Source organism: Sorex araneus, chromosome 3 (assembly GCF_027595985.1).
Source record: "Sorex araneus isolate mSorAra2 chromosome 3, mSorAra2.pri, whole genome shotgun sequence".
NCBI lineage: Eukaryota > Metazoa > Chordata > Mammalia > Eulipotyphla > Soricidae > Sorex > Sorex araneus.
The window spans coordinates 232549672-232838029 of NC_073304.1; the positions used below are offsets into that span (position 1 = coordinate 232549672).

Genomic DNA, 288358 nt, shown 5'->3' on the forward strand with positions numbered 1-288358 from the left:
CCCCAATAGAGAAAGAGAATCTTGCCAAAAAAATAAAATAAAATAAAAGACCTAGATTATCAACTTTCCCAACTTGAAGGAAGATTCATTTTTAATTTATGTTATTTGAAGGGTGAGTGAGTAGCGAGTTCGTGGCGTTTTTAGTTTCTGCTCTGACTCTGCGTTACAGACCGCCGCTGAGCGTGTGCGGGTCCCGGATTGTCAGCGTGCCCCTCTGAGGAGAAACAGCTCCAGCTGTCTCCTCGCCCCACTGTTCCCGGGACCCTCTTGTCCCAATCAATCACGAGAAGAATAAAGTCTTCAAGTCGTCAGCTCACTAGCCCGAGGTAACAAAGATGTTGTGCACTTGCTAATTAGGGGCTGGCAGGTAACCCATCTAACCTCTGCGATGGAAAACACATGGTTAATAAATTGCTCCTGCTTCCTGGCGCTGGAGCTCTGGGATATTCCCGCAATCACTGCCCATCCTCCGGTCCCTAGTGGCTTTTTTTGTTTGTGTGTGTGTTTCTGTTCAGGAATTCTGAAGAGGACACAAAGTCAGAAAACCCAGGGCAAAGAGAAAGAGAAACTCAGAAGCAGAGAGACCAAGAGCCAGAAACAGCCAGTGCGGGACCCTTTGCAGACCTTCACTAACGTGTCTCAGACTCACAGAAACAGAACTGAAACGAGGTGAAGTGAAGAAAGAATAAGTATGCGGAATAAGAATAAAATATGTTGCTTCCTGGAGCAAGCAGATATCATTGGGCTGCACTAGCACACGACAGGGACAAATGGAGACGTTACTGGTGCCCGCTCAAGCAAATCAACGGGAGATCAAGGGGAGTACAAGTGATACAAGTGATGTTTATAAACTTATAAAGAATAAGTTTGCCAATGTATCAAAGAATCTGTAGGAAGGCTTTCACATTTTCTTGACCATCTTGCTTAAATGGCACTGTAGCACTGTCATCCCATTGTTCATCGATTTGCTCGAGCGGGCACCAGTAGCATCTCCATTGTGAGACTTGTTGTTACTGTTTTTGGCATATCGGGCGGGATACTCTCGGTAGCTTGCCGGGCTCTCCGAGAGGGATGGAGGAATCGAACTCGGGTCGGCCGCGTGCAAGGAAGGCAAATGCCCTACCCGCTGTGCTATTGCTCCAGCCCGTTGGATGATGACACTGAGAGAAAACAAAATTTCGCTTTCTGCATGCACATATTCTTTACCAGCGAGACCAAAACTTTATACAAATGTTTCTTCCTGTGGTCAACAAATTCAGTCATGTTTCGTTTCTGATGTTTTTAGTACACCACTTGCTTTACTGATAGAACTTAAGTATAACTTGAGGAAAATGTATCATATGAACTTAGAGAATGTTTTTGAAGGGATTTTACTGAAATAAAGGGACCTGGCTTGTTAGCCACGGCAGAGAGTGCTCTGAGAAGGGTCAGTGGACACTTAGTTAGTGAAAACAAATAGAGAATGAGTCCGGTGGAGTCTACAAGATGTTAAATTAAATTAAAAAAATAAGAAATGTAACCTAATATTTCCTTGTTCAATAAATTTAACCTGTGAAATTGCTAAATGTATAGGTCAACAATGAATGCCAACCATTGAACCCACTTGATAGCATTATTCACCTTTGAACAATCTTTTTTTTTTTTCAGAAGATTTTAACTACTCCCCTGACTTTCCAAATAATGTTTCCAAAATTAAATCCTGTCAGGGCTGGAGCATAGCACAGCAGATAGGGCGCTTGTTTGCCTTGCACGCGGCTGACTCAGGTTCGATTCCCAGCATCCCATATGGTTCCCTGAGCACTGCCAGGAGTAATTCCTGAGTGCATGAGCCAGGAGTAACTTCTGTGCATCGCTGGGTGTGACACACACAAAAAAAAAAGAAAAAAAGAAAAACAAAGTTAAATCCTGTTTTCCCTGCATTGGAGTGAGGTGACATCTTAGAAATAATATCTTCCTCTCTAAACACCTAAAACAAATTTCATTTCAAAAAAGAACCAATCATTTCTGGATCTGTTGGGATTACAGCCTCAGCACAGTTGTTCTTCCTAAAGGGGTGGAGTTATGACAAAGGAAACCGGAAACAGCTGATACTTAGGGGACAAGGTGCCCTTCCAACATCTCATATGTTTTCACATTAGGTCTCCTGAGAAATGAGTGAGGTAGCATCATTATTAGCCTATTTGATAGAAGCAATCACCAGTACACAGGCTAGTTAAGTAAGTCTGATGAGGTCAGACATTTCTAGACTTGAGATTGGATCCTGGCACTTAACCCAAGCACTCTATTTCTCCCCAAACAGTAGCCCCTCCCTCCACATACTCTCCTTCCTCTCTTTAGTATGTCTATGATATCTCTCCTGACTTGAATATCCTTGGTTGGGTTCCAGGATCTGTTATGTATGTGTTTTGATAAATGGGAGATTTCTGCTATTATCAGCTGTGTTTATTTCATTTGGTGAGATAACTACTCAAACCAGACTCGGGCCATAATAGATAGTTGCTGAATCAATCACGTAGTAAATAAAGGAACGGGTGATGGGTGCACCCCATCCAAGGGTCAGGAACAGGATGTCAGAATTCCTAATCAAGCATGAGACAAGACGTAAGAAATGAGTGGCTCATTTGTGGAATATAAAATAACAATATGAGACTGACACCCAAAGACAGTAGAGACAAGGGCCAGGAATATTGCTCCGGAGTTGGAAGCCTGCCTCCTGAGCTGGGGGAGAAGGCAGCTGAAATAGAGAACGGGTCATTAAGTCAATCATGGTTGGAGGGATTGTTCGGGATGGGGGATGTGTGCTGAAAGTAGACAAAGGACCAAATGTGATAGTCTCTTGGTATCTGTATTGCAAACCATAATGCCCCCAAATAGAGAGAGAGTATGAGGGAAATTTTCTGTAATAGAGGCAGGAGGCGTGTTGGGATTAGGGGCGGATACTGGGGACAATTGGTGGTGGAAAATGTGCACTGATGAAGGATGGGGGTTTGATCATTGTATGACTGAAACTCAAACATGAAAGCTTTGTAACCGTGTCTCACGGTGATTCAAGAAAACAAACAAACAAACAAATAAATAAATAAATAAATAAATAAATAAATAAATAAATAAAGATAGCTAGATATGAGTGGCCAAGCCAGAGGATACTCCCCCAGACATTGGTTGTGTTGGGAATGAGGAGGGTGAGGAGATCATGGTGCCATGAGCATTGAGTGAGGACCGGGTCTCACTTCGGCCTGTGTCCTACTTCCTGCCACCTCCACTGTGAACGTAAGTTTACTTTTTAGCGGCTTTCCTGCAGCGCTGATGTTCTGAGTCAGGCATGTTCTGCCTCTGATGTGTGGCCAAGAGCCTTGACCGGGATTCAGGGTTCGCCCTGTGGCCCCAGATCAAAAAAATTTCCCCCCATGAAATCCAAATAGGGAACAAAGATTGAACCCATGCCTTGGTTCTAATGAGCACCCGAAGGTAGCCAAGGTTCCCCCTGTGGAGAGTGGAAACGGTGGAAGCTTACCTAATTAGATGCGAAATGCTTCCATGAATTTAAATGAGAAGTCTTTTACAGACACTTATGCTTGTCTGGCTAATGATTCTGTCCACTGACCAAAGCTGCCGGAAAAACAAAAACAAAACCAGTGTTAGACAAAAATACGATAAAGAGCATTTCCTTTTTTTTTGGGGGGGGGGGGGTGTTGGTTTACAGGAAGTATAAGAGCATGAGGGAGCCATGGAGGTGGCAGCCATTGATCATGAGTGGGACAAAATATTTGAGTCTTTTTCATGGAAAGTCAGTCCCGTCACAGACTTAGCTTACAGTCTTCAACCAGTCCATGCATGCGGGAAGGTGGAGAGCCAGAATCCGGGTAGACACGATCGTCCCTGCAGTCCTTTTCTCCTAGAAACTGGAGACTTCCTTCCCACCTCCCTCTCTACCTAGTACAGAGTAAGGACGCCTTCTTGCATCGATCCACGTTCCAGGATTCCAGGAGAGAAAGAATCTGGAGTCTATCAACTGCAGAAACTGAACCGAACACCACGTCCGATACTACTGCAAAGGCCGCCATTGGGATAAGCCCAACACGTCTCCCCCTCCCCCACACCGGTATACATTTCCTGCCACCAATGTCCCCAGTTTCCTTCTGGTGACCCACCCAACCCTAGTTGGCTATCTGCTGTCTCTATGGCAGGTACTTCCCCCCCCTCTCTCTCTTCCTCCTTTTAGGCATTATGGCTTGCAGTACAGACACCGAGAAGTTATCATTGTCCATTCCTTCACCTACTTTCAGCACACAGATCTCCTCTAGAGTGATCATTTCCAACATCTTTGTCATAATAGTCCTCTCTGTATCCCAACCGCCTTCTCACCCAGAGCTTGAGGCAAATTTCCATCCATGGATCACTCCTCTCAGCCCTTGTTTCTACTGTCCTCAGGTATTGGGTATTAGTCTCAATTGTGTTTTTTAATATCACACAAATGAGTGCAATCTATATCTGTTCCTCTCCTTCTGACTCATTTCACTCAGTGTGATTCTCTTCATGTCCATCCATTTGTGAGCAAATTTTATGGCTTTTTCCCAGCTGCATGGTATTCCACTGTGTAGATGTACCATAATTTCTTTAACTAGTCATCTGTTCTTGGGCACTCAGGTTGTTTCCAGATTCTGGCTATTGTGAAGATGGCATTTCTGCTGTATGATTTTGGGCTCCCAGGGCATATTCCCAGAAGCGGTATTGCTTGGTCATATGGAAGTACAATTTCTAGCTTTTTAAGGCATGCCCAAATAGTTTTCTGAGGGACACTTCCTTATTTCTGGTGGGAATTTTTTTTTTTCTTTTTGGGTCACACCCGGCGATGCACAGGAGTTAGTCCTGGCTTTGCACTCAGGAATTACTCCTGGAGGTGCTCAGAGGACCCTATGGGATGGTGGGAATTGAACCCGGGTCGGCCTGGTGCAAGGCCCTACCTGCTGTACCATCACTCCAGCCCCGGTGGGATTATTTTTCAATCTGCATCTAGACATTGCCTTCAAGTGAATCCCACCGGATACCAGCAAGCATGGCCTCAACTCATAAGGATATAAGGCCGGCCTCGCCAGGGCTTAGTCCAGTGGGAGGAAGTAGAGCAGGGAAGCATAATAACCAGGTCTGGTGAGTGCAGCAATGTAAAGAAACTGTCCTTATGGGATGACCCTGGGGGGGAGGGGGAGGAGGCCGGGGCGGGATGGAAGTCTTTGAGGCAGTGGACCATGTCTCACCATGTCTCAAAGCACCTGAACCTGAGACCCAGAGACAGAGCCGGAACTGGACAGAGCCACACAGTCTCTGCTTTGCCTGATCTGCCTCCCCTCTTTGTGTGGCCATGGCAGATAGCAAGGGACTTCCTGGGAGGAGGGTGCTGGTGGGGGTGACTGACATCATGGGGAATGGAGAAAGGACACCAGGCTGGACCTCTGCTCCCAGGGCTGAGGTCGGGAAAGGGCTGGCAGGGGAGCAAAGCCTTGGTGAGAGCATGTGGCGGTGCCAAGCTGTCCACCACTGGAGACATAGTCTTTGTTGGTTGCAATTGTTGGGGATTTTTTGCTTTTGGGGGGCCACAGTTGGCAATGCTCACGGGTTACTCCCAGCTCTGCACTCAGGAGTTACTCCTGGCAGTGCTCTGTAAACCCTGTGGGATGCCGGGTACCAAACCTGGGTTGCCCACACGCAAGACAAACAGTATCCACTGTAATCTCTCGCTCAGGGCCCAAGGTTCGAGGTTTGAGGTGGGAACCGGGAAGGACCATGCTGCTTTAAGTTTGGGGTGACTTGGAAGTGCAGATTCGATTGAGATGTTGTGTTTCTCATCAGGCCCTCTGGGGAAGGCCCTCAAGCGAGGCTTTTCATTTCTTCTCTTTCGTTTTTTATCAAAGCATGGGGCCTGAATCGGGGTGGGCAGCTAAATAAAATACCGGAGACTCAGTTTCTCCTAAATTTCAACAACTGCCTCAGAAGTAGCAGCTATGTCTGCTGCCATCAGATCTATTCTAGAAAACAAAAAATTAGTTCCCCCTATTGCAAGAGCTTACTCACACGCACAAACACACATGCACACGCATAGAGACACGCGTGCACACGTAGAGAGATCAATCACACGTTGCATATGTGAAATTCCGATGGATGGGAGATGCTTTCTGAACCTGGTGACCCAAGTCTGCCTCCCCCAGCCAGCACACTCTCAGAGAATTCCTGGGCTCAGCGCACCGTCCTGCCCACGGAAGGGCCCTGCAGGCTTTTCCCCAGAGCCTCCGAGGAGTTTTGGTGAAGACACAGTCGCTCCTTTGAGCCCACACTCCTCTTCCTGCTTCTACCCTCCGATCTACCTGTCCTGCCCTCTGATATCACTCTTCCCTGCAACCCACTTTATCCTGGGGCCACTCTCACAGACACCCCGGGAGCAAGAATGAGGGTGTGGGTGACCCTGGGAATGCAGAGACCCCGTGGGAGCGAGTCAGGAGGGAGGGGCAGTGAATGACAACCAGTATCAGCCACGAGGATGCGGGGAAGGAGAGCAGTAACCCCCCTCCTTCCCCCATGCCACGGAAGCTGGTATCTCCTGTCTGGATTGGATAGGAAGCATGTCACAGGACCCCCACAGCCCCACACCCCCCAGGACCTCTCTGATGCCACGTAGACGGGTCTTACCCCCAAACATTCATTTCTTCCACCCTGAGATGCTGGGCAGTTTTCTGAGTCATTGTCACCCGGACAGCCACCGTTTTCTGTCTTTTTAAAAAAAAAAAAAAAAACCCCTGGGCTTTGGAAGAAGGCTGGGGGAGCTGTCTTCAGAACCCAGTGGGGGTGGGGGGGCTCAAACTCAGCCTCTTCCCATGCAGAGGGGACCCTGTGATCTGACTTGACTCGCCCCTCTCGGCTTCTCGGCACAGGATGGGAGCTGGGGCGGGGAGGCTGAGCCTGTCTTGGCGAAGCAGACATGAAGACCACCTTGTGGGCGTTGCTTCATTTCCCCTCGGAAACATCCCACACCAGGAAAGACTGGGATAGATGTTTGGTGGTACCCTTGGTTCCAATATTGATTTGAGCATGGGGAAAAAAATAAATAAAGTGAGAGGGTAAGGGAGAAAGAAACAATAAAAGGTTCTTTCTTACCAGTTTGATAGTGAGTCTAGAATGCTCAGTTTCCCCCTCTTTTTTTCTGTTCTCTCTCTGTCTCTGTCTCTGTACCCCCACTCTCTCTCCCAATTTTTTTGCCTTTCTTCCCAACCAGCTTGAAAACAGTAGAGTTGAATTATTTTGTTTCTTCCCACCAAGTAATAATAAAATGCTTAAAGAGGCAGCTCAAGGAAGAGACCATTTCTGTCCTGTCATTCACTTTGTAGCTCCTGTGACCACTATTTTGCAGATATAAATGATAGAAGCAACAGACCCACCTCTGAAAGGTCACCCAGCTCTGCGGATGGTTCTGAAGGGGGGTCCAGGACTGGAGGACTTTATTGTGGAAACCAGATGCATTTCCCCCGGGAAACCTGTGTCCATGTGTGTGCGTACACATATGTGTGTCTCTGTGTGCCTGTGTGCTTACATGTGCATGTGTGTATGCCTCTGTGTGTACATGATTCTGTGTATCTCTATAGTGGATACATATGTGTGTCTCTGTGCATGAGTGTGTGTGTGTGTGTGCTCAGGCCGGCACACGTGTGTGTTTTGATGTCTGTGTGCACATGTGTGTATGTGCTTTTGTGTGTACATGTGTGTTTGTGTATGCATATGTGTGCACATGTGTGCATGTGCTTTTCTGTGCTCATGTGTGTTTGTGTATGCATATGTGTGCACATGTGTGCATGTGCTTGTGTGTCTGTGTGGTCATGCGTCTGTGTGCATTCATAAGTGTAGGTGTGTGCATGTGTTGTTGCACATCTATGTGCGTGTGTGCGTGTGCCTTCTGTGTTCTCTGCCATTCCACGTCTTCACGATGGTCTCTTCCCTCGGTACTGCCAGAAGATTCCCCGTTGAGAAGTTCCTCACCCCAGTAAGGATGGACTTTGCCATCTCTAGTATCTAAGTAAGTGTTTGTCCTTCGTCCAAGGAAACACCCGGGTCCAAGGGCGAGAGAAACACGTTCTTTCCTGCAACCCCTGTCAGCACCGAAAGCCAGGCTGTTGTGTTTGAAGAACAGCTGTTTCCATCCCGAGGGTCAGCAGTGACCGGAGGCGCCCAAGGGGGGAGGAGGGGGTGGTGTCCTGAGTTTCACGAACCTCATGCAACCGACAGAAGGAATGGAATGGGGGTGGCATTGCCTGAGGTCCTGATGTCACAAGCCTGTTTTTTTTGAAACTTGCAACCTCCCACTCTTCGTCTGAGAACTTCATTATCTCCTCCCGCCGAAGGGCGCGGAGAGCCACAGAGAAGCGTTGTTCCGCAGCCCCGTGCAGAGACTCCACAGTTCACAGTCTGACCTTGGGCAAACCACAGAAGGTCTCGGGGCTCCGTTTCACCATCCACCGAGCAAGCGTCCTTCGCTCTGTCCCTCTCACCTCCACGGGGTTGTTTTGAAGGGCAGAAGAGCGCATGCCTGGGAAAGGCCTGGAAGGACAGAGCCCAGCACTGGGCGACTTAATAGCACAGAATTCCTTATTCTGCTGGTAGCATTCACACAAGCCCATTAATCTTGCCAATGACATTTGGACTATCCCCCTCACCCCAACGTATCTCAGCCTGTTCTCACAAGACATAGTCCCACCTTTGCAGTAACTGTTTCTTCTCCCTGGAACTGCTTCAGCTCCAAAGCATCAACCCTAACTTCCTTCTCAAGATCTGCTCCTCCACCATCTCTTGATGAGGCTGGGTCTAACAATTCTACTTCAATTACAGACACACACACACACCCCAACCATAGAATTCCATACACAGAGCTACACGCTCTGCCGTTGAATTTGCTCCTTCCAACGGACTATCAAGTCTGCAGAGTCTCATGTAGATATGGTTAGGGTCCAATATTGAATTGATATAATTACTATATATCATTTTTCGTGTTTATGATCTATTTATTACTTGACTCAGTTTTTGGAGAACAGAGGTGTCAGTCAGCTGTATTTATCAAAATTCGGGAAATTTAAATAGGGGTTATAATAAAAATATTTACCCACGTTGTCGGTTGAATTCTTATGTGGCATACCAACTACAGAAATCCCTTTCTTACTCTGGAAACCAAGGCCAATTCACAAATCATTAAACTACATTTTCAGCATCATCTTCTTCCTTTTTTTATAATTTCCCTTTTAAAATACGTTGGAGTCAGGCCTAGAGATTGTTCAGCAGTTGGCGTTCATGCTCAGTCCCTGAAGCATTATTAGGTGTGACCCTGAAAGGCCCCAGAGTAACTGGGATGGTCCCCATCTGCCAAGAACCTCGGGACCTGAGAAGTGTCTCAGTCTCAGGTCCATGTTTTGAATCACTAGTTCAGTTCACTTTATATCACTAGGGGGATCCCAGGTCTCCTGAGAACCATTTGGGAGAAACTCCCCCCTCAAAAGAGAAAAAGAAAAGAAACAACAGCAAAATATATTGGAACCTTCCATATGTGAAGTCCTGGGTTCAATACCCAGCACTTCAAACAATAAATCAAATAAATTAAGGATACACTGTATAGGCTAGGAGAGAGATCCCTGGGCTAAAGCACAGGCTTGGCACGTGGGCAACCGGGTTTATATCTCTCTCACCATGGGGTGAAACTACCCTAATAAATCACAATAATGTGCAGGCTGTAGCCTCTGAGTATCACTGACTAGGGTTCTAAAACCTGAAGAGGAAAAAAATGCCAAATTGAAATACAGGGGTCTTTGGACCTAGGGATAGGGAAGTGAGAACTCAGGTGATGGGTGTGGTATTAAAATTACACACACACACACACACACACACACACACACACACACACACATGGAACCATCATTAATAGTCTGAAAATCATAGTACTATACTTCAATCCTTAAAGATTTGAACAAAAGCCAAAATAGCACTGGCTGTTGTAGCTCATGTGGATTGCAGTTGCCCCACTCATTCTACAAAATTGTGTGAATTTTCCTTCTTTTTCCTTTACGTAGAAGGTGGCTTAGAAGGGTTCTTCTGGCCATTCCTACTTATTTTTCAAGTTTCCATGTTTTTTGCCTCGAAGAAGCCCTCCGGATTTGCAAACAAAGACATCCTAGACCAAGGATTTGGAATAGCGGGTTTCTCTGACATCTCCCTCCTTTCCGTGTAGCCTGCCCTCTCTCTTTACACTGGGCATAGCTGTGTCTGTGTCTCATTCTGAAATGCCAGCCATCTTCCATCAGAGTCCACTCTCATGATCTGATTTTATTTTAATTGCTAGATTAAAGGCCTTTGCATTATACATGCCTATTTTTGGTCTTAAATCCTGGAAGTCAGGATTTCAACATGCAAATCTAGGTGAGCAGATCCGATTCAGAGCCTAGCAAATGGCTACCCTCTGGCTCCCCTGAGGGACCTTGTAAACTGCTCTAGAAACTAGAAGTTCCTTTCGGATAGACACTTGGTCTCACCCACTTTCATAGCTCACAAGCAATTGACCTTACTTTCAGATCTAGTTGGGTCTCAAAAATGGTGTCATGACAAAGGAATATTATGCAGCCATAAAAAGGCAAATGTATGCAGTTTGCTGTGACTTGGATGAAATTCAGGGGTATCATGTTCAGTGAAGTAAGGCCAAGGAAGAAGGACAGATACCAGACGATTCCACTCATTTGTGGTGTATTTTGAAATATAGCAAGAGAATGGAAAGTATCCACTGATGGCAAGCTCCCTAAAATACAGAATTAAGAAATGTCAAGTGAAAGGAAAAACGGATGTGGCAGGGATTGTGGGGAAGATGAGGTGCACTAAAGATAATGTAAGGTCGTTTAACATCTTGGACACATTAGCAATGGAGAAATGAGGTCACTCTGTAATCTCAAAACCATAAGCATCAATGCTATTGTAAATATGTGACCCAAACAATCATTGTATCATTCACTGTCTTCCCGTTGCTCATCAATTTGCTCAAGTGGGCACCAGTAACATCTCCATTGTGAGACTTATTGTTACTGTTTTTGGCATATTGAAAACTCCATGGGTAGCTTGCCAGGCTCTGCCATGCGGGTGAGGTACTCTCAGTAGCTTGACAGGCTCTCCGAGAGGAGCGGAGGAATTGAACCCAGGTTGGCCGAGTGCAAGGCAAATGCCCAACCCACTGTGCTATAGCTCCAGCCCACCCAATCAATAATAATTAAAACTTTTAAGTGAATTTTCTAAAAGGTGGAGTGGCGGGTTGGCAGGAAAGGACCCTGAGAATTAATGGGGGAATGAAGACACTAGTGGTAGGTGTGGAGTTGAAACATTGTATTCCTAATGCTCTCTTATAAACAGCAGGTGGATCATGGTGCCTAGATTAAAAAAATGGGAAGGAAATGGTGTCAGGCATCAGATTCCTAAATAAAGAATATAAAAGAGTCAGGATTGCCTTTGTTCTGTGGTTGGTACCTGTCAAAGCAAAGTCTCCCTGAATTCATCTCATCTGCAGTCTGTCTCCTTTCTTTAATCCCAAATGGGGTCCCCTCTGGAAATTGTTTTCCAGCAAAGGAAATATTTGCTTCTCGTATGGATATTTTTTTTTCCTCTTTGCAAATAAACTAAACCTTTATTCTTCTGTCAATACCCGAGCATCCTTGTTGTATTCGAGAATGGCAATTCTTGTGTCAACAGGCTCGTGTTGTGGTTGAATAGAACACGGTTCTAACAGGAAAACTTCCTAGTTAAACAATGCTGTAACTTATTGTCTTTAGATGAGCACTAGTCCTTTTGGGCTTCAGAGTTTGTTGACTTTAAAGAACATAATATCCGTGTTGCCCATTGTTCAACTGTAGACTTCTCTAACTCTCTTTTTACAAGCCACTAGATGGGTATATTTCTGCTAAAATGTAAAATGTTAGCTGCGACAGATTTCTAACCCAAGAACCTGTTGGTTGAGAAAACTCCAGGCAGAGACTGACAGCAATGAGTAGAGGGGGTCTAGAGGAAACGGAGTTTCCAGTACAGGGCTAGTCTCTACAGTAAAGATTAAAGGTCTGACGTATAGAAGTTCCTCTTTAATTAAAACTACAATGAGAAGGGTGACTCCTGGTTCTGGAAAGAACAGCGTTTATCACACACTCAAGGGTGTTGAACCAACTTCTTAGAACAAAATCACTTAGAAGGTTATGCATGAGGACAGAAGAGGTCATCAAGAAACTCTGATAGGGGCTGGAGCGATAGCACAGCGGGGAGGGCGTTTGCCTTGCACGCGGCCGACCCGGGTTCAAATCCCAGCATCCCATAGGGTCCCCTGAGCACCGCCAGGAGTAATTCCTGAGTGCAGAGCCAGGAGGAACCCCTGTGCATTGCCGGGTATGACCCAAAAAGCAAAAAAAAAAAGAAAAAGAAAAAGAAACTCTGATAAATGATCACTATCCTGAAGTAAGACTGATTAAGCACTGGGAGGATTCAAACCTCTCCATGAATTGGGGTGACATCTTCAAACTCTCCTTCAGTTTTCAGGAACCCCATTGACTTTTCAAACCACTCCAGGGACTACCTGTAGGGGGCAAAGAGCGAAAGTCAAGCACACACAAGACGGTTCAATGACCAGAAATCAAGGTCACAGGAGGTACTGTTTCTATGAGGGGCCATCATGGAGAATAAGATTCCCAGGTCCTCATGTTTTCTCCCGCCTGCTGCAGGAGAGACACTTGAGCTATTCATCAAGAGGTCCTCAGTGACAGCAGAGAACTCTCACAAGACATCGCCAGGGTGAGAGTGTGTCGATAAACCAACATTCTCCCTTGGGTCAGATGACATCACTCCCCAGCTATTTCACACATTTTAATATGTAAGATACAAAACCCATGAAGATTCTGTTGAGAGCAGAGGTCAAGTTCACATAGTAAAACTTAGAAGGGAAAGTCACTATGTTTTTTTTCACCAATTCCTAAATAAATGAAACATTTAGTCTGCATTGTTGAGCTGTAACTATCCTAATAAACTTGGTTTTCTACAAATGCATTCATTCCAAGGAAAGAAATCTCTCTCGGTGCCCTCCTCTCCCCTATGACAAATTTTAGGTGTTATGGCTATAGGCAATGCCTAATAGCACAGCCCCCATTCCGGAAAAGCTGAGAATCTTTGGCTGTAGACTGAAGACCACACCCCCAAGAAACTTAGACTGAAAGTATATCACATCACAGAAGTGTTTGCTTGCTGACAGAACTGTATACATTTTGCTATTTTCTTATCCCCATTACACTCAGCAAGTCTCACTAAATTCTAGATTTGCTAAGAGAACTAATTTACTGAGTATCCCCACTTAATATCTTCAAATATCCTCCTTAAATTAGAAACTAGGGGCTGGAGTGATAGCTCAGCGGGGAGGGTGTTTGCCTTGCACACGGCCAACCCGGGTTTGATTCCCAGCATTCTATATGATCCCTCACGCACCGTCAGGAGTAATTCCTGAGTGCAGAGCCAGGAGTAACCCCTGTGCATTGCCAGGTGTGACTCAAAAAGAAAAAAAAATTAGAAACTAAACAAATTAATAAACTCTGATGGGTTTTGCCCAGGACAGTAGAAATGGAGGCATAATCATATTTCTTTATAAAACTAAGCAACTTGTCATCTACTTTTTTGGTCATTGTCCTTTCTTAATCATTTATATTGATAAAAAATGTACATATAAGTCTATAACAATCTTTTATATGAATTCTTTCATGTAGCATATTTCAAACTATTTATAATACAGCATGAATTGGTTCTTTGTTCCTTTTCAGTGTCCAATAGTATTCCAGGGGTCAGAGTGATAGTACAGCAGTATCAGGTGTTTGCCTTGCCTGTGGCTGACCTGGGTTCGATCCCCGGCATCCCTTATGGTCCCTTGAGCACCGCCAGGGTTAATTCCTGAGTGCAGAGCCAGGACCTAACCCCTGAGCATCGCCAGGTGTGACTGAAAAAGAAAAAAAAATATTATTCCATTATGTGAGTTATTCCACTCTTTAGATTGCTTTCAATTTGGGGCATGATTAACATTTTTATCACATATAAGTCTGTGTGATATATTTCTTCATATCTTGTGCAAATACCTGGAAATGAAATAATAAGATCAGATGCTCAGTGTGCCTGTAAGAAACTACCAAACTGTTTTTTATTGGGACTTCTCCATTTTACCATCACACTAGCAACGTCAGTGGCCCCCTTGTTGATAGCATTTGTTTATAATCTATCTTTTTTCTGCTAGGAAGAGAATTAAAAATAGATTTACTATGGCTTCACTGACATCTGCATGTTTGTGTGTGTATTTGTGTAAGAGTGCAACAAAAAATATTATTGGTAAATGATCATACGTGAAGACGGAACTGTCTGTTGGTTTCAATGACCATTTCCTCTTTCAGATCCGAAGCTCACGGGCTTAGCTATTTGGAAATACACGATTATCCTTGCCTCCGAGCCCTTCTGCCTCCACTGTAATCGGGTCTGAAAATAAATCACAGTCAAGAAAAACTAACCCAGAAGTGGTCAGAGAAGAAATGACAAACCAGACACACCAAAAAATATGTAGCCTGATGTTTCTAAAAAGGAAATGGAAACAGCTCGAGAATATAGAAGCAAAAATCTAAGCTGTGGGGCCTTGGCTTCCCGCTCACCAGTTCCTAGTGACTCCACTGAAATGAAAAGGTTAGTCATTACTCAGTGGAAATTTTTGTTGAAGGGAAAAAATATATATACTTCTGGAATCTCTTGTCCAGACCACAAATTACTTTACAAGTGACAATTAATTAGGATCCACAACACAGACACACCAGGCAGTTCTATCCTATCTTGTCACAAAACCTGGCTGAACCTGGTTGTTTATTTTATAAGGTAACATTTTAGAGAAGATTATTGGGCCTTGAGACTATCCAAAGAACTTTTATAACAAATAAAGGACATTGATGTGTGAAGGAAAGGCCTTCCCTTTTTAAGCCACTTAGAGAAATAGCAGAATCGATCTAAAAAGTGTGCTAAGTTATCAAAAGCTCATCCTCTTTAGAAGTTTGAATCAAATTTGAATAAGACCACTAATATTCTTTTTCTTTTTGGGTCACACCCGGCGATGCACAGGGTGTTCCTCCTGGCTCATGCACTCAGGAATTACTCCTGACAGTGCTCGGGGGACCATATGGGATGTTGGGAATTGAACCCGGGTTGGTCGCGTGCAAGGCAAATGCCCTACCCTCTGTGCTATTGATCCCAAGACCACCAAGACCACCAAGTTTTAAGACATGCAATGGTACATTTCTCACTCTTAACTTCCAATTTCAGCTAATAGGAGGTATCAATAATGGTGTGTTCTAATTCGCTGTACATTCAACAGACGTTTCTTGAACAGCAACGGGATGTCAGTACCAGGTGTTTTTCATGTCACAGCACTGACACAGCACTTGGCAGGAGATGGTGACAGTTGAGAGTGGAAGGTCACTTTCTCCTAGAAGTTGACATGATTCGTCCACATGTTCAATACTTCGTTGATCCGGGGCTATTCTCTTCCCTCCTTCCCCTCAAATGCAGAAGCTTTCTGTGTTCAGTCCATGCTTAAGCCATCAGGCCAAGAGCTATTTTCAGCTCCGCCAGTTCCCTTGTTTTGCGAGTTCTGCCCAGACAGGAAACCACTCAGTCTGGGAGGGTTCAGTTAGATCCCAAAAGAGCACACACACTCAGGTACAAGACCTTCAAGGAGGCAAGAGTTGTCCCATTGAATTACCACATGTTGCTCACACAGTGAACGGCCATGGCTTCTGCAAAGGACGGACAGCATTCCATGGACAAAACGGGAATGTCTACCCCCATGTACATCTGAGCCTATGGAGGGACGTGTGCATCAATCTAGGAAGGGAGGATCTAGAAGTTGCTTTTCCAATCCTGCTGGTCCTCCCCATTTGGACTCTCTCCAGGGGACTAGTGGAGGACTTAGAACTGCTTTTCACTTAGGAAGCTGATTCATTCTAATTAAAAGTGGTATGGGCTAAAACACTGTGTGAGTACCCTTTAGGTCACGGTCACTGTCACTGTCATCCCGTTGTTCATTGATTTGCTCAAGGGGACACCAGTAACGTCTCCATTGTGAGACTCATTGTTACTGGGTTTTTTTTTTTTTGGCATATCAAATACGCTATGGGTAGCTTGCCAGGCTCTGCCATGCAGGCGGGATACTCTCAGTAGCTTGCCGGGCTCTTCAAGAAGGGCGGAGGAGTCGAACCCGGGTCGGCCACGTGCAAGGCGAGTGCCCTACCTGCTGCGCTACCGTTCCAGCCCACCCTTTAGGTATCTATCCAAAACACATAAAAACACTAATTCAAAAAGGTTGATGTACATCTATGCTCATTGCCTTGCTCTTTACAATGGCCAAGACTGAGAAGGAGCCCAAGTGTCCGATGGCAGATGAGCGAGTAAAGATGGCATGTGTGAGTGTGTGTGTGTGTGTGTGTGTGTGTGCCCCATGGGTGTGCATGCATGTGCATACACACTGTGAAATACTGCTCAGCCATAAGAAACGGTAAAATCTTGCTTTTTGCCACAACAGGGGTGGATTTGGAGTGGGGGTGTGTTAAGTGTGAAGTAGAGAGTATGACAAATACTGGCTTATCTCATTTCTAGTTGGTCTATAAAGAAATAAAGCAAGGATGTAGACAAGGGATGCTTAATGCAAACCCCTGACTCTGATAGTGGCACTAAGGCTATAATAAAGGGGGCTCTAGTGTTTCCTGAATGAAAGGGGGAGGGAACCCCAATGATAGTGGAGAGATATTGGAACTTTAGTAGTGATGGGCTTGATATGGTAGCATTGCAACCCTTAAATATATAAATGTTTTTATTTTGTAAACCAATGTCACCTCCATTGAAAATTTTTTTTTCACTTTGTAGGCTGGGGGTATAGGTCAGAATTAGACATCTGCCTCATATGTGCGAGGCCCAGGGTTTGATCCCAGTACCAAAATACAAAGCAAAAATAAGGTGCTAACATCCCCCTTCTCTCCCCCTGCACACTTCTGGCAACTAAAAAAAAAATTAAAATGTTATGGGTGCCTAAAAGGAGAGAGAGAGAGAGAGAGAGAGAGAGAGAGAGGAAGAAAAGCCCCTGCCATAGAGGTGGGTGGGGGTGGGGGATGGGGGTGATGGGAGGGAACCTGGGGACACAGGTGCTGGGAAATGTACACTGGTGGAGGGATGGGTGTTGAAATACTGTATGACTGAAATCCAATCATGAACAGCTTTGTAAGGATAAATAAATAATGTTTTTAAAATACAATACTTCAACCACCAAAAGAAAATTATTCCAAGCAGGTTTTAATTAAATTCTAGTAGTAGTGAAAGTCAAAAATATTGTTATGAGTATGAAGTGAGTACTATATAGAAGAATTTTTATTCGTAAACCAACTAAATATGAAGCTTTGGGTGAGACTTTGGAGATATTTTTTAAAAGATTTTCTTATTTATCTCCTGTGCCAAAAACCAAAATTTGTCCAAGTCCCTACCAAAAAATCATGTGGTATTGCTCATCCTGCCAGTGCTCAGGGTGATGGTGGAGACCAAGAGGAACGGGAAGAGCAATGATCCCCATCAGACCACTCCAAGTGACAGCACTACTGGGAATAGACAGCTATTTAAAAACTCATTATTTAACTAAAAAAATATACTGGGTTTCCTGAATTTTATCAGGCAACACTATCATTGATATTCTTTCATTCTTAACCATTATTTCGTTTTTTCTCTTTTTTTTTCTTTTTGGGTCACACCTGGCGATGCTCAGGGGTTACCCCTGGCTCTGCACTCAGGAATTACCCCTGGTGATGCTCGGGAGACCATATGGGATGCTGGGAATCAAACCCAGGTCGGCTGCATGCAAGACAAATGCCCTCCCTGCTGTGTTATTGCTCCAGCTCCCTTAACCATTATTTCTTACTAGACACTTTTGATTAAAATTTTCCTTTAAGATTTAATCCAGGACTGTGACCAGGAAAAATAACCTACTTGATAAAATGGATGGATTAATTACTAATATAACCCAAACCATTGATTCTTCTTTGGTAGATTTCATTTTAATTTTTTATAGCTAAAATAACTTGGTTATAATAATGTTTTTGTTCATGCTTGTGGCATACAAAATCACTGTCTCCCCCCGCCTTTACCACCATCAGAATACCCAAGACCCTCCCCCACAGCCACTGCCCTGGTGTTATTTCCAGTTCCCCTTTCTCTCTTCTATGTTCCCAACTCTCTTGGTGACATCAGTTATGCTCTCACAGTCCCAGGGTTGTTGTCATTATATAGTGTCCATTCTTTTACTGTGACTTATACGCATATATGTATATATGTACGTATATATATATACGTACATATATATGTTTGTATATACATACACATATGTGTACAATAGGTCAGTGAAATCATTCAATATTTTCCCTCCCTCTGTTTCCCTTTTACTAAGCAAACTTTCATCATTTCTCATAGTTCAGCCATATTCTTTAGTATATCTATATATACATATCTATATATCTATATATACATAGATATATGGGCTGGAGCCTATAGCACAGTGGGTAGGGTGTTTGCCTTGCACGCGGCCGACCAGGGTTCAATTCCTCCATCCCTCTCGGAGAACCCGGTAAGCTACCGAGAGTATCTCGCCAGCACGGCAGAGCCTGGCAAGCTACCCATGGCGTATTCGATATGCCAAAAACAGTAACAACAAGTCTCACAATGAAGATGTTGCTGATGCCCGCTCGAGCAAATCGATGAACAATGGGACGATAGTGCTACAGTGCTACAAAAATATACTAGAGAATATTATACACACACACACACACACACACACACACACATACATATCACTTCTTTACTTGGGTTTGCTTGGGTACTTAGGGTTTTTTTTTATCTTGGCTATTGTATATAACAACTACAATGAACATATCGTATACTATACAATCACTGTCATCCCATTGCTCATCGATATGCTCAAGTGGGCACCAGCAATGTCTCCATTGTGAGACTAGTTGTTACTGTTTTTGGCATATCAAATACGTCACAGGTAGCTTGCCAGGCTCTGTCATGTGGGTAGGATACTCTCAGTAGCTTGCCGGGCTCCCCGAGAGGGACGGAGGAATCGAACTTGGGTTGGCCGCGTGCAAGGCAAATGCCTTACCCGCTGTGCTATTGCTCCAACCCATTGGTTAAGTATACAGTATTTTTTAAATAAAAATTTTGCATTGTTTAGGTAGATGCCAAGGATTGGAGTCTCTAGTTCCTATGGAGGCAGGACCAGTTTCCATCCCCACCAATAGTCACTAACACTCCCTTTTCACACATCTCCAGCCACTCTGGTTGTTTCTGTCTTTTTGGTGCACGCCAATTCTCACTTGTGCAAGGTATCGTTGTTGCTTTGATTTGCTTTTCTCTGACAGTGAGTAACAATGCATACCTTTTATGTCCCGAATGAATACCTATATGTCTTGTTTTCTCCCCATTTATTTGTGTTTGCTTATAGCTTTGTTGCCAAACCATAGATTTCTGTATAGAATACTTTCTCAGGTAAATATTCTTTTTTTAAAAATTGAATCACCATGTGATACACAGTTGTAAAGTCGCTCATGATTGAGCTTCAGTTATATAATGTTCTAACAATTGCTCCTTCACCATCATACATTTCCCACTACTAATGTCCCCCGTTTCCCTCTTGCCCCCTCCCAGCCCAGCCTGCCTCAATGTATTATAAAATATTCACATTTAAGTTGATGAAATTAATGTCCGTGGTATTCCTGTAGCATCACCATGCCGCCATTCCAACCCTGCTATCACCCCAGAAAATTGCCCTCAACAGATCAGAAACCAGGAGTGGGTAGGCTCCCGGGGCAAGATTTTTCTTCAAGGCATAAACTCATACCAGCTTGTTTAATACTAACTGCGATCAGTTCTTGAATTGGGAGGAATACTCTTTTGTAAGGGGAATCAAGAAATTCTATCCAACTACAAACAGCGAATGCTTACTTGGTACTTACTGTATGTCGATATATATTTACTTAAGACTGAATTTTTGTACAGCCCCACAAGGTAGAGAGATTAGCTGTCTTTAATGCATAAAGAAAGAGAAGCACAGAAATGTTAAGTAAATGGACTAAAGTCGCACAGTTGTTAAGGCGTTTACTTGTATCACTTCACTTGTATCACTTGTCATCCGTTGATCTCTGATTTGCTCGATCGGGCACCAGTAACGTCTCCATTTGTCCCTGTCATGTGCTAGTGCAGCCCAATGGTATCTGCTCACTCCAGGAACACGAAGAGCCTCAAACTGTTCGTTCATGGTTTTGTTAAGGTGTTAATAAGATTTAAATCTAGGCAGCCTTACTCCAAAGCTCGTCTCCAAACTCTTAAGTTCCACGGCACCTTAAATAACTTGTTATAATTTTTTTCTTCCCTAACGGCCTTTTAGGGCTTTCTTTTTACTGCCAATTCTATCCTTACGTGGACCCCTTCTAACTCTTAGCCAATATTGCAAATGACTTTTCAAAATGGCAGCAACAACTTCTAAAAGTAGCTTCCCAGAGGAATTACGCTCTAGATTGAAGAAGACGTCAAATAAATCTTCCTCCAGTTCCCACCCCAACAGAGAAAGCATAGTAGAAAAGTGGGAACAATTAATCTCAAAAACTCCTTTTTGGAAACCTTTTCTTATTGAATACGGAGCATGGACACAAAGTACAGCTTTAGTAGACAAGAGTGTCATGATCCAATAGATCAACGAAGAATGAGAACACTCGGCATCATCCACTTTATTAGGAATGATTCAGATGATCTCCAGTGACTCATAGCATTTAGATTGGGTGGGTGAGGGGTGGAGAATATTTTTAGAAAGTTTCATAAAGCCACTTCATGCAGAGGTTACAAAACATTCCGCGTCATGCTATTTTATCTGCATTTGATAGAGATGTTATGTATCTTTATTATCCAATTTAAAACTAATATTTTAGGTGATGACAAGTTGAGAAGACTGGATTCACAGAACGGGGACTGGAAGTTATCAACTGGGAAAATCTAACCCAGTCTGACGGATGATTGGAAGGAGTAAGGGGAAGGTTGGATTAACATTTTGGAAGGCCAATTCATCAGCTGTAATAAGCCCATTTCAAGGGGTAAAAAGAATGTGTCGAAGCGTATGATGCTGTCATTAGAAGAAGGAAAAAATACAGCGAAAGGCCAAAATCAAGAAGAAAGTTCCAAAAAAAAAAATGTAATCCGAACTACTTCCCAAGATTATTTTTTTTCAGAACTGCTGTTTCAAAACACAAATTTTCTACCTGTCATGATTAGGATAAAACTCTCACCAGGCAGATAAGGTCAGTCAAGGCTGCGCTATCTCCTAAGATTCTTTGAGTTTCAAATATCAAAGAACTTTGCATTCAATTCACAATGGATTTATTCATTTCTGCCCCATCATCTTCATACAGCAGCCCACTGGACTGCGGTGCCCGGAGTCTTAGGAAACACAGCTGAAGACCCAACCAGAACAACAGGAGGAATCACCAGTACAGCTTTTGGAAATCAGAGTGCTGTGTTCCTCAACCAAATAAACAGGGGCCCCATGTCCGTGTCATTCTTGAAATGTCAACTATACTTAGGAGCAAAAGAAATACCTGTTCTAAGGGCTGGAGTGATAGCATAGCGGGTAGGGCGCTTGCCTTGCATGCAGCTAACCCGGGTTTGATTCCTCTGCCCCTCGCAGAGAGCTACCGAGAGTATCTGGCCCGCATGACAGAGTCTGGCAAGCTCCCCGTGGCATATTTGATATGCCAAAACCAGTTAACAACAAGTCTCACAATGGAGACGTTACTGGTGCCCGCTCGAGCAAATCGATGAACAACGGGATGACAGTGACAGTGATTCTACCACCACTCCTCAAGGCATGGGTACAACCAACCAGGTACAATGAAAATGAACAAACTAATATTCGATTTTATGGTTAGGGTGGGAAGCAGGGGTATAGGTCCCTCCCTGGGGGTCAGCCAATCTGTTGATTCATTATATCTTATCAGGCTGCAGAACTTTTTTTGATGGTTCTGCATCACGTTTTTGATGAACATGAAACTCTCAGCCTGTAGGTTGGACTGATGATGGGGAGAGGAGAGAGAGAGAGCAATATAGATGGAGTTCAAACCCTCCAAGTGCTGATTTTCTGTGTCTTCCCTACTCCCTGTGAAGTAAGGAAACAATTGTGAGATTCTGCAAGGTGAATTAAAGCCAGGCAAACCTTACACTTTAGGTCTGATGTTCTCAGATCAAAAGGATGCTCTCTTTCAGAAATATCAAGAACATCTCAGCCCTATGGAACAACAAAACACCCATGGAACAATGGAAGGGAGGGTGGAGGGCGGACCAGGGGAGGTGGGAAGAAGAGAAGGAACAGGACTAAGGCTGAGGGGAGAGCTAGGAGAAGTCAGCTGAAACCCAGCTCTGATTAAGAGTCTGAATCACTGCCAATCCACGAGAAATTGCTGTTTTGTTTTTTGGGTTTTTTTTTTTTTAAGCTATGTTCATTAAGACCAGGAGTTGGGCAAGTTTCCCTCCTGATCATGGGGCCAATATATTTCTCAGTTATTGCTACCACTGAAAAGAAAAAAAAAAGCCTTCAGTTGGCATCATTGCCTGGGCAAATTTAGACTTCACTATAGAAGATTCGTATTTGTTCAATTTAACTCAATTTCAATCTGTTTCAGTAATATAAAAAAAATCAACCCGTCTGCCATGTTTTTTGCAAGGGAAAAGAAAGACAAGGAGAGAGAGAGGAAGAGAGAGAGAGAAAGAAAGAGAGAGAGAAGAGGAGGAGGAAGAGGGAGAGAGAGGGAGGGGAGAGAAAACCCAGATCTTGGGAGGGGTCTCTTGAATGCCTTCCAACCTCCTTTAAAAGCAACTATTTTCTACGTGTTCACAAAGAACTGGAATTTGGATTCAACTGTTTCTTGACTCACTTGTGGTTTCAAAATAGCGACAAAATAAGCACCCACTCTGGCTTAATATTTTTAATTAAAAAAAACTAAAAAACCCTCCCTGAGGCTAAGTTTAACACAAGCAGAGCTATCTGAATTTCTATCCAAGAAGGTTTTTTTTTTTCAAAAAAGAAGTCCTTTTTATAAATCGTTTATTCTTAGAACAGTTGTATTCATCAAATGGTTCAATGTCTTGAACCTTGAAAAGAATTCCAACAGAGTCCGAAGCTAGACCGATGGAAGGCAGTAGATTCGCCTCCCAAGACCTGGAACAAATGCTTCACAGCGAGCTTCGCTCTGCAGTTTCCCAGTCCGGCTGCCAGTGGCACAAAACCATCTCGATTTCAGGATGCCTCTCCCCAATCAGCCTGAAAGCCACAGAAGAGACAGCGAGTGAAGCTGGAAAATAAAAATCTCATCCTGGAAGCTGGCTGGAGCCCGTCTGTACCAGTTAAGAAGAACAGCGATCGCAGTAAATGAAGTGGGACTGCAAGTCTTCAGTGGAAACCAGAACCAATGGCCCAAGCGCCTTATCAGGTATGATCCCAGCCCCGAGATGGGGGCTGAGCACGTGCAGTCAGCGAGCTATAAAATCAGATCCCCCCCCCCCAAGCACGCCAACCCACCCTTCTCAGATTCGTACTCATTTGGAAAATATCTGCTGCATTTGGAATTATGTGACTTAAAAAAAAAAAGAAGGAGGTAAATTTTGACTTCATTTTCCCTTAAAGGATAGATAGATATGTATACATGGATAACTCTACAAATACACATTCCAAACAAATTAGGAAATGATATAATTAGTTTAGTATGGCGGTTGCAGTCACTTGAACAACAACAACAAAAAAAGACGGACATGGGGTGGAAGGGGGGGGTTGTGGGGGGATGAGGGGCAAGATCTTCTTGCCTGCTGCCTTTTCTGGTTATTTTACAAAGGCTTAAAAAGACTCCGTGGGGGTCTGTGCCGATAATGCTTTTTGTTTGGAAAGACTGAGCTGCATTCACCTCCATCAAAAAAGGACCATCACCAATTTGGGTCAAGTCTGTTTTGTTCTGTTCTGCTTTGCTTTGAAGATGGAGTCAGGGAGGTGTGTGTGGGGGGGGCGGGGAGATGCACAGGCAAGGCTTAAGCCTAACTCATAACTCTGTGCTCAGGGGTCACGTCTGGTGATGCTGGGGGACCATGCACCGGAAATCAAGCTGAGACTGGCCGAATCCAAGGTGAGCATCTTAACTTCTGTGCTATCTCTCAGGCTCGATTTGGTCAAATCTAAATTGAAGAGCATCGGTGAAGCTTTAGATAGTCTATTTGTCCTATACTGCCAGAAATTGACAACCCAGTGGGAGGAGGAGGGAGAGGTGAAGAGGAGAAGGAGAAGAAAAGGGAGAGAGGGAAAGAAGAGAAAATGGCATTATGGTGCTAGAACGAGGTGATGTATTTCCATCAATCACTGTCAAGAAAGTCCCAGATGGTTTCACTTCACTTTAGTACTATGTGTGAGACTTTAATCCAGCCCCCAGAAGCCATTTGCCTAATAAATGATTTTACCCAGATTAAACCCAAGAAGTGGAGCTGAAGACGAATACAAGAATTGATTCCACGCTCTCCTACTTGATTAAAACTGAAGTCCAAAGTCTTTTCATTTTCTTCGGAGACCCTCAGGATCTAATTTGACAGTCACTTGTTGAAGTCTGGCGCAGCTTCGGAGTCTTTGAAGATCAGACATCAGTTCTATTTTTTGCCTTAATGTACTCGACTACACAAGGGCTCCAAACTTTCCTGCATTCACAATCACGTTAGCAGAAAGAAAAATCTTAAGTAGAATTCAGTAAGATCTGGCACTTGGGTAGGGGGAGAATGCGTGATGGGCTGACCACCTGCTTTGCATGCAGGATACTTGGGTTTGATCCCTGACACTTCATGGTCTCCTGAGCACAGAGCTGGGAGCAGCCCCTGAGCATCATCACTAGGGGTGCCCCCCAAAATAAACTATACAAAGCTGCAACACTTCTGTGCTGTCAATATGTCAAGGAAAACAGTCTAAAGTCTTATTGATGAGACCGTTCTCAAGATCAGACACCCACAATCTCTCTGCTTAATCCAACACCACTGTCTACTGGACTCCTCAAAAACCCGAACAAACCTCGAACTCAGCTATTTTCTGCTCTTACTCTACCAAGACCTTGGGGCTGGAGCGGTAGCACAGTGGGTAGAGCGTTTGCCTTGCACACGGCCAACCTGAATTCGATTCCTCCGTCTCTCTTGGAGAATCCGGCAAGCTACGGAGCCTGGCAAGCTCCCTGTGGCGCATTTGATATGCCAAAAACAGTAACAACATGTCTCACCATGGAGACATTACAGGTGCCCGCTTGAGCAAATTGATGAGCAACAGGATGACAGTGACAGTGACTCTACCAAGAATTGTGCTGATCTCTGGAATAAAGCTGGTATGCAAGATAGATGCATTGATTCATTTTACAGCGTTTTATTTCTGAGAGGGGAAGAAGGATCTGAATTATAACTGAATTCCATCAAATACTTTTAAAAGGAGGGTCTTAGAGTGTCGTGCAAGGACACCCAACTTAGATAAGGTGATAGCAGAGGTCTGAATGTGTTATTGCAAAAATCGCATTTTCCACTGAAAACTCAAAATCACACAGGAATCCCCATGTTGGGGAGTGGCAGCTGATTGAATGTGTGTCTGTGTGTGTGTGTCTGTGTGTGTTGTTCTGAAAGAACTTTCTTTTTTCCAGGTTGAGGAGAAACAGGAATCTTTGGAGTAAACGAAATGAATAACCAAAGACAGTGTCAGTTGGGTGCTGGTTGTACTGGATAGAGGTCCATCTGAAGAGCCCTCTGTTTTATATCTGGAGTCACAGTATAAAAGCACCAAGTGACAAAGACAGAAGCCCCCCAGGTGCCTCACTGCTGAAGACGATGCTCTAGGTCTTTATTGCAATTCTCGGGAGCCCACGTCCTCTTTCCAACCAGGCTCTGAATTCATATGCAGACCTACACCAGCACATTCATTCCATCCTGGGGCTCTGCAAGGCTGGACCCAGGATGCAAAACTAGATCCCTTGGTACAGCCTGGTCCTGCTCTGAGTGATACTCAAGAGGGGCTCAGGCCCAGATATCTGTGAGATTTTAGCAGCCGACAAAGGGAGCTGTGCACTTTGGATCCCCTGTGCAGAAAATTAAATGAAAGAGCGTCCTGCCCTTCTCATCAATAGAACCAAGATTATAGTGGCTGGCCCGAAACTCTTTGCTATGTCTTTACGTTTGAAGATAAAGGAAAACTATGTACATTCTCTTTTCCAAACTTGAGGTTTGTAAAATATAATGTGCCCTTGTTTAAATTGCCGTGTCACTTTACACAATATATTTGTATTATTAAAAATTGACCAAGTTAAATGATTGGGAAAATATGTGGTAAGGCACAGAGCAATCACTGGGCAGATTTAGATGCATTTCCAGGACCTGACGTCACACAATCCCCTGGTACAGTCAGGGAAATGGTAAAGTTATATTTACCATTGCAAAAGTCATCTTAAACATATGCCAAATGCATTTAACCTAATATAGGCTAGAGGTGGAAAACCAGTTTGAATGTTGCCTTTAGCTCCCTCTGTTAAGCACTCTGAGAGCAAGGCTATAGGATCTCAAACCGTCGACTCAGAAACATCACTTCATCTCAGATGCGTAACTGCCTCTAGCAAGGAATATCACTATCTCCCCAAAGTTCCTAACATCGCTTTACATTTAAAACATTGAAATCCAGAAAAAGCATGCAGAGGGGCCGGGGGAAGTCTCCAATATGCCTTCAATGTAGAGAATAGACAAGTTATCAAAAATACAATCCTAGAACTGTCCGAGAAAGTAGATGTTAAATTAACATCGCAAATAAATATAGCATTGTCTTAAAGAGGAGCAAAACCAAGAAAGATCCAATACATGATTAGTGTAACAAGTATTTATAGAGTACGATGAATGAATGAATCAGTGAGACCAGTCGTTTCACTTTGGAAGCGTGTAGGGTCTTTAGAAGTCTAGACACCTGGTGAAGGCATCAAGTCAAGCTTAGCGCGATTAACCGACCGTGACATGGGTTTTGGTAGAACTGAGTTCCTAAAAGTCGCAGTCTACTACCAAACCTCCCACAGTTTAAAATGAAGTCTTGCCCGCCACAGACTCTTATGTAGAAGGTGGACTCACTGTTGAATCCCTACCGTTGAGAATCCCGACGCCTTGGTCTTAAGGCCGTGTGGTTCAGGCAGGATGGAGCAGGCAGGAACCAGGGCTTCTCTCAGTCATTAGCCTCGATTGTCTTTCAGAAAGGGGCAGCGGCACGTGTTTGCTCACCCGCAGGGGAAATACCCATGAGATGCTCTGGGTGCCAAGTTCAATTTTATAGGGAGGATCTATAGACTTTCGGGAGGAAAGAACCCAAAGCTCAGGCCAAGCTCTCAAATAAACAGGTGTTGGCCCGCGGGAGCAGAGCAAGGCTGTCTCCCAGGGCCCAGTAGGGGACCAGACTAGGCAAGGAGTAAGTCCCATACCATGTGCTAGGACCCTTTCATGTCAGGGTTCCCGGTGGACAGGCAGAAACTTGATAGTTATACAATTTCAATTAACTCTCTTTTTTTGGCCCTTATTATCGTTGCTTGTATTATTCCTTCATTGGGAACTTAATTTAATGGATTTATTCACTGTCACTGTCACTGTCATCCTGTTGCTCATTGGTTTGCTCAAGCGGGCACCAGTAACGTCTCCATGGTGAGACTTGTTACTGTTTTTGGCTTATCGAATACACCACGGGTATTTGGTTTGGCTTTGAGATCTCACCCATTGGCACTCAGGGATTATTTCTGGCTCTGCACTCAAAAATTGCTCCTTGCAGTGCTCAGCGGATCATGTGAATTCAGGGGATTGAACCCAGGTCACCTACATGCAGGGCAAATGCTCTACCTATTGTACTGTCTCGCTGACCCCTGAATGGATGATTATTTTTTTACTACAATAAGTCAGCCCCTCACAGAACGCTTTCAACTAGGCCCCATCCTAAATGGATTCCTCATTTTGAACAAGGTGACACGAGACAGAATGAGGCAGTGGTCCACATCTTCAAAGCTTAAGGCAGGGCCGAGGGGGTTTCCATTCTTTCTAGATCAATCTACAATGTTCTCATATGTTTAAGGTTTGTCCAGTCAAAAATATGTCCAGTAGACATATAGGGAGAAGAATTCTAAAGTTCATCTGGAAGTGAGAGAGGGCAGTAGAGGATGTGCAAAAAGAACTAACCAATTTCAGGAAAGCAAGAACAAGTTAGCTGGGGTAATGACCTAGTAATAAGATGTATCAGTGGGCCAAAACCCCTTAAAAGTGGCAGAGATAAAAGAGAGGGGGTATTTAATCATTTCCTCACAGCATCGTGACTTAAAGACAAGTTTTCCTTTAAAGAAATTGGGTCTAGAAAGATGGATCCCAGGCTAGAATACATGTCTGGTCTGTACAAGGCCTCAAGTTTGATACCCCCAGCACTGGGTGACCTCCTGTGAACTGCTGGGTGCAGCCCTGGTGACCCCTTATACTGATAGAATGGCCCCCAAAGAAAGAAAAATAAATTTTAAGTATCTGCACTGATGTGCAAAAACAGAATGTCGTGTTAAGGTCCCTCTCTGTAACTGTTATTAAATTATGAAATCTTTTACTATATTTATGGACTATTTATGGATTGGGTGATTATTGGCTGACTCTACTTATTGAGTGGTCTGTTCATTTCCCTTGCCTACATTTCTATTATTTGGGATTTTATTCATGGGTTTATTTATGGTTTTTTTTATATGTCGAGAACACTAAGTTTTGGTCATTTTATTTGTCACAAATGACCCTGTGATGCATTTGAAGTTGTTGACACTCTACAGTTAACTTGGTAGCAGCAGGCTTAGCTTCTACCAGGATGCCCAGTGGGGTTCATTCCGCAGACACACTACCTGGATAAGCACCCTTGTCTTTCTCCTCCCTCTGACAAAAATAATGAAGCCACTGAATCTGGCAAAATGTTATGGGGCACTTCTGGGTAGCCTATAATAGCCAACCCATCAACTTCAAGAGTGATATCTAGGGACCCCAACTTTCTCTAATGAGTAACCCTAGACACTGTAGCACTGTAGCACTGTCATCCTGTTGTTCATTGTTTTTCTAGAGTGGGTTCCAGTAACGTCTCCATTGTGAGACTTGTTGTTACTATTTTTGGCATATCGAATACACCATGGATAGCTTGCCAGGCTCTGCCATGCTGGCGGGATACTCGTGTAGCTTGCCGGGCTCTCCAAGAGGGACAAAGGAATCTAAGCTAGGTTGGCCACATGCAAGGCAAATGCCCTACCCACTGTGCTATTGATCCAGCCCTAGACATACTCCCCAGAAATGGCATCGGAAAAATCACATTTGGGAAAATAAAAAACAGAACATCAATCTTATTAAAAAGAAAAACTCAAAATATCTGCAGTTATGATTCATTCTCTTTCCATGACTTATTCATGACAATTTAAATGTGAGACCCTGTTTAATTTTTCTCCCAAGATTAGCTCCATATAGATCCAATGGAAGTCAGAGTAGACCTGTAGGCTAAGGGAGAAGCCAGATCCTCTCTATGTCTAATATCTGAGCAAATAAACATAAAAATCTCCCTGCAATGTGCTCATTCTCCACACTAAATCCAACTTCTGTAACTCTCCCTCCCTGGGTCTTGATTGACTTCTGTCCTCAAAGCTTCTTCTAGTCTGACGCAGCCCAAAGATCCTGGATTACACCACGTAGTATATTTATCTAATGAAATATGAGCTGTGGGTACAATGAGCAATGCCTCGCCACACACACCCCATCCATCTGCTGAAAATAATCAATCTTGGAAAATAAAAGTCCTGGGAAAAGCTAAAATTGGGTACATGCCGAGGATTAACAAGGGGTTCGAAGGCAGAGCTGCCGTTATTTTATTGACTTGGAATCAGCGCTCAGGGAAGGGGTTGGGTCATTTACCATCAGTCTCAAACACATCTTTGCCATCTGCACGGCAACCAGCAGATGAGTTAGGCTTCTTCTCTTAGGGCACACGAAGCATTTGTCACTGGCAGTTAATCATTCCGATGCCTGCCCCCAAACGAAAGCCCCAGGAATGTCTCTCCATCCCGTGGCCTCCTGTTGTGCCATTAATCGTGGCTGAAAATGGTACCCACAGCAAGACCAAAACCAATGGCAATAGCACATACCACTCATCGTGTGCTGATAACAGGTGAGAAATTTTTCAGAGAGATAGTTTACGTACGAACATCTTATTCGGTCCTCCTAAGAACCTTTAAACAGTTTGGGACTGGAGCGATAGCACAGCGGGTAGGGCGTTTGCCTTGCACGCGGCCGATCCGAGTTCGAATCCCAGCATCCCATATGGTCCCCTGAGCACCGCCAGGGGTAATTCCTGAGTGCAGAGCCAGGAGTAACCCCTGTGCATCGCCAGGTGTGACCCAAAAAGCAAAAAAAAAAAAAAAAAAAAAGAACCTTTAAACAGTTTCATAATTTTTCATAATTTTTATTTTATAAAGGAGTTCACAATGTTTCATTACGTTTAATATTTAAACACCCATCCCACCACCATGACACCTTCCCACCCGGACCAGGCGTGTGGAGAGCGGCCGTGAGTGTGGCAGCTTTGAGTTCTGGGAGCTTTCGGCTGCCGGGGCCGGGTCCCTTGGGGCGGGGAGGGCTCTTGGAACAGTTTTAATAGTGACACTTTTCAAGGGTTTGTAGGAAGACAGAATAATACTAATTAACCTTGGTGGATGGATCCACAGTCAGAGATACTAAGTCAAGAATAAATGATCAGAATTGAAGCACTGATTACAATTACAGCATCCCCGTTAGAAATGCAGAAAAAAATCAGTCTGTGACCCAAGGAAGTGTATCTCTGATTGGAAGTAGACCCCAAACTCCCCTGATGTACACCTCAAATCATTATACAGAGGAGTGAGAGGGGAGGCTGGGGAGAGGGTCACAGCAGCCCCTAGGAAGGTGAGAATGGGAACCCCGATAATTCTAAAGCATTACCCCCTCAAGAACAGGTAGCACAGAATCACGTCTCTCCCTTGGGTGAGGCTGATTGTATCATTTCCTCCCTTGATCAGAGGAAGAACCACCTGAGCCCCCGCACACCCCCCCTTGCAACTCTTAGCATATTTACGCCCGAGAAAAAGAATCAGGTTCTGGTTGGAAAGCAGACAAAGAAAAGGAATACAGCAAAAGGAAAGAACCCGTGACGTGCCAAGTGAGAGATAAGACTGGTGCACTGGACTTCCCAAAGTCCATCTGGCCGAGAAGGGGAGCACTGGAGCACTGGGGCTGAAATGTGAGTCCAGACTGGAACTAAGTGACTTTTTCTTCATCCACAGAGATAGAACCAAAGAGGAACCTACCTCAGAGGGCAGTTTCCTGACTCAAACGAGATGCGAGCTATGGGAGAACTCATTGGGTGGGTGGGTGGGGGTCATGGTGGTTGACAGCCCCCTCCTCATCCTGGTTTCTCAGTTCCGCCACCATCCATGATGCTCTGTGTGTAGGTTCCTGCATCCACGCCTTGCTCCATCTCATTGCTGCAGCTAGGACAGCTGGAATGGACTTTGTTGGGTTTTTTCCAGACCTGGTCAACACCATGGGCCTCATTCTACCCCCTTGGGGTCCAAAGTGGAGGGAAGAAACAGATTCCCGCAGATCCATTTTTATTTTTCTTAACGATACCCAGCTCCTCATGGGGCATGTCAGATCCAGGTGTCAGGAGTCACCTGAGCCCCACCTGGCACTCTGACCCAGATACAGAGGGGTCCTCTTTGACAAAACGCTCTTTACACTCTCGCACCCATCCTGTTGCGACCTCTCCATACTCAGTGCTCGCCTGTACTTCAAACTTCCCATGAACTTCGAACATCCCTATTTTGTCATCCCTGAGCCCTAGCGCAGCAGGTAGAGTGTTTGCCTTGCATCCAGCCGACCCACTTACAGTTCCTCCGTCCCTCTCAGAGAGACCGGCAAGCTACCAAGAATATCCCACCTGCACGGCAGAGCCTGGCGAACTACCTGTGGCATATTTGATATGCCAAAAACAGTAACAAGTCTCACAATGGAGACGATACTGGTGCCTGCTCGTGCAAATCGATGAACAACGGGACGACAGTGCTATAGTGCATTGTATAGATAGAAGTGTGAAAGAGAGTTGGGGGCAAGGAGAAAACTTGGCAAAATTGCAACCAGACTTGTATGCAATGAGTTTGGGTTTGAGTTAACAAGGAGAGATGTACACAGAAGTGGAAGGGCCGGTGACTGGGGAGAAAGTCACAGATTAGAGCCAGGAAAGAACCATCCCCCCAGTAACCCAGGCTGAATTTCTGGATGCTAACCCAACCCACTGAAGGGAAGCCGTTCCCTTGGACCCAACAACTCACACTACGATCACCCCAGGAGCAGAGCCTGCTGATCTTGTCTGGGACAACCTACAGAAGGACCTCAAAACGTTCACATCCTAAACAGGGTCATTCCAAATGGGATTTTCAAAAATAGGCCAAGTAAAATATAAACTCAAATAAAAACTGCAGGTTTATGAAAACATCTGGGAAGTGCAGTGCCTCCCAAAATAGAGCTAGGGTCCTGACTTAGAATTTTTTTTTCTTTTTGTAGGGGATTGGAGAATGGGAGACATACCTGGTGGTATTCAGGAGCTACACCCAGCTCTGTTTCGGGATTGAAACAGGGGGGCCATGGGCAAGCCAGTTGCTTTACCCCTGTGTATGTCTCTGACCTATTTCTTCTTTTTTCTTATCCCACCCATTTGTGTTTTCCCTAGCTTGGTCCCAGAGGTGAAACACAATTGTCAGCTTCAATATTTAATTCTCCATTTCCTTGGGTGGATGGATCATGGACCAGTTCAAAGCTTCCGTAGGCCAGAATGCGGGACGGTGGAGCAGATTTGAGTAGACTTTAACAGTTGGCATCCAATGCCAAATCTCTCTCCCGACAAGACCAGGAAGGCTTAGAAAGTACCACCATTGTCACGGCTTGATCACTCAGCTCTCCAGAAGTCACAAGGAGCTGAAGCCTCTGTTTAGATGTGCATGGTGCCAGGTTTCAGGCATGGGAGATGTCCCAGTCTTGCTTTTCAGACAATGTGTCATCATCCAAGTATTTATTGAGCACGTGAGTCATGAGCAGTGATGTACAAAGGCAGTTGGAGAACCTAATAAAGAGAAGGCAGCTTTTGGCCTGCAGGGGACATGTAATTTTGCGCATTGTTTAAGTTTGTTGGTGTGGTAGTCATTTTAACTCCTCTGTCCTCAGACTGGCTTGCCAGTCAAATGGCAGGGACCCTCTGATCGCCACTCACTTCGTTCTACAGAATGCCCCCCACCACTGACCACTCCCCACCAAAATTGGGGACTTCCTGTGGGCGTGGCCACTTCTCCTTTATTTCACCCCGAAGTTAGCCCAGTGTTTCCAGAGGGGGACGCCAACGCGAGGCAACGCAGTCAAGCAAACTCCGTCCAAATCGAAGACCAAGAGCCAAGGGCCATGGACGTTAGAAAGATGTCCGAAAGGAGGCGAGAGGCTGGCAGCGAGCACCGGGAGGAAGAGGGGAGAGAGGGATCACTCACTCCCCGGGACCAACGCTCTGGATGAAAAGACAGGAAGGCAAGAAAGAGCCAGGTGTGTGGCGTGACTGGGGAACCGGAGCGCTGGCTCGCTCTTTGCCTTGGCGGGGACAGTGTTGTGGGGTGGCGCATGCCAACTGCACTTTCAAGGGTAGGAAACAGAACGGGTTTTATGCCCTCCCCTGAATGCCATGTCCCGTCCTCCCCACTCCCTCACCCCCGCCCCGCTCCCAGGCCCAAGGTGCACACCGCAGGCCTGAGTCTGCAAGGCATCCTGTCAATGGGTGCTTATGTTCTCGCCAGGAAGGGCAGCCCTGGCGAAATGTTATGGTTTGGACTGATCCTTCATAAGGATGGAAAAGCGAGTTAATTCAATTAAGGCCCGGGGTCCCGGGCTTTGAACCAGCCACAGTCTCAATTTTATGAGAGCATGAAAAGTTAATTATTTGCCGAGTTTGAGTGAAGTCTACTTTGAAAATCGCTTTCCAAAAGAGTAATTTCCACTTCAGCTTCTCTGTGGAAAATCAGGGCAGGTTGAACCAGGGTCATCAAGTCGCTGGGCATTCAGTTGGGGGGTCCCGAGGGCCCCCTGGACTCCCTGCCGGCCCCGTCTTTGATTCCACATGAGACAGTCCTGATGACCGTTGGACGCTGCCCAAGGTCAGCCTTCATCCCCACAGCCTATCCCCAAACCAGGAGAGAAGAAAGCACAGTTGAGATCGGGAAGCCACATTCTTAGGGTGCTTTCTTCAGGAAAGATCTTCATAAATCATCCGGCAGGATTTTTTTTTTCCTCCCTTTCGACCTGGCAATTTTAACGGCCGCTTATTATTTTATTTAACTTACAGTTTTGAGTTCGAACGTTCTCTACCCATATGTGTGTGTGTGTGTGTGTGTGTGTGTGTGTGTGTGTCTGTGTGTGTGGAGGCTTCGTAAGTAAAATAATGCCAATCACGCAGAAAAATAGAAAGGAAGTGAAAAATCATCCATAAAACCACAGTCCAGAAAACAGACTCAGGGTTTAGGTGTATTTATCCTCCCCAATTTTAAGCATCTACGCTACAGATTTTAAAATGTATTTGGCCGACAGCCCTTCAGAATAAAAAGAAAAAGGAGCAAAATCACCCAGCATTCTCCCCACGCCCTGGAAGTCCATCATCTTAAAGTTAACGCAGAGAAAGAACCCCCAGTTGCGTGCAAGACTATCAATACCCCCCCTCATCATTCCAGCAAGACCCCAGGCCACACCCCAGTCCACATTGGAAAACACTGAACAACAGAGACACACACACATACACCACACCCCGTATAATAGGACACACACTGAAGTCGCTGTGCTTCAAAAAGGTTGGTTTTGTAACAAATTTATTATAGACTTGTTGCCACACACGTTGGTTAGTATGAAGGTAAAGACTTTGGGGAGAGAAAAAATCTTCAAGTGTGAATTCAGAAAACCACCTAATGTTTTTCATCTCTAGTAAAAGCCCAACCCATTTTCTGCACGGTTTTTATGTGAATACCATAGATAACACTGTAGCACTGTCGTCTTGTGGTTCACCAATTTGCTCAAGCGGGCACCAGTAACATCTCCATTGTGAGATTTGTTGTTACTGTTTTTGGCATATCGAATACGCCACGGGTAGCTTGCCAGGCTCTGCCGTGCGGGCGGGATACTCCCCAAGAGGAGAGTGCTGTCGCTATCTGGGTGGTCATTAAAATAAAAGAAATGGATATTTATCTCAAATTCCTCTTTGGGGCTGAAACGATAGCACAGCACGTAGGGTATTTGCCCGGGTTCGATTCCTCCATCCCTCTTGGAGAGGTCAGCAAGCTACAACAGTATCCCACCCGCACGGCAGAGCCTGGCAAGCTCCCCGTGGTGTATTCGATATTCCAAAAACAGTAACAAGTCTCACAATGGAGACCTTACTGGTGCCTGCTCGAGCAAATCGATGAACAATGGGATGACAGTGATACAGTGCTACCATAGATTAGACTCTTAGTGTCTGAACTTAAGAAATGCTCAGCAAATGTCAGCTCTGGTCTTAAGCATGGACAAATAGAGTTTTGTGTCCTCTTTTTACATTTTTATGTATTTTATTTTGATTCAGGGGCTAAACCCAGCATGTTCAGGGGTTACTCCTGGCTCTGTGTTCAAGGGTTGCTCCAAGCAGTGCTTGGATGGCGAGTCGTGCCTGGATTGAACCAGGATCAATCATATCAAGGCAAGTGACTTAACCCCTTGCACTACTTTCTTCAAACAAAATAAAGGAACATCCTCACGTGAGTGGTCCTGGGTGGAAGATGGTATGAAGAACAAAACTCATTTCTAGCTTGGGGTTAGAAATGTAACACTCTGAGCAACTCCAAATTCTAGGCTTCAGTGTCCTCCCTAGTAAAAGGAAGGCATGAAATGCAGTGAACTAGTAGTTCACTGTGACTGTAGATGTGACTGTGGCTGAATCACTAGATAGAATATTGCCAAGGAGGAGATGAGAAATGTAGGTCCTAAAAGACCGTAAGCTAAACTTGAGGATAATCTTTCTTGGTGCTCTAAAGAGAAGGCATGAAAGAAAATACGAAAAGGCAATTTTGCCTCTCGAATACTCTACTGAATTCAAGGCACTGCATATTGCATAGTGTACACATCAATGACAGGAAATCCTAAAAATGAGAAGAGCTTAAAACATCTCATGAGCAAATTACTCATTCTTATCAAGGGCTGGAGGATAGCGCAGTGGGTAGGACATTTGCCTTGCACATGGCCGACCTGGGTTCGATTCCTCCGCCCCTCCCGGAGAGCCTGGCTAGCTACCAAGAGAATCCCGCCTGCACGGCAGAGCCTAGCAAGCTCCCCGTGGCATATTCGATATGCCAAAAACAGTAACAACAAGTCTCACAATGGAGACATTACTGGTGCCCGCTTGAGCAAATCAATGAGCAACAGGAAGACAGAGCTAAAGTGCGGTGCTATCATGTTCAAAAAAGGCGTGGTTTAGAAGAGCTCTGGAGAACATAAGGAAGTTAAATGGCACGTTTCCTTTGCTTAGTGTAGTCTCTCTGTGGTGGGAGAGAAGAGAGAGGCCTCAGAAAAATCTCAGAACCATCAAGCCTGACTTCTTGTAAAATAATATCCTTCTTTATTTCAAGAGCAAATTTACAACAGTTTAGCAAGTCACATATATGTGTATGTATATGTAATATGTACATATACGTATATACATATTACATATCACTTGTATCACTTGTCATCCCGTTGATCTTCGATTTGCTCAAGCGGGCAACAGTAAGGTAACAGTAACGTTACATACTAGTGTAGCCCAGTGGTACCTGCTCACTCCAGGAACACAAAGACCCTCAAACTGTTTGTTCAGGGTTTTGACAAAGTCTGACTATCTCCTAGGTGGGTGGCCACGAGGTCTTTTGACGTCCCATGGAATCCACTTGGTAACAGCTCTAGTCCAGTGGTCATCTCTAAATCGCATTATATGTCTGGCCCATCTGATTTTCGATGCCTTGGCAAATGAGACAGCGTCCCTGATTCTTGATCATCGATGGAGGTCGGAACTCTGGATTCCGAACTTGAGTGAGATGTGATACTCCTAGCATAGCTCTTTCCATTCCTCTTTGGGATACCCTAATAGCATTCTCATCCTGTTTGCATAGGGCCCAGGTCTCTGAGGCATATGTTAGTGCAGGAAGAATGGTGGAATCGAAAAGATGTGCCCAGTGTCGGAGGTTCTTCATCTTCTTAACAACTTCTTCGACGCTCTTGAAGGCGTTCCAAGCTGCTCTCTTCCTCCTGTGCAGTTCTGGCGCCAAGTCGTTCCTCATGTTGAGTTCTCGACCCAGATACATATAGCTGCTGCATTCAGAGATGTTTGTTCTGTTCAGAGCAAATGGAACGTCAGGGACTAGTTCTTTTTTCATGAACATTGTCTTGGTGAGATTCAGCTGTAGTTCGACCTTTCCGCAGTCTCAGCCGCAACATATTACATATTACACATACATATTTACATATGATGTACATATATATAAGCTTGCTATGTATATATTGCTTTAGTCAGTTTTTTTTCTTTTGCTTTTTGGGTCACCCCAGCGATGCTGAGGGGTTACTCTTGGCTCTGAACTCAGGAATTACTCCTGGTGGTGCTTGGGGAACCAGATGGGATGCTGGGGATTGAACCTGGGTTGACTGCGTGCAAGGCAAACGCCCTACCCGCTGTGCTACCGCTCCAGTCCCATGAGTCAGTATTTGACAAATTGTCAAAGAAAGGGTTTCATCCTTATAACATTCCAACACTACCACCACCACCAGTGTCTGACACCCCCACCAGCTTCCCTCCACCACTGACTGACTTCCTCCCCATTATGCCTTCCGTGTCAACACCTCCTCCCCCCAGTTACCCCAAATCTCACTGCCATGGTAAACTCTGCTCCACAGACCGGTTCTTAGATTCCGTTTCTTTGGGCCATTTGTTATTCCCTTACTACACGTCTCTGTACATCACATATGAGAGGAATCTTTCTGCATCTGCCCCTCTCCTCCTGGACAACTTCACTTAGCCCAATACCCTCAAGTTCCATCCACATAGCGATAAATTACGTAAATTCACCTTTTCCATTAACTGAGAAGTGTCCCGTTGTGTTTTTATATTACGGTTTCTTTATTTAAAAAAGTAAAGTATATATTAAGAGAGACAAAGAGGACTGGAGCCATCGTACAGCCGGTGGGGCACTTGCCTTACACACAGCTGATCCAGGTTCGGTCCCTGGAACCCCGGGTGGTGTCCTGAGCCCACAGGAGTGAGACCTGAGCACAGAGCCAGGATTATGTCCTGAGCACTGACAAGTATGGCTCAATATTTTTTTTCTTTTTTTGGGTCACACCCGGCGATGCACAGGGGTTACTCCTGGCTCTGCACTCAGGAATCACCCCTGGCAGTGCTCAGGGGACCATATGGGATGCTGGGATTCGAACCTGGGTCGGCTGCGTGCAAGGCAAGCGCCCTCCCCGCTGTGCTATTCCTCCAGCCCCGTGGCACAATATTTTTAAAAAAGAAGAAAAAAAGAAAAAGAATACCAGTAAAATAGGGGTGCAAGTTGAAGTGGGGAGGATGATGTTAGTGCACTAAATTTATTTTATAAAATCCAGAGCCAAAGAGATAGTGAAGCTTCTTTGGCCAGTCATCTGTTTTCGGGCACTTGGGGTTTTTTCCCCCAGATTCTGGCTATTGTAAACAGTGCTACAATGAACATACAAGTGCAGATGTCCTTTTGATTATACTTTTTTGCCTCTCCGGGATATATTCCCAGGAGTGGTATATACAATGGAATACTATGCAGCTGTTAGAAAAGATGAAGTCATGAAATTTGCATAAAAGTGGATCAACATGGAAAGTATCATGGTAAGTGAAATGAGTCAGAAAGAGAGAGACAGACATAGAAAGATTGCACTAATTTGTGGAATACAAAGTAACAGAAAGGGAGACTAACACCCAAGAATAGTAGAGTAAACACCAGGAGGTTTGCTTCATGGCTTTGGAAGCCGGCCTCACACACTGGGGGAAAAGGCAGCTCAGATAAAGAAGGAACCACCAAGTGAAGGGTGCTTGAAGGGCCCACTAAGGATGGGAAATGCATTCTGAAAATAGACTGTAGACCGAACACGATGGCCACTTAATACATCTATTGCAAACCACAAGACCCCAAATGAGAGAGAGAGAGAGAGAGAGAGAGAAAGAGAGAGAGAGAGAGAGAGAGAGAGAGAGAGAGAGAGAGAGAGAGAGCAAAAGAGTATGCCCTGCCACAGAGGCGGGGGGGAGGGGGGGATGAAGTGGGAGTTGGGGGAAGCACACTGGGATCATTGGTGGTGGAGAATGGGCACTGGTGGAGGGATGGGTACTCAAGCATTGTATGACTGAAACATAAGCATGAAAGTTTGTAAGCCTGTAACTGTGCCTCACGGGGATCCATTTATTACAAAAAATAAATAAAATAAATAATTTTCTTAAAAAGGAGAGATACTGAAGTAGATAGGGCACTTGCCTTGCACACAGCTGACCCAGATTCCATCCCTAACACCCCCCCTAAGTTCCCCACCCCCTCCCAGAAGTGACCCCTGAGTAAAGAGCCAGGCTAATCCCTGAGCACTGTTGGGTGTGGCCCAAAAATCAAATAGTTAAAATAGTACACAGGATATTTTTGATTACGTCTCTGGCTGCCTACCAAGGGCTAGCTAATGAGGGGCAGATATTACCGAGTTACTAGGGCCACAATAATAATAATAATAATGAAAGCTCTCATGGGGCTCACTTTGGGATGTATCCTAGGAGTTTTACCTAGGAGTGAACTCATTGGCCCTCATGATGAGCTACAAAGTGATTTGCTTATTCTCCCCAAGCCACGCTTTGAGACAATAGCACAGAATTATCAATGAAACTCCCTGGAACACAGAGCTAAGGTGACCTTGCAAACTGAACATTCCATTCCCAGCAGGCTCCCCAGTCCTCTAACACTCTCTCCTCCTTCTCCTTCCACCTCTGACTGTGAGATAAAGGGAAGCTAGAGGGGGTGGGGTTTGATTTGCTTTTTCATTCCTCAGCCTTTTACTCCTGGGTTCCTGGGAACCAAATGGATGAATACATATTTGTCATCAGGAAAAAAAAAATGTTTACTGAACTGTAAGACACAGATTTTCAACATACGTTGACAAAATTGAGTTCCCAAGCATCAGGCACATAAATAAACATATAACTGGGTTTCCACAGGATTCAATGACTTTGACCTTCGTGGATGGATTCACCAAAGAGTTAGGAGCTATCAGAGCTGCCGATATTCTCTGCAAGCATTTTCCTGTGCCCACTCTGAGGCCGCGTTCCTTTCAGGGAGGTGGTAGCTAGGGTGGTCTGTGTGTATTTCATCTGCTCCTCTTCTTCTTCTCACCCATCCCGTCCTAACATCTCAAATCCACCACATCAGATAAGAATCCCCTACCGGGATGGAAGGGAGGAAGGGAGCAGGCAGAAAGAAGGGAAAGAGAGAAAGAACAAGAAAGCCAGCCAGCTTCGGGATCCTATTCCTTGGCGATTCCTGCAGTGACCCCATTACAAAGATGCAAAGGCTCACCCTCATTAACAGGCTGGTGACAGATAGGAGAAAGGTCACCCAGCTGAGGCCATTGGAACTTCCTTGGTTCTGAGAGTCCCAGGCAAACAAAACCCTGCTAGCAGACGTGTTCAGAACATTCATTTACTTCAAAATCACATCAGTGAAGGGTTGAACATATTTCTCTGGGAAATCTGGTCAGCTTTCATGGAGAGGTTCTAAATGCGGTCATTGATGCAGTGATTAAGGGGAGTAATTATCTCTTCCCTTTATTCTGCCACAGAGAATTGCTAGAGGCCAAGAACCGATTAATGCGGGCTAACCAACCCAGCCCTGCCTCTCCCCCTCCTCCCTGCCCCCACTGCAAGAGGGCAGAACCGTTTTCAACTGCACTAATTCATGAAGCTATAAAACTCACAGCCTTGCTTGCCTTTCACCCTTGGGGACTTAAAAATCCAAAAGTGGAAGATCAGACAGATTGGGCAGATACATAAAATAGTACAATTCAACACACACACATCCACACACACCCACTGCCATGTGAATGAATGGTCTCTAGCCCCAAAGAGTACAAGAATCTAGGTGGGATTTTGAAAGATATTGAGATTGATTTGAAGCAACAAGGCATTACAGATGGTTTTGTGTAGTGAATTACTTCTAACTCCCTTCCCAAAGTAAATACAGGGAGAAAGAGAGACAGACAGACAGACAGACAGACAGACAGACAGACGGAAACAGAGACAGAGAGACAGAGATAGAGAGACAGAGACAGAGAGATGGAGACAGAGAGATACAGAGACAGAGAGATACAGAGACAGAGAGACACAGAGACAGAGACAGACACACAGAAACAGAATCGAGACAGAGACAGAGAGACAGGGAAAGAGACACAGAGAGAAAGAAAGATAAAACTGAAAAATTAGAATTGTGTCTTTCGGGTTATCTGGATCTTACAAAATGAAGATGCGTGGAATTCACACACTTCTCTTCCAAAATTCTCATCACAACTCAGGAGACATAAAGATTAGGATTCAGGGGCTGGTCCCTTTCCACAGTACAGTATGCAATTCTACACCCCAGCCAGTGTTGATTTCGCTACGAGGTTCAGCCTCCCAGGGGCCATGAAGAGCCCTGAAAACCAGGCCTCTCTGTGCTGAAAAGGGTTAGCACTCGCAAGAGTGTCGGCAGAAAACCTTAGTCCCCAGAGAGACTCAGTCCGTCTAAGATTCCACCCAAGAACGCGAAGCATGAGACAATATTTAAGAAGAGCAAAGTAGGCTTGTGTATAAAGGAATGTATGGTTGTTAGTTTGTTTTTGTCATTGAAAGAGGGATAAGAGGAAAATTATTCCCAATCACTGACTGGGCTGGTGGTAGGGGGTGGGGGGACGTTGGGATGTGGGGCTCATTGTCTTGGGGTGTGTGGGCTGAATGCAATTAGCCTCACTTTTCTAGGGAAAGAATGGAAACCCGCAGTATACCCAGACAGTGCGTGGCATCGTCTTGGGGGATTATCAAGGGAAAATAAATAAAAGCTCAGGCTAGGCAAGATCAGTGATTGCCCGGGTGAGGGAGGAGAGGGGACGCATGCTTCGAAAGCCCCAAATGCAGCAGCAGGTGGAGACAATGTTGAATTTATTTAGCACTAATCCCAGGAAAGTCTATAAAATGTGGTCAAAAATTATTAAGCCCCTAATGCTATGCCAACATTATGTTATCCCCCCATTCCAAGACAGGTGTATTATTCCTGGTCCCTGGGATTAAAGTAAATCATAGCTTTTTCGTAGATTCTGAATGTGACATTTCATTATTTTTTACTGCCCTGTTTCTCTAGGATTTTGTGGCTTAATTGGCCCTATTATGCTTTAAAGTCATCCTGGGCTTCAGGTCGGTAGAGAGAATGTAAGGAATAGAAGGTGCCCCACACACCCCTTCTCTACCATAAGCAAATTTCTTCTTTCCTAATCAATCTTCTCGTCATTCGTTTTTGCAAACTTCTCTCCTCTCTCTCTGTATCTGTCTCTCTCTGTCTCTTTCTCTGTCTCTGTCTCTCTCTCTCTATCCTTGCCCCCCATCTCTGACATCTCCTTAGAGTTGAGATTTAACCTCCAGTCACTCACTCACCTGGATGTGCTCCCTTGAAACCACAAAACCTTGTTCTAGGAGCTAATTATTCAAAGAAGAGATGGGCTGGGTTCAATCAGAAATTCTAAATGCATCCTGCTCATGCCACATCAACTTAAAATGAAAGTAGCCATAGGGTTCTTAGCAGGACATTCTCCCTCCGGCTCACGAAAACACTCTTGAAGATGCAGAAAATGGGAACAAAGGCTGATGCCCTGTCACCAGGGTCCAGAGAGGAGGCTGGAGAGATCATCTCAGTCATCCTTTGTGGTAGTAAGAAATGATGCATCCCCTGGCCCACTATCACTGCCTGTTTCATTCCACTGATACTCATACTTTCAAAGCACCTCAGGGTGGGAAGTGAGCATTACTGTGGGATTTTCATTACTTACACCCAGTGGACGGTGCCATCAGGATGCCCGCTGACCTTCCAGCCTTAGAAAGTCTCCAGATAGCAGCGTCTACAGACCCAGGATTTGGGGAGCTCCCTGTCCCTGGGCCTGATTTTGGAGGTGGCACACATATTGCCCCTTCATGGTCTCTCTCTCTCCTTCCCACTGTAACTTTCTCTTTCCTTTTGTCTGAAATCCAAATAACAGGCCATAGGAGAGGGACCTATAGCAGACTGTCTACAAGGAATGAGCAAAGAGACAAAGAGACAAGAGGCAAGTTGGTCACAGTCCCCTGATGGACGATGCAGAGGACTTACTCCAGTGCTTTGCAGAGGGTGGGATGAGAGCCCCTTCCATCATGCTATTTCAGAAGGGTCCCATCTCCCGTAAGTATCATTACACCCCCCAACCCATCTCTACTCCATAGAAAATATTATTAGCACAGACATAGAGTGCAGTCATTTATATGCTGCGTGAATTGGAGTTTCTGTGTTTCACATGCTGATCAAAGGAACCTCTCACCGCACAATCACCATCTCCTGCCTTCCCGGAAAGAACCAATTTCTACCCCTTGGAGACGATTCTCCTGTTGAGAATACCTACACTACTGAGAACATACTGGGTAGTGTATGTTCCAGGCAATGTTCTCATCTGTGGGCAAGATTCATCAACTCCTTCAGCTGTCAATATTAGTTCTCATGGTCAGGAGCGTTCGCTGTGCTGTGGTGGGTTGAACGGTATCCTTGGTTTCTCATGGTCTGTGATCTATTTATAACCCACCCCTGCTTGCACCAAATCAAAATATCTTCAGACTTTGCTAAATGAGCCCAGAGAACCATGGTTCTTCTCCAGCTGGGGTCCCTGCTCTGCGGAGCGGGATACCCCCCACTGAAGACAACAGACAAGGCTTCTACATGTCTTGTGCTACCCAATAGTTCATTAAGGCAGCTCTATGTCTTCTACTTTCAAAGATAATACAAGTATTTCCAATATCTCCTCCAAAGTGATTTCTTTGTGCTTTTAAAAGAATTGTCCTTGACCTATTTTGAATCCTTCTTTGGTCGGATTTGGAGCACATGATCTGCATGCCAAAACCATGGTTCAAATCCCAGGCACCACCCCATAGTCCCTTGAGAAGAAACCCCGTGTTGACTGTAACTCCACACATACACACACACACACACACACACACACACACACACACGAATAGCCCTTTGTCCCCAGAGATTTATACTGCTCAAGTAACATAACTAATTGAACTTTTATAAAACCTCTAAAGCGTTCATCGATAGAATCATTTACCCATTCCCAGAATTAGGAATGATCTTGTGCACAGACTGTTATATAGGAGCGGGGGGCACATAGCTCAGCAGTAGAGAACTTGCCTTGCACGTATGAGGCCCTGGGTGTGATCCTTGACCACTTACTCCCAAAAGGTACAAACAGAAAATGTCTTAAAATATTAGCTCCTTTTGTATTGCAGTACTGGGTAAGTAACACAGAACCGGAGAGAGGTGAAAGTAAGAGTAATGTGAATATCCAGTGCATGGGGATGCCGGAGAGTAGCAGAAGAAAGTTGTCAAAGTGTAATAAAATCACACTGAGCCTCATTAAATATATTGGTATCTTTGCTTTGTAACAGGTTTCTCTCTCCCTCCTCCCTGCTCTCTCTCTCTCTAAAAAAAAATAGATAGTTGGCATTTCAAAACTTTGGACTGAATTAAGGAATTGTAATGATAATGAAAGATGAGAATTTATGTGAGAATTTTGGGTGTTACAGCAGGTAGGGCATTTGTTTGCCTTGCACGCGGCCGATCTGGGTTTGATTCCTCCATCCATCTCGGAGAGCCCAGCAAGCTACCAAGAGTATCTCGCCCGCACAGTAGATCCTGGCAAGCTACTTGCGGCATATTTGATATGCCAAAAACAGTAACAAGAAATCTCACAAAGGAAACGTTACTGGTGCCCACTCGAGCAAATCGATGAGCAATGGGATGACAGTGGCAGTGACCTAATAGCACATCAGTTGTTACCAAAATAAAAATTTTAAAGTTATTTCAACAATACAGAATATGTTGGTCCAAGCACAGAAGTAATGCAGAGAAGGCAGGTTTAGAGAAATGAAGTGATGGGATGAAAGAGTGCCAGCTTGAAGATCTGGAAGACAATTTCTTCAGGAACCCTTGGGAAAAAAAGATCTAAAATTCCCTATACAGCCCTGCTACATCCAAGTCCTCTTTGCCTGTGTTCATTAAAATATGATATATTCCTGAATTTGGGACTAAACTCAGTGTTTTACTGAGAAGGAAACTGAGGTAAGTCTGTGTTCCTGTCTGGATGGCCTAGGAACTTATGTGGCATCTTACTGAACAAGAAGCCAGGATTCGATGGATTTTTAATCTTTGGCCTTATACAAGAGATTTCCACCAACATGTGCCAGTGACTTAGTAATGAGTGAGCCCCCAAATAGATGGAGAATCCATTTGCTTCTTGGGGTAAATGGATTCTCAATGGACACACTACTGGAATCCTTTTAATTGTGAAAAACTATATTGCTATTGTCATTATTGTAACTAAACATCCTTTGAAACCACCATGTTTGTGCGTATGTGTGTGTGTGTGTTTGTGTGGGCAAGGGGAGTTATGTATGCCACACAAGCTCCAACACATTCATGCCTTTGGGCGACATCCAACAGTGCTCAAGGCTCACTAAGGCTCACTCTTGGCTCCATCCATGCTCATTATTGGCTCAGGAACCATATGTGGTACCCATGATTGAACCCAGGCTAGCAGCATGCAAGGCAAGTATCTTCCCCACTGTTCTATCTCCCCAGTCTTAGCCACCTGTTTTTTGTTTGTTTATTTGGGTCACTTCTGCCAATGTGCTCAGGGTTTACTCCTGGCTTTGTACTCAGGGATCATTCCTGGTGGGGCTCTAGAGAACATATATGATGCCAGGGATCAAATCAGGGTCAGCCACATGCAAGGCAAGCACCCTCCATGCTGTACTATCACTCGGCAACCATCGGTTTTTGAAACTAAGTATATCCTCTCAAGCAAACCAATGAACAGCTCCTGAAGAGCCCCTACTTTCTCGTTTTATGAAGACAGAGATGGCATATGCTTGTCTTTTTCTTCCTGTCCTGCTGATTAGAATGAACTGAGTTTTATTGAATGAGTTTCATTCATTAGAATGAACTGAGGTCAAGTTATCTTGAAAAGAGGGGGGATTTCAAGTCCATAGATCCTCCCACTTCATTTTCCATTCTGAAGATGAGCCAGCATGCAACACATCTATCAACGATAGTCGATAGTGTTAGGAAATGAAGGGCTTATTCCCCCAAGCAAAGCCCTTGGGAGCAGGAGATTCAGAGAAGGAACAGAGAAATCACTCCAGGGGTGTGGTCCCCGAGTCACCCAACTTTTTCTTTCTAGCCAAGAGGAATTTAGGGTAGCTTTCCTGTCTGGACAAATCCACAGCTCACTGTGGGCCTGTTGTGGTCAACATCTGGAGACCATTTCCAGAGAGACTCCATGACTCTGACCCTATTTTGGAATCTTCTCACTCGTTGGCCAAGAGTTAAAATTACTGGTTGACGAACCAGGGACTTTGCCCAAAGAGGCATCCAAAGGGAAGGCCAATGAGCTCATAAAATCTTACCCTAGTCTGTAAAACAGCAAAAGAGACACTTAGCATAGAGTGTTGTTTCCTTGGTTCGTATTCTTTTATGAGGTCTCAATAAGTTTCCTGGGGCTGCTATAAAAAAAAAGACTTCTTTTAAGTGGTTTGCTTGGTTAGATCCCCACCCACCCTCAAATACACGCCTTTACTCCCTTTGTTTGGTTTGCAAACGATTTTCTCTATCCTGTGCTAGTTCCGTCAACGGATTTCTTTTCTTTTTTATTGGAAGTACTCGAGTTTTCTTTTTTGCTCTTCTTTTCCTCTTTAGAGACAAGTTGCTGCTGGTAGGGCTTGTCACAGTTCAAAGGATAGATTTCTAAAAGCCATATAGTTCAGTTTGTGTGTGTTTTTTTTTAATAAATCATGCCAGGGCTGCGGCTGGAGCAATAGTAGAGTGCGTAAGCACTTGCCTTGCATGCCGCTGACCCGGGTTCTATCCCTGGCACCCCATAGAGTCCCCTGAGCACTGCCATGAGTAATTTCTGAGTGCGGAGTCAGGAGTAACCCCTGAGCATCTCAAGGTGTGGCCCCAAACCATACACAAACAAATATAGTATGCCAGCGGTAAGGATGTAATTACATGGATGAATACATGCCTGGCACGTGAGAGGCCCTGGGTTCTCTCCCCAGCATCACCTCTGAAATATCTCTGGGTGTATCCTTAGAAACTTCAACAGGAACAGAAATAAAATACTGGTCCAGAGTTACCTAAATGACATCATAAAGAGAGACACAATCACAGGACTCAACAAATGAAATTTTCAAGATATACCTCTAAGTCATTAGACATGGACTCTGGTGGGAAGACACATCTTCAGGAAGGACAGTTTTAGTTTTCCAGATACTGGTTGGCTGGGCATGGGTCCCTGTGGTCTGCTTCTTTGAGCGCTGCCTCCATTGAAGCATTGGCTCACCCATGGCAATGCTTTCTTCCAGGCCAGCTCCCACCCAATGACCAAAGTGAGATACAGAGATCTCAAACTCTCCTCCTAACTATGGACAACTTTGAAGGCAATGACATATCCAAAGGTGTCTGAAGTTCAGGCATTTCAAGGCAGCTTCACTTCTCCTTCTGCTCAGCCCCCTTCTCCGCACCCCACTTCCTCTCTTTCCTTATCTATCCAAGAGGGTAATCCCAGATGCTCTCCAGCACAGCTAATTTGCACACTATTATATGTATTGGACAACACAGCAATTGCACAGCAAGTAGGGCGTTTGCCTTGCATGTGGCCGACCCAGGTTCGATTCCTCTGTCCCTCTTGGAGAGCCCGGCAAGCTACCAAGAGTATCCCGCCCTCACGGCAGAGCCTGGCAAGCTACCCGTGGTGTATTCGATATGCCAAAAACAGTAACAAGTCTCACAATGGAGACATTACTGGTACCTGCTTGAGCAAATCAATGAACAACGGGAACAACGGGATCTTTAATTGGCACCTTTGACCAAAGAAAAGTATAGTATGATGAGTCAGTAATAAATATGAATTAGAGTGAGCCTGGAGAGAGTGTGCAGATGGTAAAACACTTTCCTTGCATGTTATAAACTGTGGTTCTTGACACCACAATAAAGTCTAGCATGTACTGAGCACAGATCCAAGAGTCTCTCCATGAGCAGCAGAGTGTGTCCAGCCCTCCTCCAAATAAAATAAAAACTAAAATCAGGAGCCCCAGAGAAAGTACAGAGTATAGGGTGTCTGCCTTGCACGTGGCCAACCCAGATTCAACCCCCAGGACCCCATATTGTTCCTCAAGCACCACCAGGAATAATCCCCTGACCACAAAGCCAGGAGCAAGTCCTGAGCACCACCAGGTGTGCTCTTCAAATAAACAAAATCAAATCAAATTGGAGACACCTGAAAATGCCCTGGGTAGCACAGAAAGAGGTTCTTATTTTCTTTTCTTATATTTGTCCAATATTACTTTCTTTTATTCTCCAGATAGACGTAGCATATGCCCAAGTCAGAGAAGTAGAGTTCTCATTGGCTCCATTCCATTCCATGAGGTCGGTTATGCGGAGACCAGGGCCCTGGTCAGAAAGAATGAAAGAGCGAAGTTCATGAAATACAGATTCCTCCCACTCATTTCCCCGAAAGCAGTGAATCTGCATGATGCATCCCCATGTGTCGGTGCTTCTCCAGCACTGAAAGGACTTCTTCCCCGCGAGAAAACGTTTCTCCTTCAGGATCCACAACCGCTTCCTCTCCCAGTCAAGGAGAGGATAACTACGGTGAGACTCGGCAAGACACAAAAGCTGTTTTAGTGTCTGAAGGAAGCTTTTTCTTTCAGACCATTGCCCACGAGAGCGCGACCACTACTAACTCAAGTAGGAGCAGCCATTGCTGTTTCTGAGTCACTGTGATAGCTTTGCTAGAGAATTGCAAAGGCCTCGTGCCTGGTTTTCTGTTTCTGCCACCTCAGGAAAGAGGGTTATAAACAGTTTGCTTGTCTTGGCAGACACAGAAAAATACATGTATAGCTTCTCCCCAGGCCCAAGCTGATTTTCTTTCCCTCTGACCTAACATAGCCTGGAGTGACCTGGACCATGGAAACGCTCCACTGAAAAAGCATGTTCAATCTATTGATGACATTATGCTCATCCGCCCAGAGGAACAGGAAATGACAAGCATATTGGAAGCTTCCCTGAGATGTGTGAGCTCCAGAGGTAGGAACATAAATATCTAAGCTGAAATATGGGTGCTCCAGAGCGGGTCCAAAGGTAGATTACCTCAAGGCTTAGGGTCCGAGGAAGGAGACACATTTACTCAGTGGTCAAAGTAGTTGTCTTCATCTCTTCTCTGCCAAGCAACAAGGAGATTCCCAGGTCTTGGAAGTGAATGAGATTCTGGTACTCAGGATAATCATAGCTTTTGGAGTATGGAAGACCGAGGCCTGGCATCAGTTGTTAACCCGACCATGTCTTTAAGAGATTAACTTTGTTGTGCCGTGTGGCAATGTGATACCTTGGATTTGCAGCATTGGAGCCAGGATCAAAATGTTGGCTCAGCCCCCTCGATGGTTGTGAAACTCTGAGCGTGTCATTTCATATCTCCCTGAAATATGTATAAGATCCCCTGTAATGATCACCTGGGATTTGATAATATCTAACATGTCTTTCAGTTTGAAGTAACCATGCAGCTTAGGACAGTAGCTACCAGCAACCCCATGTGGTGATTTAAACCAACAATTAAATGAATGTAAAATGAAATTTAAGTCATTCTACAGGGGCACTGGACACAATTTAGATGGTCAGTCATCAGAAGTGGTCAGGGGCTAGCAGATTAGACATCGCAGAAAACAGACATTTCCTATTGCTATTGACTATGAAATGCTATAATACTATCAAAACATAGTTTAGACTTTTTAGATCCAAAGTACCACATGTAAATTATAAATTTATAGATATATATTTATATATAAATAGGTAACAGTTCTAAGTTTTTCATTCAGTGTCAGATTTATATATACATATAAATAATGTAACTTCATCATCATCATCATTATTATTATAGGACTGGAGCGATCACACAGTGGGTAGGGCTTGCACACGGCCAACCTGGGTTCAATTCCTCCATCCCTCTCGGAGAGCTCAGCAAGCTACCAAGAGTATCTCACCCACACACCAGAGCCTGGCAAGCTACCCATGGCATATTCTATATGCCAAAAACAGTAACAAGTCTCACAGTGGAGACATTACTGGTGCCCACTCGAGCAAATCGATGAACAATGGGACAACAATGCTAGAACAGTGCTATTATTCTCATGTAAACTTCATGATATAACACACTTATGAAATTATGGTGATAATCACACTACTAATAGAGAAAGAATATTGTTACTTTTTAAGTTAGTCAGACCCGTGCTCCAGTTGTACAGCTTGGAAGCAGTAATGCTCCAAACCCCTCCTGGTTCCCACCCTTAGGCACTAGATCCTATGTGATCTGTGTCCAGTAAGATTCAGCATCGATGCCAATTCCAATTCGCGCATCTTCAGAAACCTGCCTGATTCTTTGGGACTGTAACTCAACTCTCTAGTAACTCACTTGCAGGACCTAAGAGGCAGAGACACATTTTTTCTTGATTCTCTAGACAGCAGTTTAGAAATTAAGGGGGCATTTCTGTAAATGTGTGCTTCCCTCTGCCCTTCAAATCAATCATATTTTTTTTTTGCCTCAAGCTGACATCTTAACTACTTTGTGAATTTGTCTCCTCTAATCTTCACACATCTCATCCTTTGTTAGCACTTAGTTTTTACCAAGTCTGCAGTCTTAAAATAGCATAGATTTCAATATGCTATTATGGCTAAAAATAGCAAACCATAGATGTTAGTCTGAAAACGGCGTCGTTATCCCATGAATTTAATAATAATCGCTGTCACCTACTTTCTTCCTAGGCACAGCTTTTAAAACATGCATACATGCATACGTTTGTGTGTGAAAGAAAGTGCCCTCATATTTTTGGAGTTGGTGGTTCAGAAGAATTCCTTGAGTCAGGCAAGTTGAGAACTGAACCTTATGTTTTGGAAAGAGAAGGGGGAATCCCAGGTAAGAGTTATGAAATCTAACTGATTGAAGTTTAACTGGTTTTAAGTGTATTTTTAAGATGAAATGGTACTGTACACTCTGAGGGGCAATAATGTTGCTTGAAAGAAGCCTGGATTGGAGTCAGGAGACCTGAAATATGTGCCCACTCTGCCCTTCCCCATTCTGGGACTTTAGGGGCAATTGAGAAGCTAATTTCCATGTGCTTTGCCTTCAGTCATGTGCTATCCCCAGACCAGTCCGCCCCCCCCCCCGCCCTGTTCTTCCCGGAGCCTGGCAGTCATGCCCACAAACTGCCTCTGGCACCATATAAGCTCACTAACTGATTATGACCCAGAGACTCCTAAATAAATCTTGGAAGAGAGCAACAAGCTTCAGAGATGCCTCCAGAGCCCAAAGTCACCATCCCGTTAAAAGTTTGACTCCAGCTGTCTCTGAAATTTTAGAATTCCTGGAGTGCCTGGTCACATGACTTCTCATCCGCTGCATCATTGATGTGCCAGGAGTAGCACACCACATTGGATGGGGTGTAAAGTAGAAGGCGACCATCTCGATTGAGAAAATATTAACACACAAGGGTCAACCTGTAACAACATGTTAGTGATCTCTTATACAAGAGCTTAGTGGCTGCAGGGTGAGATACAACCATCTTCACACACTTTCCTATAAGGAAACCTTTTTTGATTATTTCTTAGTGAATCATTCACAACAAACAACACAAAATAAATTATTTAGGCCCTGCTATTGGCGCAGGCTTGGGTGATGGTTGGGAAAACTCAAAATAACGGTGATGGGGAGATGTAATGGTGGTGGGATGGGTGTTAGAATATTGAATGCAATAAGCCATTGTGAACAATAGTACAAAAATAAAATTAAATTAAAATTTTAAAAAAGGAATACTCCCCATTTTGCCCACGTAAGCAATTCTCCATCTCCCACTCACCAGAAAGTTGAAGACATCTGCTAAAGACTATTTACTCCTGACCCACAAACAGGCAGTTAAAACAAAACTATAATCTGCATATCTCTATTGAAAGAAGTATAAATATATATAAAAATACTGGTTTTGTGGGATCTGAGGCCATTATTAGCATCTCATGATGCTAATTGCCTACATTAAATTTTAATATAATGTCAAAAAAATTTTCATTAACAACGCCTTGTTCCACTACCCACTCTCCATACTTTGTCTTCAGCAAAATCCACAAAGAGACTCATTCTCTTCTGCAGCTCCTGCCAAATTTTTTAAAAGTTGAGCACACTTATTTGTATATTCTTTTCTTCCTTAAGGGACTTAATACTCTTTTACGCAGAGAATATGGAGTATACGATTCATATTGAAGAATCAAATACCAATAATCAACCTTTCACTTAGCGAACTATTGAAAAGCACTGGTTAAATAGCAGTTTGTGTAAGTTATACTTTTTGAACTTTTTATTAGAGGCACCAATAATCTTTCTTTCTCTGAAGTCCCAGAAAATAGATGATGTCTTTATACTGAAGACTGAGTGAGGCGGGTGTGATATAAAAATGCTCTTGTGATTTAGGACTTGGTTATTTCTTTTTAATTGACTATTAATGCCCATCATTTACAGTCAGCAACTTTTTGGAGGGGAAGGGAGCTTTCCAGAATGGTGGGGACCACTAGGGTTATACCAATCAGTGCTCAGAGGCAGGGTAGTGCTGGGGACCAAACCTGGGTCCTGTTCATGCCAGACATGCCCTTCGAGCTGTCTCTCCAACCTCTGGTCAACTAATTCTTTTTTTTTTTTTTGGTTTTTGGGTCACACCGGTTATGCACAGGGGTTACTCCTGGCTCATGCACTCAGGAATTACTCCTGGTGGTGCTCGGGGGACCATATGGGATGCTGGGATTCGAACCCGGGTCAGCCGTGTGCAAGGCAAACGCCCTACCTGCTGTGCTATTGCTCCAGCCCCACCAACTAATTCTTAATACATGTACCAAAGTCACTCAAGGAGAAAATGGCAGTCTCTTCAACAAATGACCTTCCCAACCCGTTCCCCAAGACCAAAAGATATATTTAGCTCTGGTAGCCTCCGACAGTAACAACAAGTCTCACAATGGAGACGTTACTGGTGTCTGCTCAAGCAAATCAATGAACAATGGGACAATAGTGCTACAGACAGCCCCTGAGCACTGTGAGATGCAGGCAATCAGGCCAGTACTTCTAAGCCATTCATTGCTTGAAGTGGCCCCTCAAAAAAATAAACAAATGCTCTGGGACAACTGCATATGTTCATATGCAATAGAGGGAGTTAAACGCTTATATCATTCTGAACGTCACTGTCACTGTCATCCCACTGCTCATCGATTTGTTCGAGCGGGCACCAGTAACGTCTCTCATTGTGAGACTTTTTTGTTACTGTTTTTGGCATATCCAATACGCCACAGGTAGCTTGCCAGGCTCTGCCGTGCGGGCGCAATACTCTTGGTAGCTTGCCGGGCTTTCTGAGAGGGGCAGAAGAATCGAACACGGGTCAGCTGCGTGAAAGGCGAATGCCCTATGGCTCCTCCAGCCCCCATCATTCTGAATACAAAAATTAAAAAATGGATTAGTGACAAAAATGGAAGGGCTAAAAACGTAAAAGTCTAACAAGAAAACATAGGGTTAAATTATCATCACCTTGAAATTGTTGATAATTCATAGGTAGGATGCCAAGAGTAACAAAGAAAACCTGAGGAACTGGATGCCATCCCTTTGAAAAACCTTTGTACGTCAAAGGCTGTTATAGAAACAGTGAAAAGACAATCTACAGTAGAGGAGGTAATGTTTGCAGAGCCTGTCTCCAGTAAGGAGGAGGGTAATTATAAACATAAACATTTATAATTTAACAACAAAAATATAGAGGACACAAGTGAGAAATAAGCAGGGGTCAAAGAAGTAGTCCAAATGCTTGAACACATATTTTGCATGCAGGAGACTTGGGTTTGATTCCTCATATCAGATGGTCTCCTGAGCACCAGCAGGAGTGAACCCTGAGCACTTAACTGTGAGTAGTTCCTGAACTATTAGACTTGCTGGATATGGTCCAAAAAACCCAAATAGGAACAAACCAGTCAAAAGACTTGAATGAATAAGCATTTTTCCAAAACTACATAAAAGACTTCAAAAATAAATGAAAATATGCCTGTTATCATCAGCCATTAGGGAAATGCAACCAAAGCCACAATGAGATACCATATCATATCCACCAGGATGGCCTCAACTTTTTAAACTGCAATAGTAAAGTTTTGTTGAGGATGTGGAGAAATTGAAATCCTCAAACATTGCAGGTGGAAATAGCTAAATATTCCAGTCACTGTAGGAAAAATTTAGAGGTTGTTTTAACAAATTGAACATAGAATTACCACATGACTCTACAACTCCATTTCTAAAGATGTAATTGGAAAAACTGAAAGACAGATACTCAAAAAAGTACATGCACCACACACACACACACACACACACACACACACGTTCATAGAAGCACTATTTGTAATAACTAAAAGATGCAAGCATAAATGAGTGGATATGTAAATTGGGAACTGGGATATATATAATATCCCCTATACAGACAATTTAAAATGAACTACGGATACATACTGAAAGTTGGATGAACTTCCGAGATGTGATAAGTAAAGGAACCGATGAAGACACAAACGGTAATGGAATAAATGTCCAGAATCTATAAATACATAAAGACAGAGCCAAATGATGGCTCCTCTGGGTCCAGAAAGGGGTGAATTGGATCGCTTGTTTAGTAATCTTAATTTTATTAGGAGGGGGAGAGCAGAGCAATAATATAGCAATAAGGCACCTGCCTTGCAGCTGTCTCTGGTTCCATACCTGGCATCCTACATGGTCCCTGTAGCCCACCAGGAGTGACCCCTAAGTGGAAGGTCAGAAGTAAGCCCTGAGCACAGCCATCTATAGCCCCCAAACAAACAACCAAAAATGATGGAAAATATTTTAAACTAGATATATGGTGTTTGCACAACATTGTGAATATAACAAATGTTCCTTTAAATGATAAAGTATTATGTGGTATTATAGTAGTATGTAATATTGTGTGACTGTCACTGTCACTGTCAACCCCATTGCTCATCGATTTGTTCAAGCGGGCACCAGTAACGTCTCTCATTGTGAGACTTTATTGTTTTTGGCATATCCAATATGCCATGGGTAGCTTGCCAGGCTCTGCCGTGCAGGCGCAATACTCTCGGTAGCTTGCAGGGCTGGAGCGATAGCACAGCAGTAGGGTGTTCGCCTTTCACGCAGCCGACCTGAGTTCGATTCCTCCGCCCCTCTCGGACAGCCCGGCAAGCTACGACAGTATCGCGCCCGCACGGCAGAGCCTGGCAAGCTACCTGTGGCGTATTCCATATGCAAAATACAATAACAACAAGTCTCACAATGAGAGACATTACTGGTGCCCCCTCGAACAAATTGTATTACATTATTTATAATTATTTGATTACATATATAATATATGCACCTATGTAGTATTATGTGATTCAATCATATGTATGCGTATATTGTGTATTTATCCTAGATGTACATTATGTGTACATCATTCCATTTATCAGGTGATTAGATGTATTAAATGATTACATCATGTTCTATGATAGAATATCCTATGATACAATTTTAATTCTACTTCGTTACAAATTTAACTCCATAAATTATTTTTTTCAAAATGGCTCCTCGAAGGGTTTTGGAATACATGTCATATTAACCCTCTAGGTCAGTGTTTCTCAACCTTTTTGTCAACCACACCCCCTTTCTGACCTGTTTCCTTTCGATAGCTTCTTGTTCTATCCATCGTTCTATACAGTGATTTATTTATGTGATTTTCACCCAGGGTCTGCTGGGGATCCACAGATGGCCCCTATGTTCCCCACTGAGAAATCTTGCACTAGATTTAACAGAATCTTTTGAAAGTGCTCCTGATCTAAAGCCAAGGGAACTAGAGACGAGATCTAGACTAAGATCTACCTAGATCTAGATGACATATAGAAATACATATAGCTCATCTAGACTGTGAGCTGAGCTATAACCCCATGCCGGGGGGAAGGATTTTCTCTCCCAAAGCTTTTTTTCTACAGGGAAGATAGCAGCGGCAGCAGCACCCACGTGGCGTCTGCCATCTTCTAGAACTCACAACCCAGAGGTACGAGCTTGTAGTGACATGGGACGGGGGTGTTACTGGCACGCTCTCCGCCCAGATGAGATCCGGAGCAGCAGCGCAGAAGACGGCCCCTTTGCTCCTTAAAGACTATGATCCGGGAGGTCTACTAACCCATTTTGGCACCCAGAGACTTCTTATAGAAATGCATCTGGACTGTGAGCTGAGCTAAAACAACAGACATCCAAGTTTATGTGGATTTCCACATAAACAGAAATCCAACAGCGAGCTCCTATAATCTTCATCCTCAGCAAGGGAAAACAAACTATCAAATGATGCCTTTTCAGCAGGTTTGATTGTTGGGGGAAAATTCCAAATAATAATAGTCAGTTCTCTGTTGAAATATTGAATGTATTCAAAGTATAGAGAGAATAAAGTGAAGATCATTAAAATAAATAAATAAATAAAGTCAAGGGAACTAATTGTTCCCCTTTCATGGTCTTTTTAAGTTGACAAGTAGCAGATATCAGTATTATCATCAATATACTTATTTATTGAGGGCTGGGGGGAGGTATATGGAAGATGACATCTCCTGGGTTTCTCTTGAGTCAGGAGACCCAGGCAACTAATTCTAGCTCATAAGCTGTAGGCAAAAGTTACGTATGTGATTTTAAGTGGTAAGAGGTTGACCACATTCCCTTCCTCCCCTTTGATCATCAGGAAGACAAAGCACGAAGTGACACGGAGGTACTAGAGCATTGAAACCTCAGAGAAAACTGAGAGCCAAATGGAAGAGAGGGGCTGTATCTGGAAGCCAGATCTGAAGGAGAGATAGCACAGCTGGGAGGGTGCTTGACTTGCATGGTCTCCACCATGTTTGACGACCACCCCCCCACTACCACTTCTTTCTCTTTAGGGGTCACACCTGACTCAGGGCTTACTCCTGGCTCTGCAATCAAAGGTTACTCCTGGAACAATCCAGCACTTCCTATTGTACCCCGAGCCCACCAGGAGTGATGCCTGAGCACAGAGCCAGGAATAAGCCCTGAGCGCTGAGGAGTGCTACCCCCAAACAAAATCAAATCAATAAATATTCAAGCAATGAACTTTGTTGCAAATCTCTGAAAGATCAGCAGTTCTTATTATTCCACATAACTGACCCCACCCTTGCTAGCACAGAGGAAGCACATTCGAAAAGAAAGTTTTTGTTTTCTAGAAATGCTCAAGTTAGGTCAATGACTTCTGTTGTTCTGTTGTTGAAAGGCTAAATCTATGGCAAATGTCTCGTTATCTGGTATGTATGCAATAAATCATATATTTTGGGTTGATCTCCCGACAATGCTTGAGACCAACAGTTAACAAGAGAAAAGAGTAGGGGAGAAGTCTTCCAGGGAGATTGTTCTCTAGAAGGGTTTGTAAATATTGATGCCTTGCAGGGAGATTCTCTGCAAAGCTCTGGACTTGTCCGTCCTCCTAGCCTGTCCCTACATTCATGGGCTATTTCTCCCCCAGGCACCCCTCTCAGAACTTGTCCTGATCCACAAAGCCAGGAAGGAAAATCCAGGCAAAGTAAATGTCACTTCTATTTAAATACAGCCTTCGGTTTATTTCTTATCTCTTTAAGAATATTTTTGAGTCACATGAGGGAGATTATGAGATGCCCAAACATAGGGATTTCTTTTGCCTCAGGTAGAATCTGATTTCTGATTGTTGGAGTCTCGGGAAGATTAATATCACCGTGTCCTTTATCCCTAAAGAAACCACAATTGAATGCTGTTAAGAAGCACTTGATTGAATTTCCTACAAATGCGAACTGTGGAGTCAGATGAACTGATACAAAGACATGTTTGCCTCCTCGATCCATAAAATCAGAAAACTCAGTTAAGCACTGGATGACTGTTTTGTCACCTGTGAAATGGGAACCATGATTCTTACTCAGTAGGATTGTAAAGGTTTAAAGGGTATATATGTGTGGGGTATTCAGACACACCCTACTCTGACAATATGTCCTGTGAAAGACGCAGCAATCCGTTCATGGTAAGATCCATTCATCAGGGCTGGAACGATAGCACAGCGGGTAGGGCTTGCACACGGCCAACCTGGGTTCAATTCTAGGCATCCCATATGGTCCCCTGAGCACCACCAGGAGTCATTCCTGAGTGCATAAGCCAGGATTGACCCCTGTGCATCGCCGGGTGTAACCCAAAAGCAAAAATAAAAATTCATTCATCAAACATGCCCCTAAATCTAGAGGCTGTAATGGTGAGGACTGGCTTGAAGTAATAACTGAGTTAAACACCTGACCAGCCTCTAATAAACTATGTTTCTCACACCCTTTCAGTCTTTATTCTTCAAATAAACACGAAGGAAAAATTAAGAGTGTCAATAGCTCAGCTGAAATAAGAGCTCAATTTAGGATTTCTTCCCTGGCAAAGATATCTCCAAACTACCTAACCTGAACACAGAGCATTGTGGGACTTTAGCTTCATGCCACTTGTAACCAAACTATTTCTGAAATTGCAGTGAGCAAATACAAATAAATTTCATATATGGATTTTGCATATATGAAAAGTCCAAAGGTTGAGCTATCTCTAGATCCTGCAAGAAATGAGCATCCAAGTAAAAGCAAAATAAATATTTCGACCTTCCTATTAGTTGTCTTTGTCCTTTTGGGGGGTTGGTTTCTATCCACGCAGTTGCAGGGAAGCTTAGCAGCTCTGGATGTGCTAGTTTGAAATACACACGGAGTCAAAACCTTCTTCCCAAGGGGACCAGAAAAAGGTACTGTCCTCTCATTGGACTACCACAATCACGTGCCCACCTTTGAACCAATCACTGTATGATGAAGAAATACTGATGCTAATAAGGTGTGGCTAGGCAGAGTGTCATTTTTCAGCTCCATAATAAACAAGGAGTCTGGGAATTCAAAAGGGGTAATTTTCCAAAATAAAATGAAAGTGCCTTTATTTGAATAACGGTAAATGGAGGCTGAGCAGGCAAATAAAGCAGCTTTTTTCACTTCAAAAGCAGGAAGGGAGTAGAGAGAAAAATAAGAGACACTGGCTAAAGGTTCCCAAAAGTCAGAGCAGTAGAAGTTATGACTAGATTTTCACATTGTGAAAGCCTTGGTGAGATTTTCAACTTAGAAACCACTGTGTCTCGCAGTCGGGAACAGTCTCCTTTGCTGTGTTCGGAATCCCTTGCCCGTTTCTATTTATGAGCAGCTAACACGAGTTAGGTGTAGGGGCTGGAGTGGTAGTACAGCAGGTAGGGTGTTTGCCTTGCACACGGCCAACCAGGGCTCGATTCCCAGCATCCCATATGGTCCCCTGAGCACCCCCAGGACTACTTCCCAAGTGCAAAGCCAGGAGTAACCCCTGTGCATCGCCAGGTGTGACCCAAAAAGAAAAAAAAGAGCTAGGTGTAGTGAATATCCACAGGAAACAGCCCTGCCCACTGGACTTTATGGGAATAAAACCTGTGATCCCATTATCAGGTATAAAGACTAGATATCAATCCCTAATATATGGGAATCTTGGGATACCTGTTTGCTATAGAATCAGGATAGAACTAATTAAGCAGTGTTCGTTGTCTACAGAGAACAGAAAACCTAGCTCCAGTTGGCTTAAATCAAATGGTAAGTGATGCATTTCTTTAGCTAAAAGACATAAAGATAGAGAAAGCCCGGGACTGGAGCGATAGCACAGTGGGTAGGGCATTTGCCTTGCACGCAGCTGACCCAGGTTCAATTCCCAGTATCCCATATGGTCCCCTGAGCACCACCAGGAGTAATTCCTGAGTGCAGAGCCAGGAGTAACCCCTGTGCATCACTAGGTGTGACCCAAAAAGAAAAAAAAATAGATACAGAAGGCCCGAGGCAAAGGGTGCCATGTGGGTCCAAGACGGCAGCAAGAATTCAGACTTTTTCCCATTTTATCTGCCTTTCCACACTTAGCAACTGTAAGAGTCTGTTGATGGTAAGATACCTACAAGTAGCCTCACGCCTCCTTCCTCGGGTCCAGCTCACAGGAGAGCAAACTCTTTCCACGACACAGATCAGTGTTTTTGCGTTTGGTCTACCTGTGTCATGTCACACCGTATTCGAGACATACTCAACGGGAGTAAACTTATTCATTGTTTATCTGAAATTCAAATTTAGCTGGGTGTTCCGTGTTTTCTTGGGCAAGCGTACACCTGATGGATAAGGACTAATCCAAAACGTCCTCTAGAGGGAGGTAGGGAGGAGATAGAATCAGTCTAGTTTGGGGCTCCGTTTGGAGAAAGGAAGGGGGTAAAGGGAAGGCTGAAAAGGCCCCTCCCAGGTCTAAAAGCAACAGCTATCAGCAGAGGGACTTGGGCAGAGAAATTCCAAAAGGAGTTGCTTTATCCAATAATTCATCTCCAGGCTTAGCCCTGGCTTAGCCGGCATTATAATTTAATCCAATTGTACAAATATTTATTTAGTACTTTTATCAACAAGGCACTGTTCACCGTCCTGAAGGTCTGCTGAGTCTCTGCTTCCAAGGTGCTTCCAAGACATCAGAGAGGCTGAAGCAAGGAGAAGCGATGAGGTAAAGGGTCAGAAAGACCCAGAGAGCTACTTCCTTTGGGTCCACCGCCATGCTTTCTTGAAGGAATCAGCCTCCCAATGAGAGTCATGGATGAGACATGGCATGAGAGAGAGAGAGAGAGAGAGAGAGAGAGAGAGAGAGAGAGAGAGAGATGGGAGAGAAAACTTGGAAAATCTAATGACTTTTTTTTTTAATGAAAGAGAAACATCTCCCCAAATCTGAAATACCCACAACTTATTCAGTAGCAAATCATGATAATGAAGATTAGGAGACAGAACACGACGAGATCAAAGCTGATTTTTCGAAAGAAATCTGACAGCAGTGGGATGGGTGCGTCAGACCCTGGAGACAGCCATCTTTGGCCGTGCTCAGGAGTTATTTCTGGCTTTGTGTTCAGAAGGGACCATTGGCAGTACTGAGAGGTCCATACCCTGTGGTGTCAGGGGTTCGAGCTAGGATTGCAACCCAGGCAAGCAAAGCTCTCTAAGGACGCCATCAGTGCTAGCGCCCCCTATGGAAAGCTTCGGTTTTGAGAAGTTAGTTTTCCTGTCTTGCAACTTAGACTATAGAATCAGCCCACAAATACAGTTTCAGCAAAGCATCAACTTCTAACGCTCATTGTAACAAATAAAGTGATAAGACACGGGAGATTATTCTTTAATAAAAATGGATATTTCAGGACAGAGGCTACTAAACTATTCATGTGTATATAAAATACCAATAAAGGGCGCTTTCACAAACGCACCTCGTTTTTTTTTTAGGGTATGAGAAATTGGGTCACTCCCAGCTCTGTGCTGGGATGTCTCTCTTTTTGTTTATTTGCTTGTTTTGGGGGAGGGGTCATTTTCAGTCTTGCTTAGGGCTTACTCCTGGTACTGCAATGAGGAATCACTCCTGGCTGGTTCTAGTACTATATGGGGTGCTGGGGATAGGACCTGGGTAGGCCCTGTGCAAGGTAAACACCCCATCTGCTGTGCTATCTCTTTGCCCAGAGGTCACTGTGGTAGTGATCTAACCCAGGTGTCTTATATGAAAAAGACTCTTTGCAAGTGCTCAGCCATTGACCTATCTATCTTTCCAACCCAACAATTTTTTTTTTAATTTTAAAGTGGGGCTTCTCACTGGTTGAACTCTACAAGAAGAAAACATCCAACCCCATCAAAAAATGGGGCGAAGAAATGAACAGAAACTTTACCAAGGAAGAAATACGAATGGCCAAAAGGCACATGAAAAAGTGCTCTGCATCACTAATCATCAGAGAGATGCAGATCAAAACAACTTTGAGATACCACCTCACACCACAGAGACTAGCACACATCCAAAAGAACAAAAGCAACCGCTGTTGGAGAGGATGTGGGGAGAAAGGGACCCTTCTTCACTGCTGGTGGGAATGCCGACTGGTTCAGCCCTTCTGGAAAACAATTTGGTCGACTCTCAAAAAATTAGATATTGAATTCCCATTTGACCCAGCAATACCACTGCTGGGAATATATCCCAGAGAGGCAAAAAAGTACAATCGAAACAACATCTGCACATGTATGTTCATCGCAGCACTGTTTACAATAGCCAGAATCTGGAAAAAACCCGAATGCCCCAGAACGGATGACTGGTTGAGGAAACTTTGGTACATCTATACAATGGAATACTATGCAGCTGTTAGAAAAAAGGAGGTCAAGAATTTTGTAGTCAAGTGGATGGGCATGAAAAGTTTCATGCTGAGTGAAATGAGTCAGAAAGAGAGAGACAGACATAGAAAGATTGCACTCATCTATGGTATACAGAATAACAGAGTGGGAGACTAACACCCAAGAACTGTAGAAATAAGTACCAGGAGGTTGACTCCATGGCTTCGAGGCTGGCCTCACGTTCCGGGGAAAGGTCAACTCAGAGAAGCGATCACCAACTACATTGTAGTCGAAGGCCATGTGGGGGAAGGGAGTTGCGGGCTGAATGAGGGCTAGAGACTGAGCACAGCGGCCACTCAACACCTTTATTGCAAACCACAACAGCTAATTAGAGAGAGAAAACAGAAGGGAATGCCTTGCCACAGTGGCAGGGTGGGGTGGAGGGAGATGGGATTGGGGAGGGTGGGAGGGACACTGGGTTTACGGGTGGTGGAGAATGGGCACTGGTGAAGGGATGGGCTCCCAAACTTTGTATGAGGGAAGTATAAGCACAAAAGTGTATAAATCTGTAACTGTACCCTCACGGTGATTCTCTAATTAAAAATAAATAAATTAAAAAAAATAAAATAAAATAAAAAAAAGAAAAAAAAAATAAAGTGGGGCTTCTTTGGGGAGGAATGGATAGGGCACATCTGGCAGTGCTCAGGAGTTATTTCTGGCTTTGTGTTCACAAGTGACCACTGGCAGGGCTGAGAGATCCATATGTGGTGTCAGGGGTTCGAGCTAGGATTGCAACCCAGGCAGCTACATGTAGTGCAAGAGTCTTGCAGTTCCGTCTCTCTGTTCCAATAATATTCTCAACGTCTTCTTGCCCCCAGAGTCCAATGAGCTTACTTCCTGGGTGTGAACAGGAAACGTTTCCCAACCCCTGTTTTCAGGAACTGCTATAAAATTTGCATGGCCCAATGCAAGGTGAAAATGCTGAACTCTCTATACAATTATTTAAGACCGTGATAACAAAACAGTAAACCATCTGCGGGCCACACCTATGAAGCCAATTCTGCCTGTCCTAGTGCATAAAGACTAGATACCAATCCAGTGCAAACAGAATGAACCAATCACATGTATGAACCTGTGAAGGTACAAGCAAGTCAATGCAAACCGATGCAAAGAGGATCAGACTCTTGTCCCACCCCAGGTGGAGGTACCAACACAAATGTGTGTTACCAAAAGCTCAGGCACACCGGTGGGTCTTCCATTCTGGGCGTGATTTTACAACATGGCCATCAACTCTGCGGGAATTTTCCAATCAAGAATGTCTAATCTTCCTTTCATTCATTTTGGTGGTATTTGTGGAATATTCATGACATGTTAAAACATAAGAAGCATTTTTTGTGTATTGATTTGGTTTAGGGCCACACCCAGCTGTGCTCAGGGCTTCCTCCTGGTTCTGTGCTCAGAGATCATGCCTACCATCAGGAGACCATCTGGGGTGCCAGGAATGGACGCCAAGTAAGCCACATGAAAGGCAAGTGCCTTACGTGCTGTCTATCTTACTGACCCTGAAAGAGCTACTTTTATGTCTGAGATAGAATGAACTAATACTCAGACAACGGTAAGTAGGTGTGACAGGAAAGCTCAATGGGCTGTTGGCTGGGTGGCCTGGGACTGGGAGTGAGTTTTTGCTTTGAGGTACTGGCCACAACATTACAGAACCAACACCAACAGCATGACCCTTTGTTTCCTAGGCTACTACTAACTTCCCCTGCTCATGTCAGAACACCCCCAGTGCCCATAGCTGTCTTCAAGCCACCTTCCAGATAGTGACAGTCCTCGAGCTGAGAAGAAACTCATAACAAGATGCTGAGTGGTGACAGAGAGGTACTAGAGAAGTGAAGTTATAGACCCGAAGCTTTTGATTGGATTTGATTGGAACAGCCTAGCGGGAAATTGGAAGCTGAAACATAAAACATCCAGCACTGACTCAAGAGTATCAAAAGGTGTTTCAAATGCTTGAGATCAGCATGGATTATGGACCTCCATTTCTCTTTCTGATGGCTCTTTGTAAGAGGTAGAAACACAGCAAGAATGTCAGAACCACAGAGGGACACAGAATTAACTCTTTTGAGGCATTGTGATTATTTTACGTTTCTCAGAAGGCATTTTCAGTATGAGGGATGAGTATGACTCAATTTTTTAAAATATTTTCATTAAGCAATGTTTTAAGATTTGAATTATTAACGATAATTCCAGAGAAGACACATAGTTGGGGGCCCGGAGCAATAGCACAGCGGGGAGGACATTTGCCTTGCATGAGGCCGGCCCGAGTTTGATCCCTGGCATCCCATATAGTCCCTTAAGCACCGCCAGGAGTAATTCCTGAGTGCAGAGCCAGGAGTAACCCATGAGCATCGCCAGGTGTGACGCCCCCAAAAAAACACACATAGTTGGAGGGCTAGAGCAATAGCACAGGGGGTAGGGCCAACCCAGGTTTGATTCCTCCATCCCTCGCAGAGAGCCCGGCAAGCTACCGAGAGTATCTATACCACACGGCAGAGCCTGGCAAGCTCCCCGTGGCGTATTCAATATGCCAAACACAGTAACAACAAGTCTCTCGATGGAGACATTACTGGTGCCTGCTCGAGCAAATCGATGAGCAACGGGATGACAGTGACAGTGACAAGTGATAGCTGGAACCATAGCGAAGAAGAGTTTGAGACCTAACATGAACGAGAAATGTGCCCCTGTTCTCAGGACAGGAAGACTTGTGTTCAGCACAGTAATTCTGCTGTGAAGATTCTTCATTTGTCACCATCCACATTTTTTCCCCTGATCCCCCTCCATGAAATAAACAAACTGGCCTGTCACATGCTTTGAACAGAGGTCATTTCAACTTGGGGGCAGGAGAGCTGACTCAGGGGTAGAGCACTTACCTTGCATGGGTGAGGTCCTGAGTTTGATTCCTGGCATCAGAAAAATAAAAAATGATGTCATTTCAACTTGAAAGGCAGAGGACATCCATTTTTCTTCCCAGTTTGGCACCTTCTGCACCCGAGCTGTCCCTAGATGTTAGCACAGCAAGAACAAAATGTCAGTGACTCCCCAGGAAGGGACCATTAACATCTACACTTAGGTAGAACCCTTCGAAAACAGAGAAATAAGACCTTGGGGTGTTTATGAAAAGTGTTTTTGTTGAAACTGACCCAGAACCCCCACTACAGAGCTTATAGGCCTGGTACTTGGAAAGGCCCAAAATGAATGGTATCATCATGAAAGAGACGTATATATCATTTGTAAGCTCTATACCAAGAAGGAGATTCGTGTAGGGTACCCACATCAGTCCAGCCATAAATAATCCATGTTAATATCGAAGAGAGGTTGTGGATTGGCGTAATGTGTCGAAGCTTAGCTGCTTCTGCCAGGCCAGGCTGGATGGTCTAAACAGATGGTCTTTAATTAGTGATGGTTTCTCCCCATGGAGAGCATTGGCTATTGGGGCTCCCCACCGCATGCCGGGTGATGGAAACTCTTGGCACGTTATCACGAGCACCACTGTGGTTCTAGCCAATGGATCTGATGTCACCACAAGGCAACCTTCTGCTCTACCATCATCGCTGGAGAGACGCCTCCCCGGGGGAGTCTCAGCAAAGATGCCATGGGACAAGTAGGCTGCAGATGAGTGAAGATGGAGAAAATCTAAAAAATTACATTTCTATGGAGGTCTCTGCCAGAATTTTTTTCGGGGGGGGGGGGGAAGGTGGGTATGATCCCCAATTCCTGTTTATTCGTTTTTGTCCTAAACCTTTTCTTTAAGCAATAACGAATAACAAAGAATTCTCTGCAGGCGTGAAGATTCAGTGTTGGTCCTCTCTGCCCATGCATTCCGTGGCAGAGGAAAATGCCCACGGGTCATTCGAAAGAGTCGGGCCGCTGAGAATCCCAGGTTCTGTAGATGAGAGCGAAAACAATCAGGCTTCTGTTTCAGAAAGAGAAAACAACTTACTGCGTCCGGGAGCGAGCAGAGCCACCAGCAAATCCAGATCTTGATTTCACCGGATCCCCGAAATCCTGAGAACCTGGAGCCCTGAGCAGTGTTAGATGAACTTTCCCTCCGTACTGAAAAAAAATAAATCAAATCAATTGCCAAGGGTCTTGGGCTCTCCGAACATTTGCATGAAGCCGCTTCAGTTCACAAAAGATCTTGAGTCGCTGAGTTTTTTGCTACCAAAAGAAAGCCCAGGAGGATTCTTTCTGTGTTGGCAACAGAAATGAAAAGTGAAACTCAGGTTCAGCGTGGGTTTTGTGGCAAAGTTTTTAGAGGCGGCAGCACCCCGAGAAGCTATATATGGGTGTTATTTTAGGGTTTATGAGTTATTTGGTATGATTTGGCACATTATTTTCAGCGTCTGGGAAGGCTCAAAAAATTTTTCCATACAAATTCATGGCAATTGCTTCTTCTCTTTAAGCCATTTTCAGTATATAAAAGGCTTTATAGGAATAGGTCCTGCCATTATCTGCCCCCGAGGTGGGACCTCTTGAGAACAGGCCACTTTCCATGGCTTCAAAATCAGGTTCACTGCTGGTGAGAACCAGAGCTGAGTCCTGCTCCCCGCAGGAAAAGCATGGATTGACTTGTGGACATGGCAGCATTTAGCCAATTTCCTGTTGGGTTTTTCCAATGATGGCCTTGGAGTTTACTTTACAGTATGTGATGGTAGTGGGGATTTGATGCTTAGCCGAATTCTGCGAGCCTCCATTCAAGCAGAAACAAAAGATCAGACACAAACAATGATAACCTACATTAAGTGTCTTCAGAGCTTGAAACAGTTTCATTCACTTGCTGGGACCTTCAAAGTCTGACTTGACCACTTCTGAAGGTTTAAGTCTCTCTCGGGCAGTTCCCCAGGTTTAAGAATCCCCACGCTTTGCTCCAGGAAGCAAGAAGTCCCCAAAGGCAAAAAATAAGAATATTTACACAGGCTATTTGGGAGGTATTCGTGGCATATTCGATATGCCAAAAACAGTAACAATAAGTCTCACAATGGAGACGTTACTGGTGCCTGCTCAAGCAAATCGATGAGCAACGGGATGACAGTGACAGTGATTTGGGAGGTACTACATTCGCCTCGTTTGGAGACTGTTCTCCCAGAATAAAGCATATTGAACAAAGACCAAATCAGTAAGAGGCCTCCTTGCATTTCTGTCCAAGTGCCCTTGTGGAAGTATCCGGGAGTGAGATCTCCTCTCATAATGATTGGAAGCTTTATAGAAGTGGGGAAACCCTAGGATATAGAAGATTATTGGGAGTAAAACTCTTCAAGTCGTTCCTATGCCCATCTAATTAAATACATTTCACGGGCAGTCATTCAAAGATGGGGAACTCAACTATTGAAAGGTGTCTCCTATCCAAGTTATGGAAGTCAAGTCGGGCCTCCGAAAATTCTCGATTTGGTACTGGACTGACAGGGAAAGACAGAGGGCGATCCAGGAGTCAGATCTGACTCAGCAGTTTCTTGGGGGTGTGACCGAGCTAAGCAACCTCTGAGTCACCAGGTCTTTCTCTTGGGAATTATGCAGATGTCTTATTTGTTTGTTCCTTTCATCGATCTTAATCTTGTGTTTGTCTGCTCTTCTCTGGCCACCATTTTTGAGGCTGCAAATGTCGTAAGTTCTAACAACTCAAAAGACCGAGGGTTATTTCCATGGATTTTATGTTCTCACAGGGAGGTTAAATAAATACACGCACAAGAAATGACATCCCGCATCATGGGCAGGTGGGGGGAAGCAAGTAACTCAAGAAAGGGGGCCCAAGGGTGGGTGGGCTAAGGCTGGGAGAGGGAGAAGTACCCCCTTTGTTTGATTGAAGATCAGATGGAACAGGAGCCAATATCAGACATTGTGACACAGCAAAGCCAAAGGATCCATAAGGGTGGAATATTCCTTCCAGGCAGAGAAGCAACTAATACAAGGGGTCAGCTGCATCTCAGACTGTTCCAGAAAGTTCTAGAAGCAGAGCAAGCCAGCTACCAAGAGAAAGGTGATGGGGTGCAGATGGGTATTGGGAGGGGGAACAGAGCACCCCTCCACTTCCCTGGGGGGTTCACCCAAGGGAGAAGCTTTCATTGCTCATGTTTGTCCCCGGAGAAGCTCCCTTTTCTGGAGCCTTGCTCCGGGCCAGGTCACATCCATGAAGGCCGGCCATGAGTCACATCATCGCCACTGCCCGGGACGTGAAGAAGTTCGTGCTGTTATTATCCTTTTACCAGTCAGGAAACTTAGGCTTAAAGGTTAAACAACTCGCCCGAGTAGCCCTGCTGGGAAGTGCCGGGGACTCCAAAGTCAATAAGAAAGAACCACAGAGGGGTGAAAAGGCGCACCCCCGTTGTTTGACACCCCTGCCTCGGTGACAAGTTCCAGAAGACAGCGGCTGGGCCAGACTCTTCCGAAGCCAGGGAGCCAGGGAGTGGGGAACCCGGAGAGCCGCCCTGTGGGAGAGCCCGTCGCTCTGTCCAGACATCTGGGAGGTGTACACGCGCCCCCCTCCCTCACCACCACCACCACCTCCTGCTTAGGAAGCCTCCCTGCTGGCCGGCCCCGGGGTGGACATTTCCGTGGAAGCTGCGCCCCATTTTGAGTCCGGAGAAGGCACCCCTCCCCTCAAGCGTCTCGTGGTGTGGTTAGAGGTGGAGGAGAGTTGGGGCAGCGGTGCCAGACACCCCACCTCTTAGTCAGAAACGGGTAATTAAAAGAGAAAGAAAAGGGCAAAGAAATGGCAGAGAAGGAGCCCAGCCTTCCCCCACCCCCCCCACACCTCCTTTTTTGGAAGGGGTGGGGGCACAGGGTTGGGGTGTGCAGACACAGCCAGCAGTCCTTCGTCCCTGGGGACCTCAGACTCCCGAAGAAAACATTTCCCACCTGGCACCGCCAGGCATGAAACAGCCCCCGAGCCCCACCTGAGACTTGGCCCGCACACTGGTGGAGATATTTTTAAAACCATGACACAGAGAAGTGCGACACGCTCGGTTTTCTCAGTGGGTGGGTAGAGAGTGACTCGTGTTGTTCTTGTCACTCAGCCCAGCCTGGTAAGTGTGCACTTACGGCTCGGCCCACGGCTCTGCCCTGAGTGTACAGGGAGGGGGCGCGGGGGGGGGATTGGGGGGGAGGACACCGAGGCTGCAGGGGACCAAGGCCACCCTTGTTGCATGTCCCTCTGCAGCCAGCTGCTCGCGAGCGTGTGTGCCGTGTCCCTCCTGCTGTGTTCTGGGACACATCCTAGACATTCAGAGACTCTGGACCCCCCAAAAGTTGGTCTTGCAGGGTTACTTGGGGGGTAGGTTTGCAGTTTTCAGTGTTTCAGTCTGGTATGTCCTAATTCTTCACACACACACACACACACACACACACACACACACACACACACACACACACACACACCCCACCACCACCACCACCACCACCAATCTTCCACCTCACGGATAGACTTGATACTGGGATGAAACCAGGAACCCTCAACCACTGGCCGCATGCAAAGGCAACCCCTGAGGGGTCTCATGGTGCCTCAGGACGGTCCAGCGGTGTGTCTGTACAGGCCAGAGGTGAGCAGGTGGGCAGAGCAGAGAGTGGAAAACTTGGGAGGAAAACAAGTTCCCTGCTTGGAGTAACTCTGTGGCCCGGTGAGCACAGATGAGTTTAGTGACTAAAACTATGATTCCTTCCCATCTGAGACCATCGCCCCCATCTCCCCACACCCACTGCCAGGCCCCCAAACCCCCACACTGCACTATCACTCCATCATACACCCACCACCACCATCACCCCACATTCACTATAACTTACCACACACTACTGTCACCCCCACATACTAACACCACACACACACACACGTACACACACACCCCACCACCACCATCACTACCTCCACTATCACCCCCTAAACCGCCATACACACACACACACACACACACACATACCATCACCTCCCACCCACACCACTACCATCATCCCACATACACATGCTTTATGACCACCATCACCTCACACCCATATCTCCATTACCCCCACACAAACACCCTCACCACCTTACCCCCATCCACACAAATCCTGTATGTATACACCATCACCCACAAATACGTTCCATCACCACACAGACCCCACCACCACTCCTAAGTGAGTAGCATGGGGTTAGAATGTTAGTTTGAGGGGGGAAAAAAACTGTGTTTCAGGAAGAGATCAGAGTGCTCTGTCTGAAACACAAGTGATCTCACATTCAATAGACCCAGTGAGTAACTTTCCAACGATAGCAACCTAATTTTACCTGTGGGTCTTAGAATACACAAACATCAGCGTCATCTGAGAAGTGTTGAGTACAAAATACCTGCAGGAATGATGTCAAGAACCGAAGAGAAAAAGTGAACCTCAAGTGATTATCTTTGATCCTGCACGCCCCCACCCCCCCACGTCCCCTCTGTTTATCTATTACCAGTGAGGCTATCCAGAGGTACTTCCAAAACAATGCTTTTGCTATAGGCCTAGGACAAACCACTATTTTCTAGTTGGAAAAGGTCTAAAAAGTCATGTCCACCAGCCAAATCCAGGCTAGTGGAACAGGGCCACTCCCATTTGTTTACAGATTGTCTGCAACTGCACCGGCTCTGCCAAGGCAGCTTTCAGTCATTGTGGCAGAGATTGTGTAAGTCTGCAAAACCTAAAATATTGTCTCTGAAGACTCCTTAGCCAGTGACGTTATTCTCATGGGCTGGCTACAACAGAGCATCATAGAGGAGTGGGTAAGGTGATAAGCACACTTACAGTATGGGGGCTCGGAGGTCCAAGACAATGTGGGTAGGAACTTAGTCAAGGCTCTCTTCTTAGTTACAGATACCTGTCCCCTTATACTCTTGGGTGAGAGAGAGAGGAGAGAGAAAGGAGAGAGAGAGAGGTAGAGAGAAAGAAAGAGAGTCTCTAGTAAAGACACAAATCTCATGCTTCAGGGTCCAGGGCCTTGCCCCCACAGTTAAATGTTTTCTAGAGATCCTGACTCCACGTATAACTTCAGGGATTGGAAATTTCAACATCTGAAATTTGGTGGGACACAAACATTCCATCCGTAGGATACCCCCTTATAGAAAAGAATACCCCTTACCGATCCTTCATCTAGAGCATGGCAACACCCTCCTTGCTATCCTTATTGTTTCTTTTCTTGGCCTCTTACAATCCATCCTCTGTACTCGGTCCTCTGTCTGCCATTCCATCGCCTCCTCAGCATCCTGGCACTGCTCCTCCTCCTTGGGTGTACAGTGCTCCTGACCGTCTCTTGACCTTCCCATTCACTCTTTCTTCTACTGGAATGTTCTCTTCTCATATCTTGCTAGAACCTCCTGACCCTCTCCTGACCTTCCTGTTCATTCTATCTTTGACTGGAATGTTCTCATCACAGATCTTGCTAGAGCTTGTCTTTCTGTTTTTCAGGAAAGCTGTTTGCTTTCAAGTCTCTTCTTCCAGAGTCCCTCTTTTAACTATGATTAGCAAAACATACCTCCATCCTTCTCTTTCTTCTGGTATATTCCATCCCCATACATTTTGTGCTTTATTTTTCTTGAGAGTGTTGATCAGTTCTTTTCATTCACATAAGCTAAAGGCAGGTGGGATTTGTCCAAGCAACAAGAGGGGTTTGGGGGTTCAAAGAGTCATCTTGGGAACTGAGTAGCTGGAGAATAGTGGCACCATTTCCTGATGGGGAAAACTGAGGGAGGAGCACATCTGGAGAGGAGGGGTGAGAAAAAGGATCAAGATTTCCATTTTGGATGTTATATTTAACATATCTATTAGATGTCAGGGTGGAGATGTCCAGTAGCAGTTGAATACACAAGTCTGGAATTCAGGAGAGATTGAGTCTGGAGATAAAAATTTGTGAGTCATCAACATAGAGATGATATTTAAAGTCATGTTCTTGGATAAGATCAGCCAAGTGGTATAGACACAGAAAAGAACGGGATCAAGAGCCCTGGAGCAAGTGAATAATTTAGATAATAGGCTAAAAAAAAAGGAGAAACAAAGAAAAGATAATTAACTGAGAGAAAGAGAATACTTTGAGATGGCGGGAAAACCAGGAAGAGTATGATAGTGAGAAGAAAAATTTGCTCTTTCAACTGCTGTATTACCTCCAGATGAGGATTAAGAATTGTCCTTTAAAATCCCACCAAGATCTGAGATAAGAGCAGGAAAAAAATAGGAACGAAAACCAGGTATGAAAATATTGAGTAGGGTTCAAATGGGGAAGAGAGTCCATGGAAATGCTACTTGAAGTTTAGGTATAGACTTGGAGGCATTTTCTTAGAGACAAAAAGGCAATGAAGTAAGTGGTTGTTTCAGAAAGCAGAGAAAAAAGAAAAAGATTATCCAGAATGAGAGAGATTTCAATGCATTAGAATGAATCAGTACAGAAGAGAATATAAAAGGACGAGAAGTTCATTGTAAAGCAAAGACTTGAAGCAGGCAACTCAGAAGAGCATCTGGTACACCCGCCATGAAGAGGTCTCGAATGGGAGCAGACAGTACAGAGAAAGCAGAAGAGATTGGTGGAGGAGATGGTAGTTGACTCATTTGTAGGCGGATGAGGAAGTTCTCCTGTGGCTGCTGTCATTTTCTCATCGAATCAAAGGTGAGGTCATCACTGAGAGTGAGGGGGTGGATGGTAGGCAAGAGGAGCTGTGAAATGGAGCCATGGAAAGCAGGGCTACGAGTTGCAGAGACCATGACACAGGGTCATCGGGAAGTGTTGAGGACTCTTCTGCGCTTTGTAGTTAAACATGAATATGCAATCAACCGTCTACTTTCTGCTTCCTCCCAGCCACAGCTAAATCCTCAGAGACAGGCCAGAGTCAGGGAGGACCTGAGGGATAGGGACAAGGGTACTCTCAGGTCAAAAGGCTGGAAGAGGAAATGTAAAGAGAGTTTGCCAAGCAAGGATGAGATGGGTAGGCTAAGGAGACTGAAGAGCAGGAAGGGCACCAAATAAAGACTCATCGAGCTCGAAGTACCAAGAGGGTTAAAGAATTGTTATCTTTAAGTCCCAAATATGAGTTTATTCTGTATCTCTCCCTTTCCTTCTAATTTAAAGATACACGACAAAAATCCAAAGGCAACATAATGGAAAAACTGATCCACACAGTTATTGAGGGTGGGGTTGGGAGGAAAAATCCCTGTGGTCCTTAGGAAACGGAGGGGTACCCAGGTGATGAGTATAGTGTTAGAATTATGTGCATGATTCATCATTATTAATACACTGTAAACATAGAATCTCAATTTAAAAATTCACTGTCACTGTCACCCCGTTGCTCATCGATTTGTTCGAGCGGGCACCAGTAATGTCTCTCATTGAAAGACTTATTGTTACTGTTTTTGGCATATCCAATATACATGGGTAGCTTGCCAGGCTCTGCCGAGCGGGCTCAATACTCTTGGTAACTTGCCAGGCTCTCCGAGTGGGGCAGAGGAATCAAACTCAGGTCGGCCTACCGCTGTGCTATGGCTCTTTTTAAAAATTCAAAAGAGTCATTTATCATTGTTTTCATAATACCAATATTTTCATAACACTTGCAATGCTTCACAGTGTTCTCCTTGATATCCGACTAAATGTCTGAAATTTTCTTCATATGGCTATCAAAACCACCAAAGATGCACGGGCATTGGTGTTGGTGTCAAAGTGAGCTTGGTGTAAAATATTCTGCAGGTGAGGTGGAGATGGGTGGGCAGAGGTTGACTCATCAAAGTGCATAGACCTGGATGCTAAAGGGTCCTAAGGAGGTGATACTGGACAGCACAGAGGACGGAAAAATGACCTGAAGTATAAAATGTGTAACAAAAAAGTGACACAGTATGCGCATGCACATACACGCACACACACACACACACCACTTTGTAAGTATTGCATCCACAGGGAGAGAATTGCCTAGAGGAGAGGAAGCCTTGACCTTGAGTGAAGACCAGATTAAGATGCTCCAGCTCTCTGAAGACCATCTTCACAGAACAGGGACGGGCCAGGGGCCTCTCCAGAATAAGACTCTGCATTCCAGGGCAGGGAGAAGGGTTTGGAAGCACAGATCCTGGGAGGAGGACTTTTGTGAGAGCTGGATATAAAGAGAGAGACAGGAGCATGAAGGCCTGTGTTTGTTTCTGAGGGGCGACTAGCCAGGGCCCCAGACTGTGTGCCCTCCAAAGGACACAGGAACTGACCTGTAGTCCTGGGGCCCAGAAGTCCACCTTTCGTCCTTGCTTCCTCTTCTGCCTGTCAACTTCCTCACCACTTCCCATCTCCGGAAGCCCCAGAGGGTCGTCTACCTGTGGTTGCATCAGACTCCCGTTTACAAGGTGGTTTCCAGTGTCTCTTCGCACACTCCTCTCCGGAGGTGTCTAGATCTGTACCCAGTTCCCCTTTATTGCGAAGGACGTCAGTCATATTAGATTAGGTCATCACTCTAATGACCTCATCTAAACTGGACTAAATCCACAAAGGCCTTAGTTCCAAATAAGGATACATTCTGTGGGAATTAGGATTTCACCTTACCTTTTTTTTTTTTTTTTTTTGAGTGAGGAGGTAGAAGGTAGGGGGCACAAAATTCAAGATAGAGAAAATTCTGAAGGGCAACAGCTATTCTTATAGGTTTGGACACTGAGTGGTCAATAATCTAGTAACACATGGCAGACGCAGCCAGGCTAATCTTGGGTGGACCATCAGATTTTCCTTGAGGGAGGGCAGTGCTCCAGAGAGTGTTTGTAGGGCAAACTAGGTCATGTTACAATAAAGACTGGTACCCTCCCCAACCAAGGACATATTTTTTTCTAGAGTTTCACAGATGCCCGTCACTTCTTGAGAGCTGGCAGGAATGGAGGAGGAGTAGACAGTCCATCTTGTGCCCCTCTTTCTGGTGACTCTGCTGACTTTTCCGAAGCAACTCTTGTCTCAGACTCAGAAAAATGGGAGAATTAAATTTGGAAAATTTAATGCTGGGAGAATTGCTCCAAGCTCAGGGACTTTGCATTGCTCTTCCATCACCTTGAAGGCTCTTTTCCCAGAGCTTCTCCTGGCTCACTCTGTCTCATCAGAAAGATCCTCATCGATGAAGTCATGAAATTTGCTTATAAATGGATAATCATGGAGAGTATCATGCTAAGTGAAATGAGTCGGAAGGAGAGGGACAGGCATAGAGGGACTGCACTCATTTGTGGAGTATAGAATAACATCACAGGAGGCTGACACCCAAGGACGGTAGATACAAGGGCCAGGGGGATTGCCCCGTAGCTGGAAGCCTGCTTCATGAGCAGAGGGGAGAAGGCAGATGGAATAGAGAAGGGATCACTAAGAAAATGATGGCTGGAGGAACCAGTTGGGATGGGAGATGCATGGCGAAAGTAGATAATGGACCAAACATGATGACCTCTCAGTGTCTGTGTTGCAAGCCATAATGCCCAAAAGTAGAGAGAGAGTATGGGGAATATTGTCTGTCATGGAGGCAGGGGGAGGGTGGGAAAGGGGGAGTATACCCGGGATATTGGTGGTGGGGAATGGGCACTGGTGGAGGGATGGGTGTTTGATCATTATGAGATTGTAACCCAAACATGAAACCTTGTAACTATCTCACGGTGATTCAATAAAATTTTTTTAAAAATTTTAAAAAACAAAACAAAAAGAGCCTCATCTCAGGGATCATGGACTCAGAAAGGTCTTAGCATTAAGGCCATCATGTTTCAAGTGCCAGCACTGCCTTCACTGTTTTCTTCTGTATTTTAGGGGAAAGAACCCATTCTCAAATAGGATTACTGATTGACGTGAGTTTCTCCAGCTAGTCTGCAAGCATCGCAAAGCAAGGACTGAACAGAGTTCCTTTATGTCCGCCCAGCACTCCCCAGAGTGCAGAAAGTGTCTGGTGTGTAGGCACTGAAAAACAACAACCACCCCAAGCACAAAAGGGCAATCATCACAATAAGAATATTTACCTGGTGAGAAAACACACAGGCACACCATATACCAGTCGCTTAACCTCTCTAACTTCATTCATAAAGACTTTGACCTAGGTGTTATCTTTAAGATCCTTTCCAATCTTATAATGCCAGTTATATAACCACCTGATAAAATCACCGAGACCCACAGGAATGTGAATGTTTAACGAACGTGCTACTATCTCAAGAGCGAAAGAAGAAAGGTCCTATGTGTTTTACCTCTAAAAACTAGAGTCCTTATCAAGTCAAGATAGCTGATCTAATTTGAGCAAAGCATGGTCTTACTTGCCTCTTTCCTTCCATTCCCCATTAATCCTTTAAGCTGCAGCTAGGCTGTGTACTTCGAAGGTGAGGCCAGGCTGACAAAGGGGCAAGTGCCAGCTCAGCCACCATCTTGGACCTTTGGTTGAGACCCATTTGGCTTGGATTGATCTCCTCCATTTGCCTTGACCATAAATAGAGTTTCCTGAACTAGAAAAGGGGTGTCACTCCCCCCAAGAATCTTCAGGACCTTGATCCAGAGATCTTCGTCGGATTCTGAAGAAGCTGAAAGTAGTTGCATTCATGCCTGGAGCTCCTTGTGTAGCCAGCATTTAATGTGGGGCTCACCCCGTTCCAGTTCCTGACGCAAGGAGCTGGAAATGCAACTCTTTTTTTTTTTTTTCAAAAACCACAGATCTCCTCTCCCCCTCCCCTTCTAAACTCAACTCAGCAATACCCCCCCACCCCCCAGAGTTCTACCATTCTATGCATTGGTTTGGGAGTCAAGGGATTTCAATGCCGAGAGAGATCCTTCAAACAGAGCAAAGGTGACGGTGACTTGGCAAAAGTCGTGCCCTCCGTGATTCTGGCCCTCTGCTGCCCCTTGGGCGTTTTCCAGTCCGGCAGACACTGCAAACTGGTCCTTCTTTGCCCCCATCCATCCTCATCACAGCCTCACTCCCCCCTCTCCCCTCCCTCCACCCCTCCTTCCCGAGCATATGCCCAGAGTCCCTCCGAGACCTGGGCATGTGCCCGTGGGGCTCGCAGGACGTGGATGAGGCTGGGAGAGGGAAGAGCCAGCAGCCTCCCTGCTTGGCGGCCGGTCGGTCGCGGCGCACTGGGGGAAAAGGCAGGAAGGGCCGGGGAGGGGAAGCCGCCCGTTTGGATGACTGCTCTCGGGCTGCTTACTTGAACTTTTGGTTTTATAGTTCTATAAAAGGCAGCTGACAAAAGAGATCCCGTTTCGGGAGGGTCCAGCTGGCCGGGCCTGCGCCGGGCGGGGCAGCCCCAGCCTTGGAAAGCCAGGCCTGACTCTGCTCCGTGATGTCAGAGAGGCCCTGGGATTCCCGGGGAGCCGGCGGCCCGGGCCCGGCGCTGCCCCGGCTGCCAGGAGCGGCTTCCAGCGCTGCCTTCCTGGCTCCTCGGCAGGAACCTTTTCCTCCTCCTCCTCCTCCTCCTCCTCCTCCTCGGAGACTCTTTGCAATGTTTGGGAGCGAAGCGCCCACGCTCCTCCGCTGGCGGGCATCTATCTGCGGGGGGCAGGAGAACCCAGCGCCTCCCTTCTGGGCAGGAGGCCCCTACCCCCAACCCCCACCCCATACCCCCAGCCCAGTTTTGGCCCAGCACTGGGCTTCCTTTCTGCTTCAGTGCTGGACGCCGCCAGAGCCTGGCTGCTCCACACCCCACCGTGGTTCACAGATCAGAGTCCCAGACCTGGAGTTTGAGGTCCCCCTACTTCTGAATTTGGGGTGCCAGCCTTTGCGTTTCACGTCCCCCCCACTCCGTCCTTCCCTCCATCTCCAACTCAGAGGCAGAGTGCCCAACACCAAGGGGAACGTGTTTGGGAGATGGGGTTGGGGGGCTGGTTTCCAATGAGCCCCTCTCTGAAGACACACTTGATTATTTTTTTGCGCCTTCACCTCGAACTCCTCCACTGACTTGGCCCAAGATGTAGTTCTCTGTGGCCAAAGTAGGCCTTAGGTTCTCCAAGCCCTGGGGGGCGGGGGGGGGGCTGGAGAAGGGGCGGGGGAGCATTAGCGACTCACTCATCCCTGACTCAGGGAGGTTCCTGCCTCCCCAGCCAGGAACAGGGCTGAGCCACTCCAGGGAGAGGTCCCCAGAGAAGGCAGAGGGGAACGGGCCCATAAGGGCCTTCCTAGAGCACTGCTGAGTGCTTCTTCTAAGGTTCTCGAGACCGCTCCAGATGGGGGGGGACTCTGGAAGCCCCTGGGGGCCCACACTGAGTTCATGCTGGAGCAGCTGCTTCCCGGGGACATAGCTCAGACCTTCCCCGTGAGCCCTGGTAGCTCAGCCAGGAAAACCGGTAGTTCTGTCAGCAACATTGACATGAAGGGCCAGTGGCCAAGGTGTACAACTTGGGTTTGTGCAGGTACTAGAGAGGCTTGGTTCTGTGCTGTCCTGGGTCACAACTTCCCACACAATCTTTCTATTTCCCGCCAAGCAGTGTGGCCGGCAGGTATGACCAAAAGACATTCAGAAAGAGAGCTTGATATCAGAAAACACTGCATGGAATAACACATTGCCTAGAGATGAAGGTTCATCCAACAAACCTTCACAGGGCACCATGGGTAAGTGGGCATGGTTCTCGCCTGGCGACCCGGGAGACTAAACCATGAAGGATGGAGGTTCTCTTAAGGCTGCCTCCTGTGTTGAAAGTTCTCTCAAGACTGCCATTCCCCCCCACGGGCCCCCCACACACACTTCTTCTAACAGAACGTGCCCTTATTGGAGAAAATGTTAAAGGAGTCTCCCAAAGAAAAATGGAAATGAAGTTTATACTGCTCAAAAGCCATGGGGTTTGGGTGGGAGGTCTCCACCATTTGCCATAGATACTTTTCCCTTCTTTCTCTTCTTTTTGCTTTCTTTGGCTCATGGATTATTTCTAGAATATCTGTGGAGTGTCCACTAGGGGCCTATTGATATCTTCCTGATGAGGTCATGCTGTGGATTAAATATGTCAATCAAATCACATGAGTAATGCAAATAAACAGAATCACCCCAGGAGAGCACCTCTAATTTAATGCAGAAGGAAGAGGGTAAATGGCGGGATGGGTGTTGTATAGCATGCAGGAGCAGACATGGGCCCTCTCTGACCTCTGTGGGTGAGGTCACAAAGCCAGCTTCACAAAACCACAGCATCCCATTCCAAGTACCTTTATCATTATCTTGTCCATCCACATGTGGTCTGAGAGGGGAGGACCAGGGAAATGGTGGAAACTGTGCCACCATAAAATGATATCAACTGTGGCCTCCAGTCAAATAATTGCCTTTTTATGAACTGCCACTATTTGCTTATTGGGTGAGAAAGACCGGACTCAAGGGCTTGGAATGACAGTTCTAGGACTTCAAACTCTATGCCGAAGCAGAAATACATAGACCTATTAAGGAACATTTGTTTTTCTTCCTTTTTTTTTTTTCTTGCTGCCTTGGGTCATGACTAAGTCATGGCTACACTAACAGGTTACTGTAAATGATGGAACTGAAACAGCAACCATTTTTGAGAGTTCCAACGGTTGATTAGTCCAAGACGGTGGCAGGTATGACGTCTGAAGGAAGACCACTCCTTGTTTTACAGCTTCCTTATTGTAGCATCCCATGTTAAAGGACAGGAACAAAGAGAGTAAGCTCTCTGCTAACAGGGACCCTGATCCCATTCCTAAGGTTTCCACACTAGGGATCTGCGCCCCCTCCAACAATATTAAAACCAAAACCTTGTACTTGCTAATACGTTTCTACTGGGAGTTCGCATCTCAACACATGGATTTGATTTGGGGATGACAAAGTTCATTATAGGTTGAGATAAACTAAGAAGAACGTGGTAGTTGGCATAAATCTTAATGTCATGTCAATTTAAAATCAGATAAATGGTAGACTTGAGAAATGACTGTACTTGTGAGATAATTGGCAAATATTAGAATTCCCTGTTTTGCCTCTTCTGTTCATATAGGCAAAACTATATGCCTATAAGAACAGTTTTATTTATTTTAAAGCTGTATTATCTGTATTGAAACTTGTTCACTGTTTAATATCATTCCTGCAACTTCAAAAATGCCACTTCAGTAAGTCTCCAAACAACAGAAACCATCATGTCTCTGAAGTCTACAATGGTACCTAGAGCTTCTTCAAGTCCCCCACGGTCCTTATCACCTTCTCAAGTTCACTTGATTTTTTTACTCAGTTCTCTGAAGCAGAGACAAAAACTGAGTGCTAGCATCTGCTTATAAATGACGCAAATTCTTGATTTTGCAACTTTTAAGTCCATAAATGGTATACACAAGACTCTTTGCTATGGGACTGATGTTTCCTGATGTACGGTCCAGCTTTCAAATCATCGTGCCCAGTCTCAAGCTATAAAAAAGATTCCCGGCAACACATTCCTTCCCTCCACAGGTGTATGTCAGAGGGATGTCTTGATTGTTTAATCAGGGAAATATGTCCCATAGATATTCACCTCCAGGCCTGTGGTGACCCAAGACCTGGATGACGACAAAATGCCATTCCCATCTGATAACTGATTTCTTGGCTTCGGTGAAACCAATTTCTTAGAGGAGACAGAAAACCAAATCCCTGGGTCAGGCCGTGCACTGGCATTCTTTTCTACTGTGTTCACTTGTCAAAAGAACCTTATTGCTTGGGGTAGAGATGACTCTTGTTGGCACCTACATTCTCATAACAAATGTTTCCGGGAGCCTCCCGTAGTCCAGAAAATGATGCATTCTTTGAATTCCCCCAGAACCACCTGAGGCATGAAAACTGAGTGGGCAGGAGAACTTCCTGAAGGTTCTAGAACTAGAGAGAGAGGTCCTTTTGATCTACCAGGATCCTGTTCCCAGTCTGGGTCTGCTCAGTCATCAAGGGATCCCCTCCAGACTCTAGTTTCTTATGTCAAGGACAGGATCAAGTGATTTTGTATTGTCTATCCAAGTTCTTAGAACCCTCTTTTTTTCCATTTCCCCCATTTTTAATACTTCAGTGGTGCTTTCATAAATTCTCACGTCAAGAATTGCATTGTAGCAGGGCCTTGAAAAAATACATTTGATCTCTTACTAAATGTTTTATTTTTTCAACGATGTCACCCTATTTATGTGAAAGGACTTCGTGGAGCAAGTTGAACTCATTAGAAATAACTTCTTTTTTTTTATTGAATCACCATGTGGAAAGTTACAAAGTTCTCAGGCTTATGTCTCAGTTATACAATATTCAAACACCCATCCCTTCACCAGTGCCCATATTCCACCACCAAAAACCCCAGTATACCTCCTGCCCCCACCCCCAACTGCATAACTGATGAATTTCACTTCATTTTCTCTTTACCTTGATTACATTCCATATTTCAACACAAAACTCACTATTGTTGTTGGAATTTCCCCTCAAGAAAGACAGCCCTACTACCAAGGAAGCATTTGATAATTAGTTTTCCATTGCTTAGAATAAAGAGATATGTAGTCTCATTGCTCCAAGTACATAACTCTCTTTTTAAATAACTTTTAGATAATCAGTGAACATTAAGAATTGAATTGGACTCATGGTTTCGTGGGCTCATTCTAACAAGATAGTACAGGAGACAATTTTCATTTATAATATGAATGAGTATTTTGGATGACTGGGGAGGAACAGGGAAAGCACATCTAAAAAGTTTCTCTGCGAAGGTTGGAAGGAAAGGAAGGAGAGTTTTCTGAATAGAAATTATAAAGATGTCCAGACTAGTACCTGGAATAGCCCCAAGTTCAGAAATATTAGCAAGAAATATTAGCAAGTTCAGATCACTATGCCTGGGTAGGCCAGGCTAAGAGATTTATTCTTATATGAATCGTCATCATCATCATCATCATCATCATCATCATCATCATCATCATCATCATCATCATCATCCTGTTGATTGTCAAGTTTCTCGAACGGTCTCAGTAACATCTCCATTCGTCCTAGCCCTGAGATTGTAGAAGCCTCTCTTTACTCGTCCTTCCCAACGATGCTGCATTGAAGGCTCTTTCAGGATCAGGAGAATGAGACCCAGCTTGTTACTGGTTTTGGCATATTAATACACCATAGGGACCTTGCAAGTCTCTCCCATGTGGGCAGGGAACTCCCGGTAGTTTGCCAGGTTCTCCCAGAGGAGAAGTAGGCTTTAAGATATTCTTATATGAAAGATTATTTTATTTGAACTTCAGTGCTATGAACTGAGCAAATTTAGAGAAATCCAAACAAAAAGTGTAGGTGAACTGAAGAATGGAGTACTGCATATCAGTGGTCATCCACATAGGGAGGGTGAGAGTGGCTGTTTAGAATATCCAACCATAGTCCCAGTCTTTGGGGGAAAATCAGCTTGGGGACTGAGTTCATAATCAGTGTCATCATGATGGGGGGAGGGGTTGTGGCCATGAACAGAGGTCCAAGAGCACTTCTGTGCTGGGTGCAGAAGTGAGGTGAAGGGGTTTTTAGGTAAAAGACACTTTCCAGGAGGACTTCAGAGAAATTATAGGACTTTGGTGGCGCTAAAAATGGGAGTAGTCTGAGAATCCCTTATTTCTGACACAGAGGACAAGAAGTTTTTTAATGAGAGCCCGGTGGCCTGCAGACTCCCAGTTCTATTTTCCCTCTTTACAATTAGAGCCTAATTTAAGTTTTAGATGAGACTGTTTCCACACCCCCCACCACTCTTTCCTAATAAAGATAAACATAGGTCTGTGTGGGTTTTTTTCTTATTTTATGTAATTTTCTGTTCCCTTAATGTATCCCTACCTTGTCCAATTGGTATTGGGGAAATGTTTTGTTAATTTAATTAACTATGAAAAAGAATGTTGAGAATTGGCAGGAGGAGGGTGGGGTATATTTGGGATATTGGTGGTGGGGAATGTGCACTGGTGGAGGGATGGGTATTTGATCATTGTGAGATTGTAACCCAAACATGAAATCTTCTAACTATCTTACGGTGATTCAATAAAATTTTTTTTAAATTTAAAAAGACAATAATTCTTAAAGTGGTATAGCCAACTCTATTACTGCCATCTAAAAGCACTCTTGATACATGAGATATGTATTTTGAATCCTTTTATGGGCAGATTTCTGCATTTGTAGATTTTCCATTTATCATGGAAATAGTTTTTCCTATTCGCTTTTAGACTCTCCTTTATTTTTCACCATGGACATTTTTCTATACCAGTTTACCCAAAACTCACCAATTTCACACTGATAACATTCTTTTATAAGAAGCTCCCAGCACTTATTTATCTATTTCTCTTCTAGTTCACTTTCAAAAAGTTGTTGGAGGCAGAAGATGTGACTCAGTGGCAGAGAATACCCTTTGCATACTCAATGCCCTGGCTTCAATCCTGGGCACCACATTCAAAATGAACCAAAATAAATTAAATAAATAAAAGGTAGTTTTTAAACCAAAGTTACCCCAATAAGAACGTCATTACAATACTTGAACTCTCTGGGAACGGACACATGTTACTATCCACACAGGTCTGCACATACAGGTTCCTGCACTGTCTAACTGTATCCTCACCTCACTCCTATAGGAAATACTAATTTTCATTCCCAATTTACAGATGAGGAAACTAATACTTAGGTGAGACTCCTGGAGCTTGCTTGAAGTCAACGAAGCTAGCTAGAGGGAGAACCAAGGGCATGATTACTCCAGGAAATATTTTCACCTTTGCGGGTTGGGTTTTTTTTTTTTTTTGTACCTGGATCTAGTTTCTTAAGACAGTCTTTCAGAAGAGGAATTTCTGGATCAGCAGGTGTAGCCTTTGTTTTTGTTTCTTAAGGTTGGAGTGAGTGTTGCGAACTTGTCTGAGAGCGGCATCCCCGACCAACGATGAGGAATGGGACAGGGCTGTGGTAGCCTTATTCCAAAAACGATTATGTGAGGCTTTGAGTTCTGTTGTGCTTTGCTCTCTTATGACACAGAACTTCCCCCTGGTCATATGTTGAAGACTTTGTATGTTTCCTCAAAGAACAGTCAGTTCATTAGCCTACCAGCTTGGAATAGCACTGTAGCACTGTCATCCCATTGCTCATTGATTTGCTCGAGCGGGCACCAGTAACAACTCCATTGTGAGACTTGTTGTTACTATTTTTGGCATGTCGAATATGCCAGGGGTAGCTTGCCAGGCTCTGCCGTGTGGGTGGGATACTCTCGGTAGCTTTATTGGGCTCTCCAAGAGGGGCAGAGGAATTGAGCCCGGGTCGGCCGCATGCAAGGCAAAAAAATGCCCTACCCGCTGTGCTGAGAGTATTTAAGTAAATTCAGAAGAAAATATTGTTTATGCTGTGCATTATTTTTCTTATGCTGGGGTGGGAGGTGGGTTAGGCTAAGAGGGATCTCCCAAATAGTGCTCAGAAGCCCAAACTCCCAGTGGGGAGCTGGTAACAAAATGGCATCTTCCTAACTAAATTCTTCTTCCTCTTCCGGGTCACTAACCATGCCTTAATGTCTTCCTTTGTTTTGCTTCCTCTGGTTTCCCTTTTAGCTTCCCTCCTCCCTTCCCTGTTGGTATATTCCCCAAAAAACTTTCTAAATTTTCTCCCACGAAGTAGTGTTTATCACTCAGTCTCTTCCCTGCCTCCCTTTCTGCCTCATGGACTTCCTTCAGCAAATGAGTTCCATTCATAAGTGGAATTGTGGTGAAGAAAATTTTCCCCATCTTATTATACACAGACAAACGAAACCAAGCTCAAGTGCAGAGACATATCCATCCATATTTTATTTTGGCTTCTTTTTGTGAATTTGACTATTGAGTCCTTTTGGTCTTTATTTTGTGGTATATGCTTTGAGAAATGATGCCAATTTTATTTCGAATAGTTAACCACTTTCCCCCAAAATAGACTTTGGTATATATAGAAGAGTGAGTTCATGATTAAATTTGGCATTCAAAATTAGAGGAGAAAGAATCATTAAATAATGCTAAGACATCTTCTCTGTATGGTCTCTGCCTATCGGTTCATCTGCCACCACCATGCTGTTTTGATTACAATCTATTATGATATACATTTTTTAAGTCCTCAGCTCCTTGCAACATTTTAGACTCCCCTTTTAAGTACCCCTTTAGCCCATAAGTAGGGTTTTTTAAAAAAATTAAATGATAATATAACATGCACTTAAGTCATCTTATCTTCTGACTAGAAATATATTTCCAAGTTTTGTTTTATATTTTTAGTTACTTATCAGTGTTTATAGTAATTAACGGTCCTTACTTAATGATGGACTGCAGTGATAGCACAGCAGGTAAGGCTTCGTTTGCCTCTCACGAGGCCGACCCAGGTTCGATTTCTCCATCCCTCTCAGAGACCCCAGAAAGCTACCAAGAGTATCCCGTCCGCACAGCAGAACCTGGCAAGTTACCCATGGTGTATTTGATATGCCAAAAACAGTAACTAGTCTCACAATGGAGACATAACTGGTGCCCCCCGAGCAGATCAATGAACAACGGGATGACAGTGCTGTAGTGCAGTGCTACTTAATGATGATAATTTCTCGTTTCCAAAATGTAATTTCTAGTTTGGACTGAGAATTTTGAAGTTTATGAGCTAAAGATTGATACTTTAAGAGCATGATTTCAGTAACATTTTCTTATGTGGTTTTTACGTCAATCATCAATGAAGAACAGAACTTTTCTAACCACCTATAAAAATATGTTCTTGGTCTTTGTTCTCTCTCCTCCATCTCATTTTTCTTTCTGTCTTTTCTTACTCTCTTTAACCTTGCTCTCTGTGTTTCACAGATTTTCACAGTTGTTCTCCCTCACTGATTTCATTTTCCACAGTGTCAATTCTATTTTTTATCATCCCTAAGATAGACACTCCTAATATTTTAAGTTCCGTATCTTTGCAGTCTGTTTCTCTTAAATATTCTTTATAGTTTCTGTTCATTGATTTTGTTCTCCTATAAGAATACAAAAACAATTTAGACTATATATAAAGCCAGAGAACAGGCTAAAACAGAAATACTGAGGACTGAAGAACTCCATTTGGGATTGGTTTGTTTCTGATTCTACTATTTCCTCTAGAAGGTAATTTTCAGAACTCTACTTTTCTTTCAGTCGGGAAGAAGTTCTGTTTTCTCTGTGTTGGTTTATTTTTCTCCCATGTGTCTGAAGTTGATTTTTTTTTTCACTTTATTCTTTACTTATCCTAGAAGGAAGAGCGTTCTCTCCCAAAGTTGTGCTTGCAAACAACTTTACCCATTTGAACTCTTCTTAGCCTCTCATATTATTCGCTTCCAGGCCAACCTGAAATCGCATCTGATTCTGAAAGAGAAGGTGAACAACACAGACACTGAGAAGTCATCATGTTTGGTCCATTATCTACTTTCGGCACACATCTCCCATCCCAACTGGTTCCTCCAGCCATCATTTTCTTAGTGATCCCTTCTCTATTCCATCTGCCTTCTCCCCTCTGCTCATGAAGCGGGCTTCCAGCTATGGGGCAATCCCCCTGGCCCTTGTATCTACTGTCCTTGGGTGTCAGTCTCATTGGTGGTGGGGAATGTGCACTGGTAGAGGGATGGGTGTTTGCTCATTGTGAGATTCTAACCCAAACATGAAAGCTTGTAACTATCTCATGGTGACTCAATAAAATTTTTTAAAAATTAGTATTCTAAGAGACATTAAACCACAAAAATAATTTTTAAAAAAGAGAGAGAGAGAAAAGGTGAACAAGCAAATAAACAAGCAAAAGAGAAGATTGTAACAAGATCCACTACTTAGGAACACACTTCCGCTAAGTTCAAATATGATGAAGAGACCGACAAAGATGGCCCTAGCTGAGTCTCCCCATCCAACATCCCCCCTGCCGTGTCAACGGTGGGTGAAGGCCTGTGCCCCGTGCCCCTAGGAGCTGTCAGAGACACTCGCCAACAGGCCGTGCAGCACCAAGCACGGAGCCACGGAGGCCTGCCAGACGTGTAGGAGGCAGGTACACTCTCCCCTACAAATCTCGTTTCCAGGCACAGAGGAGCAAGCAGCGACTCAGCCCGTGACTCAGTGCCTCCTGGCTGTGTGGGTGCCGCTCACATGAATCCCAGAGGTGAAGCGCAGGCCACAGGGCACTGAGGCTCGCTTTGGAGAAGCACAGGAGTGCGGCAGAGACCGGAGGACCCCCGAGAGGATGTCCCGGCCGTGCGTCTTGGCCTCTGCCCTTGGGTCCTCTGATGCAACATAGGAGCACTTTCCAGAGGGCTGCAACACATGGTAGCTAGCAACTCCCAGTCGGCCTCTAATGCCACCGCCTTATTAGTCAGCCAGTGGGGTCCATGTCTCCATCGAGGCCTGGGAATAGTGTCACGACCAGCTCATCCTCAGGCAGGCCCAGGTGACTCGCTGCGGCCAACAGGTGGTGAGTGGAAGTGAGGTCTGACATTCCACAATCTAGCAGCTCGTGAGAGACGCTTCCAGAATGTTCTTGACTGCCATGGCATCCAGGAACGCCAGGTTCCCAGGCCTTGACACTTCAAGATGATTTATTTCCCTCGCCCTCAGTCTTGGTCTCTGAGTATTCAGTAAGGCTGCAGTACTGATGAGGAATAAACGTTTGGACTCTAAACCATGAGATTTCAAGGCCCCATTGGTGGGCTTGGAGGATTTTCGGTTACCAGGATGCAGCACTGTCTAGTGGGCACCAGTAACGTCTCCATCGTGAGACTTGTTGTCACTGTTTTTGGCATATCAAATACGCCACGGGGAGCTTGCCAGGCTCTGCCGTGCAGGCGGGATATTCTCAGTAGCTTGCTGGACTCTCTGAGAGGGATGGAGGAATCGAACCTAGGTCGGCCACGTGCAAGGCAAACGCCCTACCCGCTGTGCTATTGCTCCTGTAGTCAAGATAATTTTGACAAAGACAAGCTTTTGAACAATCATCCATTAAGCAGCGTCCAGTGTGTTGATTTCCTCATTTGTCGAATACATAAAATTGTAGCACTCGAGGCCTGGAGCCATAGTAGAGTGGGTAGGGGGCTTGGCTTACATAGGGCTGACCTGGGGGTTGATCCCCAGCACCCGCTAGGATCTCCCAAGTCCCCTCAGAAGTGATCCCTGAACACAGAGTCAGGAGTAAGCCCTGATCAAATCTAGGTGTGGTCAAATAACAACAACAACAACAAAACATTGTAACACTTAACTTATAAAAATACGACATATATCTATCCTTTATATGTACGTACACACATATTTTTAATATATGCTCATAAAGTTCTGACGAACTGGCCTAATATCTAATAAGACCCTTGCAAATGTGACCCCTTAGTGTTATTTGATTTTCTAGGAGATAGAAAGTAAGATGTATATCTTTGATTCCAATTATTTTAATTAAAGAGACTGCCAAGGAATGGAAAGCCATCTTTATGAAGAGAGCCAGTCACACCTGTCCAATGATTTCAAGGTCCCCTGAGCTCCAAACCGCTTGGACAATCTCCACATAAATATCTCAGGAGAACCAAGTCCCCAAAGACTGCATGCCACATGCCATTCCTCACCCTCGTGGCACTGGACCAAGATGGCAGTGGCTGGCCTTGGGGAAAGCAGGCTCTATTTCTAGAAGCTCTTCTTTATTTTCTCACAGCAGGGTGGGAAGCCAGCTCAGGGTGTGGTGTCCCTGCCTGCCTTCTCCACACACATTCTCCTGAAGGTGTCTCAGCATAGCAGAGGTGTGGTTAGCCAAGTATCACTCCACCCATGGCATGTCTTCTTGGCCAACCCCATGTGACCTAAACTCATAAACAGGACTGTGCAGTGGCAGGAGAGATGGAGATGTGACTAGTGGCCTCTCCTCTCTCCCTCAGTAGGCACCATCTGCCAAGAATAATCGCCCTGTAATAAAACCACCATCCTACAAAACGTGCCTCAAGTTCCCCTATTCGCACATTCCCCCCCCCCTCCACGACCATCCCCCCAGTCCTTAAAGCATCCTTCTCAGATGCTCCCTGATGAGGTGTCAAAAAGGACCACAACATAGGCCAGCACACAGCTCAGGACAGTCTCACACTGAGCCTGCAGGGGCTCTTCCCAATCAGGAGAGCCGACGGAAGCTGTTCGGGCTTGTCTCAGATCTGCTCACGTGCCAAGTCTCCCGTGGCCTGGGACCATTACACGGCCCCTTTACGGGAATGAGGATAAGTCAGGAAACCAAGCTCCCCTGGTGGTGATAATCTGGTAAAGAAACACTCTCTGCCATCACCATCCAGAATGAGTTGTCCACACCCTCCCATTAAGCGGGGTGCTCTCCTTAAAGGGGATCCTGCCGTTTTAGTCTAGTGAGTGAACATCACTAGGGCCGGAGCGATAGCACAGCGGGCAGGGCGTTTGCCTTGCACGTGGACGACCCAGGTTCGATTCCTCCGCCCCTCTTGGAGTATCTCGCCCGCATGGCAGAGCCTAGCAAGGTACCTGTGGCATATTCGATATGCCAAAAACAGTAACAACAAGTCTCACAATAGAGGCGTTACTGGTGCCCACTTGAGCAAATGAATGAGCAACGGGATGACAGTGACACAGTGATACAGAGTGAACATCCAAGGAAGACTCACCTTGAGGACCAAAAACAAGATAATCCCCCTAGGAAGCTTGAGCCCATTGGTAAATATATTGGACACTATTAGCAGAAAGGTGCAGGTTATTTGTGTATGTTGTGTATGATGGGAGAGGCATTGACTTAGCGATAGATCAAAATGATAAATCCAAAATGGAATGGTTGGACCCTAGGCTCAGTCTATTGGGATTGTACCTCCAAGGGATCAGTGGTTTTTGGTGGGATTTTGGTTATTGTGTTTTTAGACTCGGGGAAAAAGATAGTTATTGCTCTGATTGTATAAATACTGGTATTTATAGTGGGTAATTGGTACTGGTGCCCCTTCTCCTACTGCTCATGAGAATTTGGGATTTTATAGGAGTCCTTCACATCTATCTCCTTTGCCCAAGGTAGGAAGGAGATGATAACATTTTTTTGCCAGCAGTCTGAATCATGTTGGAAAACTTCATCAGCCAAAACAGGAAAGCAGTGGCCTGCAAAGCTAAGCACACAGTAGATGAGGAGGCCCAGGGATAAAGAGGGTGCAACTCACTGGGTACTCTGTCACCCTCGATGTTCTCCGAGACCCTTAGCTGTTTTCCTTCCTGCACTGGGAGAAGACAGATGAATATAACTACTTTGTGATGGCAGAGCCTGGCAAGCTCCCTGTGTTGTATTCGATATGCCAAAACCAGTAACAAGTCTCACAATGGAGATGTTACTGGTGCCCACTCGCAAATCGCAAATCGATGAACAACTGGAGGACAGTGCTACAGGGCTACTTTGTGACAACTGAAAAGACACAATCTTGATTTCCCCGTAAGGGCCCAAGGCTGCATAGGTCTTTTAAGACAGGCCAAGGAAAGTGGGGGGAAGGAGAGCTACTTCATGTCATCTTTGTTTTAATCCTCTTTTCCTGCCTCACCCACCAGTCTTCCAAGAAGTTCTATGCTATAGAATAGCAACTGATGGGCTCTAACTTTTCATCCTAAAACATGACCTAGATTTAAATGATTTTATGATCCCCCGAATCTCTAACTCACAAGGGAGCAATTAGTCATTTTGACATTTCTCACTCAACTTCCAAGAGCACATCTCAAAGACAAAGGAGCTGGATTCTTCCTTGTAATTCTGTTTATCTAGGGTTAAGCTTTCAAGATGGTTTTCCATAAGTCAGAAAAGTACTTTAAAAATCCCAGGCAACCAGGTGCTGTTGAATGCATGAGACCTTTGTAAATATTGTCTCTCTGGCCCACGTGTCAGCGAGGAACTTGATGATTGTTTCAAAATATTTTGAATAATATTTCTTTCTCTTTCTTTTTTTTGCTATTTTTATGGGGACCACTTCAGACGATGTTCAGGAGCCACCAAGGCCATACCCAGAAGTGCTCAGGGAGTTATGTGGTGCCGGGGATCGGTCCTGTGTCTCTCTCTTGTTTGCATGTCCTCTGTCACTTAGCCCATATGCCCAAAGAAATATCAGTGATAATTTCTTTCCTGAACTTTCTCCCAGTTGGGATTCCAGGCACATATCTCATTCAGTGTAATTCATATGAGTCACCCTAAGAAACATTTCTGGTAGATTAATGAGCTCTATCAGATAAACTGCCAGTTTTCAGAGTGAAAAGTCATCTTTAACGAGGAGAGGTCATTTTCATTCACACAAATCTCCATCTTACGAACACCAAGCACTGTTTGCCACTTATTGTAGGAAAAAAGACATTTGTTTTGTCCATATCTCCCCTATGACTTTAATACCTGACTGATTTCCAACCTGTCTTTTGTCCAAAAAGAGCATTAATCTGAGAGGGAAAAATAGTATTCAGAGCTAAAGGCATGCATTGTCACCATCCATAATCCACAACCTTTCAAATTGCAGGGAGTTGTCCCATCAGTAACCATCACCACCGCCACTACCACCATCACTGCCGCTGTCACTACCCGTTCTCAGGGGATGGTAACTCGCTCATTTTCAGACTGAAACTGCAGCCGACAACTTCTCAGAGCATCTGCCAAAGGGCGTGTCATAGCTAAAGGCAGTCAAAGTCCCTGTGGGGATCCTATTCCCAGACTTGGGGACCCTGAGACACCACTGGAATTTGCCTAAAGGCCAGAATCAATAATAACAGAACACCTAGTGGGAAGCTGGAGATTTCCTCTGGACTGAGTCCGCAGCCTGCCGTACAATGTACTCTTACAGAAAGATGCTATGAGTCTCCACAGTAGGTCCAAAGATTATCTGTCTGCAATCAGCTGGAATCTGCCCCCCTCCCCCAAACCACACCACCACCACCATGGAAACATGATTTATTTTGCTCCATTTTTAAGACCGAGGACTCATCTCTACAGTTCACAGAAATATTCATGTTTACATATATCCTTTTTCTTAAAATGCTAATGGTCTGACCTCCTTTCTCTATTTACTTTTACTCGGCATTCAGTCTTCAGCGGGGTACACGGAAACTAGCTATATCATCCTCAGTCATCTCAGCAAGCTGTAAGATGGGGATGTTTGATTTAATTTGGTGTGTGGAGGTGCCTCGACTCAGTCCGAATGAACTGTAGAGAGAAATCAATGTCAGAGCTGAGGGGAAAACCACGTCACCTTTCACATCCTCCCAAGTTTTAGTTTAGAATTCATTCCTACCACATGGACAGAAAGATGTAAAAAAAAATGATAACACTAAACAGATCTTTAAAAATTATTTTCCAATTTTTTTTCATAATCTCAAAATCCAAAGTATCCAATTTGGGAGGATTTTGACTCTTTTGGCCTTGCACATACGAGGAGGGGGGTGGGGAGAGAAAACCATAGGAATCCGAGCCAGTGGTCTGTACTCCAGAGAGAGGAAGCATCGAAGGTAAATAAAAGAAGGATTTGCAGAAGTCAAGATCTCAGTTAAAGCCTTAAGAGACAGGAGAGATGCTTAGAATCCACCCCAACCTCTTAGCTCACGAGAGTTAAGAACCAATATTCGGTCTATAGACCAAACACGATTGGTTGCTCAATATATTGCAAACCACAACACCCAAAAGGAGAGAGAGGGAGCAAAAGGGAATGCCCTGCCACAGAGGCGGGGTAGGGTAGAGGGATGGGGTGTGTGGGTGGTGGGAGGGATACTGGGATTATTGGTGGTGGAGAATGGGCACTTGTGGAGGGATGGGTACTCGATCATTGTATGACTGTAATGTAAGCACGAAAGTTTGTAAGTCTGTAACTGTACCTCACGGCGATTCATTTAAAAAAATTTTTTAATTAAAAAAACAATATTCTGTTATGCAATCAGTGTCAGGCTCTAGCCCACTGCACTCAGCACACACAGATTGCTTCTTCACTGACTCAAGTGACCACAAAAAGTGTTTGTTATTTCAGTAAAATAATGGAGGGGAAGTAGAATGTAGAATAAATGAATTGCTTACTGCTTTATGCCGATTATCATCCACTATTTGGCTCAGGGAAATATGTGCTTTCCTTTCCCCAGTGTGTGCTCAGGTCAGGGGTCACTCCTGGCTCTGCACTCAGGAATTATTCCTGGAGGTGCTTGGGAGACCGTATAGGATGCCAGAAATTGAACCATGGTCGGCCGCGTGCAAGGCAAACGCCCTCCCTGCTGTGCTATCGCTCCAGCCCCAAGATTCCATTTCTTACCTACTTCTCTGCCTTACTTTTGGGGGGGCCAAACTGGAGTGCATACAGAGGCTAGAGACTGGCTTAAATGCCAGGAACCAGCTAGGTGCAAAAGAACGAAGAAGGTCCAACTGCATTTGTGACCGTGACGGATGCTCCTACCATCTTGTATGGTTAATATAAGATGAGACAGTGGGCATTGGAGACTCTGCTCCCACACACTGTTCTGAGGAAAAGGGAACCACACCCCTCCTCTTCCACAGTCACCTGGAGGCTGTTGATCAAATCCCAGACCACTTTTGCAGTCAAAGTTCCAGGACTGGATCTGACCATCTGGTAAGCATCTCCATTTAGGTGTCTGACAGGCGCCTCAAACTCCATATCCCTTAAGCCGAAATGAAGGCTGCTTCCCAATAAAGGAAACAAGGGCCCCATTACATATGCATTAAGGGGGAGTCTGGGGTTGGGATAAGCTCCAAATACTCTTTCCTATCATGCCCTACGAGGGATATCCACATCTTCCCCACTTACTCCTTCCCAGGCATGTGGAATGCCCCAGCTATACACTTGAAATTCACCTTTCTGACTCACTTCTCTGAGAGCTGTTGTACCCCTGAGGGTGGGGAGGCACATCTGCCTCCATCACAGGTCAGCTCCTCCCAGAGAAGGTTCCTGACCTAAAGGGCTTCTTTTCTTCAAATTCCTTCATGATATTCCAATGCTGAAGTCCTTCACAACTTTTAACTCTGTTCACTTTCATTGTCAATAACTCACTGTTCAGAATCTTAGGTACCTTGCTTTTTTTTATATCTTTCAAAGGCTGCATTTTCCCCTTCTGGAAGCAGTAACATAATGTGCTTCAGTCTTACACTCCCTGGAACGCATCCGATCCGTGCCCAGCACTCACTGAGAATTGGTTGGCTGAGTGAATGATGCCAGGAATGATCTTCCCCCCAAACCCATTCTTCCCATCCTTCTTTTCTTGACAAATGTCAGGGCCGCTCACCCAATTACTTAACCAGAAGGTTAGGGTACATCCTAGATACTTGCCTTCTTCTTAATCCCATCATAGATATCACCAAAGAGACTGGCCTGAAATATGTCTTAAAGCTAACGCCTCCTTTTCACCTCCTGCCACTGTCCCAGCTGAGGAATCTCTCTAGTTGAAATCCCCCTTACCCTTTCAAATTCATCATCTAAGTCTTTGGAAAACCTACTTTGATTCCATCCTTGCCCTTTTCCATACCCCTTCAACAGATGGTCATTGAGGATAAAATGTGAATTCTTATCAAGTCTGGTAAAGTCTCCAACTGGCCATTTCCGGCACTTTTTCTGCTGCCTCTTTCTTATTCACACAAACAAATTCTTCATCTACTACCTGGTGTCACATTCAAGTGCTCTTCTCTGCCCAAAATATCCATGTATGATCATGGAGCTGCTGTGTGATCAATTATTACTGTTAAAGCTTAGACTATTTCACAACTTGTCTGTATGCATTTAGGGACACTTCATCCAACCTCACCTCCACCCTAGGATTGTTTTGTACTGTTCTTTATTATTGGACTGGAGTGATAGCACAGTGTAGGGCGTTTGCCTTGCATATGGCTGACCCAGGTTCAATTCCTCCATCCCTCTCAGAGAGCCCTAAAAGCTACCGAGAGCATCCCACCTGCACAGCAGAGCCTGGCAAGCTACCCGTGGCGTATTTGATATGCCAAAAACAGTAACAACAAGTCTCACAATGGAGACCTCACTGGTGCCCACTCGAGCAAATCAATGAACAATGGGACAACAGTGGTACAATTATTTATTAAAGGGAAGGTATACCTAGCCATGCTCAGTGCTTACTCCTGGGTCTGTACCAAGGATCACTCCTGCTGCTTGGAGAATATATGCAGTGCTGGAGATAAAACCGAGATCTGTCATATACAAGGAAAGTGCTTTAACCCCTGTACACTCTCTCCTCCATCTCTCCCTCTCCTTCCCTCTCCTTCACCCTCTCTCTTTCTCTCTCTTTCTCTCTCTCTCTCTCTCTCTCTGTCTCTCTCCTTCTCTCACACTGTTCTGATGCTCATTTTACATGCTTATTGTCTTCTCTTAGGCAATGGAGTTTTTGCAGGACTGTGTCTTACTCACCTTCCTATTGTTTGAACCAATTTTGGACCAGCAATTAGAGGGCACTCTGCAACTTTTGTTCATCTTGAATTAATAAGTAGAGAGATATCGATATTACTATGAAAGAGGAATTTTGTGGGGAGTGTTAATCAATTTTAATCCTCTGGAATTTCTTGTTGACATATTGGCTTCTGACTAGGAGCCATTATTCAAATGCTGAAAAGATTACAACTCCCAGCAGAGCGTGAGTTTCAGACTGGGTTTGCGTTCAGGGCTCCAGTAATCACTGCAGAATGGGATAAAGGAGCCACACCCAAAATCTGCTGGCTTAGAGCTCTCCTTCCTTGAACTGTTTAAAACACCACTTGAATGGGTTAGTCTTTCTAACTTCTTGCAGAAAAAACTCATTTATGTTTTACCTGGAAACAGTGAGTGGAGACTGCCACTGCAAGTCCTTGTGGAATAACTGCTATTAAGGGTTCTCTTCCCCACACACAGCAGTAACGTTGGGCCAAATCAAGTTTTTGATGGAGGGCGCTGAAAACTAGACTTCTCTGGATTGGGATTCTTGAGACACAAGAAATCAGAAAATGCCTAGGATTATTCCCTGCTTACCTTGTCTCTCTAATGATGAAAATTTCCTATCCACGGCATCGGTGGTAGGACACAAAGATCCCATGGCAGTTCAATTCAGTTAGGGAAGCAGAGATCTGAGTTTATGAATACTAACGGGAATGGAAACATCAAGACAGGGGACAAGAAAGCATGGAAGTGCACGGCAGGAGGGGTGGTTGAGGAATGGTCTGTGCAGGATTCTCTGTAAGACTTCAGTCAAGACCTGAGCTGCAGATGAACATAAAAAAAAACTCTGTAAAGCTTTTTGCAGTAACATATGCCTCAGAGACCTGGGCCCTACGCAAACAGGATGAGAACATTATTCGGGTATCCCAAAGAGGAATCGAAAGAGCTATGCTAGGAGTATCACATTTCACTCAAGTGAGAGAAGGAATCGGAGTTCTGACCTCCATTGACGGTCAAGAATCAGGGATGCTGCCTCGTTTACCAAGGCATCAAAAATCAGATGGGCCGGACATGTAATGAGATTCAGAGTTGACCGCTGGGCTAAAGCTGTTACCAACTAGATTCCACAAACGTCAAAAGACTTCTTCGTTAAAACCCTGAATGAATGGTTTGAGGCTCTTCCTGTTCCTGGAGCGAGCAGATATCACTGGGCTACACTAGAATGCGACAGGGACAAATGGAGACGTTACTGGTGCCCGTTCAAGCAAATCGAAGATCAACGGGATAACAAGTGATACAAAGCCTAATAGGGAGAGAGTGCTTCAGGTTTTAGAATGGAATCAAGATCCTGCAGATGACATCTTATTGGAGGCCTTCTGATTTCTGGGCCATCCAGAATACAGAGATAGTGTTAACTTTCCAATCATGCAACTGGACCCCAGTAAACAATTCCTTAGTAATAAGGTCCAAGACGAAGTAAAACATCAGCAAACTCTGGTCCATGAACTAGCCAAACGTTCTTGTAAATAAACTTTTATTGGGACATCGTCATATCTTTTTTTTTCCCACATCTTTTTATGACTGCTTTCATGCTATAATGTCAAAGTTGAGTAGTGGCAACAAAAACACGATAGTTCACAAGTCTAAAATATTTACTGCCAGGCCTTTTAAGAATTTAGCAATCCCTGGAATAGCATAAGAATTATTCCAGATTTTCCAAACAAAGCCAGACACCAAGCTCTGATAGGATCAAGAACTTCTAGTATATTATTTTCCTGCCGTAATATAAGCCAACACCCTTTAAGGAAAACAAAACAACCCAGTCTATACTACACTATCTAGGATAGTGATCAAATTATTAAGAAACATATTACACATGCAAAGAAGCAGAAAGAGATGACCCCTAATTGAGATTGGGGGAGAGAAGGAACAAGCAATAGAAGTAGATCCCAGATGACCTAGATGCTAGATAGAACAAGTTCCTTTAAAAAAAATAGACAAGTTCCTTAAAGCACACTGCACACTGTCATCCCGTTGTTCATGGATTTGCTCGAGCAGGCACCAGTAACGTCTCCATTGTGAGACTTGTTGTTACTGTTTTTTTGTGTATCAAATACACCACGGGAAGCTTTCCAGGTTCTGCCGTGTGGGTGGGATACTCTCAGTAACTTGTCGGGCTCTCCAAGAGGGATGGAGGAATCAAACCCGGGTTGGCCACATGCAAGGCAAACACCCTACCCACTGTGCTGTCACTCTAGTTCCTTAAAACAGATATTAAACATGTGTTCAAGAACTTAAAGGAAAATAGCTTCAATTAGTGAATAGCTATAATATGTCAACTACAAGAAAAAGAACCAACTAGGAATTCTCAAACTGCACAATTAAAACAATTTTTTTTACCTCTCCCCGCCCCGATGAGGCCCCAAGCTGCCGCCCACAAACAGCTCCTCTGGCCCCTGAACGGCCATGATCCTAGAGGCACACAAACCAATCTCGGAACCCAGTAGCTTTTGGCAGAAATCCCTCCAGACTTATTACTAAAATATCAGAAATCCAAAATTGCGTGTCCACTTCGCAGCTGCGCAACATAATACACTCTTCATAACCAGTAATAGAAAACAAATCATTTAATGATGACTTTTCGGAAGGTCTGATTGTTAGGGAAAATTCCAAATAACAATGGTGGGTCTTTTGTCAAAATATTGAATGTGATCAAAGTGGAGAGAAAGTAAAGTGGAAATCATCAGCCACACAGGCAGGGGGAGGGGTGGGATGGGAGGTATACTGGGGTTCTTGGTGGTGGAAAATGTGCACTGGTGAAGGGATGGGTGTTTGGTCATTGTGTGACCAAGACTTAAACTAGAAAGCTTTGTAACTGTTCTCATGATGATTCAATAAAAAAAATTAAACAATTTTAAAAACATAAATAGAGAGCAGCAGATTGAACTTAGCAGAAGGAAGAGTGAATGGACTTGAAACCTGTTAAAGAACTATCCAAACTAAAGAAGCCAAGGAGAACTAAACACAAAGCACAGAGCAACAGATCCTTACTGAATTTGGGGAAAATAGTAAGAAGGCTAATAATTGGAGAATTATATTCCAGGAGAAAACTAAATCAATAATTCACCAGTTTGTTGCAAAACACAAACCTCCACATGTCAGAGTCTGACAAATTCCAAGAGAAGAAAAGTTTAGAAAACAATGGAGTAACAGTTTTAAGTCTCTGAAGAAAATTAAGGTCCACTATGTCAGTCTCTACCCATGGGAAGAAAATATTCTTTTTAAATGACTGTGTAAAAGGGACCTCAAAAAAACATCACTTTGGGGCTGGAGCAATAGCACAGCGGGTAGGTCGTTTGCCTTGCACAAGCGGCCCAACCCGGGTTCGATTCCCAGCATCCCATATGGTCCAAAAAAAAAAAAGCAAAAAAAAAACATCACTTAATATAAAAAGGATTTATCTGAGGCAATGGTCAAATAATACAAGATGGAATCTGTACAGTGAAGAGAAAACTGAATCTAACATGATACATATATGGCATGAAATGAACTATAAACTATATTTTCAAATTTACTTGAAAGACAACTGTTGAAAACAAAAATAACACTCAGTTTAGATTTTATAATATAGACAATACAAGGCAAGTAAGTACGAAAGGGCATAAGAACGTGGGAATAAAATTATCTTGCTCTGAGGTTCTTGTGATTTTTATTTATCAGCTTCATTTTTTTTTTATCAGTTTGACTATAACAGAAGGTGCCCAGATTAAACATTCCTGGCTGTGTTTCTGAGGGTGTTTTCAGAGGAGATTAGCATTCAAGCTGGTGGAATCAGTAAAGTAGATCACCCTGCCCAATGTGTGTGGGTATCAGCTAACCCACTGAGACCTGAATAAAATTTAAAAGGTGGTTAGAAGAGAAATTCTTCCCCTTTCTCTTCCTGCTTGCCTGTTTGAACTGGTCCTAGATTCTGTCCTTGAACTAGGACTGATACATGGGCCCTTGGCTGTGGCCTGGCTGTGGGGTATCAGGTATAGATGGAAAGCTGCTGGTCCTCCCAGTCTCCATCAGTACATTACCCAGGTCTTTGTATTAGTCTTCCTTGGATTTCTCAATAGAGCTCTGAGCCAGATAGTTCATTTATGTGTGATGCACATGAAATGAATCACAGCAATGTTATTTCTAAGAGTACTATTATCAAAAGTCAATCGATCGGGCAAATAAAATGGGTGGGCAAAAATATTCGATTAAGGGGGCTGGAGTGATAGTACAGCGGGTAGGGTGTTTGCCTTGCATGCGGTCAACCCGGGCTCAATTCCCAGCATCCCATATGGTCCCCTGAGCACCGCCAGGAGTGATTCCTGAGTGCATGAGCCAGGAGTAACCCCTGTGCATCGCCAGGTGTGACCCAAAGAAAAAAAATTCAATTAATCCCCTTTCTCCCCCAACAGAAGATAAAATAAAACTTTTGGAACAAATAGGAAATAAATAGAAATATGGCTGACCTATGTAGGCTAAACAAATATGTGTAAGACAACTAAACTCTTACAAGTTTAGTTGGACAGTTGCTAAATTGGAAAGTTGCTAAATTGGGCAGAAAAACAACACTTAACTGTCTGCTAGCTACAAGAAATTCACAGAAATACCTATATTTTAAATTTTAATGACTACTCTGACTGTGGGGCTGGAGCGATAGCACAGCGGTAGGGCGTTTGCCTTGCATGCAACCGACCCAGGTTCAATTCCTCTGCCCCTCTCGGAGAGCCCAGCAAGCTACTGAGAGTATCCTCCCCACACAGCAGAGCCTGGCAAGATACCCGTGGTGTATTTGATATGCCAAAAACAGTAACAACAAGTCTCAAAATGGAGACGTTACTGGTGCCCACTTGAGCAAATCGATGAACAACGGGAGGACAGTGATACAGTGATACTCTGACTGTATTAAACAATACTCAGAGTAATCAGAGTAGGGCTTGAGAGAGAGTCTAGTGGATGGTACAAAGATTACATGTGATGGACCAAGTTTTGATCTCCAGCACCTTATATAGTCCCCCAAGCCCACCAGGAGTGATCTCTGAGCCCAGAGCCAGAAGTAAGCTCTAAGCAAAGCTGGATGTGACCTCAAACAAGACAAAACAGTCATTGGAAATTGCCAGAGTATGTCAAACATATAGTCTGTGGATACTTATTAAACAACTTATTTTCTTGATTAGCTTGTGACTTCTAGATGTAATACTAAAGTGTATGTATGAGCAAATAGGTATACAGGTAGTTAGCTAGGTAGGTAGGTAAGTAGGTAGGTAAATATATAAGTAGGAAGGTAGAGAAGTAGGCAGACAAAACAGAAAGCAGTGGGATCACATAGAGAGAGTGTTTAATCAAATGATAGCTATAGATAACATATTGTGTTCCCCAAAATACAAATGAATGTATTATTTGGGACCTCCCTCTATTTATAAAATTCTAATAAATTTTTATTTATATCTTGTGGCAGCCCCCATTGCACATATTATTATTATTATTATCATTATTTTATTTAAAAGACTTATCTTCTCTCTTGAATTGAAAGCTCATGGAGAGTTCAAACACTGAGTAACTATTTCCCTACTACATTGCTCAGTAAATATGTCAGAAATCGAAATTATTCCTAGAAGCGTGCTTTACCCGCTATATAGATTAGTGAAGCTAAATGACAAGTACTCAAGCAATGACAATAAACTTATTCCATCAAATGATAGATATTTGATTGCTAAATTAATGAGAAAGTAAATAAAGGAAGGGTGGAATAGACAAAGTTCCCCAAATTAGTAGCTACAGTTTCTAGATTGAGTGCAACCACAGTCTGACCAACTACTAGGCCCCTCCATACAGTGGCAGAGAAGAAAGCAAAATAGCAGGCAGGAACTAAAATCCCTTAATAGGATTTGCCCTGAAAACTTGGCATTTTATAAAGCAACAAAGTAAGGCCACTCTATAGCCTATTCCCGTAGCGCACAAAGAATATCTTCCCAATGCATCATAGGAACGATAATGTCTTTGTTGTTCTTTAGTCTTAATTTAATTGTAAAGAAATGTGGGATCATGTTTTATTCCATGAAGAGGAAAATAATCTGTGCGTTATGCCATCCAACGCAAACAACTCAATAATATGAGGTCTAAATTTCTGATTATCTCCATTTCCCTCGATTCTAGTTCCTCTGTGGGGGATCTGGGAGGGGGGGATTTGGCATTAAATGAAATTTGAGTCTTAATGAAGATCTTACATAGTATGGCTACTGTTGTTCGATTTAGAGCTTGGCTTCCAAAAAAAGACTTGAAAGAATACCATTCTGTGGCTTTGGAAGTGGCCAAATAGTGAGAATTCGGTGTCACTTCCTGGAACACTACCCGAGGAAGCAACATCATAGTCTTAGAAGAGAGAGACATGGGTAATAAAATAATAAAGAATTTGGAATTCATTCCTCTCGGCACACGGTTCAGAGTATTTCAGGAAGCGCACCAGACTGACATTTAAGAAGTCAACCAGTCTTGGTCATCTTTCAGTAGAATTCCTTTTCCCTCCTCAGGCTGGAAATGTACCCCAAGCTCCTTTTGCAGAACCCTTTTTCCTAAGCAGGTTCCTGCACTGTCCTTGAATAATGACCTTACCCACACACTTAGCCATCTCTCAACCTCTCACGCCAGTCCATATTTATACTGCTCAACTTTTCATTCACCTAATAGATAACTTCAGGAGGCATGAATACTGACCATCCCATCCCAATCGCACGATTCCTTTTTCCTGTTGAGTGATTGATTTAAGGAAGAACTAGGGACTCAGCTGTTACCCATGAGACCTAAGGCAAGTCTGAAAAAGGGAGATGTTCCTTTCCCATAAAAAAGAGCTGTTTGCTTCCTTTCTGACACCTCTAGCAGCTGAGTGAGGACCAAGAGACTCTGCTAGGAATGACAGAGCAGTCAGACAAACACCCGAGGCCTTGGAAACCACTTCTGAGAAGAATTAATCAAAGTTGCTTTGCCCTGTTCCAGGACATCTCATGAGATGACTTGATAAATCTTTCTGAATAAGAGAGTTGAGTCAAGGGTTGCTTTATCTCAAAAGATAACTCAAGAGGATCCCAATGCAAGACCTTTTTTTGGTCCATTTGTAGGGTGACCACTGACTAATGTTTCCAAAACAGGGAATAATTTGTGGACAGAGAGGGAAGATGACTTTGAGTTACCATGGCAACCAAAATCTGGGTGTTGCACAGAACCCAAGTATTTCTTTAAGAAATGTTAAGAATTCACCAAATTTGCATCATTAATTTGCAACACAGTCAGCAGGTTCCAAAGAGGAAGTAGAGTATAGGTGTTTTTTTCTAAAACCATTTCATTTTTCTTTCTTGCAAGTCAGTGTGCCAGGAGTTGGCACAAACTTTGATGACAGGTAACCAAACCCCATTCTCACCTTGTTCCTCTTCAAAAAATCAAATTCCAAGACTAAGAGCCTGATATCCAGGGAGACTGGTCCACAGTTGGAAGCTTGTCACAAGTTGGGGAGAGGGGAAGGAAAGGGAAGTTAAGATAGAGAAGGCATCAGTATGACCATGATAGTTGAAAATAATCACTTTGGACAAGAATTGAGTGCTAAAAGTAGGTAAAGGGATACCCGTGATAACCTACAGTACCTGTACTACAAACCATGATGACCAAAAGAAGAGAGAGAGAGAGGGAGAGAAGGAGAGAGAGAGGAGAAGAAGAAGAAGGAGGAGGAGGAGGAGGAGGAGGAGGAGGAGGAGGAGGAAGGAGGAGGAGGAGGAGGAGAAGGAGAAGGAGAAGGAGAAGGAGAAGGAGAAGGAGAAGGAGAAGGAGAAGGAGAAGAAGAAGAAGAAGAAGAAGAAGAAGAAGAAGAAGAAGAAGAAGAAGAAGAAGAAGAAGAAGAAGAAGAAGAAGAAGAAGAAGAAGAAGAAGAAGAAGAAGAAGAAGAAGAAGAAGAAGAAGAAGAAGAAGAAGAAGAAGAAGAAGAAGAAGAAGAAGAAGAAGAAGAAGAAGAAGAAGAAGAAGAAGAAGAAGAAGAAGAAGAAGAAGAAGAAGAAGAAGAAGAAGAAGAAGAAGAAGAAGAAGAAGAAGAAGAAGAAGAAGAAGAAGAAGAAGAAGAAGAAGAAGAAGAGGTGTCTGACATAGTGACAGACGGGTTGGGGGCGGAAGGAGGGGAATTGGGGACATTGATAGTGGGAAATGTACACTGGCGAAGGGACGGGTGTTGGAACACTGTATGACTGAAAACCAATCATGGACAACTTTGTAACTGTTAATCTCATGGTCATTTAATTTTTAAAAAATTAAAGAATGAAAAGCAATGGATGCTTGTTGTTTTTCAACCTTAATGATATTGTGGACATTTAAAATCACGATTCTCCATCCTCAACCAAGCTCCCCAAAGGAAGCAATAAAGAATCATATCTGAGTGAGTTACTCAAGTAACTGTCTTTAGGATCTCTCACATCTCTCTGTCTCAGTAACAAAATACTCTCTTCAGACCCTGTCGTATTCTTTAATATGTGCTCCTTACTTGGTGCTAAAAATGACACTCAGATGGGGCTGGAGCCATAGTACAGCAGGGAGGACGTTTGCCTTGCACGAGGCCAACCCAGCTTCGATTCCCAGCATCCCATATGGTCGCCCAAGCACCGCCAGGGGCAATTCCTGAGTGCAGAGCCAGGGGTAACCCCTGTGCATTGCTGGGTGTGACCCAAAAAGAAAAAGAAAATGACCCTCAGAGTCTCTCAGTCAACTATCACCATGTTTCTCCAGGTTAGTCAAACCCACAGCAGAGACGAAGGCTGAAATGAAACAGAGAAGTTGGCAGTTCCAAAGGGCTACTGTGTGAGGCAATTTGTCACAAGTAGGGGGTTGGGGGAAGAGAAGAAGAGGGAAGTTAAGATAGAGAAGGTTTTCAACTCGAGGCAGGTTTCAGGAGTATAGCACCACCAGCCAAAGTCTATATATGCTGACATTTCTCAATTGGAGGCCAGAGGGGCCCCCAGGAGAGTTAAAGGGAACAAGTGACAATTGCATCAATGAGGAGACCACAGTACCATTTTAGGGGACCAACCTGTAGGACGAGGGCATGGCAGGAAGGAAATAAAGACATAGTTCACCATCTCAAGTCCTTCACTGCACAGTGGCCCCTTTGACTGAAGATCTCTCCCTCCCACCCCACATGGACTTCAGGCTTTAAGGAAAAGCATCAGAAATATGCTAAAGGGGTACAGAGAGATAATACAACAGGTAGGGAAGGTGCCTTACATGTGACCGACCCGGGTTCCATCCCTGGTACTCCAGCCACCTTTCCAGGAGTGATCTCTGAGTGCAGACTCAGGAGGAAGCCCCGAGCACTGCTGGGTGTGGCCCCCAAGCCTAGAAAAAAGTAAGAACTTGCCATGGAGACCAGTTGGTCTTTATGTTCAATTACCAGCAAATGAGCAAGGGGCATTTTCTTCTGAATGATTTCACAGCTCAGATGGCTGATTGGGGGAACACCTCCAGTCACTCCAGATCCAGCTGGAGCCGAGTTATTCCAGGAAACTTTCGGCTTTCTATCAGACTCCAGGAGCAATTAGGTAGCGAGCAAAGGCAAGCGTTGGGTGTGCAGGAAACAATTTCTGCTCTGCCCCCATTCACAAGCCAAGGGCCGCTAAATAGAATCTTACGAGATCTGATGAAGGAGACGTAGGGGGTGGGAAGTGGGGGGGGGGGCAGGGGTGAGAAGTGGGCAGGAGACCAGGAAAATGACAGTCTGTGTAGGAGACCCCCTGCCGGCAGTTGGCTTCTATGGCTAAGTCTCAGAAAACCCTGAACCAGTTCTCCGGGAAATTAAGCTGAGATTTGAAACTAATGAGGGGCCAGACGAAGACTAGAGGCATATGGAAGAGCATGTGCAGCTAATTACCTCCTCCAGGGGAGCAGAGGGACCTTGGAGTGTTTCATGCCGCTATAAAGGAGGGAAGTCTATCCTGTGACCTTGGAGGGCACCGATGGCCCCATCCGAGAAGGACAGGTAGAGAGCCTGCTCGAAGAGACTCCTCTTCAAAGCCAGGTAGAAGCTGTCGGTCCCAATTACAGCCGATTTCTTACCACGAACATCTGGCTAGGAGCAAAAGTTGGAACCAGGATTCCTCTTAACGTGGTCTACATAATGTCATGGAAGAACATTCCATGTTCCACCAGTGGCAACTTTGTTTGGGGAAATTTTTCCCTCGGAGGGGAAGGACGGCAGGGAAGGTACCTACCCTGAACAACTTCCTGCCCCACCCCCGTCCTAGGGTGCCCCCGTGGGGTAGGAGAGGAACGGATATGGAGTTGGCAGGTAAAAGCTTAAACTGATTTTACTTTCACTCTCAAGAAGTAGAAATCATATTTTCCATATCTGACTGACTCAATAATGCAGTCCATGACCCCCTGCAAAGTATAAAAGAATAGACGGCCAAATTCATTGATTTACATCTAAATCAGGCAGAATCTTACCAACACTAGTAGCATTTAAAAATGAAAACCAGGAGGCCGGAGTGATAGTGCAGCAGATAAGGCATTTGCCTTGCACGCAGCTGACGTGGGTTCAACCCCCGGCATCCTATATGGTCCTCAGCACCACCAGGAGTGACCTCTGAGCATCACTGGGTATGACCCAAAAAGCAAAACAAAAATAAATAAATAAATAAATAAATAAAAACGAGGAGCTGAAGTGATTGCCTTGCAGGTGACAGATCCCAGCTCAATCTCTGGTATCACGTAATCTGGGTCCATTCCCAAACTCTGCCTCATTAAGCTGGACATTTGTTATGATATCCTGGTAATAGCGACCCACGGGCAGCACTGGCAATGTCTACCTAACTTGTAGAACATCAGAGAGCTAGGCTATGGTAGAATTGGAAGGTTGAAGATGTTTCTCCTTCCAGATAATTATTAAGAAAAGTTGCTATTGAGAGGCAGAGACAAGTTGTCGGATTCAACACCACATAAGAATAGCTGATGGGCCATAAATACTGAGCAAATAGCATTTTTCTAAAAAGAAAATGTCCGGGCTGGAGAGATAGCACAGTGGGTAGGGCGTTTGCCTTGCACGTGGCCGACCCGGGTTCAAATCCCAGCATCCCATATGGTCCCCCGAGCATGGCCAGGGGTAATTCCTGAGTGCAGAGCCAGGAGTAACCCCTGTGCATTGCCAGGTGTGACCCAAAAAGCAAAAAAAAAAAAAAGAATAAAAAGAAAATGTCCTTGCGATCCCTGAAGGGGAAGTTCCTGAACACGCACCTGGATTCTGATGTCAGGAAGGGCATCAGGAAGGCCGTGGGACAAGGAAGGCATCAGTAACAGAGAAACAGTACAGCCAAGAGGGCCTTGACTTACATGTGGCAAACTCTGGTTCAATTCCTGACATCACCACATACAGTCCCCTCAGCACCACCAGAAGTGATTACTGAGCACAGAGTCAGGTAAGCTCTAGGCACCACTAGGTGTGCTCCCCACTCCCACAAAGAAAAAGAACAAAAATAAGTAACTACGAGTTCCCAATCACTTCACTCCCTGCAGCATTACTAGCTCTGGACATCTCAGACCAGGAGACAACGCATATTTTCTGTAACAAGCCAAATAATAAATAGTGATGCTTTGCTGATCCCATAATTGCTGCCAGAATGATTTCATCTGTTGTCGTGCTACCAATTTAGCAGTAGCACGGGCTGGAGCGATAGCAAGCGGGTAGGGCGTTTGCCTTGCATGCAGCCAACCCGGGTTTGATTCCTCCGCCTCTCTCGGAGAGCCCAGCAAGCTACCAAGAGTATCTCGCCCACACAGCAGAGCCTGGCAAGCTACCGTGGCGTATCTGATATGCCAAACACAGTAGCAACAAATCTCACAATGGAGACGTTACTGGTGCCCGCTCGAGCAAATCAATGAGCAACGGGGTGACAGTGACAGTGACAGTTGTCATGCTCAACAGTCTGTAAGAATGAACCAGAGTCTGTTCCTAGACACTTCCATTTACAGACACCGCCACTTGAATTTCATGTCATTTCCACATGTTGTTAAATATGTTAATGTTTTCAACCATCTGCTAAAATGTGGAAATTGTTCTTAACCTGTTGGGCCATCCAAGGAGCATGGGGACCCATCCAGGGATGCTCATACAAGATTTTGGGTGGCAGAGAGGACCTCTAGAACAGCCCAGAGCTTGCTGGGCAACTTCATTTCCGCCTCAATTACTAGCCAACAAAACCATAGCTCAGCCACTGCCACCAAGGGGCAGCTGGATTGGGACGGGATGGGTATGTGTATGGCCTTGACCACGGTGATGGATTCTCAGGCATTTGCCTATGTCCACTTTTATCGCAGACCCGCAACAGGTGCTAGTTTTTGCCAATCCTCAATCTCTCATTAAATCTAAACAAATAGAGGAAGATCTGGCTTGGCCCTTAGACCTGACTGGGCCCCCAGGAGTGCATGGGCATATGTGCTTTGAGGATGGACCTGCCCCTCCAAGGGAGAATCTTACCAGCCTTCAAGGTTCGCCCCATGTCTGCTGCAAAAGAAAAGAGCACCTGAATTTCAGAAGGATGCGAGTCCCCGCCTTGCCCAGTAGCAAGGTGATGTTCTTCGTGCTACCTCCGGTTTCTATTAAACCTTTGTGTCGAGCATGGAGTGAGAAGAGTCCATTGTTTGCGGGCTCTGTAGCCACAGACGGAAGAGTGCTGTCAACTGTCCCTGGGTCAGAGAACCGCCGTTCCGCAGGGGGTTGGCATCCCGAGAAGCATCCCCAGCGACGCAGGGCGGCCTTGAGCTCCGCTGCCCATGCCCTTGGCCGTTACCCATTAGGAGCTCCCCGCCATCCCCCACGCTGGGCGAGGAAGGATTTATGACCCCAGAGGTAATGATTCACTCCAACTCAAATACTCAGCATCAGTATTTGAAAATCGGCTTTTCCCAGCAATGGGATTTTCCTGCCCACAAAATCATTGACTTCTTGTTATTATTTCAAGTCCGATCCATCCACTAGAAAAACTGGCTTTGGTGGGGGGTGGGGGGGAACAACAGCTGGTGGCACAAGAGAAACATTCTGTACAGAGATCGAGCTGCAGAAGAGACCAGAACTCGTTCTCAGTGGGGGCGGGTTGGGACGGGGTGGGAGGGGGGGTCCAAAGGAACACTGTTTTCTCTCCCCCAGAAGCTCAGCCCTGGAGAGATCTGGCATAAGGAAATTTGGGGTTCGCCGCTACCCCGGGGCCAGTTCTCCCTGACCTACGGGAAGATTTGCCCAGGACACTCCAACAAGTCAATGTTCTGCAGAACAAATGTTTTTGTGGGGGGGAAAAAAAATAAAAAGAAACCAACTTTCCCGATGCCAAGTAGAGCGGCTGAGGAGGGTGACGTTCAAGGCCATGATTCATTAAGTCTCGTCCGAGTGTCAGATGTTCGGCGTTCGATGCTATTGCCTCCAATTTAAATCATTTTTAAAGAAGTGCCGGAAAAGGTGCTGAAAGGCACCTCGCTCTGTTCCCCCACTTGAAAAACACTGTCTGCTTGTGCGCTGTGGTGAGACTTTTGCATTTTGGCTAGACACCCTGCGTGGAGCAGAGCTGGGCTGGCACCGGGCTTTTTCTATTTTTTTGGTTTTGTTTTGTTTTCATTTGTACAGTCAGCCGATGGCCGGAAGAGCACAGGGCATTTCCACACGCCACCCGGGCCCTCCCCGGGGGCATCGGAGAAATCAGAAGAGAGTGAGAAAGCCCAGCTCGACACAGACCTGCGAGGGCCCACAGCTGGGCCCCAGCCCCCGCCAGCGCGGAGGGTGTGTCTTCAGCTCGCAGGCAGGCCTGTCTCCCAGGAGCCTTTCCAGAAGCCCTGGGAAGTCTGAAGCCACCAGTCATGGCTTATCATCACCAATTACAAGGGAGACTGATGCGGCTGCTCACGCCCTAGCTTGCTGGAAGAATCCAGGGCCGGGAGAGACTCTAACGGACTCTAACCCCCCTCTCGCCTCCCCACCCAGGGTCTTGATGGGCATTGCTGCCCCCTCACCCCAAAATCGACTGCGCTCTGCCACCTGGGTCGACCTGGAGGAGAGGAGACTAAGGGAAATGAGCGGTACCCCCAAAAGGAGGCAAACGGGTGTGCTCCTGAGAAGAAGCCAGGTCAGAGGTGGAGATAGGCCGGTGGGTGTCTGAGCTGGGGCGAAGGCGTGTTATGGTCCCCTAGGAACGGAGGATTTATTTTACAAGATGAAAAGCAATTCCAGGGAAGGACGGTGGTGACGGAGGTACAGCCGAGGACAGGCACTGAATGGAGCTGAGCGGGGCCCTTGCAAATGGTTCCATGGGAGGGGGTGGGTGGGCGGAATAGCTCGATATGCTGAGCACACACTTGGCCTGGATTCCATCCCTGACTCCAGAAACGGTCTCCCAAGCACCAGCAGCAGTAACCCTGAGCCGGGAAGAGCCGCTGAGAGCTGCCAGATGTGACCCCCCCCTCCCCGGACAAACAAGTGTAGGGGCCAGAGTGATTGCACAGCTGGTGGAGCACTTGCCTTGCATGTGGCCGACCTGAGTGAGATCCCCAGGACCCCCTCAGGGTACTCTGAGCACCGCCAAGAGTCATTCCTGAGTGCAATGCCAGAAGTCAGCTCTGAGCGCAAAGCCAGGCGTGGCCCATAAAACCAAGCAAAGCCCCCCCACCCTTTAAGTGGTAAAGGGTGGGCAATGTATGTTTTTGCCAACCCCATTTTAAAGGATGATTTAAGTCATAAAGTGACCGGGACAGTTCCAGTAAAGATTCTAAGGGATGGACCAAGGTGAGAGCTCAAAGGACTAGAGCAAATACTGTGCATGGGTTGAATTCAATCCCTGGCACCACCAGGACCCCTGAGCACTGCTGGGAGCACTTTCCAAGCACAGAACCAGGAGTAGCCACTGAACACCATCACTGCATGAGGCCCCACAAAACAAAACAATACAATAGCAACAACAATAAAAATCCTAAGATCTGTAAGGCCTTTCCAGCTAAGAATGTATTTGCATCCATAAATGAAACGTGGTTTCCAGGGCTCTTCACCCAAGACTTGGGCCTATGTATTTTTCAAGCATATGTTTTGTTATAAGCTTTATGAGAAGTGCAATTTTTGCCGATAGAAACTGCCTCAAGCTCCTCAGGCTATTAGCAATCCAGGTTTAACAGCAGCTGGAAGGTGTCTAAGACTTCAACGCAAAGTTGGACACTTGCATTTCCTACAAGTCAGAGAGAACAGAGCAGTAGACGGCGAAGGCTGTAGTTTGGTAGATGAGTAGGTTGGCAAAGGGGGATCAGAACCAGACAGATCATTTGAAATACAAATGCTCCAAGAAATAATAATGATGAAAGGTAGAGGGTCTTTGGTACCTTGATACCCAAGTAACTTTGGACTCCCAGTGTGTTTAGTGATATATAGATTTCCAAATGTCTCCACATATCCAAGCTTCATAGTCCTTCCCTTAAAACCTGCCACGGCCATCAGTGAGGACTGCGCATTTGGCAGCATCAGTTTTGGGTTTTGCACTGTTTCCTCTTCAGCCATGGAAGAAAGAGGCGCAGAAAGGCCATAGCTTTGCTCTGGTCAAAAGAAGCTCTGTGATTCTAGGACAGGTTGTTCCTTTGCTTGCTTATGTCTTGTGGTTAGACTTTAGGTAAGTTCCAAATTCTACACTTGCCTTTGTCCCTCAGAGTAGCATTGAGAAGGAAAGGAAATAAGGATAAAGCTCTAGAAGTTTCCAGGTGAGGTGGGTTTCAGGTCTTCAAGTGCACTGCGATAATATCCCAAGCGTTCCTCTGGCTCCACTTTGAGAAATATCTTATAGAAAAAATACAATTACCGTCAAAGCTTCCAAGTATAGCACTTTTGTTTCATGTTTCTTACTTTCTAGGGTTTTTTTTAAATACTGTTGTAAAGGTAGCATAGTTACCATAGTGTTCATGTTCATGTTTGAAGTGTACAACGTTACTTGGGTATCAAGGTACCAAGACCCTCTACCTTTTATCACTTCTATCAAGCTCTATCCCTCTTTGTCCCAACCCACTTCTTCCCTTCCCTGGTCACCTCAGTTCGGTTGACAAAGTGCAAGGGTTTACTGTGCTTGTCCATCCACTTGCTTTCTTTCTCTATGGATCAAAGATGAGTGGGATCACCCAGCATTTTCCTCTCTCTGAGTTATTTCACTTAACATGGTCCCCTCTTAATTCCATCCAAGTTGTAGCATGAAGAAAGATTTCATCTTTCCAAATAGCTGAGTAGACACCACCACGTCTGGGAGGTCACAACCTCTGCATCCATTCGTCTGTGCTTGGAGGCTGGGCTGCTTCCAGATGATGACTCTCATGGTGACACGGTGACGAACTTAGTTGCAGATGCTGAGACTCTTTTTCACTCCCCCCTTAATAGTCCCAGGATAATACATTTTAGCAGTACAACATATGTGTTGAACAGAACTTAATATGCTAAAGACACAACAAAATGTTGAACACTGGTTATTCTCATCATCAATGGCCAATTGCCGTGATGGTGAAATCTGTTTTGCTTTGTTTTGATTTGCTGGGGGCCACATCCCACAGATTTAGGGGTTACTCCCAGCTCAGAGTTTAGAGGCCACTTCTGGTGGTGTTTAATGGGATCGTGAAGTTCTGGGGGTCAAACATGAGCCTCTTGAATACAAAGCCCATTGAACTATCTCCCCAGCCCTGCTGAGGTTAAATCTTTAGGTCAACGGTTGTGTTCCATCACCTGAGAATATAAACTTCTGGACCTATCTCTTGTCCTCTTCTTCTCATCCTGAATTCAGATGTCCACCCAAATTTGTCTGTTCTGTAGAGTGACTTCAGACAAACATCCCCAAATCACAGACTCACTAAGCCAGAAAGAGGCCCAAAGCAGACCTCTGTAGGGCAGTCCTTAATCACTTCCAGACAAAGGAGATAGAATTTCAAAAGATCTTCAGGAAATGCAAATCCCTCCCTAGATGCGTGACCTGTTTTGAAGCTTTGCTCAGAGGATCAGAAAAACCTTCATTATTACTCTCAAGTTCATCCTGCTGCAATTTAACCTTTTGGCAGAAAGGGGTAGGGGGTGGGGAGGAAGAAGAAGCATTGTCCAACTTATGTCCTAAAAATCTGCAACACAGAACGAAATTGGGAAACAAATGGATGGAGGTGTACTAGGTGATTTCCAAAATAATACCATAGTCTACAAAGGCCAGAGCTCAGGGAGTCATAGTAATGACTCATCCTAATGCCATAAATGTCTGTATAGAAATACTCATGATAACGAACAAGTCGCAGAGACACAGTGAGCGAGATGACAGAGTTTGCTCACCGGAATCTATCTAGATGATGTTTTCTTGGCGTCTCTCTCATCTGATTGTCCCCGTTGCATGCTTGCATAAACAGGTAACATTTCCTAGATATAACCACATCCACTGGACTTAGGCTGCTCTGTATGCATTTGCATCAGCCCATGAATGAGACCATTTCGAACACACGGACATGCCTGTGCATGGGTAGAAAGATAAGCTTAGCAATTGTGTGATTTGTTTCTGCTTAGGCAGTAAGTTACTAATCTCCTGATTGGAACCAGATTTGTATGAATTAGGAGTTGAAATTGGAACAGTCACTGCTGTGTGCAGGATGTAAGTGAATAAAATGAATGGGGTATTAACCTTCAACCACTGAATATTAATCAGCTTTTCATAAGAAAGAAAACACAAGGCTTGCCACACTAAATATTTTCAGCGCTTATTGACAGGATATGATTTCTTTTCTCCCTTCACCCTGTTGCTTCCAGTCAAGGACCTGAACGCCGGACAATAGTCAACTTGACCCAGACGGACGTCGGATTTGAAAAACCCCAGGTACCACGGGTGGGTTGGATTCGGTAAGTATGTGGGAGTTGATGAAATGATACGCCTTTATGTAAAGCCAGGCAGTCCTCCGGTGACTTCTGCCAACACAATCCCACAATGCCCTAAGAGAGATCCCAGAAGAAGCATGAGCAGGCAATCTGGATGACCACAAACTGAACATGGAATGGGGTACACGTCCCACGGCCCCAGAAATGACTATTAATTAGGGTCGGGGCGGGGGGGGGGAGCGGAATGGGGAGATTTGGCATGAATATCTGGATGAGACCTACATCTACCCCGAGGGCTACTTGATAAAACAAAGTCATGTAAGAATTTGAAAGGGGGTTTGGGGGCGAGGGGTGATGTGATAGTTTTTGTTTTGTTTAGTTTTACACAACGTTAGAGTGACTTTTTTTCCAGAAAACTTGCATTTAAGCTTCAATATGTGGTTATAGGTCAATTTCTGCACTTAGCCACAGTTATATACATAAGGACAAATGTGGATACATATAAAGCAAATATGCATGTGTTATGTCACCCAAAAGGCTCTGGGGGGGCTGGGGAAATTATACAGGAGTTAAAGCATTTGCCTTGCTCTCGGCCAATCCCAGCTCAATTCCCGACACGACATATGGTCTCCTGAATCCTTCCAGGAGTAATCCCTGAGTGCAGAGCCAGGGGGTAGTCCTGAGAACCGCCAGGTATGACCCCCAAAGCCAAAGGGCAAAAGACCTTTTTTCCTGTCAATATTTAGAAAGAACCTACATTATGACATTGAAACATTAGACATCTACAAGTCTTCTCACGTAGATGACGGAAATCTTCTTACATAGAAAAGAATGTATTTGGGGGCCGGAGAGGTAGTACAGCAGGCCAGGCACTTGCCTCGCACATCACCACCTCAGAGTCTATCCCCAGCACCTGGAATGGTCCCTGGGCACAGAGCCAGGAGTAATCCCTGAGTACTACTGGGTATAGTATGTATATTTATGTGTTTGTGTGAATGTGTGTGTCTGTGTGTCATGTCTATGTATTTGATCCCTCTTTATCCAAAGAGGTCAGTTGTATGGTGAAGAATAGACCTATGCCTTGATGAAGTTCATAGTATATACATATTTGGCAATCCATGATATTTACTTGGGACTCCATATCACAAGACCAGATACTTTCAATTATTTTTTTTAAGAGCCAATTATGTGACTAGACTTAAGGGGCTCTGGGCTCAGTTTTTAAGTGAAGGAAAAGGCCGGGGAGATACTAGAGGGGCTAAGGTGCTTGTCTTGCACCAAGCCAACTCTGGTTCAATCCCCAACACTATATATGGTCCCCTGAGTACCATCAGGAGTAAACCTTGAGCACAGCCAGATATGGCCCCGAATAAAAAAGCAAACAGAAATGAAGAAAAACAGAAAGGATAAGGGGAGGATTTCCCCAGACTCAGCTCGTGCAAACCTCTTCAGATATTTTCTTAAATATTCAATGCATTCCTTGATCTTCAGAGCAACACTTCAAAGGGAGGCAGTGTCTGTTCTCTGATTGTATCACTGTCACTGTCACTGTCATCCCGTTGCTTATCGATTTGCTTGAGTGGGCACCAGTAACGTCTCCATTGTGAGACTTGTTGTTACTGTTTTGGGCATATCGAATACGCAATGGGGAGCTTGCCAGGCTCTGCCGTGTGGACGGGATATTCTTGGTAGCTTGCTGGGCTCTCGGAGAGGGATGGAGGAATCAAACCGGGGTCGGCCACATGCAAGGCAAACACCCTACCCACTGTTCTCTAATTGTATTCTTTGTAAATCAGACTCGAGTTGAACAAAGTAGTGTTAAGGAAATCCCTTCTCCTGTGAACCTCACTTATAAAAATTTCCAAATGGTGATCTTTTTCTGGGCCTTTGCTTCATATCCTTATTGCCCTCAGACACTCGTGGCCAATTGTTTAAAATTTCTCCCGTGGTTCCCCCTTGTTATCGTGTTAACAGCCGTATACGCACTTGGTGGGCTGAAGGGCTAGTTGAACTGCAAGTACGCAGACGAGTCCTAGCAGGGCAAGCAGGGTGAGGGCCAGAAAATCTTTCAATTTGAGAGCCAGAGAGATAGTACAGGGGTCCGGGGTCAAGGCCTTGCATGCAGCTGACCCTTATTCGATCCCCTGCACCTCTTGGTCCCCCCAGCGTCACTGGGTGTACTTCAGGGAGGAGCACCATATGTTGACACACGTGCTCACCAGGAGCCATATTCCTGACTCTGTTGATCCCAGACCTCTTAGCTCAGGTGCTCACGTGAGGCCACACTGCAGGCACTCACATATGTCTGGATGTTCTAGCCCCGAGGTCCCAGAGAGCAGAGCTGGAGAACGATGCTTAGCCCGGGGGGCAGGGGAACCCCAGGGACCCAACTGGAAGCAACTACTTGCAAGACGGAAACTTTTTGTTCCTGATCCATCTATGTCCAAGCCCTCTCAGGGAAAAGAAAAAAAAAAGTCTTTTCTTTCTTTTTTTTGATTTTGGATCTCAGCTAGCAGTGCTCAGCAGATAGTTCTAGCATTGTGTTGGGGGGCGTGGTTTAGACCTAAAAGTGGTTGGGGGGGGGAACCATATGTAGTGCCGGGATTCGAATGGGGATAAGTTACATGCAAGGCAAGCTCCGTACCTCCTGTACTATCTCTCTAGCCCTGACCAAAAAAAAAAAAAAAAAAAAACTTTCAATTTGAGGGCTACAGAGATAGTACAGGGGTTCAGGGTCAAGGCCTTGCATGCAGCTGACCCTTATTCGATCCCCTACACACCTTGGTTTCCCCAGCATCACTGGGTGCAGTTCTGGGAGTCCTAGAGCATCACTCACTCAGGAGTCTCCCACACTGAAAATCCCAAACAACGCTGCATCCTTAGGGCCTTACCCTGAACCTCAACCTGGATGGCTGAGAACCCCCAGGACTCCTGGGCTCTTCTTAAGGATCTCCCAAAGGTAGATAATGTAAAAGGAAGGGAGTCATGAGTCCAGGAAGGCTGGGGGACCCTTGCTGACAGCCAGCAGGAAACGGGAACCTCCATTCTGCCACTGCAGGGAACTGAGTTCCACAACCGACCCACAAGCAGGAATAGGATTCTCCCGCAGAGTCCCTGGGAAGGAACAACAGACCTGCAAACACCTGGATGGGACCCAGGGACACCCAGTTCAGAATCCTGAGCCTCAGAAATGGTGTAGTACAACCGGTAATCCATTGGTATTGTTTTACTCCCCGCGACTCATGGCTAATTTGTTGTGGCAGAGACAGAAAACCTATACAAGGCAACCACCAAAAACTCAGGAGAGAACTTGAACTATCCAGAGGAACAAACATCGAGTGTATCTCCTGAAAGATCCTGAAAGGGGGATAAGACAGACAGAGACAGAGAAACAGCTGGAGACACATCCCCAGATCTCACCACTCAGCTCTCTCTATTAACAGTTGCTTTTGAAGAAAATCCTGGCTCTGACCCGTGATGTGGCTCAAGTCGTAATGGTCATGCCTAGCACGGGTAAGGTCCTAGACTTCATAGCCCCTCTCGCGTCCCCCGTCCCAGCCCCCCAAGCACCACTGGGTGTGGCCTCTTCAGCAATCTTAGAAAAGGAAAAAGTGTCATGACTCCTCACCTCAATTGACTGGTTAGAGTAGAGTTAACTTTCACAACTAAACGTTGACCTAAAGAGCACTAGGTGAGGGTGACGCAGAGGATAGACATCAATGGCACTTCCCATGGGCTCCCCTACCTATTTGGTGATAGTATCTTAGCCAGTCCAATTCCCAGGAAAGATTTCTGAGCCACACGGGAGTTAAGTGGTTTTGCTAAGATCCTACAGCTGGTTGGTATTAAATCAGAAACTGGAGTTGGAGTCCTCAAATGTCTTATCCGGAGTATTTCATCTCATTTTCCTGGCTCCCTGCTTAGTATAAAAACTGGCTTAAATGAAAAGAGAACATGCTTACTTGAACAGGCCACAAGTAAGCACGGTGTGTTAGTACACGTAAAAGGAACAGAGGCTTTTACCTGGATCATTTGTAGCCCCAGTTATCCCAGTTACGTCATCTAAAAGTCATGCTGATTGTCTGACTCATTGATAACTCAGACCGAGGGGGGCAGGGTGGGGAAAGAAGCAGAAATATCGCACTTAGGGCAAAGTGTCAGGTTTGCTAAGTTGGCTGGCTTAAGCTGCTGCTTCCAAATTTTCCAGTTTATTTCTCCTGAGCTCTTGAGGCCCCCTACTCAACGTTAAGTGTCCCAGATACTAACAAGCCTGGGTCTGCCTTGGCAGATAAAAATCAATTTGTAATCCTGGAAGGCAAATTGAAAAGCCCTCGGAAGAAAATGGGATGACTCAGTGTGAATGTTGAGATTGGAATCCAGAAATTAAAGGGCCAATACCCAGCTACTTGAAAGGACCTTATTCGAACAACCGTAGAGCTCTCTCCCTCTCTGAATGCCATTGGTCTGGTCTTGCTTGCATCCTCCAGTTGGTCCATAAGTTTTCTCCTGTTTTGTCAGCCACCATCAGTAGCTGAATCAACCCCAGAGACCAGAGGTAAAGAACTCTCAGAGTCAGCTGGGCGTCAGGGCAATCTCACAGATCCATCCCTGATCCAAGTCACCTCACCAAAATGCCCAGCACTTTGATGAACAGTCCGGAATTTTTCTCCTCAAGCGAAGAATGAGCATCTTAACTAAAAGCTACCAGAGCATGAAGGAAATGCTAAAAAGAGTTGAACTGGTTCCTACAACATCTTCACTGAGAGCATAAATAAGCAGGCTGCCCCTCCTCCACATCTTGGGATGAGATCCATATAGAATCACACCAATCTGGAAAGAACCCTTCAAATATGAGTGTATTAATTACCACTGTGGGCATTTTGATAGATGCATTAGCCTTGGCCTAAGAGTTGCACCCAGTCTAGATGAGCCCTTAAATCTCTCTCTGAGCTTAAGAGAAAATTTTCAAGGTTGGCACAGATTCACACACACACACACACCAGCTCATTCATTCATTCATTCATTCGTGTAATAAAATAACATGGAAATAGAAATAATCTAAGTTAAGTGATGGATTTACTGATTTGTAAGGAATGAATCACATTTTCTCTCTAAGAAAGCATTGAAGAAAATGATGTGATGGGCTATCACATCTTCCTTTTTGTTTCATTTTTGAAATGTCAATGAGATGTTTAATAAAAACGAAGGCCCTAGAGCCTTACAAGCTAAAGTGTTATCATTCTTTAATTTCATACTGTCAAATTGTGGTAGTCATCTTGGGGTGTGTCTTCCCAGATCTAAAGGACTTTCTCAGACGTCCCTCACACTACCCACTCATGGATGACAATGTTGAGACATTTGGAGTATGTTTCTGACCCAAGTTAATCCACTGTATTTTTCTCTCTCGGGAATTTATAATGGATAATAAAGGAGTTTAGAAGTAGATATCTTTGTTGTCAAATCAGTGGCACTAGCCAATATTTAAGTTTAAATTACTTAAAGCCAGCTAGTTCCTAGCCCTGCTACCCACATTTCAAATATTCATTGGTGAGATGCCTAGCCTAGTGGCTTCCATATTGACTAAAACAACACTTTGTAACTTCATTTTAATCTCAGAGCATTATATGACAGCCCCACATTATATGATATCTTGATTCACAGGGATGTGTGATGATGAAGAATTATAAGGGGGCAACTTCCGTCTCCTGCTTAATGAGAAAAATAGGATGAGTCTAGTGTGTGAGAGATAGAGAAAGGGGGTGGTGGAATAAAGCATTTATAAGTCCAGAGCCTGAGTTATGGTTTGAGGTCAACTATTCTGGGCTTTTGGGAAATTGTTTTCTGGAGTCACAATATTCTGATTTCAAATTCTCTCTGATTAGCTCTGCCTGGTTTTTTTTAAAATGTTTTAAAGTTTTTATTGAATCACTGTGAAATACATAATTCCAACATCATTCATGATTGGGTTTAAGTAACACAATGTTCCAACACCCATTCCTTCACCAGTGTATATTTCCCACCACCGATGTCCCTCATTTCCCTGCCACCCCAGCCTCCATCTATGGCAAACGTTTTCTTCTCTCTCCCACTCTTTCTATCTCTATATTCCTTTTAGGCACCGTGGTTTGCAATACTGTTTCTGAAAGGTCATTATGTCTATCACCTTACCTCATCTCAGCACTCAGTTCTTGTCCAGAGTAATCATTTCCAACTATCATTAACATAGTGGTCCCTTCTCTGTCCTAACCACACTCCCCCCTCAGTTGTGGCAAGCTTCTTACCATGAACTAGTCCTTGAACATTTCCCCAAAGCCCTAAATGTCATACTTTAAAATACCTAGTGAGTTGGTTTCCCAGCTAAGACCTTACACTTTGCACAAATGTAAAAATTCATGCACAGTTAAACATGGTTCAAGGCTCACTTGACTAGAAAGACTTTGGGAACCAAGGAAGATCCAATATTTGGCCTTGGTTCAAATCCTATTCTTGCCCCCCACCCCCGACCCCCACAAAAGAACACCTAGAGGGGGGTAAATATTATGGACCTTCCTTGAGTCTTTATCAACAAATAGATTTTTATGTTCCTTGTAGCACTGTAGCACTGTTGTAGTACTGTCGTCCTGTTGCTCATCCATTTGCTTGAGCGGGCACCAGTAAAGTCTCCATTGTGAGATTTGTTGTTACTGTTTTTGGCATATTGAATATGCCATGGGGAGCTTGCCAGGTTCTGCCATGCGGGCGGATACTCTCGGTAGCTTGCTGGGCTCTCCGAGAGGGATGGAGGAGTCAAACCCGGGTCAGCCACGTACAAGGCAAACGCCCTACCCGCTGTACTATTGCTCCAGTCCATGTTCCTTGTAGTTCCTTGTAGTAAATCAAAAAGACCTCCCTATTTAGGAGAGACTATAAAGATCCATTGCAGTGTGAAGCCATGAGCACGGAGTGGAGGTGAAAAAAAACTTGAGCTCCACTACTGACAGAGAAGAAGGTATGGCCCCATGGAGGAAATCTCTATGGGGAAGAGAGGGAAGACATAATGGAATTGTGTCAGAAATATCGCCAACTTACTCCACCTTGCATTCTCCGATTCTTCTAATACCTTTACACTATCCACTTGGAAGAGGGAGTCACAAAATGCTCCCTGATGCCAATATTAATTGGACACTGGTCCCCTATAGATTTTGATCGGAAGTCACCTGTCTGCACGGTATTCCACACATCAATTTCTCCAATACCCTCATTCTTTAGTCTTAGAGACATCAAACTTCCTGAGTTGACATAATAGGGCACCAAGTGCGTCCTCATGTCCTTTAGATACCTCCTTCTTAAGTTTTTAGGAATCAGCATTTAGGGCTTTTGTTGCCTTTTCAATAGTTTGGGTAACATGATTACAATAGAACTCAGGTTTATGGTTTTGAGGTAATTACTATAATTTCCCCAAGGTCCTCTACTAACCATCCTTATGTTATTTCCTATCTGCCTCTTTGTCACCCCGAAACCCAATCCCTTCCTCTACTGCTCAGCAATCGGAGTCCTGTGATCCAACGTCAAGAGTTTGTCTTTATTTGACACGATTCCCTTGTCTTTTTTCTCTGTAGACCACAGATGAGTGGCAAGATCCAGTATTTGTCCTTCTCTCTCTGACTTCCTTCCCTTAGCCTGATTCTCTCTAATCCTGTCCATGTTCACTGGCCACACAAGAGTATTGAAAACTACCAGTTTTGAAAGAGACCTATTTCCTCCGACCGGAAAGTCTTCCCCCGAGTCCAGCAAGATCACAGAGAATGGCCTGTGCTGCCTTGGGAGTCTGGGCTAGTGGGTGGGAGCGTTAGAGAGGGGGAGGATGGGAATGTCAAGACACACCTCAGACTCCCCGGCTAGCCCCTGCCGGAAAGAGAGACCTAGCTGGAGTGATTAAAATACTGTTTTCTCAGCTGTCACACAAATGCTACTTCAAATTCTTATTCCGTGTCCCAAGATTTCATGCAAATTGGCCACATAACCAAGGGTCCAAAATGATCCTTTAGATGCAATTAGCCAGATGTGTCAGAATAAAATTTCTCCCACCCGCCCCCAAATTATCAGAATAATTCACACATACATAATCACCTTAGTCCAGTGGGGAAAGGGGGTTCACTTCTTGTTTATTTCTCCCAAATGCCTACACTTGGCGACAGCATAACTCTGAGGAAGGAGCCCAGGCCGGGAAACACAGAAGATAGAGCTGTGAAGCCAACGTGCCTCTTTCCAACACAGACAGAATTCATTTGTTTTCATTAACTCCTTATCGAGTTACCTGACTTTGATTCCCAGCACAGAATGTATTCAAACAGCAAAGTCGGGATGGGGGGGTAGAAGTGGTGGAGGTGGAGGTGGTGGTGGTAAGAGATTTTCAGGAAATAGCAAGTTCTTTTTCTACTAAGATAAAAATCATTTGGCAAGCCAGGGTGAAATACTTCTCATTTCCAGTAGAGAGAAAAAGGAAAAAGAGAGAGAGAGAGAAAAAAGATGCTAATGAGCCACAAAAGGAAAAGAAGGAAATCCTTTCTTTTATTTTTTTAACGCGACCTTACTTTTGAAAACAGCTCAGTTTACATCTGGATTTTGAAGACATGTCAAATCTATTCCTTTGGGAGCTCTGCAGAGCTGAGGCCAACCTAAAGATGACCACAGTGGCACAGCCAGACTCCCGGACGACTTGCACCCATCATATGATGGAACCATAGGATGGAACCATACAATGAAAACTTACAATGCAACTTCTCAGGCACTGCCTTTTATTTCTCAAAAGAATGGAGCTGGGGTGAATCTATGAGTAGGCCCCCTACCAGTCCGCATGGTACTGTAATGGCATGAAGCTGGGCACTTCTCAGGAGCACTATCTGTTTCCGTGAGTATGCCTTCCAAGGAAGGAGGGTTATCCCATTGACTCTGGGGGGACAATAAACCTAATTCCAAGTCGTTAGGTTGAACTACAAGAAGTTCCTAAACCCACCTCTGCAGGATTCAGCTGCTGTAGTGAGAAGGATAGTATCAACGAGGACAGAAGGGCAACCTAAAGTCTGGCACCAATCCTACTCTCACTTAGCAGAGGACCAGTTGTTACTTGGAGCTGTAACCCCAACGTTCTGGTTCCTGGATCGGTCAGGGGTCAAGCAAATGAGAGACATGTGACCAGGTTGAGAAAGAGCTTCAAGGGCCACAGGTTGGCAGCTTGACCAAAGGCCGACTCCAGACTTCAAAGCAGCCATCTTCTCTGCCCAGTCACAAGAAGCTGTTTTGTTTCCTTTGTTGAGTTCTTTGATTTTTCTGTGATTTACAGTACTGTTAATGATGGTTTTCCGTGTGCATCATTCCAACACCACACCCATCACCCATGTACCCACCTCCCTCCCCCAAAGACCCAACACTCTTCCTTTTCAACGCCCCGGCACCACCACCAACAACAACAACAACTCAGTTGTGTGGATCACTACTCCAGTTGTGTTGCCTTTGGCCCTTTGTCGCTCCCCTGCAGGGTATCTTAAGTCCAACCTATGATAAAGATCATTCTATATCTGTCCCTTCCCTTCTGTCGGTGTGATATCCTCTAGTTCCATCCATGTTGCAGTAAACTGCATGATTTTGTTCTTTCCTCGAGCTGCAGAGTGTTCTATTGTGTTTCTTCATCACGACTTCTCCACAGTTTCATCCACAGTTGGGCGTTTGGGTTGTTTCCATATCTTGACTTTGAACTAAGCACAACAATATTTTTAAAAAGGAAGAGAGTGGGGCAACTCATTTTTCATGATTGAGGGGGTTTGCAGATCAGCGGAAGTCAAAGTGATCTACAACTTCCCTCCTGGGCTAGACCCCCAAGGGTATACCCCTATCTTCTCAGCGAACCTAAGCCAGGGTCCCTGAGAAGGGCTTCCATCTGTCTTTCTGTCCTTCTGCAAAGGGCAGGATCAGGAAGACCATCTCTGCCTAGAAGAACTTGTAGGTTTTAAATCTGAATCCAGCTCTTCATTGTTCATGGATCAGTTCCCAGAGCCACTGGCCAACCAAGAGCCAGAGGCCTCCAAGCTGCACCCTGGGATGAGGCCAGCCCGGAAGTCATAGCTATATATGGCCCAAGGCAGCAGCATGAAGACCATGGAGGAGTGGGGGGTGCAGGGAGCAAGTAATTCAGTCCCACTCCCGGAGAAAGCAAGTTCAATGGGTACCAGGTGTCAGGGAAGGGAGGCCAGATGGAAAAGTGCAGGAATCTCATTTGCATGTATCCCCACCCAGGAAGGCTCATTTGCATTTATTCAAGCCAGGAAAGGGCTGCCTGCCTTTTCTCCTTCCCTCCGGGAAAGCATCAAGATCTTGGTGGGGCCAGTGGAGTCTATAACAGATGATTGACCTCCCTCACTTCCTGTCTGGCTGTCTAACCCATCTGCTTAGTCTATCCATCTAGACAAATCAGTCATCAATCCATGCAGGTATCTGTCTATCAAATATATAAAAATCTCAATCCATTCCTCTACCGATCTATTGATCAGAAAAAAAATTGTGGGTGTCAAGTTCTCCAATATGCTGCGGATCCCCACTCATGCATGAGATGGTGTTGGCTTTCCTTGCCTCCTTGAATTCAGATATCTCCTTAGCACTGGCATTAGCCACTGGACTACGAGGGGATAAGAAATAAGGCTCATTCGAGAAGAGGGTTGGCATAAAGAGCTAACGCACACAGCCTCCACTCTGCCACCCCAAAGCCCACTGAGTCACTGGAACGTTCCAGCTGGTAGATGGTCCACCAACTTGTTTTCTTCAGTCAAGGGAAAGAGGTACAGGACCACAAGCCCGTCTCCTCACCCCCCTGCCTGCTGGCTGACTTGTGATGAATGTGAAGGACAAATAAATAACGCACTGTCTTTATTTCCAGTCACTCACATTTTTATTTTATTACTAAAATACAAAATTATAATGAGGAAAAAAGACCTAAAGCTGGAGAGATCATACATGAGCTTAAGGTGTTTGCTTTGCCTGAGGCCAATTCTGGTTTGACCCCTGGCACAGCTTCGTGTCCTGATCAGAACCAGGAGTAACCCCTGAGCACAGAGCTGGGAGTATTCCCTAGCACTGCTGGTTATGTCCTAACACCCCCCCCACACCCCACCCCCAGGGGGGATAAAAAAATGAAAGATGTCCAGACAATTTTTTTTTTATCATTTTCCTAATGACTTGGGCACTTTGGCATTTCCATGAAACACCAAGTTCTTCCAGGACTTTCGCTCTTTCTGCTTATGCTATTGTAACAGTGCATCAAGCCGGCACCTCATCTCTTGGAAAGCCAACCCCTTCTCGCGATTCCGCACTGCCCTGCAGGCAGCTAGCAGATGACACTGATTATTATTAGGTGCTCCATCCCTCCACGGCTCACTAGCCAAACCCCCTGTTCTTGGCAAATTGACTCAAACTCTCTGAATCTCAACTTTCTGAGCTATAAAATCAGCATCACGATGCCGGCTTTCCAAGTTCTTATGCCCCGAGGGTGGTGGGAAGGGAAGGTATAATTCAAAATGATTCCCCCCTGCCTCTCCTCTGGCAGAAAGGCTCCCTAACCCTCCTGAAGGCCCACGAAATGTCGATGGCAATGCCAGCTTCTGTGCCTCGGTTCAGAACTAAGAAATCAGCCAGCACCCAGCTCTGAAGGGGTGAAAGCCGTGATACAATCACTGCAATCGTCATATTACTCGATTGCACGGGCCCTGATGCGTAGTCCATCCTTCTCAGCTGCTCCCTTGGAAAAGGAGCCCTTGATGTTTTGAAGAGGGGTCCTTTGGGATAGCATTGTCAATAGTCAATCAATCAGCAAGGGGGTGCGGTGTGTGGGGCGGGGGGGGGGGGGGGGGGGGCGGGGACCGGGAACCAGAATACAACAAAGAGCAAGCCTCCACGTGGGCTTCGCTTTAGACCCACTTCCAGCAAGACGTCGGGACCCTTCAGATGCCAGATTTTTCCCATTCTGCAAACACATGGCTTCCATTACGGGCCTGATACTGACATATCCGAGGCTTCCAAAGGACTGCAGGCCTCTGATGAGTGAAAGGTTTGCATGCCCAACGAGGAAAGGGGCGGGCTCTCGGCAGCCTGGAGAGCGCCGCGGCCAGGGGCGGGGCGGCCAAGGTGTTGAGTTTAGGTAGGAGACCCCATCTGGCTCTGGTTTTAATGACCGGCCTGTCCACACCTGAAAATAAACTGGCTGCACCTGGGGGGCTTTCTGAGCCTGCAGCGCTCAGCTGCTGATGTCAGCGTTCATGTTAGAGGTTCCATTCATCAGGCCCAGTGCCGCGTGCGTGCGTGCGTGCGTGCGTGCGTGCGTGCAAGGGCAGGTAGGGGGAAGAGGGAATCCACAGACAGGGAGCACAGACCCATGGTTTGGGGGCGTTCTCCCCCAACGCAAACCGAAGCTCCTGAGTGCTGGGCCTGTTGTTTCCTGGAAGACACTGCTGTCTTACACCGAATCCGCGTGCCTTTGCACCTCAAGGCTACATCCAGGTCACAAAACCCCACCCCGCCCCACCCCCAACCTTGTTCCTCCTTGTTTCTCTCCGGTAGTGGAATCTGCAGGGGCTCCCATTGTCATGCACCACACGGAGAGGAGCCACCTGGCTTGGTGTCTCAGAGCAAAAGCAGACTAGGGGGAAAGGGAGCGCTAGATTGAGCTGAGAGTCTGGGACAAGTCTTCGCTCTAAATTCCACCTCCAAGGATGGGATTCCAAGGAATCAGACTTTGCCCTGGACTAGCAAAGGGTCCTGCTCCACAGGGCTGGGGGAATGAGGGCTGGGGGAGAGGGGTCCTGTTATCTCCATGGTATCCAGTTTCAGACTGTCTGGCAAGGATGAGCCAATGGGAGAACAATGAGAGCATCTTTGCCCGGGCTTGAAAGCTGCCGACATGGTCTCACCTAGACTGGAAGTATCTAATTCAGCATAGCCTGGGAGCCCACGGTCACTGCTGGCCCGTTTGGCAGGTGAAGAAAGTGGGGTGTAAAAGAGCTGACGGCAAGAGGTCACCTCACATGGCTCTGCCTCCTGGCTCCAACTGATGGATTCTTCTACCCTGAGTGACTTCCTCCATCTCCATGTCCACGGTGTCCCTGTCCCTTGGCCGGTGACACTGGGACACAAGAGGTCGATAGCTCACTGTTGGGCTTAAGGAGTGAAGCTAAAGACTTAGAGATCCTCTGCAACACAGCAGGTGTTTCATATGCACGCGTCCTTGTGATTTCCAGGAAGATTGTCAGACTTTGACTTTGGGGATCCAAGAGTCTCTCTCGGGGCTGAAAGCATTCCTGGGAAGGAACTTGAGCTCATCCCCAATTCAGAGAAAGCAAGAACCAAGGCTCCGAATCACACAGCCATCCCGTCTACACCCGCACACTGCCTTGGAAGGTCCTTGGGAGGGTAGATGGCACTGACCTGGGGCTTTGTGAGCCCTGATCACATTCCCAGTGGCCAAGGTTGCGATCCCAAGGTACACGGGATGTTATGGGGAGGGCAGAGAGGGTGCGTTCCTTGGTTCATTCGTACAAGCCTGGCGAAAGTGATGTTTTTCCAACATACCAGGCCCCGTGCTTCCTGCGTGACACACATTCTCACCCTGTTCTCTTAAACAGGATGGTCAACACCCCCTGGGGTGTCAGCACGGGTTTTCCAGTGCTACATCAGACACCTAGAGCGATAGCGCAGCAGGTAGGGCATTCGCCTTGCACACAGCCGACCCGGGTTCAATTCCTCTGTCCCTCTCAGAGAGTCCGGCAAGCTACCGAGAGTATCCCACCCGCATGGCAGAGCCTGGCAAGCTCCCCATGGCATATTTGATATGCCAAAAACAGTAACAACAAGTCTCACAATGGAGATGTTACTGGTGCCCGCTTGAGAAAATTGATGAACAATGGGGTGACAGTGACAGTGACATCAGATACCAATACTCCCCCAGCACGAAGTAGTCACTTTCCCCCATTTTGCAGCTAGAAGAACTTCCAGGGGCCCCCACCAACCATGAATGGGTCCTGTCTGACTCTGTGAGTTGAAACTCTTCTAAGATATCATAGAGCCGGGATGGCAGCTCTGGCGAGGAAGAAAGTTGTCTCATGTGAGCAGATGAGTGGGCAGCACCCATGACTGTGCTATCACAAGGGACTTCATTGTCTCCTCGACTTTGTTTCTCTGTGGTTGATGCTGTTGTGCTATTTCTGTTCTCTTCCTTCGCTTCTTTTTTTTCTTTTACTTTTTGGGTCACACCCAGCAATGCTCAGGGGTCACTCCTGGCTCTGCCCTCAGGAATCACTCCTGGCGGTCCTCAAGGGACCATACAGGATGCTGGGAATCGAACCCAAGTTGGCAGCATGTAAGGCAGATGCCCTACCTGCTGTGCTATCACTCCGGTCCCTTCCTTTGCTTCTAAGTGACTGGGTGCATCATCTCAAATGTTAGAGAACAAATCTTTTGCTGCTTCCTTAATCATTTATTTTTGCTTCGGGGACTGGAGTGATGGCACAGCGGGTAGGGCGTTTGCCTTGACACGGCCAACCCGGGTTCGATTCCCAGCGTCCCATATGGCCCCCTGAGCACCGCCAGGGGTCATTCCTGAGTGTAGAGCCAGGAATGACCCGTGAGCATTTCCGGGTGTGACCCAAAAAGCAAAAAAAAAACAAACATTTTTTTTGGTTCTAGTTTGGTTTGGTTCTTTTGCAGTCCCAAAATCAAACCAAGAGCTTTACACACACAAGACAAACATTCTACCTCTGAGTCATGTTCCCTGATCCTAGACTTTTAGTTTTAGCTTTTTCTGAGGCTTTGTTTGTTTGATGGTTCTTTTGTGTGTGTGTGTGTGTGTGTGTGTGTGTGTGTGTGTGGAGGGGGAAGGGGATGAGCACACTCAGCAGTGCTCAGGAGCTACTGCCAGCCCTGTGCCAAGGAGTCACTTCCAGTGGTGCTGGGGATCCAGTTGGCATTGGTCACGGCAAGACTGGCACTTGGCTCTAGACGCTAAACTCTCACCAGGACCACTCAGTCTTTGAGGTGGAAAGGGCAGTGGCATTAGCCACTCCGAGAGAAGTGAGTTTCAGTTTCCTAGGAGATAAATGAGTTCCAGGATATTGTTTCATTATTTCTCCTTCAAAAGAGATCTTAGCCAGCAATGACGTTGTGGGAATTATCATTCAAAAGCCACAAAAGACCCAAGGTCCTTTCTCTCTTTGCTGCTACATACCTTCCAAATGGATGTCAAGGTTCCATATTACCTACTATTCTGCCTCTATAAAACAGGCTCAAAGACTCATCCCAAGTTATTAGGAAGCCCAGGAAGAGCGATTCCTTAGGGAAAAGGATTTTTCCATTTTCCCAAATAATTCTCCATCACCAGCAAGACCTTAAGTACATTTCTAAAGAAACCTGGGTTAGAGTTGCAAAAGGGGGATCTGTATAAAGGCAAGGGCTATCTAGGGAGACTCTAAAATCCCAAACCAAATTGACTTTCTTGATTGGATAAAGGAATGGAGCCAACGTGGGGGTTTAGACTGATTCTGTTTTCCATGAGTCACTTGTCTGTGGACATATCTCACAGATTAAACTATAGGCACACAAATCCCAAGGTGTAAAATGATTCAAGTTTCAGATCTGGTCATCTGCAAATCACAGAATTGTTGGATGAAAGCCATGCTATTTTTAGGAATTTATCTTTCTTTTCTACAATCCGAGGGGTTGCTGAGCTTATGAAGACTCCTGATTCAAATACCAAGTATGTGCTTTGGAAAGAGGCATTGTCTTTGATATTCGATGTATTTTAGTCTCTAACTTTCCATTCTGGCTCATGAGGATGTCCAGGCTTAATTCCACCAACTCATTTCATCTCGATTTCGTTGGTTAAAAGCATGTCTTTGTTTATCTTTGTCCAAATTAACTGCAATCTCTGCTTATTAGCTCTTCGAACAGTCCTACTTCCCATCCCAAATATCCTATCAGAATGCCTGTGGGACACGGTCCATCTATATGCTTGTCTTGACTAGTTTAAAAACTGCTTCTTCATAAGGAGAAAACTAAGTCATGACTCCCAAAGACACAACTTACCAAACTCTAAATTAACAACACATCACCATAATAAGCAGTGAGCGAAGGACAGATGAAAAAGTGATTTTTAGGTGCTGAGATGCAAGTTTTCAAAAAAAATTAATAAGAAAACTCCCCAATACACTTATTTTTCATATATGGATAAGGTGCTAAGTTGGTAAAACAAAGCACTTTATCTAAGGTAGTTTGAAATCAATCAGAGGCAGGACCTTGATCCAAATTCACTCACGGTTACATCCGTCTCCCATGAAGACAAGTATATTAGTTATGATCCTGGGCATGTTCAGTAAGAAAACAATGGACCAGAAAGGTGGGAAAATTTCATCAGATATACCCAACAACCCAACCTACAGATGAGAACACTGGGACCTTCTTTAGTTACTGGTCATGGTTCCTTTTCTTCTCTTTGCTTTGGTCATGAGTTTGTCCGTGTATACCCCTTTCCACTGTCCAGCACGACATCACGGAGATCAATGAATAAACAAATCAGCAATTTGCTGAGTCATAAACTTCTCCTGCCCCCAAAACACTTCGTCAAATTCTGTTGATCAGTTTCTCAATATATATTTATTTCTGCCCCATCTCAAATATTTAACTCAGAAAAACTGAAACCTAGAAGAGCTCTCAACTCTCTACCAGCTCCTGACAGCAATGATTTTTATAAACATGTACACTGGTGAAAGAGAAAAATGCAGTCAACCACATATCATGTAAGAAATTGGCCCACATCCCCTCTGCAAGGGGGAATAAAATCTTAAAACATAATCCAAAAGGCTCTGATTAAAGGCAGTACTTTGATTATTCATTTATATTTCTTCCTAACTCCTCATCAGTTACATAACTTTGGTCTTCTAAAACAAATTATTTATAAATAAATAGTAATGAGTTGGCAATAGGTGTTTGGTCTGGCCATTTTACCTGAGCAGTGAAAAATAGAAATGCCATGAAGCCCTGCAAAATTCCCTGGCACCCCCTCGACAGTCCCTTTGCTTCTTCCTGAGGTGACCTGATTATAGAGTAATGCTGGAAACAGTCTTCATTTGTAGACTAATTAGCCAATGCTCAGCAGCTCTTTAAACATAAAAGGCAACATGTAAATCTAAGTACAATGACTCATCATCAAGCTAATGATCATTTAATTTGTGTTTTCTGCTGGTTTAATGGTCCAGTTTAATTACAAAGAGGGCAATTTGGGGCAGAAGACTCTTTATCACGGTGAGAGGCTCTGAAGACCTCACTAGCATGGAAGGCAACGTTCAGTGTTCAGAATAAAGGTGTTAGAGTCGGGAGTGAATTAAAAATGGTCTCCCCTCTCTGGAGGCCTGAAAACCAAGAGGGAAAGGAAGAACCCCTATCCTAGCACCATTTTCAGATACGAAATTATAACTTAAATAGGGGTTCTTGGATGTTTGGGGGGCTAAAAAAACTGTCCAAGGCAAATCTTTTTGTTTTATTTTGTTGGGGGGCCAGGCCTGCCATTATAGGTTGGAGGGGTGTGGGCTGGTGGGAGGGAGGAGGAGGTGGAGCATGCATGACTGCACTCAGGGTTTACTCCTTGGCTCTGTACTCAGGGCTTACTCATGAAGCAGTGCTCAGGTGGCACTCTTGGAGGGACACAAGGAACCGTAAGAACCGGGGTTGACCACATGCAATGTAAGCACCTTACTCTCGCTAAGCTATCTCTCTGGCACCCAAGGTGAATATTGCGGAGCAAGAATAATGTCATCTCTGGAATGTTATTCCTGTGACAGGGAATTTCATCTCCTACCTTTCAGTAGAATGGAACACTAGCTCCTAAACCAGAAATTGTGTCCTTGTCAAAAGTCATCCTAGAAGCTGGTACTTTGCAAAGTTTGACTTACGTGCTTTTTCTGATCACTTCTCCATATTTTATTATTTTTTAATCTGTATAATTTCTCTGCCAAGAGTCAGCATCCAGTAAAGGAATATATCAATGAACAAATAAATTTTGAGTTAGGACCATAAAGAGGTGAGAAGACAGAAGCAGACCTTTAGCAGTTGAGACCCCTCCCAGATTTTGCAGACCTTTAGAAGGTGAGACTCCCCTGTAAATATACTTCTAGAATTGATTTGAGCTCTAAGCATTTTGTTTTCAAGTTTTCCTACCAGGGTCAGTGATATAGTACAGGAGTTTAGGCACTTGCCTGGCATATGCCAGACCCCAATTCAATCCCTGGTTGCACTGGTTCCCCAAGCCCTATCAGGAGTGATTCCTGAACCCAGAGCCAAGAGTAGGTCCTGTATACAATGCCAGCTACGGGCCCTGAACAAACAAGCAAAAGGAACTCAGAAATATGTCGCTATCTAAATAACAGAGCCAACAATACTGTTAACATGGCACCCAAACTCCAGTAAGCAAAGTTAAAATTGTGCTTGTTAAGGAGACTGGCTTGGGGGGATAAGGAGTAGGGAGAGTGGGGGTGGGAGGGATTGGGGACAGCAGTGGAGGGAAACTACAACGGTGGCAAAGTAGTGTTGGAACACTGTATGCCTGAAACTCTATGATGGGTAACTTATAAACCATGGTGCTTGCAAATTTAAAACTTTATTATATAAATAATCAATCAATGGTTTCAAGAATCCAAAATAGATATGGAAAGTTGTACAGAGAGAGAGAGGGAAAGACAGAGGGAGTGAGAGAAAGAGAGAGAGAGAGAGAGAGAGAGAGAGAGAGAGAGAGGAAATAGATCTCTGTGACATGCTCTCAATTCAGAAGTTCCATCTGCTGCTGGGCCATTAATCCAAGCATCTTCAGGGTGTCAGACAACATTCTCAAGCATCGTGGCAGCTGTATTGGTTTTTCTAGTCACTATCTAGTGACTTTTTTTCCACCACGGTTTTCTCAGTGAAGAATTGGAGCTACCAAGGTAACCAAGAGGGTCGATCGGCAAGCCCACAGAAAGCAATTAATCAACGTGTCGGCTGATGTCAATACTGACATCAGTTCATTTCTCTCTTTACAGAAGCTTTGAGTCAAGGGGGGCTGGGGATCAAGAACCTTGCTTAAAAATAGATACGGCTATCTTCTCCACGGGCAAGAACTTCTTTTGCCAACGTGTCATTCAAGTAGCGTAAAAGCAAGATAGGAGCTCATAGTGCAACGGGGCCTGATCGTAGAAGGCAAACCTCACCCAGAGGCTTTGGGGCCTAATGTCAGATAAAACACTCAAAAAACACCAGAAAGCACTTATAAATGCACACAGGTCACATTAGCTTTTTGAGCAAAAAAAAAAGGAAAAGAAAACAAAGAATTCACAGTAACAATAGTATCTTTGGGGGGAATGGAATAGTCATCCTACTTGAAATGTTACTCCAAAAAAGTGTCATGTCACTAATAAATGGGCCATGAGTAATCTTGAGTTACCCAGAAGTCTAGCCTGTTTTGTTTTTTTCTTTCAAAAGGATGTTTTTCATGTTCTTTCTGGAATTCCAAGAAGAAGTTCTAAATTCAGTTTTCTCCTCAAGCTTCAGACAACACAGAGTCCGGGCAGTCCTGACCCACCTTCTCTGATGCTTTCAGTGGGTCAGTTAACCCACATCCCACGGTGCCCGCCCCACCCTGGCGAGCTGCGTGCAGGAGAACAGGACAGGGGCCCACTCAGCAGAACATCTGTGTGCAGAGGGCCCCTCTGTTTAACACACAGCACAAGACACTCCCCAGACTCCAACCAAGAACACCCAGGCGTCCTCCACATGGCAAGCAGTGTATGAGAGAACCCCAAACAGAAGTCACACCTAACGCTTTCCTAGGCTCTTTTCTGAGTATGTTCTTTTTGGTTTTTTTGTATCTGCTCGACTAGAACAGAAAACAAATCTGAAACAGCACATTCTTTTTCTCCTTGTTTACACGCAGCAGTGCTCAGGGGTTTCCCCCTGCTCTGAGCCCCCTTTAGCAGTGCTGGGTGGCAGGGGAACATCATGCTGAGCCAAATATGGATGGGGGGGGTCTCACCTGCTAAAGGTCTGCTTCTAGCTTCTCACCTCTTTATGGCCCTAACTCAAAATTTTTGTCATGGCTGATTTTTTTTTAGGTACATGATTATATTTTTTATATATAATGTGGCAGAATCTCCTGCCCCCGTGCCAGGTTGTCTTCACCAAGGCCCCTTGGAGTGGGGCGGGTTGAGTCTTCCTCCCCACCCCAAGCAGAGCCCCAGCAGCCAAAAACCTCCAGAACCCAGCCACAGCCATGCCCAAGTCCACTCTCCACATGCTCGGATGAGCCTCACGCAGGAAGGAACCAACAGAGGAACCCAGGTATGCGGGACCCAGGGCTGAGATCTTCAAGCCTGCTCAGATCAGGACTGGGCCTCCTCCACCCAGATCCCCAGTTTTCTAGTAGCTTGGCAGTCACACCCACAAACTGCCCCCGGCGCCTGATGTAATCTCATCAATGGCCAAGACGCAGAGACTATAAAACAAAACTCCCGGAAACAAGTGATGCAGAATCTCGCACAGCAGAGCTGGCAAGCTACCTGTGGCGTATTTGATATGCCAAAAACAGTAGCAATAATGGGCCTCATTCCCCTGACCCTGAACACGACAGGGACAAATGGAGACATTACTGGTGACTGCTCAAGCAAATCGATGAGCAACAGGACGACAGTGATACAATGATACAGTGAATATATAATATAATTCATTAGAGATTACATATGCATAAAAACAATTGCCTAATGGTGTAATGGTGATAAAATTCCTCTACACACCCAGATTTAGATATGTATATCTTTTAAAGTTTTCCTTCTATTCTCTCTCTCTGTCTCTGTCTCTGTCTCTGTCTCTCTCTCTGGCTGATTTCTTTCATTCTCTTAGAAAACATAAAATGCTCCCCCAAAATACACTTACAACAAACCTAAACATGAACTTCCAGATTTGGGGACCTTATCACCTTCTAAATCCTTCAGAGAAGACAAAACCTGTGTGTCTGCATCTGTAAGTGTGTGTGTGTGTGTGTGTGTGTGTGTGCGTGTAGGTGAGATTGTTGTGAGTGTGTGTTTGGGAGTAAAAGTGTGTGGACGTATCTGAGTATGTGCAGTGGTGTGAATGTGATTGTGTGTGTGAGTGTGCATGTGAGGATATGTGAGTAAAAGTGTGCATGTGTGGCAGTGTATGTGTGAGTGTATGAGTGTATCAGTGCAGGTGAGTAAAACTGTACGTGTGTGGCCACGTATGTGTATGTATGTGTGAGTGAGTGCATGTGAATAGAAGTGTGCATGTGTGGCAGTGTATGTGTATGTATGCGTGAGTGTATGAGAGCAGATGAGTAAAAGTGTGTATGTGTGGCTGTGCGTATGTGCGAGCGTGTGTGTGTGTGTGTGCAAGGGTGTCAGTGTGCATGTCCGAGTGTGTGCACCTATGTGTATGTGTGAATATGTGCGTATGTAGGCATATGAGTAAGAGCGAGCCTGTGTGTGTGTGTGTGTGTGTGTGTAAGAGTGTGACTGTGCGTGCCCACTGCAGAGGTTCCAAGCACTGGCCGGGAAGCCAAGTGCTCCGGGCGTGGCCCTGAGCCTGTCCCACTGCCACCACCACCCGCCCAAAGCACTGCTCTGGCCTGGCCTTGCAGACGCCCGGCCTGTGCTCCGGGGCTCGGGCTGGAGTCCCTGCCGCCTTTCTCTGATGCCCGCCTCGGGCAGCGAGCCAGACAGCCACGGCGACTTCGGGTTTTTTCCACTTTCCTGACAGGTTCTGGGGAGACCTTCATAAAAGCGTCAATGAAAGGACACATTATGAGGCTTTCTTTGAAGGGGAAGCAGGGGGTCTTGCCTGCCGGCTCCGTCCCGGCTTCTGCAGACACCCTGGGGTGCTGTGTCTGCCAAAGGCTGGACCCCGACAAGAGTTTGCCTGCGCCTGCAGAATTCCCGAAAGGTGGAACCGCAGTGCCGGCCGGCCCCGAGGCCCGGGGCGCCTGTGAGCCCCAGGAGGGCGCGGGCAAGTCCTGGGGCGCAGAGGCGTGTCCACCAGGACTGAGGTCACTGCGCCTTGGCGCCGCCTTTCCAGCGCCCTCCCTCTCTGCGCCCCCCCCCTCGCCCCCTGGGATTCACTCCTGTTTACTCTGGGAGACGGTGACCGCCGTTTCTGAACGTTTAAAAGAAGTTTAAAAGCTTATAAAAAGGCTCTTAAGATTTCTTGGACACCGAATGCCTCTTACAGAACAATATTTTGATGAGTTAAGTGTAAATGAATCAGAAACCTACATATTAAATTTCCCTTGACATACACATCAGTTTAAAAAATTAATGGAAAAAGTATGGGGGTGGTGTTGGTGGTGGGGGGGGCGCTCAAAGTGTTTGGGGTTTTCTCAAACCCAAAATGCTTGGACAGGGAGAGTGGAAACCCATTTGAGTCAGCAGGTCTCCTGGTTGCCTTCACCTTGCCCCCACCACGCCCTGGCTCCAAGAAAGGAGTCGCTCCAAAACGGGGGGCGGGGTGGGAAGCAGCTCCGAGAAAGGAAGAGCTTCTTAGGGGATTGACTGGCTAGTGGGAGGTTGGTCACACGCCCAGACGGGACCCTGGAGGTGTCCGGTCACTGTTCCCTGGGAGGCTGACACTGAAATCTGCCTTTGATTTGTTGAAGATAACTGCACTGTTATGTATCACTGTCATCCCGTTGCTCATCAATTTGCTCGAGCGGGCACCAGTCACATCTCCATGGTGAGACTTGTTGTGACTGGTTTTGGCATATCAAATACGCCACGGGGAGCTTGCCAGGCTCTGCCGTGTGGGCGGGATACTCTTGGTAGCTTGCCGGGCTCTCCGAGAGGGATGGAGGAATCGAACATGGGTCTGCCGCGTGCAAGGCAAACGCCCTACCCGCTGTGCTATTGCTCCAGTCCTTTGAAGATAAAGGAAACAAAATTTAAAAAAAAAAAAATAGAATTGCAGACGATCATAAATCGAAGACTACAGTACAAGCCTTCACAATGAACTTGGTTCTGGACCCATAAACATGGGTCTCGGGGCTGCTGAGGATAAAGACACAATAGTCAAAAACTGGAGGAAGAACACAGTTGGGGGCAGGGGGAGGGAGAGTTGCTATGAGTTGCAGGAGTTGGGTTGCGATGATGTTGGTTCGGGGACCGAGAGAACACTCAACAGGAAACAAAGCCCATCGAACATCCCGAACCAAATTTGGTTCTGAAGGCCGTCCTGGCTTTCCCTTCTGCTGGTTTTGCTTTCTGGGTGGCTGCCGGGAGAACAGCTGTCTTGGAAGATGTCCACGTCCTCTTCATGGGCCAGGCGGCCATCTGACTATTGGGGGGCGTCGCAGTCATGGTAATGGAACCTGCGCTCACCCTTTGGTGAGACGTGGCCCCTATCTCTTGCTTCACTAGCTGTGGAGTGGCAGAATGTTCCTGCCTGGGGGGCCAGAGCTAGTCAGAGCCCTGCCGGGAGAGGCTCAAGCCTAACTACTCCGTGAGACAGTGCTCACTCGGATGCTGCGTGTGCGATTCTAGCAGAAGGGGTTCTGTTCTGTCTGGACCAAATCCCGAAGTGCTAGATCTCTGGGGAAGTAGGGCCACAAGAGAGACTTCTAATGGATGAGTGCTTTGGTCGTCTTTCTTTCATTTTTTTCTTTTTTTTTTTTTGTTTTGGTTTTTGTTGGGGGCCATACCCAACAGTGCTCAGGGCTTACTTTCTGGTTCTGTGCTCAGGAATCACGCCCAATGGCCTCAGGGGACCAGATGAGGTGCTGGGGATGGAATTTGGGTCAGTCACAAGAAAGGCAAGCACCTTATCCACTGTTCTTTTGCTCCAGTGTCCGGTCATCATGCCTCAGAAGAGCACTCTCCCAAACGCTGGACAGAGAGAGTGAGTAAAGCAAAGAAATGAATGAGTGAATGAGTGAGGAAGTGAGTAATGGGTGAGCAAGCAAATCCATGAATGAGTGAGTCATTCCTTGATTCAAATGAGTCAATGAATGAGTGAATTAATGAGTGAGTGGATGGGACTGAGTGAATGAATTGCTAGTGAGTGAATGAATGAATGAATAATGGGTGAATGAATGGTGGGTGAGCGAGTGAATACATGAGTGAGTGGAAGGATGGTGAGTGAGTGAATGAATGGATGGTGAGTGAGTGAATTAGTGAGTGAGAGAATGAGTGAATGGGTGGTGAATAAGTGAATTAATGAGGAGTGAATAGGTGAGGGAGTAAGCCAGAGAACGCATGGTGAGTGAGTGAATTAATGAGTGAGTGAGTGAGTGAGTGAATTAATGAGTGAGTGAGTGAGTCGTAGGTAGAAGCTCTTCCACGGGGAAGTGCAGACAGGAAGGAAGATAAAAAAGACAGAGACGCAAGTGGTCATGAAATGAATTTCCTCCACCCCCGAGAGCCAGCCCCTCTGCACCGCCACCCCCAGGAAGGCCACTGGGTTGCAGAAGACAGACCAGACACTCCCGGGCAAAGAAACTTTCCAGAGAGCAGAACCTAAAGGTTCCCAACTTTCGTGCCCTGCTCCCTGTAGCCGTTTCCAAGCTTGGCCCCGGAAAATCAGAACAAACCGTCAGGGAGCCTGCAGGAAACTGCAGATGCGGGAGCACTGGGGAAAGAGCACCAAGACCCCTGCGTTTCCTCTTGGTGAGATCTGGAGGCTGGAGCCAAGGCCTTCCCTGGGAGGGCACATCCCCCAGATGCTCTAATGAGGCTGAGCTGAACCCCCCAAATCCTGGCTCAGAGCACACCAGGTTGGCCCACGGGGCAGAGAGCAGGAGCCCGGGAGTTCTCTTGCTGGCCCTGAACATCCCCCCTTGCAGACTCTCGCCTGCGCCTGGGCCGGGCTCTAGGCGAGAAAGGATCTAATAGAGAGCACTAGTCCCTGAGTGACCAGCGCCTGTCTAGCTCCCCGCAGTCTTTGCCAATCAAGAGTCCCAGGGCGGATCTCGCCCAGGAAGTTCTAATGTTCCTCTGTTCCTCTTGCCATTTTCTCCCAGGGCTTTACCGTCTTCATTCTGGAAGTTAAAAAAAAAAAATCACTGTTTGCAGCACTGTCCTCCCGCTGTTCATCGATTTGCTTGAGCGGGCACTAGTAACGTCTCCATTGTGAGACTTGTTGTGACTGTTTTTGGCATATCAAATATGCCATGGGGAGCTTGCCAGGCTCTGCCGTGCGGGTGGGCTCTCTGAGAGGGACAGAGGAATCGAACCCGGGTCGGCCGCATGCAAGGCGGTAGCACAGCCCTACCTGCTGTGCTATCGCTCCCCGCCCCCCAAAAAAAATCAGATTAATTTGATTTTCTCCCCTCCTGGGGGGAATTCTAAATTCTAAGCAGGTGTAAAACAAGCAAATTAAAATTATAAGTTACTCTTGCTGGACCCCAAGATAATCCCCCCCGCCCCAGGAAAATGTCACCAGCCCCCCACCCCTGGCTAGTTGGAGCCAAAGGGAGCCTGGCAGTGTTTGCACAGACCCAGAGAATAGGCCAGATATTCCGCTGACTGGCATTTTAGGGGACCTGGACCCCCGCGCTAGCCTCAGTCCAGGACCCCAAGGGAAACTGCACAGACTTCTCCCCCCCTTTTTTTTTATCTGATGTAGCAGGTTCCCCCAGGGCGGAAACCCCCCAAACTGCCCAGAGCTGCTGCCACAGGTTTGCTGCAGTTCCCAGCCGGTGTGACAGGGCCGGTGGCGGGGGGTTGGGGGGTGTCTTTCTTCTTTCCCTTCGCTACATCCTTCCTTCCGCTGCTCCTTGCAATCAAGTGTGAGTAGACGGGGGCAGGAGGAAAGACTCGGAGACCTCTTCCCCCCTTCTCCTCTTGCTGACCCGCTAATGACCCTGGAGACGTCCACCTGCCCCCAGTGGAAGGCATTGATTTCTCTCCGGGAGCCGTCGCTGACACGACCCTCCGCCTCACTTCCTCTTCCTGCCCCAACCTCCGGCCCTCCAGCCTCCTGGGGCGTCCCAGCCCGCGCCCAGAGAGAATGAGAGGAGCTGACAGTGAGCTTTGACACTTCGAGCCCCGTCCTCATCACCCCCCTCACGCCAAGCTCAGACTCCCCTCCTGCTCCTCCCCTCCCCCTCCTCCTCCTCCTTCTCCTCTTGCTCCTCCTCCCTCCTTCTCCCCCTCCTCTTCCTCCTCCTTCTCCTCTTGCTCCGCCTCCCCCTCCTCCTCCTCCTTCTTCTCCCCTCCTCCTTCTCCTCTTGCTCCTCTTCCCCCTCCTCCTCCTCCTTATCCTTATCCTCCTCCTCCGTCTTCTCCCCTCTTCCGCCTCCTCTCCCCCTCCTTCTGTTTCTCTTCCTCCCCTCCTCTTCCTCCTCCTTCTCCTCCTCTCCTCCTCCTTCTCCTTCTCATCCTTTTCCTCCTCTTTCTCCTCCCCCCCTCCTCCTCCCCCTCCTCCTCATCCTCCCCCTCCTCCTCCTCATCCTTCTCCTCCTCCTCTTCCTCCTCTCCCTTCTGCTCCTCTTCCCCCTCCTCCTCCTCTTCCTCCTCCCCATTCTGCTCCTCCTCCCTCTCCTCCTCCTCCTCCTTCTTCTCCTCCTCCTCCTTCTCTTACTCCTCCTCTTCCTCTTCCTCCTCCTCTTCCTCTTCATCCTCCTCCTCCTTTTCCTTCTCCTCTCCTCCTCTTCTTCCTCCTCCCCCTCCTCCTCCTCCTCCTCCAAACCCCTTCCCATTCACCCAGAAGCCCCATTCCTGAAACAGGCCAGTAGTCCTGGGACTGGCCCAGTTGGGTCATTTCTCCTTAGTTTTCCCCAGCCCCTCTCTTACATTAACCATCAATACTCCCTTCCCTGGGAAATTGCCTTTCTCTGTCCTAGGGTAGTGAGTGATTTTTTTGCCCATCACACGCATACATGCATCCCTCTGGATTTTGATCATTTTCTATTAACTCTAACACAGTCAATTAATAGCCATGATTCAAAGATTCACAAATAATCCTCAGAAAAGAGCAACATACTGCAGAGAGGCCTCTGGACCCCAAAGTGACCACCCGGTTAAAATTTTAACCTCAGCTCCAGCACGCTATTTAAAATTTTGGAATTCCTGGAGCATACAGCCGCTTTTGCGGCCACATGACACCTCATACTTTATGCCATTGGTATATCAAGAGTAGCACACCACATGTGATGGGGTGTTAAGTAGAAGGCAACCGATCTAGATAAAAAATTACACATATATGTATATTTTATATATATATTAGCAACAAGGCTTAATCTGTAACAACATGTTAATGATATCTTATATAGGGGCTTAATGGCTCCAAGGTGCGATACAATTTTCTCACACTTTCCTCTAAAGAAATCATTTCAGATCATTTTTAGTAGACTATTCATAACAAATAATACAAACTAAATTATTTAGTTTCTGCCTTTGGGGAAAACTTGAGCGGTGGTGAAAAAATTCTAAATTATGGTGGTGGGAAGGTGTAACATTGGTGGGATTGGTGTTGAAATATTGAATGTAATTGATTGTTGTGAACAACTTGATAAAAATAAAATAAAAATAAATCGAACACAGTCACACAGAACTTCTCTTGACTATTTTTTTAACCCTTTGCATCTGCCCACCCCTGGAGTACTCAAGGTACTTGGTCTTTGAGTTGACCAAGAGGGATAGGAGAAATGGGTACACTGTGTTTCTATGGGTCAAAACATATTATCATATTATCGTACCAGTGTTGCCAAGTATTCATTTCTATGGGTGAATAGAGGCCTATGTTTCACATTTTTCTTCTTGCTGGAAACTACTTCTGTGATAAAAACCTAGGTTTTTCCCTGGCCAGGACCAGCAACCCACTCTGAGTTGAATTTTGAAAAAAAAAAGAAAAAAAAGTTGGCCTAACATAGAGGCTGACTGGAATTTTACCTCTCAAAATTTCAGAATAAGTAAGTTATCAGCAGGTTTCTACGCAACTGTTGATCATACAGAGCAACTCATTGTATTAGGGTTTTATTTTTTCCTTTACTGTGTTAATATGATTTAATAAAGACGCTTGGCGCATAAACAGGACTCTCAGAGACCAAGCGTTTTTAACAATGACAGGATTAGGATCAGCCTATGGGGGAATCACAATCAAAGTGTCTCTTCCAGCGTGGGTAAAACTGTTCCATCTGTTCGGAGATAAATGTATTATGACTAAAAAGTCTCCGGAAAAAAATCGATGTAGTGAGAAATGTCCTGCCCCCGTTAGGAGATTTTGCAAACCAGGTTCAAATGGCTGAGAAACAAGAGGTAGGGAGAAAAAAAGAAAAAAAAAGGGCAGGCTATGTCTCCAGATAATGAGGCCCTGCCTTTGTGTTTTATCTGCAAAGTGGCAAGGTTTGGAAAAGCCTGGATCCCATTTCATTTGAACTGAACATAAATGTAGTGCCTGGAATTCTCCCAAATGAATAAATTCTTTTCTGATCATTTTTAAGTGAAGAAAGATCAACAGGATAGGGGGACCTGAGGACGGAACTTAGACAGAAGGAATGTGTGTGTGCTTGTGTGTGTGTGTGTGTGTGTGTGTGTGTGTGTGTGTGTGTGTGTGTACCTGGGGTGGGAGTGATTGACTATAAATGAAGAACATAGGTCTATATGCAACTTGCCCATCAGTGTGGATGAAACCAGAGTGGCCTGTGGGTGTTTTTGCTAAAGGCAGAGCTGGAGAGTTGGAGAGAGACACTGTTCTCTTTTTTGGCTGCTGTTTTCTCTTCCTGAAAACCCCCTCTCCTGAAATCCTCCAGTGGTCATCTCATCAACTCCATGCTGCCTTCTTGCTCTTGTTCATTCCAGCGCCGTCTTCCCACCCCATCCCGCGGGGAGCAGCATGAGACGCCTCCCTTCCATGTGCTCTGAGTTCCTTTCTGTTGCCCAAGGTGGGTTTTGCCCAGCTCACGGGATGCGGCTGGATGGCAGGTAAGAACAGTCTGCCAGGCCATTTCTCTGACTCCGTCGCCCTTCCCTTTCGACTTGCAGATTTTGCAGTGCTGGAGAGAACTATGAGATCTCACTGTCGCTCAGAGTCCAGGTTACCATATAGTTTCTCTTTGGATTCACGTTTGGATTTCACGTCCTTGTTTAAAAATAAAGAAGGGAAAAAAAGGAAGAAGAAGAAGAAGAAAAAAACCACTAAGTTTTCATCTTTGGTCACTGGAAGAAAGGTGCAGAAAGAGAAAGAAAGGAACATGCAAAGGAAAAATGTCCCTTCTTCCTTCCATCCACCCCCCCCCCCAACACAATCCACCAGCCAAATCCAATACAGATGATCGAATGACATGTCTTTCCCTCCCATGGAAAGCCACGGCATACGATTCAAATATTAGAACTCAGGAAATAAGGCAGGACAAGGTCCCTCCTTGAAACCTTAGAAGACAGCAGGACTCGGAACTGGAGGGCGCTCCGCTGAGCGACCGTAATTAAAAAATCCCCCTGCTGAGCAGAACGTAATCTAAATAAAATAGGAAGAGGAATTCAGTGGTAACCATCAACTCACACCTCACCTCCCAAGCCGCCTTCCTCGCTCCGTCCAGAGATCTTCCCTTCCAGGAGGGACGTGGCCAGTGCTCCTCCGAGGGGCTCCTCCGAGGGGCTCATGGTGTGATCCCAAGGTCCACTTCCGGAGTGCTGGGAACACAAAGCGAAACAACGCTTGACACAAGCAGGTCCTGGGATCACGTTTTGTTTCAGGATTGTGTTTTTCCCCTCGGCCCTCTCGTGACAGGGCAGGACATCCCTCCCGTCAGAATGGACCCACCCCGCTGTAGAAGCACTCACCAGTTCTTACCGAGCAAGCTGGGTCTGGTGCCAGCCTCTGGCGGTTGGGTCAAGGCTTCCGTCAACTGCGTCTGCTAACTCCATCCCCTCTCGAACCATGAACCGCCAGCGCAGAGAGTGGCTGAGTTCTCCCCACGTCCCACTCACAACTGGTGCTGGGATAACTGCTGAAGAGCAAAGACCGGGTGAATCTAACCTGTTTGTGCGTGAGCACTTTCACAGTCTTGAGTTGGCGTCTGGGGGCGACTCCACCAGATGCAGGATAATCAACACTTGTCTTGATGTGTCCTCTTAGCAATCTCCCCCCCACCCGGCCCCCAGACCCTTGCTCTACTCCTTGGCTTCAGATCTCTGCTCCTCCTCACTCTTGCTTTTTTCATTCCAATCACTTCAGAAAAATCCCTGTGCTTAAGTCTCTCTCAGACAAACCCCATAAAGAATTTTCCATTCAATACCTCCCAGTTTAGGAAAGTCTCTATCTTCAAGATCCTCCTTCCCCAAGCCCTTCACTAGTCAATCCAGGATCAATTCACTGGATCACTGGATCACTGTCATCCCATTGTTCGTCGATTTACTCGAGCAGGCACCAGTAACGTCCCTATTTCTCCCAGCCCTGAGATGTTAGCAGCCTCTCCTTACTCGTCTTTCCCAACAATTGGAGACTCTTTCAGGGTCAGGGGAATGAGACCTATTGTTACTAGTTTGGGCATATCGAACACGCCAGAGGGAGCTTGCCAGACACTGCCCGTGCGGGTGGGATATTCTCGGTAGCTTGACGGGTTCTCTGAGAGGGGTGTGTGTGTGTGTGTGTGTGTGTGTGTGTGTGTGTGTGTGTGTGTGTGTGTGTGTGTGTGTGTGTTGATGGACTGGAGCAATACAGCGGGTAGGGCGTTTGCCTTGCACACAACCGAGCAGCCAACCCGTGTTGATTCCTTCGCCCCTCTCAGAGAGCCCTGCAAGCTACTGAGAGTATCTCACCCACACAGCAGAGCCTAGCAAGCTACCCGTGGTATATTTGATATGCCAAAAACAGTAACAACAAGGCCCACAATGGAGATGCTACTGGTGCCCACTTGAGCAAATCAAGGAGCAACGGGATTACAGTGATATATATGTATGTGTATGTGTGTGTGCGTGTGTGTGTGTGTGAGTGTGTATTACTCTCTATGATTTATTGCCTACTATCTGAACTCCATCAAATATGGTGTGGTAATTATGGAAAATTATGGAAAATCCTCCGAGGGGCTCATGGTGTAATCCCATGAGGATTACACATAGGAACACATAGGAAGTGTCTTATAATGTGTCTTAATCTCTGATTCCGGGTCCCAGGAACAATTACCAGCGGAAAATGGGCCTCAGTGCTCCCTCATCTCTTGCCTGTAAATCTAATAAGTATGTTTGCGTGTCCATCTTCTCTGGACTAAGGTGGGGGCACAGTTTGTGGTAGTGGGCTGGGGTGTCAAATGGTTTAGGTTTTATGGATCCTGCCGTCTCTGCTGCAAACAGTCAGCCTGGCTCAGGTAGCCCAAAATAATGTGGAAAGAAATGAATGTGACTGAATCCCAATAAAGTTTTGTGTGTACACAGCTTTTGCATTTAGTATCTTCTTGAAGCAGCCAATAATCTTTCTCTTGTGTATTTTTTCCAATTATTAAAAGTGTAGGGCCAATTGCTGGAGGGAAAGGCAGTTCAGATAGAAAAGGGAACACCAAGTAGAGGATGTTGGGAGGACCCATTTGGGTTGGAAGATGTGAACTAAAAGTAGACTATAGACTGAACATGAAGGCCACTCAATACCTTTATTGCAAACGACAACACCCAAAAGGAGAGAGAACAAAAGGGAATGCCCTGCCGCAAAGGCAGGGTGGGGGTGGTGAGAGGGATACTGGGATCATTGGTGGAGGTGAATGGGCACTGGTGGAGGGATGGGTAAACAATCACTGTATGAGTGAAATGCAGACACAAAAGTTCATAAGTTTGTAACTGTACATCACAGTGATTCTAATAAATTTTTTTTAAAAAAAGTAGGGCCAAGGATGTGACTCAAAGGAATAAATCATGTTGCCCATGTATGAGACCTCAGGTTTGGTCCTTGAATCTGCATAAAAACGTTCTATTCTCAAAAGCTATACAGAAACAGAGGAAGGGAGAAGTGGGTTTAACCCTCAAGATGAAGTTTTGCAGCCTCTCCCCTACCTTGGGGGAGAGACTCTCAAGGTAAATTTTCATTTTTTGGTTTCGTGATCTAATAACCTTTCACAGGCAATTTGCCTTTGAGTGTCACCATCTAGAATTAAGTGATGCATGAACAATACAATAATAAATGACCGAGAGACCAGTTGATTGTGAACAATTTCTTTAGGACAGAAACTGCCTAGACTAATCATAAATGTGACTTTGGGGATACACTTGAGACTGCAGATTTCATCATGATCAAGGCCAGTGGTGAGCAATGAAGGCTCAAATTCTGTAGGTTCAAGATGATCCTTTGAATCACCTGAGTGGGTGCTAAAACCTGGAGCCGTTTTAAGTATGGCCAGAAAATGCCACCTGCTCAAGGAAAGTTGTCCTGCCTGACTCACGGCTTAGATATAAGCTGACTTTTGCAAGCCTCTCCCTAACCACCCCATAAATCAGAATGAATTGGACAGCTTCCCCTTGATCGCCTGCCTGATACTCACGCCTCTCTTCTTGAGAATAGGCCCTACCTAGTGGCTGGCTTCTAAGCAAGTGAACACATGAAACGGATGGGCTGTCCATTTCAAAGTTCACTTACAGAAGACAGTCTCTGAGATTTTGTGAGCAGACTCGGCAGTGCATACCAGGATGGTGAGATGCCATGTCGGGACTGAGGGTGGACCTTAGTCAAGACCTGGGAATAGCACAATCCAACAACCAGCTGCAGTGGGCTCCTCCCTGCTGCACATGGTTGAGTTTAGGCTTGAACCTTTCTCTAGAGCAGATCCCCACAATCCTTGGACCAACACTTTGAAGGTAGTTTTGGGGGAAAAGTTGGTGCAGAGAACTCAGTCACGCTGTGTTCAGATTCCTGGCTTACAGAAACTATGAAATAATAAACTACCTTTAACTCCTAGTCTTGGAAGAAAGGTGTTTCTTAGCAACAGATACCTAACGCATCAATCCAGGGGACAGCTGGATGTCCACTCAATGTCCTACCGAAATGTTAGGTTTCTCCAGGGCTGATGTCCTGAAGTCACATTGTGTTCATCTGCCCCCTAATTTCTCGCCTAACAACTTGTGTTAAATTGAATTGTGCTTTGAGTTTCCATGCATTCAGTTCAAGTTAAAGAACAACCAGAGTGTCTAACATCGGTACAAGGACAAAGCAGATAGCTGGTTTGGCAGAAAAAAAAAAAGTTTTAGGTCACAAGGGAAACATCAGTTTTAATGTATTCCCCTTTTGTTCAGGTTATGTTAGAAAGACTAACAGGGAGGGTTGATTCATTTTTGAAATATTTCTATGCCGGGGCCTTTTGTGTCCACTAAAGAGATGTTCTCCCTGCTGGAGCCAACCATTTAACTCTCCCAGTCAAAGTTTGGATTAATTATTTAGACAATCATTCTCTTCCCCTCTTCCTTTGCTTCACATTCACAGAGGCAAAGAGAAAGACTCCTAAAAGGTGAATAGATGTTTAAAACGTTGAAAACATAGAGAAGAGGAAAGGAAAAAGAAAAAAAGAGCAAAGTGAGCAAAACGTCCAAACCAGATGCCGAATAATGACTTGAGAGAACGCATCTTATTTTCCTGTCTCTGCTCACAAATATTTTGACCAATTGCTTAGCATTTATCAGAAAGGAACAAAAGGGAAACAAAAGCTGACTTCCAGAGAACTCAAGACTCTTGGAATTCAATGACCTAATTGACAGGACTAGATATTTTTTCTTGCCAGAGGTGTGGGGCCTAGAACCTCTGTTTTTTTTTTTTCAGGAATACATGCCACTCCACCATCCGAGACAAGAATGAAGGAAAGGGGGTATGGGAAGCAGTCAGGATCATGGACTTGGAAAGCAGACTCTTCAGTCACCGTCAATTCTCATTCTCTCTCTTCTGGCTCCTTATCTAACACTTATGCCATCTTTTCATGACTTTTGTAGTCGTTATATAATATCTCCGTTCCTCTGCCACCATTACCAGCTATTAATCAAACTGTCCATCAGGCAGGATGGGGGTTGCATCAGCCTGATTTGACCAGCTTTCTTATAGATATTTGGGGGGACCAGGCAGAGCTATTCCTAATAATTGATCCAACCAACTAATTTTTTTTGGCCATGATTACAGGATCCAAGAAATAAAGAGTTCAAACACCAAAACAAGTCAGAAACATTTTTTAAGCCGATACAGTCATAGTGATAAAGTAGGGAAGTAGGGGCATCGTTGCTTATGTCTTGTAGAGTTATCCTGAAGGATAAGTAAACACAAACACTTCTATCAACTAAAAATATCCTCAACATTGTTGGTTCTATTGATGTCACCACTGGATTATTCTTTGTTGCAGGGGGGTTTTGTCTAACATGTTGTAGTAGCTTTGAACAGTATCTGTAGCTCTTACCCTCTGGCTATGAACAGAAACTCACATACATGTTACCTCTTCTCCGTGGTCACAGTCACTGTCACTGTCACTGTCATCCCACTGTTCATCGATTTGCTCGAGCGGGCACCAGTTACGTCTCCATTATGAGACATGTTGTGACTGTTTTTGGCATATCAAATATGCCACGGGTAGCTTGCCAGGCTCTGCCGTGCAGGTGAGATACTCTGGATAGCTTACTGGGCTATGGTCACAGTAAAAAAATAAAAAATAAATCAGATAGTTCTGTCTGTAGCACTGTAGCACTGTCATCCCGTTGTTCACCAATTTGCTCAAGCAGGCACTGGTAACGTCTCCATTGTGAGACTTGTTGTTACTGCTTTTGGCATATTGAATACTCCATGGGGAGCTTGCCAGGCTCTGGTGTGCCGGCGGGATACTCTCGGTAGCTTGCCGGGCTCTAGAGAGGCTTTTGCAGTTTCTCCTTTCCAGTTGAGAATCATTATTCTAGAATCCTATATCAACTAACTGTGCCATATATCTTAGTGGTTCTTTTGGTCCTCATTAGCATCATTATTATCCGCAACTGGATCCAATCCTTGAAATCTTTAAAATACTATCACTGTCACTGTCATCCCATTGTTCATCGATTTGTTTGAGCGGGCACCAGTAAAGTCTCTCATTGTGAGACTTGTTGTTACTGCTTTTGGTATATCCAATACGCCACGGGTAGCTTGCCAGGCTCTGCCGTGCGGGCGCGATACTCTTGGTAGCTTGCCGGGCTCTCCGAGAGGGGCGGAGGAATCGAACACGGGTCGGCCGCATGAAAGGCAAACGCCCTACAGCTGTGCTATGGCTCCAGCCCCCTTGAAATACTAACTCCTGTGAAATATAAATGATCTCCCGTGAAATGTTCTTTCATGGAAAAGCAGTGGCCATTTTGTTCTCCTCCAGGAAGTGGGACTGCTTCTCAGTCCTACAGATCTAGAGACACTAGGTAATCTCCCACCACCGTTCATTTTTCCACCATTTTTTTCTGGTGGTTTAATGAACTCTTGAAGACGCCGTTGGAGATTTCCAAGGCCATCCCCAGCCTCACCTGGGAAAGGAAGAGCCAGGGGAGCTCTTCAACAGAAATTACTCCCTGGGCTGTTTTTTGTGGTTTTGTGCTTGTTTGGGTTTACAAGTGTGTTTTTTTGCCCAAATTGTTCTTGCATATTCTAACAGTGTTTGCTTTCAGTGTTTTGATACCACGCTGTTTTGAAGGTACAAATGTTTTTCATGGCAACTCTCGTGTTAAGTGCAGAAGCTGAGAGGGTGAATGTGGGTGACTGAATAGAGTGCAGTATTCCTCAAAACTTTTAACTAAATAAATGCTAATAACAGGGGAAAGTGAGAAAAAATAAGTTCTGGAAGTAGCCTGCTGAAAATATGGTATTTCTCTCTACCTCCTAGTTTTACCTTTAGAGTTCAGGTACTTGGGACTTCATTTGTTTCGAGGTTAAATTTGTACAGGGACTATCCTTGCTTAACCCTGCCTGGGGGCGCTTCCAAAGCCCCCTTCCCAAACCATGCATAATATACTTGCAAAGAAAAGATCACGACTTGGAAATCAGAGGGACCTAATCACATTTATTTTCACTTAAAAACTACAGGTCAGGAGACTGTACAGTGGTTTGGTAATGTGCCAGTTGTGTTCCCAACTTAGGGTCGATTCCTCACACCACTGTCACTGTCTGTCACTGTCGTACCATTGTTCATCAATTTGCTTGAGCGGGCACCAGTAACATCTCCATTGTGAGACTTGTTGTTACTGTGTTCGGCATATTGAATACACCATGGGTAGCTTGCCAGGCTCTGCCGTGTGGGCGAGATACTCTCCATAACTTGCCAGTCTCTCTGAGAGGGACAAAGGAATCGAACCCTGATCGGCTGCGTGTAAGGCAAACGCCCTACCCACTGTGCTATCACACCACATCACCTACTAGACATCACTAGCTTGTACCTAGCTCCGGAGGCTCCCTGAGCACTGCCAGGGAGGGTCCTGGTAGCCCCTTGCACTGCCAAGGTGGCCCAGTTATCTCTGCCGCCACAAGACACAGCGTGACTGCACGCCTGGGCATTTGCACTGATTAGCCAGACTGGTTGGCTGAAAATTGCCAGTGGAGCCCAGAGCACTTCTTGAGAAGACCCCCCCAAAATTGACATTTTAAAAAACTACCCCTAGCAAATGTTCCACTCCTACATGTTTTTCTTCCTCCTCACTTGTTGCTTTGCTCTGACAGACATGTTCAAAGAGTGTCTTTCTGTCCCTGCTACCTGCCCCCATCACCATGGTATTCCCTTTCTGTTCGCCCATCAAATCTCCCCTTTCCTTGGAGGTCTGTCCCTGGGTGACCTGCATCCAGGCCACCAATTAGGGATTGCTCGGTAGATGACAATCCAGTTGGACCCTCTTCCTCCAGAGCCCTCCCCAGAGTCAAGTGAAGACCTGAAACGCTTTTAGAAAATCACCTGGTGTCCATCCATCTTCCCTGCTACGTTGACGTTCATGGGTCTTCAGTATAAGACTGGCCATGAATGAGGGGTGTAGGTCTGAATCCAACAAGTGTTTACATTTTACTAATTGTATAAATTCCTAATTAATTGCAGGTTCTATTTTTATATGTTACAGTTACAAGACTGCCCCTGGCTCTGTGTAATCCCACCAGTGGTGAACATCCAGAGACTATAAAACCAAGCTCCCGGAAGCGAAGAACTAGACATTTTATATCCCAGTTCTCCCCCTCAGTGAACCTGGCAAGCTACAGAGAGTTTCCTGCCCACATAGGAGAGCCTTGCAAACTCCTCATGGCATATTCTTATGCCAAAACCAGTAACAATGATGGGTCTCATTCCCCTGACCCTGAAAGAGCCTCCAATGCGGCACAATTGGAAAGGACAAGTAAGGAGAGGCTGCTAAAATCTCAGGGCTAGGACGAATGGAGACATTACTGAGACGGCTCAAAAAAATCAACAATCAACAGGATTATGATGATGATGATGATGATGATGATGATGATGATGATGATGATGATGATGATGATGATGACAGTAAGAAAAAAGAGCTATTTATAATCTCGCCTACTGGTTTAGTTATAAGATCCTTTGAAGGTAGGAAATTTCTATTTTCCACTTAAGATTTAACTCAGAATTTGGACATTTACAACTTTCAAAAAATATATATGTTGAAGGGGGTGGGGGAGAGTGGAACCAGCCCTGCCCCTGCCCCAATGAGACCCCGAGTTGATGCCCACCAACAGTTTCTCCGGCTCCTGAACAGCCATGATCCCAGAGGCACACAAACCAATCTCGGAACCCAGTGGCTTTTGGCAGAAATCCCTCCAGACTTTTTACTAAAATATCAGAAATCCAAAATGATGTGGCCACTATCATATCATATGCTCTTCATAACCAGCAATAGAGAACAAATTATCTAATAATGCCTTTTCAGCAGGTCTGATTGTTGGGGAAAATTCCAAATAACAATGGTGGGTCTTTTGTCAAAATATTGAATGTGATCAAAGTAAAGAGAGAATAAAGTGAAAATCATCAGCCACACAGGCAGGGGGAGGGGTGGGATGGGAGGTATACTGGGGTTCTTGGTGGTGGAAAATGTGCACTGGTGAAGGGATGGGTGTTTGACCATTGTATGACCAAGACTTAAACTAGAAAGCTTTGTAATTGTTCTCATGGTGATTCAATAAATTAAAAATAAAATCACTGTATTACTTGTCTTCCCGTTGATCTTTGATTTGCTCGAGCGGGCACCAGTAACATCTCTATTTGTCCCTGTCGTGTGCTAGCCCAATGATATCTGCTCGCTCCAGGAACAGGAAGAGCCTCAAAAAATAAATGAATAAAGTGAAAATAAAAATAATAATAATAAAAGGAAGCTGGCAGGTGGCCAGGGAGAGAGCTCAAAGGGCTGAGCACAAGTTTTACAAGAGGGAGGCCTGAGACTGATTCCTGGCGTTGCTGGTCCTCGAGGCACCTCTGAAGGTGACCACTGAGCACTGCTGGGAACCATCCGAAGACTAGGAGGAACAAAAGAAAGCGGGACTTTCACCTGCTCCATCACGTACTATCCCCATTCCTTCCTTCCAGGCGCTGAGTTGATCCCTCCTGGGGAAAGAATTGGAGTTTGCGCTCTTGCCTAATATGTGTGACTTGTTCATTCCTAGCTCCAAGACAAGAGGACTCTGCCTCTTCTGACAGGGCTGTGATCTTCTCGATTGTTAATATTGTTAACTTATAAAGACTATAAGGTGGTCCAGACAGTCAGCACTTGTCTCGCACGCAGCCAACCCAAGGTTTGATCCCTGACTTACATGAATATGGTACCAGAATATTATTAGGAGTGACTCCTAAGCACAGAGTCAGGAGTAAGCCCCAAGAACCCCCAGGTGTGCCTCTACCCCCTAAAAAATATTGATATCCAAGATAAGAACTCACAAAGATCAATACCAATAACCATAGACCTTATTTTTAAAATGGGGAGAAGAAATGAGTAAACCTTTGTCTAAAGAAGACAGACAGACGACCAATAGGCACACACACACAAAAAAAAATTCTCATTACCACTTATTATCAGGGAAATCCAAATCAAAATAATCAGATATAATTTCACTCGTGTAAGAATGGCGCACACCAATAAAACAAACAAAAACTGGAAACAATCTGAGTTGGCAGGGATGTAGTTAAAAAGGAACTGTCATTTGTTGCAGGTGAGACTGTTGTCTGACTCAACCCCTGTGGGAAAAAAATGTATGGAGATTTTTCATGAACATAAGAATAGAGCTGCCATCTGACCAAGCAATATACGGGACCAAAAATAAAAATTCATTCAAAAGAACTCATGCAAACTATTACTCATTGTAGCACATAGCAGCTAGAATGTGGAATGAATTGGATGAGTCTATAATAAAGGTATGAGATATATATATATGTACACACACATATAAGCAATGGAATATTGTATATCTTTAAGAAAGGATGGAATCACTCCAGTCTCTGCAACTTGGAGAGAACTAGAGGATGTTAAGAGACCTAAGTCAAAAGGAGAAAGACAAATACCAGATGATCTTACTTGCCTGTGGTGTACAGAATTAAAGGACAAGGGGATGCAAGGTATCAAAGCAGGATACTGGTTCCCAGCTGAGACCACCAGGGTGATCTCAGCGTGTGGCAGGCCAGCACCCACTCAAACAAAGCTCCAGAAAACTGCTCCCACACCCCACAGCTGCTGTCATGCCTCCAATCAGACCCCATCACCTCTGGACTGAGCATCTCGGGGAACCCAAGCTGCCAAAAACTCTAGATACACAGGTACTTGTGGCTGAAAAGTCCAGACCTTCTCAGAGTTGGGGTGGGTGACTCCTCTATACTTCCAGAAGACCCAACAGTCATGTCCACTTAAATATTCATCTGCCCAGTTTACTGCCCAGTTAAATATTCTGAATTTTCTAGAGCACACGGCTAGAAATCCAAATTCCATGACATTGATATATCAGTAGTAGCACACCAGATTGGATGGGATACAATGCAGAAGTCAACCAATGTTGACTAACAAAAGCATTAACATAGAAGAATTAGCTTGCAACATCGGCTAAGTAAAACCTTATACGAGGACTTAATGTCCCCATGTGAGATACGACAATTTTCACAAATTCTTTTCTACAGAAATAATTTTTTTGCTATTTCATGGTTTAAATATATATATACATATATATATATATATACATATATATATCGTGGTCCTTCCATGGGGGCAGGCTTGAGAGGTGGCTGGAGCAATGTAGATAATGGTGGAAGGAAGGTGGTGGGATTGGTGGTGGAATATTGAATGTCTATAATAAATCATTATTGTAAACTGTGGTGTTTAACTTAAGTAAGTAAAAAGTACAAAACAATGGGGGAGAGAAGTGGGAAGGATGGGGAAGGAAAGAAATTGAGGGGGTAGGAAGAGACAGGAAGTAACAAGGATATTGGCCAGGAACTCTGGACACATTGTCACTGGAGAGGTGTGGTCCATCTATGTATCTGAGACACAGAACCAACAAACCACTACGAGAAAACTTAAAGTACACTTGTCAAGGGGGCAGCATGAGGGATGGGAGGGTCACTAGTGGAGGAACGTTGACACTGGCGATGGGATGGGTGTTGGAACATTGTAGACCTGTAACTCCACTATGAACAACTTTGTAAATCACAGTGTGCCTTCATAAAAAAAAAAACATAACTTGAATTAATCATGGATGTGGCCACAAGCCAAGGCTTGTGGATGTTTCTTCCCTTATAGATGTTATCTGGCCTTTTCGAAACAAAGACGAGACAGCAGCTACTGCCGTTTGAGGTGATAACATCAGCGGAGAGTAAAGTGTGCTGCTGGATAAAAGAAACAGGAGGAACTTGCACCCTGACCGCGACCGAGTAATTGTCAGAAACTGGAGTCAGGACTTTGCTCAGACTGAACCCAAGACCTAAGAGTCGGAGCATTTTCCCAGTGCTCAGCTCTACCAAGGAAGTTGGAAGGGATGCTGGGTTCTACCTGGATGGGAACAAACTTCACTGATGTCCTGAATGCGCTCTCACTGGGGTCAAGCGATTTGCACCTGGATTCCCCGACGTCACCAGCTGTAGATCACATGGGAGCCTCCTCCTTCTGACCAATTTAGTCAGACTTAAGGGGTCCCCATCCCCCAGAACGCATCCCAGTACCACAGAAAGGACATAATGCTTTTCTCTTTTCTTTATTTTTTCCTTCCTTTTTTGGGTCACACCCGGCGATGCACAGGGGTTACTCCTGGCTCATGCACTCACAAATTATTCCTGGCGGCATTCGGGGGACCATATGGGATGCTGGGAATCAAACCCAGGTTGGCCACATGCAAGGCAAACACCCTACCTGCTGCACTATCGTGCCAGCTCCATCTTCTCTTCGGTCTTCTCTTCTCTTCTCTTCTCTTCTCTTCTCTTCTCTTCTCTTCTCTTCTCTTCTCTTCTCTTCTCTTCTCTTCTCTCCTCTCCTCTCCTCTCCTCTCCTCTCCTCTCCTCTCCTCTCCTCTCCTCTCCTCTCCTCTCCTCTTCTCTCCTCTCCTCTCCTCTCCTCTCCTCTCCTCTCCTCTCCTCTTCTCTTCTCTCCTCTTCTCTCTTCTCTTCTCTCTTCTCTCTCTTCTCTTCTCTTCTCTTCTCTTCTCTTCTCTTCTCTTCTCTTCTCTCTTGTCTCTCTTCCCTCCTGCTCTTCTCTCTCCTCTCCTCTCCTCTCCTCTCCTCTTCTCTTCTCTCTTCTCTTCTCTTCTCTTCTCTTCTCTTCTTCTTCTCTTCTCTTCTCTTCTCTTCTCTTCTCTTCTCTTCTCTTCTCTTCTCTTCTCTCTTCTCATCTCTTCTCCTCTCTTGTCTCTCTTCCCTCCTGCTCTTCTCTCTCCTCTCCTCTCCTCTCCTCACCTCTCCTCTCCTCTCCTCTTCTTTCCCTCTTTCTCCCCATACCCACTCACCCCTTCCTCATACCTCTCTAAATAAGACTATTTTCCATATTAAAAATTACAACAGAAAGACAGCATGTTTTGGGGTGAGATGTTTGGTACCCTAAGGAGTACTCAGAAGCCCTTCACGGCTTTTAAACAAAACTCACATACCAACGTGTGGCCGTGACTGGAAATTCTTCCAGAGGACCTCTCGATCTCAGCGGGGGGAGGGGGGAGTGCTGGGAGAGGGGGGCCACTCTTCTCCCAGAAAGAGAGGCGATGCAATGTGGGCAGCAAAGAGTCAGCGGGAAAGGTCTCCTGTTGCAGAGGGTTGTTAGAAAGGAGCACAGGACGTGAAGCTAGTGCCGTCCAGCCAACGGCGTTGGTGGGGGACATACAGTCCCCCAAAGGGGCTTGGTCCAGTCCCCCACGCGTAGAAGCACTGAGCAACGCTGGACCACAAGGAAGACCTAAACCCAACCCCCTTAGCTCTCTGCAGCACCCTAAACTCACACACACACACACACACACACACACACACAGATACACACACGTTGACTCATTTCCAGACTGTGAGAGAACAGACCTAGTCCAAGAGCCAAGCCTGGCAGTGCCCAGAGGTGGCGGGTGGGGGGGGGGGGGTCCTGCAACACCCAACTGGGGTCCTCCAAGCAGCAGAAACTCCCTGGGCGTCTGGAGCAGGAGCGTGGTGGGGGCAGGGGGGCTGGCGCCCTGCTGTCATGCATTCGCTTCCTGGCCCCCAGCCCAGACACCGTCCAGGTGACCCCCCTCAGGACCAGGAGCCCCACCCCACCCCCCGAGGCAGGGGGCTCCCCCTGCAGAGCCGCCAACCGGAGAGGTTTCCCCTCAGGTTTGCTTCTGGGTGGGTTTCCAGCCCACACCCTCGCGAGGGAAGGGGGTGCCGCCTCACACAGGCATGTGGACACAGGGGCCCCGCAGCCCTGGGGCGCCGCCGGGCGCGCACCCCGGCCATAAAGGGACATTCAGTGCCCACGGGGCTCGCGGCGGGAGAGGGTGGAGCGGGGCCCGCCTGGAACGGCCGTGCGTGGTGCGGCCAGTTCTCCTCGGCCCCTGTCCGGAGTCCCCTGGTGGGAGTCAGCGCAGCTCCCCCACCCTGCACCCCCTGCCCGCCCCCCCCACCGCTTTCGGAGACACCCCGAGACACAGATAGGGAGCCCCTCCGGGCCGCCCCCCCCCCTTGCCTTTTGCATGGAACTTAGCCACGCAGGGCACCGGGAGGAGAGCATTCATTTTTTCCCTTGCCTGGTTTCCCACATTCTGTGACCACCTCGGAGCGTGCCAGGGAAAATATTGAAAGCCTAGGTAAACGCAGGGGAACCCAAGCAGCCCCAGCCTGTCCTTAAAATAGCCACGGCACGCCCCCCAGCCCAGAGAGGACACAGGCCCGGACTGTTAGCCCGGTGCCGGGCGCCCCGCCCTGCCCTCCCCACCAGCTCACCCCATCGCCCTGAAAGCGTATCGCAGCCAGAGGACTGGGAAGTGGCCAGCAGGGGCCCCGGGACCTCAGGAGAAGGTTAAGGGGCACGCGGTGATCTGGTGCAAAGCAGTGCGTGCCACCGGTGGGTGGGGATGTGGCGAACGAACGGTCCCGCTGGGCTGGATTGCAGGGTGGAGGTGGGGTGAGAGGATGCCCCCCCCAGGCCTCCTCAGGACATGCTCAGGGCTGGGCACCCCCCAAGAGGAAGAAAACTGGCTCCGTACTGGCCCTCTGGGAAGTCTAGGCTGTGCCCTCGGACTCGTGGCGTGTCTCCGAGCTGCGTTTTGTGGCTGGACAGCAATGCGGAGACAGGCCCACTTGAGGTGTCAAAGGGGAGAAAAATTGGGGGGCCAGGGAAAGGGGGGGTGAGGATGAGAAAGTACCCAAAGTACCCACGGGTGCAGGCACTCACGCCCTTAGCGTTGGTCTTTCCATCTTTCCGAAGGCCGTCTCTCTCCAGGAAATTGTCAGGTTTAGCAAATAAAAGTGTGGGCTCCCCAGTTCAAATTGAGCTTTAGAGCAACAACGAATACGTCGGTCCTGTGGCGTATTTGGATAAGCTTAATTTAAGGACTATATGTATTTACTTTTGCGGCACACACGCAATGTCCAGTTAAATTTGAATTTTAGAAAAACAGCAGCTGATCTTCTTTATTTTGGGGGGAGTTGGTATAAATAGGTCACCTACGCCACGTTGGGGGTACAGGACACTCAGTGAGGACGACTGGCAGTCAGGAAACATGTTCTACAATCCTATATCCTGTCTGGCCCCATTACTACCTCGTGATCCTGGGGAAGTCACTTGACCAGTGTTTCCTCAACTTTCTCATCTGCTCAATGGAAACACAACAGTAGCCTGTGGTAGAGCGTTTCTTCAAGGAAAGAAGGTCGGTACCACGTGGCCACATCGCAGAGAGTGAGAAGTACTTAATACATGTAAAAGCAACAATAAATCACTAGAAATGAGCTCTTGGGTGCTAAAGGCCCGGATCACGGAGGTGGGGAATCTCTCCTGAAGTGCTCAGGAGTCTGCATGGTACTAGGGATCAAACTGGGATCAGCCATGTATATCCCAAGCAAGTTAACCCTGTACTTACCTCTCCAGGACCCTTTTTTTAAAAATTTATTTATTGAATCACCGTGAGAACAGTCACAAAGCTTTCATATTTGAGTCTCAGTCATACAATGATCAAACACCCATCCCTTCACCAGTGCACATGTTCCACCACCAAAAACCCCAGTATACCCCCCATCCCACCCCTTCCCCTGCCTGTGTGGCAGATAATTTCCACATTACTCTCTCTCTCTACTTTGATTACATTCAATATTTCGACACCATTATTATTTGGAATTTTCTCCCAACACTCAGACCTGCCAAAAAGGCAACGCTAGATAATTTATTTTGTATTGCTGAGTAGCATATGATGTCACACAGCCTCGAGAGCAGACATGTAGTCTTGGAATTCTAAAATTTTAAGAATTAGGGTCTGGAGATATTTCTGCCTATAGCCACTCAGTTCCAAGATTTGTTTTTATGTCTGGGATCATGGCTGTTAAAGAGTTTAATAAGTAGCAGGGGGCTGTTCGTGGACAACATCTCAGGGTCACATAGGGGCAGGGGAGGAGTAGGACCAGCTCCTCCCCTATCCCCTGAGGTCTGGCGTTTGTCATTACTGCTGGCCTGTACCTGGGTTTTCCAATGAGTTCTGTAAGATGGTGGCCACCAAGATTCCTGAGAAACGGGCAGAGGGATGGTACACGCTCTCCGGGACCCTTTTGCAGATAATTCTGGCCCGGGTGAGCAGTGATGTAATCTCTTTTATGTTTTTCCTTTTATGTTGTTTTGGCTTGGGAGTCACACCCTGAAGTGCTCTGTACGACGACTGACCTTATCCTTAGAAACCACTCCTGGAGATGCTCGGGGGACCGTGCCCTGGGGACCACGTGCCAGGCATGCATTTGGTCCTTGACCTAGCTCTCTGGCCCCTCTTTCCAATTTGTAAGAAGCATTGTATTTGAGAGAGGCTTTCACCGAAGGACATGTCTCAGAGATCTTCAAGAATCCCTGCCTATGTCACACCTGGACTTGACATGCCCACACGACTGGTTCGTTTGTCTTTTGAGTGCCAGAGAAATTGTACAGGTGGGATGAGGGAGGGGGTAAGGAACTTGGCTTGCAGGTAGCTGACCCAAGTCGAATCCCCAGCACTGAATGACCCCACAAGCAATACCAGGAATAACCTCTGATGACCCTGCCAGGTGTAGCCCCCCCAACATCCCCAGTACAGCCAGGTGGAGTGCACATACCTCCACATAATAGTAACAGCAAACAGAGTCACTATAAAGAACCAACGTCAGCAGGTGACAGGGAGACACATTCCAGAGCTGTCAGCTTGGGCTGGTCTCACGCCGACCTCCTTCCCCCGTTCCAGAATCTCATCCAGGATCCCACCTTACATTAGTCACCATCGTGTTGAGTTTCCTTTGGCGGGTGACAGTTTCTCAGATTTTCCTTGTTTGCACAGTCTGAAGTACTCAGGAGGCTGCTCCTGAATTTGAGTTTGATGTTTTCCCCCTGGTTAGTCATGGTTGAGAAGGTGGGGGGGCAGCAGATCTTAGGGGGAACAGTCCCTCATCACCATCAACTCAACTCCCACTGAATCCACGTGCCTGGCCACTCACCCCGTCAACTGGGTCACCTGGACAAGGGGAGTCTGCCAGCTTTCTCTGCAGCCATGTGACTTCGCCTCCTTCCTCCACGCTGCTCTTTGAGAGAAAGCCATTAAATTCAGTCCAGATTCGATGGGTGAAGAGTGATGTTGGACCTCCTTAGGGTCACTTTCATTTTCAACCACAGGGGACCTCATTTCACAGGGTTTGCTATGCCTTGTCTTTCTTTCTTCATGTATTTTCATGACTATCTCCTCCCTGTGTCTAAGAATTTCCACCTTTGGGGCTGGAGCGATAGCACAGCAGATAGGGCATTTGCCTTGCACAGGGCCAACCTGGGATCTAATCCCAGCATCCCATAGGGTCCCCTGAGCACCACCAGGAGTAATTTCTGAGTGCAGAGCCAGGAGTAACCCCTGTGCATCGCCGGGTGTGACCCAAAAAAAAACAAAAAAAAAAAAAGAATTTCTACCCTTATTGTTTATTTTATAAGATCTCCCTCTCGGAGAACCTGGCAAGCTACCAAGAGTTTCCTGCCCACATGGGAGAGTCTAGCAAACTCCCCATGGCATATTCATATGCCAAAACCAGTGACAATGCTGGGTCTCGTTAGCCTGACCCTGAAAGAGCCTTCAATGCAGCATCATTGGGAAGGACGAGTAAAGAGAGACTGCTAAAATCTCAGGGCTAGAATGAATGGAGACGTTAGCGAGACTGCTCGAGAAATTCGATGATCAACGGGATGATGATGATGGTGATGATGATTATGATGATGTTTATTTTATAGATAACCCATCAGACTACATCCTTGTGGTGGTTCTCTTGGCTATTTCAGTGTCTGGTCTTACAGACAACACAGAAGTAACCTGATTCATGGTCAAGTATATCCACAGGTAAATTCCCGAAAGCTGGATCGTGACGTAAAGAGAATGGGATTTGTAACTTCCTAAACTCTTACTTTCCAAGATTGCAAACTATTTTAAAGACCCCCAGTGACACACAGTTAAAATGTGAAAAGTGATAAGTTGGTGGAGCAAAGATATCTATCTATATCTATCTCTCTAGATATACATTATATATATATATATATATATATATATTTGAGGGGACAGGGGTCTTGGGACACACCCTGTAGTTCTCAAGGACAATTCATGGCTTTGTGCTCAAGAGTGATTCCTGGCTGTGCTTGGGAACCATGTGTCATGCTAAGGAGTGAATCTGAGTCAGCCCCACGCAAGGCAAGCACCTTAGCTCCTTACACTCTGGCCCTAGGGTGACAAATGTCCCATGTAGGAGTTCACTAACCAGTTGTGACATGGGTAGGGACTCGTGAACATCTTTGCAACTATTCCTTAAATTTAGAGCTTCTCTAAGATAAAATGCCTCTCAAAGATCTTAAAAAGGAGGGACAGGTTAATGCCTCAAAGGCCCGAGTGCCCATTTTGGAAGCAGAAGGCCTGCATTTGGTCCCCGGCATGTGGTTCCCTGAGTACCGCCAGAAATGATCCCAGAGCATGGAGCCAGGAGTAGCCCTGAGCCCCGAAAGGTGTGGCCCCAAACCAAAAAAATAAAAAGAAAAAGATACTATAGGGGAGCAGAGAGATAGTCCAATGGCTAGGGTGCTTGCTTTGCATGTGACTGGCCCGGGATTTATCCTCAGCAATCTGTCCTCCAGGAGTCCTCCCTGAGCAGAGCGCCAGGACTAAGCCCTCAGCACCAGCAGGAGTGCCCCCCCTCAAAAAATATATATTAAGAAAAAAATTAAAAATATATTGACTTGCTTGCTAATGCATTAAATATCTGCGAAAGGAGGACCGGAGAAAGAGTACTGTGATTAAGGCACTTGCTTCACACTGTCTGCAACCTACAACCCACACGGCCCCCTGAACACTGGCATAAGGGATTCTCTAGCACAGAACCGGGAGAAAGCAGTAAGCACCACGAAGGAAGGAAGGAAGGAAGGAAGGAAGGAAGGAAGGAAGGAAGGAAGGAAGGAAGGAAGGAAGGAAGGAAGGAAGGAAGGAAGGAAGGAAGGAAGGAAGGAAGGAAGGAAGGAAGGAAGGAAGGAAGGAAGGAAGGAGGAAAGGAAGGAAGGAGGAAAGGAAGGAGGGAGGAAAGGAAAGGAAGGAGGGAGGAAAGGAAGGGAGGGAGGGGGAGAGAGAAGGAAGGAAGGAAGGAAGGAAGGAAGGAAGGAAGGAAGGAAGGAAGGAAGGAAGGAAGGAAGGAAGGAAGGAAGGAAGGAAGGAGGGAGGGAGGGAGGGAGGGAGGGAGGGAGGGAGGGAGGGAGGAAAGGGAGGGATGGAGGGAGGGAGGGATGGAGGGAGGGAGGGAAGGGAGGGAAGAGAGGATAAAGGGAGGAAGGGAGACAGGGGGAGGGAAAAGAAAGAAAGAACAAAAGAGAGAAAGGAAGGGGAGAAGAGGGGGAAAATATGTATGCAAAAAGAAAGATAATAAGCCAGTCATTTGAGGTGCTTACAGCAGAGAATCTGAGTAACTGGTGAGAAGGGTATCATTATATGCACCTTTATATTTTAAAATATGAATCATGCAAATTTACTTTAATGATCAGTGTCTTTACATAGTAAAGAAATGACTATCTTTCACGGTCATTAAATATGCATTTCCCCAAAATCAAACAGAGCGTTTAAAGCAAGTGGCCTGTTTAAAAATAAAATGTTTATTTTACTTTTTTTGGTAGGGGGGAGTTCTATGCCCAGTGGTCCTTGGGGGCTAATCCTACTCAGTGTTTGGGGGTGTGGGGTTACCTTGGGGTGCCAGGGCTCAAGCCTGGACCACCACCACCAGCCATTTGAGCTATCTCCCTGGGTTCAGAAAAATGTTGGTTTTAAAGTGCATTTTAGGGGAGTGACATAGTAAACCAATAACTCCCAAAGAAGAAATCCATTAACTTGGTTACATTTATCCATTAAAAAAAAAATAGCAATCACCCAACATACAGGCTCCAAGAACCGAGATAGGTGCAGAGGAGGGAGGAGGGAAGGAGGGGGTCCCGGGAAATATGCAAGAACAAGCCCGCCCACCAGCACCCCATTTTCAAGAAAAACCTTCTCTCCCTCTATCCTTTTCCCCAGGGGCGTGTTTGAGCCGTGGGCAATGGGGTCCCACACAAACAGACCCCAGTACTTCCTCTCCCTTCCTCTCTCTCTATCCATCACTATTCCCTTTTCACACACACACACACACACACACACACACACACACACACCCGAAATTCTTTTGAAAAAAAAAAACAGCAGGATCTGATGCCAAAATGAGTTCAAAGTTGAGTCCAGGGGAGACCCCCTCCCACCCCAGCCCCCGCCCCCCGTTCCTGGGGCTGCAGTCAGGCTGAGAGAAGGGGCCCAGGGTGAGCCTGGCCGGGGAGCCAAGCCGCAAGGACACCCACCGAGAGAGGCCAGCAAACAGTTAATAACTCAGGTGAGCTGGAGCCAGCTATTCAGGGCTGATTGTGAAGTCAGACCAGAGCCCCGCGGAAACTGGGAAGGCCCTGTCACTTTTACTGTATTTTTCCGCACCGAGTTCTCTCTCTCTCTCTCTCTCTCTCTCTCTCTCTCTCTCTCTCTCTCTCTCTCTCTCTCTCTCTCTCTCTCTCGGAAATGTTCGCGGGGAGTTGGGAAAGGCGCAGGGGAAACCGTGTTTGGGTTTGGATCTGGATCTCATCCAAATCCACAGGTTTACAAAGGCCTCAAGCCGTTCCCCCCACCCCACCCCACGGGGGTGGGGGGTGGGGGTGTGGCACCAGGAGGTTTCCTGGCCTGGTCTCCCTCCCTGACGCCCGCCACCCCCCACCCTCCCCGCCTTTTACTGCCCCTCCGTGCCAGCCTGGGGAGTCCTGCCAAGTTACATGCTGCGTGCCCCTTGTGCCCGGCACGCCCGCCTGCTCCTTCCCCAGCCCGGCAGCTGCCCAACAGGGAGCAGATGGAGAAAAGAGGTGCGACACCCCCAAAGTCGGCCCTGGGGAAGCCCCAGCCGTTGGACAGTCAAGATGTTCCCACTTCCCTGATCCCGGGGAGATGTGATGGCAGAAACGTTTCCCTCACCCCGTCCTCGCCAGCAGCAACGGATGCGAGAAAACCCCCTGAGACGCACGGCAGGGGATGCTTCTGGCTGTCACCACTCTACCCTCACCCCCCCCATCAGAGAGAGAGTCACGTCTACTGTGACAGGGACTCCTCCAAGTTTAGGGTTTAATATCATCCTTTAATATCATCCATTATTTATTTTTTTACTTCATTTATTTGGGGCTGGAGCGATAGCACAGCGGGTAGGGCATTTGCCCTGCACACGGCCAACCCGGGTTTGATTCCTCTTGGAGAGCCCGGCAAGCTACCGAGAGTATCTCACCCGCACGGCAGAGCCTGGCAACCTACCCGTGGCATATTCAATATGCCAAAAACAGTAGCAACAAGTCTCACAATGGAGACGTTACTGGTGCCCGCTCAAGCAAATCGATGAGCAACAGGATGGCTGTGATACAGTGATACATTTATCTTGCTTTTTGGGTCATACCCAGTGATGCTCAGGGGTATCTCCTGGCTCTACACTTGGGAATTACTCCTGTCTGTGCTCGGGGGACCATATAGGATGCCAGGGATTGAACCCAGGTTAGCCACAGGCTAGGCAAATGTCCAACCTGCTGTACTATCACTCCAACCCCGATATCATCCATTATTGTGAAGACCAAAAGATTTTCCTGAGTACATTACAGGCCAGAGAAAAATAGAGCAGGCACAAACAAGAAATCGCATATACCCCTCTTATATTTACTCTTCCAGAAAACATTTCACTTGCATCAAAGGACCCTGGACATAAATGAAGGGTATCCTAAATGAGAGAAAGTATGGGCTCATCATCCATCAAAGAGCTAATGTCCGAGACATATAAAGCAATCACAACATTCAAGAACAAAAAAAGAAAAACAACTGCATCCGCAAATGAGATGAACTGAACAGACACTGTTCAGAGAAGACGAGAAGTGGTCAACAGAAAGATGGGCGCGTGAAAAAGTGTCATCATCACAGATGGTCAAGAAGGGCAAACTGAAAGGACAACGAGGGGTCACCTCCGAAGAGTAAAAAACCATTTGCCGCCGGAAGCATGGAGCGACCAGCTATGTCGGGATGAAGTGGGAAGGAGACTCTCATTCACTACTGATGGGAATAATGTCTGGCGCAGCAGCTACGGAAAATTATTCAGATCATTAAGAATAAATTGAGAAGTTCCATTGCACGGCCAGAGCGATGGTACAGTGGGCAGGGTGCTTGCCTTGCATGCCGCGTCATCACATGTGGTCCAAAACACCAAAACAAAGAATTTTCATTTGCCCCAGTGATTTCCCTCTAGGGGAATCAACCTCCACACTGAGACATTGATCCACAAGGAGGCAGGTGCTCCCTGCATTCATCACCTGGTTATTCAAATAACCAGGCTCTCAAAAGAGCACAACTTCTCAACCACAGAGAAGTGGATAATGAAGCTGTGGTACAGATGCACAATGGAATACTACTCGGCAGCACTGCAGCACTGTCATCCCGTTGTTCATCGATTTGCTCGAGCGGGCACCAGTAACATCTCCATTGTGAGACTTGTTATTACTGTTTTTGGCATATTGCATACGCCACGGGTAGCTTGCCAGGCTCTGCCGTGCAGGCGAGATACTATCGGTAGCTTGCCGGGCTCTCTGAGAGGGACGGAGGAATCGAACCTGGGTCGGCTGCGTGCAAGGCAAACGCCCTACCCGCTGTGCTATCTCTCCAGTCTGGAATACTACTCAGCTATGAAAAAAGAAGACAGCATGCCATTTGCTGCCACCTGGATGGAATGGGTGGGGACTGGGCTAAGCGAAGGGAGTCAGAAGATGCAGGCTGACCTCACTCACTCGTGGAGTAGAAACGAAGAAAGAATGCACCGAGTCCCCAGCAGAAAGAAACCCAGAGATGCTGTCAGCAGAACAGAAAACTAATGCTACAGAAGGGGTGACTGTGGGAGATGGGAGTAAAGTAACATTGGGGGGTCAGTGGTGGAGGGTCACTGATGAGGAAGGAGGAGGCGGGAAGGAGGAAGTGTAGTAAAGATGTGAGTATAAAGCACAGAACATGGAAACCATTGGAAGCCCTGTTGCCTCAATTAAGAAATAACTGGGAAAAGAAATAAATAACCACGGGACACAACAAAATGGAGAAAACTCGGTGCAACAATCCTCCCCGCATGCACATACACACACACACACACACACACACACACACACACACACACACACAGCTGCTATTTAAATGCTTCTGCCTGAGAAATATTTTCTCTAATGTGGCAGAGAGCCTCAGGCTCTGGTCTAGGGTTCAGATGACGGCTCAGGGCAAATGTCCCAACACACGGGTCATCCTTGGAGGACCTTTCCGTCCCAGATGCAGTGGTCTGACCGATCTCGTGCATAGCACAGAAAGACAATTCTCCTATTGTCCACCAAGTTGGGGGATTCGGGGACGAGAGCGCTCACACACACACACACACACACACACACACACACACACAACCTCCCTCCAACAGATTAGCACAATGATTAGCCAAGAATGATGGCCCAGAGCCAAGCACTGCGATCTCACATCCTCCCCGAGTCACCTCGAGTCTCTTAAAGGCCCCTCCACAAGCCCGTGTGTCCCCCTATGTCCTGCCCCCTCGTTCTCAGAGGCTGCCCAAGTCCGTGTCTCAGGCCACCCTGACCCACCAGGCAAATAACCCGGGGAAGAAACTGTGACTGAGGTTTATGCCCAAGGTCCCCATGCCCCCGGAAGCCTGGAGAAGCTTATGCCGGGGCCTACATCACTGCTTCACCAGGCCGCTGGTGGCAGCCTCCTGGTTAGAACCTCGCTGGGGGAACACGCCAGCCTCGGGAGCCTTCTTTTCTCTCTCCCTCCCCTCTGCAAGAACAAGCCTGCCCGGGGCCGATCAGCCCGTCTCCTGTGAAGAGAGCACACCTAGATACAGGGAGAAAATCAGCACCTGTGCCCAGGGCTGGTCACAAATACAGTATCACAAACCATCATCAGAAGAAATGAAATCTTTGCCAACGTACCCCATCGCTATGGAAGAACGCTAGGCAAAAAGTGGAAGAACCACAAAGCAAGGGCCTGGGTGGGGTACGAAGGTGCCGGGTTCGCTTCTGTACTAACAAGAAAAGCAACATTAAATTTAAGTGACCGATGAAACCAATGAGACACGAAGAATCTGTTAAGGTCAGAGTGATAGGGTCATCGGCCAACCCGGATTCAAGCCCGGGCACACCGTACGGTACCCCCAAGCCCATCAGGAGTGAATCCTGAGCGTGCAGGTAGGAGTAAGCGCTGAGCATCACCAGGTATGCCCCCCCCGACACACACACACACACACACACACACACACACACACAAGAATCTGTCAATTGATTGGCTCAAAGACAAGTCAATAATTCTACACAAAAGATAATTTGTGCAAATAAGGGCTGGAGAGTAGAGCCCTTGCCTTGCCTGTGTGAGTTTTCTGAATTTGCTCTCTCACGCGGCCAAAAAAAATTCTTTCCGAATGTACAAATAATTACAGAAGTGAAGAAAATCAACAGTCAGGGCAATGCCCTCCTCGTACCCTCATTCTGCAAACTCGTCTGAATCCCTACTGTCAGAACAGGCAAAAGCCCGTGTTGGGTAGATTTTTCTTAGCATAGCCTTGTTAGGGACCATGTTACTTCTAGAGAAATCTGTGCCGTTGGGCAGAAGCAGAGAGAGGAGGGGAGAAAAAAAAACCCTCAAAGCTAGCAATTACAGAGGACACTTTCTGTGCTGAGAAGCAGGGCAAGCTGCCCTCGCTGTCAGACTCCTAAGCTTTCTCGGCTTGCACGAAGCCCCAAGCAGAGGTATTACACAGGACCCCGCTCCGACAAATTCATGCTTTGGCTTTGCAGCAGTTTCTCGTGTACTCGGTTCAGAGAAGTCTCTAAGGCGAGGTTTAGAGAGTCCAAATTAGCAGGTCCAACAATATTCCCTGAGACGATTATATATATATATCTATAAAACACACGACAGAACAGAGCAAGCCATACATACAGCTTTGCATGCGTAAACATTAGCAGGGTACGTGTTATGAGGTAATGCTACTGTTGGATCTGATCAGTCCTCTCTCTGTCTCTCTGTCTCTCTGTCTCTCCCTCTCTCTCTGTCCCTCTCTTTCTCTTTCTCTCCCTCAGATATTTCTAACGTTTAAAATCCAGAAAGACTATTTTTGAAAGGAAAGCTCCTGCTAAATGACTTTAAACTACAAAATTGAGCTTAAACAGAAATCGTAGGACGAAAAAAAAGAAAGAAAGGAGAAGGAGAAAATGATTGGAGCATTACCAAAACTCTGGAGGCTAAATGCCTAAATGTGACAGTGTCTTGTCCTTCTCCACTGGGTGCTCTGAGCCTGAGAGGGTTCTTTTCATTCAGGAAAACACAGGCACGAAAGCAGAGCAGCTCCAAGAGCAATTTCGGAGGCTTAGAAATTGTTTCCATTTTCTGGAAGCACCTGAAATGACTCCTCTATTCAGCAGCAACAGGCATTTCCAAGGCTTTGCACACCAAGTCTCTGCCGACCGCTACCCCACATCTCTCGTGCTACTCACATCCTTTCTCCCTTGCAAAACCATCCCATTCCTCTCCAGGACCTGATTCCCGCCCAATTAAGAGCGCTTGGAATCCAGGGGGGAAACGAAGCCTACCTAGTAAAGCAAAAGGAGAGTGAGGCTGAGTCAGCAGAGAACCCCCAACCCTGGCGTCCCCCCCTTTTCACCTCTGGTTACTTGCCAACACAGAGGCCTGGCCTCCTCGGGGCCCCAGGTCAGCAACACCTGTCTGGGGTGGACTGTAGGCCAGGGCCCTGGGTACCAACTCGTGGGAGGAGGCTGGAAGCTGAGCTGCTCCCCACAACTCCTTGGCCCAGGCTTCCTGGCTTCGGAAAGAGGCCAGCCCGGGCCACCATCCCCTTGCCCCGATGCAGTGAAACTGGTAAGTGGACAGCTAAGAAGTGCTAGAGAGGCCACAGAGGCTGAGCGCCAGCCCCAGTCAGGGACTCAGGAGGAGATAGAGAAACAGGCGAGTTAATCTGATGGGAAGTAGAGCAATTCCCTCTCTCCATCCCGCAGGGCTGCCGCCCCTCCCCCAAAGCCAACGAGCACCCCCACATCACTCCTACACATCACAACATTTTTTTTCTGCCCAGCTGGTGGCCAGAGGATGCTGTAAGTCCCCCCCTACACACACCTGTCGACCCCTAGGCCCAAGCAGAAAGGAAGAAGAATCACAGATGGATTGTCTTATCCAAGTTGGAGAAAGCAAGTCAGATTCGAGTGACAGTTGGCTGGGAGGGTTCAGGGTTTTCTCTGGGGGGTGGGGGGAGAGGTGAGGGTGAGGGGTTGACTCGGGCATCAACTCACCTGGATCTGGCAAGAGGAGTGACAAAGAAAGGCAGGTCAGAATCCAAAATCCAAGTGAGAAATTCCTCGAGCCCCGGTCCTACTGGGCAGCTGAGCTGACCAGAGATATGGACCTGACCCACACAGCCAGAAACAACGCAGGCAGGAGCAGAGGGGAGTGGGGTGAGGGGGGGGTTTCACCCAACTCCACCCACGCACTCCGTCTCCCACCAGCTTTAGGAGCCGTGGGCACCAGCCGTGGTGTGTCGGCAACTCGCTCCTGACATTGAATGAGCCCACAGAATACCTCGATGGGATCTTTTATAGTGCTTTGTTTATTACCTGTGTGCCCTTATTTCATAAGGGAACTGAGAAAGAGAGAGAGCGCGCGCGCAGGAATGATGAAGATGTCTATTAGTAGCAATCCAAAGACAGCTTTTTCTTAAGCTTCATTCATAGCGCAAAAGTGGCCAAACAACCCAGCAATTGTTCTCTCAAATGTCACCTTTCTGTATAGGCCACTGTGCCGATCAAACTCCGCTCTCTCGGTTTTTTGCTCCCCTACCAACCCCCCCCAACTAAAAAAAAAAATTACTATGTTATCCTCCAAATATCTCCCGAGTAATTGAACCAACAAGGAAAGCTTTTCTTCGTCTCTCGACCTCACCCGCCCCCCCCCTCCGTTTTTCCTTTCTTCTTCACGCAGCTTGAACAATTTGGCTCTGTTCTGGGTGCATTCCTGTGGCCCGCTCTCTCTGTGCAGACCGGTGGACAGGGAGAACACAGACCCACATTCAGACCCAGGACAGCACTGGGGCGAGGGGGGGGTGTCGGCGGGGGGTGCAGAAAAGTGAACCAAATGTACCTAGGTTTGTTGCGTCACCAACCTAATACCTGGGCAGAAAGACAAAGGCTCTTTAGAGAAAGCCCAGGCTGCAAACTAACCCTTCCCCATCCCCTTCCAGGAGTTCAAAAGATAACGCGGCTGAAAATGAGGCCTTCGCCTAATTCAAGTTGTCCGAGTCGTTTTAGGGTCCAGGAACAAACTCTGCTCATGCAAGAGGGTCTTCTTCTTTGCACAACGTGTGCTGGTGCAAGTACCCCCACCAGCTTCAACCCATTCCTGGAGATATGATTGGTATGGGGGGCAGGCAGGAAGGGGGGCACAGCTTGGCGTCCCAGCAGAATGAAGCCACAGCTTGGAAAGTCCCTGACTTGAAGGGACCCAAGAAAATGAAGCCGGTTTTCTTGCCAGGAACTCGAGTTTGTGACGAACAGAAGGTTCAGTGGGCATTTGGAGCTTCCTCTTCTTGAATCCATTCCAGTTAGGGGTCCAGCCTTGACCCCAGCCCCTGAGGTTCATGGCCTTCCTCCTCCTCCTCCCTGTGGCTCTGTAAGTGAAGAAAGACAGGCTTCGAGAGATTTCTCTGGATTCTGAAAGATCTTCCCACTCCTAAGGTCCTTGCAGCACTCTTGACAGTAGCCAGACTCTGGAGAAGGCCCCAATGTCCAAGAACAGATGACTTGGTCCAGAAACTATGATGCAAAGCCGCAATGGAATAACGCTCGGCTATCAGAGATGACAACATCATCTGATTTACCTCTCCATGAAGGGAACCCAAGGGGACAAGGCTGCATGAAGCCAGCCAGGAGGAGGGGACAGATACAGGATCATCTGCCTCCTAGATGGAGTACAAAGAAGCTGAGTAAAGGTGTAGCAAATGGCCCAAAGCAACAGAATTGGTGAACTGGTCTACACAGCTGAGCTTACCATGGCAGGGAGCTGGGGGAGGGGTACTATGGGGGGGTGGAAATCTCTGAGATGCTGGAGGGAAACAAACAACTGGGGTGGGGAATCTGGTGTTGGAACCCTGTGTGTGAGTGGAAACTCTGGCATTAACAATATTATAAATCACAGTGACAAACGTACATTTTTTAAAAGGGGGGAGGGGCGGTTGCTATGGGGGGGGGGGTCCCTGGATCTCCTCCTCCAGCACTTCCTGCCTCAGAGCAATAGAGCTGAGAGGGAACTATTTCCGGGGTAATAGCAGAGGGACAGTCGTGACGACCCCTTGGGGCTCAACACTCTGCAGGCTCTGGCTTCAGGTGGTAAGGAACAACCTTTGCATTACTCTGCTTCATAAGTTAGATTTGTCAGAGCAGACCTGGAGGGTGGAGGGGTAGAATCTCTACCCATGTGTGGCTATTCCTTCCAACTGCCCACTGGCCCGGCAGGAATGGAACGGCCTCTCGGCCACCTGTTTCCTGTCCCTGGGACTATCGTCCTGTCCTTGCCTTCTGCTCCCGGTGGGGACTGGGCCCTGGAACATCCCTCCTGTCCTTGCCCTCTGTAGAGGCATGTGCCCTGGCACAGAGAAGAATGCACTAACCCCAGCACAGAAGGCTCAGCCACTCCCTGCGTGTACCCTCAGACACCAACCAGGTTCCAAGCATGGACGGGGGGAGGGGCGGGAGAGGGAGTCTAGAAAGTCAAGTGTCCATTGGGAGACTGGACTTTGGGACCCCTGACATCCCATTGACTTGTTGGCTTTGCAGTAGCCACCCCTGCATCTGTTTGCCGGCCCAGCAAATCATCCAGTGCAGACATTTCCAGTTAAGGCATCCCTGGGGAGGGTCCCCTTCTCCCCTCCCTCAGAAGGTGCATCTATTGACTGTCCCCTCTGCAAATCCACCAGCTTGAGCTGGCAGCCCACCTGGACCAGGCCCCCCCCCGCCCCCCGGAGGAAAGGACAGGTGTGTGCTGGTCCCCAGGGCTAGGCACGGTGTCTAGCCATCCGGGAAGTGGAAGAAGCCACTGAGCCTTCTTCCAGGGATGACAGTTCCGTGGTCCCCAAGGGACACAAGGCCCTAGGACTTGGGAACAGTCTCTCCTTTGGGGCACTTTCTCCAGCTGCCACTGGGGGTCCTGAGAGGGACCACATCCCTCTCCCTCCCACCCTCACCCCCCATGGCCGCCTGATTCCTGTGAGGCCAGAAGGTTCCATGTTTCCTAGCAACAACCCGCATCTCCTCTCTCAGAAGGCCGGAGCTCCACTGCTCTTCCTTGCTGCCAGCCCGGGACAGGCTAGTGGACACTTATTGGCCATTTAGGGGAGTTGGGGCTATGGATGGCTCTGATCCAGCCGCTCATGTCAGTGTCAGCCATGTCTCTGCTGGGTGGCGTCTTCACCTCCATCTTCTGGAGTCAGGAGTGAGGCAGGAGAAACCTCCATCCTAGCTCCCTGCCCTCGTCCCTCCTTTTCCTCCCTGTGGATCCCATCCCTGCAATCGCTGATAGCAAACGGGGTCCCGGGCCCCCCCCTTGGCCCCTGAACAAAGCCAAACAGGTGTAAGAGATTAGCTCCCTGGACGGAGCCTCTGTCCAACCAAACAATGTCAAATTCCCCCCCCCTAATAAGGTCCAGAGCCCGTGAGCAGTTCCCCCTCGTTATTAAGCAGGAAGGAAAACACAGCCCGGCTCCTTCCCAATTAGCTTGGAGGACCCTCCGATGAGCCGAATTTAAACCAGAGGCCCCGGTGCGATCTGGCGTCCAGCGCAGACATACGGGGCCTGCTGCTAGCCAATGGAAACTCCCCCAGCCCAGCTTCCCAGCCATCCTGGCACGAGGGTGCAGACGGCCCCCCAAAGCCCCCACCCCAATATCCAAGGGCTGTCTCTGCCTCTGATTCAAACCATCTTTGCGTGGCCCTGCCAGCTCCCTTGCTTTGATTTTTCCATATGGAGAGGCCCGGTGGGCGCTGCCAGGTCACTGTTTACAGGCTGGGCTCTTCCCCGGCACGGCTGTCGGGAGAAGGAAGCTGGGCTCCCCCTCCGAACATGAATCACTTTCTTGTCATCTTGGAGAGGGAAGAGTAGGGGCAGATCCGCCTCCCCAAGCCATCACAACGAAACAGAGGCTGCAGGTAACAGGCCTGGGGAGCTCTGTCTCTTCTGCCCACCCCCAGTTAGAGCCAGTGGGGGAAAGCTGAATTCCCAAGTGCTTCCCCCACCACCCGAATCCCCCAAGCCCGGGGTCCACACAGAGTTCTCACTGCAGAGCTTTAAAAGCAACGCCAGGGCTGGAGCAATAGCACAGCAGGGAGGGCGTTTGCCTTACACGCGGCCAACCCAGGTTCGATTCCCAGCATCCCATAGGGTCCCCTGAGCACCGCCAGGAGTAATTCCTGAGTGCAGAGCCAGGAGGAACCCCTGAGCATCACCGGGTGTGACCCAAAAAGGGTCCTTCACTTTTTGTCCACCTGGTCTGAGAGGGTGGCTGCATTTGCCCACGGGGTCTCTGCACCTTGACCATCTTGGCTGAGTGGGAGATATCGGGAACGTTTTCTTCATCGGCATTCGAGGAAGATGAGGGCTTCCAGACACCGCCCTAAGGTTTTCTGTCATTACGTCCATTCCTTCACACACGTACCTGGCAGATGGCCCTCGTTTTATAAGAGAGGTAAGCAAGTATTTAAAAGGGAGCCAGGCCTTGGAGACCACACTAGAGGCCAAGAATACAAAAGCAAAAATAAACAAAAGGAACTACATCAAACTAAAACGCTTCGGGCCAGTGGGTACAGTGGGTAGGGTGCTTGCCTTGCACGCAGCCGACCTGGATTAGATCCCGGGCATCCCAGTTCTCCCAAGTCCTGCCAGGAATGATCCCTGAGCACGGAGCCAGGAATAAGCCCTGAGCACAGCTGGGTATGGCCCAAAAACCCAAGAGACATTTAAAAATAAAAACCTTCTACACTGCACAGAAATGAGACCTAAAATTAAGTCACTGAATGGAAGGGAAGAAAATACCTGCACAAAGGACTCAGATATCTCAAAGCTCCACAACAACAAAAAGCAATTCAGTAAAAAAAAAAAAAAAAAAATAGGGAGAGAAAGTGAACAATTTCTCAGAGAAGACATCATGATGGCCATAAGCAGAAGAAAACAATTTTCCAGCATTGCTGATTATTAGGGAAGTGTACATCAAAATGGCAATGAGATATCAGCTCTCACCAGAGAGAATGGTCTACATCAAAAAGTCCAGGAACAATAAGTGTTGGTGTGGATGTGGTGGAAAAGGAACTCTCATTTTCTGCTGTGGGACTATTGAATGCTTCAGCCTCTTTGGATAAATGGTTTGGAGATGTCTCAAAAAAATTATGAATAGAGCTTCCATATGACCCAGAGATTCCGTTCCTGGGCATCTCTTCCAAAAACACAAAATCTTAATTCTGGAAGGACAAATGCACACCAATGTTCATTGCAGCACTCTTTACAACAGTCAAAATGTGAAAACAACCCAAGTCCAGAACATGAGTGATAAAGAAGCTGTGGTCACTATCCACGTGGAATATACTCAGCTACAGGAACAGATAGAATCATGCAGTCTGCTGTGCCCTGGATGAAATGGAAGGATAGAATGCCAAGTGAATGAAATCAGAAGGGAAAAAATGCGTGCCAGATAGTGTCTTTCATGTGGTGTGTAAAGAAACAAAGAAAGGAACTAGATAACCTTCATCATCATCATCATCATCATCATCCCGTTGATTGTTGATTTTCTCGAGTGGTCTCAGTAACGTTTCCATTCGTCCTAGCCTTGAGATTTCAGCAGCCTCTCTTTACTCGTCCTTTCCAACAATGCCACATTGGAGGCTCTTTCAGGGTCAGGAGAATGAGACCCAGCATTGTTACTGGTTTTGGCATATGAATACGCCATGAGGAGCTTGCCAGGCTCTCCCACGCGGGCAGGAAACTCTTGGTAGCTTGCCAGGTTCTCCCAGAGGGAAAACTAGATAACCGTTAGTAGAAACAAATCCTGAGATTCCACCTTTCTGCATGGTCCCCCTTAGAGAAGCCCACCTCTTTCACCCTCTGACACTGGAACCTCTGAGACCTTTGTCCTGTTGCTGATGACTCAAAGTCTCCTCGAGGATGGGTCAAAGTCTGAACATTACATGAAGCCTGAACCCTACAAGCCGAGGAAGAACATCTTCAAATAGGACTAGGAACTGGGGAGTTCAGGAATTGGGGGGCAGAAGTCTTAACACAATGGTGGAAGGATTGATAGAACAGAGTCGCAACTATAAAACCATGACTTCAATACTATTGCCAGAGTCCATCTCACAGAAAACACTATTTCCTCTGCCACTCTTACTGGCCATATTCCATTAGGTTCTGTCAGGCTGGGTCCCAGAGTTAAGATGCTCAGGACCAGGGAACAGCACCCTTCTCTTGTGCTCTGGGTACACGTTGTTTAATGAGAACTGGATATTAATTGTATCACTCCATTAATTGGAGGGGGAAAGATATGGCTTGAAAACATAGAAGACAGGGGGCTGGAGCAATAGCACAGCGGGGAGGGCATTTGCCTTGGATGCAGCCAACCCGGTTCAATACCCAGCATCCCATATGGTCCGCTGAGCACCTCCAGGAGTAGTTCCTGAGTGCAGAGCCAGGAGTAACCCCTGTGCATCATCAGGTGTGACCCAAAAAGCAAAAAAAGTAAATAAATAAATCACAGAGAAGGCGGTTAGTGTTCAAGGTTGAAGTGAGAGCAGGTACTTTAGTTTCAACTCTGGTTCCAAAGAGTGTTAATTACAAAGATGTCGACTTTATGATAAGATGCTTCGGGTGTGTCCTGTGTTTATACTGTGCTTCATACCAAGAGGTTAAATACATATTGGGGCTGTTTGTTACTGCACCATAACCCAGCAGCACTGAGTGATGCGCCACCACATCTCTTGGCACGGTCGCCCTTTTAGAAGCCCACTCTCTTTCATCGTCTGACACTGGAACCCCTGAGAACTTTGTCCTGTGGCTGATGACTCGAAGTCTCCTCGAGGATGGGTCAAGGTCAGACCATTACACGAAGCCTGAACCACGTGAGCTGAGGCGGAACATCTTCGAAGCTTCCTCCATGGACAAGATCGTGGCAGGATTGAGTTTGAAACAGAAGATGTAAGGACTGAAGAGCACCTAAGCCCCCTCCGACTCATCTTCCCACATCTTCAGTGCCCTCAGCACCGCCTGCTGGGGCTCCCATCATCATAAGTGTCTGTAGTCTGACTCCCTGAATCCACGGCAGGGGAGAGGAGGGAGGAAGCAACGGATGAGCTGTACAGGCCACCTCTGCCAGGGAGAAGAAGGTTCTCAATGGCTCCTCTTGGTCACAGCAACAGAGGTATTCCAAAGGAAGCTTCCAGATACCCAAGGCAGAAAGAACACAGAAAACGGTCCTGTTATCCCCTGCCCTGACCCAATCTCCAGCAACCAAATCTGACCCTTGCAACATCCGAGAGTCGGGAAAGATAAGGAGTCCCCAAACAGCTCCCCACCCCCCAACTGAGGTAAGCTCTAGCAGGCAAGTACAACGCTCTCCCCTGGAGCCCTGAGCCACGAGGTCTGTAATTCACCCGCATGAGACACTTGTGCCAGAGGGTTTTCTGCCTGGGAGGAGAAGCTCCTCTTGGCAAAGGCAACAGGGGTAATCAGAGGAAGCTTCCAGAAACCAAAGTGAATCCCTGCAGTAGAGCCACCGTGCGTGGGGAAATGCAAGGTATACCAGCTGGAGGAGAAAAGACTCACCGCCTTCTGCTGGATTTTATTTTGACCTTGTTTATGGAGTTACTCATCTTCAAAACTCCTCTGCAGACTCCACTGTGGGTTCAGAGGCTGGCCTTCTCGAGTGCCGATTCCCAGACCCAAAGTCCGGTCTTTGCTCCCCCCACCGGCAGGTAAACTGCTGAGTCCTCACTCGGAATTCAGTCCTCTGGGGGCCCTCTGCCAGCACACGGAGACAGTTGACCAACAACTGTTTCCCAAGCTCTGTTCTTGCCGCTTACTGATCTAACCTCATTAAGCCAACGCAAGAAGCCAATGTGATTGATTTATCCCATATAATAAAACCAGGCTCTGACTCACCGGGGCAACCCAACACCTGATCCGGTCCCTTTTGTGGGAGAGAGTCAGCCAGCACCACCACCCGCTGCCCAGCTCTTACGGGAGAGCAACATGGCTCCCTCACCTGCAGGCATCACCCACAAGTCTATCCCCAGAACAACTTCCAGCACTGCCAAGTTCCAAAGTCCAGTCCTTCGAATCCATTGATCCTTCTATTGTGAACTGCCAAAGAGCAAACCATAAAATCATGATCTCTTCACACCCAGGTCTCGCTGGGTGTGAGCCATGCTGCAGTAAATCACAGGTGGCAGCAAATAAACTGTGTGAGGTGAGGCAGGGCTGCGCTGAGGTTCCTCCCCCCTACCCGGAAACAGGCCCACAGGAAAGTGAATCATTTACCCAGGAGTTCAAAACGGGCTCTCTTTCTGGGGTGCAGGCTTTGGTCCCTGTCTCCCCTGCACCTCTGCTCTCCACCTCGGAGTTCCGTCATTGGCCAGAGAGGACACAACACACTCACAGACAGACGCACAGATGTCGCAGCCTCCGGTGACGCTTGCCTTTTTTTTCTCAGCCGCATGCATGGGACCTGCTGTTCCTCTCTTTCCTCCTCCGTAAAGTGATAATGTTAGCCGCAGTACCTACCAGCCTCGCTGTGTATTAGGAAGATGAAACTATTCCTCATCAAGTGGTTACTTGTACAGAGAAAGAAAATGATGCACGCCAATTATTATTGTTATTATCAACACCATAACATCAGTGAAAGCATTGTGACTCTCATTTCTTGCCTTCCAGACCAAAGGTCACTATTTTTATGTTCGATTTTTATTTGGGGGCCACAAACCTAGTGGTGTTCGGGGCTTACTCATGACTCTGTGCTCAGGGATCTCTCCCTGGCAGGGCTCAAGGGACCATACGCAATACGGGAGTGGAATTCAGGTCACCCAGTTGTGGAAAAAAAAAAAAGGTTTTATCCACTGTGCTATCTCTCTGGCCCTAAAGGTCACTTCTTGATAAGATACTTTTTCTTTCTCTCTAAGTATTTAATCCGAGCTTGTTGATGACAAATTCTGGCAGAGACCCTTGGTTCTGCTGACTGGGTCCAGTGGTGAGCATACATTAGAGCAAGTTAATACTCAAGTTATGCCTTGAACATTACAGATATCTAAAATTCTTCCTGATTTTGTGAGTGAACCTTCAGCGTGATTGATTTTCGCTTTTCCTTTAAATGATCATATATTCTCTATCTTAATACACCATGCTGTTGAATGGACCAAGATTTAAGAAAAGGAGATAGTCTACCCCCAGATATGGGGGCTGGGGAAAAAGCTGGAATTCAGAGGAGAAGAAATGTCCTGTCCACTTGTATAGGTATGTAGTGGAGACAGTGAGATGCATGAGTATCCAGTTTATTTCTTTGACTCTGGGAACCCTGGGGGTGAGGGGCGGGGGGGCTTCCCAACCAACAGTTGTGCATTAAGAGAATTGAAGAGGACGTTGACATTTCTAGAAAGCATGTGGTATGTGGGATTCGATACCAGAGAAGACTTGTCTCTGCCACGCTTCAAATCCCACAGTTGCTCGTTTCTGTGACGCTGCCTCCAACTCAGGCCTGACTTCATTGCTGCCTTAGCCCCAACTTCCTGCTTTCCCTGGATCCACCCAGAGGGAGCACTCACGATTGCAGAGGAGACACGCTCTGAACACGTGTCCACTCAACAACTCCTCTTCCCACAGCAACAAGACCAAACGCTTTCAAGGCTCACATCAACCGACCTCACACGAGCTCCACTTTCCAGAACCATCCATTGCATAGCACAGCTTCTCTCCGGAAGGTGTAAGGTTGGAAGAGAGGGTTAGGCTTTCCACCCTGACCGGGGTGTTTTATCACCTTCTCAGCTCAGTAAATCCCATCTGATCCCCTCCAGGTTCAACCCTGACATCACATCAACTAGATGCTGTCCTCTTCCTCCCCGAGAAAAGCTGAACCTTTCTCTACCTCTGGCCCCCAGTGCCTCTGTGTACCAACTCTCTAACCATCCCTGCTGCTGCCCCCATGTTTGTCTCAAGACAAACTCCCAGATTCACCCAACACGACGTCCCAGGGGCTGAGAGGTTTAGCGTGGTAGGGAATGCAAAAGGATGCAGGGGAGTGGAGTCGCAGATCATTTTTCCACTAGCAAGAGATGATGTTTGAACAACCTGGCTGACTCCATAAGGGAATGTGCCAGAAAGACCCACACATTTCCCCTCTCATGGCAGGTGCCTGCAGAGAGGATTTCCCCTGAACCGGAGCACCTGTCGCACATGCTAAATAGTCTTGAATCCTGAGTTCAAGATCTTGTCCTTGAACCCTTAGGATGCGAGGACATGGTGACATTTGCAACTCCTGGTCCCAGACAGTTCTGGAGAAATAGAAAAAGAAAAAGATGCATAAAAGCCATCGCAGGTGTGGTGATATTCTTAAAAATGGACCTTTCGCTCCCCAGCGAAGGAAACTTTTTGGTTTTTAACTCATGAGTGAAAAAGAAGGATCCTCTGGGCGGTGAGTGGACCCAGACTTTCTATGACTTTTCTCCAATAAGATCCAAACGCAATGAAACGGCTTCCTGCACATAAAAGACGTCTTTATACCTTCGATTCTCATGACTGCGGGAGCCAGGTTGCGGGAGGGGGCAGAGTGGGGGCCTTCCAGATGTGTCAGTGATGTGATAAGTCATGTTTAAACTTTACCCACAGTGAAATCAAGTGTCAACACACGCTGCTACCCAAACTCTCTGATCAGGGCAGGCAAACAACCAATCGAAAAAAATCAATCAAAATGTGAAAGGTTGACCCAAGGAGGTGGGAATGCTTCACGGGGAGATTCCCATCAGAGTGGCCTCATCAACTGCTTCTCCTCGGGGGCCCTGCAAGTGCCCTAAGGACCCCAGCAGGAGCCAGCTGGTGAGCAGGTTGAGGTCTCAGGCGCTCTGCCCCGTGAAAGAGGAAGGTGCTAGAAATGGTGGGGACCCAATTGAAGGGTTTGGTCAGCCCCAAGTGCTCTGGGAGAAGTGGGGGCCAAAACTCCAGAGGGAGTGGAAACATCTGACTCTGGTGGAACCCCGCAAGTACTCGGGGAGGTTGTCCGAGAGAAAAGAACACACATTTCCTTTTTTCCAATTTTACTCAAACACTGTGCTTTACAACTTTGTTCATGACGGTTGGTTAAAGGCATTCAAGAGGGGCTGGAGTGATAGTACAGCCTTGCACAGGCGGCCGACCCGGGTTCAAATCCCAGCATCCCATATGGTCCCCTGAGCACCACCAGGAGTAATTCCTGAGTGCATGAGCTAGGAATAACCCCTGTGCATCGCTGGGTGTGACCCCAAAAACAGCAAAAAAATTTAAAATAAAGGCATTCAATATTTCAACACTAATCCCAGCACCACTTCCTTCCTAATTCTTCCCAATGTTAATCCTTCCCTCCACCACTGTCCCACCATTTATTTTTCTATTGCTTTGTTACCACTAAATGGCTAGAGGAATAATCAAAAAAATATTTCTGTAGCAGAAAATTTGTGAAAATTGTTTTATCTCCCCATTAAGTCCTCGTCTGGGGCTTTGCTAAACTGCTGCAGCAAGGGAAATCCTTCTGTGTTGATGTTTGTGTTAGCCAAGATTGGTTGGCCTCTGTGTTAGATCCCAACCTGTCTGGTGCGCTGCTACTGGGATGTATTGTAGAGTTTGGACATGATGCTCCAGAAAATCCAGAAAATGTAACTGTGCCCCCACAGGGCCCAACCAGTGGGAAACTGATCAGCTTTCCACTAGGTTAGGGATCAGCAAGATGGAACCACGTGGGGTTTTATGTATAAAACAGGGTTCCCCCTCGAAGGAGAACATCAAGAGTGAGTCAGGATAGGGGAGTCAAAGGTTCAGTCTTAGGAACCGAATCAATTATGGTGTAGTAAAATGGGTCTGGTGGACATAAAAGGGGTGGGGTCTCATCTGCCTCATGGAACCTGAATTGAGACTCCAAGAAAAGATGGAGCAATAGTACAGCGGGTAGGGTGTTTGCCTTGCATGCAGCCAACCCGGGTTTGATTCCAAGCATCCCATATGCTCCTCTGAGTACTTCCAGGGGTGACTCCTAAGTGCAGAGCCAGGAGTAACCCCTGTGCATTGCCAAGTGTGACCCAAAAAGCAAGAAGAAAAACAAAAAGAAAAGATGGAGTACTTCTCATCCTCGGACACACCCAAGCTTGTCAAAATAGGTTCAGTAAGCAGCTCTCTCTCTCTCTCTCTCTCTCTCTCTCTCTCTCTCTCTCTCTCTCTCTGTCTCTCTCTCCCTCTCTCTGTCTCTCTCTCCTTCTCTCTCTCTCTTTTCATGGGGTGCAGGTGGGCAAAGATTTGACAAGCCAGCCTGTTTCCCCATCTTCCCACCCCGGGAAATCACTGGCTCTGTGGCACACCCAGCCTTCTGGGCCTCTTAGTGTTTGCACGAGTTAAACCAGGAACAGAGAATAATGACAAGGCACTCCCCAGTCAAGGGACAACAACCACACAGTGTGGATGGAAAACTGGACCAAACTCTGCCAAAGAACCTCATGGCCCCCTACTGAGGTTCTGGCAATGATGCATTAACCAAATAGTTGCAGTTGCTGGAGCATCTTCTTGCAAGGGGAGAGGCGATATAAATACTGAGGAGAAGGCAGGGGAGAAGGAGCTGGGAAGGTCAGGAAGGTTCATCACTGGGAGATGAGGACTATTGTAGGGGCCTTTTCATTTCCTTCTCCCAAAGGCCTGCAAGCAGAGTGTTCATTGGAGTGATGTTTTTCATAGTGAAAGATGGGAACCAGCCTCTGGCATCACTACTGGGAACCAGTCTGGTCCTGCTACATGCATCTTTCACCAGCAGATCCATACTGCTTATAAAGAATATTGTGCTGATGGCAGGTCATGCTCAGAGCATAGAGCTAAGTGTACTGAAGGCAAATGCAACAGAATTACCCAATCAGTCTATGGTTGATGTGTTTAGATGCTTGTGTGCTTGATACAGTACCCACTAGTGTATCATGACTGTATCAACAAGTTGACCACTTTTAAGTGGGTGATGCCCTTATGAATGCAATTTCTTTCCTCCTGTGCGATTCCAAAAATGCCATGGTGGCAATTTCGGAGTCAGACCATCACAGTATTTCCTGGAAAGACATTTGCCACATGCATTGAGCATCTTGCTTGCACAAACATTTACTCTTTTGGAAAGACGACTCTAGTTGAAGGAATGATATGGCCCAAAGTTGCAGATGAGTGACACAGAACAGTCAAGGAGAAACCACCCCCAAGGTGTCACTCCCCTGCTGTTTTCCATCCTTGTCACAATCCAGGACTGTGATCCCACATCAATAACAGGCATTGTAGGCGTCTAAAAATAGCAACACCTGCTAAGGGTCTCTGTTGATTGTGAGAATACTTTGGGACAGGTTTAAGAAAGAATTAAATGATTAAAACAGAAATGCCAAGCCCATATTTTTAAAAATCGAGGAGCTGGGGAAATAGTCCATGTGCTAAAACATGTGCCTAGCATGTAAACGAAGACCCTGAGTTTAGTCCCCATCATTTCTTGGCTCCCAAACATGGCGGGCCTGAGCATCATCAGCCACAAGGTCCAACTGCTGCCAGAAGTGTCCCGGGGCCCTTGAACACTGCCAGGTGTGTGCCCTATAAAAATTGTTTTTCACTGGAGTGAGGCACTATAAATGCAGTATTCCAATGGCAGTCTGAACATCGAATCCTAAGATAAGAGTGTCATAAACTATTTTCTAAGAGCATATGGTAGGGACACTGATAGAGAACAGCCTTTGAAGAGCCAAAAAAAAAAAAAAGGATAAAGGAATAGGGTGGCCCCAGGAGATGAAAACAGCCCGAACAGGGCTTAGGGGCTCGGCCCTGAAAACCCCATTCCCAGCCGTAGGGACCTGGGAGGGTTGGGAAGGAGGAAGCTCTGGCACTTTCCTATCTCCCAGCAGAAACGTGCACTTACTAAAGTCACTTCCTTTACTAAAACCAAGGCCCTGGGACCTCATCCATCTCCACCAGGCAAGGACGGCCTGGTACCCACACAAAGGAGCATGGGAAAGCAGGTGGCCACCAGTGCCAGGGACCTTGCTGGGCCGAAGCTCACAGTGATAGTTTTAGGGTATTCCCAGATAGTACAGATGGGAAATTTGGACGTTACATCAAGGGCTAAACAAACATCGCTGTGGGCCCTGGAGAACTCCATCCTGTTCGGTATTCACCTATGTTTCCGGAGGAAATTATCTACTACCTTCCTCAAACCGTCTCCCCCACAGCAATGAGGCAGCTATTCAGAGTCAGGGCCAGAGAGATAGTACAACAGGTGGGGAACTTGCCTTGCACGTCAGATTCGATCCCAGGACCCCCATATGGTTTCCTGGGCATTGCCAGGAGTGATCCCTGAGTGCAGAGACAGGATTAAGTCCTGAATACTTCTGGTTGTGGACCCCCCCCCCCAAAAAAAAAAAAACATTCACTTACACACTCATGAGTGTGGCAACTGGTTCAATTCTCGACATCACCTATGATCTCTGCTGTCAGTCCCCCAAGATCTGCCTAGAGAACAGCTAGGGAGAAATGAAAAGGACAAAATGGAGTCAGGACCTCCTGTCACTGGTTCTGACCAGACCCTTGGTTCACTTCTGTGTATGGCTCCAAAATAGCAACAGGGAAGATAGAGTCTGACTGACACCAACCATGGGAAGTAATGAAGGAGTTAGCAGTTCTCTAACCCCTCAGGCCTCCATCACTGGAAAAACTGAATTAAGTGTGACTCTTTCTTTGAGCCCCGTTTTGCTTTATTTTAAGGAGGGGAGCCAGGGACTCGAACCCCAGGTCAGACACACACTCTGGTCCAAGAACTCCATCTTCAGAGATGCGTGGAGCAGCTGGAGAGAGAGCGTAGAGATCGGAGGGGCAAGCCTTGCATACACAGGACCCCAGTTCGATCCTTGCACCATATGGTCCTCAGTGAATCACTGATTCTAGCCCCGGAGGCCCTCCAACACCGCCAGGGCACTGGATCCTGGCACCACAGGTCCAGAACACTGAACTATTCCGCCTAGTTGGCAGCGTTCATGGTATCTGGGACCCCGAAAGCATGACTTGAGGGATTGCTGGGGAGCCCAGGATGAGTTGCTGACGGACCGCCATGACATAACAATGGGACAGTCTCAGGGAACAGAGCTAGTGCCCAGAGAGTGGGGGTCTCCTTGGGAGACACCCCAAAGGGTACTGATGATGCGAGGAAATATCACTGTGGACACAGGGGAACAGTATCGGCCTGGCTCCCGGGCTAGGGCTTCAGAGCCTAGGAATGGATGCAACGTTCATTGGGCGGGGGGCGGGAATATCACTTCTTTGGGGGGGCTGGGGGACTCTCATTGGCCTCCTTTTCCTTGTCCTCATTTGTTGAAGGGACAGAGGACTCCATAGGAAGGAGGGAGACAAACCTGTCTTGGAGACACTCCTGCTCAGAATGGTGCTTCCTTCTCCCCTGCAGACACCCGGCTTGCCCACCTTAAGCACAACTAAACATCGATACTGAGTTTGAGTCCTGCCACCCAAGAGGCAAAAAGGCCAAAGTCACCACTCCCTGCCCCCTACTCTGGAACCCGGAGGCGCTGACTCTGGCCTAACTAATCCAACATTTAAGGGCAGATAAGCCACTGGGCAGAGGACATGGGTCATGCTTTTATGAGAGTAGGCTTCCTGGGAACACTGTGCAATGTTTAGTGGTACTCCTGGCCTCTGACCACTGGGTACCAGGAGTAAGCCCATGCCCCAAGGTTTGACCATTTGATGTGTGTGGACATTGGCCCCAGAGGCAACCAACGCCAGCCCCAGAGGAAGTCCCGGCACTACTAGGCCGGAAGTCTTCCTCCCGGCCGGAACAGCCAGCTGCTCCATCCTGCACTTGGGGCTCCGCCATTGACCTCCCAACGTGATCTGCCTCCAGAATCACAGGAACGGATGCTCCTTGGTTTCTGCAGATGCTTGAGCAACAAAAAGACACTTCCATGGCAGCGAGAGGGTCTTCCACAGAACGCTGTGGGCGTAGAGATGCACGAGAGACACTGGGTTCTCTGCACCTTGGTTCCTGGTGGGCAGATCTGAGAAGCTGTGGTCATCGAGGCCTGGCTGCCCGTAGCTGACCACACTGGCTGTCACCTTCTGCCTGGAGGCCATCTCAGCCTCCCCACGGCAGAATCACCGGAAATATACCTGACAATTTCCCATGTGATGTTTCCCTCGCCACTACTGGCTAGACTTAGGAGGCTGGAGAGGACCACATTGACCAGGTGCCTCCCGGTACTCATCCCGGTATGGCCTGGCCGATGACTCAACCTGTATTCTGTACACTCTGAGGTGCCCAGGAGTTAGACCCCAAAAGGGCAAAAGGTAGAAGGACAATAAACAAGAATACAGCGTTTCCTCCTCTTACAGTGGGTAGGAGAGGGCCAGTGGGAGACTTAAGAATCCAGCCAGGGGGCTAGAGCGATAGCACGGCGGGTAGGGCATTTGCCTTGCATGCGACCAACCCGGGTTCGAATCCCAGCATCCCATAGGGTCCCCTGAGCACCGCCAGGAGTAATTCCTGAGTGCAGAGCCAGGAGGAACCCCTGTGCATTGCCCTGTGTGACCAAAAAAAAGCAAAAATATAAGAATAATAATAATAATAATCCAGCCAGTGTATCTGGAACCCACCGCAGTGGACAATGGGCTCTTTGCAGCTAGAAAGGGATGGGCGAGCAGCACAGCTCCAGTGAGAGCAGCATCAAGAGCAAAGAGACCATCCAACTTGCGACAGGTGACCCTGTGAAAGGGGGACTGGGGGGGGGGGTGGAGGAATGGGTCTAGCTCTGAAGCAGAGAAGTAGCAGCACTCAGGAAAAATACTTTGAGGTATAGCACTGTCGTCCCATTGTTCATCATTTGCTCGAGCGGGCACCAGTAACATCTCCATTGGGAGACTTGTTGTGACTGTTTTTGGCATATCGAATGTGCCACGGGGAGCTTGCCAGGCTCTGTGTGCGGGCGGGATACTCTCGGTAGCTTGCCGGGCTCTCTGAGAGGGATGGAGGAATTGAACCTGGAGCAACCGTGTGCAAGGCAAACACCCTACCCCACAGGCAACTTTATGAAACTCCAAATATTTAACAGGACAAATCCTTGAGTGGCTCCCAAAGCACTTGACAGCCTGGTGGAATGGGGAGGGGGGGGACAGGCTCTCAAAGCCAATCGGTCCCTTCTCCCCTCCCCACGGCACCCATGGGTCCCCTCCCCACTTCGTCCCCTGCTGTCACTTATCAGGACCGGCCTGGTCCTGCGGAATTCCACTCATTCCTCGCCGGGGCTCTGACCTCCTCCTGCCACCCCAGTCAGGCACTTTCTGGGAGAAAGTTAGCTCCCGGGCACATGGGGGTGAGGGGAGGAAGTGATCGATGCGTGAGGACGTTCCCACACTTAGTGGGATCAATGCTGTCGCTGTTTGGACACCGGTGTCAAGGCTGGTCAGGTTGGAAGGCAAAGGTCCGTGGGGGAGGAGCAGAGGGAAGGCAGAGTCCGGGCTGGATGGAGTCTGGGGCAGGCGCCAGCTCTCTCAGAGGCACCTGTGGACCCTGCTCTCCGCAGCCAAAGACTTTCACATGGGACAAGGACCCCAAGGGCCCCTCTGGGCGCTTCTGGAAGATCCAGAGCGTTACACGTGTGTTCTGGAGACAGACAGGCTGAGACCTGCCTTCCGGAATAGTTGTAGGCAGTATCAGGGCTTACCTCCCCCCCACACACACACACCCCTTATTCTAGATCCAATGAGCCCAGCAGTGGATTGAACAAACCCTGGACATTTCCTCTTCCTTGGGCTGCCCCCCCCCCCCACCAGAGGTGGGCAGGACCAGAATCCCAACTCATCCGGCCACTCCCAGGCAGCGTGTTTGAGTGAAGGAGGTGCCTGGAGCTGCCTTCACGGACACCGAAGCTTCTCGAGCTGTACGCCCCCCTCTCTCAAGTGCACCAGGCCTTCCTCCATCTCCGAGCATCTGGGAATCAGCTCCTGCTCCCCTCGGTTCTCCCCTAATGGGTCACTGGATCCATCCTTCCCTGAGGCGCACTCTGGTCCCCTTGGAAGTCTTCCTGATGTGACCCAGCTAAGCCATCCTCACTCAGTGCTCTCTGGGCTCCACCAAGAAGGATCGTGTCTCTCGTGGGCTTAGGCACGTCCTCGGCAAGGTTGGAATCCCTCCCCCCACCCCCGCCTCCCAAGGAGAGTCACCTGTTCCTAACGTATCCCCTTATCGCAGAAGCTAGCTTGGTGGGTAGCAGGAAGCCAGCACTCCGTCAGCACTTGTTGGGCCCATAACTCTGAAGCTCGGTAGTAAAAGCCTCCGCAGACCTTGTATTTCCAGAAACCTGAGTCACTCACGGGGGTGGATGCTGCTCTAGACCAATTTTTCTCAACTGGAGGGGCCCAGGATCATCCAAAAGGGCCACAGGTAAGAATGGCATCAATGAAGGAGGGCAGAGTGCACGACTAGGGGATGGACCAGTAAGACCTGGGGGCCACAGGAAGGAAACCAGATGGGATGGGGGCCACAAAGGGGAGAAGGTGGGTGAATGCAGCTCTCGACCAATCCACCAACTGTTCCCCCATGAAAACGGGGTCACTGTAGCGCTTCAGATACACCATCACTTTCTGTCGCCATTGCAACGGGGCGGCTTCTGGGACCTGCATGCTTAGACCAGGGGCTCCGGAACCCTGCCCATGTCCTTCTCCTCAGACCAGACCCTACTCCATCCGGCCCAAGCTATAGGATTGAGCAAACAAGAGAGAGATCAAGGACTTCCAAAGTCCCAATGACCCCCAAAAACAGCCACAGGCCACATCTATGAAACCTGGACACTTTGCACTAAATCGGCCTCTTTCCCAACCATATGTCCTCATAGATGATGACAGGCACGTCCCGGGTCATCTGATAGGGTCCCGCACGCCTGCTTGAGCGAGTGAGTGCAGTTTTCCAGCTCAGAAACCTCTGTGGTCTGGCTCGAGGAGCACCGTGGGTGCAGCCCCACAATCTTTCCTCTTTGCCAGCTGTTTCCTGAGAGGTGCTGGCAAGAGAAGACCCTAGAGAGAGGCTGGAGGAAGGAGAAGGGGAGACTCGCCCGCGCTCCCGAGGCCGCCTTGCCGCAACACCTCACCCATCCATCCCCAGGCAGCAGCTGGAGGAAGCCGTCAGCAACTCAAGGCACCTTCCGGGGGCTTTCTCACATACAAGCTACAAAGCCACATCACTCCCCCGCTGGGGCTGGAGCGACAGTACAGCGGGGAGGGCGTTTGCCTTGCAAGTGGCCGACCCGAGTTCAATCCCTGGCATCCCATAGGGTCCCCCGAGCACTGCCAGGAGTAATTCCTGCGTGCAGAGCCAGGAGGAACCCCTGAGCATTGCCGAGTGTGACCCAAAAAGAAAAATAATAAATAAAACATCACTCCCTCCTTAGCGACCCGAGGTGTGAGTCCTTGCTCCCTTCCTCCCGGCTCTGCAGAAGGCCTCAGCAATCAGACAAAACATCTCCCTCCAGAGTTCACTGTTCAGTGCCCCTCGCCCCAGGGACCTCTAATCCCTAAGGTCCCATGAGCCGAATCTCTTCCTTCAGCCCTACAAGGAAGAGCTTCTTCCATCCATCCGTTGCCCTCCCTTCCTCCCTCCCTCTCTGTTTCCATTTTGGTTTTGTAGTCATCCAAATCCCCTCCAGTCACGCGCTGTTAAGACCCGTTCCGTCAACAGTGAACCCATCCACGAAGGAGGTCCTGGCAGGCTATGCCAGGACCTCTGCAACATTTTCTACTCGCAACCTCTTTGCACCCAAGAAACGATTAGAGGTTTGTAAAATAGGTTTATAAATAGGTTTATATAAATAGGTTTTAAATCCAACATCTACTGATAATGAACCAAAAACATATCTGATAATAAATTTTTCAAGACCCCCACGTTTTGTTCCCATGTGGAATCAAGACTTATAGTTTAAGAAGCTAGGGGTATTAAAAACTAGCTGTGCAGGGGTACTTGCCTTGCATGCAGTCAAAGTGGGTCCGATCCCCAGTATCCCATATGGTCCCCTGAGACTGCCAGGAGTGATCCCTGGGCACAACTACTTATGGCCCCCAAACAAAACAAACCTAGGTATAAAGTAGGTTGCACCACCAAGGTCTGCTAAACTATCCTCAACATTCTCACAATGACAAAATTAGCTAGCCTTTCATTTCTTGAGAATATGCCCATCTTGGAGTAACATATGACTAGAGTACCAATCTCTTTTATTGAATGTCTTCTGTTGAAACACAGCATGTGATTTCTTTTTACTGGCTGGGGTCCTACTAAGAGATTCTTTCTGCTTGCTGCCTAGGGACAATCTGGAAGTCAACTTCACATAGTCTTTCCTCAGAATGGCAGCAGAGTCGAAGAGAAGAAAGATGTTCATTATCGGTTTGAGACCAATTGCCTCACTGTATCACTGTCATCCCATTGATCATCGATTTGCTCGTGCGGGCACCAGTACTATCTCCATTCATCCTAGCCCTGAGATTTTAGCAGCCTCTCTTGACTCATTCTTCCCAGTGGTGCCTCATTGGGGGCTCTTTCAGGGTCAGGGGAATAAGACCCATCATTGTTACTGTATTTGACATTTTGAATACGCCACGGGGAGCTTGCCAGGCTCTGCCGTGTGGATATCCACATGAAGGATATTAAGACATTTTAAGTATTAAGTGAAAGAAGTCCATCTGAGAAGGCTATCTGACATAGCTCCCAATGCATGACATTGTAATAATAGTAAAGATACAGAGACAGTGAAAATATCAGTGACGATCAAAATGTCTTTGTGAGAAAAGGACCAATTGCTTCGATGACCTTTTATTCTTCTTAAATCTCTAGTCTTCAGATGCAGATGAGGGCAGATCATCTTAGCCCCTTGTCCTGTCCTAAAAATACAGCCAGAACCACGGTGAGGCTACTTGAAGGAGCCCTAAGACCCATGTTGGAAAGGCCCCTTCCAACATTTCTCAGAGTATCAGTATTCTATAAAGCGTACTTCCTGGATTTGATCTCAACAGGTTCGGCAAGACAGCTCCTCCCACCTAGGTCAAGCACACAGAAAATATTCTGGATTTTCTGCTTTGTAATAGGCTCCTGCCTTGCTGGGGACAGGTTGAAATATCCCATTTCCTCTATTGATAAGAACACAATCACCCACTTACAAAACATGGTTTATTCTAGATGTGGCAATGCCAGGCTGACCATCCCCTCTGTTGAGTAAAGGTGTGCTGAGAATTGGGGTTTTGAGGAAAGAGTAAGAAGCAGCGGGAAGGGGAGCAGTGGGCTAATAACAGAAAAACAAATTATGTCTTGAGTGTGCGGAGTCCCCCAACGTGCTACACACCTTGTTGAGAAAATGGGCGAAACTCGAGAGATTTAAGAGAGTGGGGGTGGGGGAAAGAGGCGGTACCATCAATTGCCAAAAAATTGGCCCTACACAAGTTTCCTCGTTGTTCTGCCAATTTGTTTTGCAATAAATCGGAGGAAATTTGGCGAGATCTTCAACCAGGGCCTGGATAAGTATCGGGACCAAAATAAACAACTGTGAAGAACTTGGCGGCTTCTAATTGGATGTTTCAGGGGTGAATTGTGAGACAGCAAGCTGGGAGTTACTGCCCATGACTTTACATAATGAAAATTTAAATAAAGCTGATCTCGGCAAATCTCACTCCCACAGTCCAGCAGCAGATGCTACAGCGAAAACCATGGATGGAACACGCAGAGGACTGGGATGAAAGTATGCGACCAGGTTGAATCTCTAAGATGGTATCGCAGAGACGCAGAGACCGCCACGACCGTGTAAACAGGCCGGCTTCAGGGCTAATCTCAGAAGAGATGCAAGCCAAGCCACCGAAACTCACCGGAACACTGGTCTTCGGGCTAAACACTCCAAGGCACCCGTAGGAATGGGGAGGGCTGAGTCGCCGCCCTGCCAAAGCCCGCAGCCACCACCGCCATATAAATGGCTCGACTTCACTGCTCCACAACTAATCCTCGAAGAGACACCGACCTGATGAGACCACCAGGGACGCAGATCCTGAATTCCTGAAGCGCGTGGTCATATATGCGACCACGCAACCCCTCCAAATTCCACAATACTGACGGCCCAGGAGGAGCACAGAAGCTCAGTGAGCAAAGACAATAACGCAGAAGGCCCAGACAGCAGCAAATAGCTCAGCAAAGCCTCAGACCACGATTTCCATAGCCCCATTATGAGAAACAACAATTTTTTTTTAAATTTATTTATTTTTAATTAGAGAATCACCGTGAGGGTACAGTTACAGATTTATACACTTTTGTGCTTATACTTCCCTCATACAAAGTTTGGGAACCCATCCTTTCACCAGTGCCCATTCTCCACCACCCGTAAACCCAGTGTCCCTCCCACCCTCCCCAAACCCATCTCCCCCCCACCCCACCCTGCCACTGTGGCAAGGCATTCCCTTCTGTTCTCTCTCTCTAATTAGCTGTTGTGGTTGGCAATAAAGGTGTTGAGTGGCCGCTGTGCTCAGTCTCTAGCCCTCATTCAGCCCGCAACTCCCTTCCCCCACATGGCCTTCGACTACAATGTAGTTGGTGATCGCTTCTCTGAGTTGACCTTTCCCCGGAACGTGAGGCCAGCCTCGAAGCCATGGAGTCAACCTCCTGGTACTTATTTCTACAGTTCTTGGGTGTTAGTCTCCCACTCTGTTATTCTATATACCATAGATGAGTGCAATCTTTCTATGTCTGTCTCTCTCTTTCTGACTCATTTCACTCAGCATGAAACTTTTCATGCCCATCCACTTGACTACAAAATTCTTGACCTCCTTTTTTCTAACAGCTGCATAGTATTCCATTGTATAGATGTACCAAAGTTTCCTCAACCAGTCATCCGTTCTGGGGCATTCGGGTTTTTTCCAGATTCTGGCTATTGTAAACAGTGCTGCGATGAACATACATGTGCAGATGTTGGAGAAACAACAATTTTGCCAACTTTCTTTGACTGAACTATTTTTGTTTTTTGGGGTTTTTCTTTTTAATTACTATTTTGTTAAGGTTTCCTCTCCCGCTTTTGCCATGCTAAGAGGCAATCATTATTCTGATTTCTAATTTATTTATTTCGGTTCTGGAACTTCACATAAATGAACACACGACACTACATTCCGTTGTGTTTTGCCTTCGTGTGTGTGTTTTTGTTTTTTGGCTTTTTGGGTCACACCTGGCGATGCTCAGGGGTCACTCCTGGCTCTGCACTCAGGAATTACCCCTGGCGGTGCTCAGGGGACCATATGGGATGCTGGGAATTAAACTCGGGTCAGCCACATGCAAGGCAAATGCCCTCCCCGCTGTGCTATTGCTCCAGCCCCGACTGAACTATTTTTGGATATTTCACTTACCATTTTCTTGTAGCATGGAATATAAAATAAATTATTTTGTGCCTGCCATGGGGGCAGGCTTGTAGGGTAGGTGGGAAACTGGGGTCAGGGGTAGTGGGACAGGCACTCTGGTGGGGGCGGGGTTGGTGCTGGAACATCGACTATCTGAAACAACTGTATTAGGAACAACTCCATAGACTATGGTGTTTAAATAAAGCAAATGTAAAAGAGATGTCATAGCCCAGAGTCAACAAGTTCAAGTCAAAGGAGTCTATCCTAAAATTTCACACATAGAAACTCTCCAGGCCTCCCGGAAGCTGTGACTATTTTCCTCTGGAAAGAGATACCCAGGTACAACCATATTTTCTGGAGTGTCTATGAATTTTAACATCTCTGTAACAAAAAACACTTTGAGAAATTTCTAGAAACATGTGGAACCCTTTGTGGCCTGCATGTTTCAATGAACAACTTGAAACACATGGAATAATTAAGACTCACATGAAAATGCTAATATTAATCTGGGGACTAAGCTCAAAGAGATGCCAAGCCACTGAACCGTCCCCGGTAGCTGTCTCTTGGGCTCAGATCTGGGAGCCTTCTAGGAGTGGGGGCAGGCCAAGTCCTTATCCTGCTGAGAGGTCCAGCACCCCGCCCTCTCCTGACGTCCTCCAGCATATGGTCCAGCTTCACAGCTCCAGGACTAGTCTCGAAGAGACACCAAGCAGCCAAATCAGACCCATTGCACAGCTCCTCCAAATCTCAAAGCCCAGTAAAAGCACACCAGATTAGATGAGAATCACCGTAGCACTGTATCACTGGCATCCCGTTGCTCATGGATTTGCTCGAGCGGGCACCAGTAATGTTTCCATTGTGACACTTGTTGTTACTCTTTTTGGCATATCAGATTCGCCACGGGTAGCTTGCCAGGCTCTGCCGTGCTGGTGAGATACTATTGGTAGCTTGCCAGGCTTTCTGAGAGGGACGGAGGAATCAAACCCAGGTCGGCTTGTGTGCAAGGCAAATGCCCTACCCACTGGGCTATCACTCCAGAAAGCTGCATAAAATCCCACTAAGCTCCACGAGTGGAAAATGACACAGAAAGTTGGGGCTGGAGCGATAGCACAGCGGGGAGGGTGTTTGCCTTGCACGCAGCCAACCCAGGTTTGATTCCCAGCATCCCATATGGTCCCCTGAGCACCGCCAGGGCTAATTCCTGAGTTCAGAGGCAGGAGTAACCCCTGTGCATTGCCAAGTGTGACCCAAAAAGAAAAAAGAAAAAAAAGACACAGAAAGCTCAGCTAGCCCTACACAGCTCCATAAGTCTTCAGACCTGACCTTAGAAACACCCAGACGCTAGTGGCATCATTCTGAGACATGACGATTTTTACAGATTTTCTTTTACTGAACTATTTTTGATAATTCCATTTGCCTTTAATGTTGCAACAAGCAACATCAAGTAAGTTATTTTGTGTCTGGGAAGGGGGGAGAGGTGGCTGTGCCTCGATGGCTGGACCATCCAGGGGCATTTTCAATCAGAGGTGATTTCCGGAAGTGAGTCCTTGGGCAACCGGAGGGTCTGCGGAACCCCCCCTGTCACCACTGGTTAGCATCTCCGTGTGCAGCTGGTCTGGTATGGCCAGAACTCTGAGAGTGACCCCTATAACCCCGACTCCACTCCCCAAGTGAATTAATCTCTTCCAAATGCAGATCCCTCCACGTGGTTCACAGGATCTGCGTGGAGCAGATGGGGGAGTTGAAATGAAAACCATTTTTCCTGTGACCTTCTCTGAGTTTCAAATACAGCAGATGAAACAATGCAGGCTGACAATCGTGCTTTTTTTTTCTTCTACCAGAGGAGTTCAGAAGCAGTGGTTGGCAACAATGATAATCCTCTCTCCACACCAGATGGACCATCCATCTCTGAACTGGTTCTGCATCCGGAACATGTATAAAGCACATTTGAAAACATGACTTTAGAGCGTAAGGAAGGATGTGGCCAGAGGAGAACCTCAACAAGGCTGAGGACAGTGCTCCCGAGAGAGAAAGCCTACTCCCTTAGCTCCTGGGACTCCTTCCCCCAAACTGTAGGCATGGCCAATTTATCACACTTGCAAACAAGGAGCTTTAAGAGTTTCACATCTGGGGCAGGTCAGCCCAGGACCCACCTAAGCAGAGTCGCAGAAGCCTAAAGCTCCTGGCTGGACCCCACTGCTCAAAATGAGCCTCATCCAGAAATTAATCTGCTGGAAAACTCAGGTATGCAGGTTTTTGTGACTGAAATCTCTAGGCTGCCATGGAGTCAGGGGTGGGCTACCTTCCCCATCTCCCTGTACTTTTGGAAGCCCCAGCAGTCACACACACACAGCTGTATCACCCCATTAAAATTTAACTCTAGCTGTAATTGCCCCATTAAAAATTAAATTTAAAATTTTAAATTCTGGACTTCCTAGAGCGACATCTCAAACTCTACAACATTGATAACCAAGTAGTGGTACACCATATTGAATGGAATATAATGCAGAAGGCAACCAATCCCAATGAACAAAATATAAACACAGAAGGATTAACCTGTAACAACATCTCAGTAATCATTTATACGAAGACTTAATGGCTTCAAGGTGAGATACAACGATCTTCACTAACTTTCTTCTAAGGAAACTTTTTTTTATCATTCTCTTAGCAAATTATTGATTACAAGCAATATTAAATAAATTATTAAATAAGTTATAAATTATTGCTATGGGGGCAGGCTGAAGGGATGCTTGTGGAAACTGGGAACAACAGTAGAGGGAAGATGTAATGACATGAGATTTATGTCGGAATCTTGAATGCCTGTAACAATGAACACCTTTGTAAACCACAGTGTTTATATAAAGCATAAGGGGAAAAATTGAAAAAATAAAAAAAATTAAATTTCTTTTAAAGTTCCACATCTGGGGGCTGGAGCAATAGCACAGCGGGTAGGGCGTTTGCCTTGCACATGGCCAACCCCAGTTCGATTCCCAGCATCCCATATGGTCCCCTGAGCACCGCCAGGAGTAACTCCTGAGTGCAAAGCCAGGAGCTAACCCCTGTGCATTGCCGGGTGTGACCCAAAAGAAAAAAAAAATGTTCCACATCTGGGTCTCTCTGATCTCTCAATGTTATAGTTATGGAAATAGTGAAACCTGCGCTGCCTGGAAACTTTAATGCAGCAATCTCAAAAATTGAGTGTGTCTGCCTACACGTGCATGCACCATGTACATGCATGAGTGTGTGTGTGTGTGCACGTGTGCGAGAGTGTATGTGCACATGAGCCTTCCTAACTATTCATTAGGTAACAAGCCTCAAGAGTTATAAACATTACAGTCAACCTTTTATCTTTTACTTCTTACTTGAGACTGATAAAAATACAAAAACAATCTCACCCATGTTCATTGTTCATCTTCATACTGAAAAGTCTGTCTAGTGAAATTTCGGGGGCTGTAGGTAACAAAAACATCCCCTCCAAAGGCTTTCAAACAGGAAGAACAGAAAATATTTAAAATCATTTTCTTCCAAAATTATTCGCCTGTCTGCTGGAAGTTTCTCCCTCTGATTCTTCAGCTAGAGAAAGGAAATGAGAGCAGAATGTAGAAATTCTGGCCTATACTTCTGTATCAAAAGTAGTTTAGATCTTTTGACATATTTTGCTTCTATTTTTTTACACCTGTATTAAAAATATATGCACTTAAACCTATTTCGTATGTGTTTGCATATGAGTGTGTGTATGTGTGTGTGTGTGTATGTGCACATGCACCTGATACATATTTATGTTCAGGATGGGGGCTGGAAATTCCTAAATGCAGAGGGAACACCAGGAGTCTGTAAGCTTTTTTTTTTTATTAATTTCTTTATTTATTGGGATTTGGGGGCCACATACTGTATGCTCAGGGGTGCTTTAATATCTCTGCTCAAAGGTCACCCCCCTTTGATATCTCTGCTCAAAGGTCACCCCCAGCACTGTTCAGGGGAGGTGGGGGCAGGGATCAAACTGAGGTGGGCAGTGTGTAAGACAGGCTCCTTACCCACAGTACTAGCTATCTCTCAGGTCCCGGACTGAAAACTTGGTGGTGAAATGAAGATTTGATCTCAGAGCAGAATATCTCCCTTTCTGGGACATGCTTTAGCCTTCCCTAACATTGTCTGACTGAGGAAGTGAGAACCACCCAGAGAAGGCGGGCCTTGGCCTTTCCACCACCCACCATCTGCCAGTGCCCGCCACACCCAGGCCTTCTCTTCTTAGCAACCTGGACTGGGGAAGAGCTAGATGCTCTTACTTCACCAGCTTAACCATGAAACGGAGCCTTGGGTTCTCTCCGGGGACCTCTTGCGTTGTCACAACTTGGCTTGGGAAAAGAATGGGTTTGTATCTCTCCACTGTGGAATGCTGTCAACTTTGGGATCCTAGATCCATAGGTGCAACTCTCTCCCAGCCAAGCAGTGACACCCCTAAGATGGGAAACTCGGGGTCTCACTAAAGCCAGGCTGAACCAACCCTGAGTTACGTGCATAAGGGCTAGGTTAGGCGCTTGGCAACTGCTCCACGTTGTTTGACTAGTTACATCACTGAAGCAAGTCATCGCGGGCTCCCAGAATTCAGCATCTAAAACTCAGGCAGGCTGGGTCACAATCAAGGATCACAGGGGATTTCCAGGAAGCCAACCGTGCTCACTCCCGAACCCCACGTTACCCCTTGCTTCAGAGCACATTCTCCACACAACCTACATGGACTAGAAATTTCTTCTTTCTTCCCTGGTGCCCTCTTCTCTTTCTCTTCTTTCTGTCCACAGCCCCTAGCTCAGAAGGTGACAGTCATGGGGGGAAAGGGACTAATCAGGAGGCGTGGGCAGACTCGAAATGCTAAGAGTTTTCCACCAACATGTATAAACAGGGTAGCACTGTAGCACTGTAGCACTGTCATCCTGTTGTTCATCAATTTGCTCAAGCGGGCACCAGTAAGGTCTCCATGGTAAGACTTGTTGTTACTGTTTTTGGCATAACAGATACGCCACGGGTAGCTTGCCAGGATTTGCTGTGTGGGCAAGATACTCTCGGTAGCTTGCCAGGCTCTTTGAGAGGGGCAGAGGAATCGAACCTGGGTCAGCTGCATGCAAGGCAAACACCCTACCCTATGTGCTATCGCTCCAGCCCATAAACAGAGTAAATTAGCAAATGGGAATCTTTGGATAGTGAGGCATGTTTTGGACAAGACTTGAATATCTGGCTCTGAACAGGATGAAAATATTTTATTCCAACAACAACAACAACAACAAAAATGTCCTGGGAGCACGGGCCTTCCCTGACAGCCACACTTTTCCAGGCGGTGTCCAATTTTGAGGGCCATGCCCTCTGCATCTCAGACCGGAAGAGACCAAAGAGATTCCCAAATCCATCCCTGCCTCCAAGCAAAAGGGCTCAGCCCCTTCTCCACCTGCACAGGGGAAGTTACCCACCCGGGGAATGGACACACAAAGACACACACACACACCATCTTTGTAGCCTTGTCCTGGTCCAGCCTCAAGAGGACTCACACATGCTGCCGGGTTGTGCAAGGTTCAGAGTCAGGTCAGCAGACAATGCTTCAGGGAGAGTCTATGAGGTCACAGACTCACCAGTAATGGCTGCTTCACACACACACACACACACACACACACACACACACACACACACACACACACACACACACATACACACACACACACAGCTTTGGCCATGTTTTCCTCCCAGTAAATCAACACAGCTAAATACTGGCTGATGGACTCAGAACAAAACCACAAAGGGAAGACCACCTGAATTCTAATCTGATGCAGGGGAAACTCAAAGGAAATCACTCAGCAGGCCTCAAACCCCCAACCCACCCATTCTGAAGACACCCATGCTGCAGATTGTTTTACACACCACCAAAAGTCAATTCAAATAGTTCCTCCAGCCTTGCCGTGGTGAGTGATAGTCTTGTTACTACATTGCTGTCCAGATTGGTGTCTACTGAGAGTCAAATATGCAGCAGAAAGGACTGATCACAAAGCCCCAGAGTGGTCCTCCAGAAGGTGCGCCCTCCAGCCACCAACACGGCCTTGAATGAGAGTGTTCTCCTATGATTTGCACCTAAGGAATATCACTCATCTTACCCATGTGCTAGGTCTGCAAGAAATGAATGAGCAAGAAAAAACAGTGGTGGACAAGAAAATGAATTCGCCACTTGTCTCATGGAATAACTATACTCACAGAAAATACATAACTCTTCAAAGAAATGTGATGCAACGGAAAAATATCCAGCTGCTCAAATATGAGTATATGCAGGGTTTCTTTAAGATCTAGATGAAGCCCCACTTTGCAGTAAGACTGGTGATTCTCAGAGGTCATGGGTAGGCTTCTCTGGAATTCAATCAGCTTCTACCAGGTTTTCAATAGGATTAGCCAAGTAGAACCTACACCAAAAAAGAAGAAGGAGAAGAAGAAGAAGAAAAGAAGAAGAAGAAGAAGAAGAAGAAGAAGAAGAAGAAGAAGAAGAAGAAGAAGAAGAAGAAGAAGAAGAAGAAGAAGAAGAAGAAGAAGAAGAAGAAGAAGAAAGAAAGAAAGAAAGAAAGAAAGAAAGAAAGAAAGAAAGAAAGAAAGAAAGAAAGAAAGAAAGAAAGAAAGAAAGAAAGAAAGAAAGAAAGAAAGAAAGAAAGAAAGAAAGGAAAGAGAGAGAGAGGTTTTTTTTGCTTTTTGGGTCACACCTGGCGATGCTCAGAAGTTACTCCTGGCTCTGCACTCAAGAATTACTCCTGGCAGTACTCGGGGGACAATATGGGATGCTGGGAATCGAACCCGGGTCGGCCGCATGCAAGGCAAATGCCTACCCTCTGTGCTATCACTCCAATCCAAAGAGAAAGATATTTTGGGGTACACCTATGAAGATCAAATTTGATCATTTGTCTCAGTAAAGGACACAGTGAGACCAGCATGAAGGCTGCAGAAAGACATGCCAAGTTGGACGACCAAGTTGTCCACAGGCATTTAAGGAAAATAGCTGAAAAGCTTCATCCCTATAAATCATGAAATAGTTCCTGCCTTGTTGCCGGGGACCAACCAACCCTGCTTTCCACCCACATTCAACCACCTCAGGTCCGCGGCCAAAGACAGCCACATCTGGACTGGAGATCAAAAAGGCTCACTGTGCCTGGGCATTTCGTTCTTAACACTGCCCTTTCGGGCGTGGGGGCTGCCACCGAAACCCCACCAACGCCTTCACCTTTAGAGAAAGACATGCCTTGGAGGTGCGGCTCTCCATGAGGGTTGCTCTCTCTCCAAGTCTGGGGTGATAGAAAACCTAAACATACTCTTCTCCAAACTCACACTCACCTTCAAGAAGTGCCCACATCAGAAGGAAACGGGTGGTGGTCTTCACAAAGCCTGCCACCAAGCTCCATAGAGAATCGTATAACAAGTCATTTGTACACATGTTAGTAATGATGCAATTACCCAACTAAAGGCAAAGGGGGGGAAGAAATACCAAGAACAATGCCCTGTGAGCTTCCCAGTCCTTCCCAATGGGGTACTGGTTTTTAAGGGGTGAATGAAAACATCCATAGAAATATTAAAGTTGTCTCCACGTGGCTCATTATTTCCCCCATTGTGTCTGTGAGGTCAGAGCTATAAAGTAAATCGGTGGGTATACAGTGCATGGGCTGGAGCAATAGCGCAGCGGGTAGGGCGTTTGCCTTGCATGCGGCTGACCCAGGTCCAATTCCTACGGCCCTCTCGGAGAGCCCAGCAAGCTACCAAGAGTATCTCGCCTGCATGGCAGAGCCTGGCAAGCTCCCCGTGGCGTATTCGATATGCCAAAAACAGTAACAACAAGTCAAGAGAGCAATGGGATGACAGTGACAGTGACAGTGATACAACGCACATCCATGGGTCTGCTTAATCACAATATATTGCTTCCTCCATGACTTTTAATGCAGATAAGAATTAGAATTTGTCCAATAATCATTGACTTAGTGACCCCTTCTCTAATATAGCTGATGGTTGAAGAGATCGCTCGGGATGGGAGATGTGTGCTGAAAGTAGATGAAGGACCAAATGTGAGGCCTCTCAGTGTCTGTATTGCAAACCATAATGCCCAAAAGTAGAGAGAGAGTATGGGGGAAATTGTCTGCCATGGAGGCAGGGGGAGGGTTGGGATGGGGGGAAGATACTGGGGACATTCATGGTAGAAAATGTGCACTGGTGGAGGGATGGGTGTTTGATCATTGTATGACTGAAACTCAAACATCTGTAACTGTATCTCGTGGTGATTTAATAAATAAATATATCAGGAAAAAAGCAATTAGAATTTGATGGACTAGAGCAATAGTACAGCTGGTAGCGTGCTTGCCTTGCATGCAGCTGACCTGGGATTGATTCCCTGGCACTCCATCTGGTTCCCCACATCCACCAGGAGTGATCACTGAGCACAGAATCATGAGTCAGCCCTGAGCACTGCCAGGTGTGGACCCAAAACAACACCAAAGTTATAGAAAAGAATTAGAGCTTAAAATAAACCCAACTTGATAAAATAAGGTGACAAGGTGGAAGGGATCCTTTTCATTCCAATTACTTGTTTAGGGACCAACTTTCAAATATTTCACTGAGGCCGACCTTATTTCACTAACTGTCATTTCGTGAAATAAAAAGTCACATAATAAATTCTACTATTTTTCTTTCTTCTGCCTCTTCCTTTGGTCCAAAGAAAGGGTGGTAGGTCATGGTCGAAGGGATCAACTTTTCAAAAACAGATGTGAAAATGTTCACATCCAGCTTCCAGATGTCTCGGTTGAACAGCAGGCAGTGGAATTCGACTCTCGTGGAAGGGCAAGACAGCCTGATGAAGTCACTGACCTCCGTGTTTGTTCTGATTTCTTACAGGGATGCTCGAAATGGAGCTGTGAAGTTTCCCAAGCTGCATTCAGGGGGTGAAAGCCCACCAGACACACAATGGTTCTTCACCTTCCAAAGACCTGACACCCCACCCCACCCCCCTAAAGCAACAAGGAAGGGATTTTTCTGACTCTGCTTCCTACCATGACCCAGCTTAGCATCTGAGCACCAACTAATGTATATTCGGTGATATGAATGTATCGGACAGAGGAGTCAGAAAAAGCCACAAGTGAGCCTGATGTTAAAACAAGTCCACACTAAGTGAAGTGAGTCAGAAAGAGATGGACAGACATAGAATGACTGCAGTCATTGGTGGAATATAAGATAACATAATAACATAATACGAGAATAACACCCAAGAACAGTAGAGACAGGGCCAGGAAGATTGCTTCACGGATGGAAGCCTGCCTCATGAGCGGGGGGGGGGGGGGGGGGGGGGGTGGCAGACAAGGCAGCTGGGATAGAGAAGAAATCACTAAGTCAAAGATGGTTGGAGGGATCGCTCGGGATGGGAGGTATGTGCTGAAAGTAGATAAAGGACCCACAACACCCAAAAGGAGAGAGAGAGAGAGAGAGAGAGAGAGAGAGAGAGAGAACAAACTGGAATGCCCTGCCACAGAGGTGGGGTGGGGTGGGGGGATGGGATGGGGTGGTGGGAGGGATACTGGGTTCATTGGTGGTGGAGAATGGACACTGGTGGAAGGATGGGCTCTCGAACATTGCATGAGGGAAAAACAAGCACAAAAACGTGTGAATCTGTAACTGTACCCTCACTGTGACTCACTAATTTAAAAAATAAATTAATTAAAATATTAAATTAAATTTAAAAAAGGACCAAACGTGATGGCCTCTCAGTATCTGTGTTGCAAACCATAATACCCATAAGGAGAGAGAGAGAGAGAGAGAGAGAGAGAGAGAGAGAGAAAGAGAGAGTGAGAAGGAAATTATCTGCCTCCGAGGCAGGGGCTGGGGTGGGGTGGGGGTTGCGGGAGGGATACTGGGGACATTGGTGGTGGAAAATGTACACTGGTGTGTCATGAGAGCTTTGGGACTGTATCTCACAGTGATTCGATTTTTAAAAAGTCTACACATCCCTCCTTCTGCCTCCCATCCTGCGACCTCAGGAGAAAATGGAATAAAAAGAAACAAAGAGGAGATGGGATCATTGAATTTCGGAAAGAGCCAAGTCAAGAGAAGTCAGCAGACTTGACGTGTTCTAAGTCAATGTGCTCAGAACCAAGAATTAAAAGGATGTGTCAAGCAATGAATCAATCCCATCTGCCAACACGGGTTTTCACTAGTAAATGTTAAATATTTGTGTGTGAGCTGGACAGGTTTATTTAAAAGGGGAACATCAGTTTCACCTATGTTCAGATGTGTTTCTTTAAAATGATTCATTCAGAGGCTGGGAGATAGGACAGTGTCCATGGCACATGCTTAATCTGTGGCCAACTCAGGCTTGATTCCCAACACTACATGGTGCCCTGACAATCGCTGGGTGCACCCCTAAAGGCCCCCGACTGACAAATGGATAAAGAAACTGTGGCACATCTACACAATGGAATACTATGCAGCTGTCAGGAAAAATGAAGTCATGAAATCTGCCTATAAGTGGATGGATATGGAGAGTATCATACTGAGAGAAATGAGTCAGAAGGAGAGGGACAGATAGATGATGCATTCATCTGTGGTGTATAAAAATTGTTATAGGTATAGTTTAAGTCTCTCAATGAGAGACGTTACTGGGGCCTGCTCGAACAAATCGATGAGCAACAGGATGACAGTGATGGAGATGATGTATAGTAGGAGAACAAGATCCATGGCCAGGGAAAACACGGGCTAGGAGGAGCGGTCAATAGTTGGAACTAACCACAGGTGTGGGTGGAGCTGAGGGTAGGTAAGATAGAGAAGAGACCGGTATGACAATAAGAGCTGAATGATCGAGCCGGACAAGATCCAAGATCTGAGGGTTAAAAGTAGGCAAGGGGTATTCTTAATAACCTTTCAGTATCAATACTGCAAACCAAAAGGAGAGGGAGGGAGGGAGGGAGGGAGGGAGGGAGGGAGGAGGAGAGAGAGAGAGAGAGAGAGAGAGAGAGAGAGAGAGAGAGAGGAAAAGCCCCTGCCATAGAGGCAGACAAGAGGTGGGGGGCGGGGGGTGATGGGAGGGAAGCTGGGGACCCCGGTGCTGGGAAATGTGCACTGGTGGAGGGATGGGTGTTGGAACACTGTACGGCTGAAATCCAATCATGAAAGGCTTTGTGATACAGCTCTAAAAAAAATAAATAAATATAATAAATTTTTTAAAATGTAAAAGGCCCCTGACCACTTCAGGGTGTCACTATGAAGGCCCCCAAGACCCCAGAGGCTGCCCAGGTAATGCCTGGCACTGCAGGCCTGAGCAATGTCAAGCCTACTGGCACTGGCATTGAGCCATCGCCCTGGTTGGCCAATATTTGCCCGTGCGGGCCTCTGGCCTCCTGAACACTGCTTGGGATCCCTCCCCACAAAACCACGAATCACGAATCACGAAATCCTGTTAATCACCGATTTCTCGGGCGGGCTCAGTAACATCTCATTTCGCCCTTTCCCTAAGATCTTAGAAGTCCATCTCGACGTGACCCTCCTAACGATGTTGCACTGGGGGGCTCTTCAGGGTCAGGGGAATGAGATCCAGCTTGTTACTGGATTTAGCATATGAATACACCATGGGAAGCTTGCAAGGCTGTCCCATGTGGGCAGGAAACTCTCAGAAGCTTGCCAGTTTCTCCCAAAAAGAGAAGTAGGCTAAATAGGCTAAAGACATCACTTCTGAGAGCTTGCTTTTAAGTCTCTGGATGTTGGCCGTTGATGGGATTACACACACCTGGGTTCCTCTGCCAGTACCTTCATGCATGAGGCCTGTCCGAACGTGTGGAGAGGGGCCTCCAGCATGGTTGTGGCTAGGTTCCGGTGGTCTTTGGCCGCCAGGAGGTCTGCTCGGGGTGGGGAGGGAAGCTGGAGCCCATCCCCTCCGAGGGGCCCCGGGGAAGACAGCCAGGCGTGCGGGCAAGAGACTCACAAAAGCACAATCAAAGAAAATAACCCATGCATAACTGGCCAAGCATTCCCCAAATTTAGAGGTGCATGACTGTATCCACTCACCGTGAACAAATTGCCCCGCCTTTGTGCCTCGATAGTCCCATCTGCAAATTGGGAATGACACCCCCTTTCCGCCAGGGACCATTGCTGTGAGAATTTCTCCATGTCTCAGGTTCAAGTGCCACAGTCTGGGACCTCGTCTCTCCCCCAAGGGCAGAGGCTGGATTCCCCACTGGCCTCACGCTGGTGTCAACAGGCAGGGCTCTTAGGGGGTGGTGACCCAGTCCCCAAGCCGGGGCAAAGGGCATTCTTGTCATCAGAGAGCTCCGAGAGGAACCTGGAGATAGTCCAGCCAGTGGAGCACTTGCTCGCGACTCTCAAGTTCACCCAAGTTCAATCCCCAACACTGCCTGTGCCTCCCCCTAACTGCCCCCACAGCCCCCCTGGCCCACCAGGCGTGATCCCTGAGCCCAGAGCCATCCCTGGGCACTGCCAGGTGACGCCTCCAAACCCCAAGAGATCCGTTCGGCAGTGTGCATGAGCACAGGAAGGAAGCCCTGGTGAGCAATCGGGTTCCAACCCGGCTAGGGTCTGTCTCGAACTTCCCACCTGCAGAACGGGAGAGACAAAAGTCTATGGTATCTGGGGCTGGAGAATTAACACAGCACAGTGGGTAGGGCATTTGCCTTGCACGCAGCCGACCTGGGTTCGATTCCCAGCATCCCATAGGGTCCCCGGAGCACTGCCAGGAGAAATTCCTGAGTGCATGAGCCAGGAGTAACCCCTGTGCATCGCCAGGTGTGACCCAAAAAGAAAAAAGAAAGAAAGAAAGAAAGAAAGAAAGAAAGAAAGAAAGAAAGAAAGAAAGAAAGAAAGAAAGAAAGAAAGAAAGAAAGAAAGAAAGAAAGAAAGAAAGAAAGAAAGAAAGAAAGAAGAGAGAGAGAGAAGAGAGAGAGAAGAAAGAAAGAAAGAAAGAAAGAAAGAAAGAAAGAAAGAAAGAAAGAAAGAAAGAAAGAAAGAAAGAAAGAAAGAAAGAAAGAAAGAAAGAAAGAAAGAAAGAAAGAAAGAAAGAAAGAAGGAAAGAAAGAAGGAAAGAAAGAAAGAGAGAGAGAAAAGAAGTCTATGCTATCAGAAGCTGCCCGTTCCAGCCCAACGGGCTATGAGCCACTTGGTGGAGGGTCCCCGTCCCATTGCCCGCACTATCTCCGGTCTCCCCCATGTGACCACACCCTGTTGCTCCTCCCACAGCACCTCCATGGCTGGGGCGGGGGAGAGGGGGCGCGCAGGGATGGATAAAACCAGCCTGACAGTTGGCAGAGCCCGGTAGCTCCGGAGAGCATCCCTCCCGGCTTGGGGTACCGGAGCCCACAGGACCTGGAGAGGCCCCCCTCATTCGGGGGGGGGGGGAGGCTCCCACTCAAAATCCAAGGGAAGGCTGAGCCCCTGGAAGCCACGCGGTGCTTTGCCAAACTGATCCTTATTCCTCGGCTTTTTGCATAGAAAAATCTCGCCTTCTCCCCCCTGCGCTGCCGGGCTCTCTCTCACTTCTGCCCTGCCCAGAGGTAACCCCCACCCCTACCCCACTCCTACCCCCAACCAGACTCCCAGGCTCCTGTCAGGCCTCCTTGCCCCCCACACTGCCTCTCTCGAAGAGGCCTGCGGCGCCTGGAATTTGAAATTGTTTTTCTTCCCTCCCTTCCTGAGGACCAAGTTGTTCCTAAGCGCCAGGCGGCCCAGCCAGTGGCGGGCCCGGCTGGCTGGCACCTCGGGGTGCACGGAAGACATGGATTTGTTTTTGCAGCATTGCTCATGAGCGATGGGGGGTTGTGGGGGGCGGGGGGGGGGCCGGCCTCGGCTCCCCGTGAGGCTCGGCATGTCTTTGCAGGGAAGTAAACTCCAAGAATAAACAGAAAATGCATTCCACATCCTGCCGGCCCGGCCCCTGCCTCCCCAGCTCTGACAGGCGATTCATTCTGACTTCCTTAGAGTGACCCACGCCTGGTCATGGAGCATGGCCGAACAAGCAGGGGGCAGGCCGGGGTGGGAGGGGGCAGGGGGGACCCCAACTCCCATGCTTCCCTTTCTATCAGGGCTGGGTAAAGAAAGAGCCACAGAAGGCACGTTTGAAAATGAGTTGGAAACATTTGGGGCGCCTCTGACAGCCGTTGGGTTGTCTCTACCACAGGACCTTTGAATGTGCCCTTCGGTGCGCCTCTTCTCTGTGAGTCCACAACTAGCTTTTCATGACTAAGCCACCCCTCCTCTTTCCTTGTCATCTCAGAGAACTTGTCCCCAGCTACCCTCCATAAGGAAGCTTGTCTGCACCCCCGCAGAGTACCCAGCCCTCGCCGGTTTCCAATCAGATGGTCCGGAGCCTTCTGCAGAGTTGCCGCAATGTCTCGCCGTCACAATGATGTGCATTGCCCGACGACAACCCATCGAGGGCTTTCCGCCACTGGGCCAATTCAATCAGAGGCTGACTCTGTCCACAAAGGATAAATACACCCCACTCTGTCCAGGCTCTCCTTGGTCCCGGGGGGAGGGCCACCGGAACCCAGAATTTCCAACACTGTGGCTGAGTTCGGGTGGGTGGTAGACAGATGTGGCAGGAAAGTGTGACCCCACGAAGTTGGTGGCCTTGTTGCCAGAAAGGACACCCCAAAACTCTTCACGCTGTAGCCCCACATTTGGGGGTCTCCATTTAACACCAATTGTCTCACATGTTTTTCATGTTCATGAGGGCTGCTTTCCTCCCTGAAAAAGAGTGAGTGGGTCTGTGCAGGTGTAAGAAAATCTAAATCACCGGTGGGGAAAATATGATCAGTGACAAATTAATACAGAGGAATTCACGGTGACATTCTGCTCATATCCTGCTCATTGCTAGGTGGTTGTCAAAGTATCATGGAGGTGATCTATACTTGGGTTGGAGGGATAGCACAGCGGTAGGGCATTCGCCTTTCATGCGCCTGACCCATGTTCGATTCCTCCGTCCCTCTCGGAGAGCCCGGCAAGCTACCAAGAGTATCGCACCCGCACGGCAGAGCCTGGCAAGCTCCCCGTGGCGCATTGGATATGCCAAAAACAGTAACAATAAGTCTCACAATGAGAGACGTTACTTGTGCCCACTGGAACAAATCGATGAACAATGGGATGACAGTGACAGTGATCTATACTCATTGCACAGCTCAGACTGCCTTGGAAACAGAAGACAACCATTCCACAACTGCACTAATATATAATAGAGGGATTATTCTAGAAGCCTAGTTGTTAGCCAAATAGTCGGGGCTACGCATCACTTGCAGGCAGGAATATGGGTTTGATCCCTGGCACAACATGGTCACCCACTAGGAGTCACCCCTGAGCGCAGAGCCAGTAATACTCCCTATGTATTGCTAAGTGTGATCAAATGCCACATACCTCCCCCTGCCCGAAAAAAATTATCGAAGTTTCTTAGTGATGTGCTTTGAAAGATAATGACTTAGAATTGCATAGGTAAAATAATAAAAGAGTTTGGACAACTCTGTTTTTTACTCTTTCACTGAATTTCTATGATTTATAATATTGTTAATGAAGGTTCCCCACTCCCATTACTGTGTCCCTGCTTCTCTCCCCCAAGAGTTTAAATATTTTTTTTTAAAGTGAGCTCGAATGAGGATGGGCACTAGAAAAAAGGTTAACACTTTTAGAAGGGGAGGAAGAATTTTCCTTGTTACGTAGAATCTGGAGCAATAGCACAGCGGGTAGGGTTGCATGCAGCCAACCCGGGCTCAATTCCTCCGTCCCTCTCGGAGAGCCCGGCAAGCTACTGAGAGTATCCCACCCGCATGGCAGAGCCTGGCAAGCTACCGAGAGCATCCCACCCGCATGGCAGAGCCTGGCAAGCTCCCTGTGGCGTATTCAATATGCCAAAAACAGTAACAACAAGCCTCACAATGGAGACATTACTGGTGCCCGCTCAAGCAAATCAATGAACAACGGGACGACCATGGGACAGTGCTACAGTGCTATGTAGAATCTAAGGGTTCTTTCTAACTGAGGGTTCCTTGTTCTGTAGAACCTCAGGGTTCTTTTGAGCCCTAATGCACCAGGCATGAACACTGGGTAAGTTTCAGGTGAGCAGTGAGTAGACTGGATCCCCTGACCCGGCGTAAGAGAACGCTCACCATCAGCGCCTTTCCCTGGCCCCGTGTCTCCTCTCCTGTGGCGGGTGGGAGCGGTTTACATCTTACCTCTTAGCGACTAGGATGACGATAACACAAAACTGCTCTCGACCTTCGCCGGGCCGCGCATTTGCTCTCCAGGGTTTAATCCGTCCACCCCTTGCGCCTCTCACACCTTTCCTGTCCTCCTGGCACTGTTTCAGGCCCTGACGCTTGTCTCTGTCGTCTCTCTTCATCCTCCGTGCCCATCCCTGGGGGCACACGTGCTAAGATAGCCTTTCTCATGGTAGGATAATGTCCCATGTTCCATGGTATGGACATAGACAAAAACACTCAGTGTTCCCCACACAACCTCTGCTGGGCAAAGCGATGGTTTCCACATCCCGGGGTACAGGCAAAAAAATATATATGCATATATATATACATATATATATATATATATCACCGCAAGGAATGTGAGAATGGAGAGGACTATTGGAGAATCTCTTTCCACTTCCTTGGGAGAACCTTTTACTTCCAAATGCGGAAAATGAGATCCAGGGAGATCTCTACCTTCTCACAAATGGGTGCACACACTCATGCACGCGCACACACACACACACACACACACACACACACACACACACACACACACACACACCTGGTTTCTATAGCAGAGGAAGGTCGGGGAGTGAGGAACCTAGGCGCCCCGGCTTTCCACTATATCATCCAGGCCATTTTAGGAGAACGTGAGGCCACACCTCGGCCAAAGCACCCAGAGCAGAGGGCAGGATGTGGCCGTGGCAACGAGTCTTCCCTGGGAGCAGAGAGACGTGACAGGAAGGGCTGGGGAGTAAACTGAGGGCTAGCCAGCGGCCGCCGGCCTCCCAGAACAGCCTTTTTCTTGGCATTCGGCACTTGCTGATCGACACCTGAGTCATCCATCCCAAGGCCGGTCACCAACTCAAATAGAGGATCTCACACATTGCCCTTTCACCTGGCCCGTCGTGGGTGTCTCCCCCCCCTCCCCAGAGCACTGCTGATGAGCTTTGAGGGAGGCTGGTCTGAGGAGCACAAGACGGGGGAGCGTGTGTGTGTGTGTGTGTGTGTGTGTGTGTGAGCACCCTCACTTGTTTCCGGAACAGGACCTGGGGGACATCAGACCCCTCTCGTCCAGATAGTGGGCACGGCTCCTGAGGCATCGCCTTGCCTTGTTGACATGGAAACAAACAGTTGCCTGGGGAGGAACGCGGCGAGAATGGAAATGTGACATGGAGGTACCATTTGCACCCTTCCCCTGGGGACGGCGGCTACGCCCCGGCATGGCACCATGGGTGTGGCTGTCTTGCTCTAGCCGGAGAAAGAACCCCCAAGAAGGGCGGATGTGAACTCTGTCAGAGCTGTTTGCTCTCAGGCATGACTTTGTTCTGAGTCCCAGCAAAGCCCTCCCCAGCTATCGAAGGGAAGACGGTCCGTCTCTGGCAAACGGCTCGCATCCCCTGAGTGGTCATCCTTCCCACTGCTGATGCCAGTAGCCCAAGGAGACAGGACCGCCCTGGGGATATGCCAGCCAGAGGAAGGGGGTTGGGGGAAGACAAGAGGCTGAGAAAGGGGACTGGAGACATGCGGGGAGGGCATTTGCCTTACATGTGGCCACCCCAGGTTCCCTCCCTGGCATCCCATATATAGTCCCCTGAGCACTGCCAGGAGTGATTCCTGAGTGCAGAGCCGGGAGTAAGCCGTGGTCACCACCAGGTGTGGCCCCCCAGGGAAAAAAAAAAGAGGCTGAGAAAGCACAAAAGCATGCAGCAAATCGTGACTTTGGAGAAGTGGTGAAGCTCATTGGGTGGGGGACACCCCCCTGGCAGGGTTTGGAATACAGGGCCCCAAAGAATTCTTAAAAGTAATTCTTAAAAGTAGATACAAAGGTCAGGAGGATTGCCCCATAGCTGGAAGCCTGCCTCATGAGCGGAGGGGCGAAGGCAGCTGGGATAGGGAAGGGATCACTAAGAAAATGATGGCTGGAGGAATCAGTCGGGATGGGAGAGACGCATGCCGAAAGTAGATAATGGACCAAACATGATGGCCTCTCAGTGTCCATGTTGCAAGCCATAATGCCCAAAAGTAGAGAGAGAGTGTGGGGAATATTGTCTGCCATGGAGGCAGGGGGAGGGTGGGAAAGCGGGGTGTATACTGGGGATATTGGTGGTGGGGAATGTGCACTGGTGGAGTAATGGGTGTTTGATCATTGTGAGATTGTAACCCAAACATGAAAGCTTGTAACTATCTCACGGTGATTCAATAAAATTAAAAATTTTTTTAAAAAGAAAAGAAAAAGTAAGTGATTCTGGGTAAATGCATGACCCTCTTTAAACCTCAGTGTTGTCCGGTGAAAATAAGAAAGATGTTGTGTTCTTCCTCACAGATCCTTAGAGCTCTGAGTACATGGATTTTCACTTTCCGGAGGGGAGAAAAAACATAAGAATGGGCCGAGAGAAATTACCTCTCTGTTCAGCCCTCCTGGCGGAGCGCAGAGAGCACAGGTACAGAGATGCCAGAGCTCGTGGGCCCGACGGCTCTCAGGAGAGTGACCAAGGGACACTGGTCCAGGGCACATGAGAGTTTTGGTCCACGGGGTCTCTGTGTTCCCTTTGGGTCCAGCCCTCCTGGGGGTCAGGAGCATGAGAAGCAAAAGGGAAGATCCTCATTAAAGCCCCAGGGTCCTGCCATTGGCCGTAAGGAAAGAAAGGGGAGAAGAGGGGAAGGGAAGGCCGTCAGGACAGGAAATGGAAATCCATCACCCCGCCCCCGCAGCTGTCTCGGGCACATGTCCTGGCCTGTCAGTCACGTGACAGAGTTGGTTCAGTTCCCTGAAACTCAAACACCCCCAACATAAACAGAGACTGGGGCGACTGGTACTCAAACACCCCCACCGTAAACCAAGCCCTGGGGACACTGCCCCCGAAACACAGGCAGAGGCGTGAGGACCTCCCCTGTCCAGCGGACCTGGCTCAGGTGCGCCTCTGGGGTCCTTCCCAGCCCAGCACTGGGCTTTGAGGGAGACAGGCCCTCCGTAGCCGATGCAGGGGGCTCCGAGCTCTGGGTCCCAGCGCCGGGACCCGGAAGCAATGGGTCCTGAAAGGTCACACGTCCTGCAAGGGTCTAGGGAAAGTGGGTGACAGGAAGAGCCACTTACTTTTACTTTTCTTTTAAAAAAAATTTATTTTATTGAATCTCCATGAGATAGTTACAACTACCCCCAGAACTTGACAGTGCTCCCGAGGTCTAGATAAATCAATCCCCTCCTCTGCCCTTCCCCCATGGCTCTCCTTGGCTCTTCCTTCTCTATCTCCCTTTTTCAAAGAAAGACATTCTAGCCCTAGTGGAGTTGGGGGGCTGCCCCTGATCTTAACTAACTCTCTCCCTCCTGGGTGACCCCATGTTTAGACAATGGCATCCTCTGCCATCCCCCGGGGCTGGAACATTCTTTCCCGTATGAGGGAAGCAGTTCAGAGAATCTCGCTCCTCTGCTCCTCTCCCGCCCGATCCCAAGGCCAGGAGCAGAAAGTTACATTCTCCAGAGATTCAAGATCAGGAACACGCGCTGCTTGTCCCCAGCACCCCCTTCAGCCCCAACTGCCACGTGAGCACGGACACCCCCATCTGCGCACAGCTCCCACAGATAAGCGACCGAAGATCGCTATTCCCCCCGCATCCAACCCTATCTCCCTCCTCCGCTGAGCTGGCAGGCGCCCGTCCTGAGTTGGAACCACCAAGTAATAAACCCCTCAGAGAATCTCCCGTGGAGATTATTGGCTAGAACTCGGCACTCCTGAAGCCAAATCGGAGGGGGAGGGGGAGCACCATTGTTTGCTACTCAAAGATGGAGGGCTTCCTGGAGGAAGGGGCCGTAAAGGGCGGAGAACTCAGAAAGGAATCTTTGGGTGGGAGCCCTGACTAGGATCAGACGCCAGCCATGTTAAAACATTCCATCAAACGCTTACCTGAGCCCCCAAACCCCATCCCCCACTTCCCCAACCAACACTATTCCGACACACACGAACATTTCCCTTGTTCTGCCTTTGCGTTCAGAGCAGAATGTTGGGGGTGAGGTCGAGATTTTTTTTTTAAAGGAAGCGGGGGTCTCCCTTGCCAGTGGCTTCTTACGTATTAGTTCGACATTAGCATTATCAGGCCAGTGACCCAAAGACAGATGCCCAACCAGAAGCAGATCTCCTTTCCCAATCTTATTTGCAAACAAGCATTCATTTCCTGCTTACCCAGGCGCGGTGCGGGGACTTTGTCCCTTCGAATCATTGTCTTAAGCCAGTGATGCAAACCACGGAGCCCGGGCCGAGCCCCGCCAGAGGCCGGCCGCTCCATGTCATTGAACTCAAGGGGCCGCTAATTCATATTGAAAGGTGTGATTGCGGCCCACACGGCCAGGTAATCAGCCCCTGATTTCTCCTCGGGCTTCTAGGCCAATTGGAAATCTTAGCCCAAGAGGAGGCTGGAGGGAATTATCCTGGAAATGTAGTATCCCTTTTCAAACATAAACACGGGACAATTACCTCGCCAGTTAGCCCTTCCTTCCCAGGGAGCGAGCGAGCGCAGAGCTGACAGAGAACGCAGGGCACCTGGTTCTCCCCAGGGGGGCTCTGCCCCGCCCCTGTCACGGCTCCCCGGGGACCTTCCATCAGATCCCCCCCATCTCCCCAGACTGTCCCCAGCCTGGGGTATCTGCAGACCCAGCCACTTACTTCAGCCTGGGGCTTGTTTTGCGAACATTTGACTACCTGCACAGAACCTGCCCCAAGGTGAGGTCTGAGCTCCCTCTTTGGGGGGGGGGGGGGGGCCTCAGGGGAGGGGTCTCCGCACCCCATTGGGCCTGGAGGGTGGGAAATACCAGGTGGTCACACATCCCCCCACCCCCGCCACCTCCCTGCCCAGACCCACAGTCTTCTCGGTTCCATCTGGCGGGAGGTGGTCACGTGAGAATTAGAATTTCAGGCAATGACAGGAAGGATCAAAGGTGCTGGAGTCCCCTCTTTGACCCTGGTGGCCCCTCCCCAGGAGACAGCGATGCCATCCTTCCCCCCCCCAACCCGGCCCACCCCAGGGGGACGCACCACCACACCGTGCCCCGTCTACCGACCAACGCTTCCTCTCTTTCCTCCGCTTGGCTCGGCTTGACCCAGATTGCAGTGGCTCTCGGAGTGAGACAGCAAAATAAACAGCCGTGGCCATAAAACACTGACTTTTTCAGGCTCCGGGGGAGGCCGTGCAGCCCCCTCCCTCCCCCGAACTCTGGACTCAGAGGGGGGCCCGGCCCATAAAACAAAACTTGCATGCGAGGCTCCACACATGATCAACACCGCACGCTCGTGCCGCAGCCCTGCCAGCAGCGTGCAGACACAGACTCGGCCCTCGGCAGCAGGGCAGGGGAAGGGGCCTTTGTTCCTGGGGCCGGTGCTTCCTCCCAAGGCCACGTGTGCTCTGGATCTGAGTTTCTGGATCTGAGTTTCCAGCCTTCGAGGCTGCTACTGCTCGGGGCTTCCAGAAAGCTCCAAGGAGACCCTCTCACCTCCCCGGTCAAAAAGCCCCTGGCATCTGCCACCTGAGTTCTTGGGAGCGACATTTCCAATACCCGGGACCCGGGCGAGCATCACCCAGCCCTGGGCACCAGGGCAAGCTTGAAGCTCCCCTGATCTTCTGAATGACGCAGATATTGGAATCCTCGACTCCCTGCTCGCTTTCACTCTCTGTCTCTCTGTCTCTGTCTCTCCATCTCTCTCTGTCTCTCTCTGTCTCTCTGTCTCTCTGTCTCTCTCTGTCTCTCTGTCTCCCTCTGTCTCTCCGTCTCCCTGTCTCTCTGTCTCTGTCTCTCCATCTCTATCTCTCCATCTCTCTGTCTCGCTGTCTCTCTGTCTCTCTCTGGCTCTCTGGCTCTCTCTGTCTCTCTGTCTCTCTCATTCTCTCTGTCTCGCTGTCTCTCTGGCTCTCTCTGGCTCTCTGGCTCTCTCTGGCTCTCTGTCTCTCTCATTCTCTCTGTCTCTCTTCTCTGTCTCTCTGTCTCTCTGCTCTGTCTCTCTGTCTCTGTCTCTGTCTCTGTCTGTCTCTCTCATTCTCTCTGTCTCTCTGTCTCTGTCTGTCTCTCCATCTCTGTCTCTCTCTGTCTCTCCATCTCTCTGTCTCTGTCTGTCTCTGTCTCTCTCTGTCTCTCTGTCTCTCCATCTCTGTCTCCCCATCTCTGTCTCTCTGTCTCTCTATCTCTCTGTCTCTCTGTGAGCCTGTCCGCGCGCGCGCATGTGTGTGTGTGTGTGTGTGTGTGTGTGATGGGAAATACAGACCCCGGGTTTGTCCAGGCATCCCACCACTCTCTTTCAGGAGGAAGAAGTGAGTTGCAGGCAGACCTGAGCGCCAGTGTCCACCACTGCCCACGACCTTGGGTTCTCTATACGGGGGCTCCGAGGTGCCCTTGAACACGAGCCTGGCGCTGACCCGGTCATGCCACACAGACACCAGGAACTCGTCATCCTCATGAATGTTCACCTCGCCTGAGGCTCAGGGTCTGTGTCCGAGCCAAGCCCAGTGCTCCGACCCTTGGTGAAACAATGCGGCACCTTAAGGACGCTGTTTCTGCTTGTGGCAACTTTGCAGTAGTCACCCTGGACGTGCCAGAGGGCTCCGGATAAGCACCCGGTAATAACTGAGCCCCGAGCCTCAAGTTGGTAGTTCTCGCTGCCGTGGCCTCTAGGGTCAGTAGGGGCCAGCCTCAGTACTGTCCGTGGCATCCCCAGACCAAGGATTCACCCACACAACTGTTTTTCTGCCAGGCTGGCAAAGACTCCTTTTTTCCAAGTGTTGCTTTGAGTTCTCCGTGAAACCTTCCCGGGTTTCTTTCAGAGCCCTGGTGACACGGTGGGGATGGGGAATGGGGAAAGAGCCCCGTGTCCAACGGAACGCTAACACAACCATTGCTATAGGGGTCCCTTTGATGGGCGGGACCATCTTTTGGTGAAAAGGGATGGAAAGGTATCAGCTCTAAACTCCGTCCATGTGCCCCAGCTGTAGGCAGGGGCCACAGACAGTGGGAACAGTGCCAAGACAGGTCCACCTTGCGTCCCTGTGACTCAAAGGGAGCGACATTTCCAATACCTGGGTCCCGGGCGAGCATCACCCGGCCCTGGGCACCTTTCGTCCATGTGATTCAAAGGTGTTTTCCACAGGGGCTGCCATACACATTCTAAACCCAAAATTTTGAGGTGAATGAGCTCCTCTAGAGAAGAGCTTCGTCAGAGTCACAGAGCTTCTCCCAGCCTGAGGGACTGCCGTCTTTCCGCTCCCAAATCTCCTGGCTGCCTTTGGTTCTTCCCACTTTTTCGTGTCAAAGTCTGTCCAATAAAGCTCCCAGCCTTGGGGCTGGAGTGATATCACAGCGGGGAGGGTGTTTGCCTTGCACGCGGCCGACCCGGGTTTGATTCCCAGCATCCCATATGGTTCCCTGAACACCGCCAAAAGTAATTCCTGAGCAGATCCAGGGGGAAGCCCTGTGCATCACCTGGTGCAACCCAAAAAATGCAAAAATAAAGAAAGAAAGAAGGAAGGAAGGAAGGAAGGAAGGAAGGAAGGAAGGAAGGAAGGAAGGAAGGAAGGAAGGAAGAAAGAAAGAAAGAAAGAAAGAAAGAAAGAAAGAAAGAAAGAAAGAAAGAAAGAAAGAAAGAAAGAAAGAAAGAAAGAGGGAGGGAGGGAGGAAGGAAGAAAGGAGGAAAGAAAGAAAGGAGGATAGAAGGAAGGAAGGAAGGAAGGAAGGAAGGAAGGAAGGAAGGAAGGAAGGAAGGAAGGAAGGAAGGAAGGAAGGAGGGAGGGAGGGAGGGAGGGAGGGAGGGAGGGAGGGAGGAAGGAAGAAAGGGAGGGAGTGAGGAAGAAAGGAAGAAAGGGAGGGAGGGAGGGAGAAAGGAGGAAAGAAAGAAAGAAAGAAAGAAAGAAAGAAAGAAAGAAAGAAAGAAAGAAAGAAAGAAAGAAAGAAAGAAAGAAAGAAAGAAAGAAAGAAAGAAAGAAAGAAAGAAAGAAAGAAAGAAAGAAAGAAAGAAAGAAAGAGAAAGGAAGAGCGCTCCCAACCTTGGGGGAAAGAAGCCGTCAACTCCTCCTTGTCGAAGAGGCCTGAGCAGAGCCCAGACACGGGTGACAGGCCTGCGCCACTCACGCAGCGAGTAGATCAAAAGAAACGCCAGCAGCTCTGAACGCGTGATGGCACATTCCTCGGGATCCTGCCGAGTCCAGGGAACAGAAACAAATCCTACTGCCCCACAAGTGTTGGCAAGAATGGAAAGCTCCCTAAGAGTGCCGTCTCTCCCACGAGGGTGCTACTGAGGAGTCACCGGGATAGCAACCTCGCAGTGAGCCTGCGGTCAACGGTGCATGCGAAAGAGGAAAGGAAGGGCCTGTCTAATCTGAGTCTGCCATTCATAGCTGGAAAAGGTCAAGCAGCATTGAGGGAGTTGGGGCTGGACTTAAGACAACCCGAACCCAGGGATCAGAGATAGGACAGCAAGTGGAGCACTCACTTTGCATGCAGTCAACCTGAGCACCACCAAGAATGATCCACGAGTACAGAACCAGAAGTAAATCCCAAGGACCTGGAGTTGGAGTGTCCCCAGAAAGAGAGAGAGAGAGAGAGCCCTGCTCCATTAAAGAGACATAGATCCCCAGAAAAGATGAACGTTTACTAGGAACTAAATCACCGGGTTCAAATTCTCCCCAGAGTAGAATCACGCGTGATTCCAGAGTGGTCTCTGTGGAGAAGTAAAGAGAGAGGGGGGGGCGGGGGAGAAAGAACGAGGATGAAATAAGGTTGCAGGGAGCTTCCAGACGTCCCTAACAATTATATCTGAGAATCACCCTGCCGAGACATCCAGTCCCTTGAGTCCTCCCTTGGGCCTTGGAGTCCACCAGCAGCCAGGCGCTGGCAGGTCATGGGAGAGAAACAATACGATCAGGGACGGGGACGAGATGGTGAGGGTTTGGGGGGGGTCTGGCACGAGTGCGGCGGGACCTGCCCTGTTTCTAAACAAACCCACGGAGCTCAGTGAAACCGAGTGTTCTCTCTTCCGGGCCAGGCTTTCCTGCCCAGTCCCCCTGGGGAGCTTCCGCTGGCTCTCTCCCCACTGTGAAGACGTCTGCTTGTGAAACGACTGCCACTTCCCGCTTCCTGTCGCACCCCAGACCCAACACGCCCCCCCCAACCTCTCCCCTGCATCTGCCCAAAAAAGGGACTCGTGCAAACAATCTCCCCTATCGAGATGAGGAAGGAAGGACCCAGGATCATTTTCTGGGGGACCCCCCCTTTTCTTCTACCTTTTCCCCTCTCTGCCCCCCACCCTTCACCCCACAGGTGGGACCCTGGCTTATATTCAGCACCACCCCCCCCTTCCTGGTTGGGTGTCTTCCCTGCCGCTGCAAGGACCGCAGGGGAATATTTCAGAGCCTTCCAGCTCCAAGAAATTCTCATCTCCAGAGACCTGTCGGCCCACCTCCCACCTGGTCTCCCGAGAAACAGCCAACATTCTTTCAATCCCACAGAGAAAGGGTGTGACTTGAATTACTCAATGCATCCTCCAAGCCAGCAACTTCTGCCCCCAACACAATACAGGTCTATTTTTCTTGGACTTCATTCATTTGATTTGGTTTCTCCTTTGATTAGTCTCCTCTCCCTGCTCCCCCCTTCTTTTCTTTTTTTTTTTTTAATCTGTTGTTGTTTCCCCCTTCCTTTTTTTTTTTTTTTGAGATGTGCCAGTCCCATCATCTTGGGTTCATCCCCAGGCTCCGTCAGGTAAAGCCTCCACAGGTAAAGTGATGTCAGCGAGCTTGGGAAATGCCAGCTGCCTGCGTTTCTCCCGGGCTCTCTCTCTCTCTCTCCCACGTGGGAATCTGTCTCTTGGGAGTCGACATCCCATCTCCGATCTGTTTGTTTTGGATGTTAATCCCAGGACGCTGGTGAGGCATTAGTCAGACTGACCTTTCCCGTCTTCTGAGTCAGGCGTCTTAGATCACCGGGCGCGAAGTGTTGAAAACGCAATGAATGTGTGGGGCCCCGGTGGCGGCAGCGAGGAGGAGGAGGAGGAGGAGGAGGAGGAGGAGGCAGGAATAACTTGGGGAGAGGGGAGGTGACACCGGGGTTTGGGGTGAACCAAATCAACCCGGACCTGCCTGCTCTCCCGTGCATCCCTGCCAGAGCAGATTCGGCTGCCCTCGCCTAAGCCCGTTTGGCCATCAGTATCCCGCGCCCAGAGCGCCTGGGAAGGAACCGGGGCCTCGTCTGCAGGGCCCGCACAGCTCCCGGCATCACCGACATCACCCAGCAAATCTGCAAATCAGAGAGTTCCCCACGGACTCACCGTCCACTGAGCCAGCAAGGAATACAAATTGAGGGACTATTTTCCCTGTGGCTAAGTCAGGGTGGTTTGGGCCGGCACCAACTCCTCTAGGCTTCTCTATCAAGCCACTGGATCTAGTGGAAGAACAATGCTAATAACGCCAGGTGTTTGGTTTGGATTTGCTTCGGAAAAGCAGTATTTATCCCCAGGGTCCAGAGCCCTAGGAGGCCGGAGGCAAGAAGCTTCAAGATCTATAGAAACTCAGGCCAGACAGCTCCTCGCTTCTCTAACTTCTCATTCAACACACACAGGCACGCATTAACATCCATGCACACTCTCTCGCACATACAGACTCGCACACTCACACACACACACAGGTACTCACACACATGCACACAGGCAGACATGCACACGCAGTCACACACATATCCCCCCTCACACAATCCACCCTTGTGCGCACATACACACATCCGCGCACTGGTAAAACATACACATTCACACGTAGACACGTACACTTGCTGACATTCATCCTCACACACCTGACACCCACAAACACACCCGTTCACATACAAACTCACACCCACAAAGATGACCCATGGTCGCTCATATTCGCACACAACTTACAGATGCCTTCACGCACACACACTGCTCCCACACTCGGATTAGTTAGGGTGCTAAGTCCTCGGCAGAGGGGCACACAGTAGGACGACAGGAGTCACATTCTCAGTGCAGGGATTTAAGACGACGGCCCCAAAGAGATGACAGGAGCAGTAGCACAGCAGGTAGGGCATTCACCTTGCATGCAACCGACCCAGGTTCGATTCCTCTGCCCCTCTCAGAGAGCCCAGCAAGCTACTGAGAGTATCCTGCCCACACGGCAGAGCCTGGCAAGCTCCCCGTGGCACATTCGATATGCCAGAAACAGTACCAACAAGTCTCACCATGGAGACGTTACTGGTGCCCACTCGAGCAAATCGATGAACAACGGGACAGCAGTGCTCCAGTGCTAGCCCTAAGAGAGAGGTGGTGCTGGGGCCTTCAGGGTTCACCAAAGGTCCTGAACAGAGGCTGGGGACATTGCTGCCTCTGAGAGCTCAGAGCTCCACTCATGCCCCCAGCCCACAGGAGACCCTCTGTCTCCCACTCTGCCGCCCCCCCCACAGAGACAAGCCCGCCTCTGGGGAAACACAGCCAGCCTAGCAGCCGCCTTGCCTCTCACCAGATATCTGATAGGCTGGGGAGGCCGCTAAGGGGCAGGGGAACAGGCTTGGCATGCAGGAGCCCAGGGTTCAACCCCCAGCACCGCATGGGACCCCCGAGCACTGTGCTGGCAGCAGGCCTTGAGCACTGCTGGAAGGGGTCCTCGAAGATAGAAAGAGTGTCTGACCCTCACTTCTATGCAAGACGTTTGTTCAAACCACAGCAATATGAACTACTAACTCTGAGCCCGGAGCGAGAGTACAGTGGGTTGGACACTTGTCTTGCACACGATCTACCTGGGCTCAATCCCCAGCATCCCACAGGGACCCACGAGCACCACCAGGAGTGATTCCTGAGTAAAGAGTCAGAGGCTTTTGTGGTACAAAAAACAAACAAACAAACGAAATTCTTAAGTCTGCTGGTAAGACAATCATCTTGCTCCCCGTGTGGGGTATACCAAATCCTGCCACGTACTCTCTCTTCTACAACCCTCCTCCAGGAACAGAACAGTGAGTCCTAAAGGAGAAAAGTGAGGCCAGACAGAACAAGGGTTCAGACATTTGCTCTACATGTGACTGTCTTGGGTTCTAGCCCTGGCACCCCATACTGTCCCCCAAGCCCCATCAGGAGTGATCCCAGAGCACACAGCTAGGTGTAATCCCCGAGCACAGCCAAGTGTGGCCCCAACGTAAAAATAAATTTAACAATATTAAGAAATGCGCTCCATTATTGTTTTCCTCTGGGGATATACAGACATGTGCACACATGCGCTTGCACATGGCAACCTGGATAAAAATTATTATTTGTCTTGTAAGATGGGCAAGATGTCATGACCATCAATACACTAGATATCTTGAGACTGAAGCTCCCAGCAGGTGCCAAGTTTTGAGAGAGAGAGAGAGAGAGAGAGAGAGAGAGAGAGAAAGGAAGAAAGAGAAGGAAGGCAGGAAGGGAGGAAGAGAGGAAGAAAGGAAGGAAGGAAGGAAGGAAGGAAGGAAGGAAGGAAGGAAGGAAGGAAGGAAGGAAGGAAGGAAGGAAGGAAGGAAGGAAGGGAAGAGGAGGGAGGGAGGAAGAGAGGAAGGAAGGAAGGAAGGAAGAAAGGAAGCGAGGGAGGGAGGGAGGAAGAGAGGAAGGAAGGAAGGAAGGAAGGAAGGAAGGAAGGAAGGAAGGAAGGAAGGAAGGAAGGAAGGAAGGAAGGAAGGAAGGAAGGGAGGGAGGGAGGGAGGGAGGGAGGGAGGGAGAGAGAGAGAGAGAGAGAGAAGAAAGAAAGAAAGAAAGAAAGAAAGAAAGAAAGAAAGAAAGAAAGAAAGAAAGAAAGAAAGAAAGAAAGAAAGAAAGAAAGAAAGAAAGAAAGAAAGAAAGAAAGAATCAGAAAGAGAAGGAAGAGAAGGAAGAGAAGGAAGGAAAGTGAGCAAGCAAAGCAATGGGGGGGGGCACACCTGAAAGGCGTCGGACCCCTTTGCGGACTGTCAGGCAATTGTTAGCAGAAATTGGCCATAATCGCCAGCCATTTTCGAGGAATGCCAATTCTGTTCTATCTGCTTCCAGAAGATCCCAGCCTGCCTTTGTTCCTAACCTGGGCACTGGGGAAATAACAATACCTCCTTTCAGAGCCTGGGGGCTCTGGCTAGGGCTCGCACTAGCCCCGTGGGCAGAGGGGGCCAGCAGAGAGGGCCCAGCCCGGGCTGTTAGGCGCGGAGAGAGGGTGAAGGGAGCGGAGGGGAACGGGCGTCTGACTTTCAAAACCGTGTCCAGATCATGCCTGCTGCGTGGGGCCGGGCAGCAGAGGCCCTCGGGGGCGGCCCGGCTCTCCCCAGCGTCTCGGGGCCTCCCGGGCGTGCCGCCGGCCTGTCTGCCGTCCAGCCCACTTTCTGCTGCCGGCTCCTTCCAAGAGTCTGAGGTTTAGGGTTTGGGTGAGCCTGACGGGGCGACTTTTTCTTTTTTCCCTCCCCCTACCTTTTTATTCAGAGTTTCCAACACAGAGAGCACTTTGGACATCCATGGAAACCTCCGGGCCGCAGAGCTGGGAGATGCCTGCCAAGCACCAGACCCACCCGGGAAACTCAGGCGGGTGACAAACTCCAGTCTGCTGTGTGCCCTGCCTCTCCGGGGATTCCCCCGGGAGCACCTCTGCGGGCTGGCCCGCCGCGCTCGCTGCTTTTGGGGTGGGCTTAGCCTCGGAATGAAGTGAATCAGCCTCAGATCTCTCTGGGACCCGTGTGGACCATGGATTGGTCCTCCTAGGTCCCCCCAGAACACTTCCCAGAGGCGGAGACCCCCTGAAATCTGCCACCTTTTCTGATCAGAAGAGAAGAACAATTTAAGGTGCTGCTAAACCAATACATCCTCCTAAACACGGCCTCATTCTACACAGGTCCTAGAAGCAGTCCGGAGGAACTGCCTTGGGTTCTAGAAGCAGTCCAGAGAAATCGCCTTGGGTTCTAGAAGCAGTTAGGAGGAACTGCTTCTAGAAAGGGAAAGAACGTTCGCCTTCTTTCCCTTTTCTTCAACCCATGATACAGGGAGAGGAAACAACAGTTAGGGCACTGGCCTCATCTGTGTCTAACCCAAGTTCAATATCCAGCACCACAGAATTCCCCAAGAATCTCTGGGGCGAGCTCCGGAGCTTCCCAGCGTTGCCAGGACTGACCTGGGGACTCACAGTATTCCGTTCACGGACACTTGCATTGAGCTGCTGGCCTAGTTAGCCAAGACCACTGTAGGGGTCTCTGGGTTTCCTGAGCACCTTTTGGGAGCCACACCCATCCCCCCCACCTCCGCCAAAATAAGAGGAAGAAACGTCAGCCTTCACAGTGGATTCGAATCCAACTATTCCTTGGAGAAAACAGCTCAAAAAGAATATAGAGGCTTCTCCTATTGGAGGCATCTAAGTTCCATCTCTCTGGGGCCCCTCGGGGGCGCTGCTTCCTCTTTCCTTATCCCCCACGTCACCCTGGAGCTTTGAGCACCCCATCTTTTCCTGGGTTATTTGTTTGGTTTTTGTTTGGGGGGCACACCCAGCGGTGCTCAGGGCTTATTCCTGGCTCTAAGCTCAGGAATCACTCCTGGCAGGGCTCGGGGAACCATATGGGATGCCGGGGATCGAACCCTGTCGGCTGTGTGCCGGCAAGCACCCTACCCCCTACGTCATCCCTCCAGCCCCGGAACACCCTTCTTCGCTGTGCTGATAAAAATGCATTTCTGTGCTGAGCAGGTTCGGAGCAGATGCGTCTAATCTTGGCGCCTTCCCCAAAGAGCCTGGCCCTTTCCTGGCTCATCTGAGCACTGAGGAGAAGCAGAAAGTCACACCGTGGCTGGAGAGCAGATAGGAGCTGGGGGTATGTGAGGGGGGGGACAGCGGAAGAAGTGGGGTCCTGCAAAATGCAAACCAGCCTTCGAGATACTGGAGGGTCCCCACCCTCTTTTTTTTAGCTTTTTTTTTTTTTTTGCTATTTGGGTCACACCCAGCGATGCTCAGGGGTTCCTCCTGGCTCTGCATTCAGGAATTACTCCTGGCGGTGCTCAGGGGACCATATGGGATGCTGGGACTCGAACCCGGGTCGGCCACACGTAAGGCAAACGCCCTCCCCGCTGTGCTATTGCTCCAGCCGCCCCACCCCACCCTCCTGACCCTCTGTGCCACCCTCTCTCACTCCTGACAACCTGGGGGAGGAGGGTGTTCATCCCTAAAGGTGGGTCCATGTAGCCCCACAAAACTGAGTCCAAAGGAAATAAGGTAAGACCAGAGAGGAGCAAGGCCAGCATGGGTTAATAAGTGGCTTCTGCAGCCCAACACAGAGAGGCGGAGGGCACAGCCCCTAAATGAGATTGTTCGGAGGTGGGTACCACACCCAATGGTGTTCAGAGGTGAGTCCTGACTCCATGCCCGAGAGTCACTCTGGGCTGTGCTCAGGGACTAGGTATGGTGCCTGGGATCGCACCAGGGTCGGTCTCGTGCATAGCAGGCTCTTAATGCCCTGGACCCCTGGAATGTTTCTCCAGCATCAGTTTATGAATAAGGGGTTTCACCCCCACGCCCACTGAGACGGGTGAATTCCCCATTCTCAGCCTCCGACTTTCTCACCTGGAAGATGGAAAGAAGCAATAAAGGGTTTTTTTGTTTGTTTGTGTTTTTGGTTATTTGGAATTACTCCTGGTGGTACCATATGGGGGCCGTATGGGATGCCGGGCATCGAACCCAAGTCGGCCGCAAGCAAGCCCTACCTGGCTGTACTATCGCTCCAGTCCCCATGAAAGAGCTATCAGGGCCGTTCTCAGGCCGTGAGCAGAATTAAGGCTCTGTTAATTCTTCCTCTTACAACCAATGCCCTTACACAAGGAGAAGGTCGGCGCCTGGGTGGGCAGTGCAGGGACCCCCCCCCCCCCATCCATGCTTCATAGAAGGTAATGATGGTGGGACCGGAGGAGGGGTGGGGAGTGGAGGGGGGAGGGGAAGGCAGCTGCCTGGCACACAGCGGGCACAGCATATGCACCACCACCACCACCACCACTAACCCTCCGCGGCAGAACTTCAGGGAGTGACCCCCTGAACCCACAGTTGGGAATCGCCCCTGAGCACTGCCGAGTGGGACCCCAATTCCCAACGGACTGGAAAGGAAAAGAACGACGCCGAGAAGCAGCGAGGGTGGTCCGGAGAAGAGCGACTTCCCCAAACACAGCCAGAGCCCCCACGGGGCCTGGAGGGCCCCGAAACAAATCCGGGCACACTCTGACAAGCTCCCCGGAAGGACCCCCACCCTCCGCGCGGACCCCACAGGGAGCACAGGGCGCCCGGTCACACTTTGTTCCCGGCTCCCCGGACACCGAGGCCTGATCAGAGAAGACCAGGAGACCTCTCACAAAGTGACCTCCCCATCTCTCCCATAAGCCCCCCCTGACCCCCCAAAAAGAGCTGGATCTTACGAAGCACAGCGAGGCGTGGGGGTAGCCACGGGCTGGCTGGTGGAGCCTTTCCCAGTTAACAGCAGCCCGTGGAATTCCAAAGACTGCCTGGGCGCCGCTCCCCCACCCCCACCCCACCCCTCCCGCGACGGGGCAGGGGGGCAGATGGCCCCACATCACGAATCAGGGGTGTGCCAGCCCCTCAACTCCACGGCAGGGCTTCTGCCGCCGTGAGCAAAGCAAAATCATCCCTTTGCATTCTCCCCAGCCCCCACGGAGGGAGGTCCCAGCTGCTGGTGGCTATGAGGGACCGTCAATAGGCACATAGACACGGCCCACGGCAACCAGGAGCGTTTCTGCAACGCTGCTCCTAGGAACGAGCCAACTATTGCTCCCCGCTTAGCAGTGACTGACGAGAGCGAGAAAGTGCAGGGGCTTAGGATGCCGCAGCGCGTGCATCCTGCGTCCGTCTGCGCATGCGTGCTGCATCCGTCGGCGCACGCATCCTGCATCCGTCGTCGGGTGCGTGGGACCGTGCGTACATTCATGCGGGCAGGGGGGAAAACAAAGGGGACCCGGAGTATGGTTCCTGGATTCACGAGAGTGGGTGAGCGACGCCGCGGGATGCGCTGGGGCGCTTTGCACAGAGAGCTGCGTGGAGCTGAGGTTCGGGAGTCTGGCTATCTCCTTGTGGAAAGCAGGACGTGCGCAGGCAGGGGAGGCCACGGCGTGGCCAGGGTGGACACAGCGCCTTGGGCAGAGCAGCGAGACTACAGGCTGCTCTAAACAGACTGTGGTCAGGGCGGCGGCTTGTCCTCCCCCGAGGGGACCCCCTCCCCCAACACCTCCCCATGGGGCGGCTGCCCATTGGCTGCTGGGCATGCCCAGCCTGACCCTTCGTGCGTGGCCCCACCCAGCTGGGCAACAAGTCTGACCCAGCAGTAGCAAAAAAAAGCTGAGGCACTTTTGACATTTAAGAACTAAATAAATAGCTGCTGAAATTAACGCCGCCATCTCCACCCACCGCGCCCGCGGCCAGTGCGGCTGATCCCAACGCTACTGTTTCCTCTCTCCAGTTACGGAGTTTCTTCCATCTCTTCCTTCTCCTCCTTGGCTTCCTTCCCAATGAATCGGTGCAAGAATCAGGCCGCACGGCCAAGAAGGATTTTATTTTTGCCGGATGCCTGGTGGCGGGGGGACACGCGGGGGTCCTACTGACATCACCTGCTTCCCCAGAGTCCCAGGATACCACCTAAGCACGTGCGTTCTTGCCCACCTCTTTCCCTTTAAGTCTCCTCGCCCCGTCTCCGCCCCCCCCCGCCCCCCCGCAACAGGCTGCGATCGGAGGGATTTTGCTTTGAGGCTCCTGGGACCTCATGGCCGAGGCCATCTGGGAGTCATTAGCCCACACATTTCAGGTAGCTCAAGCCACACGTGCAGCCCACATGACACCCCTAATTCCATGCCCAGAGCTCGCCTTCTCCAAACAAACAGCGGTGCCCTTTGCAGAGAAAAGCCAGATCTTAATTGTCTCTTGGGCAAGCATCCCCCTCACCCCCCACCCCACCCCCCTGTTCACTCAGCAGCCAGCCACATCGGGGCTCACCCGCGAAGGGCACTGCCCGGTCCTTAGCAGAACCAGCCATGTAACCGGGAAGGAAAGAAATATTTATTCTTGTATCTGGAGATATGGAGGCCTGCAGAAGGGCAGGGGCGAGGCCGGGATTTGGTGTCCTGATACCTTAATAATCATTTCCGTTTGTGTTTTGGTTCCTTCCCCTAAACCTGGAAACCGGGGCCAGAAACGCCTCCCGGTTGCGACCTGAAAGCTCTCTATCCACACGTTCTCCAAAGGCGCCTCTCCGGCCGCCTCTCTGGGATGGAGAGAAGGCAGAGGAGGAGATTGAGAAGGTTTTTGGAGACAAGGCGGAGCATCCGATTAGCGGCACGTTGGCGGTCTACAAGACACATGATCAGGGGACCACGAAGATCCCATCGAATGGGCAAGGGATTCCCACGTCGCGCTTGCTAGCTAGGATCTACTGGCAAGGCGTCCGTGGCTTTGGCTACATGCGGGTTATTCATGGCTCCATGAGCAAATTCTTCAGCAGAATGTTGGACCACACAGCCTGCAGATGCAAAGGGTGTGACACCCTGGCTTTGCCCGATAAAAGTCACCCCTCCCCCACCACACACACACACACACACACACACACACACACACTCGGGTGAGCAGAGATCTGGGTTTTCTCGGCAGAGCTGGCATGAAGGTCCTCGCCTCCACCGAGATGATGGGACACGGTCCTTGTCATTCACGCCATTATCTCCATGAGTCACATTTTTTTCCAAAAGAACAGCAGGGAAGGGCAGTTTTCCCTGGGAGCCACAGCTCCATGGAAAGGGAGAGGAGTTTTTACAAGAAAGGGTTGAAAGGCACCTACTCCCGGGACGTGAGAAAGGAACGCTCTGGCCCGGAGGGTCAGCCGGGCCGGGCTGGGAGGTCAGGTCACCCCTGGGAACCAGCAAGGCAAGCAGAGCTAATCAGTCCTCTCTCTCTCTCTCTCTCTCTCTCTCTCTCTCTCTCTCTCTCTCTCTCTCTCTCTCTCTCTCTCTCTCTCTCGCTCTCTCTCTGTCTCTCTCTGTCTCTCTGTCTCTGTCTATCTCCCTCTCTCTCCTTCTCTCTCCTCTCTCTCTCCTCTCTCTCTCCTCTCTCTCTCCTCTCTCTCCTCTCTCTCCTCTCCCCCCCCCTCTCTCCTAGACATGCTGCCTGCGACTTTGCAGAAACCAGAGAGAATGGAACCTTTCCCGAGGCCCCCTCCCTGCAGCCTGCAGCTCCTCTGACTACAAAGGAAAGTGGCCCGTGAAGTGGCTTGGGGGCCGGGAAGTCCAGGGCCAGAGGAAGGTGATGTCTTTGTCCCACCCACCGCCTCTCCATGGCATTCACCCAGGAGCACCCCAGCCTGGCCTCGGGCCTCCCTGGGCAGGGCAGGGGAGGATCACACAGAAATCCTGCCCTGTCCAGACCCGAGGTCCCCCGAGACGCGGAACTGACTGACCCTCCCTCCAAAGTGCCAGGAAAAATGTGATCAGTGCTTTTCACTTGAGGCAGGACCAGGAGGGGGGAAAAAAAATCTTTGAGGCCCACAGAACCCCACCTCCCTGGCCTCTTCCGGAACCACAAGGTCCAGCCCACTCAGCCTTTGGCCGCGGCCACTCTCTCCTCCCTCCGCGGATTTCTTCGCTCCTGGAAAATCATCTCGAAACTGTCATCATCAACATGCTGCTTGGCAGGTGGCCCCTGGAGAGAGTCGCCTAACCTCACCCTGCGAGTCGGCGGCAGCGGCCACGGCGGGGCCCCTGGGCTGGGCCCCAGGAAGGGGGAGTTGGGCGGGGGAGAAGGTGGCTCGGGCAGAGGAGAAAGGAGGTAGAAGGAAGGACTCTGCCCCCCACCAGCCCAGACTTGGGGTCTCACCCTCCCTCCTGTTCTGTCTTCCCAACCAGGCGAGAGGGGGGAGGTTCCCTGTGACTTCCATGAGCTGTCAGGGCAAAGGGGACCCCTGGAAGCATAAAAAAAATAAATATAAATAAATAAATAAATAAAACCAGGGCTGGAGCGATAGCACAGTGGGGAGGGTGTTTGCCTTGCATAGGGTCAACCCAGGTTTGATTCCCAGCATCCCATATGGTCCCCCGAGCACCGCCAGGAGTAACTCTTGAGTGCAGAGCCAGGAGTAACCCCTGAGCATCGCTGGGTGTAACCCAAAAAGCAAAAATAAAATAAAATTAAAAATAATAATAAAATTTTAGAAATCCAGGAACATGCGGCATCTTGTACTTTTTTTTTGTTTTTTTTTTTTACTTTTTTGTTGAATCACTGTGAGATAGACCCTTACAGACATCTCACACTATTCATAACAAGCAATACAAAATAAATAAATTATCTAGCCTCTCCCTGTGGGGCAGGCTTGAGTGGTGATGGGGAAATTTGAAATAATGGCGAAGGGAAGGTGTAATGGTGATGAGATTGGTGTTGAAATATTGAATGAAATTAATTACTGTGAACAACTTGAAGGGCTGGAGCGTTAGCACAGCGATTGGGTGTTCTCCTTTCACGCGGCCGACCCGAGTTCGATTCCTCCACCCCTCTCAAAGAGCCCAGCAAGCTACTGAGAGTATCGAGCCCGCTCGGCAGAGCCTGACAAGCTACCCGTGCGTATTGGATAGGCCAAAAAAAGTAACAATAAGTCTCTCAACGAGAGACGTTACTGGTGCCCGCTAGAACAAATCAAGGAGCAATGGGATGACAGTGACAGAAAAAAAATTTTTATAAAGTTAAAAGCATGAAACAAAAAAAAAAAAGAAAGAGGCTCTCTGAACCTAAGGGGCCCAGATAGCAAATTAGGGTACCACTGACCCAAGGCAGAATTCTGAGAGACAGCAACCAGACCCCATCCTGTCTGACACCCTGGAGGTGTCCAGGCCCAGAAAGCTTCTGCAATACTGGCTGATCTGATAACTGGGGGCTGGGGGATCTCAAGAGGATGCATGGGAGATGCCAGTTGGGAGAATGGGCGGGCCAGGGGCTGGAGGGGACAAGGGCTAGAGGGGACAGGGTGATCCCACCGGGTTAAACTTCCTGCATGCAGAGCAGAGCCATCATCCAGGGTCCCAGAGGCGGGGAGAGAGCTGTCCAACCTCCTCCCGTCCCCTCCCTCTGCTCCCACTGGACCTTCAGGGATTGCTCCCGCCCTCATCCATAACTGCAAATTCATCACCCCAGTTAAGACAGAAGAGGAGCCAAGGACAGGATGTCAGAATCCCTCAGAAGATGCTGAGAGTGGGAGCAGCGGAGGGAGGGAGGTGGGGAGGGACCCTGGGGATGATGAGAAGGTTGGTCTTCCAGCAGTGAGTTTGGGCCCCCCACCCTCCTGCCTTCCTCCTCGCCGAGAGAAATTCTCCCCTTGCTCCTAGATGCCAGGAGTAAATCCCTCCGCCAGCCAGAATGCCTGCAAGCCAGGCGCACGGCTCCTGGGTGGAGAGGAAGCTTCGTATGTGAGACTTGGGGTGCGATGCTCCCAAACACCCCACCCCCCAAAAAATGTCATAGGGGTCCCAAGAGAGAAGTTGGGGGCACGATGATCTGCAGTCAAGCTCCCCCTAGCTTTGCCTGTTCATGAAGAGTCCAGGCCTGAGGGAATCTTCACTGCCGCGTAGGGAAAGAGGGGCTGATTGCAGGAGGCCCAGGTTCAATCCCCTGGACCCTGGTTGGTCTCCTGAGCACTGCCTGAGGGGCCCTCAAACACCATCAAGTGTGGCTCCCCAAAAACGAATAAAAAGTTCTCCTCTGACAGTCGAGGAAGCTTCAGGCCAAAGGCTTATCATCCTTGCCCAGTGTTCTGCTGAAGCTTGCCACCCTTTCAGTTAACCTGTAGCGGGGAAGGGGAGCCGGGAGGGGGGTGTCGCAGTGGGAGGGGGGAATCCCAGTGTTAGGTCTCCGGTGAGAGAAAAACATTCTACCCTTTGCAGGGGGAGTGGGGAGGGAGACACATTTTGTCCTGAATATATCGACAAGGACACAGATTTTTCTGGGTCTTAATGTTTTGAGAGATTGGAGAGGGGAAAAAAAAATTCCTATGCCTAGCTGAATTTCTCACTGCAAATTAGTGGGAGACAGAAAACAGACATTCAGGCTTCTTCACAGATGCCTGTTATGTTTCAGAGAGAAAGAGTTTTGGGAGAAAGACGGGGAAGAGAGAAAAGAAGAAGAAGAAAAAAAAAGTTTCCAAAGGGCCTTGAAAGAGGAGTTCCAAGCTTCTCCCTTGCACCCAGCAGCACCCAGGAAAGGAATCGCGGCAGGTTTTGATACTACAGCCCTCAGCAGCGAGACACTAACTTGAGAGAAGCCAAGACAAGGCAGGAAGTGGTTTCTTGTTCCCCGCCGCCCCTCCTTCCAGAAGCCCTGAAGCTGCTTAGGCAGACGCCCACCCACCCCCTCTGCAGTCATGTGACATCACGGTCTGAGACCCTCAGGCGCTCAGAAACCTCAGATGTCACTCGGGAGGAAACCCCGGGCTGGGTCTGTCCTCAAGACTGTGGCCCCGGAGAGGAGGGAGGGGGGCGGACCCTGGAGCCTCCAAGTGTCCGCAGCCATCTGGAAACTCGCAGCATTTCACCACGGGCCCCCAGCACGCTTGCTTGCTTCTCTTGGAAGGAGCCGGGTTTGGATCCAGCCCCTGGGATTTGGGGGAGAGACACTCCACCCCCAGGGTCTCCCCGGCTTGCTGAAATGCAAAGGGCACGGGGCAATTTTTTAGGACACAAGTGCAGTCACAAAACTTCATCAAGAGGCAGAATTGGTTCCCCCGCCCCCCCAGGAGAACATACACATCGCAGGCCGCCATGAAGTCACTGCTTTGGGTCCCACTCTCTGCTCACAAAACCTCGCTGGGAACCTCAGTGGTTTTCTATCCCGCACCCTCCCTAGGACTCAGTCTCCCCTAGAAGCGAAAGGACTGGGCAGGGGAGGCGGCCCCTGTAGACATCCAGCTTGCAGCCGCCTTTTCTAATGCAAAGGAAATGGCCCGGCCTGGGCTCCAGTTTTACTGATATTTTTTAATCCGCAAGGAAGAGAAAAAAAATCCACTGAAAAATGCCTGCAAGAATTTTTTTAAAGAGGAAAATTGAGGATAAAAAAAAAAAAGCAGAAGAACTTGGCCTAGGGAATTTCCCCGCAGGGCCTCCTGGAGATGCTTGAGGGGGATTTGGGGGAGGGGGGACGTTGAAGGGGGCTGCTGCGAGCCTCCTGGAGCCGGGCGAAGACAGATCTTTTCAGAAAACGAAGGTTTCGTGTTTGGTTTGGTTGTTTTAAGAACATCTCCCTTTGAAGGCACAGACCTTCCGACGGGTTTTCCCCACCCGTCGCCCCCCTCCCTCCCGCAGTCGGCCAGAACAGGACAAAGTTAGCAGGTCCCTAACTTTGGCTGGTCCACACGCACCCCCATGCTGGCGGCCCCAGCTGAACTGCAGCCGGGGGTCACCCAAGGGCAGAGAGGTGGCCCCGCCCCCTTTCCCACACCTCCAGGCCCCTTCACCCCTCTTTCTCTTGGAAAACAGGGGAGCACCCTGGAACGGCCCTCTCGGCCTGCGGGAGTCTAGGGGAGCCGGGATGAGGCAGTCTAGGCTGGCACAGAGTGGATAATCACACACACACACACACACACACACACACACACACACACACGCCCTATAGGGCGTCCTTTTGAGAAGGGGGGCGCATTCACGAGTAGGACCATAGAGATGTTCATACGTTTTCAGGTGACCTGGGCACCTGCGAGGGGGACATCCACGTCGGGGCAAAGTGTGCCCAGGTCGCGCGTCCGAGCGGCCACGACGGGCGCAGCTCCGCCGCGGACACTGGGCCGAGACAAGCCGGCTCCACGGAGCAGAAAGTTGGGGTCGGGCGCCCACAGTCCGACCCCCAGCACAGGGGAAAGTTCTTACCAACCAGGCCAGCCCAGCAAGGCGTTGGGGGGGCGCCGGGACTGGGGTCTGCCCGCTCAGGGGAGCTGGGCCCCAGGGCCTGGAAGACAGAACGCCCCCACCTCTGCAGGACACCGCTAATGAACACCTCGCCCAGGATGGCTTTTGTGTGTTTGTTTGTGTGTTTGTTTGTTTGGGGGGGTCAGAAACTGCTGCCCACCCCGCTCTGCACCACCCCCAGCCCCGTCCCCAAGTTCTTGCAGTGGCCAAAGCGCGCGCGGCGCTGCTGAGAACGGACTCGGCGCGGATTTCCAACTTTGGGGAAGGGATTTCGGAGAGGGAGGTTGTGGTCCCTCATTCCTCCACTGAAGGGAACCTCATCTGCCCCAGCACCCCCCCTCCCCCCACCCCCCCCCCACCCCTCACTCCCCGCCACCCCGAGCTGGGCGTGTGCGCGCGCGCGCGCGCCCCCACGGAGCCAGCGAACCTCGGCGGCGGCGGCGCAGCTGCGAGCGGAGTCTCGGCCCCGGCCCTGGCTCCCGCGTAGACGCGAAAGGGAATTGACGTCCGGGCTGGGGAAATTGAGCCCGGCGCCAGTGGAGGACGCCGAGGGAGCGCGAGGGAAGGGGGAGCGCGCAGACCTGGGCTTCCCGAGCCACCCCACCCCCGCCCAGGCCCGCGCGCATCTCCGAGCGGCGGGCGCTTGAAGAAGCCCACCCCGCCCCCCGCCGCCGCCGCCGCCGCACCCCCCAGCCCATCCCCTGCACCTGGCCGGCTCCGTGCGTCCCCTGACCTGCGCCCTCTCCCTTGCCTCTGCGCCACCGGACCGAGCATCCCGGCGCGTTCCGCTCCAGCAGAACGTTCTGGCGATAAATTCCCCCAGCTGTAACCTGCAATGGGGTCCTTTGCTCCCACCCCCCCCCCCGTGCTCTTTCTCTCTCGGACTCTGGAGGGTGGAGGGGCGGGGGTGGGGGGGGGGACCTGGAAAGTCACAGCGGGGAGAACCGAGCCCCAGCATGGGGTGGGGGGGGGGGCACGTTGGCACCAAACGCTCCTGCAGAAATTCAGGTCAGTCCCACTGGGTCAGACTTGGCCCAGCTCCTAGCAAGCTGAGCAGAGGGCAACGCTTGGCACCTGGGAGATTGGGGGTTGGCGTTGGGGGGGGGGGGGTAGGAATAGGGGTGGGGCTGTCCTTTTCCTGTTCTTCAACTCCCCATTCTGCGCAGAGCAGAAAGCAAACTTCTAGAAGGTTCTTTCCTTGCCAGCCCCCCCTCCCCATAGACAGACACACACCTCCCAAGCACCCCCCTCCCCAAAACTGGGCTGCCCAGAGGTGGATCCGCACAGGAGGGAAAATCGCATTGAAATTCCTGCAGAGATAAATCTCAGCAGCAAAAGCCCTGCAGCTTGAGTGGAGCACGCCACCCCCCACCCCGCCGCTGCCGCCACCAACTTTTTTCCTGCCGTTTGTTAGAAAACAGTTTCTGGGCTTTTGGCGCCCCCTCTGGATGTAGCTGAGAAGTACAGCCTCTTTTTTTTTTTTTTTTTTTTAGTCCACTGTTTACCCTGCGTTTTGTAAGTGATACATACTGACCTCCACCCGTGAGACGGAGTGAAAAACGTAACAAGGGTATGACTTGTAAACGCTATACTTCACGTGTCTTTTGTTCCCTACTGGTTTAAATATGTAATTGTATGTGTGTACGGATAATGACGGGTACCAAGATCATCTTAGTCACTGTCAGTCTTCACGACATTTACAATGAAAGAAGGGAACGGACAGGGAGATGCAAGAAAACACAAAAGCCCTAATTAAAATTTCATCCCTAAGAGATCCGCGTCTGCTCTTAAACCAGGTGCCTTTGAATCAGTTATTTTCCCAAAAGGTCCCCTCCCCAGAACCCAGAATCCGTCCACGCTAGGCGGGGACTTTTTCTCCCTCAAAAAAGGATGAAGATCTTAAAATTTCTGAGCATATATTCACGGAGTAATAAGTGCAAGGCTTCTGTAGGGTCAGCTCTAAACGTCCCAAACTCTGGGGGTACTGGAGACAGTACCCGGGACAGAACATTCCTTTCCAAATTAAGGACTGATTAACACGTTTGGGGCTTCCTAGGGTCTCAGAAGTCCCGCTTCTCCGTCAACCTCTTTGGAAGAAAACGAGAGAAAAATCCGATTTTTGTGTCAATCCCTTAGGAAAACACAGTTTTAAATCTTGTCCTCCTGTCCCCGCACTTTGCAAATGAGAATTACACACGCCTTTGCTAAAAGACGAGCTAATTCGCAGGAACAATCATTGAAGTTTGAAGGCAAACATTTGCCTGCGTGTGTGTGTTATTGGAAGGGCGGGGGTGTGAAAAGGAGGGTTTTTTTTTTCCACCGCCAAGTTGGTGCGTTTATTTGTGATTCTGAAATCTGGGACCCCCGGGCGGGCGACAACGATTTTTCTTCTCCCCGGGAACAAGTCCTCAACCAGGCATTGAGCCTTTGGCGTCAACACAAAGGCTGCGCTCGAATCACGCTGGAAATTGCACCGGAGACGCCCCCCACTGCCTCCCGCTCAACTCCCCACTGTCCAGGGTCCGAAAGGACGCGACAGCGGTGGGCATCGCGGCGCGCTCGCGCGGGTGTTTTGGAAAACGGGGCGCAGGCAGGCGAGTTCGCGGGGCCCCAGGGCCCGGCCCTGCACAACCCGGGTGACCGGCCCGAGCCAGGACGGCACCTTCGCCAAGTTCGTCTCTCCCGGCCAGAGCCGTTTGCAAACTTTCAGCAGCTGCGGCCCTGCGGACTTTCAGCGGCGGCCCCGGGGTGGACGCGCAGCACCGAAGAAGGAGGGAGGGAGGGAGAGGGACCTCACGGGGGACGCTGGAGGAGAGCTGGTCCCAGTTCAAGGTCGGCGGGGCGTGGGACGGCTCCCCAGCGCGCCCGGAGACCGTGCACTCGGCTTCGCGCGGGGACGCGGCTGGTGGGATCATGAATTCCCGCTGCAAAAAAAAATTAAAACTAAAAAAAAAAAAGTGCGGTGGGAGCCCCACGGGCCGCGGAGAACCCTCGCCTGTCCATCTATTTGTGTAGCTTCTGACAGAGGACCAGCGGGCGCTGGGGGCTCACCCCAACTAGCGCTCCGGAGACCGTTTTCGGAGGAAGCAGAGCCCGGGGACGAGGAGGGGGGGGCGGGAATGTGCGTTCCAGACGGAGCCAGGGTCGGATTCTGCAAACTCGAGCTAAATCCACCCCCCACACACACACCTCCCGACCCCCACCCCCACCACCACCACCACCACCACCACCACGGGTGCCGCGGGGAAAGAGTGAAAAAGAAACGTCGCGGGTGGGGTGGCGGGGAGCAAACCCTAGTCTGGACACACACGCGCGCGCGCGCGCACACACAGATGCGCGCACCCCGATGCGCGCGGAGACAGCACCCCAAATTCTCCCCTTCCGAGAGCTCGGCAAACTCACACACACTTGGACGTCCCGGCTTCCCCGCCTTCCCCGCAGCCAGCCCCCACCCACCCCCCCCCCACCCCACCCCGTCCACTCCCCCCGCAGCCACCCGCCGGCCCCGAGCCGCGCTCCCCTCCCCTCCCCTCTCGTCACCCAGCTCAGCGCCACCGTCCTCCTCCTCCTCCTCCCCCCCTCCCCAAAAACCCCCGAGCCAATCAGCGGCCTGCCAGCCCCGAGAACCGCCGCGCGCTGATTGGCCGGGCCGTCTCTAAGGTGAGGGGGAGTATTTATTAAAGAGCCCTCGGGCCGGGAGTCAGGAGAGCGCAGAGCCGAGCTTGAAACTGTCTGGAAACTTCCGAGGCGCCCGCGACTTTGCAGCTTCACCACCCCCGGGAACTTTTCTCTGCAGGAGGAGAAGGGAACGGGGTGCAAGCACCCCCGTGTTTGCTCTTCTGTCCTCCCCTCCTCCTCCTCCTCCTCCTCCTCTTCCTCCTCCTCTTCCTCTCCGAGTCGTCTGCCCCCGGCTTGCAGCGGGCGGCTGCTGCTGCTGCTGCTGCTGCTGCCAGCGGGCCACCCCGCGCGCTTTCCCCAAGCGCGTCGCCGCCACCGCCGCCGCCGCCGCCGTCGCTGTCGCCGCCGCCGCCGCCGCCGCCGGGGGACGCGCAAGCTCCCCGGGGGGCCGTTGGTTCCGTCGGGGCCGCCGAGGGGAGAGAGGAGCCCGCGCGCCGCCTCCCCCCCTCCAACCCCCCACCACCACCCCCCCCCCCAGCGCCACCGGCACCGAGGGCCGCCCACCGAGGGCTGCTCGCCTTTCCCGGCCACCCAGCCCCTGCCCCGGGCCCGCGCATGAATCTCCTGGACCCCTTCATGAAGATGACCGACGAGCAGGAGAAGGGCCTGTCCGGCGCCCCCAGCCCCACCATGTCCGACGACTCGGCGGGCTCGCCGTGCCCCTCGGGCTCCGGCTCGGACACGGAGAACACGCGGCCGCAGGAGAACACGTTCCCCAAGGGCGAGCCCGACCTGAAGAAGGAGAGCGAGGAGGACAAGTTCCCCGTGTGCATCCGCGAGGCGGTCAGCCAGGTGCTCAAGGGCTACGACTGGACGCTGGTGCCCATGCCCGTGCGCGTCAACGGCTCCAGCAAGAACAAGCCGCACGTCAAGCGGCCCATGAACGCCTTCATGGTGTGGGCGCAGGCGGCGCGCAGGAAGCTGGCCGACCAGTACCCGCACCTGCACAACGCCGAGCTCAGCAAGACGCTGGGCAAACTCTGGAGGTAGGCAGGGGTGCGGGGTAGGGGGCTGGGGGGGGGGGGGCGCTGTCCGCGGCCGCGGTGGGGAGTGGGGATGGAAGAGGCGGAGTGGGGTGGGGGGGACGCCGGCCGCGACCACAGGCGCCCCGCGCCCCGCCTCTGGGCGGGAGGGAGCTGCGGATCCCCGGCGCTGGCGGCGGGATGATGGGGGGCCGAGGGGGGTGGAGGGGGGCGAGGTGTAACTTGGCTCAGACTTTGACAAAGTGCTTGGACGGTTCTCAGGGAAAGGAGTGAGGGGCGGGGTGGCGGGGTAGGAAGGGGCGGGTGGGGGGGGTGCGGGTTGGACGGAGCAGAGGGGAGGGGGAGGGAGGCCAGTAGGGGACGCGGTGGGAGGGGGCTGCCAGCCGGGTCTCCCGACGCTGCCGAAGTTCAGTCCCCCCCGCCCCCCGTCGTGGGGGCTGGGGGTGGAGGGAGGCGTTGGCGTCCCGCGCGCTCCAGCTTGGCGCTGCGCAACCCACCGAGCTGGGCTGGAGGGGGCGCGCGGGGGGTGGGAGTGGGGGAGATCGGAGGCTGGGGGGAGGGTGACGCTCCCAGCTACTGGAACTAGATGGTAGCGCGTGGGGGGGCATGAGAAGCCTCTTGCTGCGTGAAGAGGGTTTGGGGTTTTTATGGTTTTGGGGGGGTTTTTTTGGATTTTTTTTTTGAAACTTGTAAGAGTGTGTGGGGCGGGGGGCAGAGACTGGCTAGTGCCAGTAGCCGGGGCGTTCGGAGCCGCCGAGAGCGGAAAGAGCAGGTTTCCCCGACGGGGCGGGGCGGCAGTGACCGCTAAGGTTCCACTCCAAGAACTCGGTTTTGTTCTTCTTTTTCTTTTCTTTTCTTTTCTTTTCTAAAGTAAAGTTGTGGACGGCGGGAGGGAGGTTGTTGGGGGCGACAGCTCGGGGGACACCGCCCCCCCCACCACACACACACACACACACACTCACGCACGCACGCCCCAGCGGACCTGACAACTCCGTGCCTGTATTTCACCGAGCCCCCCTCCCCTCTCCCCGCGCGCGCCCCCAGGTTGCTGAACGAGAGCGAGAAGCGGCCGTTCGTGGAGGAGGCGGAGCGGCTGCGCGTGCAGCACAAGAAGGACCACCCGGATTACAAGTACCAGCCGCGCCGGAGGAAGTCGGTGAAGAACGGGCAGGCGGAGGCCGAGGAGGCCGCGGAGCAGACGCACATCTCCCCCAACGCCATCTTCAAGGCGCTGCAGGCCGACTCGCCGCACTCCTCCTCGGGCATGAGCGAGGTGCACTCCCCCGGCGAGCACTCGGGTAAGAGCCCAGCCCGCCCCCGCGCGGGGACACGGCACAGCCCGCGCCCGCCCCTGCGAGAGATGCCCGGCCCGCCTCCCGGCCAGGCAGGGGGCCCTGGACCCCCACGCGTGCACAGACGCATGCTTGCACACACACACACACACACACACACACGAGGCGGAGTCTTTGTAGTTTATTTTATTTGACTTTTTGGCGCGCTTAACTGCTGTTACTTAGTTACAAGCCTTGTCCGCGCCCCCCAAGCACACACCGGGCGTCTATGCCAGCAGCAACACAGCCCCCTCCAACCCCGCCCCGCCCCGGGGCCTCTGACCCCGGCAGATAAAGGGAGGGGGGAGGGTCGCCACTCGGAGCTCCGCGGTGCACGCGCCGGGGCACGGAGGCCGCGGGTCCCTAAGTCACACCTGCAGGGGAGGAGGGGGGAGGGCGCGCCCCCAGCGGGGGAGGGGCGCCTCGGAAGCCCACACCCCCCAGCACCACCCTCCCTCCGCTGACGCGCTTCTTCTTTGGCGGCCCCCGCAGGGCAATCCCAGGGTCCCCCGACGCCGCCCACGACCCCCAAAACCGACGTGCAGCCGGGCAAGGCTGACCTGAAGCGCGAGGGGCGCCCCCTGCCGGAGGGGGGCCGCCAGCCCCCCATCGACTTCCGCGACGTGGACATCGGCGAGCTGAGCAGCGACGTCATCTCCAACATCGAGACGTTCGACGTGAACGAGTTCGACCAGTACCTGCCGCCCAATGGGCACCCGGGGGTGCCCACCACGCACGGCGGCCAGGTGACCTACACGGGCAGCTACGGCATCAGCAGCAGCGCGGCGGCGGCCACGCCCCCCGGCGCGGGGGGCCACGTGTGGCTGTCCAAGCAGCAGGCGCCGCCGCCGCCCCCGCAGCAGGCGCCGCCGCCCCCGCAGGCCGCGCCGCCGCCGCCGCCGCAGGGGCCCCCCCAGCCGCCGCAGGGGCCCCCCCAGGCGCCGCCGCCGCCGCCGGGGCCGCCGCAGGCGCCGCCGCCGCCGGGCCCGCCGGGGCCGCCCCCGCCGCAGGCCGCGCCGCCGCCGCCCGCGCCCCCCGCGCACACGCTCGCGCCGCTGAGCGCCGAGCCGGGCGCCGCGCAGCGCACGCACATCAAGACGGAGCAGCTGAGCCCCAGCCACTACCCCGAGCAGCAGCACTCGCCGCAGCAGCTGGCCTACAGCCCCTTCAGCCTCCCGCACTACAGCCCCGCGTACCCGCCCCTGTCGCGCGCGCAGTACGACTACGCCGAGCACCAGAACTCCGCCTCCTACTACAGCCACGCGGCCGGCCAGGGCGCGGGCCTCTACCCCACCTTCACCTACATGAACCCCGCGCAGCGGCCCATGTACACGCCCATCGCCGACACGTCGGGGGTCCCGTCCATCCCGCAGACGCACAGCCCGCAGCACTGGGAACAGCCCGTCTACACTCAGCTCACCCGGCCGTGAGCAGGCGCCGCCGCCGCCGCCGCCGCCGCCGCCGCCCGCGCCCCGGGCGCGCGGGGTCGGGGCGCCGCCGGGGGGCTCCCCCCGCCACCCCCGCGCCCGAGCCCCCCCGCGAGAAGCCACCGCCGCCGCCGCCGCCGCCGCCGCCGCCGCGCCCAGCCCGAGAAGGCTTCCCTCTGGACAGTGGCCGGTCTCGGAAGCGAAAGGCAATTTGCCTCCCCCCACCCGACCCGCCCGCCCCCGAGGTTCCCCCTGGAGAAGAGCCCCCCCCCACATCCCAAACACACAACACACACCCCGCCCCCCCACCCGGCTGACCACACACGTGTGATGACCACCCAGCTGCCGGAGCAGTGATGGACCTGGCGGGTTTGGCCAGAAACGGGACTGGCTCCGCTTGCTTGGAGCTGGCGTGGACCAGGAGGAGGAGGAGGAGGAGGAGGAGGAGGAAGAGGAGAAGGTGGAGGAAGAGGAGGAGGAGAAAGGAGGAGAGAGAGGAGGAGGAGGAGAAGGAGGAGGAGGAGGAAGAAGCATGAGACCGACTTGCTCAATTTCTCTGCCTGTTTGGACTTTGTAATTATTTTTTAGCAGTAATTAAAGAAAAAAAAGAGTCCTCTGTGAGGAATATTCTCTATTTTAAATATTTTTAGTATGTACTGTGTATGATTCATTACCATTTTGAGGGGATTTCTACATATTTTTAGATAAAAAAAAATCAAATGCTCTTATTTTCCAACAGCTAAACTACTTAGTTGAACAGTGTGCCCTAGAATTGCGCCCAGAGTATTTTTGTACAGATTTGCTTTCTCTTACCACACACACACACACACACACACACACACACACACACACACACACACACACACACACACACACACACACAAGTGTGACTTCTTGTATTAACCTGAAAACAAAAACAAAACACAAATCTGTGTTACGTGATCAGTTGGGGGGGGGGGGCGGGAGCTCTGCTTAAGTCCTCCAGCTCCTTCCAATTCCAGGAGGAACTGCCTTAGAAAGAAGAAGGCCTTAATTTGCAAACATGGAAGGAAGTACTAGCCTCGAGTTGCATTGGGGAAGCTTTATCATATATATTTTTCTAAAACAAGAGAATCCCACCTTGAGCCTTAAAACAGTGATGCTGGGGAAAATATTGGCGCTCTGCGCTAGCGCCTGCGCCCTCCGACCCCCGCCCCACACCCGTCTTGCACGGGCCTGTTCGACCTTGGAAGCAAAAAGGCTAGCAAAAGAAGAGGGGAGAGGAAGTCCAGGAAAATGTCAGCAGCTGCGACAGCGCCCGGCACACTGCCCCCTGCTCGCCTCCCGGGGCGCATGTGGGAACCAGATGCTAGAGACCCTTCGGATTCACCTGTGCCTCTCTCTCCACGCCAGCAGCCAGCTCACCTTCAAAACATTCCATGCGCTGAGATTATTTATTTTGTAAGGAGAGGTTTGAATCTTCTTTAAAAAAAAAAAAAATCTCCCTTTTTAAAAAACAAAACAGCAACAAAAAAAAACTAAACCCACCTCTAAGATAGGTCGTTGGATTTTCCTCAAAGGGTATGGTCATCTGTTGTTAAATTATGTTCTTAACTGTAACCAGTTTTTTTATTTATCTCTTTAATCTTTTTTTTTATTATTAAAAGCACGTTTCTTTGGATGCCTTGTCCTAGATTTGTATAAAAGCCGATGTCTGTCCTTTTTTTTTTTTATTTTTTGTTTCTTTGTTGTTTTTGTTGCAAGCAAACAGGGAACTCTCGATTCTCGTTGTTTTGGGGAGAAGGATTGTGAAGGTTGTGAAGGCAGCCGCTTAGTCGGGCCGCTGTGTTTTGCTGCCACCGATCTGTGCATACGTGTGTTGTGCCACCAAGCAAGCGAGGCCCGGCCTATGTGACAAGCCTTCCCCTGCAGGTCCTCGGGAAGAGGAAGGCCTGGGAAGAGAGTTCGCCCGCTGAGGGAAATCTTCACTTCGTGACTGCTGAGGCTGTGTGCAGAGTTTCGGGGATCGCTTTGTTGAAAAAGACAGCCAACGTTTGTGTTGTTTTTTTTTCCTTTAATTTAAAAAAAGATATATTAACAGTTTTGTTTAGAAGTCAGTAGGATAAAAATCTTAAAGCACTCTTATAATATGGCGTCTTTCGATTTCTGTATAAAAGCAGATCTTAAAAAAAAAAAACTATTTCTGTAACTTAAGACACCTGGCATTGAAATCATATTTTGTCTTTAGGTAAGGTTTGGTTTGTGTTTGTGTTTTGTTTGTTTTGCTTGTCCCCCACCACCACCAACCTGCCCGCCCCCCCACCCAGACCTTTGTGCTCCCTGTGAAACTCGCCTTTCCTTTTTTTTCTTTCTTTTTTTGTATATTATTGTTTACAATAAATATACATCGCATTAAAAAGAAAAATGGCCACGTGGACTGATTCCCACCCCAACCTCCCAATGAAGAAGATCCTTTGGAGAGATGGGGGGGGTAAGTGTTGGGGATGGGGGTCTTTCACAAAAGAATGCAATTCACCAGAGATCATCTGTGCCTCCCAGAAATATCTTCATTTCTTAGGGAGAGCTCTGGGCCCTGTTAAACAGCACTGGGGACCAGACGATGTGTGTCCCCCCCCCCAAAAAAAAAAAACAGTGGCCAAAACACCTTGAAAAGTGACACCACCTTAGGGCACTTCAGTAGAGCGACCTTGACTCTGGTGAAACCAACCATCTGCGTGGGTCTCATGCCCTTCCACTTGGGAGCAAACGCTGTTCCCCTATGGAAGGCAGGAGTGTCTCAGCTTGGCAGAAGCCAGAAAGAAAAGGGACCGTGGTTTTGTTCTTTTTGTATTATTATTATTATTAGGAGAGCCAAGTTGCTATTATTCGGAACCCGGAGCCCAGAAACGGGAGGTCTGCTTTGAAGGCGTGAGAGAGGAGAAATGGGCTCAGTAAGGCGCGGAGATGCCCCCCAGCCCCCCGGGGTCCATTTGCAGGGCCCCCCAGTGGCAGGAGGTTGCTTCCTGCTCTCTCCGGGGCCCGGCGTTCGGAGAGGCAAAGCCATCGCAGAAGGAATAAGCCCTAATCCTGTTTTCCTTGGCCGGGGTTGGATGGGGAGTTTCCAGGATCAGAGAAATGTTCAGGTCATTTTTCATTAAACAGATGAAATCACTCTCACCCTCCCACCCCGGCCCAGCTGATGGCAGAGGCAGGCGGGGTGGCAGCGAGAGGCTCCTCGCAGGCCAGTTCCCCCTCGCCCCCGGGGCCGGCGGGCGGGCTGGGTCCCCCTTGGCTGACAGGCTCTCGGGGATCACCTCCCGTGCTTCCCTTGTGCTCACGGGTGTCTGGCCCCGGGCCCGCCCTGCACGGTGGCAACCAGGAACATGGTGGTTATCACGGCGACGTCCGTCGTCATCGTCGTCCCTGGCCGCCTTTGCAAATTCCTTCCACAAACGCTGATTGAAGGCCTGTGATCTGCGGGCACTGTGCAAATCTCTCCCTTCTAGCCCCTACACCCCCCAAAAAAAAGAAAAAAAAAAACCACACACACACCATGTGACTCTCTGTTTCTGGCTGTGTCCTCACTTCCGGTTGCTTGGGCCCGGAGGCCATCGTCCTGTCTTGCAAAACCTCCCTTCCCCTGGCCTGCCCTCACGGTGGCCTCTTCCCGGGCCCCGGATTCTCACTAGCTCTTGTCCTCCACCCCCCTGGGTCTGATGGCTTTAGCCCTGAAAACGAACGCGGCCCACCCCACCGGGTCCCCAAGTCCCCTGTACCCTCCCCCACCCTCACCCCCAAATCTCTTCCAGCCAAGGGACTGTTCTCTCCTCGGAGAGTGACCTTTGGCAGACCTTCCTAGAACTGGAATGTTCTGTTGGAACAGAAGCTTGGCCAGGCTGCCCTGTCCAAATGGCTTAGAGACCTGTGCCTCAGTTTCCCCTCCTGTTTAGCAGGCGTCTAATCCCTCCCTGAGGAAACCAGGGCTGGACAGGAATCCCCGGGTGGAAGCAGGATTCTGATCTCAATGAAGGAGGGAAGTCGGGGGGGGGGGTCTCCTGAGCTCCCCAAGAGAGTCTCACACCCAGGAGAATCCACCACCAGACGAATTCCCACGAAGCATCCTTCAATCCCGCCCACCCCGCCCTCCAGCGCGGCAAAGCCCAATCTCACCCGATGATAAAGTATTTTAGAGAATTTTTTTTTCTTCTTAATCCAAAGGCTCAGAGCTTATCACCCTGACAACGTTTATTGGAAACGCAGCACAGTCCTTCCAGACCAGAAAAGCTCATATTTAGATTCAGGATTATTTGTTTATTTGCACTTAAAATAACACCTTAAAGAAAAAAAAAAGAACTCTTAATAGAAAGGTCTAGTGTGTTTTTGTTTTGTTTAACAAACAGGAACACAAACTGTCTTTAGAATGAGCCTTTGGAACCATGATTAGAATATGACTTAGGGGTTCATTTGATATGTGCTGGATTTTTCCACCTTATTTCTGTCCCCTCTCTCCTCGCCCTGATTCACAATGTGAACTTTCTGAGTTACCATGGGGCACTTTGGAAATGAATTAAAACAAAATGCTGAGCTATTGCATTTGCCAGAAAGGGATTTCCTACCGATACTTAAAGGAACTTCAGTTTTAATGCTTCTTGCTGGGCTCCTGATACATTTCTGTATTTAAGCTCATACTTTGAACATTTATGTTCATTTTTTTTCTCAGTGAGTATCCCCCCTTTGTTCCTTTAATGATTGGATAAGTTATGGCATACTCATGAAATAAAGTACAGAGAATAACATAGATGAGTCCATGCTAAATCCAGAGGTATCCATGTTGATATATCTTGAAGACACCATTGAGTTTGATAGGCATCAAGATTGATACTCACTGAAGATCAGATGGAGTGGGGGGGGAATGTAAAAGCAAAGGCAGTGTGAAGCCTTGTGCCTCAATTGTATTTATTTATTTGGTTTGGGGACCACACCAGGGAGTGCTCGGGGCTGACTCCTGGCTCTATAATCAGGTGTCAGTCCTGGGGGGTGCTCAGGAGACCTGATGTGGTACCAGGGATTGAACCTGGGTCAGCCACATGCAAGGCAAATACTTTCCCTGTGGTCTGATCACCAGTGTGCATGAGGTTTTTTGTTTTGTTTTGTTTTGTTTTGTTTTGAAAAAAAAAGACAATTTGCTCTACAGTTTCAAAGCTGATGCATATTTTATTGTAAGAACCCAGCCACGGAGGCAACAGACAGACCCTAAATTGGAGAAAGAGTCTTCCCCCAAGGAAGAGAAGACAGGGACCCAAGTGTGTGGGCCTTCCGAAGGAATTGGGAGAGAACTTCCTGGGTTTTTAAAAAATTTTTTTATTAGTGAACCACCATGAGGTACAGTTACAGACGTACAAACGTTTATGCTTGTGTTTCAGTCATACAATGGTCGGGTTCCCATCACTCCACCAGTGCCCATTTTCCACCACCAATGGTCCCAGCATCCCTCCCTCCACCCCCACCCCGCCTCTGTGGCAGGGCATTCCCTTTTGCTCTCTCTCTCTCCTTTTGGGTGATGTGGTTTGCAGTAGAGGTATTAAGTGGCCATCATGTTCAGTCTATAGTCTACTTTCAGCCTGGGTTCTTGTTTGCTTTTTTCATAGCACTGTAGTACTGTAGCACTGTCATCCTGTTGTTCATCAATTTGCTCAAGCGGGCACCAGTAACATCTCCATTGTGAGACTTGTTGTTACTGTTTTGGGCATATTGAATACACCACAGGTAGCTTGCCAGGCTCTGCCGTGAGGGCGGATACTCTCGGTAGCTTGCCGGGCTCTCTGAGAGGGATGGAGGAATCGAACCTGGGTCGGCCATGTGCAAGGCAAATGCCTGTTTTTTTTTTTTTTTCATATCCATTCGTTTTGCCAGGAGATGAAATTTACTGTGGTCATTTACCTGAGGATGACCAATGGGTCTGTTCCTAATTTACCTTTGTCCCTCCATCCGGTCACTGTCCCCATAACCCTCCGTCTGCTCTGTGCGTGTGTTTCACAGTCCTCTTCCCATGACACGCCTCCAACGGAGGATCCAGTCCCTGGCATCTAAGAAGGTCTCTGGTTTTCTTGAAATTGGCTGCTTGTTTCACCACACCCCCACCCCTGCCCGAGAGGGGGGAGTGGGGGGGTGTACGGAATCTGAAATTTGGAAGGTATCCCGAGAGGGCTTGAAAGCCTGAAAGACCTCTCGGGATACCTTCCAAATGTGTTTTCATTTGTGAACAATCCTTTATGCAAAACCTCAGCCTTTGCTTATTCCTTAGTCTCTTACTCCCAGTATGAAATGACTCCCAGTACACTGTGGGGATAGAGAGTCCATGGGGCTCTTCAATTACAGAGAAATATTGTATCTGAGGTTTTCACCACAGTCCAAGGGTACTGACCTCGACGATGATAAGCTGTAAGTCTTTTTTTGTTTGTTTGTTTTCTTTTTGGGTCACACCCGGCGATGCACAAGGGTTCCTCCTGGTTCAGGCACTCAGGTGCTCGGGGGACCATAATGGAGCACTGGGAATCGAACCCGGGTTGGCCTCATGCAAGGCAAACACCTTACCTGCTATGCTGTCGCTCCAGCCCAAGATGTAAGCCTTGCCCATGGCACTTCAATGCTTGGCATCACGGGATCTTCAGAATGAGAGCAGGCAGAAGGGAGTCTCGTCTTTCCTGGCCAACACTAGCCCCTTCCCCTATCTATTCAGTTTCCTTCCTTTCCCATGCTATCCGGGTCTGAGCCATGCCCCAGCTAGGGCTCCCCGAACCTTCTTTCTCTTGGAATTCTTCTTTGAATGTACTTCACTCGCGAGCCTCGCTCTCCATTAGCATGCTCGGGAGCGTTTCCAGCACTGCAAATATGGTTTGACTCATCTGGAATACAAATCGCATCACGCCTTTTGTGATCCGAAGTGGTGCTCCTATTCATTTCCATTGAAATCACTTTTGTTGTTTCAAGCGGGAACCGAATCACCCGTTGCACTGCACTGCGGTTCCCCCCGCCTCTCTCTCCTGCAATTGTGCATTCTGTTTTCCGACACAATAATCAACTTTTGCTTTTACCCCGCTCTTGACGGGAGCGTGACATACGCCGGCTCCGTGGAAGGAAGCAGAGGAAAAGAGATTTACGTCGCTGAGATCTTGCTTGGCCAGGCAACCGTGACAGATGTTTTATATACATGATCTCATTTAATCCATGTAATAACCCTCCGAGACAGGTGTGATCATTACAGTTTTATTTAGAAGGAAACTGAGGCTCAGAGAGATTAAGCAATTAACCTCAGGTCACAGAACTAATAAACGGCAGAGACAATTTCCAGGGATCCCCCCCACACACACCACACCCCACTGCCTGTCACCCCGACCCCGCCCAGTTCACAGTTTCTGAAATAGAATTTGAAATGAGAGTTCCTCGTGGGGGAGGGAAATGCATCCTGATGGAAACTGCTACAGGAAGACCTCCGGGACAAGCCTGGCTCGATGGCACCCCATTCAGAACTCTCTGATGACCGTTCATTTATAATGAATACAAATACCTTGGGATAGAATACTGCACGCTCGGCCACCAGTTTGTAAACTCTAATCCACAGACCCACTCCTGCCTCCTATCTATTGTTAGAAAAAAAAATATTTTCCGGGGCTGGAGCGACAGCACAGCGGGGAGGGCATTTGCCTTGCACGCGGTCGACCCAGGTTCGATTCCCAGCATCCCATAGGGTCCCCTCTCAGCCCCTCGTGTGTGCTCTCACAGGATTCTCCTGCTGGAAGTTTCTAGCCCTTTTCCTGATCTCGACAGCTCCAGCCTCCTTCTGCTGGTCCTGCAGGGGACTCGGGTCCACAGCCCCCAAGGGGACCCAGGCTCCCTCTTTCCTGGAGAAGCACTTTGGCCCCCTGGAAACACATCTAAGAGATACCAGGAGGCCTCACACTTCGCTCTTGTGGTCTAGGATCTGAACTCGATGGCCAATGGGAAGAAATCTTCTTTCAGAGATTTCTCTTAAAGCCCCATTTTCCCAGTTGGGTTGAGTGGTCACTGGGTGTGACCCCAAAAGCAAAAAAAATGTTTTTCCTTATTTGGTGAGGATGGTGGCATTTGGTGTCAGAGGCTGACTCCTAGTTTTGTCCTCGGGTCACTCCCACGCAGACCATATGCAGTGTCAGGTCTTAAACCAGAGTCAGCTGCTTGCAAGGCTGCTATTATTATTTTTTTTTTTGGTGGGAGGGGGTGGTTGTGGGTTTTTTTGGTTTTTGTTTTTTTTCTTGTTTTTGTTTTTTTTTTCTGTTTGGGTCACACCCAGCGGTGCTCAGGGGTTACTCCTGGCTCTGCACTCAGGAATTACTCCTGGTGGTGCCCAGGGGATCATATGGGATGCTGGGAATCGAACCCAGGTTGGCCATGTGCAAGGCAAATGCCCTCCCCGCTGTGCTATCGCTCCAACCCGCCAGCTGCTTGCAAGGCGAGAGCCTTCAACTCTGTACTTTCCTAACAAATAATGGTTTACGGGAATACGTCGTTCCCGTGAATGGACGTTATCGTGCGTGGCATGCTGCCATCCAGCTATCCTCGCAGAACTGAGAGGTGGGAACAGAGATCGAGGCTTGAAAATTACAAAACATTGATTACCTGGCCCTTTACAGGAAATGCGTGTGGCCCAGCCTATCTCACCCCTGCCCATCTCTGCCTCATCTCTTAACTTCACCCTCCTCCTTCCCTCTGCCCGCCCTGCCCACCCTTCTCTCTCCCGCTCACGTGGACCACGCTCTTGGTCATCTAAGAACTTTGAGCTTATACCCTTCTTTGGCCCCGAGCATCAGAATTTTCCCTTCTGTCTCCTTTGTCTCTTTTTACTTTCAGCTCAAATGTCACCTCTCCCCAGGGGCCATCCTAGGGTCTGTCCTGCCATCACCCCATCACTCACCCGTCATGACCCTTTTTGGATACATCCTGAAACTGTCTTTGTCACCTCTGCTCATCATCTTCAACTGCCCATTCTTAGTGCCTAGAGAGAGTTCAATACCTCCCTGGATCTCAAGAGCATTCAACTATTGATGAACGCAGATGGGTTTTCTCTATCAGATTGACCACGCATTTGAGGTCAAAAAAAAAAAAGGGAGCAGTCATTCTGTCATTAAATAATCAGTTCATGAACATCAGTGTTCACTGCATCCCAGCTAGGAGTCGAGGTTCCAAATCGGTCACCTGAGGAATTCACAAGAAAAGACCGAAAATAAAGCAATCCACAGAGCTCTGTGTTTGGAGAGAGCTGAGTTTGGGGTTATGTTCAGTTGGGGGGTGAGTGTTGGGTGGAAGGTGAGCAGAATGCCATTGAAAGAAGGCATAAAGAAACTTCTGGAAGGGGAGGGAAGTTTGGCCAGGTGAGAAGGAGACATTTCAAGCACAGAGAAGAAACTCTGCAGGGAAAGGGAGGTATGAGGAAGATTCTGAAATGGGTCACCAACGGGAGATTCCTGGTTGGTTTGTGTGGCCGGGACCGGTTAGGGATAAAGACTCAGAATTTATTGAAAGATAAGAAAGAGTGGAATCCCGGGGAACTTTAGAAGAATTCCCAACCAAGGAAATGACAAGAGCCCTTGTTTTCTTTAGAGAGGGCATGGTGAGGGCCAGAGAGTTCAGACAGGGATTAAGGAACTTGCTTACACGTGACCGTCCCCGGTTCAATCCCCCACATCCCCAGGGGAATCTCTGAACACAAAGCCACGAGTAGACTCTGAGCACCACCGTGTGTGGGAACTCCGCCCGCCAAGCCCCCGCTCCCAAATAAGAGAGTATTAGGCCCCTGCATCAACTAGAATTTTGACTCGTTTGTCACAATCCAGAAAAATATGGGGACCACTTTGAAATCTTTCTGACTTGTTGAGTTGACCGTATAAGGGATAAAAGCTTGAGCTCAGATCAAGGCACTGGGCAAACAAAGGGAGAATAGCAGAGAGCTGGGAGAAAATTCCAGGGGTAGACCAAGAAGATGGTATCAAGGGGTAGACCAAGGAGATGATGTCAAGGATATCTAGTGGCGTGCCGGAGACGGGACCAGAGGCAACTTTGCTTTTCCTTTGACTCAATATTATTGAGAAGTTTGGCTCTTTCTTTATAGGAAGAAATCCCTGGGGGTGGGATTAGCTCTAGAGAAATAGGAAGGTGACTTTTCTCACCATTCTCTCTTGTTGGCGATGGATGGGCTCAGGGCCACCCTCAACCATAGTCAGAGTTTCAGGCTGGCTCTGTGCTCGGGGATCCCTCCTGGCAGGGCACAGGATCAAACAAGAGTGGACCGCATTCAAGGCAAGTGCCCCAGTCCGCCCCTGTGCTATTTCTCAGGCTCCTCTAACATGCTTTAAGGATTAAAACGTCCTCCGTTCATGTATATGGAAGTCCCTTCGGTAGTTGAAAATATCATCCCAGAAAATATCTACTCTGGCTGCGGAGTAACTCCTTCCCTCTTTCTCAGCTCATGATTACTACAGGAGAGAGCTTAGGATGGGGAAGGAGGCGAGGACCCACCTGTCGGGGAGAGAGTCTACCCTTCTCTGGGACCCCCCCCTTTTCCCAGTAATAAGCTGTTGTTTCCTGTCCCCGCCAAGAGGCTGATGGACACAGAGAAAAAGGACTGTGGCGATTCACTACCATCAAGCCAGGTGGATTGGCTTCTGTGACCTTTATCCAGCAGGGTGGGGGTCAGAGAATGAACCACATGGGTGCCATGGTGTGTGTGAGCGTCAGGCTAGTCATCATCCTGTGCAACAGGATGAGCTGCCATGGGCTGACTATAATCTCTGCTCTCCCAACCTTGCTCTTGGGCTCCGGACACGTGGGCCATTGTTCCAGCTGACAGATGCCTTAAGGACGGCCAGCAGACACTTCCGGTTTCACAGGTGTGTTTTAAGAGCGAAAGCTGGGCTATTTCCACGTCCTATCAGCTCGCACCCTTCAAGTCTCACAGAACGCCAGGATCGTTTCCTATTCTAGTCTTGCCTGGGCACACGTTTGTTGCCTGGGTGTCTGAACTACCCTGAACTCGCTCGATTCTATTTTTGCCTTGGCACACAGTTGCTGCCCTCCCGTCTAAACTAGCTCAACTTGTTTTCCCCAGAGAGCCACCCCAAACCTTAGGGCTTTGGATTTCCCGAAAAGGACCATTGCGGCCAAGAGCCAGCACCCGTCCGCAGGTCCTCGTGTTAGATGGTGAGAGCGGGCGTCCCCTCTCTCCCAAGGGCACCCTCTCAGCCCCTCGTGTGTGCTCTCACGGGATTCTCCTGCTGGAAGTTTCCAACCCTTTTCCTGATCTCGACAGCTCCAGCCTCCTTCTGCTGGTCCTGCAGGGGACTCGGGTCTGCAGCCCCCAAGGGGACCCAGGCTCCCTCTTTCCTGGGGAAGCACTTTGGCCCCCTGGAAACACATCTAAGAGATACCAGGAGGCCTCACACTTCGCTCTTGTGGTCTAGGATCTGAACTCGATGGCCAATGGGAAGAAATCTTCTTTCAGAGATTTCTCTTAAAGCCCCATTTGCCCAGTTGGGTTGAGTGGACCATTCCTCCTCCCTTCACGGGGGGGACTGAGGAATTTCAAAGTCAGCAGCACCTCTCTTCACAGATTTCCTCTATTTCTCTCACCCTTACTTCACTTTGTCAGGATAGATCTTTGATCTATCCTGGGAAATGCATTGATCTTGGGAGTAAGAAGGATCTTTTTTTTTTTTTGAGACGTGCATACAGCTGAGCAAAATCCATCCCCATCGAGCTGAAGAATACAAAATCTCGTCCCAGAAAATTCCCTCCTTCCCCATTTCAGCCCATCTACATCCCCCCCCATTGACAACAAGGGATTTGACGTCTAGTGCTGGGGATGAGATTTGCTCATGGGTGGGGGTGGGCTTCATCTAAATGGAATCTTACAATATTCATTTCTAACCCCTTCATCAACATGATTTTTAATTGTTTTATCAACGTTGCTGCTTGCATGCATTCTTCTTCTTTGCTGTGTACTACTCCCCTGGGTAAGAGCTGGACCCTAAGTTCACTGTGTCAGTTTTGTATGACTAACACTATAGCACTGTCATCCATTGTTCATCGATTTGCTCAAGCGGGCACCAGTAACATCTTCATTGTGAGACTTGTTGTTACTGTTTTTGGCATATCAAATACTCCATGGGGAGCTTGCCAGGCTCTGCCGTGCGGGCGCGATCCTCTCAGTAGCTTGCCGGGCTCTCTAAGAGGGACAGAGGAATCGAACCCAAGTCGGCCGCATGCAAGGCAAACGCCCTACCCACTGTGCTATCGCTGCAGTCCATTTTATTCCCGGGTGTAAGGGCTTTATAATATTCCATGATGTGAGTGCCCTGTTATATCCTCTCTACACACCAAAATGCTTCTTCGTCTCTCTTCTCTTGGGAATTCGGCTCATTCTAGTTGGATCTAGGGTGAAGGAAACCAATATGAATCTCTCCTGGAGAAAATGCCTTCTGTTACTGCGGGAGCAGAGAACAGGGAAGACTTCGACCTTGGAAGCTCCTTCCAAACGTTCCCCCAGAGCACCAACTGCTACGTGCTGCCTCAGCCATGAATGAGAGTCCCAGTTCCTCTCCATCCGTATCCTTGGCGTCAGATTTCAAATCTTCACTTCTGTGGGTATGTACGATTACCCCTGCCTTTAGCCTGCATGGCCAGTGTCCCTCTCTCTCATGCCCTCTCCATCCCTCACACGTTGGCATGATTGGATTCAAGTAACAGCACACACCCTCCGTCCCATCACCTTCCGGAAACCCATGTTGATTCAGTTTCTTTGGGGGCCACGTGGCCATCCATTGTTCTTTGGTCTTTTGCTTTTGTGGCCACTTTGACACTGTGCAGATCCACCTAGACCCCCCCCAGGGGCTTGCCCATCAATTCAGGAGTTGGGGTCGCTAACCCCTGGGGTCCAGCTGCAGACCAGTGGGTCATGGGGGCTCAGGAGTATCTAATGTGGAATTCTGGCTCCCTTTAAGCTAGCGTGGGAGGTGGAGGAAGTAAAGGGATAATGTAGGGAGGTGTGAAAGCCCAAATAAACAGTCAGACTTCTTGGCAAAATTATCTTCCATTTTTCAGGCCTGTGGGGAGCTGGCCTACACGAAGACAAAGCAGAGAACTTGCTAGAAAGCCATTAGAAAAGCATGCCCTTTAGAACTGACAGCCCTCAGAAGAGGGAAAATTGGCTCCCATGATTCTACTGTCCTTCATTCCTTGTGTTCATTTTTTTTAATGAGGGGCTTCCATCAAGCAGAGGTGAAGGAGGAACCCGGAGCCTCACCCCCCCCCTCATTCTTGAGGCCCCCACATCCCAGCTGGTCATGCATTTGTCCAGATCTCCCCAGGACACAGATCTGCCCCTCTCCAGACTCAGTTTTGAAAGTCCCTGAAATTTTGGGGAGGGTTCACGGAGCATGAGCACACATCTGACCCCCGAGTTGATTTCATCACCCGGCTGGCCCCTGTCTGAACCCCGGCTTCCATGGAGAATTCTTGAAATCCATCCTATTCTCCACCTGCAGCTGTTTTCTGGGATTTTTTTTTAAACGGTATGATATTTTTTAAGTCTTCCCCACGCCTCTGCTCCTTGAACTTCTAGTCCTACCAAGATGCCCTTGCTTCCCGTTCATCTCTATGGTACCCAGTGATTTCCATCCAATCATGAGAAAAGTCGTAACCTACAAAACCAAGCCAGCACCCCACATCCGATGGCAAAGTCAGGACGACGACATCAAGATGTCTTCTTGATGGCTGGCAGTCACTTGCGACCAGAGAGTGTCAAAGGTCAGCCCAGAGCCATACCCCTTCCCAGTGGACATGGGCCAGTGAAATGGAGCTGTCCAGTTCCATGCATCTCCAGTAATCCAACAGATCTTCAAAGGCACAGAATAAAGACAGAACTGGCTGTGCTGGCTAGTTCAGCCATTAGAGGCTCCAATGAAACCCAACAAATCAACCCAACAAGTGAGTCAACCCAAGAAGTGATTCTTACACACACACACACACACACACACACACACACACACACACACACACACACACTCATTCACACTGCTAGAGGGGTTGGCTACAGAAAAGGAGGACCAGGGAACCTCATACCCAGTAAAAAGAAACTAGCACTCAACAAATTATCTTATTGCCAAGGAGGTGGGAGATAGTGGTGGGAAGATTGGCGATAGCAGTAGGTATGAAGTCGGAACACTGTAGGCCTGAAATAACCATTAGCAATATTACAAATCACAGGAACTAAATTAAACATTGGAACCATAAATAGTAAATACCAACAGGATCACAGAAGGGAAAAAAAATTAAGTACCACAATACGTCTTCAATACTACGGAGACCAGGGGGATATACCGCAGGTGGGGCATTTACCTTGTACACAGCCAACCTGGGTTCAATCCCGTGAGGTCCCCTGAGCCCTCCAGGAGTGATCCCTGAGTGCAGAGTCAGGAGTGAGCCCTGAGCACCCCTGGGTGCGTCTCTCCACCCAACCCAAACACAAATACCATGTACGTTCCCAGGTTGAGTGTCATCAAGGGATTTCAGTAAGTCGATCAGCTGTAGTGGGGGGTGAAAGCCTGAGTGTGCGTGGCCTGTGAATATCCTAACAATAACTTGATGATGACACGAAAGCATCAATGACGAATCAGCCCTGGGGTCGTATCGGCACTGATAATAGCTTGACAGAGCACTCTACCTGGGAGTGAGTCTCCCGGCCCTCGCGGGCTTCAGCCTCTCACTCATTCCTAACTGTGTGTGCGCGAGACAAGCAGGCTGACCAGTGCCTCACTTTCCCCAAAACCCTTTGCCTGTCCTGATCGGATACCGCCCCGCCCCCTGCCCCCCAGACAGCCACCTCCCCTCCCAGAGCCACCCAGCCCAAAAGTCCCTTTGGAGACAGAGCCCAACGGTTCTTGGAAGGGGGCCAGAGATTCTGGCTGGACGGCTGTCTGCTTACTCAGAGCCACGTTCTGCTGGCCCTCATCACGTGGGGGGGGAGGGGGAAGTGACCTGCTATAACCATGAGGCCAGGACCCGGACAGAAAAACAGGTTTGCACAGAGTAGGGGGTGGCAGGGTTTCAAGGCCACTGAAAAAAAGAGTAACCACAATAGTCAACCATGGGGCAGAATCGGGGGGGCTATTTGTGACCATCACTGTATCACTGTCATCCTCTTGCTCATCGATTTGCTCGAGCGGGCACCAGTAGCGTCTCCAGTGTGAGACTTGTTGTTACTGTTTTTGGCATATCGGATATGCCACAGGGAGCTTGCCAGGCTCTGCCATGTGGGCGGGATACTCTCGGCAGCTTGCCAGGCTCTCCCAGAGGGGTGGAGGAATCGAACCCGGGCCCGCCGCGTGCAAGGCAAAACACCCTACCCGCCGTGCTATCACTCCAGCCCATTTGCGACCATCTCTTAAAGAATTCTATCCGTAAGGGGGAGGGGTAATTCCCAGGGACAGAGCAGGCAGAGAAGACTCTACCTAGCGTGCAATTTGGGGGGACACCCACTCGGCCTGGGAGCAGAATCCTGACAGACGGCCACTCCCCTCTTGCCGGCACCCCCCCCACTTGCCCCGCCCCGCCCCCACGCACACCATGCTGCTAAGCTTCTGCTGCAGCTGTTTCCGTTTTTTATTACGATTCTCTCCGCCTTTCATTTCTCAGGCCAAAGAGGAGCTGGGCGAAGGGGGCGGGGCGGGGGGTGCCCATCTGTTCCCTGTTTGCCCTTTCCCTGCTCCCAAAAGCACACACACACACACACACACACACGTGTGTACACACACACCCCTCACCAAGCCTCTGCCAGCTCCTCGGAGTGGGGGGGGGGTGGACAGAGAGCAGAAACCAGAGGACAAGAGTCCCCACCCCTGAGCCCTCCAGGACCCGGGAACCACACACAGAGGAGGGGGGGCCAAGGACAGCCCCCAACGTGAGAAACCAGCAATGCCCCCCCCCAAAAAAAATAACAGCAGACTTCCGCCCTACAACAACTATCAGCTCCGTTTCCTTGGGACCTGCAGTTTCGAGAAAGACAAATGGACATCAGCCTTCCCGGGCCTCGAGGCTGAAGAAGGAATGTTCGACGTGAACGCAGCCAGCTGCCGGCCCCTGAGAATGGCTGCACCGAGGGAGGCTCACTTCTGACGGTCCCTGCCCGCCTCTGTCCTGCTAGACCATCACTGCGAGAGGCAGCCCGCTGGCTGGACGGCTGCCTTCTCTCCCGCCCTGGTCTCAGACCATCAACTTCAAGCAGCTACTAACAGGGCCAGACAGAGTTTGCAGACTCCTCCGGACAGCTGGCGATGATGAACTGTCTCCTGTCGGCTGGAAAACCCGCTCCATGGCCGTTTCCGTTCTGTCCGAACTCCTGGCCGTCAAGGCGCACTTCGAAAGATTCCCAGAGTCAGAGGGAGAACGGCTGGCACGGCAGCGTCAGAGCCAGCGGGCCGAGGGGGCGTTGGGTGGCCTGTCTGGTTGTGCCTGGGGATTGCGGTGTTCACCCCAAACCCACGGATGCCTCCAAGGAAGTTCTACATGATCGCAACCTAGTAATACACGGCAGGTGGGGCGTTCGCCTTGCACACGGCCAACCCGGGTTCGATTCCTCTGCCCCTCTCAGAGAGCCCGGCAAGCTACCAAGGGTATCCCGGCTGCACGGCAGAGCCTGGCAAGCTCCCCGTGGCGTATTGGATATGCCAAACAGTCACAAGTCTCACAATGGAGACGTGACTGGTGCCCGCTCGAGCAAATCGATGAGCAACGGGACGACAGTGACAATGACAGAGATTATTAGCACATTTTTCAAAGCCAGCCCTCTCTGTCCTCAAGAGTATACCTGCAAGTGTCCAGGCCGAGGGACCCCGCGGATGTGCTGGGCAAGTCCCAGGCGGACAGACCCGCATGCAAAGTCTGTCATGATGCTCAAAGTCACGGGCAGCCCCGGCTCTCATGTCTGGGCCTGGACACTGGTCCATAGAGCCGCCCCCTGGGGACGCTCAGGGACAGTGGGGACCTGCGCCCAGAGCCAAGGGCGGCGCGGCCAGGCCTGCATGAATCCAGGGGCCAGGGGGCCCTGCGGCAACAGAGACCTAGTCGGCCCTGCAGGCCTGGTTTGCTTTGCGCATGTGCTTCTCGCTGTCCCAAGGAGGGACCTAGGTTTCCTCCCCTCACTCTCCCCTCTCCCCTCTCCCCTCCTCCTCCTGCCCCTCCTCGCCCTCCCCCACCCCTTCCCTTCCTTCACTTCCCCTCCCCACCTCTCCCCCTCCTCTTCCCCTCCCCCTCCCTTCCCCTTCCTCCTTCCCCTCCCCCTCTTCTCCTTTCCCCTCCCCTTCCTCCTTCCCCCTCCCCTTCCTTCCCTTCTCTCCCCTCCCTTTCCCTCCCCCTCCTCCCCCCGCCCTCCTCCCCACCCTTCCTCCCCCGTCTCTGTGCTGACACAGCCCTGGCACCTTCTCTCGCCCCTGTCCTGGCTTCGACCACCCTGGACCACCGTCCTCTGCTGCCCCAGGAGCCGGGGCTGCAGTTTCGGGTCCTGCTGAGTCCGGCTGGGATGTTCCCCCAGGACTCGGGCGCCGGCTCCCCAGAGGACTCACACGGAAACTGAGGCCCCAGGAAGGCTCTGGAACATGCCGGGGCTGGTCAGGGCCAGAACCCTGGGTGGGGGGCTGGGAGCTCCCACCCGCCAACGGTGACTCCGCACAGCCTGGGCGCGGGGAAGGCCACCCTCCCCTCTCCGTCGCGTTCTGGAGCGGCCGAGAGCCCGGTGGCGGCTCCGAGACCCCCATCTTCTTGCCGTGTCCCGACAGCAGGCCCTCGGGGTCCCCTTGTAGCTGTCGCTGTTTCCTGGGAAGCCCCTTGAGGGGGTTCACAGCATTCACTGATTCTTAGCCTGCCGTCCGCGGCGGCCACGACCGGCCGTGTAACACGCAACTGCGGTGCTCACACTCGGTGCTCACACACTCCTCTTCGGTGCTCACACTCGGTGCTCACACACTCCTCTGCAGTACTCACACTCAGTGCTCACACTCTCCTCTGCGGTGCTCACACACAAGGCTCGCATGCTTAGGAGGGGGCCCACATGCTGGGCTGGGGCTCACCCACTCTCTGCGGTGCTCACACTCAGTGCTCACACACTCCTCTGCGGTGCTCACACTCAGTGCTCACGCAGTGCTCGCACCCTCGGTTGATACCTGCACACAGGGGTGGGGCTCACGCGCTGTTGCCCCCACACACCCGTCACACTCCAGGGCGCCTCACAGCACCCCAGTGGGCAGGGCTGGGGGCCGAGGACGGTGGGCACAAGAGGGCGGGGGTTGCCCAGGATCGGATTCTCGACCCACGTCCTGAGCGACCGCAAGGCCTCTGGGGTATCCCTAAGGTGATTAGTCCCACCCGACCTCAAAGCCTGCTCACCTCCCAGGGGCGCCCCGGCTCCGAGGGCGGGCAGAATTCCAAGATATAAATCGGGGGCTGGGGAGGGGCTGGGAGAAGCAGCGGGACAAGACCAAGGTCTCAGTGAGGCGTTGTTCCCGGAACCCCAAACTTGAGAGAGTCACAAATTAAGGGAAAAACGTGAGTGTGTGTGTATATATATATATACATATATATATATATATATATATTTAATGGAAGTGATAGCACAGCGGGGAGGGCGTTTGCCTTGCACACAGACAACCCAGTTCGATCCCCAGCATCCCACAGGGTCCCCTGAGCCCCGCCAGGAGTGATTCCTGAGTGCAGAGCCAGGAGCAACCCCTGACCATTGCCGAATGTAGGGAGTGACTCAAAAAACAAACGAACAAACAAACAAAAGGCTGGGGGTCGGGGTGGTCAGACTGAGCTTCCTTCTGAGTTAAGATGATGTTTTCCACTCTGGGGGCTGGAGCGATAGCACAGTGGGTAGGGCGTTCGCCTTGCGCACGGCCGACACGGGTTCAATTCCTCCGCCCCTCTCGGAGAGCCCGGCAAGCTACCGAGAGTATCCCGCCCGCACGGCAGAACCTGGCAAGCTACCCGTGGTGTATTCGATATGCCAAAAACAGTAATGACAAGTCTCGCAATGGAGACGTTACTGGTGCCCACTCGAGCAAACCGGTGAACAACAGGACGACAGTGCAGTGCTATTTCCACTCTGGACCCATTTCTCTCCCGGGCCTGCAGCTGACAGCGGTGACGCAGGCGAGAGCAACCTCCATAATCCCCAGCCCGAGCCACCCGCTCCCAGTCAGACGGAAGCTGCCCTCGAGTGGAAAACTCTCCCGAAAGGCGGAGTGAGTCTTTCTCCGTGGAGTTCGGAGTCTGTTTGGGCCGCCAACCCACGCTGGCCCCAGGGAGGCCGGAGGCCCGGGTCTCCAGCCTCCTCCTCTCTCTGCCTCTTTCCTCCCGTTAGAGGCTCTCGGACCACCTTTGCCCCTGCCCACAGCCCCTCTGTATGCACCATGGGGAGGGCCGCTGCCTTGCACGCGGCCAACCCAGCTCTGATCCCCGGCACCCATGCAGTCTCCTGAGCACCACCAGGAGTGAGCCCTGAGCACAGAGCTGAGAGCAGCCCAGAGTGGCCACCACCAGGGAGGCCCCAGAACAGAACAGAGGAATGATTTAGGCCACAGTTGGGCTCGATTTTAGCTGAAGCGATATCAAAGCCTGGTTAACTGATAACGGTGTGCCCGGGCGGGAAAATGAATGGCAGGGGGCTGGCGTGAGCGTCCAGAGCGTAAGGTACTTGCCTTGCACACACCACGCCTGCCAGGAGTGCTCCTTGAGCACTGCTGAGGGAGGTCCCGAAACAGAACAAAATGAACGGAAAAAGGCATTTTGCATTCCCAAACAGGTGCCCAGGGAATGTGTGGGGGATGTTCCATTCTGTAAACGGAAACAGCATGTAGCTTCAGGAATATTCTTGGGCTGGAGAGACAGAGTCCAGCAGGGAGGGCATTTGCCTTGCATGCAGCCAACCCGGGTTCGATCCCCAGCATCCCATATGGCTCCCGGCATGGCCAGGAGTGATTCCTGGGTGCAAAGGCAGGAGTAAAACCCAGGTATCGTTGGATGTGTCCCCCACAAAAAAAAAAAAAGAAAGAAATACTCTATACCCTGGAGTTCATTGTTTGGGCGATTTTCTTTGCTCTTTTGGTTTCTATTGAGTTCATCATTAATCCACTTCTCTGGTACTGTCCACTTATCCACTTACTGATGCCGTGGCTCTCTATTCAGAACATTCTGGATTTTATTTGTATTGGGGTGGGGGCGGGGGTCTGGTGCATGGAGCCACAACATGCGGTGTTCAGGGCTTACTCCTGGCTCTGTGCTCAGGAATCCATCACTCTTAGAGGTGCTGGGGCTCGAACCCAGGTGCACAGTCCTATACGACCATGCTACCTTATCTCTCTGGCCCCAGAACAGCTGGGATGCTTATGGGTGACGCCATGGATGTAAGCGGTTCCTTCCAGTGTTGGATCCACACCGCATTTCACAGGCATCTCTTGGGTGCCCGCCTCTGAGTTTCATTGATGAAGACGTTGAATGGAACCCTGGCCCACTACACACCTAGGACCCACTTCGAAGCTTTTCCTGTTCGCTGGACACGAAGGTGGTATTGAGCAGTGGCTTCCCTGCACCTACGGTCCATGGAAGCTTCTGGGCGTTGACAGGCCACGGGGACTTCCGTGCATCTACAGCCCACCCAGGGGTCTGGAGCTGAGCATTCTTCCCCCTGCCTCTGCCACCTCACATGCACTGCCAGGCCTGTGCCAAAGCTCCCGGCATTAAACAGAGGGTCAGCCGGTCCTTCCGTCCTTCTAAGATGAGGCTCCACACTCCAAGGGACAGACTTCCAACCAAAGTCTGCGCATCCCAAGCACATGAGAATTGTCGTGCTAGGAACCGCAACGCAGCCTCACACCTCGACCACTTCAGGCCGGCCAGCGGTCAGGGGTGCTCAAAGGACCGTGCTGGTGACCTGTTTGGGAATGCAGAAACGCAGGAGAATTGCAGGGGAAGGGATGGGCATACCCCGAGCCCTACACCACTTCGGGCCGGCCAGTGGGCGAGAGAGAAGCCACTTTAAAAGAACACGTCCCGGGGCCGGAGCGATAGCACAGCGGGTAGGGCGTTTGCCTTGCACGCGGCTGACCCGGGTTCGATCCCCGGCATCCCATATGGTCCCCCGAGCACCGCCAGGAGTAATTCCTGAGTGCAGAGCCAGGAGTAAACCCTGAGCATCGCTGAGTGTGACCAAAAAAGCAAAAAAAATAATAATAAAATATAAAATAAAAGAACACGTCCCTGCAGTCATGTCAACCTGACCATCAACCTTGTTCCAGGGGCAAGAAGATACGCCACCCCGTGAGCCAGGGGTGGATAAGCCTTCTAGAACTCTCCGTGCGCTCAGAGAAATGCGCTGGCAGATTGCTTCGGAACAATGTAACGGGAGAAATCAAGTCTTTGTCCTGAACTGTCCTGCCCACCCTCCAGCCTCCAGATGGGAATTTTCGGGGGGTGATGGGGGTGGGCTGCTGGTCACCCCACCATCTAGGTCCCACGGGTGCTGTGGGAGCCTCGGGAGGGAGAAGGATGTTCGATGATACCTACCCACCTCGTGGGATGGAGGGGGTGGCGGCTCACTCCGGGGTGCTCTGAGCACTTTGCCCAATGGAGAAGGGCACGTGCACCCCAACTTTGCCTCTTAGAACCACGGGGCAGCAGGTAAGCCCCGAGTGACCATGGAGAGATGGAAAACTGCAGCAGATGGAGTGGGAACCCCAATCACCCACCTCCAAACCCTTCCCTTCAGCCCCCACAGCCCCCCAGTCCACCCCCCAGCCTGGCTAGGGAGCAGCTAAGGCCGAGACAGCCCATGCCTCAGTTTCAGCCCTTCCCCGAGGACGCAGGCACGGAAAGACCCAAGGGACCACAGGCCTGCAGAGCTGGAAGGGCCTGGAAAGCACAGTCCCCCCCCCCCCCGCCCCTCTCCCCGCAAACTGGCAATCCTCTGCCCCACCTGCCCCCTGAGCCAGCCTCACCCAGCCTCACCCCCAGTTCCGAGGTTGGCAAGGCAGTGAGGAAACATGTGGGTTCCATTAATCCGCACACACATCCCACCTTCTGGGGCACCTGCCAAGGGGTGGAAAGGGCCAGAGGTGGGTCTGGACTGGGACCCCCCAGTGGGGAGCATTAACAACCCGTCCCCCTCCCCCACCCCCCAGGATAGAGCAAGAAAGCAGGGGCTTGCCATTGAGGCCTCGTGGTGTGTGTGTGTGGGGGGGGGGGGGATAGAAAAAGAGGAGAAGGAAAGAGAGAGGAGGCGGGGAGAGAAGATGGGGGAAGAAAAGAGGCCAAGGAGAGGAGATGGGGCAAGGGGAGGGAGGGGCGGAGGGGCAGGGGGAGGAGAGAAGGGAGGGGCGGGGGCCGGGCCGGCAGGGGACGCGGGGCGGGAGGAGGGGGAGGAGGAAGAGGCCTCCTCTAAAGGGGAAGATGCTTTTCCCATGGAAATGCGCCGTGGCTGGTGCCCATTAGCATCCCGCGGCATAATGAGGGGGACCGGCCCATTGTCATGCAAATATATTCAGTTGCCAACACGCTCTCCGGGACGACTCGCGGGCGAGGAAGTTTCTCACACTGCGGCAGCCAATGGGCGCCCGCGGCCTCTGCTCCATCTTTCATTAATTATTTTCCCCCCTTCACCCCTGCAAGGCCGGGTTTTCAGCTCGGACCCCTGCACTCCCCAGCTGCCGCCGCCTACTTTCCATTCTAGAGCAGTTGACAGCGTCCTCCCCGGGAACCCGGGGGGAAAGGCGAGGAGAGGAGCTCAGAGGGGAGAGAGGTGGGCCCGGGAAGGGAGGCGGCGGGGACCCCGGGCCGGGCAGCCCCAGCGCGCTGGCCCTCTCCCATGGTCCTTCTCTCGGCCTGAGAATAGGGGTGCTTAGAATCCCGGGGCTCCCATCCCCCCGCTGCTGGCACTGCCAGCCTCCTCCTCCTCCTCCTCCTCCTCCTCCTCCTCCTCCTCCTCCTCCTCCTGGCACTTTGTCCCTCTCCTTTGTCCACTCAGCAGGCCAGAGCCGGGCTGCCTGGCCCTGGGCAGAGACCAATCTGGCCCCTCTACGTGCCTCAGTTTCTTTCTCTGTGAAGTGGGGGTGCTACCATTCTCCCTCCCTCCCCCTACCCCCTCAGATGCTGAAACACCCCCGTTGCAAAGCATCAGAAACGATGCCAGGGGCTTGATAAGCATTTCTGAATCCATTCTCCCCACCCCCACTTTCTGGGGGGGGGGGCGGGTGGGTTTCTCGGCTGGGATTTCCTTTCCATTCTCAGCAGCCCGGCCCCCAGGGGCTGCTTCCTCTGCACCACCAGGCAGCAGGGGTCACCCCCAGAGCACCCCCTACCCTGCCCCCCGCATGCCCTAGCAGACCCAGTCTGAGGGGGGCTGGGGTCAAGCCAAGGCAGAAGCAGACCCACATTCTAGAAATTCTCTCAAAGGCAGGCAGGTTGGAGCAAGACACAAATTACATGCAAATCACATGCAAATCTGAATGTAAATTCTTTGGGCCCCAGGGGAGGCCCTGGAGATTCCCCCACTCCCTCTGCCCCACTTCCCAAGTGGGGTTTCCTTTCTGAGGGGCTGGGAGGGGACGCATGAGAAAGGGTGGAGGGGGCAGGTCCTCCTCCCAGAAATTTCTCTCCCCTGCCTGTCAGGGTCTGGGCTGAGGAAGGCGCATTCCTGCAGGAAGAGGGGGTGGGTAACACCCCACCCAGAAACCGAGAAACGCAATTCCCCCCCCCACCCCGAGTAACAGAGCTGCAAACATCAGGGATGACTGGGCTGGGGGGGCTGCCCTCACCCCCAGATCAAGCTGCCCTTCCTGGGCTGGGGCGCCCCAGACAGCCCCTCCTGCTCCTTCTCCATCATCAAATGCCTCTTTTTAGTTTTTTTTTTTTTGCTTTTTGGGTCACACCCAGCGATGCTCAGGGGTTACTCCTGGCTTTGCACTCAGGAATTACTCCTGGCAGTGCTTGGGGGACCATATGGGATGCCGGGGATCGAACCCGGGTCAGCCGCGTGCAAGGCAAACGCCCTACCCACTGTGCTATCGCTCCGGCCCCTCTTTTTAGTTTTTGAGCCTCGGGGGCTACTGCGGACTCCAGGGACCACATGGGGCCAGAGCTGGCACCCGGGGCTCGTGCGGGCGACGTGCTCTGTCACCCGGGCCCCCTCCTGCAACCCGGGAGCCAGGGAGAGCAGGAACCTGGAGCACTCCCACTCTGGTGGTTGTGGTGGGGTTTGTTGGTTGGATGGTCGGGTGGGGTGTTTGTGTGTTTGCTTGTTCGCCTCCCAGGTGGTGCCCGGTAGGAGACTCCTGTGGCGCTTGGCCAACTTGGCAGGCAGTTTCATGCAAGTTTCATGCATGTGACACAAGGAGCTGCAGGGCTCCATGACACCCGGCTCTGGGACTCCGTGTGCCAGGAACCAAAGACAATGTGTGTCTAACGCACCGAAGGCCTGTACTAGCTCTTCCGGCATGGAGGGCTGGGTCTGGGCGATGCTCAGGTCTGACTCCTCACTCTGCACTCAGGGGGCACTCCTGGAGGGGTTCAGAGGACCGTACGTGGTGCCGAGGGTCAAACCTGGGTAGGCCACTTGCAGGGTTAACGCCTCTTCCAGCCGCATGGATGCTCCAGCCCTGTGCTATCTGTCTCTGTTTTATTTTTCTGTTTTGATGATGGGGTCACCCCCAGCCAATGCTCAGAGGTCACTCCTGGCTCTGCACTCAAGAATTACTCTTGGCAGTGCTCCGGGGACCCTATGGGATGCCCAGGATCAAACCTGAGTTAAGTAGCATGCCAGGCAAGTGCCCTCCTTGCTGTCCTATTGCTCCACCCGCCCCCGCCACACACACACACACACACACACACACACACACACACACACACACACACCGGACTATTTTCTGGGCCTGGAACATTCCTTGTTCTGCAGCTGTGCACCCAGGAGTGAGTTCTGGTTGTCCTGTGTGGAGGGATCGGCAGGGTTCACGTTGGGGACACGTCCATGGAGGACACGCTCTCGACTCTTTCCTCGAGGACGGAAACGCCATCCGCGTGCCAGCTGTTGGGTGGCTTCGGGAGCCCGGCAGGCACACCTGCGTTTGGTGTCTCGTTTGTCCCCTTGAAACAGTCGCACACGACGAGTGTCTGGCATCTGAACACCAGGCCAGCTTTGAAAGACGGAGGGTCCCCGGGATGATGGAAGGTTTGGGGACGGGCGGGGGGACACGGCCAGGACCTGGAAGATGGATGAAGTTTCTTTCCACACCCAGAGGAGCAAAGGGAGAGATTGCAATGGGGGGGGGGGGGTAGGGGGGTAGCGTGGTGTTCTGCCTCTCTCTGCACCTTGGCTGTGTGAGGGTGCCTCTGGGAGAGAGACACAGAGCATCCGGCACAAACCGGACTCCCACGTGACTCTGTTCTCTCGGCTACTGGGGTCCGTGGAGCTCCCGGAACCCAAACCGCTGAGCTGAGCCTCCGTGGTTGAGCTCAAACTCTCGTGTGGACACTTCCTGGCTCTGTGACCTGGGGAGAGTGGCTGGACTGACTTCTGGGTTTCGTGTTCTCCTCTCGAGAGGGAGTGAGGTCCCGGGGGATCCAGCCCTTCTCTCGCAGAAATGGGCTGGCCACAGCACAAGGGAGCCCATTTCTGGCCGTCGGCCCCTCTCCCCACCGTCGACAGATAGGGAGCGATGGGGGAAGGAGGGGATTGGCAGGAGGAGACCGGGATTGGCAGGAGGAGAACAGGGACGGGGCTGGATCTGGCATCCTGCATCAGGAGGGAGCAGTAGCCCATGCTCCTCCTGGGCAAAAGCCTGGAAGACAGCCTGGAGGCAGCTCCTCCATCAAACGGACTCCCTCCTGCCTGCCCTTCACAACGTGCACAAAACATCCTCCCACGGGGGGCTGCCAATCTCCCCAGCAGGGGAGCACGAGGGGGGGCAAGGAGGAACCCAGACGTCACTCAGTCTCATCCTTCACTCCCCACAGAGTGTCACAGAGCCCGGGGCGAGATGAGCTTCCTCGGGGCTCCCCGGAGACCGCCCCCACGCCGCCACCGTGTCAAGTAGCATATGTGCCCTGCCCGCAGCCTTCACCCGCGCTTGGCAGGCCCTGCTCCAACATCTGTCGCCGAGGTCCGCCCCGTGTGAGTTTCCCTGAGCGCCCTTCCTCCCCCTTCTGCCAGCTCCCAGCTTGGGGTCCCAGGGTTCAGCCCCCCGGCCCCCCCCCCAGTCATCCAGCAAGCTCCGAACAGGCCAGGAGGCAGGAGGCGGAGGCAGCCCCGGGAGGGTATCAGTGAAGACATCTCCCTCCCCACTGGCCCCTGCGACCCCCTCAACAACACCAGTAATTTGTCTTGGAGAAGCGCCATACCTACAGCAAACACAGGCCGGCGGGCGGCCCAGCCCGGCCAGTAGAGACACACGCACGCATGGGGCCGCCTGCTCCCGGGGAGAGGGGGCGCAGAGACGGAGGGGCCCAGGTGGGGCCGCCTGGTGAGGGAGGAGCAGGACAGACCCCAAGGGGCAAGCGGGGCGGCGGGAGGCGAGGGCGCGGGGTGGGTGGGCATCGTCCCATCCCCAGAGGAAACAGAGGAAAGCAACTGGGGACCCAAAGGTCACATCGGATGTGGACTTGGAGCTGCCCGTCGGTGACAGATGTGGACTTCCGCCAACCCAACCGCAGGAGAGGATCAAAGGGAGTTGAAAAGTAACAACCACTGGGGCACCCGCCCTCGAGCTTTTCTGGTGTGTGTGTGTGTGTGTGTGTGTGTGTGTGTGTGTGTGTGTGTGTTTCTTTTGCTACCCTTGGAGTGTTCATGCCCCGTGGAGCTGAGCAGGAAGTGGAACCAGGAAGCGGACCATGACAAAGAACTGGCTGATGACAGTGGCAGTGTTGGGGGGCGGGGGGTTCCCTCCCCTACCAGCCAAGAGGCAGAAAATACACATCAGGGACACCGGGAAGCAGGGTTGCTCCTTTTCTGAAGGAAATCTCCCCTCCACAGCCAGGGAAACTGGGTCAGGTAAGAACAAGACCTTTTACAGACGTAGAATGACTGCACTTATCTGTGGAACATACAGTGGCATCATGTGAGACTAACACCTAAGGGCAGCAGAGATAAGGGCCAGGAGGACCACAGCAGGGTTTGGAAGCCGGCCCCATGTGCTGGGGGACAAGGCAGTTGGGATGGAGAAGGAACCACTAAGTAAATGTTGATTGGAGGGATCACCCAGGATGGGAGATGTGTGCTGAAAGTAGACCAAGGACCAAACACGATGACCTCTTAGTATTGCAAATCATCACCATCATCATCATCATCATCATCATCATCATCATCATCATCCTGTTTGTTGATCATCGAATTTCCCGAGAGGTCTCAGTAACGTCTCCATTCGTCCTAGCCCTGAGATTTTAGAAGCCTCTCTCTACTTGGCCTTCCCAACGATGCCACATTGGAGGCCCTTTCAGGGTAAGGGGAATGAGACCCATCATTGTTATTGGTTTTGGCATATTAGTACACCATGGGGAACTTGCGAGGCTCTCTCATGTGGGCAGGAAACTCCTGGTAGTTTTTGAGGTTCTCTGAGAGGAGAAGTAGGCTACAAGATATCGCTTGCTTTTAAGTCTCTGGATGCTGGCCATGGATGGGATTACACAGTGCCGGGGGCAGTCCCTAGGTGTGACCACCTAGCTACTGGGAGATGAGAAATCTGGGTGGAGGAGACCCAGACCCGATCTGAGCAGGCTTGGAGGTCTCAGCCTCGGGTCCCACACACCTGGGTTCCTCTGCCAGTACCTTCATGCATGAGTCTCGTCCGAACATGTGGAGAGGGGCCTTGAGCATGGCTGTGGCTAGGCTCCGGAGGTTTTCGGCCGCCGGGAGCTCTGCTCGGGGCGGGGAGGGAAGCTGGAGCCCATCGCCTCTGAGGGGCCCCGGGGAAGACAGCCAGGTGCGCGGGGAAGAAACTCTCTGCCATTGCAAATCAAAATGCCCAAAATTAGAGAGAGTCCACAGAGGCAGGGAGTGGGGTAAGGTGGTGGTGGCGGGAGGGACACTGGGAACAACAGTGGTGGGAAATGTGCAGTGGTGGAGGGATGGGTGCTTGAGCATTGTTTGTCTGAAAAGCAATCATGCAAGTGTGTAACTGTATCTTACAGTGATCCAATAAAAATTCTTTAAAAAAAAAAAAAAGAATGAGACCTTTTGACAGGTCCCAGTCAGTGACAGGGGTGCCCCATGGCTGGCTCAGAGCTGGATCACGTTAGCTGAGTTCAAATCTGGGTCTTGACTCTTCACAGCTCTGTGATTCTGAGAAGGTTGATTGACTTCTCTGCTTAATGTCGTTCCCGGTAACTCGGAGGCAAAACCCTGTCCATCTACAAGTCTAGAAACACGCGCCATGGGCTTCAGTCAAATGGCATTGGGCAAAGCGGGTGACGTCCCAATAAATTCAGGGACCATGTGGGTTTGAATATGTAAACAGAAGTTTCCTTGAGGAAAAACAGTCCCCAAATTCCATGTGATCTGTTTCAGCCAACCTCAACCAATACCGCTGCCTTTGTCCCCCTCATCACTGCTGTGAGTTGACGAGAATCCGTATCCATTTACTCACAGGACTCCCGAGTCTCTAAGTCTGACGCCTGGTGAATGAACCCACAGGGCACCGGGCTGAAAGAACCCAGGATTCCAGTGCTCGCCACAGAGAAGACCCATCAGTAGCTAAAGGAAAAGTGTGTTCCCTGGCCCAGCTGTTCGTCTGGTTTCTAGCGCCTCCTGTTTTCGCAAAAAGTCGGAGGCCTCAGACAACAAGAATTACCACCGTGAGTGTGAGGGTGAGGGAGGGTAGGGTGGGCACGAGGAAACTCTAGGTCTGACCATGCCCTGACTCCTGTGGCACGCAAGAGTCAGAAGGAGAAGCCCTGTCCCCTCTCTCTGCTAGGATGCGTGAAGGGAAGTCTGCTTTCTGTCCGCATTCCCGTATCCCACCAGCGTTCAGACCCCAACCAGCCTCCGTGTTTGGGAGCCGCCCCAGGAAAGCCAACGATGACACCGCTCAAGGGGCATCAGCCAACCGTAACTCAACGACCTTCTTTATTCCACGAGCGATAGCACAGCGGGTAGGGCGTTTGCCTTGCATGCAGCTGACCCGGGTTCGATTCTTCCATCCCTCTGGGAGAACCCGGCAAGCTACTGAGAGTATCCCACCCGCATGACAGAGCCTGGCAAGCTCCCCGTGGCGTATTTGATATGCCAAAAACAGTCACAACAAGTCTCATAATGGAGACGTGACTGGTGCCTGCCCGCTCGAGCAAATCGATGAACAACAGGAAGACAGGGCTACAGTGCTACAGTGCTTAATTCCACGAGGTCATTGGAGGCATCCACCACTCTAGAATTAGTCGATCAAGTCAGTTTAATTGTCTGCCCGGGCTGCTGATGGACTCAGCATCTCTTCGACTTCCTCTGTCACCAGATTCCTCCTCCCCCCACCCCAAGTGGAATCCCAGGTTCCTTCAGCCCAGCACATATGGGTTCATTCACCAGGTGTCAGGCTTTGCGATTCGGGAATCCTATGGGGAAACAGATGTGGATTCTCACCAAGTAGCAGTAGGGGGGAAGAAATAATATTGGCTTGAATTGACAGAAATAGATCAAAATACCTGTGTCCTGAATATAATTCATGGGCCAGAGCGATAGCACAGCGGGAAGGGCGTTTGCCTTGCATGCGGCTGACCCGGGTTCGATTCCCAGCATCCCATATGGTCCCCCAAGCACTACCAGGAGTAATTCCTGAGTGCAGAGCCAGGAGTAACCCCTGAGCATCACCGGGTGTGACCCCCCCAAAAAAAATCATTCTCTGAATATCATTCACACCAAACACATACACATGCAAATACATAGACATGCACATACACATGCATATGTACATATACCTAAACATACTCGTAGACGTGAACACGCATGTACATACATTTCTGGAGCCTCTCCTTTTCTGCTTCTCAGATGTGCCAGGAGAATGGAAGAGACTCCAAACTAGAACCTAGGGTTCCCTTAACAAGGAAACAGGAAAGTAAGGGAGAGATTCCAGAAATACACAAGAAGCCAACATTTAGAATTATAACTAGATGGCCTTGACTTGATTCAACAATAATCATCAATATGTCCCGAGCTATATTTGTAGAAAGGTTTTTGTTATCCTGATAAAGACGAACAGATCTCGCTAGTTCTGTATATATCTCCCATCTTTCTGCCTTGAGTGCATGCATATGTGATGCCTTGAGCCACAGCAGCTATTTTGTGACCAGGAGGCAGCAGAATCCATGCAGAGGGCCACGGGGATTGTCTACAAATTCAAGTCAGACAGAAGAGCAGAAGGATGGGAGAAAGATTCAGGCCATGTTTGACTAGTGACTCTCCCTGTGAGGCGATACAATGCCTTTCATTTCACACCACGCCATTAAAGTTTAATTACTTTCAGCTCTCTATACAACACTTTCCCTAACCACTCTCAGTTGGGCATTTTTAAGGCATCTTAAAAATACCTGCTTGAATGGCTGGAGTGATAGCACAGCGGGTAGGGCGTTTGCCTTGCACGAGGCCGACACGGGTTCAATCCCTAGCATCCTATAGGGTCCCCCAAACACCAACTTGGAGTAATTCCTGAGTGCAGAGCCAGGAGTAACTCCGTGCATCGCTGGGTGTGACCCAAAAAGAAAAAAAAAAATACCTGCTGGAAAATTGGTCCTCACTCACTGCAATATTAGAGCTAGAAATCCGAGTTGCCCCTGGGTCCCCGAGAGAGCCAGAGACACGGCAGCTAGTGTGCATGGGGCTGGCGGGGAAAAGGAGAAAGACTCTCAGTGAGGGAGGCTGGGAGTGTCATTTGTTCGACGCTTCTGACATATTCCAGATCCATGTTTCTCCCCCGGGGACCATACGGCTTCGGCCCCCGTGAGCCCCCAGGACATGCCAAGAGGCCCACGGTTGCAGCTGTGGTGGTGGAGAGGGGAGAGGGGTGGCAGGAGACAGGGAGGCCACTGGTGGGACGGGGTCACAGGCAGGAAACCAGACCGGAAGGAGGGCCCGGTGGGGGGGAAAAAAAAAGATGGAGAAACAGGGAGCAGATGCTAAGGCACGGAGGCTTCTGGCCGGGCCTTCCTAAGGAAAGCGTTTCCCGGTCCCCCTGGGTGGCAATGCCCTGGGGACTGGAGTCCGGGCGGGAGCCAGGCCTGTGTGTAACCCTCCGCCCACCTCCGGCTTCTCCGGGGAGCCGAGGACTGAGTCAGCTTCTCCCGACACCTGGGTTAATAATCCGGAGGGCGCACAGCCAGCCTCTCCGTCACCGCCCGCCCGGACGGACGGACGCCCCAGCCAGCCGCGATGCCTTTCAAGGTCAGCGTGTCCCTTGTTTTTGCAGCCTGCAACGCGCTGCATCTTGAACCTTTCCGGCAGGGCCGAGGGAGCCGGGGCCCGTGGGTGTGAGCGAGAGAACCCCATTAGTTCTCTTCTTCCCAGGGAGCGAGAGCCCCCTCCCCCTGACCTCTGCCTGGGACAGGCCCAGGGGAGGCCTGCAGGATCTCCTCACATCTCCGACGGGGCCAACCGAGACTCCAGGAACCACTGAGTCTCTGTGCCCTCAGGGACAGCCGGGAGGGAGAGGGGCAGAGAGGGCAAGGAGAGGGGGGCGTTTCTGCGGCCTCTGCTCGGTGCCTGCAGCGGGGTGGGTAGGGAGGCAGTTCCCTAAGCATTTAATCCTCACAGGAATCCCAGCAACCGGGGCTGGAGGGATAGCACAGCGGGGAGGGTGTTTGCCTTGCACGTGGCCAACCCGGGTTCAATTCCCAGCATCCCATAGGGTCCCCCAAGCACCGCCAGGAGTGATTCCTGAGTGCATGAGCCAGGAGTAACCCCTGAGCATCACTGGGTATGACCCAAAAGCAAAAAAAAAAAAAAAGAAGAAGAAGAAGAAGAAGAATCCCAGCACCATAGCTCCCTGGTATAAAGGAGGGAGGGAGGCTCGGAGGGAAAAGGCCATTCTCCTGTCCCCCTCGCTGAGTGGTCAGGGTGTTCATCCTTATTTCTGTGATTTGTGTGATTTGCCATCTTTTCCATATTCCTGGCAAGGTGGCAAGGGTACTGATTGCATTCCTGAGTTCTGGAATGTGGGCACATGCAATGCACAATGCACCTCCCCTCCCCCCCTTTCACCTAGACCCCGGATTTGTTTTTCACATTCCTAGCTGGAAGCGAAAGACACCCAGAAGTCTGTACCCAGGATCAAGGACCCAGAGCTCTTGAGTTGTCACTGAAGGGGAGGGGGAGTGGATTGTCTATTTGATTCAGTGGTGTGCAAGGAGCTATGTTGTAAGGGGCACTTTTGTTATCCTGGTAAGAGGAACAGATCTAACTAGTCCGATACATTTCCTGCCTCTTCTTGCCTTGAATGCAGATGTGATGAGTTGAGCCATGGCAGCTGTTTTGTGAGCAGGAGGCAATATCTATGAGGAGGCAAGATCTACCGGTCAACTGAAGGAGGAAGGTCAGAGAGGTGGAAGGACACCGAGATGTGAGGGTCACTGCTGTTTATATATATATATACATATATATGTGTGTGTGTGTGTGTGTGTGTGTGTGTGTGTGTGTGTGTGTGTATGGGGGGTAAAGCCCTGGGCTCTTTTTTTGGCCACGTTTTTGAGGATAGCATATCTAAATGAAAAGGAGTCCAACACCCATTGTCACCCTGTGTTAAAAAATAAGATATTTTTTAAAAAGCACATCAACTCCAGTATGACAGACATTTCAGGTGTGTTGTCCAGGCTGGGCTAAGTTCTGAGAAGCTAACCTAGTGATGGTCCCTAGAAAATGGACTTTTATTTCAAAAGGATAAAAAAAAAAAAAATGAGTAGGACACAAGGATCAGGACACTAGAAAGCCACTGGGGCTGCTGGTGAGAAGCGTCAAAGATTTAGAAGAGGGGGATTTAGCATCCTTCGTCTTCTCACTCATTCTAGAGCATCTTCCACAGGAGGGACTGGGGATAATATTCATCCACGGAGACCTAGACCCACCGTCATGCAAATTCCATGCAAAGCAGATGCAAATTGGAACTCGTGTCAGGAGGGAAGAGGTGAGGTTCCTGCCTATGGCGAGTACGGGATAACACCCCCCACCCCAGCGCCCCTGCCCCTTAAGAGCCCCCACCATGCCTTCATTTCCGAAGGAAGTGGGCATCCAGAGAGGAAACATTGCTGCCTGATGTCACCACGCAGGACACAGGGACAGAGAGGAACGGGGACAGGGTGGTGGTCAGCTCTCTCCACCCCCCTCCAAGTTCCCCACCCGCGTCCCCTGCTCAGCACACCTGCTAGCGAGGGCTCAGTCCAGCGCCCACTCACTCTGCTTGTCCCTGAGCCCTGTGGCTCGGGGGGTAGGGGGGGTTCTCTGTCCAGTGCCCCCAACAAGTGAGGTGGGAAAACTGAGCCAGCACTGGCCAGCACCGTCCTCTAAGACCTGCGCCGGCTTTGGGAGACGCGGGGGCGTGGGGGGTGGGGGGTCAGGGGCGGGGATGGGGGGGGTCTCACTGCCAGCCCCGAGCATGCGCATACCGCACCACTTCTGCAGCCGCATCTGCAGGGCCCCAGGATGCAGTGGCGGCCACTGCGAGGCGGGGAACCAGGGCAGCGCTGACCGTCCCCACTGCGCTGGGCCACCGGAGGTCACGGGCTGCTCTGATTGGAGCCCTCCACGGTGTTTGCTTTCGGTGCCCCCACGGACCTCCTGACGGGGCTGGGGGACATGGAAATAAGTCAGGGCTGACCCTTCTGGTGACCCGTAGCCTCGCCAGCCAACTCCTGATTGCAACCTTCTGGCTTCGGTAACAGCCTTTAATTCAGGGCTTCTGGCTCCGCCGAGGCCGGAGTCGCAGCGCGGGGCGCAGTCACACGCACGTGCTGCGAGGGCCCTGGGGCTCGCCCGCCCCCCCCACCCCCCACTCAGCACCTAGCGAAGGAGGGAAGGGGAAGGAGGAAGCCAGATGGCACTGCAGATGCGCCTCCCGGGAGCCACCCCCTGCCCGGCCAAGCCCGGGGGCAAACTGCTGGCCACATGCGCTTACACGGGCGTGCAGTCCGAGGTGGCGATGCTAACGGGGCACCCAGGCAGCCGTGCCAGGGGCCAGAGCGGCGCTGCCTAGCCCCTGCTCCCCAGCTAGCGCGCTGTTGGGTCCTGCCACCAGGACCCGGGGCCTCGCCAGACTCACATGTGGACTCTGGCTCCTGTTTAGATGCACACGCTCACAGGACTTGTACAGTATGCGTATGTGTGCGTGTGCACACACATACACGCACACACGTGCACAATACACCTACCCAGAGGTACATACATGTACATATGCACCAATGTACATGTACATACTCACGTGTATATACACTCATATACACTCTTATACATATGCACACACATATACACATACATACATATATATTCACACATGTACATAAATGCATACATCATACATGCACACACCACACACATACATATATACACATATGCGTAGTATGTACGTGCAAATGCATATGCACATCACATGTACCTATTATACACAATACACATGTATACTTATGCACACATATACACATATTATACACATATACACTTACGCACATACTTGTACACACATCACATGCATGCACTATACACATGTGCACAGACACACACCACCTGCATGCATTGTACACACCCACAGAGGCACACGCATCCATGCGTATAGCGCTAGACCCCGTCAACCCACCTCACCCCCCACCCACGCTCCCGTCTGCCCCCTGCATCCTCCATCAGAAGCACCGACGAGGACGAGACGGAGCGTGGTTCACGCCCTGGTTTGACCCGGACCCGTGGTTTGGTTCCTCTGCCCGCCAGTGCCCCGGAGAGGAGGGGCCCCGCGTCGCCATGGCAACCGAGGGCCGCTTCCCACACTCACCTCCCACTCGGCCACCAGCGCACCAGGCCTTCCCAGGACCCAGATTCTCAGCCTGCTCGCGCCCACGACCTCCAGAGGCGCAGGAGGCGGGGCGGGCATCCCTGCCCTCCTGCCCGCCGCCCGCCCCCCGGGTGCTCCTGCTGCCAAGCCGGCCCGGGCCGAGCCTGAGCAGAGCCAGGGGCCCCGCTGGCCTCTGCGCTGCCTCCGCACAGGGTCTCAGAGCCGGGGCATCTCTGTCCCCCGCTCTGGCACCCGGGGACGCGCCGGGCGTGGACAAGTCCCCCCTTCCCCGCTTGCAGGACCCCTACCGCCAGGTCTTTGGGAGAGGAGGGTGGACGCTTCCCTGCCCTCACCTCCGCTCCCAGGGAAAGACCCGGAGCGCATCAGGAGGAAGAGGAGAGTCGGAGCAAGCGCGAGGGGTGGGTTTTAAGTGGGAAGAAAGCAAAACAACCCTGGCCTGGTGTTCCCCGGCGCGCGGGTTACGTAAGGGCCCGCGGTGGCCACCGGGCGGGCAGAGCGCGGGACAGCGAGCCCAGGAAGGCAGGGCCGGGCACGTGGGAACCCCTGCTCCCCCCTCCGGCAGTCCTCCCTTCCCTCTCCCTCTCCCCTTCCCTCCTCTCCTCTCCTTCCCTCTCCCCTCCTCTCCTCCTCCTGCCTCTTCCCCTCTTCTCTACTCCTCTTTCCAGCTCTCTCCTCCTCCTCTCTTCTCCCCTCTTTTCCCTCCCCTCCTCCTCCTCCTGCCTCCCCTCTCCTCTTTCCCTCCTCCCCCCTCCTCCCCTCCCCTCTGCTACCCACTCCCCAGCCCTCCCCTCCTCTCTTCCCCCAGTCTTCCTGGTAAGTGACCCCATCTGCCCCATTAGCAATTTCCTTCGCTTTGCTGTTTTCTTGATGAGCTCACGCTGAGTCCGGCGCTCAGGAGGAATACAAAGTGTTGGGGAATGTCCAGGGACACCAGCCCCTATTGTGGCCAGCACCGGCTCTCCCCGAAAAACATAAGAACAGCAGAAATCCCGCTCTGAGGGAGGGCGGCGCAGCAGCCTAGCTGGGCACTGGGGCCGGGCCGGGGGCCAGCCAGGGGCATCTCCGGTCCCTGGTGAGGGCACGAGGAGCTGGGGTGCTTGGGGCTGCCCCCGCCGGGCGCATCGAGCCCTCTCACCGTTGCGGGGGGCACGGGGTCCCGAGCTCTCTCCCTGGGAAGCGGCAGGCAAAGATCTCTGCTCTGTCTCCCGGAAAGGCCTGGACATGGGGCTTGTGCCAACCCTAGGACTCCAGAGGAGATTTCGGCAAGACCCCAATTCAGACTGCCCAGGGGCCCAGGAGGCGGGTCTAGAAATTCTTTCTCCCTCCCCACCCGTTTTGGCTTTTTGGGCCACACCCAGCGATGCTTGGAGCTGACTCCTGACTCTGCACTCAGGAATCACTCCTGGCGGTGCTCGGGGAACCCAGTGGGATGCCGGGGATCGAACCTGGATTGGCCGTGTGCAAGGCCAGCGCCCTCCCCGCTGTGCTACCGCGCCAGCCCCATGAGTCTAGAAATTCTTGCACGGAGACACACCCGGCCCCTGCAATGGGCCAGGGCATCCCAAGGCGGGCCCCCGGGGCCCTTTTCTGGTGAGGCGGGACCTTGAGAAGGGGCCTGGGCAGGAAATGTGGATTGTTACTCCCGCACTGCCCTTGTTGGCTTGGGGACGGCAACACGAAGGCCCACGTGAGAGCATCTCTTTGGCAAAGATTCCGAGGTCCTCCCAGCCTTCCTGGGCATCCCAATCTCTGACCGACCCCAAGGCCATGAGAGAGGAGAGGGACCGGAAGCAGAAGTCGCATGTCCCTCCCACCACCCTTGCTGCCATCTGAGGGGGGTCGCAGAATTGTGGGGGAGAATCCCGCCTCCCGGGATCCAGGGCTGGGCGCCACCCTGCAGTGGGGGATGGGAGGGTCAAGCTCTCCCCTGAGAGACAGAGAAGGGACCGGTATGACAATAACAGATGAAAATGATCGTTTGGGACAGGACTGAGTGTTGGAAGTCGATAAAGGGACATACCTGACCACCTCTCAGTATCTGTATTGCAAACCATCATGCCCAAAAGTGGGGAGGGAGAGAGAGAGAGAAAGAGAGAGGGAGAGGGAGAGAGAGAAGAAAAGGGACAGGTGGGGGAGGGGAGGTGTGGAGGGAAACCGGGACGCTGGTGGTGGGAAACGTACACTGGGGAAGGGACGGGTGTTGGAATATTCTATGACTGAAACCCAATCATGACCAACTTCGTAACTGTGTATCTCACTGTGATTCAATTCAAAACAAAATTTTAATTAAAAAATTTTAAAAATCCTCCCTAGGGTCCGGAGGGGACTGGAGCGATAGCACAGCAGGTAGGGCGTTTGCCTTGCATGCAGCCGACCCAGGTTCGATTCCTCCATCCCTCTCGGAGAGCCTAGAAAGCTACCAAGAGGATCCCACCTGCACGGCAGAACCTGGCAAGCTCCCCGTGGCATATTTGATATGCCCAAAACAGTCACAACAAGTCTCACAATGGAGACATTACTGGTGCCCGCTGGAGCAAATCAATGAACAATGGGACGACAACGCTGCAGTGCTACAGGGTCCAGAAAGACACGATAGGGGGATGGCACTCGCCTTACATGCAGCAGACCCTAGTCCTTGGCATCCCCAGCCTGGCCAGGAGTGTCCCTGAGCACAGAGCCAGGAATAAGGTCTGAGCACCGCCAGGTACAGCCCCCAAATGAACAAATCAACAAAAAAGCACAAGAACCCCCTCGAACTGGGCCGGAGCACAGCGGGGAGGGCTTTTGCCTTGCATGCACCCGGGCTCGACACCCAGCATCCTATAGGGTCCCCCAAGCACCACCAGGAGTGATTCCTGAGTGCAGAGCCAGGAGGAACCCCTGAGCATCATCGCTGGGGGGTGACCCAAAAACAAACAAAAAGAATCCCCTGGGACCTTCCCAAGAGGGTGCCCTTCTCAATCCTTGTTGCAATGCCGAGCTGGACAGGAGGGATCGGAAGGCCACTGGCTGGCGCAGGAGAGGGGCTTCCCCGCAGTGACCACTGGGTCCAAGGAGCCAGTGATGGGGCCCAAGCTCATCTATCAGAGGAACTCCTGGCCAGCGTCTGAGCAGGTCTCGGAGGGCAGAGCCGCCTCCTGGCCGTGTGGATTTTGTGCCCTTTCCTTTGCACACGCTCTTTCTCTCATTGGCCTATTTTATTTTCCTTCGGAGGGGGCAGGTGATGGCGGGGGGTGGGGGTGGGGAGGTTCCCAGCAGTTTGAGGCCACTGGACTCCCCCCATGCCCCCCACTTTTTTTTTTTAAAGAAAACTTATTTTAGAATGAAAACAAGGAGGAGGTAAGAGGCTCCGGCCCCCTTAAGCAGAATGCAACCCCGCCCTCACCGGTAGACCCCAGGGCCACCATGCCAGAAGCACCCCGGGTCCCCACATTGACACTTCTCTCCCGAAGAGGCGCGATTCCAGTTGGCTGCAGAAGCCCCGGGCGGGCGCAGACAGGCCCGGGAGCTCAGGGCCCGGCTTCCCTCGGAGAGCAGCGGAGTCCCGGATGGAGACTCCGCGGGCCGGCCAGCCGGGGGTCAGGGTCTCGTTTCTGCGGCAGTGGAGGAAGCAAGGTCAAAACCCCCTGCGGTCTCTGTGGGAAAGCCGGGAGCCCAGAAGGTCAGCGGCCAGCAAGGTCTGGGCGGAAGTCCCCGGCCAGGAGACAGCGTCTGAGTGAAGGCAGAGAGAGCCCGGCCGCGCTGGACATCAGGGCCGAGGGGAGACGGGTCCGGCTGCCCTGAGCCTCCCCTCCCAGTGTCCACTCCAAAGCTCGGGGCCACACCCCTTGGAGGTCAGCCGGACCCCGTCTCCCTCAGAGGAGGTGAATAGCTGCAGGGGGCCGGGCTGGGAGCCCCGGCCAGGCCAAGACAAATAGGATCAGGCGCTATTGACACACTGGGCGTGTGCGCCAGGGTGAGAGAGAGCAGCGGGGCTCCGAGGGGGGCAGATGGCACCCAGAGCAGAGCAAAAGCAGCCCCCCAAGCCTCTCCCCCAGCCTCAGACGCCCCCGCTGGAAGACCCCCAGGTGCCTCCCTCCCGGCCCCCTCTCCTGCGGGCTGGCTGTTTAACGAGGCCGGTGGAGAATTTTCAGCTCCTAACTCACGTGTTCTAATCCCATTAAATATGCACCCGCTTCCCCAACTCGGCTTTAAAAATTGAAAAAAGAAAAAAAAAATCTTGCTCAGTGGAGCCCCCACTCCGCCCGCCTGCCCGCCCGCCCGCCCGCCGCCCTCCCTTCCCGCTCGGAAAGCCAGCTTGATTTCTGGCAGCTCCCCCACGGCGTGTTTGCTGGATCCAGGCCGGGGATTCGGCTACCTGCAGCTGGCCCCCAGTTACCACCCACGTCAAGGAATTTCTGATATTAAAACGGGGGACAAACATCCTCCCGCCTCCCGGCCCCTGGCATTTGCTGTTTGATGGACAGCCGCAGTCAGAGCAGCCAAGTGACTCTTCCCCACCCTCCTCCCCGAGAGGGGACCCTCTTGCATGCATGCATGCATGCCCGGCCCCTCCCCCACCCTGGCCTCCCGGTCACCCGGATCAAGACCACCACGGGGGTGGTGGGGAGGGAGAGCGGGATTTCACCCACCCACCGCTTGCCAGATCTCTCGAGAACTCCTCCGTCTTGCTCTCTGGAGGCCGCGTGCGATGCCCACCTCCTCAGCCCCTAGTTTCCCCTCCACGTGGGGTGCCCTCCAGAGCCAGGGAAGAGGGGAGAGGGGTGGGCACAGATGGCCAGGGAGGCGGGCATCTAGAAAGCTCTAAGGCACCCCGGGGCAGTTGCGCTGGGGGGGGGGGTTTCACCTGTGTCTCTGTCACTCTATGGAGGGAGCCCCGAGGGGTCCTCAGCCAGGTGACCTGGTCAGAGGGAGGGTGGCCCGACCGTGCCTCCTCCATTCTGGGCACAAGGTGGGGGGGTGGCGGCTTTCTGGCTTCGCCTCCTTCCTTTTGTGCCAGAGTCGAGGACCCTTGTGCAGTGGGGAGATGCAAAGATGGCAGATGAAGCCAAAAGTCAACAACTGCACCCCCAGGTCCCCCCCCCAGTCCCGTGAGCTGCTTTGTCCTTCCAGAGGAGGAAGCAGGAAGCCACATGACGGCCACCGCTGGGCCTTCAGCATTCTAGGGTCCCGCCAGGCCCTGGGACTCTCCTCCTTCCTCCACTCGGCTGGGCAGATGCTCTGGCCAGGAACAATCCAGGGGACCACCTCCCCCTCCCCATCCCTCACCCCCCAGGCCCCGTCCCCTGGCTTCTGGGCAGTAGCCAGTAATGTGATCTGTCCAAGCAGCACCAACCCTCCCCCCCCACACACACACACACCCTGTTGGGAATTCAGCCAATCTTGGGGAAGAGAAATTCCTTTCCCTGACCTCTGCAGGTGATCGGACCAAGGTCCCCGCAGCTTGAAATTTGATTTGATCTTTGATCTCTGCTTGCACAGCTGCAGCCGTTATTATGCGCCATAAAGGGTCCCCAAGCCCTGTCCCCATCACCTGGTGCGGTGAGGGTGGGGGCCAGGTAATCGGGAGCTGCAGCAGAAGAATCTCGCCTGTTTTTCTTATCCCACAGCCCCTCCGACACCACCAAACTTCCCGATGTCCCCCCCCACCCTTACAATCCTACTTTCTCATTTCCTCCATCCCCAAGTCTTGACCCCCAATTCCAAAACTGTGCACATTTTCAAGTCCTTCTAAAGGCGAGTTTGAGATGGCAGGGAAAGAAGGAAAAAAAAAAAAAACATTGTTTTCTTTGTGTTAAGATTAAATATTGAAACAAGGGCTGGTCCCCCAAGAGTGCGGTGGGGACGAAGGAAGCTCCCTATGAGAGAATTGGGGGGTTACTTCTCTTCTCCAGGGTGACCCCGTTTCCTGGAGGGATGTAGGGCCGAGGATGCGTGTCCCGCGTGTCTGTGCATTTGAAGGAGTAGCAAGTGGCCTCGGCCTTGATGCCATTTCTTGGAAGCTGGCTGTGTCTTAGGCAGGATGCCAATTTCTCCACCCAGTGCTGACTTTCCTGAGCTGCCTGTAACCTTCAGAGTCATCCTCCTCTGCATCCCACGATGAAGAGTCAAACTCAGAAGGGTTGAGTAGCTCACGATGACCCAAGCCACAAGCAAATCCCTTTCTGACCGTGAACTTGGCTTCTCAACCAAATCCATCTGCTGTCCCTCTTCGATTTCTCTGCAGAATTGCAGATCTAGGCTGCTCTGACATCTTCTTGCCAACACGGTCCACAGCCCAAAGAAAACAACCCCGGGTTGTTTCCTTCAAATCAAGGAAGCCCTCTTGATTTGAACTTGAAAACCAGCCGGGGGGGGGGGAGTCGGGGGGTGACGTCGTGGCAAAGCATTTGTATTGAGCATAGAAAGCCCCAGATTCAAGCCCTACCTCTAGAAGGGTGAAGAATCCCAAGACCATAGTTTCTCTCGATTGCTTTTGAATAGTAAGTTCAAACATGTATTCAAGATGTCTAAAGAATGATGCAGGCTTGAATCCATCTTTTTATAGAAATACCCAAATGCCCATTTGGTGACCTTTCTACTGATATTTAATCTCTCCGTCTCTGATATATCTCACTTTGGGCCTAGGAGCTGCTAAGAACCCTCCTCTCAGGGCTGGAGAGATAGTACAGTGGGTAGGGTACTTGCCTTGCATGTGGCTGACCCAGGTTTGACCCCCAGCATTCCCCAAGAGTAACTTGCAGAGTCTCCTGCCCCCGCGCCTGGCTGCATTCACCAGGGCCCCTCAGAGGGGCGAGTTGAGTTTCCCTCCCAGCCCTGAGCAGAGCCCCGGCAGCCAAAGACCTCTGGAACACCTCTGGAAGACCTCTGGAAGACCACAGGCATGCTCAAGACCACTCTCCACATGCTCGGACGAGCCTCATGCATGAAGGAACTGGCAGAGGAACCCAGGTGTGTGGGATTTAGAGAAAATAAAACAAAGCTCCCGGAAGCATGTGGCCGCATTTGTGGCCGCACGACCTGTTCTTATCTAGTTTTCCCTCTTGGAGAACCCGGCAAGCTACCGAGAGTATCCTGCCTGTACAGCAGAGCCTGGCAAGCTCCCCATGGCATATTCGATATGCCAAAAACAGTAACAATGATGGGTCTCATTCCCCTGACCCTGAAAGAGCCTCCAGTGCAGCACCGTTTGGAAGGACAAGTAAAGAGAGGCTGCTAAAATCTCAGGGCTGTGACGAATGGAGATGTTACTGGTGCCCATCGAGCAAATCGATGAACAACATGATTACTGTGATGACAGTGATACAGTGAACTTCTGAGCTCAGAGCCAGGAGTTATCCCGGAACAACTCTGGCTGTGGCCCCAAAGCCAAAACCAGAACCAAATAAACAAAAGTACCTTCCTCTGCAATTCTAGAACCTGCAATGCCAACCCCATCTCTCTCCTGACTGAGGCTAGGGTCAGCTTCACGCAATGCTTTAGTGATACATTCCTAGTCCCTTAAGTACCAGGTATTAAGAGCATTGCATTTGATTTAAAAGTATGATTGAAGGGCCTCGTAAGAGTGACCCCTTTCCTCTCTGATTGTTATAGTGGTCCCTTCCAGACCTGTCCCCCACCCAAACCTCAGTACCTCAAAAGAAACAAAAAGAAAAAAAGAAACCAGTTCCTGCCGTAAAGGCGGGCTGGGGTAGGGAGGGAAATTGGGGACATTGGTGGAGGGAAGTGGACACTGGTGGAGGGATGGGTATTGGAACATTGATGTCTACAGCTCAATCCTGAATAACTGTACCTCATGGTGATTCAAATTTTGAAAAATAATATGACTGTGGACTGAAGCAATAGCACAGTGGGTAGGGTGTTTACCTTGCACACAGCCGACCCAGGTTCAATTCCTCCATCCTTCTCGGAGAGCCCAGCAAGCTACCGAGAGTATCCTGCCCACACAGCAGAGCCTGGCAAGCTACCCATGGCGTATTCGATATGCTAAAAACAGTAACAACAAGTCTCACAGTGGAGCAAATCGATGAGCAACGGGATGACAGTGCTACAGTGCTACAGTATGACTGTAGGTTGTTTCCTAGGAACTCACCCTACCCTACCCCTAGCCAGCCCTCCTGCTCTGCAGGTCTATTCCCTTCCTGTCTCAGGGGAAGCGTGTGGGGAGAAATCAGCCCGCTGTGTTTCCTGCCTGTTGACAGGGCCAAAAGCCCTTCTTCCCATCCCAAGTGTATCCCCAGAGGCCAGCATCCCCTAGCTTCTCTCCCCCTTGTCTTCTTTATGGGGTGAAGGTGTGGCTCAAGTACCCTCACTGCCAATGGAAAGAATGAACAGGTTTTGTCTTACTCAAGTGTGACCATGTGACTTCCCTCCAAGGTCCCGGACTGTGGGATGGTGACAAGAAAGACGGACTGACAGATCTCAACCAGAAACTGTCCTTTCAAGGGGGCCGATGGGTAATACTACAGGGAAGGCACTTGCCTTGCATGCGGCTGACCTGGGTTCTATGCTTGGTACCCCCTATGGATCCCTGAATCCTGCCAGGAGTCATCCCTGAGCACTGAGCCAGGAGCATGCCCTGAGCAGAGCTGGAAGTGCCCCCTACCCAAACAACAATAAAAAAAAAGCACCAAAAAACACAAAACAACAACAGGCAGGGGAATCTTTTTACTTAAGAGCATCTCAACTTCGTTTATTTGTTTTTATTATTGAGTTTGGGGGCCATACCTGGTGGTTCTTGAGGTTGACTCCTGACTCTGTGCTCAGGGGTTGTGGCAACAATGCAGTGTCAGGAATTGAACCTGAGTCAGTCATGACCCTAAAGGCACCCCCAAGCATGGCTAGAATGGCCCTGGGGGTCCCTAGCACCACTGGGCCTAAGCAGCACTGAATCATTAAACACTGGTCGTGAGAGAATGGCTTGGGAGACACCCCCTCCACACCAATTTATTATTTATTTATTTTATAATTTTTTTAATTTTATTTTTTATAGTCATTCACAATAATTTATTACATTCAATAGTCCAACGCCAATCCTACCATGTTTACACCTTCCCACCACCATTATTTCAAATTTTTCCACCACCACCACCACAGCCTGCCCCAAAGGCAGATCCTAAATCACTTATTTTGCATGGCTCACCCACATTTATGTTTGAATGGGACATAACCTTGCTCAAGTCTAACCCAGCTAGCCGCAGTCCCCTCTGTCACACTCAAAATGTGACCCAGTTTGTTTTCTTGAAGACGTGTATTAGCATCTGCTTTTGGCTTTGACTCGACTTGTCTTCAGCCCGTGGGTTCGTCTCTGGGATTTTTCTGATCTAAGCTCTCGAGGGCAGTGCCCTTCCCTGCCCACAGTGTTACTGCGGCTGCAGCCAGGCCTGTAGGTGTTTCTCAACCCTTTTTTGGGGGGGCGGGGGGCAGAAGCATTCGAAAATGAACCAGGACCGGAAATCTCTGAATACAGACTGCTAGCTGTTCCGGGTCAGAGCAGGGTTTTCTTCCTCCCAGCCCACCGAAAGCCAAGCCCAGGGCTTCACGCTCTGTCGGAGGTGGGCCAGCCTACAGGGTTGAGTCACATTGCAAGCCCAGTTTTGCTGAGGCTCCATGTCCTAATTAGAAAAAAAAAACGCTTCTGGAGAGGATAAAGGCCTGGAGGAGGGGATTGTCAGGAGACCCAGGTTCTCAGCCAGACAAAGGGTTCAATGGGCTCATTTGCATTTTGTTTTGCATAAATATGCAAGCTGAGAGGCTGAGCAAGTGTCTCTAAGGGTGTCAAGGAGCGACCCACTGCGTTTCTAAGGAGGAGATGGAGGATCTTAGCAAGATTCCCACCAAAAGAAGATTTTGCAGATATCCCGGTTAGGATGAGATACCCCGACTTTGGCGGGGCACCCGGGCCTCGATTTGGGCCCTGCTGGTCGCCACCAAACCCCCACCTCCGTATGCACAAAGGGAACTTGGAATGCCTTCCAGAAGGTGGGGTCACCTCCCCAGATCTTCTGTGGACTGAGCGGAAACCAAACCTCTCCGAGTACTCTGGCCCCCGGGAGATGGGCAGAACGGAGCAGGGGAAGGCCTCAGAAAGAGCTGAGCCACCCCTAGAGAAGCCTCTCACAGCAAACCACACTTGGGGGTTAAGGGGGGGTGGGAAAAAAAAAGAATCATCTTTCCTGAGGCCAAGCAGAGAGCTAGGAAGGCCCGCAAAGCCCCTGGGAGCCTCCCCCCTCCACCCAGTTAATCCAGTCTCCCCGATTTGCATGGGATTTGCATAAACAGCACGTTGCATTCAAGCGGCTCTGCCTCCAAGAGCCAAGATTAAGGGTGAGGATTTGTCCCACCCACAGTTTTGTTCCCCTTCCACTGTTTAGAGGCTGGGGGACCCCTCGGACAGCTCTTTATACACTGGCAGGGGTGAAAAGGAGCCAGAGGACTGGGCAATTGCAGGAGGACCCGAGGAGGTTCTCTCCCCCCCACCCCCCCAATCTTCTTCTGTCTCCCTGGAGAGGAGGTAAAACGGACTGGCTTCCAGTTCTGGAATTCTCTAAAGCTCTCCAGGGTGCTACGCTCTGCAGCGCTGGCCTCACCTCCCACGGGGTGATACTGGGAGCAAGATGTCCCGGAGTCAGGCTGAGCTAATATTTGTGGAAGGCTTTTCTGGGACAGCCAGTGTCACATGGGCAAAGGGAGGAGATGTGACGGGATCAGACAAGGGAAGGGATGGGCAAGAAGGAATGTGGAATCCTTCCAGCACTCCGCTCTCCTGCCCGCTAGCTAGCCTCTCCGAGGGGGGCTCCCAAATCTCTCTCTCCACTCCCAGCAGCCCGTGCGGCCTTGACCTTGAAGCAGGAGCAAGGACACAGAGTTGGTGGCTAGTGGTGAAGAGTCCGTTTCTGACACTCACAGCCAGGCTTGACCAAGAAGGTGGGGGATGGTGGCGGGGGGGGGGGGCAATGGGTGACAGTGGGGGTGGGGGTGAGGAGTGGGATTCTCCCGCATGGGTCCATTCGCCCACCAGTGATTCTCCATGGTCAGTATCTTTCGGTTTTGATTGTTTGTTTTCACTGAATCACCGTGAGTTACACAGTTCCAAAGTTGTTTACACTTGGGTTTCTGGCATACGGGTGTTCCAACACCCATCCCTTCCCTAGTGAGCTCAAAGAAACATTGGAACGGAAATCCCATCAAACACGGGTGGAGAGGGGAGCAGAAATAAGAAAATTACAAGCAGAAATGTCATTAATAATAATAATAATAAAACTGTGGTAAATGCGATGAAAAAACTTCATCGTTGCTATCTTTGACAATGACCAGGCCAATGTCCTGGATGGCTGTTCAGAGGAGGAAATCATCTTGACCAAGCCTTCCGGAGACCACCCATCCCGATGCAGTTACTTTAGCTTTAGGTATCGTGCCCAAGAAGACCGTGGCCCAATAGGGTGGGGGCTAGAGGGATATTCTAGACAAAATGAGCTGTAGCTACACGCCTTCCTGAAGCAGACGGACACTCGGGCGCGGGAGTCGGGGAGGGAAGGTCTATGTCTCTGTTGCCTTCCTTTCAGCTTTCCTGATTGGGGCCCCCCAAAATGTCTGCAACTAATGATCCCATAAGCACCCATCATGGAGAGCGTCTCCACAAAAAGATGTGGTGAGGGGAAGGATGGAGACCCTAGACTCTCCCTGCCTGAGCTGCCTCCAAGTACCACCCACTCTTTCTTTCTTTGCAGATATACTTATTTATTTATTTTTGCTTTTTGGGTCACACCTGGCGATGCACAGGGGTTCCTCCTGGCTCATGCACTCAGGAATTACTCCTGGTGGTGCTCAGGGGACCCTATGGGATGCCGGGAATCAAACCTGGGTGGGCTGCATGCAAGGCAAACGCCCTACCCGCTGTGCCACCGCTCCAGCCCTCTTTGCAGATTCACACAGGTCATTGGCCCAGTCCAGAGCCTCGACGAAAGTGGCAAAAAAAAAAAAAAATCCCGGGGCTGGAGAACAAAGACACAGCAACCAAACTGAAATGCTCGCCCGCGTTTCCCGCCATGGGTCTGGCTCTTCAGGCCTTTAGCTTGGTCCATGTTGCCTTTTCTCTATCCCCTAGTCCTCCTCCTACTGAGATAGTTGAACCTGGGGGCTGGGGGGGTTGCGGGGCTGGGGGGGGCTGGGGGAGGGGGCGGCAGCATCTCCAGAAAAATCAAACTTTCCTCAATGTTTTTTTTTTCCCCCAACTTAGCCACAGGTTGGATGACTCGGATCATCCCCAGTCGCCCTTCCCCGGAATTATTTTATGATCCATTTCATTGTCTCATTTCCTGCTGGCTTTGCTGACCGGCGGTGGCGGGCGAGGAAGCAGAGAGCAGAGAAACTGAGGCAGCGTGGAGGGACGCGCAGCTGGGCAGCCGGGCACGGGTCCGAGCCGGGTCGGGGTGGGTGGTTTGTGACAGCAGAGCGGACACGGATGGGCGGGGCCGCTCCCCGGGGGCGGCGCATGCGTATGTATGCCTGGCTTGTGTGAGCCCCTGGACTGGGTTCCCTGAGATGACCGCCCCCCACACACACACACTGCCGGGGTGACTCTGGCGGCCTCTTAGCACAGCTTAGCCCGGGATGGGACCCTCCAGCCGGCTCACCCAGGCGCTCCCCACACCCAGCATCACTGAGATGCTAATAATAATA

At 49.1% G+C, this 288358-nt stretch overlaps 1 protein-coding gene and 3 long non-coding RNA genes across 5 annotated transcripts; 1 reads left to right on the plus strand and 3 right to left on the minus strand.

Annotated features, from left to right (window-relative positions):
• Window positions 1–49063: 49063 nt before the first annotated feature.
• On the minus strand, window positions 49064–67097 carry LOC129403568 (uncharacterized). The gene is made up of 3 exons (XR_008629298.1): window positions 66949–67097; window positions 65879–66007; window positions 49064–49109 (listed from the first exon to the last, which is right to left on the minus strand). It is a non-coding gene; the product is annotated as an uncharacterized LOC129403568 (long non-coding RNA).
• A 74277-nt stretch (window positions 67098–141374) lies between these two features.
• On the minus strand, window positions 141375–234027 carry LOC129403567 (uncharacterized). 2 transcript variants are annotated; one of them, XR_008629297.1, is made up of 4 exons: window positions 233917–234027; window positions 143951–144107; window positions 143667–143790; window positions 141375–143239 (listed from the first exon to the last, which is right to left on the minus strand). It is a non-coding gene; the product is annotated as an uncharacterized LOC129403567 (long non-coding RNA). The 2 variants fall into 2 exon arrangements; XR_008629296.1 differs by having other exon boundaries at window positions 143941–144107.
• A 2861-nt stretch (window positions 234028–236888) lies between these two features.
• On the plus strand, window positions 236889–242103 carry SOX9 (SRY-box transcription factor 9). The gene is made up of 3 exons (XM_055132453.1): window positions 236889–237847; window positions 238889–239142; window positions 239668–242103. Exons 1-3 carry the CDS (start codon window positions 237417–237419, stop codon window positions 240603–240605), a joined length of 1623 nt encoding a protein of 540 aa, XP_054988428.1. The 5' UTR covers window positions 236889–237416; the 3' UTR covers window positions 240606–242103.
• A 28070-nt stretch (window positions 242104–270173) lies between these two features.
• LOC129403316 (uncharacterized) lies at window positions 270174–274423 on the minus strand. Its single transcript, XR_008629127.1, has 3 exons — window positions 274289–274423; window positions 270650–270728; window positions 270174–270248 (listed from the first exon to the last, which is right to left on the minus strand). It is a non-coding gene; the product is annotated as an uncharacterized LOC129403316 (long non-coding RNA).
• Window positions 274424–288358: the final 13935 nt, after the last annotated feature.

Coding starts and splice junctions, on each gene's coding strand:
- SOX9 (XM_055132453.1), top strand. CDS start 237,417: ATGAATCTCCTGGACCCCTTCATGAAGATGACCGACGAGCAGGAGAAG. Junction 237,848..238,888: donor ACGCTGGGCAAACTCTGGAG/GTAGGCAGGGGT, acceptor GCGCGCCCCCAG/GTTGCTGAACGAGAGCGAGA. Junction 239,143..239,667: donor CTCCCCCGGCGAGCACTCGG/GTAAGAGCCCAG, acceptor CGGCCCCCGCAG/GGCAATCCCAGGGTCCCCCG.